The 270,383-nt window shown below is 55.0% G+C and overlaps 17 protein-coding genes, 1 long non-coding RNA gene, 2 other non-coding genes and 5 pseudogenes across 48 annotated transcripts; 17 read left to right on the forward strand and 8 right to left on the reverse strand.

Moving 5' to 3' along the window:
* The first annotated feature begins 2,380 nt into the window (after positions 1 to 2,380).
* Positions 2,381 to 5,500, forward strand: NCR3 (natural cytotoxicity triggering receptor 3). Of its 2 annotated transcripts, none has more exons than XM_008262549.5 (4): positions 2,381 to 2,701; positions 4,706 to 5,050; positions 5,121 to 5,258; positions 5,371 to 5,500. In XM_008262549.5, the coding sequence occupies exons 1-4, from the start codon at positions 2,659 to 2,661 to the stop codon at positions 5,421 to 5,423; spliced, it is 579 nt and encodes a 192-aa protein (XP_008260771.2). In that variant the 5' UTR covers positions 2,381 to 2,658; the 3' UTR covers positions 5,424 to 5,500. The 2 variants fall into 2 exon arrangements, with proteins under 2 accessions (XP_008260771.2, XP_002714354.2); XM_002714308.6 differs by having other exon boundaries at positions 2,382 to 2,701; positions 5,151 to 5,258.
* Positions 5,501 to 5,909: 409 nt separating this feature from the next.
* LST1 (leukocyte specific transcript 1) lies at positions 5,910 to 7,345 on the reverse strand. The gene is made up of 4 exons (XM_051854979.2): positions 7,176 to 7,345; positions 6,674 to 6,772; positions 6,430 to 6,452; positions 5,910 to 6,148 (listed from the first exon to the last, which is right to left on the reverse strand). Exons 1-4 carry the CDS (start codon positions 7,198 to 7,200, stop codon positions 5,990 to 5,992), a joined length of 306 nt encoding a protein of 101 aa, XP_051710939.1. The 5' UTR covers positions 7,201 to 7,345; the 3' UTR covers positions 5,910 to 5,989.
* A 3,747-nt stretch (positions 7,346 to 11,092) lies between these two features.
* Positions 11,093 to 12,795, forward strand: LTB (lymphotoxin beta). 2 transcript variants are annotated; one of them, XM_008262547.5, is made up of 4 exons: positions 11,093 to 11,263; positions 11,649 to 11,694; positions 11,882 to 11,962; positions 12,226 to 12,795. In XM_008262547.5, exons 1-4 carry the CDS (start codon positions 11,102 to 11,104, stop codon positions 12,678 to 12,680), a joined length of 744 nt encoding a protein of 247 aa, XP_008260769.2. In that variant the 5' UTR covers positions 11,093 to 11,101; the 3' UTR covers positions 12,681 to 12,795. The 2 variants fall into 2 exon arrangements, with proteins under 2 accessions (XP_008260769.2, XP_017200464.2); XM_017344975.4 differs by lacking the exons at positions 11,649 to 11,694; positions 12,226 to 12,795.
* Positions 12,796 to 16,239: 3,444 nt separating this feature from the next.
* Positions 16,240 to 18,826, reverse strand: TNF (tumor necrosis factor). 2 transcript variants are annotated; one of them, XM_008262537.5, is made up of 4 exons: positions 18,464 to 18,826; positions 17,957 to 18,011; positions 17,749 to 17,796; positions 16,240 to 17,457 (listed from the first exon to the last, which is right to left on the reverse strand). In XM_008262537.5, exons 1-4 carry the CDS (start codon positions 18,647 to 18,649, stop codon positions 17,039 to 17,041), a joined length of 708 nt encoding a protein of 235 aa, XP_008260759.1. In that variant the 5' UTR covers positions 18,650 to 18,826; the 3' UTR covers positions 16,240 to 17,038.
* Positions 18,827 to 20,043: 1,217 nt separating this feature from the next.
* On the reverse strand, positions 20,044 to 22,096 carry LTA (lymphotoxin alpha). 2 transcript variants are annotated; one of them, XM_051854169.3, is made up of 4 exons: positions 21,990 to 22,096; positions 21,479 to 21,562; positions 21,290 to 21,395; positions 20,044 to 21,092 (listed from the first exon to the last, which is right to left on the reverse strand). In XM_051854169.3, the coding sequence occupies exons 2-4, from the start codon at positions 21,551 to 21,553 to the stop codon at positions 20,680 to 20,682; spliced, it is 594 nt and encodes a 197-aa protein (XP_051710129.1). In that variant the 5' UTR covers positions 21,554 to 21,562; positions 21,990 to 22,096; the 3' UTR covers positions 20,044 to 20,679.
* Positions 22,097 to 33,700: 11,604 nt separating this feature from the next.
* On the reverse strand, positions 33,701 to 49,701 carry NFKBIL1 (NFKB inhibitor like 1). Of its 5 annotated transcripts, XM_070074253.2 has the most exons (5): positions 47,782 to 47,878; positions 47,106 to 47,382; positions 43,627 to 43,849; positions 37,992 to 38,213; positions 33,701 to 37,894 (listed from the first exon to the last, which is right to left on the reverse strand). In XM_070074253.2, the coding sequence occupies exons 2-5, from the start codon at positions 47,106 to 47,108 to the stop codon at positions 37,308 to 37,310; spliced, it is 1,035 nt and encodes a 344-aa protein (XP_069930354.2). In that variant the 5' UTR covers positions 47,109 to 47,382; positions 47,782 to 47,878; the 3' UTR covers positions 33,701 to 37,307. The 5 variants fall into 5 exon arrangements, with proteins under 5 accessions (XP_069930354.2, XP_069930352.2, XP_069930353.2 ...); XM_070074251.2 differs by lacking the exons at positions 43,627 to 43,849; positions 47,782 to 47,878 and adding an exon at positions 49,386 to 49,701; XM_070074252.2 differs by lacking the exons at positions 43,627 to 43,849; positions 47,782 to 47,878 and adding an exon at positions 48,480 to 48,615.
* ATP6V1G2 (ATPase H+ transporting V1 subunit G2) lies at positions 48,668 to 50,761 on the forward strand. The gene is made up of 3 exons (XM_002714267.6): positions 48,668 to 48,976; positions 49,206 to 49,306; positions 49,744 to 50,761. Exons 1-3 carry the CDS (start codon positions 48,895 to 48,897, stop codon positions 49,915 to 49,917), a joined length of 357 nt encoding a protein of 118 aa, XP_002714313.1. The 5' UTR covers positions 48,668 to 48,894; the 3' UTR covers positions 49,918 to 50,761.
* Positions 50,762 to 53,589: 2,828 nt separating this feature from the next.
* Positions 53,590 to 65,277, forward strand: DDX39B (DExD-box helicase 39B). 5 transcript variants are annotated; one of them, XM_051854968.3, is made up of 11 exons: positions 53,590 to 54,058; positions 55,572 to 55,889; positions 56,681 to 56,808; positions 57,400 to 57,492; positions 58,496 to 58,679; positions 59,651 to 59,769; positions 62,064 to 62,195; positions 64,035 to 64,144; positions 64,243 to 64,387; positions 64,516 to 64,663; positions 65,069 to 65,277. In XM_051854968.3, exons 2-11 carry the CDS (start codon positions 55,679 to 55,681, stop codon positions 65,083 to 65,085), a joined length of 1,287 nt encoding a protein of 428 aa, XP_051710928.1. In that variant the 5' UTR covers positions 53,590 to 54,058; positions 55,572 to 55,678; the 3' UTR covers positions 65,086 to 65,277. The 5 variants fall into 5 exon arrangements, 3 of the variants coding, with proteins under 3 accessions (XP_051710928.1, XP_089190420.1, XP_089190418.1); XR_016234692.1 differs by having other exon boundaries at positions 53,665 to 54,058; positions 64,243 to 64,313; XR_007923016.3 differs by lacking the exon at positions 53,590 to 54,058 and adding an exon at positions 54,335 to 54,387 and having other exon boundaries at positions 64,243 to 64,313.
* Positions 55,082 to 55,159, forward strand: LOC127493343 (small nucleolar RNA SNORD83). Its single transcript, XR_007923398.2, has one exon. It is a non-coding gene; the product is annotated as a small nucleolar RNA SNORD83 (small nucleolar RNA).
* Positions 58,731 to 58,804, forward strand: LOC127493344 (small nucleolar RNA SNORD83). Its single transcript, XR_007923399.1, has one exon. It is a non-coding gene; the product is annotated as a small nucleolar RNA SNORD83 (small nucleolar RNA).
* Positions 65,278 to 78,038: 12,761 nt separating the features above from the next.
* Positions 78,039 to 79,805, reverse strand: LOC103345076 (uncharacterized). The gene is made up of 3 exons (XR_517859.5): positions 79,633 to 79,805; positions 79,093 to 79,360; positions 78,039 to 78,280 (listed from the first exon to the last, which is right to left on the reverse strand). It is a non-coding gene; the product is annotated as an uncharacterized LOC103345076 (long non-coding RNA).
* Positions 79,806 to 81,305: 1,500 nt separating this feature from the next.
* Positions 81,306 to 82,533, reverse strand: LOC100340071 (ribose-5-phosphate isomerase pseudogene; annotated as a pseudogene). Its single transcript, XR_016234693.1, has one exon. The product of XR_016234693.1 is annotated as a ribose-5-phosphate isomerase pseudogene (transcript).
* Positions 82,534 to 83,013: 480 nt separating this feature from the next.
* LOC100339821 (RLA class I histocompatibility antigen, alpha chain 11/11) lies at positions 83,014 to 84,353 on the forward strand. Its single transcript, XM_089333549.1, is given in 6 exon segments — positions 83,014 to 83,043; positions 83,046 to 83,097; positions 83,403 to 83,449; positions 83,451 to 83,673; positions 83,830 to 84,126; positions 84,244 to 84,353. Coding segments are annotated over 6 exon segments (738 nt in total). The 5' UTR covers positions 83,014 to 83,019; the 3' UTR covers positions 84,339 to 84,353.
* A 12,761-nt stretch (positions 84,354 to 97,114) lies between these two features.
* On the forward strand, positions 97,115 to 97,810 carry LOC149126742 (high affinity copper uptake protein 1 pseudogene; annotated as a pseudogene).
* A 13,786-nt stretch (positions 97,811 to 111,596) lies between these two features.
* Positions 111,597 to 114,863, forward strand: LOC100339318 (RLA class I histocompatibility antigen, alpha chain 11/11). The gene is given in 6 exon segments (XM_089334295.1): positions 111,597 to 111,689; positions 111,965 to 112,234; positions 112,368 to 112,643; positions 113,294 to 113,613; positions 113,615 to 113,785; positions 114,524 to 114,863. Coding segments are annotated over 5 exon segments (1,035 nt in total). The 5' UTR covers positions 111,597 to 111,625; the 3' UTR covers positions 113,720 to 113,785; positions 114,524 to 114,863.
* A 14,352-nt stretch (positions 114,864 to 129,215) lies between these two features.
* On the forward strand, positions 129,216 to 132,479 carry LOC100328967 (MHC RLA region class I 19-1). The gene is made up of 8 exons (XM_070074287.2): positions 129,216 to 129,308; positions 129,575 to 129,844; positions 130,078 to 130,353; positions 130,939 to 131,214; positions 131,332 to 131,445; positions 131,841 to 131,873; positions 132,020 to 132,066; positions 132,209 to 132,479. The coding sequence occupies exons 1-7, from the start codon at positions 129,236 to 129,238 to the stop codon at positions 132,061 to 132,063; spliced, it is 1,086 nt and encodes a 361-aa protein (XP_069930388.2). The 5' UTR covers positions 129,216 to 129,235; the 3' UTR covers positions 132,064 to 132,066; positions 132,209 to 132,479.
* Positions 132,480 to 156,816: 24,337 nt separating this feature from the next.
* LOC138849883 (RLA class I histocompatibility antigen, alpha chain 11/11-like) lies at positions 156,817 to 160,417 on the forward strand (annotated as a pseudogene). Its single transcript, XR_016234695.1, has 8 exons — positions 156,817 to 156,889; positions 157,160 to 157,433; positions 157,641 to 157,937; positions 158,877 to 159,152; positions 159,270 to 159,386; positions 159,779 to 159,811; positions 159,959 to 160,005; positions 160,147 to 160,417. The product of XR_016234695.1 is annotated as an RLA class I histocompatibility antigen, alpha chain 11/11-like (transcript).
* Positions 160,418 to 177,692: 17,275 nt separating this feature from the next.
* LOC149126743 (RLA class I histocompatibility antigen, alpha chain 11/11-like) lies at positions 177,693 to 180,741 on the reverse strand. Its single transcript, XM_089332402.1, has 8 exons — positions 180,736 to 180,741; positions 180,218 to 180,434; positions 179,807 to 180,081; positions 178,948 to 179,239; positions 178,722 to 178,832; positions 178,302 to 178,334; positions 178,108 to 178,155; positions 177,693 to 177,963 (listed from the first exon to the last, which is right to left on the reverse strand). Exons 1-8 carry the CDS (start codon positions 180,739 to 180,741, stop codon positions 177,959 to 177,961), a joined length of 987 nt encoding a protein of 328 aa, XP_089188528.1. The 3' UTR covers positions 177,693 to 177,958.
* A 16,167-nt stretch (positions 180,742 to 196,908) lies between these two features.
* On the forward strand, positions 196,909 to 199,694 carry LOC100339073 (protein SDA1 homolog; annotated as a pseudogene).
* Positions 199,695 to 201,402: 1,708 nt separating this feature from the next.
* On the forward strand, positions 201,403 to 205,142 carry LOC100338822 (RLA class I histocompatibility antigen, alpha chain 11/11). The gene is made up of 6 exons (XM_002714306.6): positions 201,403 to 201,518; positions 201,784 to 202,053; positions 202,282 to 202,557; positions 203,094 to 203,369; positions 203,486 to 203,602; positions 203,990 to 205,142. The coding sequence occupies exons 1-6, from the start codon at positions 201,407 to 201,409 to the stop codon at positions 204,193 to 204,195; spliced, it is 1,257 nt and encodes a 418-aa protein (XP_002714352.5). The 5' UTR covers positions 201,403 to 201,406; the 3' UTR covers positions 204,196 to 205,142.
* Positions 205,143 to 221,908: 16,766 nt separating this feature from the next.
* LOC100338571 (telomeric repeat-binding factor 1 pseudogene) lies at positions 221,909 to 223,157 on the forward strand (annotated as a pseudogene).
* Positions 223,158 to 238,786: 15,629 nt separating this feature from the next.
* Positions 238,787 to 244,756, forward strand: POU5F1 (POU class 5 homeobox 1). 2 transcript variants are annotated; one of them, XM_089332339.1, is made up of 5 exons: positions 238,787 to 238,923; positions 243,193 to 243,313; positions 243,564 to 243,694; positions 243,903 to 244,061; positions 244,249 to 244,753. In XM_089332339.1, the coding sequence occupies exons 2-5, from the start codon at positions 243,202 to 243,204 to the stop codon at positions 244,513 to 244,515; spliced, it is 669 nt and encodes a 222-aa protein (XP_089188465.1). In that variant the 5' UTR covers positions 238,787 to 238,923; positions 243,193 to 243,201; the 3' UTR covers positions 244,516 to 244,753. The 2 variants fall into 2 exon arrangements, with proteins under 2 accessions (XP_089188465.1, NP_001093427.1); NM_001099957.1 differs by lacking the exon at positions 238,787 to 238,923 and adding an exon at positions 239,500 to 239,953 and having other exon boundaries at positions 244,249 to 244,756.
* An 850-nt stretch (positions 244,757 to 245,606) lies between these two features.
* On the reverse strand, positions 245,607 to 249,481 carry TCF19 (transcription factor 19). The gene is made up of 4 exons (XM_002714266.5): positions 249,271 to 249,481; positions 248,289 to 248,865; positions 246,672 to 247,227; positions 245,607 to 246,330 (listed from the first exon to the last, which is right to left on the reverse strand). The coding sequence occupies exons 2-4, from the start codon at positions 248,524 to 248,526 to the stop codon at positions 246,090 to 246,092; spliced, it is 1,035 nt and encodes a 344-aa protein (XP_002714312.3). The 5' UTR covers positions 248,527 to 248,865; positions 249,271 to 249,481; the 3' UTR covers positions 245,607 to 246,089.
* Positions 249,482 to 249,670: 189 nt separating this feature from the next.
* CCHCR1 (coiled-coil alpha-helical rod protein 1) lies at positions 249,671 to 264,939 on the forward strand. 14 transcript variants are annotated; one of them, XM_089334303.1, is made up of 18 exons: positions 249,671 to 249,804; positions 251,184 to 251,316; positions 251,397 to 251,610; positions 253,801 to 254,104; positions 257,401 to 257,564; positions 257,697 to 257,832; positions 257,940 to 258,077; positions 258,253 to 258,402; positions 258,926 to 259,036; positions 259,178 to 259,284; positions 262,137 to 262,336; positions 262,488 to 262,533; positions 262,727 to 262,875; positions 262,993 to 263,181; positions 263,261 to 263,362; positions 264,010 to 264,161; positions 264,250 to 264,424; positions 264,660 to 264,939. In XM_089334303.1, exons 2-18 carry the CDS (start codon positions 251,295 to 251,297, stop codon positions 264,779 to 264,781), a joined length of 2,481 nt encoding a protein of 826 aa, XP_089190429.1. In that variant the 5' UTR covers positions 249,671 to 249,804; positions 251,184 to 251,294; the 3' UTR covers positions 264,782 to 264,939. The 14 variants fall into 14 exon arrangements, with proteins under 14 accessions (XP_089190429.1, XP_089190432.1, XP_089190428.1 ...); XM_089334306.1 differs by having other exon boundaries at positions 257,967 to 258,077; positions 262,224 to 262,336; XM_089334302.1 differs by having other exon boundaries at positions 251,250 to 251,316.
* Positions 264,940 to 266,592: 1,653 nt separating this feature from the next.
* Positions 266,593 to 267,906, forward strand: PSORS1C2 (psoriasis susceptibility 1 candidate 2). Its single transcript, XM_051854989.3, has 2 exons — positions 266,593 to 266,686; positions 267,192 to 267,906. The coding sequence occupies exons 1-2, from the start codon at positions 266,635 to 266,637 to the stop codon at positions 267,551 to 267,553; spliced, it is 414 nt and encodes a 137-aa protein (XP_051710949.2). The 5' UTR covers positions 266,593 to 266,634; the 3' UTR covers positions 267,554 to 267,906.
* Positions 267,907 to 270,383: the final 2,477 nt, after the last annotated feature.

A 270,383-nucleotide genomic window follows, 5' to 3' on the forward strand; every position in this document is an offset into this window, starting at 1 on the left:
TCACCAAAACCAAAGACCCTCCCGAGGCTAGGGGGACGTACACAGGGTCTTCAGGTGTCCTGTATGAAGAGGAGCCAGAGAGAGACGTGCGCTGACGGGGGGTGGCATGGTGCACAGTCCTTTCTGTGCTGTTATTTCCTGTAGGTGTGTGACACACACATAAGAGTGTGTAGCACACACTTGTCCTAATCCCTCTGTGACCTTGGAGTTATGTGTAGTGCAGTGGATTTTTCATTTGTGTTTGCAAAAATATGTTTTTTTTTAATTATTTATTTATTTGAAAGGTGGAGTTACAGATTGGGGGAAAGAGAGAGAGGGAGAGAGGTCTTTCATCCACTGGTTCACTCCCCAAATGGCTGCAATGCCAGAGCTGGGCTGATCTGAAGCCAAGAGCTTCTTCTGGAGCTGCGCCAATCTGAAGCCAGGAGCCAGGAGCTTCTTTCAGGTCTCCCATGTGGGTGCAGGGGCCCAAGGACTTGGGCCATCTTCTACTGCTTTCCCAGGCCACAGCAGAGAGCTGGATCAGATGTGGAGCAGCTGGGACTTGAACAGGCACCTATAGGGGATGCCAACACTGCAGGGAGCAGCTTTACCTGGTACTCTACAGTGCTAGCCCCCAAAATACATTAAAAAAAAGATTTGTGGGGCCAGCATGTGGCGTAGAGGGTAAAACCGCCACCTGCAGTGCCAACATCCCCTGTGGGCGCTGCAACATCCCCTGGAGCCCCTGCACCCACATGGGGTACGTGGAGGAAGCTCCTGGCTCCTGGCTCCTGGCTTCGGATCGGCACAGCTCCAGCCATTGCAGTCATCTGGGGCGTGAACCAGTGCATGGAAGACCTCTCTCTCTCTCTCTCTCTCTCTCTCTCTCTCTGTCTCTCCTTTTCTCTGTGTAACTCTGACTTTCAAATAAACAAATCAATCTTATTTAAAAAAAGAGATTTGTTTGTTTATTTATTTGAAAGGCAGAGTTCCAGATAGAAAGGGGCGGGGAGAGAGAAAGAGAGGGATATGGCCGGGGCTCGACCAGGCGGAAGCCAGGAACCTGGAACTCCACCTGGGTCTCCCACATGGGTGGTAGGGGCCTAAGCACTTGGGCCACCTTCTGCTGTGTTCATAGGCACATCAGCAGGGAGCTAGACTGGAAATGAAGCAGGCTGGACTCTGCTCATATGGATGCCAGTGTCACAGGCAGTGACTTAACCCACTGTGCCACAAAAACAGAGCCTGGCTGGCACTGTGGCATAGCGAGTAAAGCCTCCACCTGCAGTTCTGGCATCTCATATAGGCGCCTGTTCAAGTCTTGGCTGCTCCACTTCCAATCCAGCTCCCTGCTATGGCCTGGGAGAGTAGTAGAGATGGCCCAAGTCCTTAGACCCCTGCACCCACGTGGGAGACCCTGAAGAAGCTTCTGGGTCAGATCAGCCCAGTTCTGGCCATTGCAACCATTTGGGGAGAGAACCAGCAGATGGAAGACCTCAATCTCTTTCTGCCTCTGCCTCTATGAACTCTGCCTTTCAAATACATAAATAAAAATCTTTAAAAAAATCCCCTGTAAAAATGCATTTTATGGGTTAGCATTTGGCTCAGCGGTAAAGATGCCGCTTGGGATCGCACTGTCCCAGATCAGAGTGACTGGTTTGATTTCCGGCTCCATTTCCGATTGCAGCTTCCCGCTAATGTGTAGTCTGGGAGGCATCAAATATGACTCAAGTGCTTTGGGTCCCTGCCACCCATGGGGGAAGCCTGGATGGAGTTCCATGTTCCTGACTTTGGTCTGGCCCACCTTTGGCTGTTGAGAGCATTTGAGGAGTGAACCAGAGGATGGAAGATCTCTGTCTCTCTGCTTTTCAAATAAAATGGCAATACGTTTTAAAAATCTTTTAAATGCATTTCATGTAATGGGCACTTTGTGGGTTCTCAAGAAAAGCTAGAGGAATGGTGACTAAAATAGCAAGGGAATGTGTCTTCTGGTGGGTTGTAAGTCCATATAGAAGGTTCTGGACAAAGCAGATCTCTGCTGGGTGTCTTTCTGTCATGGAAATCAAATATGAGTAAGTCCAAACTTCTCCATCAGCTGAGCTCACTCGTTTGCCAAATCACCCAAGTCAACACTCCCAAAGCAAAACAGGGTCCAGAAAAAGTCCCTGGAAGGTCACCCCTTTGTCTGCCATCAGCTTGCTTCTCCTATTCCCCTCATTACAGAAATCCTAGCGCAGCGCTAAGATCTGAGCGAGCAATGAGTGGAGCCAGGGAGAGGGGAAGTCGGTCAACTTTTGGTCACACAGGACCCTTGGAGGCTTGTTCTGGGTAATGAGCTGGACTTCTTGCACCTCAGAAGGCGGGAGAACCACATCCTGGTCTCACCTACCCACTCACCCACTCTTTCGATATCAGCCACCTAAGCTGCACCCTGCCCCTCAGCCTTAGGCACCAGCCCACAAGCTGCCCTGCTTCCTAGAGTCCCGCAGAGCTGGGTGAGCAGCGCCCTTGCTCCCGGAAGCGTGCACTTGATGCCCAACATCCCTGCAAGTCCTTGGCAAGTGTTGTGTGAGACGTGTTTGTAATAGGAAGTTCCCCAGCTCTGCCTGCTGACCCCAGGCGTGACCACACCAAGACCTCACGGCGCAGCTCCCCCTCGCCGACGGGCGCACCGACATGACCTGGATGCTGGTGCTCATCTTCATCACGGCCCACCCAGGTGACAGGGCACTCGCTTTAGACCGAAGGGGTGTGCGGCTGGGGGGGGGGTTGGAGGAGAGTGGACTTAGATGCACCAGGGGCGCAGGCATGCGGGGGGTGCTGGACACCGAGCTGTGAGGGGGCAAGTGAGGGAAGCGGTGGACTCCCCCACTTTGCAGTCCCTTCATGTGCTCACCTGCTGCCAGGGTCACTACCCAGGTCCATCCCAGAGCCCTTTTCACAGCCGATTCCTCTTAGGATAAAAGGACCAGTGAAAGGTGGCCAGGAAGAAGGAAGGGCTGCAGGAAGGGGCCTTTTTTGTGCTTTTCTTTTCTTTGTGTGTGTGTGTGTGTGTGTGTTTCACTTTTTTAAGGGATCTGTTTTAATTGATGTTCAATAAGTATTTTAAACCAGGCTCCTTAGCTAGGGTCTAGATAGATAATTAGGACTTTGGGAGATCTTTCTTTGTGAAACTGATTTTTTTTTTTTTAATTTGGATGTCAGAGTTACACAGAGAGAAAAGGAGAGGCAGAGAGAGAGAGAGAGAGAGAGAGAGAAAGAGAGAGAGGTCTTCCATCCACCTGTTCACTCTCCAGATGACCGCAACAGCTGGAGCCGTGCCGATCTTAAGCCAGGAGCCAGGAGCTTTTTTCTGGGTCTCCCATGTGAGTGCAGGGGCCCAAGGACTTGGGCCATCTTCTACTGCTTTCCCAGGCTGTAGAAGAGAGCTGGATCAGAAGTGGAACAGCCGGGACTCAAACCGGCGCCCATATGGGATGCCGGCACTGCATGACTGGAAAATTTCCCTAACTCAAGGATTTAGTGAGGGATTTTAATTAGTTTAATTCATAAATATGGATGTGCTAAATTGGGAATTTCCATGTGTGTGCCCTAGAGATTTACTTAATTATCTCTAACAAAAACCAATGTGGCAAAGACAGTTTACTCTAAATGCCATTCGTTCCAAAATGATACCTGAAATAATGTAATTAAGGATATTAGTGGGGGCTGCACTGCAGCGTAGTGGGTTAAAGTCCTGGCTTGTAATGTCAGCATCCCATATGGGCACTGGTTCGAGTCCCAGCTGCTCTACTTCCAATCCAGTTCCTGCTAATGCACCTGGGAAGGCAGCTGAGGAGGGCCCAAATCCTTGGGACCCTGTACCCATGTGAGAGACCCAGAGGAAGCTCCTGGCTCCTGGCTTTGGATAGGCCCAGTCTGGCCATTGCAGCCATTTGGGGAGTGAAGCAGCAGATGGAAGACCTCTCTCTCTCTCTCTCACTCTCTCTCTCTCTTTCCCTTTCCCTAGCACTTTCAAGTAAAATAAATCTTTAAATAAAAAGGATATTAGTTAGCTAGGCATCCATATTTCATGAATGAATGAGCTTCAGTTTCATGTGGCAAGTTCAGGGTCAACAAGTTACTGGTGAATATGCCTGGATGATGTTGGGAAAGGGTGAGGGTAAGAGGTGATATGGGAAAGAGTATGGAGAGTGAGTTCATAAGCCTCGTTAAGAAATTACAGTGGTAGGGGCTGGTGCTGTAGCGTAGGGAGTAAAGCTGCCACCTGCAGTGCAGGCATCTCATATGGGCAGCTGTTCAAATCCCAGCTGCTCCACTTCCGGTCCAGCTCTCTGCTATGGCCTGGGAAAGCAGTGGAGGGATGGCCCAAGTCCTTGGGCCCCTGCAGCCACATGGGAGACCTGGAAGAAGCTCCTAGCTCCTGGCTTCGGATTGGCCCAGCTCTGGCTGTTGCAGCCACTTGGGGAGTGAACCAATGGATGGAAGACCTCTCTCTCTCTCTCTCTCTCTCTCTCTCTCTCTCTCTCTGCCTCTCTGTAATTCTGCTTTCAAATAAAGAAATTACAGTGGGAAAGAGGCAAGGGTTTCATGAGGCCTGCCGTGTGCTGGTGCCCAGACACCCGACATGTGGGGACATCTGGGACACCCATGCTGAGCTCTCTTGCCTTCTCTCCTTGGCTAACGGGGGAGATGTTTCTCTGGGTCTTCTCTCTGCCCCGAGGATGCTGTGCCCTCTGGGTATCCCAGCCCCCTGAGATTCACACTGAGGAGGGTGCTGCTACCACCCTGCCCTGCAGCTTCAACGCCTCCCGGGGGAGACCGGCCATTGGCTCCGTCACGTGGTACCGGGACAAGGTGGCTCCAGGGAAGGAAGTGAAGAACGAAACCCCAGAGTTCAGGGGCCGCCTGGGCCCCCTGGCCTCTTCCCGGTTCTTCTACGACCACCAGGCTGAGCTTTGTATCTGGCACACCTCAAGCCGTGATGCGGGCGTCTACGTCTGCAGCGTGGAGGTGCTGGGCCTGGGCGTCGGCACAGGGAATGGGACTCGGCTGGTGGTGGAGAGAGGTGAGGTCTGGGGCGGCGGCGGGGGGGGGGGGGGAGGAATGTGTCCCAGGGAGGCAGGAACCCTCCCCAGCCTTGTCCACCGAGCCCCTTCCTCCCGCAGCCCCTCCTCCGCTAGAGACCAGCACAGTCCTCTTCCTCCGGGCTGGATTCTACGCTCTCAGCTTTCTCTCTGTGGCCATGGGCAGCACCCTCTATTACCAGGGCAAATGTGAGTCATGGGGCCGGGGCCATGGGGCAAGCCACATGGGAGGGACAGACGCCAGGAAGAAGAGCGCTTCTGGGCGGTGGCCCTGAGCAGCTCCCATTGTCCCTCCCACCAGGCCACTGTCACCTGGGGACACGTCGCCACTCTTGGATGGCCTCTGAGGAGTGATTCTAGACCCCTACCCCCCGCCGATGCCCAGCCCTCTTCAAGAGACCCCAATAAACCTGTCTCTGTCCAACCACTGACTCCCTCCTGTGAGTCTCGTGTGTTTTCTTCCCCGTTGTCCAGATGCCCCAGGATGCCTCTCTTCAGGTGCTGGCTCCTCACCCCCACCCCCTGCTTCCACGTCGGACCTGGAGGGGCCACGCAGAGAGCTTCCCAACAGTGGTGCCCAGAGGCCCCTCCCACCTCCTCTCCCCCGTCCAGGGGCTGAGGCTGGCGCTCCTGATCTGACGGCTCCTACTCCAGTCAGGCCCCCTGAACAGCCCCCCCGACTCTTCTCTGGCCTGCAGGAGAGCCCAGGCCCTTCAGCATCTTCCTTCACCCCATAAACCACCACTTGCCCCCCACTGTGGAGGGTGGGCCGGGGATCGCGCTGAAGGGGGGCGGGTGCTGGAGAGACGGACGGACGGACGGACAAGTCTGAGACACAGGTGACCGCACCACAGTCTTTACTGGGAGCACCACCGGGTGATGCTGGCCTCTGGCTGGGGCGAAGCAGGTGTCCTGGGCGCTCAGGTGGGCTTGTTTTTAGCAATGCAGGCGTAGTCAGCACTGGGGTCCTCCTTCATGCTTTCTCCTTCTCCGTGGGCCAGCTCCGTGCCCTCTGCACTCTGCACGGGCAGCCTCTGTAGAGACGCGTAATGGAGCTCCGTCTCCCCCGAGCGCTGGACCTGGGACCGGGGGCGGGCAGAAGGCGCTGATGGGAGGGTCTCGGGCGTGGCCGCCCTCAGACCCTTCCCTGGGATACCCGCCCCCCACCTCCCACCTCTCTTACCTCGCTGCCTTCGCCTTTTTTCTCTCTCTCCCCACCACCCCACTTTCTCCTTTGCTCTCGCCCCCCCCCCCGCCCCCTTGTCCCAGCCCTCTGCTGGGAGAAGATCTTCTTCCGACCTTTCCCCGTTTCCCACTCGGGCTCTCTCCCGCCCTGCCCCCTCCCTAACCCCAGACTCACCCAGCTCCTCTCCAGCCGCTTCACTGGAAGAAAAACAGCAGCTCAGCGGGGGGTGGGGGGTGGGGGGTGGGGGGAGGGGGCTGCTCACCGCCCTCCTCTCCCGCGGGCCTTGCCCCACTTGCTGGACCCCCGCCCCCCGCGGTTCCCACGGCCAAGGCCCCCCCCCCCCCCCGCCCCGGCCCCGCCTCTCCCTTTGGATGCTCTTCTCTCACCCCTCCCACCGGCGACATGGAACATGGCTCACCTCTCCTAAGGAGCCGGCACAGACAGGCGGACAGAATGGTCCCGACCAGGAGCAGCAGCCCCAGCAGCCCCAAGCCCACGTAGAGCAAAGGGCACAGGTCTGTTGGGAAGAGGGATAGCGCTGGAGGGCCCACTGCTCTCTTCCCCTGAGCCCAGCCTTCTGGGTGGAGGGAGGCATCTCAAGTCTCCTCTCCATTTGTTTTCAGAAGCAGGAAATTGTCCTCTCCAGATCCCCAGCCCAGCCCCTGCTATCTCCCCTCCTGCCTGAGGGCCCGCATCCCTCACCTGTACGCACATGAGTGCCTGACTGCTGCTCACCCCTGCGAGGCTCTCGCCACCAGCCCTGCTGCTGCCCCCGAGCCTCCCGGGAGGTCCTTGCCCACCTGCACAGGCTGCTCCCCGGAGGCCCTGGCAGCTGTCAGGAGCCACACGTGCCCCTGTGCCCTCAGTCCTCCCGGAGTCCCCACAGCCCGCCCTGCACAGGAGGGAGGACCCTTACTTACTCTTTGTACACCAGCTGTTACCCATGGCAAGCTGGCATGAGGCTGGCGGGGGACTGGCGACTGACCTGGCGGTCAGGAGACCCAGCGCTTGGGCTAACTGGCCTAGGGTTAGTCACGTGCCCCAAGTTCCTCATCTGCAGCCGGGCGGCCTCTGTTTCAAGCATTCTTCTGGCTGAGGTGCTTTGCTGTGCTAACCCTGAGCTGAGTACTTCTTGGCCGTCGCCGCTCATCCCTATAGCAGTGTAGGGTGCCGGGGCACCTGTTTGTTAACTAAGAAACCAGAAACTCAAGCCTGCACTGGGACTCGAACACCCAGCCCAGAAGCAGCAGAGCTGGCGTTCTAGGCTCCAGAGCCCACCCCCTCCCCTCCACCCAGGCATTTTGGAGCAGCGTCTCCCGCACCGGGGAGTTCCAGGGGGCTGATGCTTGGGCTGACGGACGGAGAGGAGCAGGGTGTGCAGTGGATGTGGGGATTGGTGGAAGAGGGCAGCAGATGGGGTCCATTGACACCCAGGAGTTTGGGCTTTGCTCCCTCAGCCCCAGAGCGACACGGGAGAGCGGGGCCCTGCATGTCTGGTGTGGTGCGTGGGTGTGGAGAGCCTACGGCCCTGTAACTTCCCCTCAGGGACTTCCTGCCCTCCAACCACTGGTTCCTGTTTGAAGGCACTGAGGTCGGGGGCACTCCCTTCACCCCAGACCCAAACGAATCCTCTAGGGACGGAAGCGGAGACCCTGGCAGGAATGCTGGGGTGCGTGGCAGGTGGAGGGGAGAGACCGCGGTGCCCGTGTGGCCGGGAGAGCCACAGTGGACGATTTGTCACCCACAGGCAGCAGAAGCTGCACGGAGGATGCTTCTCGAGTCCCAGGAACCCCTCGCCTACGCGCTCCTCCCTTCCGCTCAGCCTCTGCTGGCTCGGGGTGGGGGCGTTCTCCCCCAGTGTCGCTGCTCACTCCCGGCTTACTCAGAGCTGTGGCTCACGGGGTGGGTGCATTCCAGACCCGCTCCGGCCATCTGAGTGGAGAGGAGTGTTGCCACCACGGACAGACGCTCCTGTCCCTCCCCCGGCTTTAACTTCTCCCCGGGCCTGGGCGCCTCCCCGGGGTCAGCGGCGTCGTGAGGGGAGGATGTTCGATGCTGAGGACTGGGGTTACAACACCTTTCCTTTCGGACTCCTGGGACTGTCACTAGGCCTCCAATCCCCCTCAGCTCGGCATCTTTTTGATCCTGCCGGTTGTCAAGATCAGAATGCCCGCCTCTTGCCTGAGTAACTCTTCCCCCTGCCCTTTGCACGGCATCAGCTGAGAGCTCAGGATCCTGGTCTAAGTGGATGGACAGCACCCACCCCCACCCTGGCTCCCACATCAGATAAGGTACTTCGATGAGTTAGGGTGATTAGCCTGGTGCTCTGCAGCTGTATCCATAGGGTGCTTGGCTGGAGAGTCAAAGGAAGCATGACTTAGATCTACATGAGCACTGCTGATAGATTTAGAACAGAGTTGATGGGAAGTTGGTGCTGGGAAACGAGGTGTGGTTAATCCCCGAGGACTTCCTGCAGGAGGCGGTATTCTGGTGCTAAGCACAGATCTAGGTAAGGGCAGTGGTCGAGGCCCTCAGACAGACACCTGGGTGGCACCATGATGGAGAGGTAGACAGGTGCTGAGCATTGTACCCCACGTCCGTGAGGAGGGGAGGACTGGAGAGCCCAGGTGGGGGCGATGGGTGAGCAGCAGATCTGGTGTCTGGTCCATAGGCGCTCGCACTTCCTTCTCTAAATGCAGTCTTCTGCTACTTCCTCCCCAGCCCCACACCACACCCCGCTCACTCTCCAGAACAGCAGGACACGATGTAGTTTAGGCTTTTTTCTTTCTTTAACATTTCATTATTAAAAAGTTCAAGCATAGATGAAAATTGGAAGAACAGCACGGGGAACATATCCTGGTCCCTTAGATTTTACGATGCGCGTTAGTGCATATTCGCTTTGTTGCGTATTGCAATCTCACTTTTTTTTTTTTTTACAAGCATCTGTACTTTTCACCTCTCAGCTCTTGCATGCTGATCAGTAACGCAAATTCAGTACTTGTTTCCCCATTTCTTTTTTTACCCAAGGAAGACAAAATTTTCATACAGTGAAACGCACAAATCTGAAGTCAGGATTTTTTTTTTTTTTCTTAACTGTTTTGTGGTCAAGTCTCTCGAGCCAGATTGCTGGGCTGAAGCTTGACTCTGTCACTTGTGGTGTGACAAGTTTCCTTCCTTTTCTTTTTTTTTTTTTTTTTAAGAAATATTTATTCATTTGAAAGGCAGAGCGATAAAGAGAAAGAGGGAGGGAGGGACAGAGACCTGCCATCTGCTGGTTCACTTCCCAAATTCCTGTAACAACCGGGGCTGGGCCAGGCTGAAGTCAAAAACCAGAAACTCCATCCAGGTCTTTCCCATGGATGGCGGGGTCCAAGTACCGGAGCCATTTCTGCCGCCTCGCAGGTGCATTGGCAGGAGGCTGAATCAGAAGCAGAGCAGCAGGACTGAACCAGCACTCAGATGTGGATGTGGCCCTTCCAGTGGGTGGCTTAACCTCCTGCGCCACAATGCCTGCCCCATCCACAAGTTTCATAACCTCTCTACGCCTGTTTCCTCTGAGGTGTTGTCAGAATGAAAAGAATTATGATGTATGAAGTGTGGGTAGGGGTGAGTGGATAGCCCAGCCATTAAGATGCTCGTGTCTCACACCGGAGTCAACACCCAGCTCGGGCTCCTGACTCCAGCAGTGATGGCTCAAGTAAGTGAGTTCTGGATGGCTTGCCTGGCTCCGGGCTTCAGCCCTGGCCCAGCTCTGGCCACTGGGGGCGTTCAGGGAGTGACCCAGAGGAAGGGACCCCTCTGTCTCTCATAAACACACACACACACACACACACACACAAGCTATAGTATTTGCGGATCAGTAACAGGCAGATGCTGGGAGACTTTTGCATATCTTTGTATAATAATAACAGCGAGGGCACAAAGAGCTCTGTTATTTTTATCGAAACACAGAGATGTCTCTAAGAAAGGGGGATGAGCTGGGACCACCTCCCGCTGCTTTGGAACTGGTCTCTCTTCTCTCATCGCCTACCACGCTGCCTACCTCTCTCGCTCTTTAGGTCCTTGTTGTGTTTTGCCCCGGCCTCCCTTCAATTGTGTTGTCATTCATCTGTCCACAACTATTCAGTGAGCGCCTGTGACTGATTGTGGAGCTCTTGGAGACTGGGGCCTGCCTCGTGGTTTGCGTGTGATCGTGCAGCAGGGAGCTAATGCATTCCCATCCACCCTGGGTGCCTCAGTATTGAGCCTGGAGCCCCCTTCAGCCTCCAACACTGTGAACTGGCTGAGCTGTGCCTTCCTTTCTCGCCCAGCGCTAGGGGGTTGGGGATGACAAAGGGATGAGAAAGGTGAACCCAGAGTGGCGGGGGTGGAGGGGGGCTTCTTCTTGGTGACCCAGACACCCAGCCCTTCAGCGTGCCAGTTCTTGCCCGTCTGCTCCAGCCTTGGACCTCAAGGAGGTGGGTGCAGCCCACTCTCCAGCACCCACCTCTGGAGTGGACAGCAAAACGCACTCCACCTTGGAAGCCTGAAGTTCTCATTCCAGCCCTGCCGCCTTGCTTTCTGCCAGCTGCTGTCCTGCCCCGAGTCCCCGTTTCCCTCCTCGCTAGCCCAGAAGCGTCTCTGAGTTCCCCTCCAGCTCTACCCTGAAAGCTCAACTCCTTCCTCACTTCAGAGAACCCAAGCATCACTGTGCCCCACCCCTGCTCTGGGTAAACAGGAAGCTGGGGGGGGGGGGAGCCTCGTTGAGCCGGAAAGCCCCAGCCAGGTGTGTGGGTCCACAGGGAGGGGGTGACCCCACCCCGGAGGTATGAAAGCCCTCAGGTCCTGACCCTGGTTCGGAGTCTGCATGGGGGCACTGGAGTTGGAGGGCCGGGGTAGGAGGCCCCAGGGGAGGGGCTGCTTCCTGCTGGCTGTGGCAGGGGCCACTTCCCTGGTGACCCTGCTGCTGGCAGTGCCTATCACCGTCCTGGCTGTGCTGGCCTTGGTGCCGCAGGAGCAGGGAGGACTGGTGAGTGGTTGCAACAGGCCCCGGGGGCTGTGTCTTGTTGCTGTCCCGGCTGAGTGCTTGCTGTACCTGGGGTCAGTGCCTGCCTGGCTCAGCTGGGTAGAGCTGCCCCGTGGAGGGGGTGGGGGTGGGGGTGTCGTGCCTTTCTCTTTGCCGTCTCTCTCTGATGTTTCTCTCATACCCTGTCCTGATGTCTCCAAGCCCCTGAGTGTGTGTCTTCTCTCCCGATGCCTGCCCAAGTGCACGTGCCTTGCTTGCATGTCCTTCTGGGGAATGTGCATTTGGGGATAGCATGGGAAACCCCAGGTCTGGAGCTGGGGTCTGTCGCAAGGGTGGGGTTGGCATCAGCTGAATCTGAACACTGGGCACTGTGACCCCACCCAACCAGGTACCAGAGACGGCTGATCCCGGGGCACAGGCCCAACAAGGACCGGGTAAGAGCAAACCAACTCCTCTCCCCTGCTGGAGCCCCCACCCCACCCCCAGGGACTCCCAGCTCCCACCCACAGCCAGGAGGCCAGGCACCCATCCACCCGCCCTGCCGCTGCCCTCTGAAAGGGGACATGCAGCATGGGTAGGAGGCCTCCCTGACCCCAACCGAGCACTCTTTGTCCCTTGCAGGATTTCAGCAGCTGCCGGAGGAGGAGAAGGAGGAGCCAGAAGCAGATCTCAGCTCCAGGCTGCCGGCTGCCCACCTCATAGGTAAAGCTCTCATAACCCCAGCGTGCCAGCCCTACTCCCCCACAGTTAGGGTCCCTCCGCTCTGTTACTCCAATGCCCGGGTTTCCCACCTACCCCACCACCTCCCGCCCCTCAAGTGCCCACCCTTCCAGCTTCCTCTCCCCTACCCGAGCCGCGCCCCACACCCAAAAGCCCCGCCGCCGCATCCCCACCCCCCTCCCCGGGCCTAGATCGCTCCTCCTAGGCTCGGTTCCCCGAGAGCCCACCGGCCCGTCTCCCCGCAGGCGCTTGGATGAAGGGGCAGGGGCTAGGCTGGGAGGCGAAGAAAGAAGAGGCGTTTCTGAGGAGCGGGACGCAGTTCTCGGGCACCGACGGGCTGGCGCTGCCGCAGGACGGTCTCTACTACCTCTACTGTCACGTCGGCTACCGGGGCCGGGCGCCCCCTGCCGGCGGGGCTCCCCGGGGCCGCGCGGTCGTGCTGCGCAGCTCGCTGTACCGGGCAGGGGGCGCCTACGGGCCGGGCGCTCCCCAGCTGCTGCTCGAGGGCGCCGAGACCGTGACCTCGGTCGTGGACTGGGACGGGAGGCGCGAGTACGGCCCCCTGTGGTACACGAGCGTGGGGTTCGGCGGCCTGGTGCAGCTCCGGAGAGGCGAGAGGGTGTACGTGAACATCAGTCACCCGGACATGGTGGACTACAGGAGAGGGAAGACCTCCTTCGGGGCTGTGATGGTGGGGTGAGGGCCGCCCCAACCCTGGGAAAACCGCTGGCCCCCAGCTCGGTGAGAACTACGCGGGAGGAGACTGTTTGCAAACTGATTTGGAGCGAGGTGGAAATAAAGAGTCTAAAACTCCATGCGGCTGTCCGGACGCTGAGGCGCTAACGTGTCTTAATCCAGGCGTTGGGTGAATGGTTTCAGGATTTTTCCTAATACCCAGAGGGTGTGGTCTTTGCTCCCCAGCCATCCACTCCTGTCTGCACCAGCAGGCCCCAGCGTTAGTCTAACTGGAGGGTAGGAGGAAGGCGCTCTCCTCAAACCCAGAAGCCCCCGCAAGCATCCTGATGCCCAGGGCTACATGGTCCCCTCCAGGTCAGGCACTGCACTCTTCATCATAGGTCCCGCCCAATGGGGGTCATTACAGGGGGAGGCAAGCCTCTCACAAAGGGGCCGCGGCAGCGTGACCCCTAATACAGCCGAGCAGTGAAGCTCCCCCACCCACAATCCGCTCTCTGCGGAGCAGTGACCAGGCCTCCTGGGTCTGAAGCGGGAGGCTGAAGGAAGACAGCGGGCTCAGCTGTCTGAGCCAGGTGGGGAAGGGGAGGAGGCAGTGATGCCCCAGACATCAGGGGGCGCTGGGGGAGGGGGGAAGAGGAAAAATCGGGGCCGCTGGGTCCTGTCCTCGGCGGGATGGAAAGTCCGCACCCGTGGGTCACACTGTGGGTCCCCTCTCCCCAAAGTGGGCAAGTGTGGGGACTCCTGGGGTGAGTAACAGCATGATGGCCCACCCCATGACCAACTTCCAGCCTGCGGTTGCTACGAGGAGGCAGAGGAGGACCAGGGCCCTATCTGGGTCACCCTGCGGGTCACAACACCCCCACGGCACACCACACAAAGTTGGTTTTCCCCTGCCTGGCAACCTCTGCGGAAGGAAAACCCAACTTCTGGGCCCAGTGGGGGCTCCCGCTCTCGGGGGCTCCATGTCCAAGTTCCTATTTGTCTTCATCTCTGTGTCCAGCCTCCCTGCAAGAGAGGGGAATGACAGAGGTTCCTTGCTCGGCTCAGTAGTCGAGTGCCTGTGTGGATTGAGTTCCGGGCTCCTGGCTTCAGCCTGACCCTAGCTGTTGCAGGCATTTGGGGAGTGATCAGAGGATGGAAGATTTCTCTCCTTCTCTCCTCTCCATAAATAAATAAGAAATTTAAAATACTTATTTTATTGCTTTGAAAGGCAGAGTTATAGAGAGTGAGAGGGAAAGATGGAGAGAGAGAGAGAGAGAGAGAGAGAGAGAGAGATACCTTCCATCCTCTGGTTCCCTCTCTGAATGTCTGCAATGGTCTAGGTTGGGCCAGGCTGAAGCCAAGAGGCTGGAGCTTCATCTGAGTCTCTCATGTGGGTGCAGGGGCCCAAGCTCTTGGGCCACCATCTGCTGCTTTCTCATATGCATTAGCAGGAAGCTTGATCAGAAGTGGAGCAGCCAGGATTCAAACCAGTGCCCATACTGGATGCCAATGTTGCAGGTGGCGACTTAACCCATTATGCCATAACACCAGCCCCAATATATATTTTTTTAAATCCAATTTTAGCTAAGAACACTGATTAGTCAGTTTAGCAAGAACTCTCTGCCCCTCATTCTCCATACCTGATTTTATTTTTTTAATTTGAAAGACAGAGACGACAATCAGAGTGCTCTCACTCACTGGCTCACTGCTCAAAAACCCATAACAAGCCAGGAGTGGCCGGGAACTGGAAACTCAATCCGGGTCTCCCACAGGTAGCAAGGACACAACTACTTGAGCCCTTCGACTGCTGCCTCCTAGGGAGCACATTATCAGAAACCTGGAATTGGGAGCAGAGCAGGGATTTGTATGCAGGTACTCTGATATGGGATAGGAGTATCCTGAGTGATATCTTTTTTTAAATTTTATTTTTAAAGATTTTATTTATTTATTTGAGAGGTTGAGTTACAGACAGTGAGAGGAAAAGAAAGGTCTTCTGGTTCACTCCCCAAATTGGCCGCAACAGCCAGAGCTATGACGATCTGAAGCCAGGAGCCAGGAGCTTCTTCCTGATCTCCCACGTGGGTGCAGGGGCCAAAGGATCTGGGCCATCTTCTACTGCTTTCCCAGGACACAGCAGAGAGCTGGATTGGAAGAGGGACAGCCAGGACTAGAACCTGCACCCATATGGGATGCCGGCGCCGCAGGCAGAGGATTAACCTACTGCGCCACAGCACTGCCCCCCCCCGAGTGGTATCTTAACTGCTGCTCTAAATGCCTGCCCCATCATGCTTGATATCTGATCAAATCCTTCAGCCTCTACCATTCCCCAAGTGATGTCTGATCACCTTGGCCTGTCTTTGGCAAGAATCCTGCTTGGTGGTTTTAGCATAATCCCCTTTACTGAGGTTTTTTCTTAACCTTTCTTCATCCATGGACCCCTACCCTGCTCCTTGGCTATCAACTGCTGCCCCATGCCCAGGCTGTTTTGGGGTGGAGCCTGATCTCTCTCCCCCAGAACAAGAGCCCAGGGCACTGGTCCCTGTACCTGCCATGATGGGCCTGAGTAAAGTCTTTCTTACTTCAATAAGGATCATTAATGTGTTCTTTACCAGGAGTGCTTTTCTCTTTCTGTTTCCCTCACTTCATCCATTCCACTCATCATCTGCCAAAAAGATCAGTGAGATTGAGCTGGCTCCTGGGTCCTTCACCCACGTGTCATTCCTTGTTTCTTATGTAGTCTCTTGTATTCCACCCACCAAGGGGACGGAAGCGGATTGAAGAAAGGGAGCCAGAATTCATGCATTGTCTCCCGTGCCAGGTGCCGAGCTCGGGGTCCCCTGTGTGTGTGTGAATGGGGGGGCATTCCCAGCTCCCTTTGACAGCTTGCGGGGAACTGGTGCAGGTTGCACGGTTAGGACGGGGCTGAGCGAGGGGCCTGGGACTCAGGGGTTTGGAGCCCAGACACCTGCATCTCTGGAAGTCCCTTGGCTGTGATTCAGGTAGCTGAGAATGTGGCACCTCCCCAGCTCGGTCAGGCCACAACAGCAGGAAAGAGCTGCAGGACTTTCCCAGCAGGGAGCGGAATTCCCAGACTGGGAAATTCCCGCGCCCCCAGGGAAAGGCAATTAGGTTCAGGCTCCTGCGTCCTGGGCAAGAGGGGATCTTTCTGTGTCTGTAGGGTCTCCTGGACCCCAAGAGTCTAAGGTCCCAAGGATCTTCAGGGAGTGGGCTCCCACCCTCAAGGAGAGGCAGATGCAGAATCAATTTTGGGAGACTATGGGGGCGGGGCATTTCGTCTATCGGTTAAGACACTTGTGTCCCACACCCAGCTGCCTGGGTTTGATTCCCAGCTCCACTCCTGACTCCAACTTCCTGCTAATGCAGACCATGGGAGGCAGTGGTGATGGCCCAAGTAATTGGGTACTTGTCATCCAGATAGGAGACCTGAGTTGAATTCCTGACTTCTGGCTGCAGCCCATGGCAAGGCATTATGGGACAAGAACCAGTGGGTGGGCACTCTCTCTTTATCTGTCTCTGCCTTTCAAATAACTAGAAGCAAGAAAGAAGGAAAAGAGAACAGGTTTATTTTTTAAGGAGTCTTTATTTCTCGCCACTGACCAGTAGGGCGGTTACCAACACAACTCCCTTAGGGAGCAGAGGTTCGGTGATGTAGCGACGGGTCAGTCACCAAATCAGCATTAGTGAGACAACCTGATCAGATAAATATCTTCTTAAAAACATAAGTGAAGGGAGGCACAGGGGCCAGGAGGCCAGGTGGGATCGACCCATGGTTCTGCTCTGTTTTCACGGAAAACGTGTGAGAACCAAGGCAGCTCCTACGCTGAGTACCCCAGGATGCGCTGAGCTTCCAAATAAATACATTCATTGGCAAATAAATAAATATTAAATAAATAATAAATAATCAATAATCACCAGTGCAACTATAAATAGAGGGGCCCTGCCCTGGGCGGGGGGCGGGGCTCCACATTGCAGAGAAGAGTGTAGAAACATCTGAGGAGAGGAAGGCCTAGGTCTGGGTGACAACTTCTCTCAAGGGCTCTTCTAGAAGGTTCTGGCCTGAACCCACGGCTACGTGGTCCCCACATTCCGGATGTCCCGGGCTCAATCTGAGAATGGAGTTCTGAAGGCCCCAGTGAGTCCTGGAAGCCTCAGTTTGAATGCTTTGGTGTGGCCAGGGCCCTGACTGTGCAGGCCTACACCACCACGGTCCAGGTTTCTAAGTGGTGGTGTTAAAAGTTCTGAGGTCTGATTCTGAGCCCCTCATTTCTGTTTCTAAGCTAGAGGAGGATGAGAGGGGCTGAGGGCGCCCAGAGTGAGGGGGCTGGGGTGGGAGAGGGGGAGGGGTGGCGGTCAGTCCCCTCACAGGGCAATGATCCCAAAGTAGACCTGCCCGGACTCGGCAAGGTCCAGGTACTCAGGCTGGTTGACCTCGGTGCTGAGCCGGTCACCCTTCTCCAACTGGAAGACGCCGCCCAGGTAGATGGGCTCGTACCAGGCCATGGGCTCAGCCTCCTCGGGGGTCTCCCGGTGGCAGGGGCTCTTGATGGCAGAGAGGAGGTTGACCTTGTTCGGGTAGGAGACGGCGAAGCGGCTGACAGTGTGAGTGAGGAGCACGTAGGAGCGGCAGCCTTGACCGCTGAAGAGAACCTGGGAGTAGATGAGGTACAGCCCGTCGGCCGGCACCACCAGCTGGTTGTCCGTGAGCTTCATGCCGTTGGCCAGCAGGGCGTTCGCACGCTGGCTCAGCCACTGGAGCTGGCCCTCCACTTGCGGGTTTGCTGGAGAAAAAGAGAAGGGAGGGAGGGGTGAGTCAGGGTAACTGTGACGGTTCACCCTCCACATCCTGGGCCCCACGTTCTGCCTGCCCTCACATCCGGTTCCTGCTCCTCCGTGGGCCTTCCCACATCCCATCTAGCCGTGGGGTTCTCAGTGCCCCCTCTGTTCCTCCACCCTCCCCTTGAGCTCAGCAGGTGCTTCTCACTCCGTCTCCCACGTCTCAGCCCTCAGATCCCCTCCCTCCAAGTCCCGCGTGCTCCTTCGCGCCCTGGACACCCACTCAGAGCTCTTACCTACTACGTGGGCTAGAGGCTTGTCACTCAGGGCCCGAGAAGCTGATCCTGAGAAGAAGAAAGACAGAGCTGAGACCCCTACCCTCAGGAGACGATATCTCCTCCCAAAACCCAGACTCTAATCCCCGCCCTTCGCTGCTTGCTTCCCGGGACTACAGCTCCCCTCCCACTCAAACCCAGGACGGTAGGAGAAGCTAGAGACACTTACTGAGGGTGACCATCTGGGCCACAGGGTTGACTAGATGGAGGTTGTTTGGGGACTGCTGGGGGAAAAAAGGAGAGGATTAGCATGGGGGAATCACGCTCAAAGGAGCAACAGGTGGCAGCTCAGCCGGCTTTTGCTCTGCTGTCTCTTCATCCATCCACTCATCGGGCTCCTTCCCTCCCTCCCTCCCTCCCTCCCTCCCTCCCTCCCTCCCTCCCTCCCTTCCTTCCCGCTAACAACTCTTTCGGGAGGTTCCTTCTGTGTACCAGACGCCCTGTCTTCACCCCCTCTCGTCTCTGTCTCCGCATGTCCCTCCTTATCTCGCGTATCTCCCACATCTCTCTATCTGCTTGCTCGTTCATTCATTCATTCTTGCATGCATGCAGCCAAGGTCTAGTGAGCACCCTCCTCCTCTCCACATCTCCCTCTGCCTCCCCATCTGGCCCCACGGTTTCCCGCCCCCATCCTGTCAGCTAACTCATTCATTTATGTCGGCCGCCACGCACTCACCTCTTCCTCCTGAGGGCCGATCACCCTGAAGTGCAGCAGGCAGAAGAGCGTGGTGGCTCCAGCCACGAGCAGGAAAGAGAAGAGGCTGAGGCAGAGGCAACGCTTGGAGCCCTGGGGCCCCCCTGCCTTCTTGGGGAGCGGCCCCTCCGCCAGCTCGACGTCCCGGATCATACTCTCAGTGCTCATGGCGCTCTCTCCAGAGGGAGGTGGTGGAACCAGGGGCTGGTGCGTGAGAGAGGAAGACGGCACACCGGCTGGCAGCTTGTCTGGCGGGGCGGCGTCTGGGAGTTACTGCCGGGGGAGCCTGGAGTTGCTGCTCTCCCTCCTAGCTGGTGCCCGTGTCCTCACTGAGGGAGCTTCTCTGGCTGGGTGTGCACACAACTGCCTTTATAGCCCGCGGGCGAGAGGGGGGCGGGGAAAGGCTCTCATTCACCCAGCGGAAAACTTCCTTGGTGGAGAAACCCATGAGCTCATCTGGAGGAAGCGGTAGTGGGCTCTACACCTTCTCTCTCGGTTTCTTCTCCATCTCGGGGGTGGGGGCGGGGCTTTGGAAAGTTGGGGACACCCAGGCATCAAGGATACTCCTCACCCTCCCGACCCAGATTTGGAGGTGAATGTCTTGGGCCAGTTACCAGTGCAAGCAGAGCAACCTGGAAGCTGGATCCTGGTTGCCCCTGCCCCCACCACGCCTACTTTGGGGGACCGATGGGTGTGCTGTTTCCCTCTGATTTCCAGACAGGACTCCTGTGGGGGGTAGAACTTGAAGTAGGAGGGGCTTCAGAAGGCTGAGACCTTGAGCGGGAGAAACCTGGGCGGTGCTGGGTCTGAGACAGGTGTCTGGGTCCCCGGGCGGGGGGGCAAAAGGCGCTGGGGGCTGGGTGCATGGGGTGTGCATGGGGCCCCTGGCAGGGCTGGGTGGAGGATAGCAGGGACAAGCCTGGGACAGCCCCAGAGGGAGGGAAATCAGCCCTGGGAATTCACGGCCCCACAGGGCACGGCTTCTCCTTTCATTCTGAACCCGGATCCTCACTACTGGTTTCAATCTTGATTTCCAAGGGACTCTGAGGTCCCTGATTTTTTTTTCATGAATCCACCCCTCCCTTCCAAGCCCTGTTATGCGGCTGCGTGTCCACAAAGTCTGCTGTGTTCCACACCCCCTGGTGCTCCTTGGGGTCCTGTGCAAAGCTCCTCCTCAGGGGGTCTCCATCTGCACCCTCACCATCTGGGACAGCCCTCCCTTTGTGTGGTCCCTTCTCCCCAGAGGCCCCCTGTGACCCCCTCCCTCAAGCCTCTAGGAGAGGTCTCCCGGGGACCCCCTGACTCCCACCCCCCCAGACCCCGGGGACCCCATCTCTCCAGTCTTCCCAGCTCATCCTTTGGTTCCCATGCAGCACTTTGGCTGCCTCTCCCCTGGGAGTCGGCCACACACCCCTGGAGCTCCTTGGGGGCTTTTTATCTCCTGGACCTCTGCCCACAGTTCCCGACCCCTCTGTGGCCCCCGTCCCTCTCTCCATTCCGTAGAGAGATCTGGGGAATTCTCCCCTCCCAGAGTTAGAGACCGACACACGAGCAGACAGCACTTCAGAGAAAAGAGGTTTATTGGGCTTCACTGAGGGCGAGGGCGCAGGTGTCTCCCCGGGGGTGTCTGGTCAAGCGGTGCTGGCTCGGCGGCCCTTTCGCTTCCTTCTCGAGCCCCCCAGTTCCTCAGACCTCTCTCTCTCTCTCTCTGAGCCTTGTCCAAGTGCCTTGTCTTTAGCTCTTGAGCCTGTTCAACACTCTCTCTCTCCTGACATCCTTGTGTTATTCCCCTCTCTCCATGCTCCATAAATAAATAACTTAATTCCCCCCCTTCATAAATAGTCCCCCTTCCCTGCCTCTAGTCTTCCTCCCAAGCTGCCCTGTGTCCCGGTCCGGGTCCAGGCGCAGGCCCCACCTAGACAGTGGGGAACAGCAGGACAGCTCCGGCTCTGAATTTCTAGGCAGGCGGCTCTGAATTTCTAGGCAGGCGTGACATCCTGGGTTCAGGGAGGTGCGGTCCCCTGGGGGGCCTAGAATTCCTTCTTTGAAGGCTCCAGGTGACTTGAGTGGGGGAGACTTGAGACTGTTGGAATGGTCCAAGGAGAGGTGGTGGTGATCCTTGAAACAGTCAGAATGGAGTCAAAATGGGGAGAAGGCCTTGAAGCCCATTTTTTTTTCTTTCTGGATTTTTCTAAGGTCTACAGAGCAAAGGCTCCAAAGAAGACACTACTGGGGCTGAGGAGCAGGTGGGCGATGCCATCTGTGTGGGTGGACAGCTGGTCTCCCTGGGTGAGCAGGAACACGGCCCCCTGGTACACGGAGCGCACCCAGGGTCCCTGTGGCCCTGGGCACACGGACTTCTGGGCGCTGAGGAGAGGCACATGGAAGGAGTACTGGGAGGAGAAGAGCTGGACCTCGTGAGCCAGGTAGAGAGGCGTGGGCACGGCCTTGGGGGAGCAGCCTTCCCCAGAGAAAACCACCTGCGAGTACACGAAGTAGAGCCCGCTGCTGGGCACCAGCAGGGAATTGTTGCTCAGGGAGAAGCCGTGGCGGAGGAAGGCCCGATCCGTGTTTGCTCTCCAGCGCAGCGAGTCCTGCGCGCTGGGGTCTCCTGGGGCGGGGAGGGAAGGGCAGGTCAGAGTCTCAGCCCCTGAGGGAGCAGCACTGGACAGCTGAGCTCAGGTGAGGGCTGGGGGAGGTGCTAGTGGGGGAGGACTTGGCGGAGGGGTGTGGGTTGTACTTGGACCCTGGTGGGGCTGTAGCAGGAGAGCCAGGGGGCTGTGTGTCTGGGGCCCGGTGGGTGTTTACCAACGAGGTGCGCAGCAGGTTTGAGGGTGCTGTGGCCGAAATGTTTCTGAAGGCGCTGCTGGGCATTCCGGGCAGCTGAGGGCGGGAACTCAGCCCCAGGGAGCCCCTAGGGGAGAACAGAGTTGAGGGGAGCTGCGAGGCTCAAGGTTGGGCGCACCCCAGCAGCTCCCCATTCTCCTGCGGCCTCACCTGGGCCCCAGGCGGCGGCGGGGCCAGCAGCAGCCCCAGAAGGAGGGGGAGGTAGAGACGTCCAGGTGGTGTCATGGGGAGAACCTGCAGGGAGAGAGAGAAAGAGAGTGCGCCCCGCGGAGTGAGAGACGGTGGGTGGGGCGGGGCACGCAGCGGAAGAGGGACCTCCCGCCCGCCCGCCCGCCCACCGAGACAGCCACCCCAACGACAGGGCGACAGAGAGAGAAGAGGAGGAGATGCAGGCAGGGGAGCCCCGAGGTGAACAGGAGAGAAAGAGAAAGAGACAGACAGGAAGGTGGCAGAAACAGAGAGCCCGTGACAGGGATGACGCACAGCTGGAGAGGCAGACACAAGAACAAACCAAAAGCAAACCCACCAAGGCCCAGGCCCAGGCAGGTGGGGGGCGGGGAGGGGAGGCGCGGGGTGCCAGGCAGGTGGCGCCGGCCTGTGCCCGGGCGGAGGGGGCAGGAGGCTGTGCGGCAGCCCAGGCAGCTGGGCAGAAGACTCTCACCTGCTGTGCGGGGCCCCTGGGCCCGGACGCTTGGGTCCCTTTATAGAGGAAGCGGCAGTGGCAGCGGCAGCGTGGCAGGCGGCGGGCGGGTTCTAGGTCGGTGCTGGGGCCCGGGGAAGCCCCCAGGGCTCAGAAGATGCTGCTGTTTCAGTCGAAGGCAGGAAAGGCTGGGGCCTAGGAGGGAACCACAGGCTGGGGGCTCGGGCGATTGAGTTCTGGGAAGGCGAGTGGGGTCAGGGGAACCGTGGGCTGGGACGGCCGCGGAGGGAGGGCAGGCCCAGCAGTTCCAGAGAAGGGACAGGCGTTTCGGGGAGGACGAGCGGCAGCAGCCTGGGTGTGGGCTGCAGGCCAGTTCCCTGAACAGCCAGCGCAGTGAACACCTCTGCACCCCACCAGCTTCCTTCTCGGGCAGCCCTGGCCCTCGTCTTTGCTCGTCCAGTGTGTGCACTTTCCATGCTGTCTGGCAGGTCTCAAACAGGGCTGTGTACCTGCTGCCTTGGGGAAAGGAGCCCCCTCTCCCTCCCCAAGTGTCCTGGCTTGGAAGATGAATCACCCCCGTGCCAAGGTGATGCTACATGCTCTTGGATGACAAGCTCCCGTCCCACCCTGAACAGTGCCTGCCCCCTCACTCCAGCCTCAGCCCCTCCCATCAGATTTCTGTATCCCGTGGAAACACCCCCTCCAGGGTCAGTGCTGGGGCCACTGCTGTGTGATCTGTAGTACAAGCTTCAACAGTCCCCCCAGGAGAGGCCTAAGGGTGGTGGCCTAAGCTGGGGTGGGCGTAGCTAAGGGACTTGCCTTGAAACTGCGTTTGCAGAGCCAATGCACTATTTCAATACTGTTCAATATTCTTATTTTCTTTTTTTAAAGATTTTTTTTAAAGATTAATTTACTTGAAAGACAGAATTACAGAGAGTGAAAGGGAGAGAGAGAGAGACAAAGAGAGAGAGAGAGAGAGGTCTTCCATCCACTGGTTCAGTCCTCAAATGGCCGCAATGACCAGGGCCAGGCTAAAGCCAGGAGCCAGGAACCTCAGCCGGGTTGGGTCTCGCACATGAATGCAGGGACCCAAGCACCTGGGCCATCCTCCATTGCCTTCCCAGGCACGTTAGCAGGGAGCTGGATCTGGAGTGGAGCAGCTGGGACACGCACCGGCGCCCATGCGGGATGCAGGCGTGCAGTCAGCGGCCCAATTCGCTACACCACAGCGCCAGCTCCTATTTTCTGTTGTTGATGGATAATTTAGGTGCAGGGGAGTGCACACCTCTTCTATGTGCTGTGATGAATTTTCCCACTGTATGTGACCCTGGAGCTGTCACCCACTGCTATATGCTTTCTGGTCCCCAACAGGTTCCCTTGTACTCCCGCCCAGTCAGTCCCCTCCAGAAAACCAACTGCTCTCTGGCCCTGCTCACCGCAGCTTGGTTCTTCCTGCTTGTGGACTTAGTATAAATGAAATCACAGAGGAAGTGCTCAGGAGCGCTCGGCATCTTTCACTCAGCGTATCTGTGAGATTCACACACGTGGTCGCATCTGTCAGAATTTTACAAATATATTTTTAAATGTAAATGACACCTTTTATTGTTGAATTGCTGCTCTTTTAAAAAATATCTATTTTATTTATTTGAAAGACAGAGTTACAGAGAGAGGTAGAGACACAGAGAGAGGTCTTCCATCTGCTGGTTCATTGAACAGAAAGTCGCAACGGCCGTAGCTGTGTCGATCTGAAGCCAGGAGCCTGGAGCTTCTTCCAGGTCTCCCACATGAGTGCAGGGCCCAAGGACTTGGGCCATCTTCTACTGCTGTCCCAGGCCATAGCAGAGAGCTGGATCAGAAGTGGAGCAGCCGGGACTAGAATCGGTGTCCATTTGGGATGCTGGCACTGCAGGCCAGGGTTTTAACCCACTGCGCCACAACACTGGCCCTCTACAGATATTTTTTAAAAGATTTGTTTATTTATTTGAAAGAGTGAAAGAGAAGAGAGAGAGAGGAAGACAGAGAGAGAGAGAGAGAAAGAGAGAGAAAGAGAGAGAAATCCTCCATCCATTGGCTCATTCCCCAAATGGCTGCAACAGCCGGGGCTGGAGTCAGGTACTCCATCTGGGTTTCCCATGTGGATGGCAGGGACCCAGATACTTGGGTAAGCATGTGCTGCCCTCCCAGGTACATTAGACCAAAGCCAGGATGCAAACTAGCGCTGCGATGTGGGCTGCTGGCATCGAAGGGGCAGCTTAAGGTGCCACACCACCTCATGAGCTCTCAGCAGTTGTGTGTGTGATGCGAGAGTCCATCGGATGAGCACACTCTAATGTGTGATGCGAGTCCATCGGATGAGCACACTCTAATGTGTGATGCGAGTCCATCGGATGAGCACACTCTAATGTGTGATGCGAGTCCATCGGATGAGCACACTCTAATGTGTGATGCGAGTCCATCGGATGAGCACACTCTAATGTGTGATGTGAGTCCATCGGATGAGCACACTCTAATGTGTTCTGTGGAGGCATTTGGTTTCTTTCTAGTTTTTAGCTAATATGAAAAGCGTCGATTTGAACATTCTTGTAGAAGAGCCAGTTTTCTCTTAACTTGTAAGTTAAAGGTTCTTTTTTTTTTTTTAAAGATTTATTTATTTAATTTGAAAGTCAGAATTACACATAGAGAGGAGAGGCAGAGAGAGAGAGAGAGGTTCTCCATCCGATGATTCATTCCCCAATTGGCTGCAATGGCCAGAGCTGGGCCAATCCAAAGCCAGGAGCCAGGAGCTTCTTCTGGGTCTCCCTGGTGGGTGCAGGGGCCCAAGGACTTGGGCCGTCTTCTACTGCTTTCCCAGGCCATAGCAGAGAGCTGGATTGGAAGTGGAGCAGCCAGGACTCGAACTGGTGCTTTACCCTCTAAGCCACAGTGCCGGCTCTCAAATATTATTGTTGTTGCTATTGCTGTGGTGAATTGGGCAGTTGAGAGGGGCTGGGGCTTGGGCTGGTGAGGCTAAAGTGCTGCTGCCCTGGGCACACTGCACTCAGGCACAGGTTCTGGAAGGGTCATGTATCCTGTCGTGATAAATTCTTATTCTGAGCACGCGTGAGTGATTTCTCCTGCTTTCCCAGCAGGAGCTCCTGCTTTCTCAGCAGGGAGCTGAATCGGAAGTGGAGCAGCTGGCCCTGTTCAATCCAAGTTTTGTGTGACATGGGAGCATCGAAGAGCTAAGATTCTGTCAGCGAGATTATCAGTATGAGGGGCTGGTGCTGTGGCGTAGTGGGTAAAGCCGCTGCCTGCAGTGCCAGCATCCCATATGGGTGCCAGTTCGAGTCCCGGCTACTCCACTTCCGATCCAGCTCTGCTATGTCCTGGGAAAGCAGTAGAGATGGCCCAAGTCCTTGGGCCCCTGCACCCATGTGGGAGACCTGGAAGAAGCTCCTGGCTCCTGGCTTCAGATCAGCATAGCTCTGGCCATTGTGGGCCATCTGGGGAGTGAACCAGCAGATGGAAGACTCTCTCTCTTTCTCTCTCTCTGCCTCTCTGTAACTCTGTCTTTCAAATAAATAAATAAATCTTTAAAAAAAAAAACGAATATCAGTTTGACAGATTAAACCAACGAGGCCCACTGATCTGGATCTCACTCTGTGGACCCTGGAACGGGAGCCAAGCTGAACCTCTTCCCTCTATAAAGTCGGTGCCCCAGGTGTTTCGTTATAGTGATGGAAGGCTGACGACACGAGGCAGGTCGGGAGTTGCTTTATTGCCGGTTGTGACTCAGAGAGGTAGGGGAGAAGGTAGAGTAGTAATCCTAAATTTTGTGGCTGGATTTGGGGATGAGGGGTGCTGGGTCCCGTGGCTTGGCTTGGGGTGGAAGGTAGGGGAGTGGAGAAGACAGAGCAGGAGAAGGGCAGCTGCCTCGGGACCTTCCAGTCTTCCAGTTCCAGCAGCAGCAGGCCCATAGCTGGGGTGCTGTGTCCCGAGACCCAGCAGCTCGCATTCTGCCTCTTTGGCTTTCTCTCTGCTCCACAGCGCCGAGGGTACAGATGTGAATGCTGGTCCCCCGACCTCTGGAGTGCAAGGATAAGAAAGTGGGGTAGCCCCAGGACCGTGGGCTCAACCACAGAGAATCTGTGGCCCTGGTCTGGTGGACAGACGGCTCAGGTGCTGCTGCTGCCGGAGGCAAAGAGCTTGCTGATGGGTGGGGGTCCCAGGTAGAGGGAGGAGTTTGTGCAAAGGCCCGAGGTGGGAGAGTTCAGGGCCCGTAATGCGTGGAAAGAGCAGAGGTGAGGCTGGGGGGAAAGCTGAGAACATATCCCGAAGGCCTTAACCCCAAGTTTAGATTTCACTAAATGTGATGGAAAGTCACTTAAAATATTAAGCGAGAAAGGAAACCACTAGATTGATATGTCAGAAAATGAGCCTGGGGGCGAGTGTTGTGGTGCAGCGGGTTAAGCTGCAGTTTGCATATCGGCGCGTTGGTTTGACTTGGCTGTGTGCTTCCAGTCCAGCTCTCTGCTACCGAGCCTGCAAAGGCGGCAGATAATGGCCCGCGAACCCGGGTTCCTGTCATCCGTGGCAGGGGGACCCAGATGGAGTTCCTGGTTCCTGGCTTCAGCCTGGCCCAGCCCTGGCTGTTGTGGTCATTTGGGGGAGTGAACTGGTAGATGGAAGATTCTCTTTATCTCTCGCTGTCACTCTGCCTTTCAAATCAACAAATAGATCTTAAAAGAAAAAGCAAAATGAGTCTGGAGACCACATGGAGATTGGATTGGGGCGTGGAGCAGGGACTAAAGGAGAAACCAGCAGGGTTTGGGGTCACTGCCGCTGGGAGGTGCGGGCGTCTGTGTTTATATTGAGGCAGCAGCAGGAGAACAGATGTAGAAAACCTACATCTTCGTGGCTGACCAGATGTGACAGGAGAAGAGACATCCGAGAGGGATGTATCTTAAATCTCTTCGTCTAGCTTCGTCTTCTTTTTTAAAAAGAGAATTCACTTGTTTGTGAAGGATGGAGGGAGAAGAAGGGGGACACTGGCTGCTAACCCACTTGAACAGTCACCGCGGCCACCCAAATTCTGCATTAGCGGGAAGCTGGAGTCGAGAATCAAACCCACGTCCTCTGGTGTAGAACACAGGCGTCTAAGCCTCTAGGCCAAGTGCCAGCCCCCTTCTTGCTCTTTGAACTTTGCCCTTGTGTCACTGTTGTTTCCCTTTTGGCCCCTGCTCCTCTCCCTTCTCTATGTCTCTCTTTCTCTGGGACTTTCTTTCTCTCTCTCTCTCTCTCTCTCTCTCTCTCTCTCTCTCTCTCTCTCTCTCTTTCTCTCTTTCTTTCTCTCTCTTTTTCTCTTTCTCTCTCTCTCTCTCTCTCTCTCTCTCTCTTTCTTTCCTCTCCTGTTGCTCCGAGCGCAGCTGAGCCTTGTTGAAACACACACGTGATGCGATGAGCAGTGAGCCGCAGAGAGGGAGCGACTTCCATCACAGAGGGAGCCTGGGGCTGGGGCTGGGGGGTGCACAAGGGGAAGGCAGGGGGTGCTGGGAGATGGGCGAGCCTGAGAGGAAGGAAGGGCCGTGGCGGTGTCACGGGAGCCGGGCGGAGGGCCGGAGGCTGCTCCTTGCGATGAGCCAATCTTGGTTTCAATCTCAGTTTCAGAGGTTGTGTGAAATTCGGTTTCTTTCTTGGGGAGGCCAGCAGTTGGTTTGGGGCTTTCCCTGGGTGGGAGGGCTGCTGACTGGAGTCTTGTGCCCTCCACTCAGGGAAAGGCAGTCTCTTAGTGACTTCTGGAGCAGCTAATGGAATCTCTGAGGGCTCCTGGCGAGGCTGAAATGACAGCTGCAAACTTCAACTAAGCCTCGAAACCCACACCGGGATTTTTAATACCGACTTCAACCCTAACCCACACTTAAACCTCAACCCAGATCACAGCTCAAACTCAGTGCCAACTGTATCTGACCTAAAATCTAAAACATATCCCAATAAATAAACTCCAGAACAAAACTTATCCTCTAAACCAACCCAACCCTGTTTCTAGGGCTAAGCCTTAAACCAACTTATCCCCGTTCTTAACCCCAAACGTTAATGTGACTCTAAATGTGTACGTTTGATCTGAGACACAGCCTAGAATTGAACTACATGCTGCTGTATCCCGTTATCCTCCTGTCCTTCCGTTTAATAACAATTTATTGGGTGCCTGCCATGTGCTGGATGCTGTTCTACACCAGAGGGAGGTGGTGGCAGGCAACCAGCGCACGTGGGGATTGCATCCCAGCCAAGAGCAGGCGGGAAAGAAACTGAAGAAGGAATCAGAGGGTGGTGCAACGAGAAAGACAGGATGATGTAATAAGAATGGCAAGAACTACTTTTTTTTAAAAAAGATTTTATTTATTTATTTATTTGAAAGGCAGAGAGAGAGAGAGAGAGAGAGAGAAAGGGAAAGAGATCTTTCCTTTGTTGATTCACTTCCCAAATGACCACAACAGCCAGGGCTTGGCCAGGCTGAGGCCAGGAGCCAAGAATTCTATCCTGTCTCTCACATGAGTGACAGGGACCCAGGTACTTGGGCCATCATCCACTGCCTTCCCAGGCACATTAGCAGGAAGGTGGACCGGAGGCAAAAGCAAACCAGACACGATGCAAACTGGCACTGTAATACGGGATTGCAAAGACCACAAGCTGAGGCTTAACTCGCTGTGCCACAACGCTGGCCCCAAAGAACTACTTTGGATGGAGTAGTCGGCAAAGCTGGCTCTGAGTGAGCAGCAATGACACTGAGACCCAAGTGACAGAAAGAATCACCAGGGGAGAGTGTGGGGGCAAGACACTCCAGGCAAAGGGAAGAGCTGCTGCAGCTGCTGGGGGGTGGGAACAAACTGGGGGTGCTGGGGAACAGAACGAAGGTCCGTGTGGCTCAAGCAGAGAGACTGGGAGAGGGGCAGGAGATGAGGTCCCAGAGGAGGGCAGGGGGTCGATAGAAAAGGCCACAGCAGGGCTGGGTCATCTAGGTTGTATTCAACCATGGAGGCAGTCAGCAGCCGGGTGTGTGTGTGTGTGTGTGTGTAGTGTGAGAGAGAGACAGACAGACAGACAGGGTGGTGCCTGGACTTGGGATTTTGGAAGATCGCAGTTGAGGCTGGATTGGAAGGGACGAGGGTGAGCAGGGACACCAGTGGGAGGTGACTGTAATGATGCTGGAGATGGTGGCAGCCGTGGGATGGCTGGGAGGAGGTGGGGCAACTGGGAGAGTAGGGTTCTGGTGGAGCGCCAGGTGCCAGGTCTAAAGCCGTTAGAGGGAACTGTAAGAGGAGGTGTTGGTTGGCAGCTGGGTGTGTGATTTCGGGGGTTGAAGTTGGGGGGGTAGAGAGAGGGAAAAATGGGACTTGTAGCACGGAGATGGCATTTAAAGCCACGGAACTGGGAGAGATACCTCATCTTGTGCATTCTCATGAAACCCCTCAAGGTTACTTAAAAGGGCTTGAAAAAGTTCACAGGAGTGGAAATTAACAGATAACTTTATTTTTGTGCAGAACAATGAAATCAATGCTTAGTTTTTTCATAATGTGCATACATGCACGTTATATTTCCTGATGCGTTCCCCCCACATTAAATGTAATACAACTTCCATTCTGCAATCCGGGAGCACCAGTCTCTGCTTCCAGAAGCAAAACCCTCCAGGCTTTATCTTGTCTCCTGCATTCTCACTGGAGCTTAATCTCTCTCATGCATTCAGATCCTACATTTCATTTTCAAAATCATCTTCCTCTGGGCAACTTGGGACCTGGCCTCCCCCTAACGTGGCTGCTTCTGTCTTTGATGAAGTCTGTAGAAAGTGATCCTTATCACTGCGGGAGTGCGGGCGGAGCGGAGAGGTCAGGACTCTCTTCTCCCCCTGCACCATCCATAACCTCCTCCTCCTCCCCCCCCCCCCCCGCCTTCTGTCTCCACAGCAGTCTTCTCCATCAGCATCATGGTATGCTTTTTTTTTTTTTTTTTAAAGATTTATTTATTGGGACCGACGCTGTGGCTCAGTGGGTGAAAGCCATGGCCTGCAGTGCTGGTATCCCATGTGGGCGCTGGTTTGAGAGAGAGAGAGAGAGGTCTTCCATCCACTGGTTCACTCCCCAGATGGCCGCAATGGCTTGGAGCTGAGCTGATCTGAAGCCAGGAGCCAGGAGCTTCTTCCTGGTCTCCCATGTGGGTGTAGGGGCCCAAGGACTTGGGCCATCTTCCGTTGCTTTCCCAGGCCATAGCAGAGAGCTGGATTGGAAGTGGAACAGCTGGGATTCAAACTGGAGCCCATATGGGATGTTGGCACTGCGGGCAGTGGCTTTATCTGCTACACCACAGCGCTGGCCCCCATCGGTATGCTCTTAACAACTTGCATACCTCACTCACACTTTCTCCATATCTCATCTGCCACCACCATCTTCAATGACTTTAAAACCACACAGATTAGATGAGTTTTATGCTCTGGTGCTTCAATTCTTCAACTTTCTCTACTCCAGCATCTTTGCAGCTTTTTTCTCTGCTTGATTTTATTTTATTTAAAAAAATGGATTTATTTATTTGAAAGGCCAGAGCGACAGAGAAAGAAAGAGAGGTCTTCCTTCCACTGGTTCCCTCCCCAGGTGTCTGCAACAGTCAGGGCTCGCCCAGGTTGGAGCCAGAAGCCAAGAACTCCATCCTAGTCTCCCACATGGGCGGCAGGGGCACCTCGGTCATCACCTGCGGCCTTCCCAGGTGCTTAGCAGGGAGCTGGATCATGTGACCCAAATCAGCCACTCCTGAGCTAGGTCGTACTTTGAACCTCAGTATCACTTTGAAGGGCTATCCCTTCAGGGTCTTTTTTTCCCACTTTATTTGAAATGGAGAGAGAGAGAGAGGGAGAAAGAGAGGGAGAGAGAGAGAGAGAGAGAGAGATACAGAGAGAGAGAGGAGAGATACAGAGAGAGAGAGGAGAGATATCTTCCACCTGCTGGTTCACTCTACAGTTGCCAGTAATGGCCAGGACAGGCCCAGGCTGAAGCCAGGTGCTCCGGACTCAGTCTGGGTCTCCCATGTGGGTGGCAGAGACTCAAACAGTTGAGCCATCACTTGCCGCCTCCCTGGGCGTACATCAGCAGGGAGCTGGTGTTGGAAGTGGGCTGGTACCCAACCCTGGCTCTCGGATGTGGCGTGGGGACATCCCAGGCGGCATCTTCACCGCTGCACCGAGTGCCCGCCCTGACCTTCCAGGTCTCGAACTCTGAAATTTTCCTTTCATCACAGCCACCCACTTGTCACGTTTCCCACTCTTCCTCCCACTGAATCAGTTCTTCGTCCCCATCAAGACTTCACTTCTCCCCTTATTGATTTGCTTAGCATCCTGCACGGGTAATGATTTCCATTACTTTTTCATTATCATTTTAGAATCTCTCACCTCCCTGATGTCCCAGCAGGAAGACTAACACATTGCATGGGGTCAGCTCGAAGGTCTCACTCCTGAGTCCTTTTGGGCTTCCGGAGAGTCTGGTGGGCACTGGACTCCCATCCGGCCTTCCAATCCAGAGTTGTCTGCATTCTTTGACAAATCTTTCAGGCCCTGTTTTTTTTTTTTTTAAGATTTATTTATTTATTTGAAAGCTGGAGTTACACAGAGAGAAGGAGAGGCAGAGAGAGAGAGAGGTCTTCCATCCGCTGGTTCACTCCCCAAATGGCTGCAATGGTCGGAGCTGGGCCAATCTGAAGCCAGGAGCCAGAGCTTCTTCTGGGTCTTCCACATGGGTGCAGGGGCTCAAACGCCTGGGCCGTCTTCCACTGCTTTCCCAGGCCACAGCGGAGCAGAGCGGCCGGGACTCGAGCCTGTGCTCCTCTGGGATGCCGGCGCTGCAGGCGGCGCGGCCCCAGCTCTCCTTTCATCCAGGCTCCTCGTCCACGGCCTTGTCTTTCCCACGTCCTTCCCCCTCCTCGTATTCTCAGCTTCTTTTTCTCGTTGTGCATCTTTCCTTTTACACACTGACTCAATTTTATTTCTTGAAAATAAAAAAACTGTTTCCCTGAACTCCTTCTCCCTCAACCGTCCACTCACCCCTCACTTCCCTTTCCACGTGATGTCAAGAGAGTAGCCCGCATTTTCAGGAACTGGTAAAATTTTCCTCGTCCGTCCTCGTCCGCCGAATTCGTGGGTAGAACTAAGAGATGATTCTTAACGAGCTTGTGTATTCACTGTTCTGTCACTTTGTACCCACCGCCTCCCTTCCCTCACCTCCCACTCACTCATTCCTCAACCTGTACGAAGTGAGTTCTGCCTCTTATTAAATGGAAATGATATTCTCAAAATTTGTAATCGTCTAGTTCCTGAGCCCGAAGGACCGTTTCCAGCCCTCACCTGCGAGACCTCTGCAAAGCCTCAGATGCGGTTGCTCAGCCCTCCCTCACCCTGCTCTCTGACCGCTCCTCGCGCTTCGCTGCTTTAGGGATTTGTGTGGCCACTCCGCCACCTTCCCCAGGAAGGGAATGACGGCCACATCCATCCCTCCAGTCCAGACTCTTTGAGGTTCACACCTTCTTGCTGGAGACTTCTGCCTGAGTGTCATATCAGCCCCTCACACTCAGCAGCCTTTGAGCCCTCTGAGCAGGTGCACCTCCCATCAGCAGTGTGGGTGTTGCTTGTTTGTCTCACTAGACTGTAAGGCTGGGAAGGCACATTTTTTTTTCTTTTCTTATATCTGTTGTCTGGCAGTGCCCTGCTCCAGACAAATGCTTAAGAAAAGTTTAAATGTTTGGAACTGAACTTATCTTTCTTCAGCCATCCTCTTCCTTCTTGGTGTGTCCAGGGCTGGGGGATATCCCTTGGGCTGTGTAGTCATCTGGTCTGTCTCCAGTGGCCAAGGCAACTGTAGAAGGTTCTCAAAGTTCAGTAAATTTGGGGCCGGTGCTATGGTGCAGCGGGTTAAAGCCCCAGCCTGCAGCACCGGCAGCCCATGTAGGCACTGGTTTGAGTCCCGGCTGCTCCACTTCTGATCCGGCTCTCTGCTATGGCCTGAGAAGGCAGTAGAGGATGGCCCAAGTCCTTGGGCCCCTACACCCGCCTGGGAGACCTGGAAGAAGCTCCTGGCTCCTGGCTTCGGATCAGCTCAGAACTGGCCGTTGTGGTCATTTGGGGAGTGAACCAGCGGAATGGACGAGCTCTCTCTCTGGCTCTACTTCTCTCTGTAACTCTGTCTTTCAAATAAATAAAATAATTCTTTAAAAAAAAGTTCAGTAAATCTATATCAGGCTCATTTTTAAGGTTGATAATTTTGTGTGGCCTCTTGAGTGTTGTTAGAAATATCCAAATGGCCCTTGGCAGATAAAGATGTTCCCCACCCCTGGTGTAGGCCATCATCATCTTTCCAATCCCCTGGGCTCAAAACTTTTAGTCAGCTAAGGGTCCTCTTTTCCCATCCGACTGTTTGTCATGTCCTAAAGTCCCCTCACAGTTTATGAAATCTCTTCCTTCCTTTAATGCCACTTGGTAGTGCTGGGACTTCAGTGGAAAGCACACAGCTTCAGGGTCTGTGAGTGGAATGCTCGTTCCCCTACTTTTTAGCCATGCGGCCTTAAGCAGGGGCCACACTAAGGGCCTCAGCTTTGTCATCTGGACATGGGGACGGACTCCTTATTCCTGTTGGCAATGCACGGGCAGCAAGGGATGATCCCTTCCCTCACCCCGCGGAAGGGTCATGGCCAATACTCCAATAGCAAAAGATAGGCTAACCAGAGAACAGCATACCCAAGCTTTATTGCATCAAAGTTTTACGTGATACGGGAACCCTCAGAAGTGAAGACCCAGGCCCCAAGGAAAACCGTCCATTTCTAAGCGCTTAGACTTGATGAAGAACAGGCAGCGCGTGGAAACGTGATTGGACAAAAAGGGTGTGAGCTAATGGCAACCGACGGAGGGCCGAAACGAGGCTGGTCTGTCCAGATTCTCCCTGGCCTCTCTTTGCAGCTTTCCTTCCTGTAGGAACGGACAGGATGTGTCTGGAATGAAGCTTTTCTTTTCTTTCTTTCTTCTTCTTCTTCTTTTTTTTTTTTTTTAAATATTTATTTGAAAGACAGAGTTAGAGAGAGAGAGAGAGAGAGAGAGACAGTGAGAGAGATCTTCCATCGTTGGTTCACTGCCCAAAGGACTGCAACGGCCGGGACTGGGCCAGGCTGAAGGCAGGAGCCAGAACTTCTTCCGGGTCTCCCACGGTGAGTGCAGGGGCCTAATTTCTCAGAGCATCTTCTGCTGCTTTCCCAGGTGCATCAGCAGGGAGCTGGTTCAGAAGTGGAGCAGCCAGGACTTGAACTGGCACCCATATGGGATGCTGGTGCTGCAGACCGCGGCTTAACCCTCTGTACCACAGCGCCTGCCCTAGACCAAGCTCTTCTAACCAAGTGCCAGACAAGGTAGGTTAGAGACTTTTTAAAAAAGGTGTTTGGGGGGGGGGGGGGAGGAAGGTTAGACTCTTTGTAGATTCTATGGCTGCCTTTTCTGGTTTCTATGTCCTGATTTGGGAAAAGGAGTTATTTTTATAATTCTCTTCATGGGGAGCAAGACAGGCGATGGGGGAGAGAGAGAGAGAGAGAGAGAGAGAGAGAGAGATTGCTTCTGAGCCCTCTCAATCTCGTTTAGCTCAAAGTACTCAACAAGGCAACACGCCAAGCTTTGGGCTACAGTTTCCTGAGTGCATCAGATTCCTGGTGTTGGGAAAATGGCTATTAACACACAGCAGGGAGTGAGGTGATGACAGGTTTTCCTACTCCTTGCCTGCATGTCCCATAGCACTTCCCTGTGACCTTGGCGTTCTGCCGTTCCTTCTTCAGCACACGCTCCCTCACGCCTGTGCCCTTCGGTGCAGGATGCTCTCGTCCGTTTCTCAGCCTGTTTTCTGGCTTCCTGGCCTCTGCTGAAGCCGTCTCATTTACCTACGAAGCCTTCCTCTCCATCTCCACCCGCCGAAGTCCTGCCCACTCATCAGAGCCCACGCAGGTGCGGTCCCCTCCTCATGGCCTCCCCGGATGCTTGCAGGTCACGTTCACCTCCCTCTCTGCAGCCACTGCACCTGGCCATCGGGTCCACCCTGCAGGCCTGAGTCAGCTGGTTGTGTAGGGGTCTGTGTCCCCGTTAGACTGCACACTCGAAGCAGGGCTTGAAACTACCTCTAGGCCACATCCCGCTCAGCCGACCTGCTCTGACTCTTTGTCTAACTGAGTTCAAACCTACTCCAGCCCCAGCCCCTCAATGACCTCTTCAACCTCACCAACTGTTTATCCAACAGAAGCCCAAAGCTTCCTCCACGGAGACTCAACCCCCTGCTCCCAGCTCAGGAGGGCAGAGACACACACTTGCAGCCCCTGCAGTGTCTCCCAGGAGGCACCGAGCCACCCCGTGGGGATCCCTGGTCCCCTCCCTGCCCCCACTGTGGTGGACAGGATGCCTGCAGCCTGGCACCAGGGGTCAGAGGAAGCCAAGGGCCTCTAGGGCTCAGTATTTTTATCAGCCTAGGAAACAAGAGACACAGAAGCGGAAACTGTGTGGTCAGAGAAAGTGAACAACCTTTTTCTCCGGGGAACCCCCACCGGGGCTGGGGGCCAGACGCCAAGGAGGGACACCAAAGAGAGGTTGCTCCAGGGGTCTGGGAACAAGGGCTCGCTTTGCCTTGGTTTTAAGTAACTCATGGGGGTGGGGGTGGGGAAACGATGTGCTTAAAAACCAGAGAGAAATCTCCTGGGCGCAGGAGCGAATTCAGACGTGAAGCTCATCTGTTGCTTGCCTCTCAGCCCCTCGCTTAGGGATCCTAACCCCAGCACCCGCCGCCGGCTCCCCCCAGCTCCAGGCCTGGGCTCTTTGCATGCCACTTCCGAAATCTCCCGCCTGTGAGAGGAACTAGACGCTGGGTTGCTCACAGCACTGTCTCTTCTCTGAATCACGGCAGCTTCCTCTCACAGGATCTTTCTCACCAGCACCCCCCCCCTTCTGCCCCTGAACATGTGCCTGGGCCCCCCTCCTAGGTTCAGGCTCTGTCTTCAGTCTCATGCCCAGCCCCTGTCCCCAGGTTTCCAGAAGCTTCCTCTCCCGGTCCTGCCACCTTCTACCACCACTCGTGGGATTCTCCAGCGTAGATCAAGGCTCAAGGCTCAAAGCTCAAAGTCAAGTTTCCGATGTTAGCATTCGCGACGCAGACACACACGGCTGCGCACACACCAGTGGGTGCCTGTCCTTCCTTCAGCCCTACCCTTTCTTTTTGCTGACTTCTCAGGTGTGCCCTGTAGCAGATGCCAGCGGGTTTGGTTAAATCATTTCTTATCCTGGTTTCCAGGGCACTGTAGTGGGGCCCTGGCAGAAGCAGTGGGAGGGATGGAGGCCCCCTCCCGCCACCCTGGTTCTTGGAAGAGGAGATGTTTACGTGGAAGGGCTGGCCTGGGGTGCCCAAAGACGGAGCCCAGGTTGGGAGTGGCGGCAGAACCTGTGGAAGAGGTGAAGACTACAGCCCTGGAGCGGAGATGGGCCCGAGGAACTGCGGACCCAGCAGCCTGGCTGTGCATCTCCGGTTGCCCAAGAGCAGATAACCCGGGTTACATAACTCGGCCCTTTCCGCCTCCTCGATCTGCTCCTAATTTTAGCAACCGAAATTCCACTCCCCCACAGGGATCTTCCTCCATCCATTCTGCCTCTCTCTCTTCCTCCCCCAGCATCCTCTTGGTCCTCCAGCCCCAGCCGCCCCCAACTCAGCTCATTCAGTGACTCAGCAAAGGGAAAGCCCTGCGCTGGGGAGAGGGGGCGTTAAAGGGGGAGGAGGATGTGGTTCTGCCTGGGGAGTTGGGGGGGAGGGAAACTGGTTTTGTTCCTTTTTCGCCTCTGTTCACATCTGTTTCTCCAGCTGCGACTGCAGAGTGGACAGGATCCCAGCAGAGGGAGGGAGACTGGAGGGCAAAGAGGGCCTTCCTGGGGCTGACCATGAGGGTGGGCAAGCAGGGGCTTCTCCTCTCCAGCGGAGGGTCCGCCTTGGCGCGCCTGTGCGTGCTGCAGCTGTGCGGGAACTGCGGGTTTCAGCGGGCAGGCAGGAAAGGAGATGTTGAATGAGTGATGCAAACCACAGTGATGGAAAAAGGCTGAGGAGACACCGGGAGTGCGACGTGAACCAGGTCTTATTAGGAAATGGCAGTCAAGGAGCCGCGGTCGAGGGCCACACCCCCACGCGCTCCGACTGGTTTCGCTTCCACCCCGTATCCTCGCGCAGCGTCTGTCTCTGGCGACGCGCCGACCCCATCCCTGGTCCGATCCTTCCTCCGCCCAGCCCTGAGACTGCGGCCCACAGTTTGTTGACCTTTCCTTAGGGTTCACTTGAGGGCCTCCGCGTGGCGATTGAGGGCCTGAGAAAGGGCTGTCACAGCTCCCATCACGCGGCCCAGCTCCCAGGTCTCAATCTGGTTCCGGAATCGCTGTAGGAAGCGGTCGGGGTGCCAGCGGACCTGCTGCACCCGTAAGTACCTCCTGAGAGCCCCCTGCTCCTCCAAGGGGGGCCCTCTGGCCACCAGGGCTGCAGCCATGGCCTCAGGGTCCCCGCCCCCAGGGCAGGGCCAGGGCACATCACTGAAGCGCCACAGGCTGCCCCTCCCTGCCCCTCTAGGGGGCTCTGCCCTGGGCCTGGCCCTGGCCAGCTCTGGCTCTCGGTCCCCCTGGGCCTCCTGGGCCCTCCTGGCTCGGCTCTCACGCAGTTCCTCCTCCTTGGCCCGGGCTCGTTCTCGGAAGAGCCGCTGCTCCTCCTCCTGCTGTCGCCAGCTGTGACTGGAGCCCTCGACCCGCGGGGGTCGCCGGGATCTCCCTGCCTCCTGCTGCTGCTGGCGCTTCTGGGCGTGCTCCCGGGCCAGGCGATCTGACCAGGCTGAGAAGGACTCGGGTTCCTGGGTCTCACGGGCAGCATCATCTGTCAGGGGTGGGGGTTGGAGAGGGGCTGTGAGAGGGGCCGGGGCCCAGAGGCAGGCGCGCGCAGAGGAGGGGGCGCAAGGCAGTGGCCTCCTCACCTTCAAACCTCCCGATGACCTCCTGCCACTCGTCTTCCAGCTCGCCCTGCAGCTTCTGCCTCCATTCCCGCTCCTTGGAAGCCTCATCTTCTTCCTCCTCTTCCGTGGAATCCCAGGGGGGTCCCCAGCCCAGGATCTGCCCAGGGGTCTCTCCATCCTTATTCTTTATTCCCATGGCGGAGGGACAGCGGCTCAGCAGTGGCAGGAAGAAGTCTGTGTAGGCTGTGTGTGGGACAGCAACAAGCAGGAGTCAGCCGGGACTCAAGGCCCTGGCAGGGGCGCCATTCTGAATCCCACCCCCTGCCTGTCACCCATTTTCTTGGTCTTAGCCTTAGCAAGATGGGAAGGGGGGCCCACACAGATGCCTCCTGGGAACCAGGAAGTAACCACCCCTGACAACTGTGTCCTCATGTTTTACCACATGCATGGCAGGTGTGGTAGTTGAAGACACTCTGCCCTGTGTCCCCACCAACTGTTGCAGTGTTCTGGAAGTTCCACCAATGCAAATGGCATTTTCCAGTTCTGCCTCAAGGCATCTAGGGCGGCATCAGAATCCACTGCTTATTCTATTGTTGGCTTGAAAATACTGTCACTGCACAGCCCTCGTGTCTCTCACCCAAATCTACACAGCAGACTGGTAAAATACAACACGCCAGTCTGCACCACTACACACACATACATACACGGAGATTCGTCTGCTTTATATCCCTTTTCCATAAACTCAATAAAATAAATGCTTTCAAGGGCATCCCTCTCAGCCAGCCTTAGTAGGGCATGTTGGAGGGGTGGGCCAGTAGCTAGCCAACAGCCCAAGCTCTTCCAAAGGCCTGCTGCCCTGGGGCAGGGGGAGGGGTGGGGACAGAGGGTCTCATTCAGGAGCTGGGAGGAAACAGCCAGGGGCTGACAGTCCTGAGCTCCAGGGTTAGCCATGCCACTGGAGGCCCACCTGCTGTGGCCACCAACCACCCCCCTCACTCAGGGCACAAGGAAGGGGCGGGAGCAGCCTCCCTTCCTGTGGACCTACTTTCTCTCCCTGGGGAGGAGGAAATGGGCCAGCAGTCTTTCAGCCTTTATTGGGTGGTGCTCGAAAGCACTGCTGACCTCGGTGAAGGATGGCACAGGTTGACCTGTCCCTGCCAGCAAGGCAGGAAGCCAGGGCGACCAAGGCCGCTCCCCGCACCTAACCCGCGTCAGTGCCAGGAGCAGGCGCATGGGCTGGGACCTGCCCCAAGTCCTCCCCAAACCAGCAAATACCTGGTCCTGTCTTTCAAGTGCTCGTTCCCCCATGGGGCTCACGGCAGCTGTGAGGGAGGGGTGTGCTCAGGCTTGTAGGGCAGATTTCAAATTCCTAGGTTTTTAAAAGAGGAAGGCCTCCAGCTATGGAAGTGACCAGTAAGATAAGGTACAGAGTAAATACTAAACGGCCTGCACAAAAGATATGCTGTGGAAACAAGCGGACTATAAAACTGTATACAGGATCTAAGCAACTGTCATTAAAAAAGGGGGGGGGGGACACCAAATCCTATGCTTGAAAAAACATGAACTAGAAAGAAATCAGTAAAAACTCTAGTTTCTGAGTGGTAGGATTAGAGGCTCTCCTTCCAACTTTATCTGCTATTTTAATTTGAAGGGGATGTAATTGAAACTTTCTTCTCTTTATGAAGAAAGAATAATGAATTTGTCCACTAACAGTAGATTGCTGTGGTCTCTACCAGTCCGGTCTTGGTGTACATAAACACGCATGGCACTGTTCAGAGACCTATGACCATACTGCATGTACTGTTCAGCAACCTGCTTTTTAAAAAAAATACATTCATTTACTTATTTGGGACTGAGAGAGACAGACAGACAGACGCACACACATACACACAGTTCCTATCCACAGGTTCACTTCCCAAACAGCCGCATGGCTGGGACTGGGCCAGGACAGAGCTGGGAGCCAAGAGCCCAGCTGGCCGGGATGTAAGCACCTGAGCTGTCTGTGCTGCCTCCCAGGGCACAGAGGAAGGTGCGCATTAGTGCACAGCTGGAGTCGGGCTGCAGCTGTGACTCGAACCCAGGCCCTCTGCTGTGGGATGCGGTGTTTCACTGGCATCAGAACCACTAGGCGAAACACCGTGTCTGTCTTTTTTCCACAGGAATATATACAGTCTATCTCACTTTTTTTTTTTTTTTTTTTGATGACTGCGTGGTTAAGTGTTCCACTGTGTGTGCAAAACAAACAGATCTCCTCGCCAATTGACAGCCCGTGTTTCCAAAACTGTTCGGCGTCCTACGTGCATCTTTGAGGACTTGTCCAACATTTGTGCAGAGCACATTTTCAGAAGTGGAACTTTTGAGTCAAAGAAAATGTACACTTTTGCAAACTGCGTTCAGTAAGATTCTGCCAAGAATGTATAAGCATGCCTGTGGCTTCCTTTACTGAGACTAAATATAATCAACCCTTTAATCTTGCCAATCGGATAGATTAAAAATGATTTTACTAATGAAGCTTTCTTCATTTTCATATATATATATATATATTTGCTATTTGTATTTCTTCTGTGAATGACTCAAATTCTTTTCCCATGGAAATTATTTATATCAATGAGACTTCTTCATATTGTGTGTTTTATATGTATCTATATAAATATTTTCTGCCTGATATATATATATATTTTTCCTTTCTTATGTATCTTTTAAAGTTGTTAGGGGAACAGACATTGTTTGGGAGGCCCGATGATAATGTTTGCAAGCATCTGGGGAGTGATACAGTGGATGGAAGAGCTCTCTCTGTCTCTTTGGCCTTTCAAATACAATGAAAATAAATAAAAATATTTTAAAAAATTTTTATGTAGCTAAATATCTCAATATTTTCTTTTTAGATTTTTTATTCCATTTCATTTTATTCTTAGGTTATCTTCATTCTAAGATTATAAAATATTCCCTTGTTTTATTTAAAAACTAAAAAATTTATTTATTTTGGAGCCAGCGAGACGGAAAGATCTCACCTACTAGTTCACTCCCAGATGCCCACGGGGGTCAGGGCTGGGCCGGGATGAGGCTGTTAGCCGGAAGCTCAGGCTGGGCCTCCCACATGGGTGACGGGAACCCAACTACTTGAGCCACCGCCTGCTGCCTCCCAGCCTGTGCATTAGCAGGAAGCTGGAATCAGGAGTGGAGCGGGGACTCAAACCCAAGCACTCCAGCATGTGCTCATTGGGGTCTTAACTGCTAGGCCAAATACCACTCCTATTTTTATTTTTAAAAATTAAAAAAACTGGGGCTGGTGCTGTGGTGCAGTGGGTTAATGCCCTGGCCTGGGGCACCAGCATCCCATATGGGTGCCGGCTGCCCCACTTCTGATCCAGCTCTCTGCTATGGCCTGGGAAAGAGGTAGAGGATGGCCCAAGCCCTTGGGCCCCTGCACCCATGTGGGAGACCTGGAGGAAGCTCCTGGCTTCGCCCCGGCCGTTGTGGCCAACTGGAGAGTGAACCGTCAGATGGAAGACTTCTCTCTCTCTCTGTGTGTGTGTAACTCTGACTTTCAACTAAATAAATCTTAAAAAAAAAAAAAAAAAGAAAAAAAGAAAAATTAAAAAAAAACCTCAGGGGCAGGCAGCAGGTAAGCTGCACCTGGGATGCCTGAATCCCCTGCTGGAGTGTTCTCCTGAGTCCTGGCTACTCTGCCTTCGGTCTGGCTTCCTGCTGACATGCAACCCAGAAATCAGCAGCCAATGGCACAGCACTTGGGTCCCTGCCACCCACATGGGAGACCCAGAATGAGTTCCAGGCGCCTGGCTTCCACCTGGCTCAGCCTTGGAGAGTGAACTAGTGGATGGAAGATCTCTGTCCATTTCTCTTTCAAATAAAATGAAAATACTTTTGAGATTTCAAAAATTCAAAAAAAGTACCAAGTATTGAATAATAAACACCTCTGTTCCTATCACAGGGTATATTGATATGCTGACATTTGTAAAACATTTTATGTTTTTAGGTAGTCAAACATTTATTCATTTGAGAGAGAGAGAGACAGAAACTCCTCCATCTGCTGGTTTACTCCCCAGACACCTGCAGTGGTCAGGGCTGAAGCCCAGAGCTCAGCACTCAGCCTGGGTCTCCACGTGTGTGGCAGGGACCCAATTCCTTGAGTCACCTTTGCTCCCTCCCAGGGTCTGTACCAGCAGGAAGGTGGGGTCGGGGCCAGAGGCAGGCATGGAAGCCAGGCACTTCAATCTGGGACATGAACATCTTACCTGGAGGCCCAGTGCTCACCCCACATTCTATTTTAAAGGAATTAAACCCTAAGAGATAAAACTGTCCAAACCACCTTCCAAGCTTTATTCACCCCTCCCCCCCAGGGCAACCCTGCTTATGAATTTGGTGCGTAGCTTCCTGTCACATTTAGATGCTGAATCTGCTAGAATTTACTTTTGAGTTGGGTAGGACTCTTTTCCCCTAGGTGAGCCAAAATTAAAAAAAAATTTTTTAATTTATTTGAGAGCTGGAAGAGAGGGAAGGTGGGAGAGAGAATGAGAACAAGAGCTCCTATATGCTGGTTCACTCCCCCAATGGCCACAACAGCCAGGTCTGGGCCAGGAGGAAGTCAGTTCAGGTCTCCATAGGAACGCAGTTACTTCAGCCCTCACTGCTGCCTCCCAGCGTCTACACTGGCAGGAATCGGGGTGGGAGGCAGAGTGAAATTCTGATGCAGGCATTTTAACCGGTGTCTTGACTGCTAGGCTGCATGCTCACCCCCCATGTTGTTTACGACCTACTTCTTAGCCCTCCAGTATGTGAAATGCCATCTTGGCACAGCTGGCACTGTGGCTTAGGGGGTAAAGCCACTACCTGCAGAACCAGCATCCACATATGGGCGCCGGTTCGAGTCCCAGCTGCTCCACTTTCAATCCAGCCCTCTGCTATGGCTTGGGAAAGCAGTGGAAAATGGCCCAGTCTTTGGGCCTCTGGACTTGTGGGAGACCTGGAAGAAGCCCAGGCTTCGGATTGGCCCAGCTCCAATGGAAAAATGGAATTAAAAGATAGGCTTATTTTGGGGTAAATTTTTTTTAAATCTATGCAGTTTTTTCATATAGTGTTTTCTATGAACTTTTGAAGGCCCTCCCCATATGCTGTGCTTTAAAAAATTATTTGTTTTTATTTATTTATTTGACAGGCAGAGGGGAGGGGAGGGAGGGAGGGGGAGGGAGAGAGAGAGACAGAGAGGTATCTACCATTTGCTGCTGGTTTATGGCCCAGATGCCCACCACAGCCAAGGCTGGGCCAGAGTAAAACCAGTAGGCCAGCACATAGTCCAGGTCTCCCATGTGGGTGGCAGGGACCCAAGTACTTGAGCCTCACCTGCTGCCTCCCAGAGTGTGCATTAGCAGGAAGCTGGACGCAGCAGTGGCGCTGGGACTTGAACCCAGGCCCTCCATATGGGATGTGGGTGCCCCAAGCAGCACTCAATTGCCCCACCCCCTGCTGTACTTTCAATGGGAAAAAATAAATATGAAACAAACTCTGTGGAGGAAAACTTCATTCTGTCTCAGGGATGGCAGCATTGCTCTCCCCTAAGCCACAATAAGCCATGGTTTTTACCTTTAAGGGACAGGCGAACTAACTGGCAAAAAGAACAGTTTCTGAAAATGCCAACCTCCAAGGCTTATGAGTGAACGCGGAGGCTCTCGGGAAGAAAAGGTCACAGCGGCTGAGGTGGTCCGAGAGGCCTTCCTGGAGGAGGTGGGGCTGGTGCTGGGCTGGGCGGCAACACTGAGCGAAGTGGAGATGAGGTGACAGGCAAGCAAGCAGCAGGCTTGCGGCAGGCGAGTCTCGGTGGCTGGAGTCGCAGGTCTGTGGGTGTGCAGTGGGAGGTGAGGCTGGAAAGCAGAGTGGAAGGTCTGGATGGCTCAGCCACTGTGGAAACGGGGTCATCGCTCACTTGCTTTGCAGACTCAAGTGCGTAATGGGCGCTCAACGTCTGGTCCCGTGTGGGCACGGAGCAGAAATGCAATGAATGCTACGCTCACAGAGAGGACCAGCCTGGCCTGGCTTTAGTCTCCTGGCAGACGGTAGAACACCACGCTACTTCTGAGTGTTCACGGATCTTGCTCTGTGCAGAGAATGGTGACTGTCTGACTAAGGTGTGTTTATGTGGGGTCTCTACCAGCAAAGACCACTTCCCCATGAAGCCATGGGTTCTAGAAAGAAGTCACCAAAAGCCCCATGGGGGCTGTTCCCTGGCATCTTACTGGCTGTGGTAACCCAGCCCAGCCACTCCCGCAGGACCGGCACATGCCTCGCACTCTACAAGGGAACTCAGAGGGAAACTCCCAGGGTGGATTCTGGCTCATTTGATCTGCTCCATGGAGACAGCTTCATTGTACCAAGCCAGGGTGGTCTCAAAAGTGGCTGGAAATGGAATGAGCTGGGCTTTCAGCCTCGGAGTTAAAGGCCACCCGGAGGCAGGGCTGGCAGAGGACCAGGAGGGTGTAAGGCCCGCGAGGACGCCAGGGTTTGAGAGGGGGAGCAGGGGGCAAGGACCTCAATCAGCTCCGAGATTTCAGACAAGTTTCTGAAGCTACTGGGGCCGACCTTCCTTGTCTGTAAACAGGATATAATAGCAATCTCACATGCTTCTTGGAATTTAAACAATGATGGGGTGAGCAATGTGGCCCAGTGGGTTAAGCTACCACCTGTGATGCTGGCTAGCATCCCATATGAGCACTGGTTTGAGTTCTGGCTACTCCACTTCTGGTCCAGCTCCATGCTAATGCACCTGGGAAAGTATCAGAAGATGGCCCAAGTATTGGGGCCCCGGCACCCACAAAAGAGACCCGGATGGAGTTCTGGGCTCCTGACTTTGGCCTGGCCTAGCGCTGGCTGTTGGAACCATTAGGGGAATGAACCAGCAGATGGAAGATTTCTCTTTTTCTCTGTCTCCCTCTCTGTTACTCTGCCTTTCAAATAAATAAGAAAATAATTTTTTAAAAAAGAAAGTCTTAAAAAACAAAGTTCAGTTCCCAGAGTGTCTCTGCGTTTCAGAACAGCGAGTCTGGGACCTGCTGATGGCAACAGAAACAATCACCAGAATCCACAAGTGCTTACCATGGGCCGGGCGCTCCAGTTACAGCCGTCCACAGATTCCTGTAGGCGGCTGGTTCCAGGATACCAGCTGGACACCAAAACCTACATATGCTCAAGTCTCTTCTATAAAATGCCATAGTGTTTACATTTAACCTATGCATGTACTTTAAATCACCTTTAGATTATTTAGGACAGGAGTGAGTGTTTGACATAGTGGTTAAGAAGCCATTCTGGGACACCCACATCTCATATTGGGGTGCCTTGGTTGGAGTCTCAGCTCCACTTCTGATTCCAGCTTCCTTCTAACACGCACCCTGGGGAGCAGCAGGTGATGGTTTGAGTACCTGGGTCCCTGTCACCCATGTGGGAGATCTGGACAGAGTTCCAACTCCTGGCTTTAACCTGTCCTAGCTCTGGCTGTTACAGGGATTTGGGAAGTGAAGCAGTGGGTGGAAGATCTCTCTCTGCTGGTCTCTGTTTCTCTTCCTTTCAAATAAATAAAACATAAAACAAAAACAAACAAAAAACTAGGGGGATGGCATTGTGGTTTAGCAGGTTAAACCTCCACCTGTGACTCTGGCATCCCATATAGGTGCAGGTTTGAGAACTGGCTACTCCACTTCTGGTCCAGCTCCCTGCTAATGACCCAGGAAAGCAACAGAAGATGGCCCAAGTGCTTGGGCTCCTGCACCCACGTGGGAGACCTGAAAGAAGCTCTTGGCTTCGGCCTGGCCTAGTCCCAGTCATTGTAGCCATTTGGGGAGTGAACCAGCAGATGGAAGATCTCTCTCTCTCTCTCTCGCTCCTTCTTTGTAACTCTGCCTTTCAAAAAAAAAAAAAAAAAAAAAAAGTTGAGCGAGAAAAAAATGCAATATAAATAGAAATAAATAGTTGTTAAACTGTATTGTTTAGGGGATAGTGAAAAGGAAAAAGTCTGTCAGATGCATTTTGATTTTTTGACTATGTTAGCTTCACAGCTTGTTGAATTCATGAATATAGAACCCACAGGTATGAAGTGGAGAGCGGACTATACTGTGTCATACACTCTCAATACGTATATGATTCTTAAACCACGTATGTCCCAGCACGGGCACTCTGAACTCTGTGAACAGCCAATCACTGCAGTTCTATGAAGTGTAACTCAGGCCAATGTAGCTGTCAAGAGCGTGGACACTCCAGCCTGGGTTGTGATCCCTGGTGAGTGCCTGGCTGTGTAACTCTGGCAAAATGACCTCACTTCCCTGCGCCCAGTTTCAGAATCTGGAAGTGAGGGCTAATGGCAGCATCTACCGTACAGTCCTGTGTGAGGACAAAAAAAAAAAATTGCTTTGTGAGGCACCTGGCATTTCGCTCATTTTGCAGGTAGACAGATTAAGCTTCGGGAAGTTTCAGAACACAACACACAGCCAATAGGAGCGAGGGTTTCTGGGGTGGGGGTGGGGTTGTGGCATGGTGGGTTAAGCCAAACCTCCAGATGTCAACATCCCGATTCCAGCCCTGGCTACTCTGCTAATGACCCAGCTCCCTTGCTAATGTGCCTGGAAAGCAGCGGATAATGGCTTAAGAACTTCATCCCTGCCACCCAGGTGGGAGATCAGGGGGGAGTTCCTGCCTCCTGGCTTCAACCTGGTCCAGCCCTAGCCATTGTGGCTGAACATGGAAGATCTCTCTCTCTCTCTCTCTCTGTCACCTTGTCTTTCAAAAAAATAAATAACTCATTTTAAAAAAAACAAGAGCTGGGATTTTCCAGGCAATCTAATTTCCAAGTCTACCTTCTTTGCTACTTTTTGTGCTACAGGCAAACAAGTCCAAAAAATCCCCCAAAGTAGCTCCTAATCTAGGAAGCTGTGACATTTAAAGACCAGCCGTTTGGGGGGACGGTTGGGCTCTCACACAGCACAGCGCAGAAATGTCAAGGCACACACGACAGCCACGCGCCAGCTCTGGTCAGCTGCGCCCCTCCGGCTCTCACTTCTCAGCTCTGGGTGGGCTTTCAAGGGGCAGGCCTGGTGGGCTGCCCGCGAGCTGGCTTCCCCTGGGCAGACTCACCATCGGGGCCCTGGCGGGCAGCGGCGTGCAGGGCCGTGTCCCCGTGGCGGTCCTGGTGCGCAGGGTCGGCCCCGAGCCGCAGCAGCAGGCACAGGGCAGGGGCGTCGTGGCGGGCGCAGGCCCGGTGCAGGGGTGGCGGCTGCCCGGCGTCTACATCGAGGCCCGGGTGTCGCTGCAGCAGGGCCTGAGCCCGGACCAGCCGGCCGGCGGACAAGTACCGACGGAAGCGACGCTCTCGGCGCTGGCGGCGCGAAGCGGAGGCCATGGCACTCTTGGGCTGAGGAAGAAGGAGAAAAGGCGGCGATCAGGACCCCAGGCGCGCCCGTCCCCCCTCACCTCTGATGCCCGCTCCTGCCTCCCTCGATGTCCCCCTTTCTCCTCAGATCTCCAGCAAACCACCCGACCCGAGGCCTGCCCTGGCCCTCATCCCTCCCCAGATGACAGTCAGGCTTGGAACAAAAAAATTTGGAATGGGACTGGAGGCACAGACTTAATTTTTTTCACATAAATTTTGAGAAAAGGATGTCTCGCTGCTTCAAGGCTCATGAGCCCAGGTAAAATTTTTCATAAAGCATAAAAAAAAAAATAGGGCCGGATGGGGGCAATTTTGAGCAGAAATTTGAATTTTAAAAAGTCACAATTTTAAAGACTGATTTAGAAAGCGAATATAGTGTACCCGGCAGACAGATGTAGAGGCTTCTCCCTCTGGGACCTGGGGGGAGGGGTTACTCATCAGACCTGTCCCCCGCCCCCCAAGTACCCCCAGAGCGGTAGGCCCAAGGCCTGAGTTTAAGACGCTCGGAGAAGGGAGGCGGGAAGGGCGGAGACACGCCAGGCTGCGGGAAATGACGTAAAGACTGACGTAGGCGGAGGGCGGAAATGAACGCTGAGGAGCCCTACCGGATGGCGTTCTGCCCTGACCGGGAGTTTCTCAGTCCGGCCTCCGGGGGGAAACTAGGGAACTTAAGTAACTGTTCCGCTTGAAACCAAAAGACTTGAATGAGAGGCTAAGAAAAAGAGGCGAGGCGAGAGCCGGGAGAGATGAGGGCTATTTGGAGGTTTATCCCCGCGTTTCTCAACCAGGAGGAGAGAGGGCGGCGGTTCAGTGATAGAGGGAAAAATGAGAAGAGAGAAAACAAGGCAGGCAATGACAGGATAAAACCCACAGTGAAAACGGAAAACATAAAACCACAGTGAGGCCAAGAACAGGGACAAATCCAAACAGAGAAAAAGACATCAGGAGACAACCGTAGGACGGTGCAGATGAAATGGATGCGGGCGTTTGGATTTGGAAATCGTGGGGCAAGGCTGAGAGGGAAAAGCTGGGGGAATTAGAAGGCCAGCATACTCTCTTTCCGAAGATGACATCCCTACCTTTTCATCCCATTCTCAACTCCTTTAAGTGTCCTCCTCAGAGACCACCTCAAGCTCTCCTCCCACCCCGAAAGCCCTCGGGTCCCCGCGCCTGTGCGCATCCCTAAACCTGAGCGACCGCAAGGCCCTGCACCTGCTACGGCGGGCGCGCGGCTTGGCGCTTGGTCTCTGCTGCCCCCAAGCGGCCTTTCTGGGTACTGCCCGAGTGAGAGGTGGAGAGGACCTGTCATCAGCCCGAGGATCAGACTGGGGGGAGACACCCGGTGCGGCAGGCTGGGCGAAAAGGGGGAGCACTAAGACCCAGGGGTAGCTGAGGACTGCAGCAACGAGCTGGAGGAGGCGAAACCGGCGCTGGGGGTGGGAGCCATCTGGTACCTCGGTAGCCTACAGAACAGCACCAGCACTCTGGACAGAAATGGCCAGCCAGTCCCAGGGTATCCAACAGCTCCTGCAAGCTGAGAAACGGGCCGCGGAGAAGGTGGCGGATGCCAGAAAGAGTGAGCCTACTCCCCCTTCCCTTAGGGGTCTGGGGAGAAAGTGGAGGAGGGGAGCAGCAAACGTTGGGGTCCTTGGGAAAACCCAAGCCTGGTGGGCGGCGAGCTGGGAGCTGGAGGCTGGGTCGGAGAGAGAAGGCAGAACTTTCTGGAAGGGACTGGCTCCTACCATCACTTTTTTTTGGGGGGGGGGGGTTCACCCTGGTCCCCCTGCACCCTTTTCTGCTTTCAGGGAAGGCCCGGCGGCTGAAGCAGGCCAAGGAGGAGGCGCAGATGGAGGTGGAGCAGTACCGCCGGGAGCGGGAGCAGGAATTCCAGAGCAAGCAGCAGGCTGTGAGTTGCGGGGGAGCTGGGATGGGGACCTGCGCCCCCACGGCGAGTGCATCTAATGAGGGGTGTGCGGGTGACTCACCCAGGACATCAGGTGGCAGAGGGTGCAGGGGACCACGACGCTGGTCAAGCTCTGTGACGCCTAGGAGGGCCTGGGAGCCCTGACGCTTGTGCCGCGCGGTGGATTATCGAGGTCCCTGTGGAGTAGGATGGCGTCTGGGGTGGGGGGTGGTGTTTTAGGATGAAGCGCCTGTCGGGGCTTAGAGAAGACGGGATTTGCTGGGCGGGGGTTGGTTTAGAAGACGGGATTTGCTGGGTGGGGGTGGTTTTCTGTTCTCGGCCTTGCTCCAGGCTATTTCCCTCCACGCGCCTGGATCCTTCTTTCTTTCCGCTTTCTCCTTTCTCTCTTCTACCCCTTTCCCCAACCCCCTCCTCCCCAGGCCATGGGCTCCCAGGGGAACCTGTCGGCTGAGGTGGAACAGGCTACGAGGCGCCAGGTGCAAGGCATGCAAAGCTCCCAGCAGAGAAACCGTGAGCGTGTCCTGGCCCAGCTGCTTGGCATGGTCTGTGATGTCAGGCCCCAGGTCCACCCCAACTATCGGATCGCTGCCTAGAACCCACCGTCCGGCCTGGCTCCTTCCGCCAGTTCCCTCCCTCAAAGGGATCCCTCAAATCAGCATCACCTCCCACCTCTGTTCCCTGGAGATTCTAGGAGGCAGGACCTAGTAATTGTCCTGTGAAACCTGCACTTCCTGCTCTGGCCTGCATCTCCCTGATGCTCTTTAACCCTCACTGGGACATTGTCAGCTTCCACGTCACACTGACCCGAGCCCTGTCGTCAAATCCGTTTCATGGAGAAGTAGAGATGTGCAAAACACACTGACTGCATAGCCTGCAGATCTGGGCCCCTCGCCCGACCCTGCCACCTGCTGGCTGTGCCGCTGGGATCAGCTCCTTAACCTGGTAGCTCGTGTCCCTCTGTGGAACTGGAGTAAGAGCAAGGCCTGCCGTGTGCGGCTGTTGCAGTGTTGAGTCCTTTTGAGAGCCTGCTGCCTGACCTGTAAGAGCCGCGATTCTATAAAGGGCAACCCCGTGACAGTCTCCCCAACCCTTGCTCATCTGCTAGAACCTAAACTCAGCTGTTCCCTCGCGTCTGCCCGTCTGTCCGTGCCTGATTCTGCACATGCTGTTACGCTCGCTGGTGATTCTCTGCAGACTGGGTTTTCACCAGCTCTTTTCCCAAAGAACCTTAGGCCCTGTGGGCAGAAGGAATGATGACCTCATTCAGCCCCTCTGTCGCGGCTCCAGGGGGGGGTCTGTATCTCATCAGCTGCTCACTGCTTCTGGGATCTAAAGCAACGATGCACCCCCCCCCCCCCCAATGCATGGCCTCCTCCTCACGCCCTCATCTTTGTAACAGTTAACAATTAAGTCAATAAAATAAGTATGGTTGAACAACTGATGAGTCAAAGCAGCCTCCTTCCTCAATGCAGTCATCCCTTGTTCCCCACTCATGTACCCCAAATACTCCAACAGGCTGTCCTTTGAAACTTGAAGGAACAAAAGCAAGTAGCACTTTATTATTTCTCTAAAGTGCGAAACGTGTGGAAGCTAAAGACTATAAAATGGTAACTGCAAGAGAGAAGCTGGCATGAAGGAACAAGCACTTTTTTTTTTTTAATTTTTTTGAAAGGCTAAGAGAGAGAGAGAGAGAGATTTTCTGTGGACTGTTTCATTCCCTAAATGGCCACAACAGCCAGGGGCTGGACTGGGCTGAAGCCAGGAGCCAAGAATGCCATCTGGGTCTCCCACACGGGTAGCAGGGACCCCAGAACTGGAGCCATCAGCAGCTCTTCCCAGGCTCATTAGCAGGGCGCTGGATTGGAAGTGAGGAGCTGTGTTGTGACACAGCGGGTTAAGCTGCTGCCTGCAACGCCCTCACCCGTATCAGTCCCCAGTGCTCCTCTTCCAATCCGGCGCCCTGCTAATGCGCCTGGCAAAGCAGTGGAAGATGGCCCGAGTATCTGGATCCCTGCACCCACGTGGGAGACCCAGAAGAAGCTCCTGGCTTCAGCCTGGCCCAGCCTGAGCAATTGCAGCCATTTGGAGAGTGAACCAGTGGATGCATGATATCTCTCTCTCTCTGTCTGACTCTCCTTTCTCTGTCCCTCTGATTTCCAAATAAATTTAAAAAAAGTAAAAAAAAAAAAAGAATAAATCAATTAAACTGTATTTAGGGTAGGGAAAACCGTCCTATGACACATCTTTGGATCGGTCGTTTCTCTTCACCACAGAAGACAAACTTGCTTCACCGAAAACGTGACCCAATGAGATAATCCTTAGTGTTATTTACCAGATTTACTTTTAAAAATTTATTTATTTTCTTTTGAAAGGCAAAGAGACAGAGACAGGCAGACAGAGATTTTCCACCCACTGGTTCACTTCCCAAATGCTTGCAACAGCGAGGGCTGGACCTTGCCAAAGTCAGGAGTTCAAGCTGATCATATCCTACGTGTGTGGGTGGAGGGACCCGGCCGCTGGAGCCATCATCAGCCGCCTTCCGAGGGATGCACCAGCAGGAAGCTGGACTTTGGAGCCGAGCCAGATGTCAGTCTGGGCACTCAGACATGGTAGGCGGGCTCCAGTCACCTGTGCCAAAGGCCTGGCTCCTATTTACCAGGCAGGGAGGCAGAATAGAGAATTAGAGGTGTTTACTTCCTGTCACTTTACTTCTGTTTTGCTTGTCTGCAATGGTAATTGACTAATGGTATCTACTCCCTATTGTTAAGTGTGCTAACAGGGAGATGCCAAAATTCTTGGCTATCACTTTTTTTTTTTTTTTTAAGCAGCAGGACATTGGCATCTGCAGACTCTCACAGAGGGGGATGACACACGTTTCCTTCTGGAACAAAAGTCCAGGATGAGCAACAGGGCTGTTAGGGTGGGGCTAAGAACATTCTGCTTGAATTTTTTTTTTTTTTTTGACAGGTAGAGTGGACACTGAGAGAGAGAGACAGAGAGAAAGGTCTTCCTTTTGCTGCTGGTTCACCCTCCAATGGCCGCCGCAGCTGGTGCGCTGCGGCCGGCGCACCGCGCTGATCCGATGGCAGGAGCCAGGTACTTATCCTGGTCTCCCATGGGGTGCAGGGCCCAAACACTTGGGCCATCCTCCACTGCACTCCCTGGCCACAGCAGAGAGCTGGCCTGGAAGAGGGGCAACCAGGACAGAATCCGGCGCCCCGACGCAAGGCGACGCAAGACGGAGGATTAGCCTAGCGAGCCACGGTGCCGGCTTTGAATTTTTTTTTAAGATTTCTATTTATTCCACACAGCAGACTCATAGAATGACAATTGCTTTAAATAGCACTCTTAACTTCAGAAGCAGCCCTTAAGGCATTCTGGCCTGGCTGAAAAGCCCAGGAGAGCATTTTAGGCATGGACAGCCAAGACACTGTGGCAAAAAATGTCCTACATGAAGGACCTCATGGGTGAGACCCCAGTGGAAAGCAGGGACCATCAATGAAAGAGATATATTTTCTCTGAAGGGAGAACTTCCACTTTGCTTATGGTCCTGTGTAAATACTGATGGGGTCTGTGGATCTGAAAGGCTTCCATAGCCTAGGCAGCTCTTGTCAAGAGCCTCGGGTGATCACTGACGTCATACAGAAGAGTGTTAACCGTTAAATTAACAAGAGTCACCGTGTACTGTTCCCATGCAGGACCTCTGTCCTTAAAGAGTTGCATTATAATTATCTCTAAGTGCTCAAAAAAGATGTATCATTCTTGGGTGCTTCTTTAAAGTTAATCAAGTTTCTAAAACAAAAGTGAAATTGACTTCAAGATGTAGTGACTTTGAACAGCCCTTATCTGGACTGCTGAGGAATAGTTTTTTTTTCATGCAAATTGTTGAACTCTTTACTTAGAGTTGGTCTTCTGTGTACAGTTAGTTGAAAATGGATCTTAGTGGAGAATGGGACAGGGAGGAGAAGGAGGGGTGGGAGGGCGAGTATGGTGGGGAGAATAATATTCCTAAGGTTGTACTTCTGAAATGCATGAAGTTTGTATTCCTTAAATAAAAGCTTTCTTTGGAGGGAGGGAAATAAATAAATAAAATTTGTATTTATTTACTCGAGAGGTAGAAAGAGAGAAAGAGAGAGAGAGACAGAGAGAAAGGTCTTCCATCGGCTGGTTCACTCCCCAAATGGCTGTAACGGCCCGAGCTGGGCTGATCCAAAGCCAGGAGCTTCTTCCCGGTCTCCCACGCGGGTGCAGGGGCCCAAGGACTTGGCCATCTTCCACTGCTTTCCCAGGCCACAGCAGAGAGCTGGATCGGAAGTGGAGCAGCCTGGGCTCCAATCGGCGCGCATTTGGGAGGGCGGCGCCACAGGCGGAGGATTAGCTTACTACGCCGCAGCGCCGGCCCCCTGGATTAACCTTTATGCAAGGCTATATAACCCTCATTAACAGCTGGGGAGGAATCTGAGAGCCCTCGCTCACCAGCTCCGGGGCCTTGGCTACCTCGGCCAACGCTACTCCGGGCAAACGCCGTCGCCATCCCTCCGTGCACGGCTCACTCTCCCGGCCTCGGACCCGCCGCCCCGAGCCCCAGCCTAAGCCCAGACGCCCGCAGGTCACCTTGACGACAGCGCCGAGGACCCCGTGGGAACCCGCGGCCGCCGCCCCGCCTCGCCGCGCTCGTTCCCGCAGAGGCGTGCCCGGAGAGAAGACCTGCACGGCCAAGTCCTGAACGAAGAGGTGAGGGGCGTGGGCAGGGGTGCGACACGAGGAGAGCGGACAGCGGTCAGAGAGGGCTGTTTTCATTCTGTCATGTGTGGCTGGCAGTAGCCGGGGAGTTAGACGAGGCCTAGGAAGAACACCGCGGCAGACAGGCATTTCCCACAGCCAAGCCCGCAGCGCGCGGAACTGCAGACCCGCGGAAGGCCCTGCTTCCGGTCTCCTCGCGCCTGCGCCGTGGCGGGCGGGAAGGCGGGAGGCCGGAGTGGAGGGAAGCCGGGAACCGGAAGTGAAGGCAGATTCCCTCCTTCGTTGCTGTTGCCGCCGCCATACGCGCTCACCCTGCTCAGGTAAGCTTCGGCCTTCATTACCATCCGCCTCCATCTGCGTTTCTTTCTGGTTGTCCTGCCGCTTAGGCTCCTGATACCCCTTCCTTGGGCGTTGGTCTGGTCGCAGGGGCATGATGGAGTTGTTAGTTACACTGCTTTGAACCTTTTCGAGGGCAAAGAGCTTGGGCGGGGGAAGACGAGGAGACAAGGGAGGCCCAATCCAAGATGGTGGCTCCGGCGCCATTGTGTTCCCTTTGCTGCGGGCTCCGCGTGGGGGTCCCCCGCCAGCCTGAGGGTCCAGCGCCGACGCGCGGCGGCGGCGGCTTCTGGACGTTTGCGAAGGGCGTGGCTCTGCCCACCGTCGCGTCTCTCGGGGCCTCTTGCCCGCCGTGTGGGACCAGGAGGAGGAGGAGCCGCCCGTTTACGGGCCCAGTTGGGCCCTTGTTGGGAGCGCTTTCCCGGTGTCTCCGGGTGGCGTCGTTGTATGTCTCCCCAGGGGGTAGCGCCTCAGGGACGCGGTACCTCTTGGTAAAAATGCTGTTAGGGGAGACCTCCTGCTCTCGGTTCTGCTTCCCCCTTACCCATTGTGGGGTCCGGAGACGGAGCGCGTGTGCGCGCGCGAATCCCCTCCCCCCGTTAATTACACAGGATCCCTGAGCGCGGAGGCAGGGTGCTGAGGGCTGGGAGGCCGGCGAGCTGGGGGTCGTGTCTCGCAGCCACATGATGTTTTCTTTTTGAGGCGTGAGCGCTTGGCGCGCTGATGACCTTAATCTATCACCCTGGACTGATGGCTGCCGTGGGAGGAGTCAGTAGGCACAGCCCTAGGTTTGGCCTTGAGGGCTTTTCAGCACCTGGCTCCCACTCCCCTTAGTCCCATCACCTTCCCGGTATCCTTTTGTCTTCGCTGCTGTTGCTTACACAGCAGGAACTTGGAACTTGCCCTGCCCCTCAACAGCTAACTGGATTTCTGCTACCTTGCTCCTAAGGCTTGGTGGGAACCTGCGTCCCAGCCACGTCCCTTGAGCACTTTTCCCGTTTCCTCTCTTGCATTTGCTTTTCATATTTACATATGTGTTTCTAGTTCTGTACTGAAATTTTTTCCCAGATAAAAGGCATCATAGGGACAGGAGGAAAGTGTGGGGCTCAAAAAGGGTGGCGAAGGCCCTGCCTGTGACTGATACATCGGCCCTCTCTTCTTTTCCTAGCTCTTCCTCCAGAAACTGTCTTTGCCAGCCCGCTTCCCGCTTGCTTCCCCCCATTCTGCAAGAGTCGATCCTGAGACCCCTCCCCGCCTCCCCCCGCTGGCCCAGTGATGGCAGAGAACGACGTGGACAACGAGCTCTTGGACTACGAGGAGGATGAGGTGGAGACAGCAGCTGGGGGAGATGGGGCTGAGGCCCCTGCCAAGAAGGACGTCAAGGGCTCCTACGTCTCCATCCACAGCTCTGGCTTCCGGGACTTCCTGCTCAAGCCAGAGTTGCTCCGCGCCATTGTTGATTGCGGCTTTGAGCATCCATCAGAAGGTAAATTTTGGCTGGACGTAGAGTTCTCACTAGGCCCCGTGAGAATGAGACAAAGATGTAGTCGGGTTCTTCGGGCAGTAAGGGTTTATGTTTAGTACAAATAGGGATTTACCAGAAGCGATTTTAACAAGTTAGGGGTTTACACAGTCTGCTCTGTGGTGACGGCCTGGAGGTGCTGGTGGTCCAGAAGTGGCCTGGAGGCCTGCTGTTCCTTCCTGTGACGTGTCTCCTTTTCCTTGCTTGTTGTTAACTTTGTCATTTTGAGCTCTAATGTTAAATTTCCAGAAAGAGCCTGATTGCTGATTGCACCATTAGTTATTCTCTGTTTGGTCAGGCCAACACTGATCTCTGGAAACCTTTTTGGTCTAAAGATGGCTGACTTCTGGGTCTGGTGCCAAGTCCCTTATTTTATTCAAGGTTGCTGGGTTTTATAAACCGAAGCCTGGCAGCCTAAAGTAAGAGAAATGGCCTGTGACTGGCGTTCAGGGGCCACAGGCTGTTACAGATGAAGGACAATAAGGACGGAACCAGGAGCGCTGAGAGTGAGCTGGTGCTAGTGCAGGAAGGTTCTTAATCAGAGTGTGGAGGCCAAAACCTGGGGGAGGCTAGAGTAGAAGGAACTAGCAGGGCTCTGGTGTCAGGATAGATGTAACTGAGGAAGTAGAGGCTGGAAATTGACCAAAACCAGGTAAATTTTCTGAGTTGAGTGTGAGAACTGGGTTTGGCATGGGGAAAGGTGGAGTTATGTAGAGGTCGAAGTTGATTTATCTTTCGTTGTTTCCTGTTTCCAGTCCAGCACGAGTGCATCCCTCAGGCTATCCTCGGAATGGATGTCCTGTGCCAGGCCAAGTCCGGCATGGGGAAGACCGCGGTGTTTGTGCTGGCCACACTGCAGCAGCTGGAGCCAGTTACTGGGCAGGTATATTTGGGGAGCGTGTTGGGGAAGGTGCTTTGGTTAGGCATACGTGGGAGGGTGTTTCTGTCCCAGCTGTGTTGTGCTTTCATAGCCTGGGTCCCCCCCAACTTTATTATTATTATTATTATTATATATTATTTTATTTATTTATTCATTTGAAAGAGAGGAAGAGACAAAGATCTTCCATCTACTGGTTCACTCCCTAAACGGCTGCAACAACAGCCAGGGCTGAAGCCAGGAGTTTCTTCCTGATCTCCCATGTGGGTAGCATGGACCCAAGCACTTGGGCCATTCTTTGCTGCTTTCCCAGGCACATACTAGCAGGGAGCTGGATTAGAAGTGGAGCAGCTGGGTCTCTAACTGGTGCTCATGGGACGCTGGCAGGCAGTGGCTTTATCCGCTATCCCACAGAAGATGGAGACTGTCACCCTTGACAGTGTGGGGGTGTGGTAGTAAGCTTGGGGCTGATCATTGAAATCTCAGAACCTAAGTTATTTGTGGTCTCCAGGTGTGCTTCTGTATTTCTTACTCTCCAAGAGGGCAACAAAGAGGCATATGCACTGTATGTTTTCATGTAACCCTCTCTCCTCCCAGGTGTCTGTGCTGGTGATGTGTCACACTAGAGAGCTGGCTTTTCAGATTAGCAAGGAGTATGAGCGCTTCTCTAAGTACATGCCCAATGTCAAGGTAAGCAAGCATGGAGACGGACAGAGTGAATGGGGGTGTGGGTGGGGGTGGGCTTTGGGGACCTTAAAGTTTAGCTCAGCAGTGTGTATTACAGCTTATGTGAGAATCTCGGCATATGTGTAAGTGATGCTAAGTCCCTCAGGCTTCCAGTGTACAGGAGATCTTACTAAATCATAGGGCTCATTGCATATACATTATAATTCAAGAGATGCTTTGCTGCATTTTATTTTTGTAGAAGCCTTAGTTTGGCTTGGCTTAATGCAGTGTAAATACACCTGTTGGGTAGCAGAACTCACGATCACGCTCTGGATGCTGTGTACCACATGGCCATCCTCTTTTTGAAGTTTCTGTTTTTATTTGAAAGGCACTTGTGTGTATATGCATACAGATTTTCAACCAGGGACTCCGTATATGGGATGCGGATGTCCCATGTGATGGCTTAACCACTGTACCACGTGCCTAGCTGCCACCGTGCTTTCCTTACTAGTACTTACACCCGTTCACTTCACTGTGCTTTGAGAATTTTGGAGAGTGTAGCAAGAGGAAGCTGGAGGCTCTACAGGAATGGTGTATCTTTTTTGTTTGTTTTATATAGATTTATTTATTTGAAAGGCAGAGTTACTTAGAGCGAGGAGGGGAGAGCTTTCGTTTGCTGGTTCACTCCCCAAAGGATCTGGGCCAGACTGAAGCCAGGAATTTCATCCGAGTTTCCCATATGGGTAGCAGGGCCCCAAGCACTTGGGCCATTTTCTGCTGCTTTCCCAGGCACATTAGCAGGGAGCTGGACTGGAAGTGGAGCAGCTGGGACTTGAACCGTTGCCCACGTGGGATGCTGGTGTTGCAGGTGGTGGCTTTAACCTGCTGTACCACAACGCGAGCCCCAGGTCCAAAGATAAAGTTCTGAAATGTTCTACGACGTGGTTTGGAGCAACTTGAGTGAATGGGGACTCTGGGCAGATTGGAATCCTTCCTTCATTGTCACGCTCTGTCCCTGGCTTGGCAGGTTGCCGTGTTTTTTGGTGGTCTGTCTATCAAGAAGGATGAAGAGGTGCTGAAGAAGAACTGCCCGCATATTGTCGTGGGGACTCCTGGCCGCATCCTAGCCCTGGCTCGGAACAAGAGCCTCAACCTCAAACACATTAAACACTTTATCTTGGATGAATGCGACAAGATGCTTGAACAGCTCGGTGAGTGGCAGTGCTGGGACTGGCTGGCGGTCCGGGGCCCCGCCCTTCAGAGCCAAATGATGCTTGTTTGCTACAGGAGCACTCAGTGCAAGGACGACTCTATCTATCACCCATGACTGATGGCTCTGGGTTCCCTGGACTGCCTTTGTTAGCGCTTTAAACAATTTTGACCGTTAGCGAGGTGGATATCGTGTGCTTTCTATGACAGATGTTCTTTGAGACTAGGAGTCTGATAATACGTCACCACTACAGCTCCTCTTTTTTTTTTTTAACAGTGGGTGTTGTAGTGGGAGGTACTCAACAAGGAGATGGTCTACTCTGGCCTCTGTAGCATAACACCTGCGGTTAGGATTGTGGCTGAGTAGATTGCTAGGCCTAAATTCTAGGATAATGGAGAGAGAGTGGGAGTTTGTATGGTGTGCTGTTCTAGCGGGCTGAGTGGGGTTGTTGAAGGAAAATTTCAGTAAGAACTGAATGTGGGTGAGGGGGTGAGGGGGTGGACATAGTCTAGAGAAGTTCTTGTGATGGATCTTGATGGCTGTTTAAGATGGCCAGCTGTCAGGTGGCTCTGGGCAGTGATGGCGGCGTGGAGTAGACTTGACATCTCGAATGTCGTAACTGCTTAATATTTGGAGTCTGCAGAGGCTGGGGCTTAGAGAATGAGGAGTTGGGAGCATTTTGCAAAGGCCTTGTCCTTTTGAGACTACGTGGTGGGCTTCATCCCTGTTTACTTGGGGCTTTGGGGTTGATTGAGACAGAGCTGGGAATCGTTTATTTCAAGCTCGCTGCTTTTTCCCTTGTGATTGCTGTGGGTCTGGTTTGACGGTGCCTGGAGAACTAGAGAGAACTGGGGCACTTTTCCGTGGAGTGAGTCACTCGCTTACCTGCTTCCAGTCTCGACCTCAGCCGGCAGGCCCTCTGCTCTGGTTTTCACGGTGCTGTTTTCTCCTCTCGTTTTTCCTTCACTGCAGACATGCGTCGGGATGTCCAGGAAATTTTTCGCATGACCCCCCACGAGAAGCAGGTCATGATGTTCAGTGCTACCTTGAGCAAAGAGATCCGTCCCGTCTGCCGCAAGTTCATGCAAGATGTAAATACCCTTCTACCTTCTCTTCCTCCACTCCCCGCCCGCTGCCTCCTCCCCCTCCGTGCCCTCCTCCTCCAGACCCCCTTGTCCTTCAGACGTCAAGAAGGGGGCTCGTGCCCGTCTGGGAGTGATGGCTCCTTGAAGAGACACAGCGAGGCAGAGACAGCTAGCGTTAGGGTCTGCGCGGGTGCCAGGGAAACTCCGGAAGACTTGGTCGGGTTAACGTGAGAGCGGGTAGTGTTCGACTGCTTTTAAAAAATCAACAGCATTTTTTTTAACCTCTTCTCCCCTTTGGGGGAGGGCAGTGTTTTCTGCCCTACCGCCCACCGTCATCTACATACCCCTTACAGCCACGCACCCTCAAAGTGGCATCGAGCATACAGCTGGAGCCTTCTGCTCACCAAAACACATACCTCCCGGTGGCAGGAGAGCAAGAGAGAGGGACAGACAGATGGCAGGGCTCGACAGAAGAAGAGCAAACAGCACAAATGAACCCGCCCCCTCCCCACCTCCAGGGGTGGGGGCCTTTGGCACCTCAGTCCCCGATCCCCTACTCCTTCCTGCCCATACCTCCTTGCACCCGTCGGAACCTCGGTTGACGCGAGCCGGCAGCAGAGAAGCACCGTGGCGCGACGAGGGAATGCGGACGGCACCCAGCGGTGGATGGCGGCAGCGGAGGCCGCGGGGAAACCTCACCAGGAAGCTGAGGACCAAACCAGCCTCTTTTTCCGTTCCCGGTTTTTTTCCTGAATCCAACGCGTGCTGTGCCCTCTTTTCCCCACATGTGTTTGGGGAAGGGTGTCCTGAATGGGGGTGGTGGATTTTTTTTCTTTAAAACAATTTTTTTTTTAAATGCTCAGAGTAGAGGGATATGGGAAAAGGTAAAGTGGATAGCTCCACTTGGATGTAACCCGGCGGGTGTCAGGGCCTGGGGCTGGCAGAGCCCATTGTATAAGCAGTGGAGTGGGTTCCTCCCCTCCCTGTGTGCTCCTTCCCGTGGGATAACTGGAGCTGTCCTTGGGGCTAGTATCAGATTGGAAGGAGGCCATGGAAGATCCCTTTGTGCCTTGTTAGCCTGCCTTCTGAGATTGTGCTGGTGTTTTTTCCCCATGGAATGCAGTGACTCTTTCCCATCTTGGTCCCTGGGTTCCTCCCTGAAGTAGGATGAAGTTTGGAAAGTTGGGCTTTGTACTAGTGTCAGTTTCCGTCTTTAATGCTACTCTCCTCCACTTCAAGGATTTTTTTTTTATGATTTATTTTATTTATTTGAAAGAGTTGAAGAGAGAGGTAGAGACAGAGGTCTTCCATCCGCTGGTTCACTCCCCAGATGGCCGCAACGGCTGGAGCTGTGCTGAACCGGAGCCAGGGGATTCTTCCAGGTCTCTCACGTGGGTGCAGGGGCCCAAGGACTTGGCCATCTTCTGCTGCTATCCCAGGCCATAGCAGAGAGCAGGATCGGAAGTGGAGCAGCCGGGACTAGAACTGGCGCCCATAGGGGATGTCGACGCTTCAGGCCAGGGCAATAACCCACTGTGCCACAGCACCGGCCCCAAGGGTTGATTTAATTTCTTAAAAAATGTTAGAGATAAACGCATACCTACTGCTCTGAATTTGTTTTTCTAGCACCACTTACTGATGCCTTCCATGTAAGCCTGTAGGGGATTTGACTCTTAGTTCAGAGGCCAGTTTAATCTGAAACTGTTCCCTTGTGAGATGAGGCAAGTTGTACTCCTCTGGAGTGATTTTGCTTCTCCTTAAATGGCATTTTGATTCTGTCCCTTGCATTGTTTGATCTTGAAGACATCCACTTTCCTAATGTGCGTAACAGTTTCCTAGTGGAGAGAAAACTTAGGAGGAGCAGTCCTTGTCCTCCCCTTTGTTCTAAAGCCAGCTCTGAAGGAGTCACTGACCTTGAGTCGCCGTTGCCCATTCTTTCCCAGATGTTTGCAGTGTGTTGCGACTCCTCTCCTGTTTGTTTTCCCCACCACCTCCGTTGGAGGTCGTGGCATCTTGCCATTGGGTGGTTTTGTTGGTCCTGCTCCCTTTGCAAGCACAGGTTCCCATGCCAGTTCTCAGTTGGGCAGTCTTAAAAAGAACTCCACTGACAGGAAGGAAATGGGTCTGACGTTTTAGACCACAGTAAAATGGGTATTTTTGGGGGGGTGTGGTGGGGTTTTCAATCTTCTCTTCTCCCCATCCCCCCATGGGGTGTATTGGAGAGCAGCTTCCTCCACCCCCCCAGGTTTAACCCCCCCACTCTGCCCTCCTCCCGTTCCCTACCCCTTCCTCCCCCCCAGCCTATGGAGATCTTCGTGGATGATGAGACGAAGTTGACGCTGCATGGGTTGCAGCAGTACTACGTGAAACTGAAGGACAACGAGAAGAACCGGAAGCTCTTTGACCTTCTGGATGTCCTTGAGTTCAACCAGGTCAGTTGTTCGAAGACCAGTAGGAGGATGAGCGTTGGCTACATCTCCAGCTGTAGCAGAAGCCTGGGTATTAGGTATATTTTTATTGAGGAAACCATCTAAGTGGGGAGAGGTGGAGAAAATGTACTTTTAAAGATTTATTTATTTGAAAGACTTTGAGAGAGGTCTTCCATCCACTGGTTCAAGCCCAGTTGGCTGCAATGGCTGGAGCTGTGCCGATCTGAAGCCAGGAGCTGCTTCTGGGTCTCCCATGCGGGTGCAGGGGCCCAAGGACTCAGGCCATCTTCTACTGCTTTCCTAGGCTATAGCAGAGGGCTGGATCGGAAGTGGGGCAGCTGAAACTTGAACTGGTGTCCATATGGGATGCTGGCACTGCAGGCGGCGGCTCCACCTGCTAAGCCATAGTACTGGCCCCGAAAATTTTTTTTCTTCTTTTTTTTTTTTTTTAAGATTTATTGATTTATTTGAAAGTCAAGAGTTACATAGAAGGAGAGGCAGAGAGAGCTCTTCCATCCGCTGGTTCACTCCCCAGTTGTCTGCAACTGCTGGAACTGGGCTGATCTAAAGTTAGGAGCCAGGAACTTCTTTAGGGTCTCCCGTGTGGGTGCAGGGGCCCAAGGACCTGGGCCATCTTCTGCTTTCCCAGGCCATAGCAGAGAGCTGGATCGGAAGTGGAACAGCCAGGATTCGAACCAGGGTCCATATGGGATGCTGGCACTGTAGGCAGTGGCTTTACTTGCTAGACCACATCGTGAGCCCCACTGAAAGTTTTTGAGTGAATTTTTTTTTAAGGTTTATTCATTTCTGAGGTAGAAACAGAGAAAGGTCTTCCATCCACTGGTTCACTTCCCAAATAGCTGCAATGGCCAGAACTGGACTGATCTGAAGCCAGGAGCTTCTTCCAGGTCTCCTACGTGGGTGCAGGGGCTCAAGTACTTGGGCCATTGTCTACTGCTTTCTGAGGCCAAAGCAGAGAGCTGGATTTTAAATGGAGCAGCCTGGACTGGAACTGGTGCCCATAAGGATTGCTGGGGCTACAGGCAGAGGCATAGCCCACTAAGCCACAGTCCTGGCCCCAGAGAAGTTCTTTTAAATAAGAGAAGACATTTGATTTTTAGGGGCTGAGCATGAGGAAAGGGGTGTGTTTTTCTGTTTGATTCCTGGCATTGATGATAAATGGAACCCTTAAGTAAAATGAACTTGGGCATTTAGGTTTTTTTTTTTTTTTTTTTTTTTTTTAAGATTTATTTGAGAGGTAGACTCAGAGAAGGAGAGAAGTCTTCCATCCTCTGATTAACCTACAATGGCCAGAGCTGAGCCCATCCGAAGCCAAGAGCTTCTTCCAGGTCTCCCACATGGGTCAGGGACCCAAACACTTGGGCCATCTTCCACTGCTTTCAGGCCATAGTCAGAGAGCTGGATTGGAAGAAGAGCAGCTGGGATACAAACTGGCACCCAAATGGGATGCTAGCGCCGCAGGTGGAGGTCTAACCTAAGCCACAGCGGTGGCCCTGCATTTAGGGTTCTTAAGTCTGTTTCTTGTATTGAGGAGAAGCATTTCTTCATGATGTCTCTGAGGTCTGTTTGCACTAAAATCTCCCTGGAGTTAGAACAGGCCCCTTGGCTTCAGTGCTGTGATGAGTAGAAATGTCATGAGCTCCCTAGACCCTAGTTTTAATGACTTGGGATCCTCACCTTAGTGACTTCGCTGCCCTCTCAGGCTGTCTGCCCGGGCGATGATGTGGTAGGGAGTTACAGGGAGAGGGAAATTACCGAAGACTCACGCATGACCTTTCCCACCGTGGGCCACACCCCACCCTGCCCGCCCCGCGCCCGCAGGTGGTGATCTTTGTGAAGTCTGTGCAGCGCTGCATTGCTCTGGCCCAGCTCCTCGTGGAGCAGAACTTCCCAGCTATTGCCATCCACCGAGGGATGCCCCAGGAGGAGAGGTGAGCTGCGGGTGGGGAGGCCTTTTATGTCCTCGCAGGAAAAGGAGCCGCTGCGAGGAGGGAGTCTCAACACCTGTCTAATTTCCTTCCTCACAAAGGCTTTCTCGGTATCAGCAGTTTAAAGATTTTCAACGACGAATTCTTGTGGCTACCAACCTGTTTGGTCGAGGTATGGACATTGAGCGGGTGAACATAGCCTTTAACTATGACATGCCTGAGGATTCTGACACCTACCTGCATCGGGTAAGCCCCGCGCCCCGCAGCACATGCCACTGCCGTCCGCCCTCAGGGCGCCGCCTCACGGCTCCCTCTCCCCACGGAGGTTTCCCATTTTATGGATCCTCCAGACCTGCTCTTTTGTCTCCTTTCAGGTGGCCAGAGCGGGCCGGTTTGGCACCAAGGGTTTGGCCATCACCTTTGTGTCAGATGAGAATGATGCCAAGATCCTCAATGACGTGCAGGACCGCTTTGAGGTCAACATTAGTGAACTGCCTGATGAGATTGACATCTCCTCCTATAGTGAGTAGCGCTGTTAGACGGCTCTCCCCCCGCTCTTCAGGTCCTCATCCCTAAAGAACTTCCTTAAATCCCGTGCTGTACAGGAAGTGAGCCCCTGACGGTTCTTCCTGCCTGTCTCTGATGCCCTGGTGGGTTTAGGTCATTGTGTTGACCTCTGTGCAGTCTTCTGCCTTCAAATTATTTTTCTCTACCTTCCCTTAAAATTCATGCTACAACAGATACCTGCATGTGCACAGGGGTCTTCAGAAAGTTCCTGGGAAATGCATGGGTGTCAAAACGTTTTGCACCAAAACAAAATTGCCTTTTAGTTCCATTCTTCATAAACCTTAAACTAAGCACCCTCGCATGCGCGTGTCCTTCCTGCCTCGCCTCTGCCCCGTTCTGACTGCTGTGCTTTCTCCGCAGTTGAGCAGACACGGTAGAGGAATCGCCCGTTTGGGAGCACGATCGTGTCTTCTGGAGAGGATCCCAGGCGTGGGGGTGAAGGAGACACTACTGCTGCCTGCCCCTCACAGCCCCCTCCCCCGAGGCGTCCCTCTTTTGCATCACCACCACTCCGAAACCTCAACTCCTGATTTGTCAGAATTTTTTTTTTAACAAAACTCAAAATGAAAGAGAAATGTGTCTTTGTTATCTGTAAGTGCTGCCTGCCTTTATTGGAATTGAAGTGAGATTGTAGGGCACGAGTCAGCGAATTTGTGTGCAGACTGTCATTGGGCAGGGCCGGGGCGGGGGTGGTGGGGGCTGGAGTGGGACCCAGCATGCTGGGAGGTCATGGCTGTCTTGGCTGCCTGTGGAGGTCTCTTGCATTTACTTGATGACATGGAAGGGGGTGGCGGGTGGTGTGTCCATTGTTGGAAAGTTGATGAGGAACAGGTGGAAGCTCACATGTCTTCTCCGGGCTTTCTCTGTGTCTCCTGATTGGTTCCTGTGGCTTTTGGGTCTTGAGTTCCTGGGCCCCTTCGCGCCCCTTGTAGCTTGTAGCTGAACTTGGGCCAGCTCAGCTGTGCGGTGGGGCTGGGGTCCCTGGGTGAAGGGGAAGTAGAGGGAAGCAGCATTAGCAGGGTGGGGAGGTTGAGGCCTTGGAAGCTGTGGTTCAGCATCAGGAAGTTAGGAATTCCACCAACTCTCTGGGCCCCTGCACCCGCATGGGAGACCTGGAAGAAGCTCCTGGCTCCTTTCAAGTATATACTTGAAAGGCAGATCGACCATCTATCTGCTGGTTCACAAATGGATACGACAACCAGGCCCAAGGCAGGAGCTCCACCCCGGTCTCCCACATGGGGGCAGGGCCGCAAGTACTGCTGCTGCCTGCTCGGGCACGTTGGTAGGAAGCTGGGATTCACTGACTCCACTGTGACTGCCGGTGTGCAGGCCGCGGCTTCACCTGCTGTACCCTCTCAGCTTAAAGCCATCTGTGCCGAGATGCTGAGGCAGCTTCCTGTTTGAGACTGGCCCCCCCCCCCCCCCCCCGAGAAACAATGAACTGTTGATGAGGACTTTGTGGAGGGTGGGAGCCCTGAGGTCTGGTTGGGTGTGGTGGGCAGGGGTAGTGAGCTGTAGGGTGGGGGTGGTGTGGGATGGGGTTAAGGGCAATTCCCCGCCTGGGTCCAAGTCCCCTTTCATGCCCTCCAGCCCCACCCCTTGTGCTACTCATCCTGGGTGATGACGTCATCATCCCACTGCCTGTGGAGCTGCTCTGTTCTTCTGTTTGCCTTGGGATTCTGGGAGCATGTGCACACCATCCCCCAGCCCTGGGATGCCAGGGACTAGAAGAGCAGGAGGCGGCGAAGGCAGGGCAGAGGAAGGACTGTGACAGGTGGGGCAGTCTGAGCTGCCCAGTAGCTGCCAGGAACAGATTCCCTCCGGGCTTCACCTCACTTCAGTGCCCACCCCTGCCCCTCTGCTGCCCCCGCCCCCCTCCCTGCCTGGCCCCAGATGGAGACCAGTATCGGCCTTTTTCCTGAGTGAAGCATGCTGCAGTGGTCAAAGCACTGGTGCCCAGGCTTCAGTGTCTTCTCACACGCCTCTCAGATCTGCAGAGTCGATTTGCAGATGGGGACGCTGGCACTCAGCACTCACCCTGGGCGGTACCTGTGGGGCCCGCCCTGGGACAGGTGTGCTCAAGGCGCCACAGATGGCGGGCAGAAGAGCCTGGGGGAATTGTGTGTGGGTTTACCTGGCTTGAGTACTGATTGTCCCTTTACCCCTTTGCTGGCCCAGGATGACTTCTTTCCCTCCCCTCCCCTCCCCTCCCCTCCTGTTTTGCATTGCCTGCTGTAGGGACTTGCCTTCCCTGGGCTCCTTAGTGTCACTTGCAGCTGTGGCTCCTGACACAATGACACTAGTGTGCGGTCAGCACTGTGGCAGTGTAGTGGGTTAAGCCGCCGGCATCCCATATGTGCACCGGTTAGAGTCCCAGCTGTTCCACTTCCTATCTAGCTCCCTGCTAATGCACCTGGGAAAGCAGTGGAAGATGGCCCAAGTGCTTGGGTCCCTGTACCCATGTAGAAGACCCAGAAGAAACTCCTGGCTCCTGGCTTCGGCCTGGTCCAGCCCTGGCCATTGCAGATGTTTGGGGGAGTGAACCGGTGAATGGAAGATTCTCTATCTCTGCCTTTCAAATAAGTAAGACTTTAGGAAAACACAATGCCACTAGTGCCCGTGTCAGGCTTTTTTTTTTTTTACAGGCAGAGTTGGACAGTGAGACAGAAAGGTCCTCCTTCTGTTGGTTCACTCCCCAAATGGCTGCTACAGCCGGCACACTGCGCCGATCCGAAGCCAGGAGCCAGGTCTCCCATGTGGGCGCAGGGGCCCAAGCACTTGGGCCATCCTCTATTGCCCTCCCAGGCCACAGCGGAGAGCTGGACTGGAAGAGGAGCAACCGGGACTAGTATCTGGTGCTCATATGGGATGCCGGCGCCGCAGAGGAGTAACCAATGAGCCACGGCGCCGGCCCCCGTATCAGGCTTTGTTGAGCTAGTGAGCCCACCCTCCACACCTGTATGGAGTAGAGTCCTGGCCTCACACCTGGGGTTTGAGCAGTGTGTAGACTTGCTGGGCTTCCTGCCGCGTGTTCTGAAGCGATGTCCTGCTGTGGCTGGAGGCCGAGGTGCTGAGAAGGAAATAGAAGACCTCCGTATGAATCAGCTGGGGAGAGGCAGAAAAAGCCGCTGCAGAAGGCAGGATGGCAGACGGCAGGCGACTGCCAACCAGCGTGCTCTCTGCATCGAGGGCTCCAGGGGCCGCGTAGGGAGAGCTCTGTAGAGGTCAGTGGGTCACAGAGCTGGGGGCTGAAACCCCTCTGGGTGGGGAGAGTGGCTGTCCTGTGTCCCTCGAGATAAGATCCATGGCTCACGTTTGTCTCAGAATGTCGTCATATCTCTCCCTCACACCTACAGGATACTTTACTGGGCACAGGCTATTTAATTTAATTTTTTGAATTTTATTTAATTTTTAAAGATTTATTTGAAAGGCAGAGCTACAGAGAGGTAGAGGCAGAGAGAAAGAGAGGTCTTTCACCTGCTGGTTCACCCCCCCTCCCCCCAGATGGCTGCAATGGCCAGAGCTGTGCCAAGCCAAAGCCAGGAGCTTCTTCCAGGTCTCCCTTGAGGGCTCAGGGGCCCAAGGACTTGGGCCATCTTCTACTGCTTTCCCAGGCCATAGCAGAGAGCTGGATCAGAAGTGAAGCCTCTGGAACTTGAAACGGTGCCCATATGGGATGCTGGCACTGCAGGCGGCAGCTTTACCCACTACACCACAGCATGGGCTCCCACACGGTATATTTTTAAAAAATTTTTATTTGAAAGGCAGAGAAAGAGGAGATCTTTGATCTATTGGTTCACTCCCCAAATGCCCACCACAGCCAGGGCTAGGGCAGGCTGAAGCCAGGAGCCTGGAACTCAATCCAGGTCCCCCACATGGGAGGCAGGGACCTAAGAACTCTAGGCATCACCTGCTGCTTCTCAGCGTGTGCATCAGGGGAACTGGATCAGAAGTGAAGGAGCTGGGGCTCCCGTACAGGATGTGGCATCCCCAGTGGTGACTCAGGTGCTGTGCCACCCTCCTACCCCGGGGCACAGGTCTCATGTGGGTGGCAGGAACCCAGCCATTGGAGCCATTGCTACTACCTCCCAGGGTGCACATCAACAGGAAGCAGGAATTGAAAGTGGAGCCAGGGCTTGAACCCTGGCGTTCTGATACAGATGTCAGGGCCAGCGCTGTGGTGTAGCGGGTAAATCCACCACCTGCAGGGCTGGCATCCCATATGGATGCTGGTTCAAGTCCCGGCTGCTCCACTTTCTATCCAGCTCTCTGCTGTGGCCTGGGGAAGCAGTAGAAGATGCACTCTCGTGGGAGACCTGGAGGAAGCTCCTAGCTTCAGATGGGTGCAACTCCAGCTGTTGTGGCCATCTGGGGACTGAACCAGCGGATGGGAGATTGATTCTCTCTCATGCTCTCTCTGCCTCTGCCTCTCTGTGGCTCTGCCTTTCAAAAAGATATGGGATGTGGGTATTCCACACTGTTAACAGTAGGTCCAGCACCTACTACTTCTGTTTGATTTTTTAATTACATCATCTCTCAAGTCCCTCATTAGAATATTAAGTTGTTTCTCTGTGTTCCTTTTTTTTTTTTTTTTAAGAGATCTATTTATTTACTTGAGAGGCAGAGTTACAGAGAGAGAGAGAGAGAGAAGATGGTAAGACAGAAGTTTTCCATTTGCTGGTTCACTCCCCAAATGCTCATCCTCCACTTGGGCCATCCTCCACTGCTTTCCCAGGCCATTAGCAGAGAGCAGTGGATCGGAACTGGAGCAACTGGGACTCGCTCCGGTGCCCACATGGGATGCCAGCGCCGCAGGCAACGGCTTAACCTACTAAGCCATAGCGCCGGCCCCTCTGTGTTCCTTTTTGAAAAAAGATCTACTTTTCTTTATTTGAAAGGCAGAGTGGCAGAGAGATTTCCCACTTGTTGGTTTAATCCCCAGATGGCCACAATGGATGGGGCTGGGCCAGGCTGATGTCAAACTAGGAGCTCCATCCTGGTGTCCCACAGAGGTGGCAGGAGCCCAAGTAATTTGGGCTGCTTTCCCCTGCCTTCCCAGGTGCATTAGGAGGGAACTGGATTGGAAGCAGAGCAGCCAGGACTCTGATGCGAGATGCCGGTGTCTCAGGCGGTGGCTTAGTCCACCGCCAGCTCCTCTCTGTTCTGAGGTTTATCGAATCTCCTTAGACAGCCATTTCTTCTGTGCATTTGGAAACTGCAGTTTCTAGGTGACTGGCTGCTGGCACCTTATTTTGCCCCTTGGTGAGGTCGTGGTTCCCTGGAAGTTCTTGGTACTTGTTGCTGTGCTGTGCCTGCGCACTAAAGAGTTACTTATTTTCCTAGGTGCTATATACTCTGAGCTCTCTGCTGATTTTCTGAGCCTGTGGCCACTTCCCCTATTCCACCACTAGGTGGTGCCCTAAGCTGGGTTTTGCTGCAAGGCCGCTGTTGGTGCGTTGTTTCTGTTTGATTTCTGGAGAATGCTTGTAGCTCAGCTTCGTGCCCAAACTCTAAGTGGTGTGTTGTTCAGAATGAACAGGGGAGGTGTCTAAAAAAGAGGTAGTCTATTCCTATAAGCCTCTTCCTGGGGCTGGCCTGGGCCTGTGGCCAGCAGCGCCACAGTGCTGTCACCTGGACCCACAGCCTGCTGAGGCCAGGGCCCCATGGGGGTTGGGCCAAAGCCTGTGCCGCTGTGGGTTCCTGTTGTTGAGGCGTCCTCACAGCCAAGGCCCCTGCAAGCAGCCTCAGCCGATGCTGGCTGGCACGTACGTCTGCCCAACCTGGGCCCTGTGGCGCCATCTGTCACCAGCATAGATCTGGAAGCTTCATCCACTGGCGTTGGCCTAGGGCCTGCCCAGCATTGGGTTTTTCCAGCCCAGTGCCAAGTCCCAGGACACAGTTCTGTGGTTCCTTGCCGTCTGAGCTGGGTTCCATGAGGGTCTCATCATCATGAGGGTACACGCCAGGCCCACATAGAGCTGGCAAATGGCCCATCGGAATTTTTTTTTTTTTTAAATTTACTTATTTATTTGGAAGGCAGAATTACAGAGAGGCAGAGGCAGAGAGAGGTCTTCCATCCGCTGGTTCACTCCCCAGATGGCCACAATGACCAGAGCTGAACTGATCCGAAGCCAGGAGCCAGGAGCTTCTTCCAGGTCTCTCACATGGGTGCAAGGACCCAAGGGCTTGGGCCATCTTCCATTGCTTTCCCAGGCCATAGCAGAGAGCTGGGTCGGAAGTGGAGCAGCCGGCACTAGAACTGGCGGCCATATAGGATGCCGGCACTGCAGATGGCGACTTTACCTGCTACACCATAGTGCTGGCCCCAACTCATTTGAATTGTAATATGCTACGGCGTAGCAACTAAAGCCGCTGCCTGCAGTGCCGGCATCCCATACGGGCACTGGTTTGAGTCCCAGCTGCTCCACTTCAGATCCAGCTCTCTGCTAATGTGCTTGAGAAAGCAGTGGAAGATGGCCCAAGTGATTGGGTCCTTGCATCCACGTGGGAGACTTGGAAGAAGCTCCTGGCTCCTGGCTTTGGATTGGCTCGGCTCCAGCCATTGTGGCCATTTGGGGAGTGAACTAGCAGAGGAAAGACCTCTCTCTGCCTCTCTGTAACCCTGCCTTTCAAATAAATAAATAATAAATAAATCTTTTGAAAAAGGGCACCTATTTAGTAAAAAACCAACAACAAGAGAGACTTCTACAAGATGACCTAAATGATACACTAACAACCCTTCCTGAACACTGGCCCTTTCAAGCACCAAGTGGCTGCCTTAAATGGCGAGTCCCAAATGGATTAACCCCTTCTACCTTCCAGTCGGCATTCCTAAGCCTTGAATAGAACAGGGCTTATGAATTTTGGCTTTGTTAACCTGTGAAGACCTCAGGCATTGGCTTTGGGTGGACCTCACTTTAGTGGTCAGGTGTGCGTGTCACATATGGAAATGAAGGCAGGAGGAGATCACACGGAAGCCAGGGGACCTGGTCTTATGTTACAGTGTTAGTTTCCCTTTTATTGTTTCTGAGTATTAAGAACACGTTGGTTGGGTGGGAGTTATGGTCCAACCGCTGCAGGAGGGGCCTGGTTCAGCCAGGGATGGGCAGGGGATAGTGGGAAAGCAGCACCCCCAAGGTCAAGGGCTGCGATTTGCCTCAATGGGCCGGGTCAACCCACAGATGAGAGATGGTCAAACAGGTGTTGTGTTTGGGGACTGGCTGCTACCCAGCAGTAGGTAACAGGAGCATCCTGTTATAATGTTCCACTGTTCCCCTGTCTTTCTCTGCTGTCTGTTCTTCCTGCCTGGTTGCCAGCATCGAGGGCACAGGTGTCTTGTGTGTTGTGATTAAACACGACCATGCCTGGCACAGGGCACTCATAAATGTTTGCTAAATGGGTGAATAAATTCTCTGACCAGAATTCTTTTGCAGCTGGGTCTGATCTTGAAATGGGGGAGCTTGTTGGAGCTGGGTTTTGGGGGGTTGCATCCGTCAGCGTGGGCTGCTGGAACAGCACAGCACAGACCAGGGCTTTCACAGCCGGACTTGGTTCCCACAGTTCCGGGGGCTGGAGGTCCGGGCCCAGGGAGCCGGCAGATTCGCTTCCTGGTGAGGGCCCGTCCTGGCTTCAGAGGCCCCGCCTCCCCGCTGGGGCCTCCCTTGGTACACACAGAGGGGAGTCCATCTCTTCCTCCTCTTCTTTATTTTTCTTTAAAAAGCGATAACTTTATTTTCAAGGAAGAGTTACAGAGAGATCAATCTCCCATGTACTGTTCACTCCCCAAATGGCCACAATGGCTGAGGCTGGGCCAGTCTGAAGTCAAGGGTGTGGAGCTCCATCTGGGTCACCCATGTAGGTGGCAGAGGCCCAAGCACTTGGTCCATCTGCTGCTGCTGCCTTCCCAGGCGCATTGGCAGGGAGCTGGATCAGAAGCAGAGCAGCCGGGTCTGGAACCAGCGCTGTGATACTGAAGTTCGCCTGGCAAGTGGTGGCATGTCCTGCTGTGCCACGACACCAGCCCCCCGGCTCCTCCTCTTCTTAGGAAGACCTTACTCCATTACGGGGACCACCCCTGCAGCTTCAGCTGAGCCTCAACACCCCTAAAAGCCTTGGCTCCTGACACCGTGGTGTTGGGCGTTGGAACTCCAAGATAGGGATTTGTGGGGGATGCACACATTCAGTCCAGGATCAAGGGGCCAGGAAGTTCGGCCCCCGGTTAGACCTCTCTTCCGGCTTGTGGATGGCTGCTCTCACCGTGTTCTCCTTCTGTGTGTGCAGAGAGAGAGAGAGAGAGAGAGAGATCTCGGGCCTCTCTTCCACCCTTATGACCTCATCCAACCCTACTTGTTGCCCTCAGATCCCATATCCAAACAGTCGCATCTTACCCACATGGACTTTGGGGGACACAGCTCTGTCCACGACTGGACACTCCCATGACGCGTGTGTATCTGGTACCCACCATGGTGTCAGTTTCCTAAGCCCCCGACAAGCATGGTGCTCAGCACCACCCCAGTCATGATCTCACCACACCAGCACCTCAGCCTGGCAGCCCCCGGCCACCAACTACTCCCACGTCTCCTGGGCCTTGGGAGGGGTCGTCTGTATTTCAGGGTCGTATGTGGCTGCTGCCCAGCTAACAGTGTGGCTCAGCTGCTGTGTGTAGGGCCTGGGGGTCTCTTCCCTGGCTATGGACCCCCCAAAGTTCTGCATTAGTCACTGGGGAAGACATGAGGTTTGGGGCTGCGACTGGAGAGCTCCTAAGATCAGAGGTGGTGGGCAACCTGACTTGAGTCCCAGTGGAGGAGTCTCCAGCAACAGAAGCAGCAGCAGGAACAAGTGATAGGAACTCGGGAGTCCAGGGTCCAATCCCAGGAGGCTGAGGGCACCCAGTATGTTCCCTGGCCCCGGGAACCCACTGTTACAGTCTGAACACCTGGCTCTGTCCCGAGCCACTCAGTGGACAGGGAACAGCGACGGCACTGTGCATTGTGCCAGACAGTCCCGATTCTGAAGCTGTTGACCGGGCTGGGGCACCCTTTATGCGCGGAGCCTTTCCTGATGCGGGCAGTAGGGTGCTGGCTGAGCAGGAGCGGCGATAGGGGGCTTCTGTGCTCAGCCCTGTGGCCACACGGGGGCGCTGCCGCGCCGCTCTCGGCGCTTGACTTAACTTCCCCGGAAGGGGCGTGTGCGGTGTCGGGTAGAGACGGCAGCCCCGGGCCCGGCATCAGTGCAGAACTAGCCCGCTTCTGAGCAGTCCTGGACTGAACCGGGGGCCCGCTGCGGCAGAGGCTGTAGGAGAGGAGCGCGCAGCCGCCCTTGTGTGTCCTGGAGGTTTCCACCGCCCCCTGACACGCCTCCTCCAGCCCCTGGTCACTACTGAGCAGTAGAACCGCTTCCTCCCGTTCTCTGCTGCTTTTCAGCGCCCTTGCAGCGCTCACAGCCTTTGCGGAAGGAGCTGTGAGGCTCTGGAGCCTTGCTCATCTCTGCAGAGGTCCTGGGCGCCTGGGGTCCCCGGGCACGGAGGCAGTGTCCCGAAGGGAGCTTTTCCAAACCACGTGATGCTGACATTCCCTCTCATCTGCAAGATGAGTTTACCTGGTGCGGCCAGTGGCTGTGTGACTCAGCCCAGCCCCCAGACCCCCGTGGGGTCCTCCCCTCGGGGGACCCCAGTATGGTGCTCCCTAGTGAGGACACAGCTCCCGGGGCCAGCTCCCTGCCTGGCATGGTCCTCAGGTCCTCTTGGAGAGCTGGTCCCGCACTGCCCTTCTCTGGGCGGGGTCCAGCGCTGTGGCATAGCGAGTAAAGCTGCCGCCTGCAGTGCCGGCATCCCCTTCCGATCCAGCTCTCTGCTATGGCCTGGGAAAGCAGTGGGAGATGGCCCAAGTCCTTGGGCCCTGCACCCACGTGGGAGACCTGGAACAAGCTCCTGGCTCCTGGCTTTGGATCGACGCAGCATCTGGGGAATGAACCAGCAGATGGAAGACTCTCTCTGCCTCTCCTTCTCTCTCTCTGTAACTCTTTTGAATAAATATATTAAATCTTAAAAAAATAGAAGAAAGTGAAAATAAAGAGAATTTCCATGTATAGCAGACTGGACACACATGTGTATCGTTACCATTCACAACAATCTCCTGGACTGAACTTCAATTTACAATCACATCCCAATTAAACACACAAAGAAGAACGAAGCCCTGCTTGGCAGAGTCTCTGCCGCCCTCCCCAATAAACACCACAGGGCTGTTCCCCTTCCCCCAGTTCATCAATCAAACGCTAGCGCTAGCATAGGTCCCGCTGGGAAGGGGTTCACAGAGGTAACTAAGGTGCGAAGTGATGAAGTGTGAAGCTGGCGGGTGATGCTGGAATGTCCTAACTGGGGGAGGGGGGCCCTTACAGCATTGGGCTCTTCCGTGGGAGGGATTTCTCCCCTGTGGGCTTTGAACATGGAGAGGCTGTGCTCCCAGAAATGCTGGTGGCCCCTAGGGGTTCTCAACAGCACCCCCCGCCCTGCGCGCATACACGCACCTGTACCCTGGCAGCTGGAGACGGGACCCCCGTTCTCCAAGTGCAAGGCACGGAATTCTGCCCATGGCTCAGGCAGAGTTCGGAGGAGGTCTCCACCCCCAAGACGGCAGCACAGCTCTGGGGAACCCTGCACCCAGAGCACGTACGTGCACAGCAGCCTGGAATTTGACCCAGGACCAGCAAACAAACAAGAGGCGTTGTCCCAGGCTACAGTGTGTGGTGACCTGTTATGCAGTGACAGGAAGCTGGTGACACCCAGGCTGAGGTGTGCACCAGGTACCAGGTACCCCAGCTGAACGTTGCCATGTACCACCGGAGTGAGTTCAGGAACTGGTGTGCAATGCTTGGGCCCCTGCACCCAGGTGGAGACCCAGAGAGCTCCAGGCTCCTGGCTTTGGCCTGGCGCAGTCTTGGCAGTTGCAGCCATTTTGAGAGCAAAGCAACAGATGGGAAGATTTCTCTCTCTCTCTCTCTCTGTAATAAAAAGATCAGGTGTGCCTTCCCTACCCATAAAAAAAAAGAAGAAAGATCAGGTTGATGAAAGTCTGAGTGGAGCAGTGTGACACGCAGTGACTCGGATTATAAACTATTCGGGGAAACACGGTGGCACTCTCACTAAGATCAGGGATTTGTTCCAGTCCTTGTCGGAGGCAGCTGGCCAGAAAGATTTGCCGATTTTGCCGGAGCACTGCTCTGAAATGTGAAAGACTCAGGTTTTTTTTAATGATTTCCTTTTTTGTCAATTCTTTTTCTGTTCCTTTATTGTCACGTGCATGGTTTGGTAAAAGAAGTCATCGTCATCACCTGTTTATATTGTTTGAAAGTTGGAATAAAACAATGTGGTGCCATTTTGAAAATAAACAAACAGGTAGATAAATAAATATTATTTATAGGATAATGTTTAGGGCCGGTGCTGTGGTGTAGTGGGTAAAGCCACTGCCTGCAACACCGGCATTGCATAGGGATGTCGGTTCAAGTACCCGTTGCTCCACTTCCAACCCAGCTTCCTGCTAATGCACCAGAAAAAAACAGTGGAAGATGACCCAAGTGCTTGGGCCCTGCACCCACATGGGAGACATGGGAAGAAGTTTGTGCCTCCTGGCTTTGGCCTGGCCCAGCCCTGGCCATTGCAGCCATTTGGGGAGTGAACCAGCAAATGAAAAATCTCTCTCTCTTTCTCTCCCTCCATTCCTCCCTCCCTCCCTCCCTCTGTAATTCTGACTTTAAATAAATAAATATTTTTTAAAAAACATAGAACACTATTTAAACCTGCAAATCCCACTGCTTTAAAATTCTTCCATTCCACTTCTTTTTCTCACCTCCTGCCTCTGCCCCTTTTCTGTCTCCCTCATCCCTCAGCCTCTCCCCTCTCCCTTAGCCCTCACCACCCTCTCACCCCGAGTTGTGCCATGCCCAGCCTCCTCTCTCCGCAGTGGTCAGTCATCCTGCGAATGTGAGTCTGGTTGTCTCAGCTCCTCATTTAAAATCCTCGGGGGTGGGCATTCAGCGAGAGGTTAAGACACCTGCATCCCGCAGCAGAGGGCCTGGGTTCGAGCCCCAGCTCTGGCCCTGACTCCAGCTTCCTGCTAATGCAAGCCCTGGACGCAGTGTTGACAGCTCCAGTAGTTGGGTCCCTGCCAACTCCCTCCTGGGAGAGCGGAGTTGCAATCCCAGCTCCCACCTTTGGCTTCAGCCTGGTCTAGCCCCAGCAGGGAGTGCTCCCTCTTCCTCTCTCTCCCTCTTTGTTCCTTCAAATAGATAAAGAAAATTAAATAAAAACACCTAATGGTTCCGTCTCACGCTCAAGAAACCTCTAGAATGTAAGACGGACAAGTACAAAGGCTTAGGGCTGTTCTGGTCAAAGTTGTAACCCCAGCATACAGAGCCATACCTGCTGCATAGGAGGCACCAATTAATATTTGTGAAATGGGTGGAATCTGATTGTATTAAAATGGAACTGCATCACACCAAAATTGTGAAGTGAAAAACACAAAAAAAGTTAGGAAAAGGTTTTGTTTCACTCAGTGAGTGTGCACACCAGTTCCTGAACTCACTCCGGTGGTACATGGCAACGTTCAGCTGGGGTACCTGGTACCTGGTGCACACCTCAGCCTGGGTGTCACCAGCTTCCTGTCACTGCATAACAGGTCACCACACACTGTAGCCTGGGACAACGCCTCTTGTTTGTTTGCTGGTCCTGGGTCAAATTCCAGGCTGCTGTGCACGTACGTGCTCTGGGTGCAGGGTTCCCCAGAGCTGTGCTGCCGTCTTGGGGGTGGAGACCTCCTCCGAACTCTGCCTGAGCCATGGGCAGAATTCCGTGCCTTGCACTTGGAGAACGGGGGTCCCGTCTCCAGCTGCCAGGGTACAGGTGCGTGTATGCGCGCAGGGCGGGGGGTGCTGTTGAGAACCCCTAGGGGCCACCAGCATTTCTGGGAGCACAGCCCCTCCATGTTCAAAGCCCACAGGGGAGAAATCCCTCCCACGGAAGAGCCCAATGCTGTAAGGGCCCCCCTCCCCCAGTTAGGACATTCCAGCATCACCCGCCAGCTTCACACTTCATCACTTCGCACCTTAGTTACCTCTGTGAACCCCTTCCCAGCGGGACCTATGCTAGCGCTAGCGTTTGATTGATGAACTGGGGGAAGGGGAACAGCCCTGTGGTGTTTATTGGGGAGGGCGGCAGAGACTCTGCCAAGCAGGGCTTCGTTCTTTGTGTGTTTAATTGGGATGTGATTGTAAATTGAAGTTCAGTCCAGGAGATTGTTGTGAATGGTAACGATACACATGTGTGTCCAGTCTGCTATACATGGAAATTCTCTTTATTTTCACTTTCTTCTATTTTTTTAAGATTTAATATATTTATTCAAAAGAGTTACAGAGAGAGAGAAGGAGAGGCAGAGAGAGTCTTCCATCTGCTGGTTCATTCCCCAGATGCTGCGTCGATCCAAAGCCAGGAGCCAGGAGCTTGTTCCAGGTCTCCCACGTGGGTGCAGGGCCCAAGGACTTGGGCCATCTCCCACTGCTTTCCCAGGCCATAGCAGAGAGCTGGATCGGAAGGGGATGCCGGCACTGCAGGCGGCAGCTTTACTCGCTATGCCACAGCGCTGGACCCCGCCCAGAGAAGGGCAGTGCGGGACCAGCTCTCCAAGAGGACCTGAGGACCATGCCAGGCAGGGAGCTGGCCCCGGGAGCTGTGTCCTCACTAGGGAGCACCATACTGGGGTCCCCCGAGGGGAGGACCCCACGGGGGTCTGGGGGCTGGGCTGAGTCACACAGCCACTGGCCGCACCAGGTAAACTCATCTTGCAGATGAGAGGGAATGTCAGCATCACGTGGTTTGGAAAAGCTCCCTTCGGGACACTGCCTCCGTGCCCGGGGACCCCAGGCGCCCAGGACCTCTGCAGAGATGAGCAAGGCTCCAGAGCCTCACAGCTCCTTCCGCAAAGGCTGTGAGCGCTGCAAGGGCGCTGAAAAGCAGCAGAGAACGGGAGGAAGCGGTTCTACTGCTCAGTAGTGACCAGGGGCTGGAGGAGGCGTGTCAGGGGGCGGTGGAAACCTCCAGGACACACAAGGGCGGCTGCGCGCTCCTCTCCTACAGCCTCTGCCGCAGCGGGCCCCCGGTTCAGTCCAGGACTGCTCAGAAGCGGGCTAGTTCTGCACTGATGCCGGGCCCGGGGCTGCCGTCTCTACCTGACACCGCACACGCCCCTTCCGGCGTGAGGGTCCCCCTGGCTCTTCCCATCCGAGGGTCTGCGCGGGGCCCGCAGTCTGGGGGACCTCGGCCCCAGAGACTCGGAGCCCCCTTGGGCACCACGCGGGGAAGGGTCGCGAGCTGCGGTCGTGCCCGGGTCACTCACCAGCCTCGCTCTGGTTTTCCTAGCCGCGCCGGGTGTTCAGGTTCACGCGGTCAGTTTGCGCAATGTTTTTGCAGCGCTGTGTCTCCCGGTCCCAGTACCCCGGGTCCACCTGCCTCACCAAGGCGCCCGTGGCTCCATCCTCGGGTTCTCGGCGTCGCTGTCGAAGCCCACGAACTGCGTGTCGTCCACGTAGCCCACGGCGAGAAAGCGCGGCTACCCCAGGCCGGGCCGGGACACGGCGATGTAGAAGTAACTCAGAGTTGCGAGCCTGCGGGCGGGAGCGGCCGAGAACTGCCCGACCCCCGCCAGCAGCGGGAACCCCGGGTCTGAGACAGGTGGGACCCGGCTGGGAGGAAGGGGAGAGGGGGTCGTGAGACTGAAAGGGAGGCGGGTAGGGAAAGGCAGCACCGGCGCTGCCGAGGTGGGGGCGTCTGGGCGTGGGGCTGAGGAGACGTCGCTCCCCGGGGTCCTGTGTCCCCACCGCGCGGAAACCTCGCTCCTGCCTCACGAAGGCCGTCTCCCTCCCGACCCCACACTCACCCGCCTGGGTCTCGGTCAGGGTCAGGGTCAGGGTCCCCGTGAGCAGCAGGAGGAGGGTCCGAGGCTCCATCGAGTTCAATTTCTGGGTCTGGAAACCGGACGGCCACTGAAAGTGAGACCGGGGCCCGCGTCACGAGTGTCCAGGCAGAAGGACTCGACCCAGGTTGTGAAGTGGAAGTGAAACTCAGGGACGCAGGGACTTCCCGCCGCTGGGCTTCCCCGGCCCAGACCCGCCCTCGGACCCAGACCCTGAGCAACGCCAGGGACCTGGACTCTGCCCCAACCCCTGTCCTCCCGAGCCCCGCGCTGCGTGATGTGTCCCCCCCCCCCCCCCCCCCCGCCCTCCCCGGGCCTGTCAGCCTCTGTCTGAGGAAACCCGGAGAGCCCCAGGCCGGCCCAGCCCCTCCCTTCCTTCCCGGATCCCTGTCCCTGAGCTGTGCCTGCTCCTTACCTGTCCCCCTGAACTCTTTTTTTTTTTTTTTTTTAAAGATTTTTAAAAATTTATTTATTATTTGAAAGGTAGAGTTATAGAGAGGCAGAGAAAGAGATAGACAGAGAGGTCTTCCATTTGCTGGTTAACTGCTCAGATGACTGCTATGGCCGTAGCTGATCTGAAGCCAGGAACCGGGAGCTTCCTCCAGGTCTCCCAAGTGGCAGCAGGGGCCCAAATGCTTGGAGCGTCTTCTACTGCTTTCCCAGGCCACAGCAGAGAGCTGGGTCAGAAGAGGAGCAGCTGGGACTAGAACTGGCGCCTATATGGGGTGCAGGCGGTGCAGGCAGAGGATTAACCTACTGTACCACAGCCCCTATTGTAAACTTTTGAACAGCAAACCAGTGAATGGAAAATAATTCTATCTACCTATCATCCGTCTCTCTATCAATCATCTGTCTTATCTATGTCTCTGACACTCCTCGTTCAAAATAAATGTCTGGGACCAACAGTACAAGCACCAGCAGCCTGGCCGGCAGTATAGTCTGCCTGCCCCCCTCACGGGGTCCAGGGCCCAGGAAGCCAAGATGCTGGCCAGAGAGGCACACTGATCTTTTTTATTTCAGAGAGAGAGAGGGAGGGAGAGAAAGAGAGAGAGAGAGAAATCTTCCCATCTGTTGCTTCATTCTCAAAATGGCCGCAACTGCCAAGACTGCGCCAGGCCAAAGCCAGGAGCCTGGAGCTCTCTGGGTCTCTGCCTGGGTGCAGGGGCCCAAGCATTTGGGCCATCTGCTGCTGCTTTCCCAGGAGCACTGGCATGGAGCTGGATCCAAAGCGGAGCAGCTGGGACTCAAACCGGCGTCCATTTAGGATGCCAGCACTGCAGGCGGTGGCTCCACCCCCTATGCCACAACAGCGGCCCCCTGTAGACCTGACCTTGAGAAGTGATGGTTGTGCTGTGACTGCAATGGGCGCCGACTGAGGACACAGCAGAGAGGGCAGTGAAGTCACCAGGTTCTCTGACGGCATCAGGCGATCATCAGCTTACTCAGCAGGCTCAAGCCAAAGGTTGTTTTTTTATAGAAAGCTTTTATTTGATAAGTATAAATTTCATAAGTACAATTTTTGGAGTTGTAGTTGATAGTCCCTCCCCCCATCTTGTATTGCAAATATTTCATATAAAATATGAAACTGAGTTCTGTTTTATAAAAAAAACCTGAATTTGAAAAAAAATGAGTTATTTTTAGATTTGAAAGGCAGAATTACAGAGGGAGAGAAAGAGAGAGAGACAGAGAGAGGTCTTCCAGTCACTATTTACTCTCCAAATGGCTGCAACAGCTGGAGCTGAGCCATTCCGAAGCCAGGAGCCAGGAGTTTCATTCAGGCCTCCCACCTGGGTGCAGGGAACCAAGGACCTGGGCCATCTTCCACTGCTTTCCCAGGCACATTAGCAGGGAGCTGGATGGGAAGTGGAGCAGCTGTGACTTGAACCAGTGTCTGTATGGGGACGCTGTGGTCCCTTCACTCCATTTGTGTACCTGGTCAAACTTCCAGGCCAGGATCAAATTCCCATCAGCTGTCACCACAGGACCAGCCTTGAGAATGGCCATTTGAAGTTAAACCTCACCCCCAAGCTTTGCGGTCACTGCTCGGCTCACCGGGACTCAGGCCATTTGGTTGTCCTCTATGCCACTGGTCCCCGAGATCCTTTGACTCTTTTATGAAATCAGAGACCAGAATGACGTGACCGGCCGAGCCTGCCGGCATCTTCCCGTGGGTCAGGCTGCCTCTACCACCCTCGATGAGACTGAGATCAGCATCTGTGGGTCAGCACCGTCCATGGCGAGGTCAGCCGCTAGGGGTCGCTCCAGGTCAAACTGCTGCACGAGCCGCCAGGCCTGGGGGGAAGTGGGAACGCAGCAGGTTCAGATTGTCGGGCTTCACTCCCGCTGTTTGCTGTGCGGCCAGCACAAATCTGGAACCACTCCCGGTTCCCAGCGCTTGGTTATCCTCACGTGGTTCTCCGCCACTGCGCGGCCGGCCAGCTTCTTGGCCTCCTGGGTCCTGGACCCCATGAGGGGGACGGCAGACTACACTGGCAGCCAGGCTGCTGGTGCTTGTTCTGTTGGTCCCAGACACTTATTTATTCATTTTGAACCAATCTGAAATGTAGAGTGTCAGAGACATAGATAAGATAGCTGATTGATAGATACATGGATGATAGGTAGATATATTTTCCATTCACTGGTTTACTGTTCAAAAGCTTGCAATAGGGGCCGGCCGTGGCTCAGGTTAATCCTCTGCCTGCACCGCCTGCACCCCATATAGGCGCCAGTTCTAGTCCCAGCTGCTCCTCTTCTGATCCGGCTCTCTGCTGTGGCCTGGGACAGTAGAAGATGGCCCAAGTCCTTGAGCCCCTGCACCCGCGCAGGAGACCCGGAAGAAGCTCCTTGTTCTTGGCTTCAGACCGCCTCAGCTCCAGCCTTTGCAGTCATTTGGGGAATGAACCAGAGGATGGAAGACCTCTCTGCATATCTCTCTCTGCCTCTACCTTTCAAATACTAAATAAATTTTTTAAAATCTGAAAAAAAAAAAAAAAGAGTCCAAGGGGACAGGAAAGAGCAGGGCACAGCTCAGGGACAGGGATCCGGGAAGGAAGGGAGGGGCTGGGCCGGCCTGGGGCTCTCCGGGTTCCTCAGACAGCTGCTGGGGGGGGGGGGGCGACATCACGCAGCGCGGGGCTCGGGAGGACAGGGGTGGGGGCAGAGTCCAGGTCCCGGGGCAGCACTCAGGGTCTCGGTCCGAGGGTCTGCGCGGGGGAAGCCCAGCGGCGGGAAGCCCCGCGTCCCTGAGTTTCACTTCCACTTCACAACCTGGGTCGGGTCCTTCTGCCTGGGCACTCGTGACGCAGGCCCCGGTCTCACTTTCAGTGGCCGTCCGGTTTCCAGACCCAGAAAATGAACTCGATGGCGCCCCGGACCCCCCTCTGCTGCTATTGGGGTCCCTGGCCCAGACCCTGAACGAAACTCAGGCGGGTAAGTGCGAGGTCCAGAGAGAGACGGCCTCTGTGGGGTAGGAGCGAGGGGACCACGCGGTGGGGACACAGGACCCCGGGGGAGGGGCGTCTCCTCAGCCCCTGGCCCAGACGCCCCCACCTCGGCCGGCCGCTCCGGTCCTGCACCCTCCCCTCCCCAGTCCACTCCCCGCCGCCCCTTTTCCGTCTCAGGTCTCAGGACTCTCTCTCCCCTCCTCCCACCTGACCCAGACCAGGGGGTCCCGTTGCGGGCGGGGTCGGGCAGTTCTCAGTCGCTGTCGCCCGCCCGTAGGCTCTCGCCCGCAGGCTCGCACTCCCTGAGTTGTTTCTACACCGCGGTGTCCCGGCCCGGCTATGGGGGAGCCGCGCTTCATCTCCGTGGGCTACGTGGACGACACGCAGTTCGTGCGCTTCGACAGCGACGCCGCGAGACCTAGGATGGAGCCACTGGCGCGGTGGATACGACAGGTGGACCCGGGGAACTGGGACCGGAACAAGCGGAACGCCGAGGACACCGCGCAGACTCACCGCGTGAACCTGAACACCCTGCGCGACTACTACAACCAGAGCGCGGCCGGTGAGTGACTCGGGCTCCACCGCAGCTCGCGACCCCTCCCCGCGTGGTGCCCAGGGGGCTCCGAGTCTCCAGGGCCAAAGTCCCCCAGATCTCCATTCTCAAGATGGTCCCGTGAGTGCTGCTCCTGTGTCCCACGAAGGTCACAAAGTACCTGAACTTTCCAAATCTTTCCCTCAGACCCGCCCAAAGCCCATGTGACCCACCACCCCGCCTCTGACCGCGAGGCCACCCTGAGGTGCTGGGCCCTGGGCTTCTACCCCGCAGAGATCTCACTGACCTGGCAGCGGGATGGGGAGGACCAGACCCAGGACACGGAGCTCGTGGAGACCAGGCCTGGGGGCGACGGAACCTTCCAGAAGTGGGCGGCTGTGGTGGTGCCTTCTGGGGAGGAGCAGAGATACACGTGCCGTGTGCAGCACGAGGGGCTGCCTGAGCCCCTCACCCTGAGATGGGGTGAGGAGGGCAGGAGGGGCGGGGCCTCTGAGGGGAGGGCAGAGCCCTGCTGGGGCCTCCAGCAGGGGCAGGGCTGAGAGCTGGGGTCAGAGCCCCTCACCTCCCCTTCCCTCTCAGAGCCTCCTGCTCAGCCCACCATCCCCACAGCGGGAATTGTTGCTGGATTGGTGGTGCTTGGAGCTGTGGTCATATGAGCTCTGGTCACTTTGTGATGAGGAGGACGAGGCAGAGCTCAGGTAGGGAAGAGGAGGGTGGAGTCTGAGTCTCCTGTCCCTCTGGGTGTCGCTCCCCGTCTTCGTGGAGGAACGACACTAAACTCTGCCTAGGCTTCATATCCGAGTCACGGCACCATTATGTCGCTCCCCCTCTTCGTGGAGGAACGACACAGGACCCTGCGCTGTTCTTTCGTCTGCTCGGCCCTCCCCGGGTTTGCTGCTGGTTCTTCCCGGGTTGGCCACTGTCCCTTCCACCTCCGTGGAAGGGCAGTTCCCCCTGGCCACATTCCCCACTTCCGCAGGGGAGCGGCACACCACCGGCCGGTTCTCTCGGGGGCTTCTCGGGGGCTGCTCAGGTGTTCCCCTTAGATGTTCCTCTTAGATGTTCCTGGTGCATGCCGTCTCTCTCCTCCTTTATAGTCCTCCTCTGCCAATCCTAACTCGGCTGCCCACACGCCGAGTACGCTGCTCTCCTCCAATCAGTAGCAAGTCCTACAGTTTATTGGTTGAACTGGAGGCAGCTGTGCGGAAGCTGTTTACTTCTCTCCCAGCGCCATATTGTGGGAGAGCAGATGCATAGAATAAGTCTTAATTCCAGAAACTCAGTCTAGTCCGGGTTGCTCCCCACACTGGGTAATTGCAAGCCCCAGGAGAAGTGCAACTGCCCCATTCCTGGGAAGCCCCTTTCGCACACAGGATCTCCCCAGTCTGTGCCTGCGTGCTAACGCTTGCTCTGTTGTAAAGCACATGGAAGATAAAGGGCAGATCCAGTACCTGGATGGGGACTTGAATCCCACAGTCAGGGTACTGCGGCAGGGAGCGGGGATCCTGGATCCCTCCGAGAAAGGCCTGGGAAAGCAGTGGAAGATGGCTCAAGTGCTTGGGTCCCTGCACCCACGTGGGAGACCCAGAAGAAGCTCCTGGCTCCTGGCTTCAGATCAGCTCAGCTCTGGCTGTTGTGCCATTTGGAGAGTGAACGAGCGATGGAAGACCTCTCTCCCTCTGGCTCTATCTCTATCTGTAACTGTCTTTCAAATAAATAAAATACATTAAAAAAAAGAAAAAGGAATTGTGTCAACAGACACCATGGAAATAAAAATAATCATCAGAAATTACTACAAAGAGCTGAATGCCAACAAACTGAGAAACCTAGAAGAAATGGATAGATTCCTGGACATGTACAACCTACCTAAATTGAGCCATGAAGACATAGAAAACCTAAACAGACCTATAACCAATTTGGAAATGGAATCAGTAATGAAGACTCTCCCAGTAAAGAAAGGCCCAGGACCAGATGTCTTCACTGCTGAATTCTACCAGACATTTAAAGAAGAACTACCTGCAGCTCTTCTCAAGCTATTAAAAAAAAATTAAAAAGGAGGGGACACCCTTCAACTCCTTCTGTGAAGCCAGCATCACCTTAACTCCTAAATTAAGATAACAATAGAGAAAGATAAAACAGAGAAAGAGTACTACAAACCAATTTCACTGATGAACATAGATGTAAAAATCATCAACAGAATACTTGCCAATCAAATCCAACAACACATCAGAAAGATCACTCACCAGGACCAATTGGGATTTATCCCAGCTATGCAGGGATGGTTCAACATTCACAAATCAATCAATGTGATACACCACATTAACAAATTAAGAACAAAAACCATATGATTTTCTTAATATATGAAGAGAAAGCATTTTATAAAATACAATACTCTGGGCCCAGCGCCATGGCTCACTTGGCTAATCCTCCACCTGCGGTGCTGGCATCCCATACGGGCACCGGGTTCTAGTCCCGTTTCTCCTCTTCCAGTCAGCTCTCTGCTGTGACCCGGGAGGGCAGTGGATGATGGCCCAAGTGCTTGGGCCCCTGCACCCACGTGAGAGACCAGGAAGAAGCGCCTGGCTCCTGGCTTCGGATCGGTGCAGTGCTGGCCGTAGTGGCCATTTTGGGGGTGAACCAACAGAAGGAAGACCTTTCTCTCTCTCTCACTGTCTGTAACTCTACCTGTCAAATAAATAAATAAAATAAATAAAATCTTTTAAAAAAATACAACACTCTTTCATGATGAAAACTTTAAGCAAATTGGGTATAGAAGGAACATTCTTCAACACAATCAAGGCAATTTATGACAAAACCATAGCTAGTGTCCTACTGAATGGGGGAAAAGTTGGAAGCATTCCCACTGAGATCTGGAACCAGAGAAGGATGCCCACTCTCACCATTGTCATTCAATACAGTCCTGGAAGTTTTAGCCAGAGTCATCAGACAAGAAAAGGAAATCAAAGGGATACAAATTGGGAAGGAGGAAGTCAAACTATCCCTATTTGTAGGTGATATGATCCTGTGCATTGGGGATCCAAATGACTCCACTAAGAGACTATTGGAACTCATAGAAAAGTTTGGTAAAGTGGCAGGATATAAAATCAACACACAGAAATCAATATCTTTTATATACACAGACAATGCCATGGTTGTGAAAGAACTTCTGAGATCAATCTTATTCATAATAGTTGCAAAACATCAAATACCTTGGAATAAATTTAACCAAGGGTGTCAAAGATCTTTTTGATGATAATTACAAAACATTAAAGAAAGAAATAGAAGAAGACACACAAAAAAATGGAAAAATCTTCCATGTTTGTGGATTGGAAGAATCAATACCACCAAAATGTCCACATTACTTAGAGCAATTTACAGATTCAATGCAATACCAATCAAAATACTAAGGACATTCTTCTCAGATCTAGAAAAAATGATTCTGAAATTCATATGGAAATACAGGAGATCCTGAATAGCTAAAGCAATTTTGTACAACAAAAACAAAGCTGGAGGTATTACAATACCAGATTTCAAGACATACTACAGGGCAATTTAATCAAAACAACCTGATACTGGTACAAAAATAGATGGATAGGCCAGTGGAACAGAATAGAAACCCCAGAAATCAACCCATGGATCTACAACCAACTTACCTTTGACAAAGGAGCTAAAATCAATCCCTGGAGCAGAGAAAGGACAGTCTCTTCAACAAATGGTGCTGGGAAAACTGGATCTCCACATGCAAAAGTATGAAGCAAGACCCCCTACTTTACACTTTATACAAAAATCCTCTCAAAATGGATTAAAGACCTAAATCTATGACCCAATACCATTAAATTATTAGAGAACATTGGAGAAATCATGTGAAACATTGGCATAGGCAAAAAGTTCTTGGAAAATATCCCAGAGGCACAGGCAATCAAAGTCAATATTGACAAATGGGATTACATCAAATGAGAAGCTTCTGCACTGCAAAAGAAACACTCAGCAAAGAGGCAACTGACAGAATAGGAGAAATTATTTGCAAACTATGCAACTATAAAGGATTAATAGCAAGAGTATATGAAGAGATCAAGAAACTCAACAACAGTGACTGGTGGAGTGGCACAGTGGGTTAAGGCCCTGGCCTGAGGTGCCGGCATCCCATATGGGTGCTGGTTCAAGACCTGGTTGCTCCACTTCCAATCCAGCTCTCTGCTATGGCCTGGGAAAGCAGTAGAAGATGGCCCAAGTCTTTGGGACCCTGCACCCATGTGGGAGACCTGGAAAAAGATCCTGGCTCCTGGCTTCGGATTGGCGCAGCTTCAGCCATTGCCGCCAACTGGGGAGTGAACCATTGGATGGAAGACTTCTCTCTCTCTCTCTCTCTCTCTCTGTAACTTTGACTTTCAAATAAATCTTAAAAAAAAAAAAACTCAACAACAAAACAAAGAACTCAGTTAAGAAATGGGCAAAGGACTTAAACGGGCATTTTTCAAAAGAGGAAATCCAGATGGCCAACAGACACATGAAAAAGTGCTGAGAACCGCTAGCCATCAGGGAAATGTAAATAGAAACCCCAGTGAGGTTTCACTTCATCCCCATTAGAATGATTTTCGTACAGAAGTCAACAAACAACAAATGCTGGCGAGGATGTTGGGATAAAGGTACCCTAATCCTCTGATGTTTGGAATGTAAACTGGTAAAGCCCCTGTGGAAGACAGTATGGAGATACCTCAGAAATTTGAATCTGGTCCTACCATCTGATCTAGCCATCCCACTCCTGGGAATTTACTCAAGGGAAATGAAATCAGCGAATGAAAGAGTTATCTGTACCCCCATGTTTATTGCAGCTCAATTCACAATAGCTAAGGTATGAAATCAACCCAAATGCCCTTCAACTGAAAACTGGATAAAGAAATTATGGGATATGTACACCATGGAATTCTACATGGTGGTAAAAAAAATGAAATCCTGTTGTTTAAAAAAAATGGCTAAAACTAGAAAACATTATAGTTAGTGAAATAAGCAAGTCCCAAAGGGACAAATATCATATGTTCTCCCTGACCTTTGATAACTAATAGAGCACCTAAATGATAAAATATAGAAATGAAAATGACACTTTGAAATGCAATGTCTAAATAACCCTTGTCTCGACTGTTGAGGAACAGTTCTTTTTCATAATATTTGTGAACTCCTTACTTAATACAGAGTTAATTGTATGTGTTATAAAGTTAATTGAAAGTAGATCTTAGTAAAAAAATAATAAGGGGGAATAGGAGTGGGAGGAGGAAGAGGGGTGAGAGTGTGGGTGGGAGGGTGGTATGGTGGGAAGAACTACTATGTTCCTAAAGTTGCATTTATGAAATGCATGAAGTTCGTATCCTTAAATAAGAGCTTTCCTGGGGAAAAAGATAACATTAATATCAATTGGTCTAAACCATTCAAAAAAACTTATTCTATAAGACAAGCACACCTTGATTCCAAAACCAAACAAGGACAAGACCAAAAAAGAAAACTGTAGATCAATATCCCTGATGAATAATTCCTTATTAGAATTACAAATAAAATATTCAGTAATCAAATCCACTAGCACATCAAAATGATCATTCAAACGATCAGGAAACATTTATCCTAGGGATGCAGGGATTGTTCAACACACGCAAACAGATAAGTGTAAACATCACATCAATGGCACGAAGGATGAGGATCATCTGATCATCTCAATAGGTGCAGAAAATGAACTCAATAAAAAATTCAACTTCTCTTCATGACAAAAATCCCTGAAGAGATTAGGTGTATAAAGAGCAAACCTCAATACAGTCAAGGCTCCTAGACAGGCAAATAGCTAACATCATGTTGAAAGTGGAAAAACTGAAGACGTTTCCTCTCAGATTTGGAACCAGACAAGGATATTTACTCTCATTTTTATTCAATATAATCCTGAAGTTTTTAGCCAGAGCAGTTGGGCAAGAGAAAGAAATAAAATTACGAATAGGAAAAAAGGAAGTAAAATTATTGCTGTTTACAGATGACATGAGTGTACATATAACAATCCTAAATACTTTACCAGAAAATGAATAGAAATGAAAACGAAATTTAGCAGTTCAGCAAAATTGCAGGATACAAACTAACATGAAATAGCATAGCACTTTTATACACCAATAGTGAACTCATTACTGAAATAAGAGCAAACTCATTCACAATAGCTACCAAAAGCAAACTTAAAACAAATTTATCCAATGATATGAAAGACCACTACAATGAAAATTACAAAAACATCAATAAACAAAATCGTAGAAAATACAGAAACTAGAAAAGCATGTAGTGTTTATAGATAGGAAGAATGGAAATTTATAAAACATGATTTATAGATTCATTGCAACCCTCACCAAAATATCAATGTCATTCTTCACAAAATAGGAAAAAATCCTAAAATTCATATGGAAGCATAAAACTTGCAGAAAATTAAAAAAAGGCTGGAAATATTCCAATTCCTGATTGCAATACATACTGTAGAGCTCGGTAAGCAAAACAGCGTGGTACTAGTGCCCAGACAGACATAAAGACCAGATATCAAAGAGCAGAGATCTCAGAGATGAATCCACACGTCTATGGCCAACTGATTCTTGACAAAGATGCCAACAACATACACTGGGGAAGGGATAACTCCAATAAATTCTTCCACATGCAAAAGATCAAACAAGATCATTACCTCTCATGCTATAGCCAAATCAACTCAAATGGATAAAAGACTTAAAGATAAGAACTGAAATAATAGAACTACTCTAATTAACATAGAGAAAACACTTGAAGACATTGGTGTAGGCAAACATTTTTTTTTTAGATAAATGGGATTATATCAAACTAAGAAGTGGCTGCTGCAGGCTTGACCTGCGAGGGCCGCGCACTGTAGGATGGTGGGGTGACGGTGTTCCTCGACAAGAAGCACCAGAGACAAGTTTCAGTGAACATGTCCTTTTATTAACAATCAAGCACACCTTTTAAAGGGCAGGCAGTGGGGGGTGTAGCTGATTCAGGGCAACACTAATTCTGTAGGAGAGAGCAGATATTGGCGCCGCTATGCTTCTCCAATCAGCTTGAAGGTCACTTAGCTAGGTAGCCTTCCTGGTGGGTCTGGGCTACACCCAGGAGCAGTTTACCTGATTGGCGGGGGTGGGGGAAGTGTGCCTGGGGCTCCTGCTGTCTGCCAGCATTCAGGTTAACCCCCTGCATGGACAGTCTCCTAGCCTAGATCACCCACAGTCTGCACAGCAGAGGGAACAACAGAGTGGAGACAACTGACAGATGGGAGAAAAGATTTGCAAACTATTTGACAAAGGATTAATATCCAGAATACATAAGGAACTCAAAAAACCCAACAAAGAACAAGCAATCAGTTCCAAGATGGGCAGTACATTTGAGTAGACATTTCCCAGGAAACACAAATAAATAGCCAACAAACATGAAAACATGCTCAATAACACTAACTGTCCTAAAAATTCAAATCAAAACCACTATGAGACAGTAATCCACTCCAGTTAGAATGGCTATTATCGAAAAGACAAAAAATAATAAACGCTGGTGTGGAGTGGAGAGAGTACCTGTCAGCCAGAGTGTACTTAGTGCAGCACCTGGGGAGCAGCATCGAAGCTCATCAAAAAACTAGAGAGATCGACCAAGAAAGTGCCCCACTTCTGGGTATATATTCGTGAGAAATGAAAGCAGCACACACATTCTCATGTTCATTGCTGTACCGGTCACAGTAGCCAAGATATGGAATTAACCTGCATGTCTACTGCTGGACGACTGGACAGAGAAAACATTTCAGCCATGAAGAAGAAGGCAGTAGCAAACTGATGGAACTGGAGATCATTATGTTAAATGCAGTAAGCAAGTACCACATGACCCCTCTCGTAGGTGGAAGTTCACTGTAAGTCAATGTGAATTTAGGATAGTGGTTACCTGAGACTGGGGAGGGGAGGAAGAAGGATAGGGAGGGAGGTTGGGTAACAGTACCAAAATTCAGATAGAAGTACTAAATTCTAGTGTTCCTCAGCAGAGTGGGGCCCCAGTGGTCAAAATGGTTGCATTTAAGCCACATAATGAACAGGAAAGGAGAAGCCGATGGGCCCCAAACATAAAGAAAAGATAGGGAAATGGAACTGCTAGTCATCTCACTTCATGATTTTACACTGTATGTGTTTGCAAATACTGTACTATGCCGTTCAGCATACAACTACTACGTGTTAATAAACTTAAAAACTAGTAAAAGCAGTAAGTGTTGCTGATTAATTTTCCAGAAACATATCCATGTGAAATACGACTGTATATAACTGTATATAACTAGCATGGAAAAAAGCTAGACCTAGTCATGTACTCTCAAGATGTGATCTTCAGTCACCTGTTCACTCAGCCAAACCCGAGTGCCTTCCAAGTCCCAGATAAAGTTCTTGGCTCTGATCATTGCTCCGTAATTCAAATTCATCAGCTTTCTTTACCTCTTACTGCCCAATACCTGAAAACTCTTTCAACCTTTGGAGAATTTCACATTTAACATATTTTTTTAAAATTTTTTGACAGGCAGAGTGGACAGTGAGAGAGAGAGACAGAGAGAAAGGTCTTCCTTTTGCCGTTGGTTCACCCTCCAATGGCCGCTGCGGCTGGCGCACTGCGCTGATCCGATGGCAGGAGCCAGGTGCTTCCCCTGGTCTCCCATGGGGTGCAGGGCCCAAGCACTTGGGCCATCCTCCACTGCACTCCCGGGCCACAGCAGAGAGCTGGCCTGGAAGAGGGGCAATCGGGACAGAATCCGGCACCCCGACCGGGACTAGTACCCGGTGTGCCGGCGCCGCAAGGTGGAGGATTAGCCTAGTGAGCTGCAGCGCCGGCTCACATTTAACATCTTGATAAGAGACAGAAAGTGCCTCCTTCCGGAGGAAAGGAAAACTCCTGTCATTCCTACAGTGGGACACAGGCTGAGGCGGAGGCTCCACTGGGCACTTGATCACATGCAGGACGCTGATCAGGGTGAGCTGATGCGTGGAGGCCAGGTCTGTGCAGATGCATCTGGCAGGGCTGGTCTGAGTGGCAGTAGTGATGCCACACTTCCAGAGGTGGCAGTGACAGCAGTCCCAGCTGCAGGGCCCCGTGACCAGCATCAGGTGTCAGTGGTGTGAGCTGTGCCATTTGTGCCCAGCGGGAGGACGTGGCACCTACACGGGACCCAGTTAGGGTGGAGATATGGATTCTGCTCCAGACTGTGTAGGGTCAAGCCTGGTTCTACAACCTTTGCCAAAATTAAATTTGCTCTCAATAGCATATATATATATATATATATACTCTATATAAATCATAAACATTTGGACTCCATTGTTTGCTCCAAGAAATGAGAAAACATCTGGGGAATAATTTCAGAAAGCAGCATTCAGAGAGTTCTTTGTGTTCAGCTGGGAGCCTCTTCCTGACCACCACCTGCACTATATTCCCTGGGAGAGGGGTCAGCATCTATCTCCCAACATTGTGTCTCATAATTGAAATATATGCCCTTCATTTCTTTCTTAAGGAAAAAAATTTTATTTTTTGAAAGATTTATTGATTTGGTTTGAAAGGCAGAGTTGCAGAGAGAGAGGGAGAGATGGAACTTCCTTCCAAGCTTTCTTCCACTGCATGCCTTATGAAGGCAGCAAAGCATGGCTCAAGTGCTTGGGTCCCTGCCACCTCCATGGAGACCCGGATTGAGATCCAGGCTCTGAGCTTGGCCTGGCCCAACCCCAACAGTTGTGGGTATCTGGGGAGTGAGCCATTAGGTGGAAGCAGTGAGTCCCTGTGGTCATGTGTCGTGGTGGGACAATGTTGTCCTGGAGAGACAAGGACAGTGGAAATGATGACCGAGTTAAGGAGTGACTGCATAAATGCCCACCATGGACTGAGCACTGACTGGGCACAGCCCTGTCCACACTCAGCTCCTCACAGCCTTCTTATCTACCCACCTGTAATTATTTTGCCCAAATATAAACCCATACTGTCTTGCTTTAACGTTCGTGAACATGATCTAATGTGAGACACTAAATCTGAAGCAGCAGTTTGAAAAGAACTCCTACCAAAGCAGCATGAATTCTGCTAAAATTAAAGCAAGAACAAACATCGAATTTATGGAGAAGCTTGGGTAGAAGAATGGTGAAATCATTAAAGATTTATGAAAAGATTATGATGATAGATTCCCAAATAAACCAGCAGTGTACAAATGGATAACTCATTTGGAGAAATCAGGGAGATAAAGCCTGTAGCAACAAACTATCCACATTAATATTTGAGAAAAAATATCCATCAGTTGATGCCCTAATTGAAGGGGCTGACAAGTAACAGCAGAAACAACAGCCAGCAGCACAGACATCTCCATTGTTTGAACACCAATGACTCTGAAAAACTCAAGTTGAGCTCACTTCCTGTTGGATGGGTGCCGAGACTGATGTGCTCAGATCAGCTGCACACAATAGCAGAGCTTTCAGTGGAAATATCAAGCAAGTGGGATCAATATCCTCAAGAATTTCTTCAAACAGGAGCTAAGTCGTGGCTTTTCAGTATGATCCTAATGGCAAAGCACAATCAAAGCAATGGCTACCAAGAGGCAGCAGTGGTTTAAAGCAACACAGACCAGTCAGGAGCAAAGGTGCTAGTGGCAAGTTTTTGGGACACTCAAGGCACTTCACCTTCTGACTTTCTGGAGGGCCACAGAACAATTTCTGATGACTATGAGAGTGTTTTGAAAATTTTGACAAAATTTTAACAGAAAACACCCAGGAAAGCTTCCCTAGTGAATCCTTCTCCACTGTATTTCCTAATATTAGGCTACAGTTTTTATTCAGTAAATAATGTATGAAATACTGCACTGTGGACCCTCAGATAACTGTCATTGTCTTGACCTTGATGGAGCTTATGTTGAGAATTAGTTAACGCCCTGGCCTGAAGCACTGGCATCCCATATGGGCGCCGGTTCAAGACCTTGCTGCCCCACTTCTGATACAGCTCTCTGCCATAGCCTGGGAAAGCAGTAGAAGATGACCCAAGTCCTTGGGCTCATGCACCATGTGGGAGATCCATAAGAAGCTCCTGGTTCCTGGCTTTGGATCAGGGTAGCTCTGGCCATTGGGGCCATCTGAGGTGTCAACCAGCAAATGGACTACCTTTCTCTGTGTGTTTCTCCTTCTTTGTGTAGCACTGACTTTCAAATAAATAAATTTTTCCAAAAGATTTATTCATCTATTTGAAGGTCTTCCTTCCGTTGGTTCACTCCCCAGGTGGCTGTAATGGCTGGAGCTGTACTGATCCAAAGCCAGGAGCCAGGAGCTTCTTCTGGGTCTCCCATGTGGGTGCAGGCGCCCAAGGACTTGGGCCATCTTCTACTGCCTTCCAAGGCCATTGCAGAGAGCTGGATCGGAAGTGGAGCAGCCAGGATTCAAACCGGCACTCATATGAGATGCCAGCACTGCAGGTGGTGGCTTTACCCCTACTCTACAGCGCCAGCCCTGAGAAATAAAATTTATTGATGGGGCCAGCACTGTGTCATAGTGGGTAAAGCTGCCGCCTGTGATGCCTGCATCCTGTATGTCCTGGCAGCTCTACTTCTGATTCAGCTCCCTTCTAATGCACCTGGGAAAGCATCAGAAGATGGCCCAATTGCTTGGGCCCCTGCACCCACGTGGGAGACTTGGAAGAAGCTCCTGGCTCCTGGTTTGATCTGGCTCAGCCCTGGCCATTATGACTGTTTGGGGAGTGAACCAGCAGATGAAAGATCTCTTTCTTTCTCTCCCTCTCTCTTTGTAATTCTTTCAAATAAATAAAATATATTTTTTTAAAAAAGAGGTGCAGTCAGACAGGAAGTGGAGAGGAAGAACATGTGCCTTCTCCCTATCCCCCCACCTGCCAAAAGTTTAAAAAAGTTTATTGGTAACTTTTTATTTTTTTCACTTTTATTTAGTAATTGTAAATTTCCAAAGTACAGTTTATGGATTACAATGGCTCCCCCCCCCATAACTTCCCTCCCACCCGCAACCCTCCCATCTCTCGCTCCCTCTCCCATTCCATTCACATCAAGATTCATTTTCAATTATCTTTATATACAGAAGATCAATTTAGTATATACTAAGTAAAGCTTTCATCAGTTTGCACCCACACAGAAACACAAAGTGTAAAATACTGTTTCAGGGCTGGCGCTGCAGCTCACTAGGCTAATCCTCCACCTGCGGCGCCGGCACACCGGGTTCTAGTCCTGGTCAGGGTGCCGGATTCTGTCCCGGTTGCTCCTCTTCCAGGCCAGCTCTCTGCTGTGGCCTGGGAGTGCAGTGGAGGATGGCCCAGGTCCTTGGGCCCTGCACCCCATGGGAGACCAGGGGAAGCACCTGGCTCCTGGCTTTGGATCAGTGCGGTACACCGGCTGGGGGTGAACCAACGGCAAAAGGAAGACCTTTCTCTCTGTCTCTCTTTCTCACTGTCCACTCTGCCTGTCAAAAAAAAAATACTGTTTCAGTACTAGTTATGGTATTAATTCACATTGAACAACACATTAAGGAGAGAGATCCTACATGAGGAGTAAGTGCACAGTGACTCCTGTTGTTGACTTAACAAATTGACACTCTTGTTTATGGCATCAGTAATCTCCCAAGGCTATGGAAGCCTTTTGAGTTCATCTACTTCAGTCTTATTTAGATAAGGTCATAGTCAAAGTGGAAGTTCTCTCCTCGCTTCAGAGAAAGGTACCTCCTTCTTTGATGGCCCGTTCTTTCTACTGGGATCTCACTTGCAGAGATCTTTCATTTCGGTCCTTTTTTTTTTTTCCAGAGTATCTTGGCTTTCCATGCCTAAGGTAACTTTTTATTTTTTAACTCCATTTTCCATGACCATTTTGAAGTTTCCTCCTGCACCAATAATTCAAGTCTATTCCTGTAACTGTGAGAAACATGTGCTTGTGTGTGCCAACAAAATGTACACGGCGACTCATAGCAGCGTTGTTCCTAATCCATAAACAAAGTGAATGACCACAACAAAGGGTTAGCTTAATGTGTGGTTTGCTTATTTATTGTACTGTTTTCCAACAATAAACATGAGCAGACACTAACAGCATCTTTACAGATATATATTTGAGCTAAAATACAGCCTCAAAAGAATGTACCAGCAGGATTCCACTCGTCTGAAAAATTACAATTCTGTGTAAAGTTCAAAATAATCTGCACTGTTTAGGGATTAATCTGTATCATTTAGAGATGTTTAGAGATGCACACAAACTTTAGACAATCTGGCTAGGTTTACTAAGGAATCTCAGGATTCCTTAGTATGAGGAGCATTCCTTAGTAAGCAAGAGCATTCTTAGTGCTATGGGGATTTGTTATGGAAATTTCATGCTGTAAGTATATTTTTTCTTACTGATTTAAACAATTCTATCAGCTTATTTATTTTAAGGTTCTGAGGGGAGGCATCAGTTGTGGGACTCGACCTGGGAAGAGACTCTTCTGCTGAATCTGAACTTCTCCTGGGAAAATGGGTCCTTCCCACCGCATGGACCACGTGACCACCTCAGCCTCACACTCCCGCGGCGGAGGAGAGAGTGCCATGGTGGTGTCGATGATGCCTGTGACCGTCTACTTTGGCTTTAAGAACGTGGAACTGGTGTTTTCTGGAGAAATGGCTGGAGCCTTTGTGGCAGTGCTTCTTCTAGCAATGTTCTATGAGGGACTCAAGAGAGCCCGGGAGAGCCTGCCATGGAAGTCACAAGTCAGCGTTTGCTACAGGTCCGAGCTGTCCTAGGACCAGATGGGACCACTTTGTGGAGACACAGAACGGCTGGGCGGCAGATGCTCAGCTTTCCTCGCGCCTGCAAGCAGTGCTGCGTGTCCTCCAGGTGGCCATCAGCTACTTCACATGCTCATCTTCACGACCCGCAACGGCTGCCTGTGCATTGCCGCAGCAGCCGGGCCGGGCCGGGATACCTGCTCTTCAGCTGGAAGAAAGCGTGGTAGGTGGGCATCTCAGAGCATTGCCATTAACGTCACACCCCGTGGTGTGGCCTCCGTGAGTGCAGTGGGAAGCAGTCTGCGACTGGAACATGTGATTCCTGCTCCAATCATCTCCTCTTGCTCCTCTTCACACACACACGCTCACATGTGCACACGTGCGCACACACACATGCACACATGCAACACAATACACACATGCTCACACACGCACACACACACAAACTGCTCAGCAGAGGTTTAGTTTACAGTTCCTGGGGTAAAGTGGTAACCTCCTAAACAGTTTTTTTTTTTTTCCTACGAAGTTGAGATTCCCGTTTTTCTTAAAGAGAAGCCATCTGAGATGTCTTCTTCCTCATCATCTTAGATCCCATTTTTATGTTCTCATCTAATCTGGGCAGCTTTCTATTCAACGACCTGGTCATCTGCTGCCTTTTTTTATCCTCTTGGTTTTATTTGGCAGACAGCGTACGAATTTGTTGGGTTTTGTTTTTCGTGAGTCAGTGATGGGATGGGTTTGACTTTCAGCAGGATTGATGGCAGCTGAGGGAAATTCTTGTCCAACTAAACCCAGAATTCAAACTTAACAGCAGAAAATAAGTTCTAGTCTTTGGACTCTATAAGCGGGACATACCCTGTGCCTTTCTCCAGGTGTGATGTGTTGCACCAAAATCTTCGAAGTGTGCAGAGGGGTGGTTGTGACTTAATAGAGGCCCAGGGCTTGCAGAGTGTGCATTCTTGGGTTACTAACTCATCAATTTATGCTCCCACTTATCATTTTGATTAGAATGAATTTGCAAATCAAAAAAAAGACAATCAATTTGAGAGAATAGAAATAGATATTTTAAAATCCAACTGTAAAACCACTGGCATTTGACTTTGACTGAGTACCTTGGTTTGTCTCAACTGAATGAAGCAAAAGAGTATGAATTTGTTCCTATTACTGTTTTCATGTGTCTGTCTTCAAACCAGGGAATTTCAAACTTGAGCATGCATCAGAATTAGCAGGGGGCTTATTGAAATACTAATTGCTGGGCCAGCGCCTGGCTCAATAGGCTAATCCTCTGCCTGCGGCACTGGCACCCCGGGTTCTAGTCCCGGTTGGGGTGCCAGTTCTGTCCCGGTTGCCCCTCTTCCAGTCCAGCTCTCTGCTGTGGCCCGGGAGTGCAGTGGAGGATGGCCTAAGTGCTTGGGCCCTGCACCCCATGGGAGACCAGGAGAAGCACAGCGTGGTGCACCGGCCGCAGTGCGCTGGCCGCAGCGGCCATTGGGGGGTGAACCAACGGCAAAAGGAAGACCTTTCTCTCTGTCTCTGTCTCTCTCTCTCACTGTCCACTCTGCCTGTCAAAAAAAAAAAAAAAAAAAAAAAAAAAAGAAATACTGTTGCTCCCCCTCTTCATGGAGGAATGACACTAAACCCTGCCTAGGCTTCATATCCGAGTCACGGCACCATTATGTCGCTCCCCCTCTTCGTGGAGGAACGACACAGGACCCTGCGCTGTTCTTTTGTCTGCTCGGCCCTCCCCGGGTTTGCTGCTGGTTCTTCCCAGGTTGGCTACCGTCCCTTCCACCTCCGTGGAAGGGCGGTTCCCCCTGCCACTTTCCCCACTTCCACGGGGGAGCGGCACACCGCCGGCCGGCTCTCTCGGGGGCTGCACAGGTGTTCCTTCAGATAGATGTTCCTTTAGATGTTCCTGGTGCATGTTGTCTCTCTCCTCCTTTATAGTCCTCTTCCACCAATCCCAACTCTGCTACCCACACGCCGAGTACGCTGCTCTCCTCCAATCAGGAGCAGCTCCTACAGCTTGTCAAGTTGGTGAAAGGCAGCTGTGTAGAAGCTGTTTCCTCCTCTCCCAGAGCCATATTGTGGGAGAGCAGATGCATAGAATAAGTCTTAATTCCAGTAACAGTCTAGTCCGAGTTGCTCCCCACAAAATACTAATTGCTGGGCCTTACTCCCATAGCCCCAAAGTTGGCATATATTGATTCCTGGTGATATTCCTGCTGATTTTGGGGGACTCACACTTTCAGAATCTCTGCTTTAAATTCAGAAAGTTTCACTTGGTATTGGATGTGGAAATTTGAATTGCTGATTGGTAGACTGTAATTCATGTCATACATACTGCTGGTCAATACTTAAGCATTCCAGAAGCTTTTGTGTGTATAGCTATGCCTGTGTATAGGTGTGTACACCTATACCTGTCCCTTTGCACATTTACAGGAAGGGCTGCAGCCAAAGTCCCTTCACCGGCATGGATGAAATCACCACTCCTTGTTTTTAAAGAGCTGTGGTTTCTCGGAAGGAGTTTGAAGGTTGAGAGACCTTTGACCTGCAGTGTAAATCAGCCAGCCACCCTGGGCCAGAAGGGCAAAAGTTCAACTTCTCTTTGGAGAAACTTTTTTTTTTTAAATGATTTATTTATTTATTTGAAAGTCAGAGTTACACATAGAGAGAAGGAGAGGGAGAGAGAGAGAGAGAGAGAGAGAGAGAGAGAGAGAGAGATCTTCCATCCTCTGGTTCACTCCTCAATTGGCTGCAATGGCCGGAGCTGTGCCGATCTGAAACCAGGATCCAGGAGCTTCTTCTGGGTCCCCTATGTGGGTTCAGTGGCCCAAGGACTTGGGCCATCTTCTCCCAGGCATAGCAGAGGGCTGGATCAGAAGTGGAGCAGCTGGGACTCGAACCAGCACCCATACGGGATGCCGGCACTGCAGGTGGTGGCTTTACCTGCTACCCCACAGTGCTGGCCCCTGGGAAACCTAGGGTGTAGGTCTGCTGATGGCCAGACTTGCATTAGTCCCCAGCATCCATACCCACACAGGCAGATCCCCATCCTCTGCATGGCCATCTTTGCCACTCTTGGGGGCTTAATTAGATCACAAGTGGTTAAAAACTTCTTTTCTCAGTGATGAATCACGTTGGATTTTTATTCTGTTGTTAGTCTCTGCCGCAGTCTTGTACTACCTCGGTAAGGTGAATCTTCTGTGCTGATCTGCTCAACCCTGCTCTCCTTGGAGCCAGACACAACCGTGCCTTGGCCAGAGCTGTCCTGTTGGCTTGGGCGCTGGTTTTGAAGTTTGTACTTTCTCTGTGGATGCCAGTTAAATACAGGGGAGAGAGGAATGTGCACTTCTATGGCTTTCAACCAAGAGAGGGTGATGAGTCTACTGGATGGAGGTTAAAATCCAAGAACCAACATTGGAGCTTTGTGCTTTTCTCTCATTTCATCCACTTGAAGTCCTGGTAACTTGGCATGGGCAGAGAGAATGCTGGGTACTGACTAGAGTCTGGAATTAGAGCTGTAAATAGCCCGTGGCCATCTCAGAAGCCAAGGAATCATAAAACCATGAGAACCAAGTAAGCATCAAGGTTCAGTCGTGATCCTGGTACTCTCTAGATATCTCAGCATGAGCTGCTATAAAATACCTTCCCAGTTCTGGGACCTTATCAGTAAGGTAAGAAAGACCAAGGCCACTTAGGGTATTATGAATTTGAAACTAACAGAGAAGAATCTTGGGGCTGGTGCTGTGGCATAGTGGGTAAAGCTGCTGCCTGCAATGCTGGCATCCCATATGGGCGCCAGTTCGGGACACAGCTGCTCCACTTCCCACCCAGCTCTCTGCTATGGCCTGGGAAAACAGTAGAAGATGGCCCAAGTGCTTGGGCCCCTGCACCCTCATGGGAGACACAGAAAATCTCCTGGCTTCAGATCAGCGCAGTTCTGGTCGTTGTGGCCAATTGGGGAGTGAACCAGCGGATGGAAGACTCTCTCTCTGCCTCTCTGCCTCTCCTTCTCTCTCTGTGAAACTCTGACTTTCAAATAAAGAAATCTTTTTTTTTTAAAAGAAACTAACAGAGAAGAACCTCAATTTGTGATAGGTTTTCAGGATAACCTCCTGGAAAACCTGAATTTTAGAGACTCAGGGTTGCCAAAGGATGAAACCAGTGAAAGAAAAAGTTTAAATTCTTCCCGTATTTCTTGAGCTGTTGGATTGTCATAATATAATGATCTCAGTGACTTTCTTTTTTGTAAAATTTTATTTTTTTATTTATTTATTTGAAAGGCATAGTTACAGAGAGGCAGAGGGAGAGAGAGAGAGGTGTCTTCCATCTGCTGGTTCACTCCCAGGTGGCTGCAATACCAGGTCTGGGCCAGGCTGAAGCCAGGAGCCAGGAGTCCTTCTGGTTCTCCCACATGGGTGCAGGGGCCCAAGGACATGGGCCATCTTCTACTGCTTTCCCAGCTCATAGCAGAGAGCTGGAACAGCTGGGACTCGAACCGGCGCCCATATGGTGTGCCGGCACTGCAAGCGGCGGCTTTACCCTCCACAGCGCCGGCCCCATCTCATTGACTTTCATTTCTGTATTCCTGTTCATTTGCAATGTAATGCCTGATGTCTGTTCATTTTGGACCTAGACTTCTCTTTTCCGCCTTCCCTGTGTACAGCTGTTAGGAGACTGTACCCTCACCTCTTTGGCCTCTTATTCTGCTCTCCTTTTCCCTTCCTGGCTTCCAGTCGTTTATCCCCATCATCTAGTTTGCCCAGCCTCCCTAGCCCCTCTGATGCAGTGGGCATTGCTCTTTGTAGGTGTCAACAGCAGCAGTTGGCATTTAGCAGCCTGTTAGAGACCTTCAGCATGCTTCAAGAAGTGGCTGCCCAGCTATAATTTCTGCAAGTCTGGGTAAAGGGCTACCTCGTACCCTGCTCAGACTTACAAACTCTTAGGTGCTGTCTCCAGTCTACGATGGCGGAACACTCAACACCCTGACTGCCCACAAAGAGGGAACCCTCACTCTGTCCACCAGGGGAGTAGAAAGTTACCTCACTACCTCTGTAGCCCTTTCAGGCTGTGGGTACTGGTCTTGAGTTTCTAGTCACAGCTCCTTGCATAGGAGCTGGAGGGGCATGAGGTACACTCTGATGTCATTTAATTTTGATCCTGCTCTCTCCAGCTGCTTCTTTAAAAGACACAATCAAAGATACACAGTAGGGGCCTGGTGCCGTGGCTCACTTGGTTAATCCTCTGCCTGCGGCGCTGGCATCCCATATGGGCGTTGGGTTCTGGTCCCGGCTGCTCCTCTTCCAGTCCAGCTCTCTGCTGTGGCCCAGGAGTGCAGTGGAGGATGGCCCAAGTGCTTGGGCCCTGCACCCACATAGGAGACCAGGAGGAAGCACCTGGCTCCTGGCTTCAGAGCGGCGCAGCGCGCAGGCTGTAGCAACCATTTGGGGGGTGAACCAACGGAAGGGAGACCTTTCTCTCTGTCTCTCTCTCTTGCTGTCTGTAACTCTACCTATCAAATAAATAAATAAAAAAACTTAAAAAAAGATACACAGTAATAAAGTCACAATCATCATAGACCAGTCTTTCTCTGACAGAATGCCTTCATCACTGGGTCTACAGTTAGTCTTGACTGTTCTAGATTGTAAGCTCCTGGAGGCAACATTGCTGTCGTCGGAGTGTTTTAACAGTGTCACATGCAAAAGAACAAAATAGATATTTTGATTTTGTGGGGGAAAAAAGAATCCTAACTACTTGTGTGTGATTGGAGCACTTGGCCGTCACTCACGGAGGAGACGGACCCCACTGGTCAGCTACAGACCCTCACTGGGAAATGGAGCTCAGAGCTGTCAGCTCTTGGAATGTGGCTGGTGCAAGTGAGAAACTGAAATTTAAAATTGATCTAATTTAATTGATTTAAGTTGAAACAGTAAAATAATAGCTAAACAGCTAATTTTCGTTGATTTAAATTTCAATAGTTAGTGGGCCTGCGTCAGAGACCCCATCATGAGGGTCTGAAGGGTGGGCGTTTGCCCAGTGGCTGGGTCTTTCCTGTTCTCTATCAGAGCACCGGGGTTTGTGCCCAAACTGTGGCTTCTGATTCCAGCTGCACATTAACGCACACCTTGACAGGCAGCTGTGACGGCTCATGGAACTGGGATCCTGCCACCCATGTGGGAGACCCGGATCGCGTCCCAGGTTCATGTTTTTGGCCCGGTCCTGCCCTGGTCACTGGAAGCATTTAGGTAGCGAACCTGCAAATGGGAGCTCTTTCTGTATCTCTCTGTCTCTCAAATAAATAAAATAAAAATTAAAACGTGAAGGTGTGCTATCACTATTCTATTTGGTCCTTCCATCGCCATGAATCATAGCTTTGCTGTTGTGGAAACAACCTCAAAGGCATGAAAAGAAATGTTATAAAAACTTTCCACAGCAGTGAGGCAAGTATGAGCTGAAAGCAAGAACTTGGGGTTTCTCTTAGGACGTGCATTTAATATTGTTGATGTACCTACCCTGCAGAGAGAGCGGGAGCAGGGAGGGAGTCGTTGAGCTGCAGGATGGGTATTCCCCGTGTGTGTGTGTGTGTGTGTGTGTGCGTGCGCTCCTGTGTGCCTCTCTGCCCTGTGATCAGTCTGTCCATATCTCCCATTGTCCCCCAGTAATGGGATCTCGACTTTCCTAGGTAACATCTTTTACCTGGTTTAGTAGCAGCTGTTGTTCCAGTGGACACACAACCAAAAGGGGAAGGGATCCATGAACAACAAGACAAGGGAGCCAGGTGCTCGGACCTGAGGCACTGAGGGACGGAGGCCTCCTGGGGAGGTCCCCCTGACCAGGGTACTGTCTGGGCCTCCTGCTGTGGAGGCTGCTGGAAAGGAAGGGAGGAAGTAGGGGTGGCCCTGCCCCTGGCTGCACCTCTGCTTGTCCTTTCTGAGGCCAGTGCCCCCAGCGGTGGTGCAGCAGCAGGAGGACCCCCGGGGCTGCCCCACCCTGCAGTGAGAGCATTTGACCTCTCAGCTGCCAACCTCATTCTGATTGGGCTGCAGGGAGGCAAGGAGCTGCCCGGGGACTCTGGACTCAGAGGGACCCATCCTGGGTGGAGAAGGAGTAGTCACAGCGAGGCTGGGTGGCTGGGCAAGTGTTCTCCAGAGAGGAGCTGAGCTGCCCCTTGCCTGCCAATGCCTTCAATGGGACCTGGGATTAGGTGGTGTCAGAAGCCAGGGATGGAAGAGGGGAGTCTCCGCCTGGACCCAAGGCCCGTTCCTTTTCTCCTCAATGGAGATGCTGGCGAGGTCCACACTCACCCCCCCCCCCACCCCCGATCACTCACATCTCACTGGCATCTGGAAGTTCTCACTCTAACCTCCCTGCCACTGCACCTTGTTCCAGCCCCAGGCTCTGACCTCTCCCTCCCCTCTCCCACACCACAGCCAGCCGACGGCTCCGGCTCACTTCCCACGCAGGAGCTGATCCAGGTGAGAGTCTAGGCTCCAGCTGAGGCTGGGAGAAGGAGGGGCCCACGGGCCAGGGCTGGGGAGGGAGACAGGAGTTGAGGGGCAGGGAGGAGCCACAGGTGGATGTTTCCTCCTCCCCATCTTCCCCTCCTGCTTCCAGGGAGTCCCCCTCCCCCAACCCAGGGACATGGGAGGAACAGCAGAAACCAGGAAATATTCCCCAGGAAAGGAAAATATGAGTGATCCTCCCCCTGTTTCCCTCACTCTACATTGTGGGCCAGTGTCTGGTTTATACTGATTTGTTTTGCACCAAAGCCCAGAGTCCCCTGATTTTGAGTAAGATAATAAAAATCAAGAACATTCACATTGATTCTACTATTGTCCCTATTCAAATATTGCAAACTGTCATAATTATACTTTTTTAAAAAAGATTTTTTATTGATTTTATTTTATTTGACAAATAGAGTTAGACAGTGAGAGGGAGAGACAGAAAGGTCTTCCTTCCGTTGGTTCACCCCCTAAGTGGCCGCTACGGCCAGAGCTACGCTGATCCGAAGCCAGGAGCCAGGTGCTTTTCCTGGTCTCCTATGTGGGTGCAGGGCCCAAGAACCCAGGCCATCCTCCACTGCCCTCCTGGGCCACAGCAGAGAGCTGGACTGGAAGAGGAGCTACCAGGACTAGAACCCGGCACACATATGGGATGCTGGCGCCGCAGGTGGAGGATTAACCAAGTGAGCCACGGCGCTGGCCCCTTTATTTATTTATTTGAAAGGCAGTGTTACAGAGAGGCAGAGGCAGAGAGAGAGAGAGAGAGAGAGAGAGAAAGGGGTCTTTCATCTGCTGGTTCACTCTCCAACAGCTGCAACAGCTGGAGCTGGGGGGATCCGAAGCCAGCAGCCTGGAGCCTCTTCTGGGTCTCCCATGCAGGTGTAAGGGCCCAAGCACTTGGGCCATCTTCCGTTGCCTTCCCAAGCCATAGCAGAGAGCTGGATAGGAAGTGGAGTAGCTGGGACTTGAACTGGTGCCCATATGGGATGCCAGCACAGCAGGCGGTGGCTTTACTGGCCATGACACAGCACTGGCCCCAATTAATCTGTTTATAGGTATTTTTTTCTGATCCAGCACCTAATCCAAGAATACATACTGTGTTTAGTTGTCATGTAGATTTAATCTCTCTCTTTTTTTTTTTTTTGGTTAAAGATTGTTTATTTGAAAGGCAGAGTTAAAGGGAGAAAAGGAGAGAGGGAGAAGGAGAGGGAGAGGGAGAGGGAGAGGGAGAGGGAGACAGAGAATCTTCCATCTGCTGTTTAACTCCCCAAATGGCTGCAGTACCAGGTCTGGGCCAGGCTGAAGCCAACAGCCTGAACTCCATCCAGGTCTCCCATGTGGGTGACAGGGACCCAAGCACTTGGACCATCTTCTGCTACTTCCCAGGCAGATGAGCAGGAAGCTAGATTGGAAGCAGAGCTTCTAGGACTGGAACCAGCACTCACACTTGGCATCACAGGTGGAGGCTTATCCCACTGTGCCACAACAATGGCTCTGAGTTAATCTCTTAATATAAAACAATTGCTCGTTCTTTGTCTTTGATGATGTTGGTACTTTTGCAGAGGACAGACCGTTTAGTTTATAGAAAGCCCGTCAACTTCACTCCTTCTGCTGCGCCCCCATGATGAGGTGCAGGCTATGTGTTTAGGCAGGGATGTTACACAGGTGACGCTGGGTCCTCCCCAAGCGTCACCCACAGGGCCACCATGTCAGTTTGGCTCACGGTGGGTGGGTGATGCTGACTTTGATCGCTTATCAGAGCAATGCGGACCAGGTACTTCTGCCACAGAGTTGCCGTTTTCCATTATGGTTGTACGAAACTTTTGGGAAAACACTTTGAAATTATGTAACTATCATTTTGTTCAATTAACTTGCACCCGCCAGCATTCCTCCAAGGTTCTTGCCTGCGTGTGTTGTTGTTACCGTGGTGGCCACACAATTTTCAAGCTTTGTTGTTTGTGTCAGGTGTCAGCTGGAACCCCACAGTGAGGACCGGCTTCGGCCCCCTCCCACACTGTTTTCTGGCGTGAGTCTACTGACAGTGTGTACCAATGCATTCCTCTGACCCAACAGCTTATGGTAGCAGGATCGGCTCTCAAATCCCGCTCCTGTCACTTAACTGCCTGTGTAGACTTGGACAGGTCACCAATCCTCTCTCTGCTGCAGTGTCCCAGTGTGCAAAGGACAAAAAGGAAAACGCTCTTTTGTATGGTTCTTTTGAAGGCCACCTATGACAGATTCTCAGAGACCAGGAGGACCATATGCAATCCCTCACACATTTGTGCAATGGCAACCCCAGAAGAGAAAAGAGAGAATGGCGAAGTTAAATGATGTATAAAGAAATAATTGCCCAGGAACTTGCGCTGTGGTGTAGGAGGTTAAGCCTCCACCTGTGGTGCCAGCATCCCATATGGGCGTGGTTCATGTCCTAGCTGCTTCACTTCCAATCCAGCTCTCTGCTGATGGCCTGGGAAAGCAGTAGAAGATGGCCCAAGTCCTTGGGCCCCTGCACCCGTGTGGAAGACCGGAAGGAGCTCCTGGCTCCTGGCTTTGGATCAGCTCAGCTCCGGCTGTTGCAGCCATTTGGGGAGTGAAACAGCAGATGGAAGATCTTTCTGTCTGTCTCTTCCTCTCCCTTTCTAACAAATAAATACATCTTTTTTTTTTTTAAAGAAATGCCCCAAAGTTTCCAAAATTGGTAAAAGACATGAATTTATAGATTTGGTAAACTCAATGAATGTCAGGCAGAACATAGTACATGAAAGCACACCTGAGAAAAACTAAAGAAAATGAAAATCTTGAGAAAAATCTGAGAAGATGGCATGGGGCATGCGTGAGAACAACAGGAATGACTGGTACAAGTGGTTCTTTTTTTTTTTTTTTTGACAGGCAGAGTGGACAGAGAGAGAGAGAGACAGAGAGAAAGGTCTTCCTTTTGCCGCTGGTTCACCCTGCAATGGCCGCCACAGCCAGTGCGCTGCGGCCGGCGCACCGCGCTGATTCGATGGCAGGAGCCAGGTACTTCTCCTGGTCTCCCATGGGGTGCAGGGCCCAAGCACTTGGGCCATCCTCCACTGCACTCCCTGGCCACAGCAGAGAGCTGGCCTGGAAGAGGGGCAACCAGGACAGAATCCGGCGCCCCGACCAGGACTAGAACCCGGTGTGCCGGTGCCGCAAGGCGGAGGATTAGCCTATTGAGCCATGGCGCTGGCCACAAGTGGTTCTAATTTGTCATCAGAGACAGTGGAGCTCAGAGGACAAGGCAGCTACTTTTTAAAAAAGTGCTGTAAGAAAACCACCTGTTAACTCCGAATTATACAAGTCCGTCCTGTAAAAACTATGTTCAGAGATGAGAAGATAAAATCTTCTCTAGGTCAAATAAACTAAGGCAGTTTTTGCAGAAAGATTGCATGACAGAAGAAATACTACAAAAATTTCTCAGGTTGGAAGAAACCGCACCCAGAGGGGAACGTGAGTCTTCTGTTGGGAGTGAACACTGGAAACAGTGAGTGTAAGGGAGAAAACGGAGCCGCCTTTTCCCTCTCCTGGTTTCGTTAAAATACAAGTGGCCCACGCTGTCGACCACTTTGAACCACGCGGCACCCGCAGACACTGCATCCAGCAACAGCACATCACACAGGGCGCAGTCAGGTCACGTGATGTCTACGGGGTCCCCAGCGGAGTGTGCACTTGGCCATCCTGTTGGCCGGGCTTTGGCAGGCATGGATTCTGTCTGGACTGTTGCAGGAAGGGTCTTCCCTCAGGCCTTGGTTATTAGGGCTGATATGAGGACGAGGGGTCACTGTGGTACACAGTAGGGTCCATGGATGGTGAACCTATTACTAGTCATTCACGTCTCCCGGTGGATCACAGCACGGTTCTGTGGGTGAGCAAGACTGGCCTCAGCTGTGGCTGGCTGGGCAAAACTGACGTCTGCAGGCCTACCACCTCAGGCATGAGCCGTGTGCCTCTTGCCTAGATCCTGAGCAGCTGAAATTAATCCCGGGCCACAGCTGGGAGGGGCTGGTGCCAGGTGCCAGGGCCACTTCAGGTTCTACAGTTGAACTGAGGTCAGCAGGTTTGACTCTGGGGCATGGATGAATGTGTCCCCACCGGGTCCCTGGAAGGCAGAACTTCTCCAGGACCCCAGCGGAGATTGCCTGGGGCAGAGGAACAAGACTGTTTCAGCTTGCAATATACTTTACAAAATTTTAACAAACACCTATAGGGCTTAGCAGAACATTCTTTGCCTCTGGTATTTCCAACTTTCTGGGAGGTTGCCTAGAAACAAATTGTCTCCTCAGTTATGTTCATTGAAGACAACAAGGCTGAGTATCACAATAAAAGATGTTGTGAGGTCATCACGTAGGCAATGAGCTCTGGGGAAGGGGACGTCGACTGCACCGAATCGCTGTGACTGGCAGGTGAGTCAAGGTTGTGCACGCTGGCTGCAGTGTTCTATATTAATGATATTTTCTGAAGGCTCGATGCTGGAGCTCCGAGCAGCATTGCAGGGATTTTAGACACATCCGTGTGTGAAGGGTAAGGTCACTATTTTTACAGGATAGATTTCAGATCACCTGGGTTCCCCACTGTAGCAAACCCCAAAGGAGACAGGTCTCCGGCAGGATCTGTACTCGGGCCCCAAGCACAGCTCCTCCAGATGTAAACAGGAAACTGCCGTTGCTTCACCACCGCTCCACCCCCGCCAGCTCACCCCTCTCCCCCCCACCCCCAGCTCACACCGTCTGGCTTCACAGTATCTGGGGCGAGCTTTCTTCTGGAAGACTCCAAGGGGACAGTTAAAGAGTAGGGAGAATCCAGGGAATCAGTGTCACGAGCCTGCTGTCATCACGCAGCTTGACAGGGCTAAGAGCGACGTGTCAGAGCCCGGGAAGGAAGGACACAGGACACAAGACTGCTTTCACAGTGAGAGATTTTATTGCTTACACACCAGGGGTATTACCACACCACTCATCAGCATGCTCATTGAGGTCAATACACTTAGCAGTATCAATATACTTATCGATCCATACTTACCAATATACTTGTCAATATACTTAACAGTCCAATCTATAGCTTAACTACTACTTAACTTACTATAATTACACTTAACTATCAGAATAACACTATTTCCTTTATGACTAAAGAACTACTGAAATCAATACCATGAATATAAATATCAGTAATACTACTTGAGCTTATTCATTAATCCACAGATCACAGTATATAGTGTTAAAGTAACTTTGAGGGCTATTCAGTTATTATAGTATATGTACAGCAAGGTATCTAACATTATTTTTAGTCACAGGGTCAAAGCATATTCATATTACATTACACATGGCTAATGTCATTTACAAAAGCTGTGTTTTCAAGGCTCGCATCACGGTCATGAAAAAGTCAGTGTTCAAAGTCCAGAGCTCAACGTCTCGGCAGAGACGGATCTCGGATCAGTCACTTAGAGGCAGGAAGTCGTGGGAAGGCTGTCACTCTGGGCAGTAGGCCCAGAGTTCCCAGGCGGATGGCAAGGGGAGAAGTTGGAGAGGTCCCCTGCTGGGAGGCCTGGTCCGGCTCTGCAGTCAGGCCTGGCAGCAGGCTGCTAAGGGGTCCAGGCGAGGCAGCGAAGTGGCAGCTCCGCTGGAGTTTTGATCCCATAGTCTCCTTGTGTCGCTTAGCAAGGGGGCTAGTGAGCTGGCTGTTCAGCTCCAAGTGCGAGGAGATCCAGAGGTTCACACGCACTGGGCCCTTGATCCGTTGTTGGCTTGTGTCATTACCACAGAGCAACGGGCTGCCCCTTCAGCTCCAGATGTGTGGAGAGCCAGAGGTTCCCACACCAGGCGGTGATCCCCAAGAGGGTGGAGAGCAGTGCCAAAGGCTCTCCTTCTATCCTAGTTTCCTGGCAGCTCTCCTGCTTGTTCGGGTGCTCCCAGTCAGTCGTGCTCCCTCTCGGAGTTTCCCGGGACGCCACCATCCACTGTTTGGGACCAGGTGTTTCCAGCTCATTCTCAGGTTGCGTCCAATCATCGTGCAGTAGGAAGGTGACTCAAGGTTATCGTGCAGCACACGCTGCCCAGGGATGTCTGTTCAGTCTGATGAGGAGCATCTTCTGGCAAGCGCTGAGCTTGATATAAGTGATGTCATCAGTCTCTGGCTTGACATGAGTGACTCCATTTTTATTTACTTTCACTTTGTGGATAGTGGAGTTTCCACAGTTCACCTCCTTCTGCTGGTCAGGCGAGCGGTGATCTGTGACTCTATTTTTGGGACTCCTGTGGGATTCCCCACAATCAGGGAGGGAGAATCCAGGAAAAGAGGAGAAGTGGCCGGGCGCAGCCCAAGCCTGGCCTCCCGGAGTCCGTTTGACGAACAGCACTCGGGGCAGTGTAGCGAGGGTATGGACCTGGCAAAAGTCCCAGGTTCGAGGCGTGGCTCTTAGAGCCTCAGTCCCGGGGTCCCCTAGTCTGGGGCTAGGAGTAGGAGCTGTGGGGATTCCTCGCATCTCCAGTTTCACTTCCTCTTCTCACAACCTGGGTCGGGTCCTTCTGCCTGGATACTCGTGACGCGAGCCCAGCTCTCACTCCCATTGGGCGCCCGCTTTTCGAGAAGCCAATCACCGTCGCCGTTTTCAGTTCTAAAGTCCCCGCGGATGAGCAGGGATTCAGTCTCTCCAGACCCTGAGGGTCTAGTCTATGGAGCTTCGAATCCTTCTCTTGATGTTTTGCGGGGCTCTGGCCCGGCCCAAGACTCGGGCGGGTGAGTACGGGGTCTAGAGGGAGACGGCCCCTGCGGGCGACGGGCGAGGGGGCAGTGCAGCGGGAATTAGGGCTCCGGGAACGCGCGTCTCAGTCTCCCCTGCCCTGCCCTTTGCACTTTGGATCTGCCCGCCCTGACCCTTCCCCAGACCTGCCTCCGCCCGCCCCCGGCGCCCTAAGGCTCACCCTTCCCATCCCGCGAACCCCTTCCCGGCTCCACCCACGCGCGCCAGCCGGAGGCTCGGGCCGGTCACAGCTGCCCCCGCCCGCCCCCAGCCTCCCACTCCCTGCGGTATTTCCACGTCGCCGTGTCCCGGCCTGGCCGCGGGGAAGCGCACTACACCTCGGTGGGCTTCGTGGACGACACGCAGTTCGTGCGCTTCGACAGCGACGCGGCCAACCCGAGGGTGGAGCCCCTGGCGGCGTGGATGGATCCCGAGGGGCCCGAGTACTGGGATGCGCAGACCAAGATCGCCGGCGTCCACGCGCAGACTCTGCGCTCTAACCTGCGCACTGCACTCGCCTACTACAACCAGAGCGAGGATGGTGCGCGGCTACGGGGGTCGGAGGGGGTGAGAGCCGACGTGGTCCTGGGATGAGCCAGGATGCTCTGAATGTGCGCGCGCGCGCGCGGGGGGGCGGGTGACCGGGGCGTGGCTGACCCTGGGGGCGGGGCCAGGTTCTCACAGCTTCCAGTGGACCTCGGGCTGCGACGTGGGGCCGGACGGGCGCTTCCTCCGCGGGTATGAAGAGTTCGCCTACGACGGCGCCGACTACATCGTCCTGAACGAGGACCTGCGCTCCTGGACCGCGGCGGACACGGCAGCGCAGATCACGCGGCGCAAGTGGGAGGCTCTGGGCCATGCCGAGCACTACAGGGACTACCTGCAGAGGGAGTGTGTGGAGTGGCTGCGCAGATACCTGGAGATGGGGAAGGAGGCCCTGCAGCGCGCAGGTAGGCGAGGCCTCGGGGCGCCTCCCAGTTGCCCCTCCAGCAGAGGCTGTACCTCCCCCACCGTAAGCAGAGAAAATGGGATTGCCACTAGAATGCTTCCTCCTTCATCTCCCCCTTCAGATCCCGAGGGGGAGGAATCCACCAGGGTTGCTAGAACCTTCTATCAGAGAGCGGCTCTGAGGGTCTGCCCTCCTCTTGGGGACAGTCAAGGGATCTGGACTTCCTGGGGATGCAGAGGGAGGAAGTCTCTGTAATAACTTCCTAGCGTGTTTCTATGGCCCTGGCGGCAACCGTGGGCACAGCTGGGTAACTTTGGGGCTCAGGCCCTGTCCTCTGCCCCACACCCAGACTCTGGAGGTCTGACTCCAGCTTCTCTGTGCCTCTGGGCCTACATCCTAGTCAGGTCCAGAAGTCTGTTTTCCCTCCTCAAGACCTGGAGCCTCCTACTCTGCACTGCCTCGCCCTGATTCTTGAAACTTCCAAGGCTTAGGCGATTTCCCAGAGACCAGAGACCAGGCTGGTGCCTCGCTATTACCCTGCCTGCCCCGCTCCACTTGGCCTATCTGTTCTGAAGGTGCTAATGTGAATAGTGCTTTTCATGGCCAGAGCAGGCATACAAACTGTTTGAATTTCTTCTTTCTTACCCTCAGATCCCCCCAAAGCCCACGTGACCCACCACCCCGCCTCTGACCGCGAGGCCACCCTGAGATGCTGGGCCCTGGGCTTCTACCCTGCGGAGATCTCACTGACCTGGCAGCGGGATGGGGAGGACCAGATCCAGGACACGGAGCTCGTGGAGACCAGGCCTGGGGGCGATGGAACCTTCCAGAAGTGGGCGGCTGTGGTGGTGCCTTCTGGGGAGGAGCAGAGATACACGTGCCGTGTGCAGCACGAGGGGCTGCCTGAGCCCCTCACCCTGAGATGGGGTGAGGAGGGCAGGAGGGGCAGGGCCTCTGAGGGGAGGGCAGAGCCCTGCTGGGGCCTTCAGCAGGGGCAGAGCTGAGCCCTGGGGTCAAAGCAGCTCACCTCCCCTTCTCTCCCAGAGCCGCCTTCTCAGTCCACCAACTCCATCATGATAACCGTTTGCCTGGTTCTCCTTGGAGCTGTGATTGCGTTTGTGTTGTGGTGGAGGAAGAGCTCAGGTATGGAGAGGGTGAGGTCTGACTCCTGTCCCACTGCTGAGCTTCGAGCCGCAGGTGGGCGTCTTCCAGTCTCTGCCCTTGTTACTGGGATACGCCATCCACACACAGATGCTGACCTGGCCTGGGAGCCTGTGTGCTATCATTCACTCCATTGAAAAGCAAGTGTGGGGAAGAGGAAGAGCTTTGGGGACCTATGCCTGCCGGGCTTGGGCACAGGGAAATCCCTGCTGTGGGCTGACCTCACGAGGGCCGTGGGTCCAGCCCTTGCATGTGTACTGACCTCTTGGCGTCACAGTTTGGAAAGTTCCCTGGGGTCCAGACTAGGAAGTTTCTCTAGGACCTCGTGGCCCTGCCCCTTCCTGGCCTCTTATGGGACATTTCCTGCCCGCTCTTGGCAAAGGCAGTGTTTCTACAAGGAAGTATTGGGGGATGGCGATCCATGAGACTGTTGGGGGTGAGGTGGCCGGGAGGCCACAGGGGAGCTCACCCAGCCCTTAATTCCTGCTTAAGCCACATCCCCTGTGGGCCCTGACCAGGTCCTGTCCTGCCCCGGGAAGGGACAGTGCCCTGAGCTGTGGTGCCTCTCAGAACTTCCAAAGATGCGATCCCGAGGGTCTGCGGTGGAAGAGGGGGGCGTGTCTGCATTATGGGGCCTCTGGCTGTGGACAGTGAGTGTTAGGGGGACTGTTCCCAATGTCGCCTCTTACTGTGACTCACCTGGACTGTTTGCTTCTGCAGGATGAGACAGCTGCCTTATGTAGGACTGAGCAATGTGGGGCCTCTGCTTACAGTATGGACACTGGTTTGCATCCTGGCTGTTCCACTTCAGATCCAGCTCCCTGCTAGTGGCCTGGGGAAGCAGTGGAGGATGGCCCAGGTGCTTGGGCCCAAACACACACATGGGAGACCCAGAAGAAGATTCTGGGTCTTGGCTTTGGAGCTGCTCAATTCTGGCCGTTGTGGCCACATGGGGAGTGAACCAATGGATGGAAGACCTCTCTCTCTGTCTCTCCCTCTTTCCACCTGTAACTCTACCTCTCAAATAAATAAATAAAATAAAATAAAATAGTTTTTAAAAGAGGACTCCTTGATTTGAACGAGGAAATAAGTAGAAGCACTGAGACTCTTCCAGAATCCACGTGATTGCTGTGCTGAGTCTGTTGCAGCTTAGGACAGGAATAGCTGTGAGGAGTCCAACTTGGACGGGACCGTGTGGGTTGGGCTCAGTCCATCCTGGGCTTTACATGGTCATTCCTTGACTTGGTCATCTCCACTCCCCTCTGTCCTTGTCCCTCAGCAGAAGCACATCCCACCAGAACAGAGACCACAGAGACCTGCGACAGTGGGGACTTTGCTGGGGTCTGGTCCTGTCCCCAGGAGTGGACATCAAGGGCTCTGGTCAAGGCCAGCTTTCAGCCTCTGTCCTTTGTGTCTTTCATTTTGTTTTTTTGTAGAGGTTTATGCCTTTGCTTGTCCCTGGGTGTGGGTCCTGGTCCCTTGCTCCTCTGGGTGTCCCATCTCTGATGGTAGCAGAGGGACTTTATCTGTCCTTGTCCCCCTCCACGAGGTTCCTGGAGGCCCTTACATGCAGGGGGCGGTGGTGTCAAGAGATGAACTGTCAGATTGGTCGGAGGCTTGCCCTCCTCCTGGGGCTGTTTTCCAGATTGTTCTTTCCATCATCCCCCAGTCTTTGAAGGATGACCCAGATTCTGGAACTGGTAGTTTCTCGTGTCAGTCAAGTCTCCCATGTGAGAGACTTAGTAAGTCTCCCATCTGTCCCTGCTCACCCAGCCACTCGACCTGCCCCTTGCTTTATTCACTCTGGGGCCGGCTGTAGGCTAAGTCCATGACTTGTTCAGCAGGGTGCAGCTAACAGAGGTGGGAAATGGGACCCGCATGCCTGAATTGTTCTCTGAGCAGACGAGCTCGTGAGCTGCAGAGCGCAGGTGGGTCAGTGTGGGGAGGGCAGAGAAGGCAGGGACAGCAGCACCGTGAGAAGTGCACAGGGGGCACTGACATCAGTGTGCATTTAGCTGTCACCAGCAGCATCTGGCCTGAGGCTCCACGAATAAAAACAGTGTCTCCAGGGCAGGCACTGAGACACAGGCAGTAAGCTGACACCTGCAACACTTGGTAGCTGAGTAGCCTTTCAAGCCCCGCCCCTCTGCTTCCTACCCACCTCCTGGAGGCAGCAGATGATGGCCCAGTATAGGTTCCTGCCACCCATTTAGGAGCCTCAGCTGGAGTTCTTGGCTGCTGGCTTTGGGCTGGTCCCAACTCCAGCTGTTGTGGTCACTTAAGGAGTGAACCAACAGGTGGAAGATGCTCATTCTCTCTTTCTCTCTCTCTCTCTCTCTCTCTGCCTTTCAAATAAAAAAGCTTTGAAAAAAGAGATGGTGTCTCTAGAATGAGGACACACTCTATCCTGGTCACTTTGTTGTGTGCCAGGTACCTGACACTCTTTTTGCACCTGGGAGACAAGCGTGAAATAAAAACAAAACTTGTCAGGAGGATGTGTCTAGTGGGGCTCAGGCGGAGTGAAGGAGAGTTGATGCTAGGAGGCGGCACTGCTGGGGGGAAGGTGGATGGGGGTGTGGGATTGGGCGCAGGGCTGATGGCTGTTGTACTTGGGTGATCAGTGTGGGCATCAATCAGTAAGGCAGTGATGTTGAGGAGTATTTGACGGACGTGGGCTAATCAGTTGTGAGGATGCCTGGGGGATTTCTTTCCAGGAAGGGGGACACTGCAGTGCGAGTGCCCAGGGGCAGGGGCATAACCATGGCAGCCAGGAGACAGTGATTTCTGTAGCAGAGCGAGAATGTGATGAGGTCAGATCACGTGGGAACATGCAGACTGTGGGACATTGGGAAGGTGTCAGCTTGGTGGGCTTCCAGGGGGCCCTCCATGGTTCTCCACACAGCACACTTCACAGCACATCAGTGTTGTCCTGGGTGGTGCTCGTGGGATCCTACATTGGTCTCCACCATCCTGACACAGCTGGCTTTTGGTAGAGAGGTGGAGTGGCCTTTTGAGGACAGGTGCAGCAGTAGCCAGGTGGGAATACCATGTGTGCCTGGGGTAAGGTTCCCCAACGGGCTGTGTGTGGGACAGCACTGTGCATCACATGGTGCTGCTCCTCCCACTGCCAGGGTTCATGGGCTCAGGGTCAAGTGTGGAAACAGGAGTGGTCCCACTCACAAGTACCCCTAGCGACCCTCTCGAGGAATTCACGCTTCCTGTCACTGTGACCCAATGTTATGCTGGTCCAGAGATCCGCTCTCTTTTTTTAAGATTTATTTTATTTATTTGAAAGACAGAGTTACAGAGAGAGGTAGAGACACAGAGAGAAGTCTTCCATCTGCTGGTTCACTCCCCAGATGGCAACGGCTGGAGCTGCACCAATCTGAAGCCAGGATCCAGGAGTTTCTTCCGGGTCTCCCACGTGGGTGCAGGGGCCCAAGGACTTGGGCCACCTTCTACTGCTTTCCCAGGCCATAGCAGAGAGCTGGGTCAGGAAGAGGAGCAGCTGGGACTAGAACTGGCACCCATATAGGATGCCGGCGCTTCAGGCCAGGCGTTGGTTCAGCCTCCAATGGCCGCTGCGGCCGGCGTGCTGCGGCCGGCACACCGCGCTGATCCGAAGGCAGGAGCCAGGTGCTTTTCCTGGTCTCCCATGCAGGTGCAGGGCCCAAGCACTTGGGCCATCCTCCACTGCACTCCCGGGCCATAGCAGAGAGCTGGCCTGGAAGAGGGGCAACCGGGACAGAATCTGGCGCTCAGACCGGGACTAGAACCCGGTGTGCTGGCACCGCAAGGCAGAGGATTAGCCTATTGAGCCACGGTGCCAGCTGCTACTTTGCTTTTGGTTCAGCTTCCCACTAACGTGTCCTGGGAGGCAGCAGGTGACGGCTCAAATGCTTGGGTCCCTGCCATCCACTTGGGGGACCCAGATGGAGCACCTGACTCCTGGTTTCAGCCTGGCCCAGCCCTGGCTGTTGTGGATCTTTGGGTAGTGAACCAACAGATGGAAGATTCTCTCTCTCTCCCTCTCTCTCTCTCCCTCTCTCTCTCTCTCCCTCTCTCTCTCCCTCTCTTCGCTCTCTCTCCCCCTGTACCCATACTCTGTGTCACTCTGCCTTTTAAGTACAAACAACATTTCTTTAAACTGCTGATGTATTTGAGCATTGTCATACTTTTTCTTAAGCATCAATTATTTCACCATTTTCCCTCCCAAGCTTCACCATACATTTGATGTTCTTTCTTGCTTTAATTTTAGCAGAATTCATGTTTCTCTGGTTCGGGGTCTTTTGTATCTTCTTAGTGCTTCAAAGTGCATCCTGCTTAGACGCGTTATAACATGCTAGTATGAGGCTATTTTGGTGCAAAAGAAATCCTTGCCTAATCTTTTCTGAATACGCATTTTCTATGAGTCATTTGAAGATCCCTCATGTGTGTTTAATGAACAACATAACTGCCACACTGTCTTCCAAAGCGGCAGTACAAATTTATGCTGTAGTGAATAGTGCATGACAATTCTCTATGGTCTAAATGCCCACCATTCTTGGACCATTCAGTGATTTAATGTGCAATTCTTTTTTTTTATTTTTTTTAATCTTTTTTTTTTTTTTTTTTGACAGGCAGAGTGGACAGTGAGAGAGAGAGACAGAGAGAAAGGTCTTCCTTTGCCATTGGTTCACCCTCCAATGGCCGCCGCGGCAGGCGCGCTGCGGCCGGCGCACCGCGCTGATCCGATGGCAGGAGCCAGGAGCCAGGTGCTTTTCCTGGTCTCCATGGGGTGCAGGGCCCAAGCACTTGGGCCATCCTCCACTGCACTCCCTGGCCACAGCAGAGGGCTGGCCTGGAAGAGGGGCAACCGGGACAGAATCCGGCGCCCTGACCGGGACTAGAACCCGGTGTGCCGGCGCCGCTAGGCGGAGGATTAGCCTATTGAGCCGCGGCGCCGGCCCTAATGTGCAATTCTACTGGATAAGTCATGGTATCTCATCACATTTCTTTCATTACAGTTGTTGTGCAATTTTATCCTTGCACCATTTGCCCATTTAAAGTGGACAATTCAGTGGTTTTAGTATAGTCACAACGTTGTGGAAAAATCACCACATTCAATTCATTTTAGAATTTTTTTTAAATAAAGATTTAATTATTTTATGTGAAAGGCAGAATTACAGAGAAGCAGAGGGAGAGAGAGAGAAAGAGAGGGGGGGGAAGAGAGAGAGAGAGAGAGAGATCTTCCATCTGCTGGCTCACTACCCAGATGGCTGAAACCACCAGAGCTGGGCTGATCCAAAGCCAGGAGTCAGGAGCTTCTTCTGGGTCTCCCACATGGGTGCAGGGGCCCAAGGACTTGGGCCATCTTCCACTGCTTTCCCAGGCCATAGCAGAGAGCTGGATCAGAAGTGGAGCAGCCGGGACTCAAACCGTCACCCATACTAGATGCCAGCAGTGCGGGGAGTGGCTTTACCTGCTATGCCACAGCGCCGACCCCACAGACCATTTTAACACCCTCATTTGTGGCATTGCTTCTGGGCTTGGTGTTGTGCACTGGTCTCTTTTTTTCATCCTATTGAACACTTTATCTCATTCTAACAAATTCATAGTATGTTTCTCCTAGGTAAAGTGAGTCCAGTACATTCTGTGTTTTTATTTCAAGAGCATGTTGCTACCTTTAGCTACTTGAGAAGCACCTTTCCAAGTTCCCGAAGTATCCTATTTCTTCTTTGAACAGAAATTACACTTGGTAAACAAGCTTGGGAACCACTGACAATTTTTTCCATTTTAAAACTTATAAAGCCAGCGCCGTGGCTCAATAGGCTAATCCTCCCCCTTGCGGCGCCGGCACACCAGGTTCTAGTCCCGGTCGGGGCGCCGGATTCTGTCCTAGTTGCCCCCTTCCAGGCCAGCTCTCTGCTGTGGCCAGGGAGTGCAGTGGAGGATGGCCCAAGTCCTTGGGCCCTGCACCCCATGGGAGACCAGGAGAAGCACCTGGCTCCTGCCTTCGGATCAGCGCGGTGGGCCAGCTGCAGCGCGCCAGCCGTGGCGGCCATTGGAGGGTGAACCAACGGCAAAGGAAGACCTTTGTCTCTGTCTCTCTCTCACTGTCCACTCTGCCTGTCAAAAAAATTTTTAAAAAACTTATAATTCATGAACACGAATTATTTCCTCATTAAAAAACCCTTCAGGAAAGCTTTGCTGTTTGCACTTGCACATATTTTGGTGGATTCATTCCAGAAATCTTTTTTTTTTTTTTTTTTTGACAGGCAGAGTGGACAGTGAGAGAGATAGAGACTGAGAGAAAGGTCCTCCTTTGCCGTTCGTTCACCTTCCAATGGCTGCCGCGCTGATCAGATGGCAGGATCCAGGTGCTTCTCCTGGTCTCCCATGGAGTGCAGGACCCAAGCACTTGGGCCATCCTCCCCTGCACTCCCCGGCCATAGCAGAGAGCTGGCCTGGAAGAGGGGCAACCTGGACAGAATCCGGCACCCCGACCGGGACTAGAATTCGTGTGCCGGCGCCGCTAGGTGGAGGATTAGCCTAGTGAGCCGCAGCGCCAGCCACCAGAAATCTTGAAATACTATGCTGGGGTGGGTGCTGTGGTATAGCGGGTAAAGCCGCTGCCTTCAGTGTGCCAGTTCAAGTCTCGGCTGCTCTACTTCCCATCCAGCTCTCTGCTATGGTCTGGGATAGCAGTGGAAGATGGCCTAAGTCCTTGGGCCCCTGCATTCAAATGGGAACTCCAGAAGAAGCTCCTGGCTCCTGGCTTGGGATCGGCGCAGCTCCGGTTGTTGTGGTGAACTAGCGATGAAAGACCTCTCTCTCTCTCTCTTTCTCTCTCTCTCTCTCTCTGCCTCTCCTTCTCTCTGTGTGTAACTCTGACTTTCAAATAAAATAAATAAATCTTTAAAAAAAGAAATACTATGCTCATGTTGATAGTATTTCTTAATTGAATTTACTAAATGTTAATTGTATGTTCAAGGGGCTTCACAAAGTCCATGGAAAGTCATGATTATTATTTAGTTTGACCTAACCCTAACCCTCCCCCATGGCGGAGGGCGGCGCGCTGACCCTCCCGGGCGGGGAAGGCAGGGTCACTTGGTTTCTGTTTCTTTTTCAGTCTGGATCTGGACTGAATTACTGTCTTCTTGCAGCGCAGGGAGGAGCCTGGGGTGGGCGTGGCTGCAAGGCGGGAAGGGGCGCTGCGATCCCGGCCTCCCGCCCCGGTTGACGGCGGCCTCGGCCGGTCCGGGGTCCCACGCGTGGCAAGGTTGCGTGGTGGCACGGGACGGAAGGTTCCGGGGGCGCTTTCTTCCCACTTCCTTCATTCGTGCCCCAGCACCGCAACAGACGGGACGGCGGTGCAGAGCCCGCCTGGGGGAGCCAGCAGTGGTGGAGGCTGCCAGGGACTCCCTGGGGGTCCCTGCACTCGGGGGGAGCTCAGGGCACAGATCAGGACCTCCCGGAGCCGAAGTCAAACCTTAAACATGGTGTCCCAACCTCTAGACCAAATGTGCACCCAGCCCCTCCCCCGCTCTGAACGCTCTGGTGAGTCGTTTCAGCGCCTCCCTCACCTCTCACCTGCTTTGCTCACTGGATGGACACAGCTCCGCAGCTGGGGAGTTCCCTCTGCTGCTCTGTGCTGCCCCCGTGCGGCCACCAGAGCTCAGACCAACCCCCGGCCACGCCCACTGCTCTCCCTGAACTTCCCGTCCCAGCCCTTGGGGGAGCCCACTCCCTTGCCGTCAGTCACCCTCTCCGGGCAGGGTCTCCCCTCAGTCTGCCACGTCCTGCCTGACCCCTGCCCAGCTGCTCTCTGCGCCGTCGCCCTTCCCTCTCCCCACTCTGTGTCAGCTGATGACAGTGCTCCCACCACACTGGGGACACTGAACTTTCTAGAAGACAGTGATGACAGATTTCCACACCATCTCTCTCCTGTCTGCAGCTGCACATCTGTACCTCATCCTGCAGCTGCCCGGGGTCCCTGGCCCCCTCCCCAACTTCTCTGACAGGTGTTTCCTATGAAAATGCTGGCGAGTTTCACACCATCTTGGCATCTGCTTCTTGGAGGACAGGGACTAACAGGTCATTTCCGTGTGTGTATGATGCCACGATTCCTATTCCAACGTGAAAATCCTTCTCTCTCTCCAACTCTTCCACCCACACAGGCCCCTCTGCTGGCCTCTGTATGACCCTCTCTCAGTTACTGGATGTCTGTTCTCATCACTACCTTTTGGGGTGGTTTGCGACACAACAATGGAGAACTAACCAAACGCTTGCATCTCTAGCATTCTACAGACTCCATCCTTTCCTTCCTGCATTTTGATCTCAGCCACACTCCTGTCTCCAATTCCGCTCCTGTACTCTTTTCATTTTCTTTTGTCTTTTCCCCCCTTCCCCATCCTTCCTTTACCCTCCTTCCCTCCAGCCTTTCTCCTTCTCCTTCTCCTCCTCCTCCTTCTCCTTCTTCTCCTTCTTCCCCTTCTTCTCCTCCTTCTTCTTCTTTTTGCTTTTTATAGTGGAGGATTCCACCCATGTGATGTCCACCATGTGGCTGCATGGGAAGTGTCCTCTGGTCCCGTGTGCTTCAGTTCAACGCCACAGGACATGGATAAAGGCAGCACTGGTGGCTCCTGCTGAGTGAGGGCAGCCGGGGCGGTACTGCAGCCAGGCAGAGGCTTGCAGCCCTGAACCCCTCCCCGGCTGGGCGTTCTCTCTTTAGAACATCAGCAATGCAGGCTCTCAGGCTCCTCATAAATGTTGAAACCAATCCACACACTTCAGGAATCAGAGTAGCCTTATCAGTGTGTTTCTAGAACCTGCGCCACTGAATGCCCCCATCCCACCCACATCCCAGACCTGAGCTCTGGAGGCTTTCCTGCCTGCATGCCTGGGGGTTGGATATACTAACATTTATGGGAAAAACTGCTCCCAACACACACATCGAGAGAAAGTGGGGAATTTGTGGCACCCATAAAATGTAACATTTCAGCAGAACAACATGGGTGAATCCCAGCCTCAGAGAGCAGGAACAACTCTCCCACGCTGTGAGTGACACAGATGAATGCATGCAGTAGAGGTCACTGCACAAAGAGTTAAGAACAGACCAAACTACTGACATTTGGATCATGGAGGTATGTGCTCATTGTAGGAAGGGCAAGTACATGATGACACAGCCTTAGCACAGAGGCCCAGTCTAGAAGAGGGCACAGGTGGCTGCAAAGGTCCAGTGAGGGGAGGCCAGGTGTCTATCAGTCACCTCCTTACATGGTCAGTTATGTCATAGCAGCCAGTCTGGCTGGTTTTTAAACGAAAGAGAAAGAAATTACCAAAGTTCACTGCAAGGCTCCTTAGCAAGAACACCTGGCATTGGAACAAAGCCACAGCCCAGTGGAAAACTTCAGGAGGCCAGAGTTACAGGCAGGCTGGCGCCCAAATTACTCCCACTGCCTCTCACCCAAAATCACAGCAGGAGCCATGAGGTCCATTAGAGGAGGCCCACGTGGTGTCCAGGGGGTGGTTTGTTTTTTTTAATGAAGACAAACATCTTTGATCCTGGATTGGAGGTCACCATTTCTGCATCACCCCAACTCTGTCCTCATGGTGCTAACCCAGGTGTACAGACTGAGATGTGAGGGTCACATTTTTCTAGCTGAAAGGCAACCTGATTAGACAATGCTTTTAAAGATAATTTTTGAGTAAGCAAATTGACAATTTTGGCATCCTTAACAAACTAAACTTGAAACTTCCCAGGAAAAAAACAATGTTCATTTGCTTTTTTAAAAAGATTTGTTCTATTATTTGAATGGCAGAGTCACAGAGAGGCAGAGAGAATGAGAGAGGTCTTCCATCCACTGGTTCACTCCCCAAATGGCCGAAACCACCAGAGCTGAGCCAGTCCAAAGCCAGGAGCCTGGTGCTTCTTCCAGATCTCCCACAGTGGTGCAGGGGTCCAAGGGCTTGGGACACCTTTTACTGTTTTCCCAGCCATAGCAGGGAGCTGGACTGGAAGCAGAGCAGCTGAGACTAGAACTGGCGCCCACATGGGATACCAGCACTGCAGGTGGAAGATTTACCTGGCCACAGCAGAGAGCTGGCCTGGAAGAGGGGCAACTGGGACAGAATCTGACGCCCCAACTGGGACTAGAACCCGGTGTGCCAGTGCCGCAAGGCGGAGGATTAGCCTAGTGAGCCGCGGCGCCGCCCTTAGTTTGGTTTTTGTTTACTTTGGTTTAGTCTGCTTTTTAACAAATGCTGGCCAGTACAGCTACGGTGGGAAACAGTGCGGGGATTTCCTCACAAACCAGCAATGGAATTTCCATAGGATCCAGCTATCCCGCTACTATTCCCGAAGACACGAACTCACTGCTTCAACGTGTAACCTGCACCTCTGTGTTACAGCAGCACTGCTCACGGTAGCCAAGAGTTGAACTCAACCAAGGCGTCCATCATCAGCTGAGTAGGTAAAGAAAATGTGGTACATACACAAAACCGAATACTATTCAGCCATCAAAAAAGAGTGAAATCCTGCCATGAGCAGCAAAATGGTTGGAACTGGAGGATGTTGTGTTGAGTGAATTAAGCCAGGTACAGAAGGCAAATACTACAAGTTCTCCCTCATAGAGGAGAACTAATACTTTTAAAAAACCACACACATGTCAATCTGAACACAGAATGTGATCACTAGAGGCCTTGAGAGTGGAAGGAATTGAAGGAGGTGTGACAGAGACAAAGCAAGAGAGAGACCACAGTGGGAGGGGCTCAGGTGAGCGACTCCCCTGCTGTGGTCACTGACTACGGAGGGTGGGGGGCAAAGGAGGCTGGAGGCACTGGGGTGGGAGCAGCCGCCCCATGCTGCATCTGACAGCTGTCATGGAGACAGGACGCCCGTCCTCCAACTGTAAGGCACAGAATTCTGCCCACAGCTCGGGAGGAGTTTGGAGGAGGTCCCACCCCCGAGATGGCCCCACAGCTCTGTGGACCCTGCACCCAGAGCCCATGCACGGCAGCCTGGAATCTGACCCAGGGCCTGTGAACAAACGAGAGGCCTTGTCCCAGGCTGCACAGTGTGAGGTGACCTGTTCTGCAGTGACAGGAAACTGGTGACACCCAGGCTCGGGGGTGCACAGGTGCCCCTGCTAGCATCGTCTCCACCAGAGCGAATTCAGGAGCTGGCGTGAGCACTCACTGCATGAACAAGACCTTCCTGATGGCTTTGGGACTTGTCCTTTTAGGATTGTTACATGAAGCGTTTACATTGTAAAACAATCAGGTTTCACTCTTTCAAAAACCCAGTTCAGCACCTGTTGACAGTAGCAGTGCCTCCAGATGCTGGGGTTACAGCTTTGCCCAAAACAGCCCTGAGCCCCTGTGTGCTTATGACCCTTACCTTCTAGAGGTTTCTTAAAGTGAGATGGAGCCACTGGAGTGGGACATTTAAAGTTTTATTTATTTATTTGAAAGGCAGGGCTGGGGTGGGCACTGTGCGTAGCCAGTTATGCTGCACCTGCAGCCCAGGCTTCCCTATCAGAGCACCTGTGTGACCCCGACTGCTCTGCTGTCATCCAGCTCCCTGCTAGTGCACCTGTGACCCTGCCTAAGCCTCTGTAACCATGTGGGAGACCTGGTTGGAGTTGTGGGCTCCTTGCTCCAGCCCAAGACATAGCAACCATTTGGGAAGTGACCGGTGGGTAAAAATTCTCTTGGGCCATCTTCCAGTACTTTCCCATGCATCAAAAACAGAATAACCTGGACTCAGCAGCCCTGGGGTACCAGGTCGGGGCTGAACTCACTGCGCCACCACAATGCTCCCTCGGGAGTGCCTGACAGGCAGGAGTGAAGCAGCTGACTCGCAATAGCCAGGGGCTGCTGCCCTGGGAAGAATGGTCCCTGGGTGGGGAGAGGGCAGTGCTGGTGCCCACATGGGGACTGGGGGGGGGCAAGGAGAGGAGGAAGTGAGGGGGAAGGGCTGAGAAGGAGGTGAGGCAGAGGCAGAGGTCAGGATTCTGAGGCAGCGGTGAGCTCAGCTCCAAGTGAGTTGTTTTATTGATTTGAATAGATGCATCTGCAGAGCCTAGCAGGGATTCCTAGCACTTATAATTTTTAAACATTTATGTCAGCCGGCGCCACGGCTCAATAGGCTAATCCTCCGCCTAGCGGCGCCGGCATATCGGGTTCTAGTCCTGGTCGGGGCGCCAAATTCTGTCCCGGTTGCCCCTCTTCCAGGCCGGCTCTCTGCTGTGGCCCAGGAGTGCAGTGGAGGATGGCTCAAGTGCTTGGGCCCTGCACCCCATGGGAAACCAGGAGAAGCACCTGGCTCCCGCCTTTGGATCAGCGCGGTGCACTGGCCTCAGCGCGCCAGCCGCGGCGGCCATTGGAGAGTGAACCAATGGCAAAGGAAGACCTTTCTCTCTGTCTCTCTCTCTCTCTCACTGTCCACTCTGCCTGTAAAAAAAAAAATTTTTATGTCATATCTATGTTGACAGAGTTACCAAAGGAGGAAGAGAAAGAAGGCAAGGAAGGAAGGAGGGAGGGAGGAAGGGAGGGAAGGAGGGAGGAAGGGAGGGAGAGAGAATCTTATGTCAGCCGATTTACAACCCAAATGGCTGCAAGGGGCAATGCTATGTCAGGAAAAATCCTAGAGCCAGGCTCGTCTTCAGGGTTTCCCACATGGGTACAGGGGCCCAAGCACTTGGGTTATTTCTCCTGGTTTCCTGCGTGCATTAGCAGGGAGCAGGATTGGAAGTGCAGCAGCTGGGACATGAACCAGCACCCAAATGGGAAGCCAGTGTCAAAGGTAGAGGCTTAACCTGCTACTCTACAATGCTAGCCCAAGCATTATGGACTGTCTAAAATCTAACTGCCTCTTTACGTGGATCAGGTTAAATACTAACACCAGTACAGCAATAATATATGTGCAAGGCTTGGATGGAGATGATTCATACAAATGGGCAGCAGGTGGGCATTTAGCCTCGCAGTAGAGACACCCGCACCCCACAGCAGATGCCTGGGCTGAGTGGCTGCTGCTCCTGACTCCAGCCTCCTGCCCACGCAGACCCTGGGAGCAGTGACACAGGCTCAAGGGACTGGGCTCCTGCCCCCTCACTGCAGTCCTGGGCTGGATTTCATCTACTCCTCTTCAGCCCAACCAGCTGAGAGTCTCTCTCTCTCTCTCTCTCTCTCTCTCTCTCTCTCTCTCTAATAAATCACATTTAATACAACACAGAGGAATGGGCACTGGGGCGGCAGTGAAGCTGTTGCATGCGATGCCTGAGACCTTGAGGTTGAGTGACGGCCCCACTCCCAATCCCAGTCCCTGCTGAGGAGCACCTGGGGGGCAGGGGTGGTTGCTCAAGTGCTTGGGTCTGCGCTGCCCATGTGGGGGATTGATTGATTGATTGATTGATTGAGTTCTGGGCTCCTGACTTCCATCTGGCCCAGCCTGGGCAGTTGCAGGCATGCAGGGAGTGAACCAGTGGATAAGAGATCTCCCTCCATCCAGCCCATAGTCTCCCTCTCACTCTCACAAGTAAATAAATAAAACAATAACAGGTAATGCATGAGAACTGGTGGATAGTTTATTGTCTGCATCAAACAGTGGCAACCCTGAGGTGACAAAATGTGCAGAAGTTTCTAGTTGAAACACTAAATGACAAATTATGCTTCAGTGCTTCTCTGCAGAGCATCTCCCCTCCCCCATTCTTTACTGAGCTGTCTTCCTCTACTGTTTCACTTTATCAGGTAGTAAAACTATTAAATGTAAAATTCCAGAAATAAACAATCCATAACTATTAAATTGCATGTCCTTTTATTATTTACTTATTAGTTAAAGGCAGAGTGACGGGGAATGGACAGAGATCTTCTGTCTTCTGATTCACTCACCAAATGCCTACAAAGCCAGGCTGGGCCAGACTGGAGCCAGGAACCTGGAGCTCCCTCTGGGTCTCCCACGGTGCTGGGAGGGGCCCAGTCCCTGAGCCATCACCTGCTGCCTCCCAGAATGCACGAGCAGGAAGCTGGATCACAAGCAGAGTCGCCAAACTCAGACCCAACCCTCTGCTGTGGAATGGGGCGCCCTAGGCAGAGACTAACCTGACCTCCACACCCCCCTCCTGGGCCCTCCTGAGGGAGTGATGGAATCTCCTGACTGGTCCCTCCCACCTGGGGTGTCAATCATGGCTGGGTCCAGCCCATCCCCACTGCATTCCCTACACCCACTAGTCACTCAGCAGGCCTCCCGCGTGTCACATGGCTCTGGAGGTGTCACAGGTCTGTGTCAGCCCCCTTACCTGATGGCCTAACTCTGCATCAGAGTGTCTGCCACCCACCTCCCTCCACGGCATCACACAGGCACCGGGCTCCTCACACTGTCACAGAGGAGGGGACACAGCACGGAGACCTCTCAGAGACCACAGTCACACGGGGCTTCTCACAGCTCGTGGTGGGAACAGCCCCACGCTATCAGTGCTGTGGTTTACCTCTTCCTGTTCTTGATTTATCAACTAAACTTCATCACAGGTGCGTGCAGGGCAGGGCTCAGGACTGCCCAGGGTCAGGCATCCCTGGGGTCCTGGACCACATCTGGTGGATGGGGAGGGACCCGGTGCTGAGCTGTGCTGCACTCCCACAGACAGGCTCAGGGCTGGGGGTGGGGGAGAGGTGACTGTCACCAGGGCACAGCCATGTTATCTGGGAAAGCAGACCTGGGGCTCTGGGGGCGTCACTGGGACGCTGTTGGACACCTTTAGGTGTGATGGGGCCGTGGTGCGCTCTGTCACAGATCGGGGTCCTGATCACTCAGGTGGGAAAGTGCGTGCTGCAGACGTGGCTGATAAACCACAGGACCCGGCTCCGCAGGGACCTCTCTCTGGGGCTCTCACACACAGCGGCCCCCTCCCCCCCCCCCCCCCCCAGGCTGAGGACGAAACCACTGCCGCTCCTCCCGCCCTCCCCAGGCCCCTCACTCCCCCCAGCAAGGTCCCTGGAGGTGAGGTTTCCTCTAGAAGAGTCCAGGGGACAGGTAAGGAGCAGGCACAGCTCAGGGACAGGGATCCGGGAAGGGAAGGGAGGGGCTGGGCCGGCCTGGGGCTCTCCGGGTTTCCTCAGACAGAGGCTGCCTGGTCTCGGGGAGCCGACATCACGCAGCGCGGGCCTCGGGAGGACAGAGGTGGGGGCAGAGTCCAGGTCCTGGCGGCGCTCAGGGTCTCGGTCCGAGGGCGGGTCTGGGCCGGGGAAGCCGAGCGGCGGGGAAGTCCCCGCGTACCCGAGTTTCACTTCCACTTCACAACCTGCGTCGGGTCCTTCTGCCCGGACACTCGTGACGCGGGCCCAGATCTCACACCCATTGGGCGTCCGGTTTCCAGAGGAGCCAATCAGCACCGTCGATCCGGGCTATAAAATCCCCGCGGAGCTGCCAGTGCTCAGTCTCCTCAGACCTCGACAATGGGGTCCATGGCGCCTCGGACCCTCCTCTTGCTGCTCGCGGGGGCACTGACCCTGAAAGACACCCAGGCGGGTGAGTACAGGGTCGGGATGGAGTCAGCCTCTGCGGGGCAGGATCGAGGGTACCGCGCGGCGGGGACACAGGGCTCCGGGGGAGCGGCGTCTCCTCAGCCCCCAGCCGCCCCCACCTCGGCCGCGGCTGTCCCACCCCCTCCCTCCCTGCTGCCCCTTTTCCGTCTCCCGACCCCCTCTCCCCTGGCTCCCACCCGGTCCCACCCACCTCAGACTCCTCCCGCTGCTGGCGGGGGTCGGGCAGTTCTCAGCCCCTGTCGCCCGCAGGTTCGCACTCCATGAGGTATTTCTACACCTCCGTGTCCCGGCCCGGCCTGGGGGAGCCGCGCTTCATCACCGTGGGCTACGTGGACGACACGCAGTTCGTGCGCTTCGACAGCGACGCCGAGAACCCGAGGGAGGAGCCGCGGGCGCCGTGGATGCGGCAGGTGGACCCGGGGTACTGGGACCGGAACACGCAGATCTACAAGGACGACGCTCAGACCTTCCGCGTGGGCCTGAACACCCTGCGCGGCTACTACAACCAGAGCGCGGCCGGTGAGTGACCCGGGCCCACCGCAGCTCGCGACCCCTCCCCGCTTGGGGCCCAGGGGGCTCCGAGTCTCCGGGGCCGAGGTCCCCCAGACTGCGCGCCCCGCGGAGACCCTCGGCCCGGGAGGAGCCCGCGGGACACTCACGGGTTTCGGTTTCGGTTTTGGCCGAAATCCCCGCGGGTGGGTGAGGGCGGGGGCGGAGCTCTGTGGCCGGGGCTGACCGCGGGGCGGGGCCAGGGTCTCACACCATCCAGTTCATGTACGGCTGCGAGGTCGGGGCGGACGGACGCTTCCTCCGCGGGTACACGCAGTACGCCTACGACGGCGCCGACTACCTCGCCCTGAACGAGGACCTGCGCTCCTGGACCGCGGCGGACGCGGCGGCGCAGATCAGCAAGCGCAAGCATGAGACGGCGGGTGAGGCTGAGCGCTACAGGGCCTACCTGGAGGGGGAGTGCGTGGAGTGGCTGCGCAGATACCTGGAGATGGGGAAGGAGACGCTGCAGCGCGCAGGTGAGAGCTGGGAGGGGCCGCGCTCGCCGACCTCCCCTGGGGCAGGGGCTAGGGAGGAGGGGAGGAAATCAGAACCAGGCCCAAAACCCCTCTCCTTAGGTTGGGGGGTGGGTGACTGAAGCGTCCTCCTTGATTTGGTGCCTGCCCTTCTCTCAGGGCAGTAGAGGGACCCGGGCTGTCTGAGGAGGGAGGGACAGAACATTCCAGAAGTCCCCTCAGCGGTGCCCTGGACTCAGATGGGTTCTGTGATCAAAGGGACCTCTCCCAGGCCTGTTCTGGGCCTCAGGCTGCTGCGTGGGGAGGTTTGACCCCAGGTGTTCTGAGTCTCTGCCTCCTCGCAGGTCAAGACTGACATCCTTTTCCTCCCCTCAAACACCTGGAGACTCCTACCCTGGGCTGTCTCTCTGATTCTAGAAATATCCAAAGAATCCGTCATCCCGATGCCTGTGTGCAGGCGGGGTCTGGGTTCTGCACACCCTCCCCCACCTCCGTCGTCCCCTCCGTTCTCAGGATGGTCCCGTGAGTGCTGCTCCTGTGTCCCATGAAGATCACAAAGTGCCTGAACTTTCCAAATCTTTCCCTCAGACCCGCCCAAAGCCCACGTGACCCACCACCCCGCCTCTGACAAGGAGGCCACCCTGAGGTGCTGGGCCCTGGGCTTCTACCCCGCGGAGATCTCATTGACCTGGCAGCGGGATGGGGAGGACCAGACCCAGGACACGGAGCTCGTGGAGACCAGGCCTGGGGGCGATGGAACCTTCCAGAAGTGGGCGGCTGTGGTGGTGTCTTCTGGGGAGGAGCAGAGATACACGTGCCGTGTGCAGCACGAGGGGCTGCCCGAGCCCCTCACCCTGACATGGGGTGAGGAGGGCAGGGGGGTGGGGCCTCTGTGGGGAGGGCAGAGCCCTGCTGGGGGTCTTCAGCAGGGGCAGGGCTGAGCCCTGGGGTCAGAGCCCTCACCTCCCCTTCCCTTCTCAGAGCCTCCTGCTCAGCCCACTGCGCTGATAGTGGGAATTGTTGCTGGAGTTCTTGGAGTTCTTCTGATCCTGGGAGCTGTGGTCGCTGTTGTGATGAGGAAGAAGCACAGCTCAGGTAGGGGAGGGGAGGGTGGGGTCTGAGTCTCCTGTCCCCTGGGGGACTTCCTGTCAGGTAGAAGTGCACCCACCCCTTTCATGGGATGCGCAGTGCACACCCATCTGCACACCCAGGCCAGGCCCTGTGTGCTAACGTGGGCTCTCCATAATGCACCATGGAAGATAAGGACGAATATTTCCTGGGCTGGTGCTGGTGATGGGAGCTGAGTGCCAGCAGCCACAGAGCAGGGGGCGGCCCCAGCTGAGGACAGGGCTCCAGGGGCGGGGTCTCCTGTCCCACAGCCACAGTTCTGGAAGCTTCTGTAGGATGAGCCAGTGCTCTGGGCTTCCTCTAGGTGGGTGCTCAGGCCCTGCCTCCTCCCTGGCCTCTCACAAGGTGTTTTCTTCTCACAGATGGGAAAGGAGGGAAATACGCTCCGGCTGCAGGTAAGTGCTGGGGTGTGGTGGGGGTGGGGGTCACTGAGACCCTTGCCACAGTGAGAAGCCCATGGAGACGCTGCCCACCCACCCCACGTCCCTCCCTCAGCCTCAGCCCCTGTGGGCCTCACCCAGCTCTGATTTGTTCACCCCAGGTGGCCACAGGGACCAGGGCTCTGATGATTCTCTCATGCCCTGAAAGGTGAGACCTGGAGGCTGCTTGGGAGGGGGAGGGGCAGAGGGGACACCGTGGCCTCTGGGATTCCTTGAATGGGCCATGGTGGTGGCTGCTCATGTCCTGTGTGCACTGCTCATCTGAACTTGTTATCTGGATTTTTCTATAGCGTGAGAAGCGGCCTGTGTGGGACTGAGCGATGCAGATTTGTGCAGGCCCCGTCTTTGTCCTCAGAGCCCGGCTCACCTTGAGCTCGTGGGCAGCAGGCACAGTGTGAGGAGGGGAGCCTGGCCCGCCCTGCCCGTGTGGGCGTCTCCGTCCTGTCTCAGGTCCCGTGCACTGCGCTGCAGCTCCTTCCCCATTCAGTCTGAACACTGATTTATTTTTCCAATTCTGTCATCTGGTGTGGATGAGTTAAATAAATGAGGAGATTCCTAAAATTTGAGAGAGGAAATAAATAGGAATAAATAGAGGTGCTAGAACCTTCCAGAACCCGTGTGCTTGCTGTGCTGAGTGTGCTGCAGGTGGGGCTGGGAGGGGCCGGGAGGCACTGAGTGAGGACAGTGCTGTGTCCCTGGGTTCTGAGTCCATCCGGGTGCTGTGGTCGCTCCTCACCCGGGTCCCTGCCCCATCCTCGTCTCCAGTGGAAGCTGTGCCCACCCGCCCCCGCCTGTGCTCACAGGGACTCAGCCACGGCCCCAGGAGGTCCTGTCCCTGGGACCCGCAGCAGGGACGGCTTCTGTGTCCGGGGTATCCTGAGCTCAGGTTTGTGATGGAGCAATAAGCAGACCACTCAGGTAGGAGGTTAGTTGATGGGGGAGGTGGCCCAGAGAGGCTGTGAGGGACTGGGAACAGGCCTTCTTACTGGGCAGGGGCAGCGTGGGCCCTTCTGAGACAGTGGCCTTGAGGAGACATTTGAGGGACATGAGGAGTCATCTGCAAAGCCATCTGGGGCAAGTTCTTTGCAGGCAAGGAACCTCCAGTGCAAATGTCCTGGGGCAGGAGTGTGTGTGTGTGTGTGTGTGTGTGCACATGTGTCTACACTACAGGAACAAGGAGCAGGGGGTCGTGAAGGCTGGGTCAGGGGCACGACTGGCACGGAGGCCGTGTGCACACTGGCAGGGTGTTGCCCTTGCTCTAAGTGAGCTGGGAGCTGGGAGAGCTCTGAGCAGGAAGGGGCGTGGCTCAGCTGCTCCCTTACAGGACCACATGGCTGCTGGGGGAGGGTGGGGCGCAGAGGCCAGCAAGGCTGCAGGAGGACGTCAGGAGACCAGGCAGAGCCCAGGCTGGGGACGGGGCTACCGCGCTGGGGCGGGGTGGGAGGAGTGGGAGAGGAGCTTCCGGCTCCCTCTGAAGATGGACTCATGGCGCTGCCTCATGGGCTGCACCAGGGGCTGAGAGAGGGCGGTCAAGGAGGCCGTGACTGCAGGAGGAGGGGATTTCTCTTGGGAGAGGGGGCGACAGTGGGCGGGGCATCTGAGGAGGGGGCGGCCCAGGCGTCTATGCAGGTGCCCTGGGAGCCCAGGTGTCTGCTGGGAGTGTGGCTGACACTGTGGGGCCGGCAGCTGGGCCGCAGGATGGAGTTAGGAGAAATGTCTAGGCTGGAGAAGTAGAAAGGGAGGGGCACCGTGTGAATGGGGTTTGCAGTCCTGAGCAGAGACGCAGTCACCAAGGGAGGGGGCGGCTGGGAAGAGAAAGGGCCCAGGCCCAGCCCTGGCCCTGCAGCGTCGGTGATGGGAGTGAGCCCACGGCAGAGCCGGCCGCGGGTCTGGGGCCACGTCCTGCACTGGGGGCCAGGACTTGCTGTGCAGGAGCCCCCGGGACACCATGAGGATTCAGACAGTCTGGGGAGGGCAGGTCTGCCTGTGTGCAGGGTGTCCTGCCGCTGTGGTCCCCAGGCCACACTCTCAGCGAGACCTGGACCAGGACCCCCAGGCTGGGCCTCGACCTCCCCTTGGGAATTAGTAACTGAGAAGTTCCTGAGCAGGCCCACACTGGGAGGTGGAGCCTCTGGCAGAGACTGAGTGTAGCTGTCCCCGCCCACAGTGCAGCCATCCCTGCCCACTGTGCTCTCCCTGATTCCCCTGAGTTTCCGAGGTGGGAGGCGGCACACACTCAACTCTGAGCCTCTCTCCAGCTGTGACTGCGCCCCTCTCCTGCTGTGGATGTGCTGGGTGGTCTACTCTCGGTGCTGGGCAGTGGGAGTGAGTGAGGTTCCCAGTCAGCCCCAGGCTCCCCAGGAGGCCACACCCCCCAGCAGGACTCTGGACTGGCAGGCAAGGTGATGGGAGGGGGCAGTGCATTTTGTCAGCTCCCAGTGCTGTATGCAGACATGACCGTACCGAAAGTCTAATGCACTGGATTTTCTTTTTTAAAAAAGGGTTTGTATTTATTTGAGAGGCAGAATTATAGACAGGGAGCGGGGAGAGAGAGAGAAAGGTCTTTCGTCTGCTGGTTTAATTCACAAGTGGCTGCCGCAGCCTGAGTTGGGCTGAACCGAAACCAAGACCCAGGACTTTCTAAGGGTCTCCCACGTGGGTGCAGGGCCCAAGGACTCTGGCCACCCTCTGCTGCTTTCCCAGTGCATTAGCAGGGAGCTGTATCAGAAGTGGAGCATCAGGACCCAAACCAAAACCTACACGGGATGCCAGCACTGCAGGCGGTGGCTTCAACTGCAACACCACAACGTTGGCCCCGTACGTAACCACGTTGAAGATCACACTACTAAGTTATATAACCAGGATGGCATGGTGCTGGCGTGAGGCACAGACACATGGACATAGAAAATAATTGGAAGCCCAGAAAAAAATCCTTTGATTTACAGCAAAGTGACCTTTCACAAGGATACCAAAACACACACTGAAGAAAGGACAATTCTTCAACATGGTGAGGGGAGAACTGGATATTCGCATGCAGCATAAAATTAGACCCTTATGTGGCTGGCGCTGTGGTGTAGAAGGTTAAGCCTCTGCCTGCAGTGCCAGCATCCCATTAGGACACCGGTTAGAAACCTGGCTGCTCCTCTACTGATCCAGCTCCCTGCTAATGCACCTGGCAAAGCAGCAGATGATGGCCCAAGTGCTTGGCCACTGAACCCACAAGGGAGACCCGGAGGAAGGTCCTGGCTCCTGGCTTCATATCAGAACAGCTCTGACCACTGTGGCCATATAGGGAGTGAACCAGCAGGTGGAAGACTCTCTCTGCCTCAGCCTCTCTGTAACTCTGCCTTTCAAATAAATAAATAAATAAATGCTTTTAAAAATGAAAGATATCAACTGCTGGTGAAGACTCAGGAGAAAGAGGCACAGTGTTTGTGAGAGTGGCCATTAAGAAAAGTAGTGTGGAAGACCTTAAGAATCAAAACTAGAATCTTTCTGAATCATTAAAAACAGAGCCACGGCATGACCAGATATCCCAGTACTGGGCACACAGCCGCAGGAAGGGAAGTCCGGCATGAAGGAGACGTCTGCACCCCGTGTTCACTGCAGCCCTGTTCAGGATAAAGAACACGGAATCAACCCAGGAGCCCATGGTGGAGGAGACAGAGCAGGGGGTGTGTCCACAGCGGGGCGCTGCTGAGCCGGTTAAGAGGAGGAATCCTGGGGTTTGCAGTGAGGAGGATGAACCTGGGGCTCATGGTGTCACTGAATAAGCCCGGAACAGAGACAAACCCCCTGAGCTCACTCCCTGTGGCGTCTGAAAAGCTGAGGCCCTGGATGTGGAGAATAGAATGGGGGCCCCCCGAGCTGGGAGGGGCAGAGGGAGGGCGGGAGGAGGGGCCCCGGTACAGCTGGGCAGGAGGAACAGCTCTGCTGCGCTGTGGCCCAGGAGGCCCCTGAGGGAACAGGGACCTAGCGTCTGTCACAGGCTGAGAGCAGTTGGTGAATGTTCTCTACACAGAGAGACGCTGGGGGATCAGGTGATCCGTTTGCTAATGACTTTGATTTGATTCTTACACATGTATCCACGCACTGAGAGTCCACACTGGACCCTGTAATATGTACAACCACTCTGTGTCCATCAAACATAAAGTCAGGGCAGCTGTTGGCAGCAGCTGTTGGTACACTGGTTACACCTGTACCCCTAGTGCAGTGCGTGTAGGGGTCCTGGCTGCTCGCCATCAGTCCACCTCCTCCTGGTGCGTACCCTTGGAGGCGTGGAGGATGGGTCAAGCACTGGGACATCACCTAGGAGACCCAGGTTGAGGTTTGGGCTCTTGGCTTTGGCCTGGCCCAGCCCTGGCTATTGCCTCTGGGGAGTGAGTCAGCAGATAGAAGATCTCTCTCCATTCATCTATTATTGTCTATCTTTTTCTAGCTGTGTGTGTCAGCTTTCAAATAAAAAATGGAAGTTAATTAATTGAAGATAAAAATAAAATTTTTAACTGAACCAACTACTAACCCAAGGGTAAAATTGTCAGTATCAAATTTGTCTGAGCTTTGTAAAAAATCAAATAAAATCTACAAGGACCGAGGAGCACTTAAGGGACAAACAGGTTCTCAGGTGGGCGGGGAGCGCGGGGTCATGGACTCAGCCACTGCCAGCCCAGCCCCGCTGCCGGCCCTCAGGCAGCCCCGGGGGAGGCGGCAGAGCTCCTGCTGCCAGGGAGGCCACGTGGACTCTGCTCCCGGGGACTGGGGTTGAGGGACAGGTGATGACTCTGGCAGGGACTGAGCAGCCGCTGTCCTGTCTCACTCCCAGGGCTGGAGTCACCTCCACACCGTGTGTGTACAAGCACTGAGACGCCAGCACGAATCACAGCTGCTGGGACAAAGGAGAACACACAGGGCAGGCGGCAGAGACGGCAAAGCCTGGGAGGAGTGGGTGGAGGACAGGGGCCTGGAAGAACTCCCACAGGCCCCAAGGAGTCCAGGCGCCCACACGCCCGCCCAGGGCCACATGAGCCCTCCAAAGCCCCTGAGAGCCTGGAGCCCTGACCTCTGGCTGTCTCCAGGCTCTTTCTGCTGGGAAAATCCCATCCCTGTCAGCAGTGCCCATCCGAATCAGAGGACAAGGCTGGAGGTAAAGGAGAGAGACAGCTCACTCTACAGGCAGAGGAGGGGCTGGCAGCCTTGGGGGCCTCTCAGGGAGGAGGCTCTGGGCTCTGAAGGGCACAAGTGAGGCTGGGCTGCTGAGCCGGGCTGAGCTGGGTGAGGTCTGGCAGCAGCGCCTCTCGGGTGTCACCGCAGGTCCTGGAAACCCTGCCCCATGGCAGGAGGGGGACACAGCAGGACGTCCTGACACCACGCACCCGCAAACCTCACATGGCTGAGACCTGAGAGAGGCAGAGGACTGTGTGAGAGAGGAAACCTTTCCCAGGGCAGCGTCTGCACAGCGGGTTCAGCTCCTGGTTGTGGTGCGGCCTCCCAGAGCAGAGGGCGGGTTCACAGTCTGCCTGCTCGGCTTCCAGTCCAGCCCCAGCTAATGCGCCTGGAAAAGCAGCAGAAGATGCCAAGTGGGAGACCCAGATGGAGTTCTGGGCTCCTGTGTCCAGTTTATACCTGTCCCGCCTTCTATCTATTTGGGAGTGAACATGGATGGAAGATCTCGCTCTGTGTCTCCCTCTCTCTCTGTCACCCTGCTTTTCAAACAAAATAATTTTTAAAAATTTTATCCCAGAGTGCTAGTTTTTTTTTTTTTACAGGCAGAGTGAACAGTGAGAGAGAGAGACAGAGAGAAAGGTCTTCCTTTTGCCATTGGTTCACCCTCCAATGGCTGCCGCGGCTGGCGCACCGCGCTGATCCAATGGCAGGAGCCAGGTACTTATCCTGGTCTCCCATGCAGTCCAGGGCCCAAGTACTTGGGCCATCCTCCACTGCACTCCCGGGCCACAGCAGAGAGCTGGCCTGGAAGAGGGGCAACAGGGACAGAATCTGGCGCCCCCAACCGGGACTAGAACCCGGTGTGCCGGCGCCACAAGGAGGATTAGCCTAGTGAGCCGCGGCGCCAGCCTAGAGTGATAGTTTTAAGAGGGGGCTTTTTAAGAGGTATTTGAATTCTGAGGGTGGAGTCCTCCCGCTGGGATTAGGGCCCTTATAATGGGTCCAGGCTGGGGAGAGTTTCCTCTCTCCCCCTTCCATCTGCACGTGAGGACCAAGCATTGCTCCTCCCCAGAGGATGCAGCATTCCAGGTGCCTTCTGGGAGTCAGAGTCACCAACCTGCCAGTGCCTTGAATGGGACCTCCCGACCCCAGAACTGGGAGCCAATAAATTCCTGTTCCTGCAGCGCCTGTCACTGCAGCACAGGTGTGCTAGGACAGCCCTCCCCCACCAGGAACCACAACAGAGGCGGACACTGTCACCTGACCCATGCACTTCTCCTCCCCTTTCACATTCTGAGGGCCCCGAGCCTGGACTACCTAGAGCGTCTGTTCCAACAGATCCACAGCCTTGCCTGGGAGTCCAGAGCTGGCCTGAGAGCCCCTGAGGCTGCAGAGTCAACCCGCTCGCAGTCAGCGCGACCGAAGGCTGGAGTTTCTTAGAGCAGAGCGTAGAGGGGCAGGAACAGAATAGCGCAGGGCAGGACGGGAGGTTGGAGGCTGAGTGGGCTTCATGCTGCGAACAAAACCAACACAGCAGCTGCAAAGGAGTGCTCAGGTAGCCCTGATGCCGCACTGCGTCTCAGACGTGGGAGCCGGGGTGCAAAGTCAGGGAAAACGTGGGAAGCAGTTGCCTCTGGGAAGGCAGAAATTGAGAAGAGACAAAGATACGGCGTTCCATGAGAAATATTTTTTTTTTAATTTGGAAGTCAGAGTAACAGACAGAGGGAGAGATGAGAGAGAGAGAGGCTTGCATCCATGGTTCACTTCCTAGGTGGTCACAGCATCCAACCAGGGATGTGCCAGGAAGAAGCCAGGAACCAGAAGCTTCTTCCAGGTCTCCCAGGTGCATGCAGGGGCCCAAACACTGGACCATGTTCTGCTGCTTCCCAAACGCATGGCCAGGGAGCTGGATCAGAAATGGAGCAATTGGGGCACCAGCCAGCACCCATATGGGGTGATGGTGTTGCAGGTATGGGCTTTACCCACTGTGCCACAATGCTGGCCCCTCACAGGTAAAATAAATAATTCTCTCAGTTATAGGCACTGGTAAGTTTGATTAAAATAACAACAATTCCAAGAACATGAGGGTTTATGGCTGATGACAGCTGAGGAGCACAGGTGGGTTGGAGGCCTCATCATACGTGTGCACAGTTCGCACACACCACGCCTGCACACACGTGTGAACCACAGCAGCCCTGAACCCCACGGCACAGGACGCATCAGCAAATGCATCTCTGCACGGTGCCTGCATAAACGCTCTGCCACCTCCCCTACTGTGCACCCTGGGACCCAGGGAGACCCTGCGAGGGTCCCTCACCCTCTCCTCATCCAGGCAGGCCCTGGACCCCCTCCTACTGCAGGCAGAGCGCCCGTCCCAGCTTAGTCCATTGCACAGGTGAGCCTGGTGCTCTCTGCCACCCCTGCTGACCTGGGTGGGGCTGAGGCAGCCCCGTTCTGGAAGTGCAGCCAGGGCCAGGAGTCAGGGCGGACTGAGACTGGGGTGGGGGAGTTCCTCCCTAGCCACCCATCTGAACCCACGACATCAGGTGCCGGTGCTGTTCCCCTTGTGCTCCGGATTCCTTCACTCTTCACTGACTCAGCCCCATCCCCCAGCGCCCCCTCACCCAGGAGTGGACTAAGCCCTGCTCTTCATCACCTGGATCCCAAAGCCCTGTCCCTGTGCCCCGCAGCTCACCCAGCCCTGTCCTCACGAGGGCTCCTCCCTAGGGCTCCCCACAGCCTCAGCCCAGAACCAAGGCCCAGGCGCCCTAGTATCAGTGCCGGCCCCTTCTGTTCTGCTGGGACCCTGCGGCTCCAGATCTGGGGCAAGTGGAGACTTGCTCTTCTTGGGTACAGCGTCGGGACAGAGCCCTCCTCTGCCCTGACCTCATGTCTACCCTCAAATCCCCCAGATTCGTAATTCAGACACAGACCAAATACAAACATTTAAAAACCACAGAAAGGTCTACAATACAGAATTTACACATATGATAGACAGGAGGGGGTGCACGGAGTGTGACAGAAGTCAAGGATTTCAGGCCCAGGAGCCAGGAGTGGGGTCCCAGCAGCAGCCACAAGGCCACCTGCAGACACAGTGCACCTGCAGTGAGATGACCCCACACCATGCAGTGTGCTACACACAACAAAGCAACAGGAAAACAACACAGACAAGAAGGACCAGCCTGGCACAGCTGCCAACATTCACATGTGGGAATTCTTTTCACCCACACAAACACAAGGAAAAATGTAGCTTGTTTTCTATTTCGTTTGTTTATGGGATGCCAGCATGTAGGAGGCAGTGCACCACAACAGCATCAAGCTGGGCCCCTGGGTTTGCTTTTTTTTTTTTTTTTTAAGATTTATTTATTTATTTATTTGGAAGTCTGAGCTACAGAGAGAAGAAGCTGAGAAAGATCTTCCATCCACTGCTTCACCTCCAGATGGGCACCACGATCCACGCTGGGTGAGACAGAAGCAGGAGCCAGGAGCTTCTTCCAGGTCCCCCACGTGGGTGCAGGGCTCACACGTGGTCATCTTCACTGCTCTCCTGCAGTGGAATGGAAGTGCAGCTGCCGGGCCTGGAACCCGGGCTGGCTCACAGGCGTCGGCTCCACAGCCACTTTACCAGCTGCGCCACGACGCCGGTCTCATTCCCCACCCTCACCCCCATTTAGGAGGCAAGTAATCTGAAGTGACCAGAAGGGTGGTGTTGCTGGTCCAGGACAGGAGGGGCCCAGGCCCTTCCCTAGGGACCCCACTCTCAGTGGAACCAGGGGACCCAGGATTTACACCTGAGCCTGAACCTCGGACCGCGTGCTGTCGTCGTGGTCTCTTGGCGCCCCCTGCTGGTCATCTATGACACGAAGGCTCACCAGCTCTGCAGGGGGCAAGAAACCAGAAAATGTTCCAGGGATGCTTCTTACTGGGTCAGGACTTCTCCCTCCTCAGCCGCTCAGAACTCAGCTCCCACCCTTGTTGGAAGGATGACGACGCCCACGTCTGCTCATGCTCACGCCTTTTCTCAGCCCTGGCTCCTCTCCTGCAGCTCCGTCCACATGACCACTTGCCCCTGCTGTCACCACACACAGGCAAGGGACTAGGACGGCCACAGGGAACAGGACAAGATCGGAGCGTGGAAACCCAGCCCTCTCCTCCCCTCACCCCCCATCCCCACACAGCCTCCCTCCTGCTCTCTAGGCTGGGCAGGGGGCACACATGCCCCTCCTCCTCCTGAGTCCCCAGGCACCCGCACCTGCACTGCCCAGCCCTGAGTCAGCAGCTCCCGACTGCAAAGCCCACCAGGAGGTCAGGGGCACCTCAGGCCCAGAGCAGCAGAGCTGGCAGCGCCCTGCCCTGGAGCAGCCCATGCGGAGGAGGTCGGGCCGCCACCCTCTGCACCTGCCCTGGCTCCCAGGCTGCCCTGGGTCCTCCTTGCTCTGCCTGGTCCACCTGCCCCTGTAAACACAGCTGCACCCAAGGGCTGCTGCCTGCCTGAGGCTCCCCCGCCTTCCCACCCAATCCTGGCGGGGACTCACTCAGGCCACAGCCCTCAGGGGGTTTCCTCCCCGTGGGGAGTAGGGGGTTCTGAAGGCCACGGCCTGAGACGGTTCCCACAGCCACCTACCTCCTGCACCCTAGGGTGTCACTGCCATGGCCACCCCTCCCACAGGGGACGCTGCCACCAGACGCTGAGTTCTCATCCATTTCATCAGTTTTCCAACTCTGGGGTCAGGGGAAACCCTAGGAGGACCATCCACAGGACATTGTATCTTTTTTTATATAAAAAGATTCATTTATTTATTTGAAAGTCAGAATTAAATCACAAAGTGGGAGAGAGAGAGAGAGAGAGAGGCCTTCCATTCACTGGTTCACTCTCCAAATGGCTGAAACGGCCAGAGTTGGCCAATCTGAAGCCAAGAGCCAGAAGCTTCTTCTGGTTCTCCCACGTGGGTGACAGGGGCCCAAGCACTTGGGCCATCTTCTGCTGCTTTCCCAGGCCACAACAGAGAGCTGGATTGGAAGTGGAACAGCCAAGATTTGAACTGGCACCTATATGGAATGCTGGCACTGTAGGTGGCGGCTTTACCTGCTATGCCACAGCACTGGCCACAGGACATCGTAACTTGTAAGGACATCATCTTTGGTTTTTCCCAGGGCCATCATATTTTTATCCTGTAAGGCTTTTGATTGTATGGGGTGACAGGTGTTTTTCTTTTCTTTTTTTCCCTCAAAGAAATCTTTTATTTAATGAGCACAAATTTCATAAGTACAACTTCAGGAACATAGTTATTTTTCCCACCACACCTGCCCTCCCGCACACACTTCCACCCTTCTCCACACTGGCTCTCTGCTCCTGATTGCCCTCGTCCCCCGCGCCCAGCACCTGCGTGGCTTTCTGGCTTCCGTCCCTGCATCCCAGGAAGTTTATCTGAAACGATGCGTTTACCCAGCACCCTGAAGAGGGCAGCCGGGTCCCTGTTCCTTTTCTTGTTCTGGGTGACGAATCCTCACCTGGTCTCCCTGCCCGGCTCTCCACAGGAGCCAACTCTGCTGCAGGGACAGAGCCACTTGGGGTGGCTTTAGGGGGCCCAAAAGACCCTGTTCGCACACCACTACCTGCCCAACTTTAGGGACTGTTGGCCACCTGGCTTTTTATGGTACTGCCTTAAATATTTCCCGAGACTTCTAGAAATTTCACGAGTTTGAGGGTACACGGGGCTTTCAGATTATTTTTTTTCAACTGGGCATTGACACTGAGTAGTAGGATGAGAAAGGACAGTAAAAACCACTGCCTTTTACCATTGAAGAATCCGAAGTCTTGTGACTTTCCCAAGGTCATCGGAATCTCCTACACCGAGGTCTTAATACAGTTGCCAGCAGATAAAAGAATGATCAGAACCACAAATCTGCCCCCAGTTCTTGGTAAAATCTAAAAGAAAGGGGGAATCTGAGGAGAATTCATAGTAGGCGAAAGATTCATTTCCTGCACTGAAAATAGTTTACCATCAGTAAAGTCAAGATATGCTAAGTCTTTTAAATTCAACTACTTCTTCCTTATTTTACATAAGGTACTGAGTCAGCCAAGGCTGCTTTTCTGTGTCATGATGGTGCAACTGCTGCCAAACGGAAGGACTCTGATGGTTTGTCGGTAAAGAAAACAAAACCTGCATGCTGGTAAAAATCTGTTAGAGAATATTAGTCAGTCAATCCGTCACAATATTCCAGCAGAAGTTCTGTTCATTCATTCCATCCCCACACCCCTCTACTCTCTGTATTTCTCAAAGGTAAACTAAATATATAAAAGCATAAAAGACCTTTCTAAAAAAATAAAGAAACTATTTAAAAGCCCACCTGGGGCTGGTACTGTGGCACAGTGTGTTAAGCCACCATCTGTAGCATCAGCATCCCATAATGGTGCTTGCTCAAGTCCTGGTTGCAGCACTTCCAGTACAGCTCCTTGCTAATGCACCTGGGAAAGCAGAGGAATGTGCCCTTGGCCTTGGGCCCTGCACCCACATGAGAGACCAGGGTGAAGCTCCTGGCTCCTGGCTCTGGTCTGGCCCAGTCCTGACATTGCAGCCATTAAGGGAATGAACCTGCAGATGGAAGATTCCCTCTCTGTCTCACCCTCTCTCCTTCTGTAATTCTGACTTTCAAATTAAGAAATAAATAAGTACACCTTCATTTAGACACACACACACACACACACACACACACACACACACGGGGAAAGGCCCATCTCTTCAGTCAGTGGTGCTGGGGGAACCAGACATCCACACAGAGACTGAGCCTGGATCCTGACCTCACCCCTGAGCCACCCAGCGTGCACTACAGATGTCAGTGTGAGACCGGGAACTCTGCGCCCCGGGGAGAGCCGGGGAGGGCAGCTCTGACAGTGCTGGGCACAGACTTCCTGAATGTGACCCCAAAAAAGCAAATGGGAGGAAAACAGACCTGTGGCCGGCGTCCAGCTGAGCAGCTTCTGCTCGGCCAAGGAAACACCTGTGGAGCGGGGACAAGCCCCAGACTGGGAGATGTTTGCCTGTCACACACTGAACGAGACCTTCACACCCACAGTACAGAGGACTCACTGCCAGGAACTCTACTGAGGAAAGGACAGAGGACTTGAACTGACATTTCTCAGAGAAAAACGCACAGATGGCCAGCAGGTGGATGAAAGTGCCCAGGAGGTGGCGCTGTGACGCATGGGGGATCCCGTGTCCCAGTGCCTGGGATCCATCCACCCCGCTTATGGCCCAGCCCCCTGCTAAGGCAGCAGGAGAGGGCTCAGACCTTGTGTCCTTGTCATCACCGTGTGACCCTGGATCACGTTCCCAGCCCCTGACTTTGGCCCTGCCCAGGCCCAGCTCTTGCAGGCATTTGGGGAGGATGGAAGATCTCTCTCTCTCTCTCTCTCTCTCTCTCTCTCTTTCTCCTTTGAAAATGGATAAAAATGAATTTAAAAAAACTTAAAAACAAAAAGCTTGCCATCCTAACACTCTGGGAAGTGAACGTGGACCCAGAAGGACTCTGCAGCTCAGCTACTGAGAGATGAAGACCATGCTCAGCCATCAGACTGTCAGATTCCAGAAAATTCCACATCACTCTGAAGGGACAAGCAGGTGTCATGAGAGGCCCCGGCCAGCCCTGCAGAGTGAAGCCGTCACTTCTATGTAGAACACAGTGAGGGCCGCCGCCGTGAAATAGCAGGTAAAGCTGCCACCTGTGGCACCGGCATCCCATGTGGGCACGGGTTCTAGTCCTGGCTGCTCCTCTTCCAATCCAGCTCTCTGCTATGGCCTGGGATAGCAGTAGAAGATGGCCCAAGTCCTTGGGCCCCTGCACCTGCATGGGAGACCTGGAAGAAGCTCCTGGCTATTGCTCAGCTGTTGCAGGCATTTGGGGAGGGAACCAAGAGATGGAAGATCTTCTCTTCTCTTCTCTTCTCTTCTCTTCTCTTCTCTTCTCTTCTCTTCTCTTCTCTTCTCTTCTCTTCTCTTCTCTTCCCTTCCCTTCCCTTCCCTTCCCTTCCCTTCCCTTCCCCTCCCCTCCCCTCCCCTCCCCTCCCCTCCCCTCCCCTCCCCTCTCCTCTCCTCTCCTCTCCTCTCCTCTCCCTCTCCTTTTCATAATAAATAAAAATGTATAATGAAACACTTGAAAGAGGTGACATAGAACTTGTTTCAATTCAGCTGCTTGATTCAGCAGCCCCCACATTAAGGACAGCGATGCCAGGAACAGCTGGATGCTCTCTCTGTGTCAGAAAAAGGAGCTTTGCCCAGGCTGACAAATTGACCTCAGAGTTGTCCAGCGACAGATTAAGGAGCCCATATTAGATGATTAATTTGTAATATTTGGAGGATGGGATAAATGACCTGATGTCCTGGGGGGTGGGGAGACACGGATAAGGTATCAGCTCGTGCCTCCCATTGGTGACCATCAAGAGGAAAGACGGCAAGGTTGGTGAGGATGAGAACGGGAATTCTTAGGCACTGTTGGTGACACTGCAGATGAGAGCAGACCTGTGGGAAACAGCACGGGGCTTCCTAATAACAAGCTGACACAGAACCGCCATGGACCCAGCTGTCTACTCCTGACACCAAGGGATAGAAGTCAGGGTGCTGAGAGACACCTGTGCCCACGTGCTCACTGCGGTGTCCCCCACAGTCATGGAGATAAAGACGCAACCTGAGTGACCAACCACAGGGGAATGGGTGCACAGACCGCGGTAGGGGTGAGCGCGTGCTGGGCAGCAGTGAAGACACCGCATGGGGGCCACACCTATAGCAAAGCCCTGATCCCAGCCCCCTGCCGAGGGGCATTCTGGGAGGCAGCGAGGGGTGGCTCGAGTCCCCGGGAGACCAGCTGAGGTCCAGACCCCTGGTTTCAGTCTGGCCCAGCCCACGAGTGGCAACCACTGGGCTGTGACCCGTCAGATGCTCGCTCTCTCTCTCCATCTGTCACTCGCTCTCTCTTCTTGCTCTTTTCTCTCTCCTCTCCCTCAAAGAAAATAATGAATGGACAAAAGTAAGTAAAAGTGAACTACCGCATTGCTTTACGCAGTGTGGCTGCTGTTACTCAACCACACAGGCGAATGCTATCGCCAGCAGCATCCGGGCGGGAGTGGGGACGTTTATGTCAGCGTAGTGTCAGCCGTGGAAGGAGGCACCTCCCGCTCCCCTAAACATGGGACTGAACAAGCAGACCGCCCATATGAATGCACAGCGGGGTCACTGGGACGGGGAAGGTGTGGGGGCTGGGATGGGGACAACGGGGCTAACACCGCTGCGTGGAGGGGTCGGGCCCAGGGATCCACAGCTCAGGGGCTGACTACAGCACACAGCCAGCTTTTTTTTTTAATATTTATTTTATTTATTTGAAAGACAGAGTTACAGGGAGAGGTAGAGACAGAGAGAGAGAGGTCTTCTATCCGCTGGTTCACTCACCAGATGGCCGCAATAGCCAGACCCACGCCGATCCAAAACCAGGAACCAGGAGATTCTTCTGGGTCTTCCACATGAGTGCAAAGCACTTGGGCAATATTTACTGCTTTCCCAGGCCATAGTGAAGAGTTAAAATTGTATATGTGCAGGTGTAAAAAGTTAAGCTTAAGCTTACAGGTTTAAACCTTCCTGGTGCAGCTGTGAAAATAAGACAGAGTAAAGTAGCACCTTGACAGTAGGGACTCCATTTTGGAGCACTTGAGACTCCATTCTGGGAAAGCACCCCCCCACCGTGAGACTCTGGTCTGAAACTATGATCTCAAATAGTCGGACAATAGCAGTGCACTACATCACCCTTGGCAACGCACAAAAACCCCCTAACATGATTGCTCAAGCTTAAAAATAAAAAGGTTGCACCTGGGTTACCTGAGCTAATAATGAAGATGTGATTTGTCTATGTCTTAAGATCATAATTGCTGATTGTAAGATATTAGCAACTGCTTAGCAACTGTGTATTCTCTCCGCTCTCCCGATTTTGCGGTTTTTGCCTTTATAAACCCTATGCTGTGGTTCCTCGGGGCTCCTCTGTCCTTGAATGTTCAGAGAGCCCCAACATGTTGGATCAATAAATCTTTAACCCTTTGCTGGTTGCATGAGAGAAAAGTCTCTTGGAGTCGTTCCTCGGGCAGTGGGCTTTTTCGGACCCTAACAATAGCAGAGAACTGGATCAGAAGAGGAGCAACCGGGACCAGAACTGGTGCCCATATGGGATGCCGGTGCTTCAGGCCAGGGCTTTAACCCACTGTGCCACAGCGCCAGCCCCGTACAGCCAGCTTTTATGTATGTCAGTGACCTCTGGAAGACCTTTGCTCAAACAATCCAAATAAAAAGTAGAAAAGGGCGGCCGGCATGGGACGCAGCAGGTTAAGCTGCCGCCTAAGTACAACGCCAGCTTCCCATGTGAGCGCCAGTTCCAGCCCTCCACTCCTGATCCAGCTCCCTGCTGATGCACCTAGAAACCTGTGGAAGAAGGTCCAAGTGCTGGGTCCCTGTCGCCCTTGTGAGGGACCTGGATGAGGTCTCAGGCTCCTGGCTTTGGCCTGGCTCAGTCTCAGCCTTTGCAGCCACTTGGGAAGTGAACCTGTAGATGAACAATCTCTCTCTCTCTTTTTCTCCCTCTCTCCCTCTCTGTAGCTCTGCCTTTCAAATAAATAAATATTTTTAAAATAAAGGAAGCAATGAAAAGCACATGGACATGGAAATTGCCCTGATTTGATGTACAGTCGAAATGGCCAGGGTCGGCGCTCTGGCGCAGCAGGCTAAGCCTCCCCTACAGCACCAACAGCCCATATTGGTGCCAGTTTGAGTCTCGGCTGCTCCACTTCCCATCCAGCTTCCTGCTGTTGCTCCTGAGAAAGCAGCAGAAGATGGCCCAAGTGTCTGGGCCCTCGCACCCTCTTGGGAGACCTGAAAGAAGCTCCTGGCTTCTGGCTTCAAATCGATCCAGCTCCGACTGTTGCGGCCATCTGGGGAGTGAAGCAGAGGATGGAAGACCTTTCTCTCTCTGTAACTCTACCTCTTAAAAATGTGCAAAATGACGTCAGGAGCCACAGACCCATGCCCGCAGGCACCTGACTCCTAACTACTTGTGTTGAATCTCCTCCCCCTCTTCATGGAGACTGCCCACAAAGAGGCAGCCGAGGCCACACCCCTACTCTGGGTGACGCCTTCCACACCCCCAGCACAGCAGCGAGAGCAGGGCCCGCGGGAAGAAACAAGCATCCGGGGACCACGCACAGCTGAGCGCTGCTCAGGCACCAAAGCAGGGTCCTCCGACACCTGCCACACGGGGAGGAGCCTACGATGATGCGAGAGAGAAGCCAGCAGCAGAGCCCTGCACTCTGTGGTCGCCCTCTGTGTGGAACACGGAAACACAGGGGCGTGGCCAGCAGATGCAGTGTCAGTTACAGGACTCACTTCCTGTTCCAGTGCACAGCGAGGGCCTGGAGCAATCATTTCAACACAGATAAAGGGAATTTAAGTGTGCACAAAGGATGGGGAGTCGAGGTGCTGGCTGTGTGGATCCTACACTGTGTACAGGAGCTGGAGTACGCAGAGGGCCGTGGAGAGGGGCAGCCTTGGGGACAGCCTGGAATCAGTGCCCAGGGGGTCCAGGAGGTGCTGTGGGGGAGGGCAGGACTCACTAGTACTCTGTGGGGGGGAGAATGGGTGAGCACGCAGGCTCCTCAGAGTCCATATCAGGGTGCAGGGGATGTAAGGGGGGACACCAGGGAGGCGGGGAGGATGGAGGGAGTCACAGGCAGAGGCCCTTGTCTGGGACCCCCATACTGCCCCCTGCTCAGTCCAAGCGCAGAGCAGCCACAGTCCCGGGGTCTGGGAGAGGCTGTGTGGGCCTGGGGTCTCCATACCAGGTCGTGGGCAGGAGAAAGAGGAGCCCTAAGCCGGGTACAGGGACCCCGGGACTGAGCTGAAACTCGCTGCTGACTGGGAGAAGCCAGGGCCCTGGGCCCTGAGAACTGTCTCCAGAGTGGCAGCAACGGTGCCTGAGTCTCAGCTCTCAGCACCCTGGGGAGCTCAAAGGAGCACCCAGAGGCCGCCGGCGAGCCTAGAAGGGCTAGGAAGTCCTGGAAGTGGAGGCCTGGAGGCCAGGCGGTGCAGCAGGTGGGGAGTGGGATCTGGAGCCCAGAGCGCGGCGAAGCCTGAAGGACTGACAGCGCTGAACTGCGGGATAGAGTTGTGCGGGCAACAGGCGGCCTCTGTCCTGCACCCCCGGGCTCCGCCCTGCCCCACGCCACCGCGCAGGAGCCAAGGGAAGCCCAGGCAAGAACACACGAATCCACCTGCCTGACCCCTGCTCCCAGCCGGCGACAACGGACCCGACCGTGGACAGAGAGCGGGGCCGCCCTCGTGGAGGGGAAAAGTCCCAGGGAACGCTCAGCCCAGGGCGGCGCAGTGCAGGGCCTCAGAGAACAGCAGAGGCTGCAGAGAGCCTGCTGTGCGGGAGTGCGCGGGACAGGGAGCCTTGCACTAGGGGTCCCCGCAAGCACTCTGCAGATGACGTCCAAACCCGGAGCACGCCCAGGTCGCTGACGTCACCCGCCAGCCCCGCGGACTCCGCACTGTGGCTTCAGCCTGGTGTCAGACTCCCAGGGGCAGTTGGTGGGACCCAGCGTCCAGGCCCAGCCCGGGGGAAGGGAGAACGCGCCGCCCTCTGCGGAGCTCCCCGCAGACCTCAGCCCCGCCCTCTGAGAAGGCCTTCCGCGCTGGGACCGCTGCCACTCAGCCTCTCCGCCCCGGTTCGGGTTCGGCCACTACAGCCCCTGCCCCACGCAGCCAGGCCTCCTCCCCGGGGCCACGCCCTGTACCGGCCCCTCCCCCCACTCTCAGGGATGCAAGTCGGCTCCAGCGCCTTTTGTCTCAGAACCACTGCCTTAGAGCAGGCTTTCTCTGCCTGCAGGCTACACACGCGCAGGCTTCCCTGTCCCAGACACGACCGGACACCCCGAGCCCCAGCGCGTGGCGCCTCTGGCACCTGCCCTCCGCCGCCACGCCTGCAGCCTGGCCTCCCCTGCCTGCTCTGGGGACATCTCCCCGGGACACAGTAAAACAGGACTCCCTGCCTGGCCCTCCCCTCCCCATCAGGAGCCCGCGGCTGAAACACCGGTCCTCTGCAGTGACTTCCCCCTCTGCCCTGCACCCCAGGGGACCCTCCCCCGCATCCTAAGATCATTCCAACCTCACGTGGTGTTGGGTACAGGCTCGAGGTGTGGCTAAAAGTACCCCAGTGACAGGGTTGCTCAATGTGATGGGTTCTGGGTTTTGTATTTTTTTCCTAATTTCTTGAGAGAGAGAGAGAGAGGAAGAAAGAGAGCGCTCACGCCTCCTAACAGAGCAGGAGGGTGCACTCCATCCCCAAATAAACACCACGTCCCGCTACCCAGGTGTCCCACGCAAGTGGCAAACACCCACCTACCCAAGCCAATTCTGTAACTGACAAACTTGATTTTCAGTCCTGGCTCAGGTCTGGGGCGCTCCCCAGGGTCTGCGCCCCCTGCCGCCATGCCCATGCCCCCCAAGGCCCCTTCCCTAAGGAGGGCTTCCCTCCTCCCAGACCCTGCGCAGTTCCCTAGGCTCTGTCCCAAAACTCCCTTCTCTGCTTGGGCTGTGGCCTCGGATGCCTGCGCTCCCAGCACAGGGGCCCCTCTCCCTCAGCTCGGGACCGGGGCTGCATTGGGAAAGGAACAGAACCCGCGCAGCGCGGCCTCAGATGTCAACCAGCGGGAGTTTCCTGGAGGCTCCAAGGCCTGCGTGCCCCGCGCACTGCGGCACTGCCAACGCTTCCTGCGCGCCACACGCAGGGACCCGCAGGGCTTCCTGTCCCTGTGCCCTCCCCGCAGGATTTGTGCCCGTCCCATGGGTTGGCCTAGAGGCTCCCACACTCAGCGGGCGGAGTGGCAAGGAGAGAGCAGAGAAGGGAAGGCAGACGGGGAGGAGCTGAAGAGAGGAAGAAAAAGGGAACCGGTCCGGGGAAAGCGGGCAAGGAAGCAGCAGCAAGGGCGCTGGCGCCCATGGGGCGTCGGGGGCGGGAGACGCAGCGCTGGGGGGCTGCAGGCCCCATCCCGCGGCCTCCTCAGGACTGAGCTCTGCAGGCCACCTCGCCCTCTTATGCCCCACAACCCCGCTCTGTGGCAGGGCAGCTGCAGCTTTCCCCTCTCTTTTTTATTGCAGGTAAAACAAAATCTGCATCACGCACGGGACAGGCGGGAGGGAGAGCAGCACCCTTGTGATGCCCGGGATCACAACCCCACAGCCATGGCCAAAATAACATCACATCACATCTGCATTCTTGTCTCGAGGTCAGAACCAGGGTCGGGTTGGGTTTGTAGCTCATGGGCTGGAAGCCACTGGAGACCCGCGTCCCACACAGGACACCCCAGTGCCAGCGCAGATGACTCGGCTTCCAACCCAGCTCTCCGCTAGTGGGCATCGTGGGAGTTGGCAGGTGATGACTCAGCGACCAGTCCCCGCCACCTGAGTGGGCAACACGATGGAATTCCTGGCTCCCCTCTTTGCCCTGCCCAGCACTGGCTGTTTGGGGGGCATTTCAGGAGTGAACCAGGGGATGGAAGATTTGCTCTGTCTCTCAAATAAAATGGAAAAGGAGAGCGAGCAAGTATTCACAAATAATTGTAGGAGTTTAGCCTTGTTACACTGTCTCCTTTAAAAATCAGTTAATTCTGGTAGTAATAATAATCAAATTTGGATTTAAGAAGCGTCTTTCATTGAAATACAACAATGGAATAATAAAATATAATATTGTATTTTGTTGAGAAAGTTTGTGTTTATTTTCATATTTACATGAAGGCTCAGGCCCATGGGTCCACCCTGGGATTGGCTGAGGAGGCGGGGAAGGCGGGGCTGACCCTTGAGGGACCAGGCCTGGGGGGTCCGGGCCAGGAGAGGCCACGCAGATGTGGACAGACGGACTTGACTAGGGGTGGCTCCATCCTGTGTCCCCCGGGGGAGAGTCCCCGTCTCCCTGCGGCCACGGGACAGCCCCGGGGAGCGGAGGGAAGGGCAGCCCGGGGCGGGAAATGGGACTACAAAACCCCTCCGGGCGCTGGGCCCACAGCTGCCCCTCTGGGAGCGCTGTCATTGCTCCGGACACGGAGACGCGGTCAGGCCCGAAGGCTGCCGGTCCCGCAGCGAGCAGAAACTGCGGGAGGCCCGGCCCCCCGGGAGCCCTGGCCCAGGGGCTGCCTGCGACTCCCCCGCGGCAAAGGGGCTGTGGATTCGTCCCCCAGGGCCGTAGTCGCAGTCACGTGGAGGACACTGTCGGGTCTCCGCGCTGATCACAGGAGGAGGCAAACCCCGACGGCTTCCACGCGAGTGGGCTAGCGGGCGTCTCACTCAGCGCCTTCCCAGGAAGTCCCAGCCTGCGCCAAGGCGAGATGCGCTCGCAGTGCCGTCCTCACGGTCCCGCAGGACCGCGTGGGACCCGCGTGCGCACAGCCACGCGTCCCTCGGGAGCCTGACCTCTGCGTGTTGCGTGAAAGCGCTGTCCCCAGGAGCCTGAGGCTCTCACCTGGAGTCCCGCGCTCGCCCTGGGGTTCCCGTGGACCTGCAGGAGGGAGCTCCTGCTCAGAGCCTTCCCTGCCTCTGGCCACAGAGCAGCGCCGCGGGGCGGGGGCGGGGGCGGAGTCAGGGAAGCTCAACACTGGGTTTCACCTGTTGGTTACAAACATTAAATGGCAAGTGGTGAAAAAAAATGGGACCGGTGTTGAGGCTTAGCAGGTTAAGATGCCCCTGCGATGCCTGCATCCGATATGAGCACTGCTTCCAGTCCCAGCTGCTCCACCTGGGAGCCGGCTCCCTGCTATGCCCCTGGGAAAGCTGCAGAGAGGCCCAGGTACTTGGGCCCCAACACCCAAATGGGAGACCCAGAAGAAGCTCCTGGCTCCAGGCTCTGGATCAGCCAAGTGCTGGCCATTGCGACATTTGGGGAGAGAATCATCAGATGGAAGACCTATCTCTATTTTTCTCTCTTTGTAGCTCTGCTGCTAAATAAATAAAGAAATCCTTTTAAAAAGACTTTAAGATTTTATTTATTTGGGAGGTAGAGTTACAGACCGAGTGGGAGAGACAAGAAATTTCCCCCATCCACTGGTTTTTAAATGTTCCTATTTGGTCTGTGTCTGACAAATGAATCTGGGTGGATTGAAAGGTAGAGCATGAGGTCAGGCCAGAGGAGGGCTCTGTCTCCACGCTGTACCCAAGATGTGCAAATCTCCTGCCCCAGTGTCTGGAGCTACAATGTCTCAGCAGACAGAAGGGGCTGGCACTGATGGCTGGGCGCCTGGGCTGTGGTTCTGGGCTGAGGCTGTGGGGAGCCCTAGGGAGGAGCCCTCCTGGAGGACAGGGCTGGGTGAGCTGCAGGGTACAGGGACAGGGACAGGGCTTTGGGATCCAGGTGATGAAGAGCAAGGCTCAGTGCACCTCCGGGGTGAGGGGGCACTTGGGGGATGGGGCTGAATAGTGAAGGGTGAAGGAACCCGGGGCACAGGGGGAGCAGCACCAGCACCTGATGGCACGGGATGAAGGAGTGAAGCAGCTGACTCATGATAGCCATTGGGCTGCTGCCCTGGGAAGAATGGTCCCTGGGTGGGGAGAGAGCAGTGCTAGTGCCCACATGGGGTCTGGGGGTGGGGCACAAGGAGAGGAGGAGGTGAGGGGGAAGGGCTGAGAAGGAGGTGAGAAGAGGCAGAGGTCAGGATTCAGAAGCAGCTGTATGCTCAGCTCCAAGTGAGTTGTTTTATTGACTTGAAGAGATGGTATCTACAGAGCTTTGCAGGGATTCCTAGCATATAGTATTTTAAAATTTTTTTCTTACTTATTTTGAAAGTTAGAGTGACAGCAAGAGAGGATGGGCAGGATGGAGAGAGAGCATCGCTATTCCATCCATTGGTTCACTCCCCAAATGGTTGCAAAGGCTGGGGCTGGGCTAACCTAAGCTAAGGGGCCAGGAGCTTCTTCCAGGTCTCCCACAGTTGCAGGGGCCCAAGCGCTTGGGTCATCCTCTGCTGCTTTCCCAGGTGCATTAGCAGAGAGCTGAGTGGGCAGTGGAGTAGCAGGGACTCAAACCAGCGCCCATACAGGATGACAGAGTCGCAGGCGGAGGCTTAACCTGCTATGCCACAAAGTCGGCTTGATACATTTAGATTTAATGCATCTGTGGGGCAGCGAAAAATCTAGTTGTGAATCAAGTTAAATACTAACACCAGCGCCCTAATAAAATCTGTGCAAGGCTTGGATGGAGACGATTCATACAAGTGGGCAGCAGATGGGCATTTAGCCTCGCAGCAGAGAAGCCCGCACCCCACAGCAGATGCCTGGGCTGAGTGGCTGCTGCTCCTGACTCCAGCCTCCTGCCCACGCAGACCCTGGGAGCAGTGACACAGGCTCAAGGGACTGGGCTCCTGCCCCCTCACTGCAGTCCTGGGCTGGATTTCATCTGCTCCTCTTCAACCCAACCGGATGAGAGCCTCTCTCTCTCTCTCTCTCTCTCTCTCTCTCTCTCTCTCATAAAAAACATTTAAATACAATACAGAGGAATGGTCATTGGGGGCAGCAGTGAAGCTGTTGCATGCGATGCCTGAGCACCTTGAGGTTGAGTGACAGCGCCACTCCCAGTCCCTGCTAAGGAGCACCTGGGATGCAGTGGTGGTTGTTCAAGCACTTGGGTCTGCGCCACCCACGTGGGGGACTTTGAGTTCTGGGCCGCTGACTTCCATCTGTCCCAGCCTGGGCTGTGGCAGGCATGAGAGATTCTCTCTCTTTCTCTCTCTCTCTTTCATGTCTATCCCCCTTTTTAATCTTCCTCTGTCAAATAAGTAAATAATAATAGGTAATGGATGAGCATTGGAGAACAACTTATTGTCTGCATAAACAGTGGCAACCTTGAGGTGATGAAATTTGGAGAAGCTTCTAGCTCAAACACTAAGGAACATATCGTGCCTCGGTGCTTCTCAGACACCATATTCCATCCCCCATTCTTCACACTGAGGTTTCTTTCCCTGTTGTTTCATTTCAACATGTTGTAGGAATACTAATGGAAAATATCAGAAAAAAATGGTTCGTAAGAATTAACTGCATGCTCTTTTAATTTATTAATTCACTTATTCCTTAAAGGCAGAGTGAAAGGGAGATGGACACAGATCTTCTATCCTCTGGTTCACCTTGCAAAGACCTACAAAGTCAGGCTGGGCCAGACTGGAGCCAGGAACCTGGAGCTCCCTCTGGGTCTCCCATGGGGCTGGGAGGGACCAGTCCCTGAGCCATCACCTGCTGCCTCCCAGGCAGCATTAGCAGGAAGCTGGATCACAGCAGAGTAGCCAGACTCAGACCCAACCCTCTGCTGTGGAATGGGGCGCCCTAGGCAGAGACTAACCTGACCTCCACACCCCCCTCCTGGGCCCTCCTGAGGGAGTGATGGAATCTCCTGACTGGTCCCTCCCACCTGGGGTGTCAATCATGGCTGGGTCTAGCCCATCCCCACTGCATCCCCTACACCCCACTAGTCACTCAGCAGGCCTCCTGTGTGTCACGTGGCTCTAGAGGTGTCACAGGTCTGTGTCAGCCCCCTTACCTGACAGCCTAGCACTGCATCAGAGTGTCTGCCACCCACATCCCTCCACGGCATCACACAGGCACCGGGCTCCTCACACTGTCACAGAGGAGGGGACACAGCACCGAGACCTCTCAGAGACCACAGTCACACGAGACTTCTCACAGCTCGTGGTGGGAACAGCTCCACGCTATCAGTGCTGTGGTTCACCTCTTCCTGTTCTTGATTCATCAGCTAAACTTCATCACAGGTGCGGGCAGGGCAGGGCTCAGGACTGGCCAGGGTCAGGCATCCCTGGGGTCCTGGACCACATCTGGTGGATGGGGAGGGACTCGGTGCTGAGCTGTGCTGCACTCCCACAGACAGGCTCAGGGCTGGGGGTGGGGGGGAGGTGACTGTCACCAGGGCACAGCCACATTATCTGGGAAAGCAGACCTGGGGCTCTGGGGGCATCACTGTTGGACACTTTTAGGTATGACGAGGCCACGGTGCGCTCTGTCACAGACCAGGGTCCTGATCACTCAGGTGGGAAAGTGCATGCTGCAGACGTGGCTGATAAACCACAGGACTGGGCTTGGCGGGGACCTCTCTCTGGGGCTCTCACACACAGCGGCCCCCTCCCTGGGAACTGAGGACGAAACTACTGGCGCTCCTCCCGCCCTCCCCAGGCCCCTCACTCCCCACCAGCAAGGTCCCTGGAGGTGAGGTTTCCTCTAGAAGAGTCCAGGGGACAGGTAAGGAGCAGGCACAGCTCAGGGACAGGGATCCGGGAAGGGAAGGGAGGGGCTGGGCCGGCCTGGGGCTCTCCGGGTTCCTCAGACAGCGGCTGCCGGGCCTCAGGGAGCCGACATCACGCGCAGCGCGGGGCTGTCAGGGGTCGGGGCAGAGTCCAGGTCCTGGCGTGGCGCTCAGGATCTGTGTTCCAGGGCAGGGTCTGGGCCGAGGAAGCCGAGCGGTTGGGAGTCGCTGTGTCCTGGAGTTTCACTTCTCTCCCAAATTGGGTGGTGTCCTTCTACCTGGACACTCGTGACGCGGGCCCAGGCCTCACTCCCATTGGGCGTCTGATTTTAGTGGAGCCAATCAGCGCCGCCGGATCCGGGTGATACTTGTGCATGGAGCTGACAGGACTGATTTTCCCCAGAACTGGACCATGGGTTCGATGGCGCCTTGTACCCTCCTCCTGCTCTTCGCAGGGCCCCTGGCCCTGACTGAGACCCGGAAGGGTGGGTGCACAGTGGGATGGAGACGGCTTCTGTGGGGCAGGAACGTGGGGACCGCGTGGCAGGGACACAGGACCCCGGAGATCGTCTCCTCAGCCCCTGGTCCAGAAGCCCCAACCTCAGCCGCTCCGGTCCCGTCCCCTCCCTCCCCACCTCCCCTATTCTGTCTCAGGACCCCCTGTCCCCTAACTCCCATCCGGTCCCACCCACCTCAGACCCAGGCATCCCGCTGCTGGCAGGCATCTGATTGTTCTCAGCCGCTCCTGCCCACAGGCTTGCACCCCCTGAATTATTTGCTCACCGCCGTGTCCCGGCCCGGCCTGGGGAAGCCCCACTTCCTCGCCGTGGGCTACGTGGACGACACGCAGATCGGGCGCTTCGACAGCGACGCCTCCAGACCGAGGGCTGAGCCGCGGGCACCGTGGGCGCGGCAGGTGGAGCCGGAGTAGTGGGTCTGGAAGACTCAGCGCGCTAAGTGCTTTGAGCGGATTTATCGCGTGCACCTGAACACCCTGCGCGGCTACTACAACCAGAGCGCGGCCGGTGAGTGACCCGGGCCCCACCGCAGCTCGCGACCCCTCCCCGCGTGGGGCCCAGGGGGCTCCGAGTCTCCCGGGCAGAGGTCCCCCAGAATGCGCGCCCCACGGAGACCCTCGGCCCGGGAGGAGCCCGCGGGACCCTCCCGAGTTTCGGTTATGATTTATGTCGAAATCCCCGCGGGTGGGTCAGGGCGGGGGCGGAGCTACGTGGCCAGGGCTGACCGCGGGGCGGGGCCGGGGTCTCACACCATCCAGAGGATGTATGGCTGTGAGGTCGGGCGGACGCGCGCTTCCTCCGCGGGTACGAGCAGCACGCCTAGGAAGGCGCCAACCACATCGCTCTGAACGAGGACCTGCGCTCCTGGACCGCGGCGGACATGGCGGCGCAGATCACCCAGCGCAAGTGGGAGGCGTCCGGTGAGGCTGAGCTCCACAGGGCCTGGCTGGAGGGGGAGTGCGTGGATGGCTGCGCAGATACCTGGAGACGGGGAAGGAGACGCTGCAGCGCGCAGGTGCATGGGGCTGGGTGGGGTCGCGCTCGCTGACCTCTCCTGCGGCAGGAGCTGGGGAGGAGGGGAGGAAATGAGACCCAGGCCCGAATCTGCCTCTCCTCACCTTAGGGGGGCGGAAGCGTCCTCCTTGCTTTGGGGCCGCCCTTCTCTCAGGGGAGTTGAGGGACGGGGCTGTCTCAGGAGGGAGACACAGAAGATTCCCAAAGTCACCCTCAGCGGTGCCTTGGACTCCCGCAGGGTTCCGTGAGTGAGCCGGGATCTCTCCCAGGCTGCTGCATAGGGGGGTTTGACCTCAGGTCTTTGGAGTCTGGAGGCCTCCACTCAGGTTGTGACAAGTGGGGGTATTCCAAAAATGTTATACTTCAAGAGAGTAAAAGTAAAGGTGTGTGGGATGTGTCGGTTGCACATGAAGGAAACATTTGGTACCGGAGGGCATCAGATGCCAGCCCCTGGAGTCAGGCAGGAGTAGGGGTTGATTGCTGATTGGCTAGCAGCTCCCCTTTGCTAGCATGCCCACCTGATTAACTGCTGACAACACAATGTGGTTTTGCCTTTAACCCCCTCCCCCACTACTGCATCTGGCTGCTGTCTCTCTGGATTTGCTGTGTGAGAAAGGCAGTAGCCAGCTGGCTAATAGAGACTTCTATTTGATCTCAAGGTCTAGATGTGTGTTAATTGGTGTGTCCCGCAAAAAAGTCAACACCGAAATCCCTTTCCTCCCTCTCAGACAACTGGAGACTTCTAACTTGGAGGTCTTGCTTGATTCTAGAGTTTTCCAGATATTAGGACCTCCCATGCCTGTGTGCAGGCAGGGTCTGGGTTCTGCACCCCCTCCCCAACCTCTGTCGTCCCCTCCGTTCTCAGGATGGTCCCCTGAGTGCTGCTCCCGTGTCCCATGAAGATCACAAAGTGCCTGAACTTTCCAAATCTTTCCCTCAGACCCGCCCAAAGCCCACGTGACCCACCACCCCGCCTCTGACAAGGAGGCCACCCTGAGGTGCTGGGCCCTGGGCTTCTACCCCGCGGAGATCTCATTGACCTGGCAGCGGGATGGGGAGGACCAGACCCAGGACACGGAGCTCGTGGAGACCAGGCCTGGGGGCGATGGAACCTTCCAGAAGTGGGCGGCTGTGGTGGTGCCTTCTGGGGAGGAGCAGAGATACACGTGCCGTGTGCAGCACGAGGGGCTGCCCGAGCCCCTCACCCTGACATGGGGTGAGGAGGGCAGGGGGGTGGGGCCTCTGTGGGGAGGGCAGAGCCCTGCTGGGGGTCTTCAGCAGGGGCAGGGCTGAGCCCTGGGGTCAGAGCCCCTCACCTCCCCTTCCCTCTCAGAGCCTCCTGCTCAGCCCAGCATCCCCACAGCGGGAATTGTTGCTGGATTGGTGCTGCTTGGAGTTCTGATCCTGGGAGCTGTGGTCGCTGTTGTGATGAGGAGGAAGCACAGCTCAGGTAGGGGAGGGTGGGGTCTGAGTCTCCTGTCCCTTGAGAAACTTCCAGCCCCAGGGAGAAGTGCACCCGCCCCATTCATAGGACACCCAGTCCACACCCATCTGCACACCCAGGCCAGGCCCTGTGTGCTAACTTGGGCTCTCTGTAAAGCACAAGGGAAGATAAGGATGAATATTTCCTGTGCTGGTTCTGGTGATGGGCGCTGAGTGCCAGCAGCCACAGAGCAGGGGGCGGCCCCAGCTGAGGACAGGGCTCCAGGGGCGGGGTCTCCTGTCCCACAGCCACAGTTCTGGAAGCTTCTGTAGGATGAGCCAGTGCTCTGGGCTTCCTCTAGGTGGGTGCTCAGGCCCTGCCTCCTCCCTGGCCTCTCACAAGGTGTTTTCTTCTCACAGATGGGAAAGGAGGGAGATATGCTCCGGCTGCAGGTAAGTCCTGGGGATTAGGGGGGTGTGAAGGTCAGGAAGACCCTTGCCACAGTGAGAAGCCCATGGAGACGCTGCCCGCCCACCCCTTGTCCCTCCCTCAGCCACGCCCCCTGTGGGCCTCACCAAGCCCTGATTTGTTCACCCCAGGTGGCCACAGGGACCAGGGCTCTGATGATTCTCTCATGCCCTGAAAGGTGAGACCTGGAGGCCTGCTGGGGAGGAGGTGGGGGAGGGGACGCCGTGGGTCTGGGGATTCCTTGAATGGGCCATGGTGGTGGCTGCTCATGTCCCGTGTGCACTGCTCATCTGAACTTGTTATCTGGATATTTCTATAGTGTGAGAAGTGGCCTGTGTGGGACTGAGCGATGCAGATTCGTGCAGGCCCCGTCTTTGTCCTCAGAGCCTGGCTCACCTTGAGTGCATGGACAGCAGGCACAGTGTGGGGAGGGGAGCCTGGCCCGCCCTGCCCGTGTGGGCGTCTCCGTCCTGTCTCAGGTCCCGTGCACTGCGCTGCAGCTCCTTCCCCATTCAGTCTGAACACTGATTTATTTTTCCAATTCTGTCATGACGGGTTGGTGAGTTAATTAAATGAGGAGATTCCTTAAATTTGAGACAGGAAATAAATAGAAATAAATAGAAGCACTAGAACCTTCCAGAACCCGTGTGCTTGCTGTGCTGAGTGTGCTGCAGGTGGGGCTGGGAGGGGCCGGGAGGCACTGAGTGAGGACAGTGCTGTGCCCTGGGTGCTGAGTCCATCCGGGCGCTGTGGTCGCTCCTTACCCGGGTCCTGCCCCGTCCTTGTCTCCAGTGGAAGCTCTGCCCCCGACCCCCGCCTGTGCTCACCGGACTCAGCCACGGCCCCAGGAGGTCCTGTTCCTGGGACCCGCAGCCGGGACGGCTTCCTGTGCCTGGGCAGCCTGAGCTCAGGCTTGGGCCCAGCCACGGCCCCCATCTTTCCCGCGTTCATTTATTTTTCATTTCCTTGGCTGCTCACACTGCCCTTGTTCCTGTGAGGGCCCTGGTGACAGCAGGGTGAGGGGGCGGGGCTGTGGCTGCCTCAGGCTGCAGCTGACCTGGGCTCCATTGATAAACAAGCAGCAGCAGGAAGGGGGCGGAGCTCCACTGCAGGTGCTGTGTGCTGGGGGCCCCGCCCATGACACCCGAGCTGCAGCCCTGAGGGAGGCAGAAGCTGCTGGCCCTGTGGAGCCTGCATTCCAGGGAGGAGGCAGTGATGGGCTCTGGACAGAACAATGGGAGAGCGCTCAGGGTAGGAGGATAGTGCGTGAGGGAGGTGGTGCAGAGAGGGTGTGAGGGAGAGAGAAAGTGGCTGCCTTGTGGGGCTGGGGTCAGCGAGGACCTCACTGAGACAGTGGCCTTGAAGACATTTGAGGGACATGAGGAGTCATCTGCAAAGCCATTTGGGGCAGGTCCTTAGTAGGCATGGAAACTCCAGTGGGAATTTCCTGGGGCAGGTGTGTGTGTATGTGTGTGTATCTGTGTGTCTATGTGTGTATGTGTGCGTGCATGTATGTGGGAGTGTAGTGTAGTGTCTACACTACAGGAACAAGGAGCAGGGGGTCGTGAAGACTGGGTCAGGGGCACGACTGGCACGGAGGCCGTGTGCACACTGGCAGGGTGTTGCCCTTGCTCTAAGTGAGCTGGGAGCTGGGAGAGCTCTGAGCAGGAAGGGGCGTGGCTCTGCTGCTCCCTTACAGGACCGCTTGGCTGCTGGGGGAGTGGGGCGCAGAGGCCAGCAAGGCTGCAGGGAGGACATCAGGGCACCCGGCAGAGCCCAGGCTGGGGACGGGGCTACCGTGCTGGGGCGGGGCTACCGTGCTGGGGCGGGGTGGGAGGAGTGGGAGAGGAGCTTCCAGCTCCTTCTGAAGATGGACTCATGGCGCTGCCTTGTGGACTGCACCAGGGGTTGAGAGAGGTCGGTCAAGGAGTTCCTGGCAGCAGGAGGTGGGGGTTTCTCTGGAGGAGAGGGGGCGACAGTGGGAAGGGCATCTGAGGAGGGGACGGCCCAGGCGTCCATGCAGACGCCCTGGGAGCCCAGGTGTCTGCAGGGAGTGTGGCTGACACTGTGGGGCCGGCAGCTGGGCCTCAGGATGGAGTTAGGAGAAATGTCTGGGCTGGAGAAGTAGATAGGGAGGGGCACTGTGTGCATGGGGTTTGCAGTCCTGAGTAGAGAGGCAGTCACCGAGGGAGGGGGCGGCTGGCCCAGGCCGGAGCCGTGGCCCTCAGTGTCGGTGATGGTAGCGAGCACACCGCAGAGCCAGCTGTGGGTCTGGGGCCACGTCCTGCACTGGGGGCCGGGACTTGCTGGGCAGGAGCCCCCGGGACACCAGGAGGATTCAGACAGTCTGGGGCGAGCAGGTCTGCGTGTGTCCAGGATGTCCTGCCGCTGTGGTCCCCAGGCCACACTTTCAGCAAGACCTGGACTGGGACCCCCAGGCCGCGCCTCGGCCTCCCCTTCAGGATTAGGAACTGAGCAGTTCCTGAGCAGGCCTACACTGGGAGGCGAAGCCTCTGGCAGGGGCTGAGTGTAGCTGTCCCCGCCCACAGTGCTCTCCCTGATTCCCTGAGTTTCCAATGTACAGTTGGTGCACATACAAATCTGAGCCTCTCTCAGTTGTGACTGTGCCCCTCTCCTGGGCTGCGGATGTGCTGGGTGGTCCACTGTCAACCTGCTGGAAAGTGGGAGTGAGTTGGGTTCCCAGTCAGCCCCAGGCTCCCGAGGAGGCCTCGCCCCCGAGCTGGGCTCCTGGCAGGCAGGGTGATGGGTGGGGGCAGTGCATTCTGTCAACTCCCAGTGCTTTTGCAGATGTGCCTGCACCCTAAGCCAAAGGCACTGGATTTTCTTTACTTAAAAAAAAAGTTTCTATATTTATTTGAGAGGCAGACTTGCAGACAAAGAGAGAAGTCTTCCATCCTCTGGTTCACTCCCCAATTGGCCATAACAGCAAGAATTAGGCTGCTCCGAAACCAGAAGCCAGAAGCTTCTTCCAGGTCTCCCACGTGGGTGCAGGGCCCAAGGACTCTGGCCAAGGTCTGCTGCTTTCCCTGTGCATTAGCAGGGGGCTGGATCAGAAGTGGAGCAGCCAGGACTCGACCCATTACCCACATGGGATGCTGGCACTATAGGCAGTGGCTTAAACCGCAATGCCACAATGTTGGCCACATAAATAATCATTTTTTAAAATTTTTTTTTGACAGGCAGAGTGGACAGTGAGAGAGAGAGACAGAGAGAAAGGTCTTCCTTTTGCCGTTGGTTCACCCTCCAATGGCTGCCGCGGCCGGCGTGCTGAGGCCAGCGCACCGCGCTGATCCAATGGCAGGAGCCAGGTACTTATCCTGGTCTCCCATGGGGTGCAGGGCTCAAGGACTTGGGCCATCCTCCACTGCACTCCCTGGCCACAGCAGAGAGCTGGCCTGGAAGAGGGGCAACCGGGACAGAATCCAGTGCCCCGACCGGGACTAGAACCCGGTGTGCCGGTGCCGCAAGGCGGAGGATTAGCCTAGTGAGCCCCGGCACCGGCCATAAATAATCATTTTAAAAGAAACATACTACTGGGGACAGCGCTGTGGCACAGCGGATTAACGCCCTGGCCTGAAGCTTCGGCGTCCCATATGAGTGCCGGTTCAAGACCTGGCAGCTCCATTTCCGATACAGCTCTCTGCTATGGCCTAGGAAAGCAGTAGAGGATGGCCCAAGTGCTTGGGCCCTGCACATGCATGGGAGACCCAGAAGAAGTTCTGGCTCCTGGCTTCGGATTGGTGCAGCTCCAGCCATTGTGGCCAGTTGGGGGTGAACCATCGGATGGAAGACCTCTCTATTTGCGCGCGCTCTCTCTCTCTCTCTCTCTGTAACTCTGATTTTCAAATAAATAAAGAAATCTTAAAAAAAAATAAAGAAACATGCTACTAAGTTATAATAACCAGGACAGAATGGTACTGGCATGAGACACAGAAACATAGACACAGAAAATAATAGGAAGCCCAGAAAAAATATCCTTCAATTTACAGCAAACTGACTTTGCACAAAGATACCAAAACACACACTGAAGAAAGGACAATTCTCCAACATGGTGAGGGGAAAACTGGATACTCACATGGCGAGTGGCCTTATGAAAAGTAGTGTGGAAGACCTTAAGAATTAAAACTAGAGTCTTTCTGAATCATTAAAAACAGAACCACAGCATGACCAGCCATCCCAGTACTGGGCACACAGCTGCAGGGAGGGAGGTCCGGAAGAAGGAGACGTCTGCACCCCGTGTTCACTGCAGCCCTGTTCATGATAAAGAACACGGAATCAACCCAGGGCCCAGGGCGGAGGAGACAGAGCAGGGGTGTGTCCACAGCGGGGCGCTGCTGAGCCGGTTAAGAGGACGAATCCTGGAGTTTGCAGCGAGGAGGATGAACCTGGGGCTCATGGTGTCACTGAATAAGCCCGGAACAGAGACAAACCCCTTGAGCTCGCTCACTGTGGTGTCTGAAAAGCTGAGGCCCTGGACGTGGAGAATAGAACGGGGGCTCCCCGAGCTGGGAGGGGCAGAGGGAGGGCGGGAGGAGTGCCATGCCTGTTGGGGTGCCGACTTCTTGCCATCAGTCCATCTCTCCTGGTGCGACCCTTGGAGGCATGGAGGATGGGTCAAGCACTGGGACATCACCTAGGAGACCCAGGCTGAGGTTTGGGCTCTTGGCTTTGGCCTGGCCCAGCCCTGGCTATTGCCTCTGGGGAGTGAGTCAGCAGATAGAAGATCTCTCTCCATTCATCTATCACTGTCTCTCTTTTTCTTGCTGTGTGTATCTGCCTTTCAAATAAAAAATGCAAGCTAATTAATTGAAGATAAAAATAATTTTTTTTTTTTTTTGGTCAGGCAGAGTGGACAGTGAGAGAGAGACAGAGAGAAAGGTCTTCCTTTTGCCGTTGGTTCACCCCCCAAGTGGCCGCTGCGGCCAGCACACTGTGCTGATCTGAAGCCAGGAGCTAGGTGCTTCTCCTGGTCTCCCATGTGGGTGCAGGGCCCAAGGACTTGGACCATCCTCCACAGCACTCCCGGGCCACAGCAGAGAGCTGGACTGGAAGAGGAGCAACCGGGACAGAATCTGGCGCCCCAACCGGGTCTAGAACCCGGTGTGCCAGTGCCGCAGGCGGAGGATTAGCCTATTGAGCCACGGCGCCAGCTGCAAAAATAAATTTTCTAAATGAAGCAACTACTAACCCAAGAGAAATAGTTGTCAGACTGAATCAAGCAGCTGAATTAAAACAAGTTCTGGCCGGCGCCATGGCTCAATAGGCTAATCCTCCTCCTGTGGCGCCGGCACTCTGGTCAGGTCGCCGAATTCTGTCCCGGTTGCTCTTCTTCCAGTCCAGCTCTCTGGTATGGCCCGGGAGTGCAGTGGAGGATGGCCCAAGTGCTTGGGCCCTGCACCCCATGGGAGATCAGGAGGAAGCACCTGGCTCCTGGCTTCAGATCAACGTGGTGTGCCGGCTGCAGCACGCCGGCTGCGGCGGCCATTGGAGGGTGAACCAACAGCAAAAGGAAGACCTTTCTCTCTGTCTCTCTCTCTCACTGTCCACTCTGATTGTCAAAACAAACAAACAAAAAATACTTCTGTCACTTCTTTAAGTGTTTTGGTTAATTTTTTCTTTATTATGTAAAGTAGAGGTGCTCCTGCTGTGACATAGTAGGTTAAGTCTCTGCCTGCCGTGCTGGCTTCCCATAAGTGCCTTGGTTTGTGTCTCAGCTTCTCCTCTTCCAGTCCAGCTCCCTGCTAATGGCCTGGGAAAGCAGCAGAAGATGGTCCACAAGCTTGGGCCGACAACCAAGTGGGAGACAAGAAAGGGGCTCCCGGCTTCAGATTGGCCCAGCTCTGGCTGTTGCAGCCATTTGGGGGGTGAACTAGCAGATGGAAGACCTTCCTCTCATATCTCCCTCTCTCTGTGTGTAGCTCTACATCTCAAATAATAAATCTTAAAAAAAAAATAAATAAAAAGGCTGTGGGGAGCAACTCAGACTAGACTAAGTTACTGGAATTAAGACTTATTCTATGCATCTGCTCTCCCACAATATGGCGCTGGGAGAGGAGTAAACAACTTCTACACAGCTGCCTCCAGTTCGACCAATAACCTGCAGGAGCTGATCCTGCTCCTGATTGGAGGAGAGCAGCGTACTCGGCGTGTGGGTAGCAGAGTTGGGATTGGTGGAAGAGGACTATAAAGGAGGAGAGAGACAACATGCACCAGGAACATCTAAAGGGAACACCCGGATAACATCTGAGCAGCCCCCGAGAGAGCCGGCCGGCGGTGTGCTGCTCCCCCGCAGAAGTGAGGAAAGTGGCAGGGGGAGCCACCCTTCCACGGAGGTGGAAGGATCGGCAGCAAACCCGGGAAGGGCCGAGCAGACAAAAGAACAGCGCAGGGTCCTGTGTCGTTCCTCCATGAAGAGGGGGAGCGACAAAAGGCCAGTGCCATGGCTCACTTGGCTAATCCTCCACCTGTGGCGCCGGCACCCCAGGTTCTAGTCCCAGTTGGGGCACCAGATTCTGTCCCGGCTGCTCCTCTTCCAGTCCAGATCTCTGCTGTGGCCCAGGAAGGCAGTGGATAATGGCCCAAGTGCTTGGGCCCTGCAGCGGGAGGAAGCACCTGGCTCCTGGCTTCGGGTTGGTGCAGCACGCCAGCCATAGCGGCAATTTGGGGGTTGAACCAACGGAAAAAGGAAGACTTTTCTCTCTGTCTCTCTCTCTCACTGTCTAACTCGGCCTCTCAAAAAAAAAAATAATAATAAAAAAGAAAAGTAGAGAAGGCAGGATAGAGAGAGGTACAGATAGAGAATGAGAGAGTCTCTTCCATCCTCCAGTTCATTTGCCAAATGCCCACAAAGCCAGGGCTGGGTCAGGCCCCAGCAGGCGTCCAGAACTCAGTCAGGCTCCCCCCTGTCAGGGGCAGGGGCTTAGTCACTGCAGCCGCCTCTGCTGCCTCCCGGGTTGAGCATCGGCAGGAAGAGAGCCAGAGCAGAGCAGGACTGGCGCCCAGGCTCTCCCTAGCAGATGCGGGCGTCCCGGGCAGCATCTTAGCTGCTGTGCTCGGTGCTGCCCCTCCCTCCATGTGAACTAAACCTCTGGGCTCGAGACGCTGCACAAAGACACAGGGCCTCCTCTGACTCTCCGGATGTGTTTTCCCTGGAGAATTTTGCATTTCAAGATGAGCCCCGTTCTCCTGAATAATGCTGCAGAGGGGAGGGGCACCCACCACTCATCCTGGACCTGAGCCAGGGTGGCCCCTTGGCCACATTCTCTCCATGAGCACAGCCGTGTGCGTGGTCCCTGTGTCTTCCTTGCCATGTGCCACCCTGGGCTCTGTCCTCCCCAAGAGACTAGGTTCTGCACAGAAGTGATGGCGTCCCTCTGCAGGGCTGACCGGGGCCTCTCATGACACCTGCTTGTCCCTTCAGAGTGATGTGGAATTTTCTGGAATCTGACAGTCTGATGGCTGAGCATGGTCTTTGTCTCTCAGTAGCTGAGGTGCAGAGTCCTGCTTGTCGCTCCCCCTCTTCGCGGAGGAACGACACAGGACCCTGCGCTGTTCTTTTGTCTGCTTGGCCCTTCCTGGGTTTGCTGCTGGTTCTTCCCGGATTGGCTACCGTCCCTTCCACCTCCGTGGAAGGGCGGTTCCCCCTGGCCACTTTCCCCACTTCCGCGGGGGAGCGGCACACCGCCGGCCAGCTCTCTCGGGGGCTGCTCAGATGTTCCCCTTAGATGTTCCCCTTAGATGTTCCTCTTAGATGTTCCTGGTGCATGTTGTCTCTCTCCTCCTTTATAGTCCTCTTCCGCCAATCCCAACTCTGCTACCCACACGCCGAGTACGCTGCTCTCCTCCAATCAGGAGCAGGATCAGCTCCTGCAGGTTATTGGTCGAACTGGAGGCAGCTGTGTAGAAGTTGTTTACTCCTCTCCCAGCGCCATATTGTGGGAGAGCAGATGCATAGAATAAGTCTTAATTCCAGTAACTTAGTCTAGTCCGAGTTGCTCCCCACACTGCTGGGTCCACGTTCACTTCCCTTAGGGTTGGTTAGGATGGAGAGTTTTTATTTTTTGGATATTTTTTTAATTTTTTTTATTCATTTTCAAGGCAAAGAGAGAGAGACAAAGAGAGAAAGAGAGAGACATCTTCCACTGTTTGTTCCCTCCCCAAATGCCTGCAACAGCTTGATCCAGGGTCACATGTGCATGACATGGACAAAGTCTGAGCCGTCACCTGCTGCCTTAGCAGGGGGCTGGGCCATAAGCGGGGTGGATGGATCCCAGGCACTGGGACACGGGATCCCCATGCACCACCTGCTGGGCACTTTTCATCCACCTGCTGGCCATCTGTGCGTTTTTCTCTGAGAACTGTCAGTTCAAGTCCTCTGTCCTTTCCTCAGTAGAGTTCCTGGCAGTGAGTCCTCTGTACTGTGGGTGTGAAGGTCTCGTTCAGTGTGTGACTGGCAAACATCTCCCAGTCTGGGGCTTGTCCCCGCTCCACAGGTGTTTCCTTGGCCGAGCAGAAGCTGCTCAGCTGGACGCCGGCCACAGGTCTGTTTGCCTCCCATTTGCTTCTTTGGGGTCACATTCAGGAAGTCTGTGCCCAGCACTGTCAGAGCTGCCTTCCCCGGCTCTCCCCGGGGCGCAGAGTTCCCGGTCTCACCCTGACGTCTGTACTGCACGCTGGGTGGCTCAGGGGTGAGGTCAGGATCCAGGCTCAGTCTCTGTGGATGTCTGGTTCCCCCAGCACCACTGACTGAAGAGATGGGCCTTTCCCCGTGTGTGTGTGTGTGTGTGTGTGTGTGTGTCTAAATGAAGATGTATGTGTTTACTTGAAAGTCAGAATTACAGAAGGAGTGAGGGTGAGACAGAGAGGGAATCTTCCATCTGCAGGTTCACTCCTCAAATGGCTGCAATGCCAGGACTGGGCCAGACCAGAGCCAGGAGCCAGGAGCTTCATCCTGGTCTCTCATGTGGGTGCAGGGGCCAAGGCTGAGGGCACCTTCCTCTGCTTTTCCAGGTGCATTAGCAGAGAGCTGGACCAGAAATGGAGCAACCAGTACTTGAACCAGCACCATTGTGGGGTGCCAAGGCTGCAGACAGTGGCTTAACACATGTGCCACAGTGCCAGCCCCATGTGGGCTTTTAAATAGTTTCTTTAAAAATAAATATTTTTTTAAAAATCTGCTTTTCACAAGAACATGTTAATTTTGGAAAATATATAAAAAGGAAAAGGAGCCCAGAGCACCCAGCACGGAGTCTTCGGCACTGGGCGGCCATTCTGGCCCTGGCACTGCCTGCTGTGGGACCTGGGGCGGGCAGCACAGGGGAGTTCTCCTCAGAGCAGAGCCCGCGCTCCCTCAGGGCTGGGAAGGGCGGTGTCGACCCGAAGAGCGAACACTCTGCTCTTGAGAAACCACGATCTTCCCCGCTTGGCGCTCCTGGCTGCTAAGGAGGAGCCCCGGGATGCACTTGGAGAGGTTCAGGAAGGAGAGGACAGACCTGCTCCCTGCAGTAGGATGGAGAGTCCGCAGTTCTCCCGGAGTTCTCCGGAAGTGGTGAGGACGGCCAGAGGGGGCACAGCGTGAAGGAGACAGGCCCAGGAGAGCAGTGAGCGGGGTCCCAGGAGAGGGCATCCCGGGGCCGGGAAGGCTTGATGCCATCTTACTCAGGAACACTCAGAGTGCACATCTCACATTAAATCACAGAGCGGTGTTGCAGGTGCTGACATCCCCAGCACTGTAGTAACAATCTGCTGTGCTCTCAGGGCCCTGTGGGAATTCACTCCTTCCTCAGCCATCCCTGGGGGCCCTGGGGGCAGGCTGCTGTGGTTCGCACGTGTGTGCAGGCGTGGTGTGTGCAAACTGTGCACACGTGTGATGAGGCCTCCAACCCACCTGTGCTCCTCAGCTGTCATCAGCCATAAACCCTTACGTTCTTGGAATTGTTGTTGTTATTTTAATCAGACTTACCAGTGCCTATAACTGAGAGAATTATTTATTTTTCAAGATGACCCCTGGGGGCAGGCAGAGCTTGGCAAGCAGAAGCTGTGCCCGTGCTTGGAATCTGGCCTCTGAGTGTGGAGCGAGGGACCTGCAGGGAACCAGGGGCAGGTGAAGTTCATGGTGGTCTGGGCAGTGATGGGGAGAAGAGGGAGCACAGCTGTGTGGTGCAGGCGGAGGGGGAGGCTGACACTTTCCCAGGGGGATGGGAGGGCAGAGGCGTAGAGAGGATGGGGAATTCTCTACCCGGAGATCAGGGCCGGCGGTCCCTGCAGCAGAGTTGGCTCCCGTGGAGAGCCGGGCAGTCTCAGCGGGTGTCTCCCATGGAGGGTGCAGCACCTCTGGGGCAGAGAGGGAGGGGCCTCCTGTGACTGGGTCTTGGCCAGGTGGCGAGCATGGAGTCAGGCACTAACTTCTCCATTTTTTGCTTTTAATGAAAGTGTCCTCTACAAGACCGTCCTGTGGACTGTCCTCCCAGGGTCCCCCGACCACAGATTGTGGCAATCCTTGTCCCCTATTCCACTGGGAGAGTGGGGTCCCAGGGAGGGGCCTGGGCCCCTCCTGCCCCGGACCCAGCAGCACCGTCCTTCTGGTCCCTTCAGATTCCTGCATCCTAAATGGGGGTGGGATGGAGAATGAGACTGGCGTCGTTGCACAGCTGGTAAAGTGGCTGTAAAGCCGGCACCTTGAGCCAGCCCGGGTTCCAGGCCCGGCAGCTTCACTTCCGTTCAGCTCTCAGCAATGGCCTGGGAGAGCAGTGGAAGATGACCACGTGTGGGCCCTGCACCCATGTGGGGGACCTGGAAGAAGCTCCTGGCTCCTGCTTCTGTCTCGCCCAGCAGGGATCATGGTGCCCATCTGGAGGTGAAGCAGCAGATGGAAGACCTCTCTCAGCTTCTCTCTTTCTGTAGCTCAGACTTCCAAATAAATAAATAAATAAATCTTTAAAAAAAAAAAAAAAGCAAACCCAGGGGCCCAGCTGATGCCGTTGTGGTGCACTCGGTTAACCTCCCTCCTTGCATGCTGGCATCCCATAAACAAACAAAATAGAAAACAAGTGGGTGGGAGGGAAGTTATGGGGGGGAAGCTATTGTAATCCATAAGCTGTACTTTGGAAATTTATGTTCATTAGATAAAATAAAATATAATATAAAGAAAAAGAAAACAAGCTACATTTTTCCTTGTGTTTGTGTGGGTGAAAAGAATTCCCATATGTGAGTGTTGGCAGCTGTGCCAGGCTAGTCCTTCTTGTCTGTGTTGTTTTCCTGTTGCTTTGTTGTGTGTAGCACACTGCATGGTGTGGGGTCATCTCACTGCAGGTGCACTGTGTCTGCAGGTGGCCTTGTGGCTGCTGCTGGGACCCCACTCCTGGCTCCTGGGCCCTGAGATCCTTGACTTCTGTCACACTCAGTGCACCCCCTCCTGTCTATCACTCGTGTAAATTCTGTAGTGTAGATGTTTCTGTGGTTTTTAAATGATTCTGTTTGATCTGTGTCTGACTAATGAATCTGGAGGGGGTGGACATGAGGTCAGGGCAGAGGAGGGCTCTGTCTCAACACTGAGATCCAAGATGAGTAAATGTCCTCCTGCCCCAGTGTCTGGGGCCGCAGGGTCCTAGCAGAACAGAAGGGGCTGGCACTAATGCTGGGGTGCCTGGGCCGTGGTTCTGGGCTGAGGCTGTGGGGAGCCCTAGGGAGGAGCCCTTGTGGAGGACAGGGCTGGGTGAGCTGCAGGGGACAGGAACAAGGACAGGGCTTTGGGATCCAGGTGATGAAGAGCAGGGCTCAGTGCACCTCCGGGGTGAGGGGGCGCTGTGGGGATGGGGCTCAGTCAGTGAAGGGTGAAGGAACCCAGGGCACAGGGGGAGCAGCACCGGCACCTGATGCCGTGGGTTCAACCGAGTGGTCAGGGATGCGGCTACACCCCCAGTCTGGTCTCAGTCCCCCCGACTCCTGGCCCTGGCTGCACTTCCAGGACAGGGCTGCCTCAGCCCCACCCAGGTCAGCAGGGGTGGCAGAGAGCACCAGGCTCACCTGCACAATGGACTAAGCTGGGATGGGCACTCTGCCTGCAGCAGGAGGGGGTCCAGGGCCTGCCTGGATGAGGAGAGGGTGAGGGACCCTCGCAGGGTCTCCCTGGGTCCCAGGGTGCACAGTAGGGGAGGTGGCAGAGCATTTATGCAGGCACCGTGCAGAGATGCATTTGCTGATGCGTCCTGTGCCGTGGGGTTCAGGGCTGCTGTGGTTCACATGTGTGTGCAGGCGTGGTGTGTGCAAACTGTGCACACGTGTGATGAGGCCTCCAACCCACCTGTGCTCCTCAGCTGTCATCAGCCATAAACCCTCACGTTCTTGGAATTGTTGTTGTTATTTTAATCAGACTTACCAGTGCCTATAACTGAGAGAATTATTTATTTTTCAAGATGACCCGTGAGGGGCCAGCATTGTGGCACAGTGGTTAAAGCCCATACCTGCAACACCATCACCCCATATGGGTGCTGGCTGGTGCCCCAATTGCTCCACTTCTGATCCAGCTCCCTGGTCATGCATTTGGGAAGCAGCAGGACATTGTCAAGTGTTTGAGCCCCTGCACCCACCTGGGAGACCTGGAAGAAGCTTCTGGTTCCTGGCTTCTTCCTGGCACATCCCTGGTTGGATGCTGTGACACCTAGGAAGTGAACCATGGATGCAAGCCTCTCTCTCTCTCTCTCTTTCTCTCTCTCTCTCGCTCTCTCTCTCTCTCTTTCTCTTTTCCTCCCTCTCATGTCTCCCTCTGTCTGTTACTCTGACTTACAAATAATAAAATAAAAGATTTCTCATGGAAAGCAGTATCTTTGTCTCCTCATTTCAGCCTTCCTAGAGGCAACTGCTTCCCACATTTTCGCTGACTTTGCACCCCGGCTCCCACGTCTGAGACGCAGTGCGGCATCAGGGCTACCTGAGGGCTCCTTTGCAGCTGCTGTGTTGGTTTTGTTCGCAGCGTGAAGCCCACTCAGCCTCCAACCTCCCGTCCTGCCCTGCGCTATTCTGTTCCTGCCCCTCTACGCTCTGCTCTAAGAAACTCCAGCCTTCGGTCGCGCTGACTGGGAGCGGGTTGACTCTGCAGCCTCAGGGGCTCTCAGGCCAGCTCTGGACTCCCAGGCAAGGCTGTGGATCTGTTGGAACAGACGCTCTAGGTAGTCCAGGCTCAGGAGCCCTCAGAATGTGAAAGGGGAGGAGAAGTGCAGGGGTCAGGTGACAGTGTCCGCCTCTGTTGTGGTTCCTGGTGGGGGAGGGCTGTCCTAGCACATCTGTGCTGCAGTGACAGGCGCTGCAGGAACAGGAATTTATTGGCTCCCAGTTCTGGGCCGGGAGGTCCCATTCAAGGCACTGGCAGGTTGGGGACTCTGACTCCCAGAAGGCACCTGGAATGCTGCATCCTCTGGGGAGAGCAATGCTTGGTCCTCACGTGCAGATGGAAGGGGAGAGAGGAAACCCTCCCCCAGCCTGGACCCCTTATAAGGGCCCTAATCCCACTGGGAGGACTCCACCCTCTCAATTCAAATACATCTTAAAAGCCTCCCCTCTTAAAGCTATCATTCTGCTATAGAATTTTTTTAAATTAATTTATTTGAAAAGCAGGGTAACAGAGAGAGAGGGAGAGACAGAGCTAGATCTCCCATCACTGTAAGCTCCCCAAATAGATAGATGCCGGGACAAGTATAAACTGGACACAGGAGCCCAGAACTCCATCTGGGTCTCCCACGTGGAGCACAGGGCCCTCCCACTTGGCATCTTCTGCTGCTTTCCCAGGCGCATTAGCTGGGGCTGGACTGGAAGCCGAGCAGGCAGACTGTGAACCCGCTCTCTGCTCCGGGAGGCCACACCACAACCAGGAGCTGAACCCGCTGTGCAGACGCTGCCCTGGGAAAGGTTTCCTCTCTCACACAGTCCTCTGCCTCTCTCAGGTCTCAGCCACGTGAGGTTTGCGGGTGCGTGGTGTCAGGACGTCCTGCTGTGTCCCCCTCCTGCCATGGGGCAGGGTTTCCAGGACCTGCGGTGACACCCGAGAGGCGCTGCTGCCAGACCTCACCCAGCTCAGCCCAGCTCAGCAGCCCAGCCTCACTTGTGCCCTTCATAGCCCAGAGCCTCCCCCCTGAGAGGCCCCGAAGGCTGCCAGCCCCTCCTCTGCCTGTAGAGTGAGCTGTCTCTCTCCTTTACCTCCAGCCTTGTCCTCTGATTCTGATGGGCAGTGCTGACGGGGATGGGATTTTCCCAGCAGAAAGAGCCTGGAGACAGCCAGAGGTCAGGGCTCCAGGCTCTCAGGGGCTTTGGAGCGCTCATGCAGCCCTGGGCGGGCGTGTGGGCGCCTGGACTCCTCGGTGCCTGTGGGAGTTCTTCCAGGCCCCCGTCCTCCACCCACTCCTCCAGGCTTTTCCGTCTCTGCCGCCTGACCTGTGTGTTCTCCTTTGTCCCGGCAGCTGTGACTCGTGCTGGCGTCTCAGTGCTTGTACACACACGGTGTGGAGGTGACTCCAGCCCTGGGAGTGAGACAGGACAGCGGCTGCTCAGTCCCCGCCAGAGCCATCACCTGTCCCTCAACCCCAGTCCCCGGAGGCAGAGTCCACGTGGCCTCCCTGGCAGCAGGAGCTCTGCCGCCTCCCCCGGGGCTGCCTGAGGGCCGGCAGCGGGGCTGGGCTGGCAGTGGCTGAGTCCATGACCCCGCGCTCCCCGCCCACCTGAGAAGCTTGTTTGCTCTAAGTGCTCCTCGGTCGTTGTAGATTTTATTGCATTACAAAGCTCAGAAAATTTTGATACTGACAATTTTACCCTTGGGTTAGTAGTTGCTTCATTTAAATATTTCATTTTTATGTTAATTAATTAACTTCCATACTGTATTTGAAAGGCAGACAAACATAGCAAGAAAGAGAGAGACAGTGATAGATGAATGGCGATCAGCCAGCACCCAACAGGCACGGCACTGGGGGTGCAGGTGTAACCAGTGTGACAGCCGCTGCTGCCAACAGCTGCCCTGACTCTGCTTGATGGACACACAGTGGTTGTACATATTACAGGGTCCAGTGTGGACTCTCAGTGCGTGGATACATTTGTAAGGATTAAATCAAAGTCATTAGCAGCAGATCACCTGATCCCCCAGCGTCTCTCTGTGTAGAGAACATTCACCAGCTGCTCTCAGCCTGTGACAGACGCTAGGTCCCTGTTTCCTCGGGGGCCTCCTGGGCCACAGTGCAGCAGAGCTGTTCCTCCTGCCCAGCTGTACCGGGGCCCCTCCTCCCGCCCTCCCTCTGCCCCTCCCAGCTCAGGGAGCCCCCGTTCTATTCTCCACGTCCAGGGTCTCAGCTTTTCAGACGCCACAGGGAGTGAGCTCAGGGGGGTTTGTCTCTGTTCCGGGCTTATTCAGTGACTCCATGAGCCCCAGGTTCATCCTCCTCACTGCAAACCCCAGGATTCTTCCTCTTAACCGGCTCAGCAGCGCCCCACTGTGGACACATCCCCTGCTCTGTCACCTCCACCCTGGGCCCTGGGGCTGATTCCGTGTTCTTTATTGTGAACAGGGCTGCAGTGAACACGGGGTGCAGACGTCTCCTTCTCTCTGGACCTCTCTTCCTGCAGCTGTGTGCCCAGTACTGGGATGGCTGGTCGTGCCGTGGCTCTGTTTTGATTGTTTCAGAAAGATTCTATTTTTAATTCTTAAGGTCTTCCATGCTACTTTTCATAATGGCCACGCCCACAAACACTGTGCAAACATCTTTCTCCTAAGCCTTCACCAGCCGTTGATAGCTTTCACTTTTTAAAGGCATTTATTTATTTATTTGAAAGGCAGAGTTACAGAGAGGCTGAGGCAGAGAGAGAGGTCTTCTACTTGCTGGTTCACTCCCTAAATGGCCACAGTGGTCAGAGCTGTTCTGATATGAAGCCAGGAGCCGGGCCTTCCTCTGGGTCTCCCACATGGGTTCAGTGGCCAAGCACTTGGGCCGTCTTCTGCTGCTTTGCCAGGTGCATTAGCAGGGAGCTGGATCAGGAGAGGAGCAGCCAGGTCTCTAACTGGTGCCCAAAAGGGATGCTGGCACCGCAGGCAGAGGCTTATCCTTCTCTGCCACAGCACTGGCCACATAAGGGTCTAATTTTATGCTGCATGTGAGTATCCAGTTTTCCCAACATCATGTTGAAGAATCGTCCTATCTTCAGTGTGTGTTTTGATATCCTTGTGAAGGGTCACTTTGGTGTAAATCGATGGATTTTTTTCTGGGCTTCCAATTCTTTTCTGTGCCGATGTGTCTGTTCCTCATGCCAGCACCGTGCCATCCTGGTTATATAACTTAGTAGTGTGATTCTTTAAAATGGTTACATACGGGGCCAACGTTGTGGTGTTGCAGTTGAAGCCACCGCCTGCAGTGCTGGCATCCCATGTGGGTTTTGGTTTGGGTCCTGGCTGCTCCGCTTCTGATCCAGCTCCCTGCTAATGCACTGGGAAAGCAGCAGAGGATGGCCAGAGTCCTTGGGCCCTGCACCCACGTGGGAGACCTGAAGGAAGTGCTGGGTCTTGGTTTCGGTTCAGCCCAACTCAGACTGTTGCGGCCACTTGTGGAGTAAACCAACAGATGGAAGACCTTTCTCTCTCTCTCCACGTCTGTAATTCTGCCTCTCAAATAAATACAAAACCCTTTTTTTAAAAAAAAGAAAATCCAGTGCCTTTGACAAAGGGTGTGGGCCCGTCTGCATACAGCACTGGTGTCGCTCCCCGTCTTCGTGGAGGAACGACACAGGACCCCGCCTAGGCTTCATATCCGAGTCACGGCACCACTATGTCGCTCCCCCTCTTCGTGGAGGAACGACACAGGACCCTGCGCTGTTCTTTCGTCTGCTCGGCCCTCCCCGGGTTTGCTGCTGGTTCTTCCCGGGTTGGCTGCCGTCCCTCCACCTCCGTGGAGGGGCGGGCCCCCTGCCACTTTCCCCACTTCCGCGGGGGAGCGGCACACCGCCGGCCGGCTCTCTCGGGGGCTGCTCAGGTGTTCCTTCAGATAGATGTTCCTGGTGCATGTTGTCTCTCTCCTCCTTTATAGTCCTCTTCCGCCAATCCCAACTCTGCTACCCACACGCCGAGTACGCTGCTCTCCTCCAATCAGGAGCAGGATCAGCTCCTGCAGGTCATCACTCAAGCTGGCGAGAGGCAGCTGCGTAGAAGTTGTTACTCCCTTCTCAGCGCCATATTGTGGGAGAGCAGATGCATAGAATAAGTCTTAATTCCAGTAACAGTCTAGTCCGAGTTGCTCCCCACACACTGGGAGTTGACAGAATGCACTGCCCCCAAAGCCGCCCCCCCATCACTCTACCTGCCAGGAACCCTGCTGGGGGGCGTGGCCTCCCTGGCAGCCTGGGGCTGACTGGGAACCGAACTCACTTCCACTACCCAACAGAGTGAGAGCAGACCACCCAGCACATCCGCAGCAGGAGAGGGGCACAGAGTTGAGTGTGCACCGCCTCCCACCTGGGAACTCAGAGGAATCAGGGAGAGCACTGTGGGCAGGAACAGCTGCACTGTGGGCGGGGGAGCTACACTGCAGGGGGCGGGGAGCCGTGCCTGCTGTGGGTCCCAGGGACAGGACCTCATGGGGCCGTGGCTGAGTCTGGTGAGCACAGGCCTGGTGCACAAGCTTCCACTGGAGACAAGGACAGGGCAGGGACCCTGGTGAGGAGCGACCACAGCGCCCGGATGGACTCAGCACCCAGGACACAGCACTGTCCTCACTCAGTGCCACCCGGCCCCTCCCGGCCCCACCTGCAGCACACTCAGCACAGCAAGCACACGGGTTCTGGAAGGTTCTAGTGCTTCTATTTATTTCCTCTCTCAAATTTTAGGAATCTCCTCATTTAATTAACTCACCCACACCTCATGACAAAATTGGAAAAATAAATCAGTGTTCAGACTGAATGGGGAAGGAGCTGCAGCGCAGTGCACGGGACCTGAGACAGGACGGAGACGCCCACACGGGCAGGCGGGCCAGGCTCCCCTCCTCACACTGTGCCTGCTGCCCACGCGCTCAAGGTGAGCCGGGCTCTGAGGACAAAGACGGGGCCTGCACAAATCTGCATCGCTCAGTCCCACACAGGCCATGGTCTCACCCTATAGAAAAATCCAGATAACAAGTTCAGATGAGCAGTGCACACGGGGACATGAGCAGCCACCACCATGGCCCATTCAAGGAATCCCCAGACCCAAGGTGTCCCCTCTGCCCCTCCCCCTCCCAAGCAGGCCTCCAGGTCTCACCTTTCACAGCCAGGAGAGAATCATCAGAGCCCTGGTCCCTGTGGCCACCTGGGGTGAACAAATCAGGGCTTGGTGAGGCCCACAGGGGGCGTGGCTGAGAGAGGGACGAGGGGTGGGCGGGCAGCGTCTCCATGGGCTTCTCACTGTGGCAAGGGTCTCAGTGAACCCCACCCCCACCACACCCCAGCACTTACCTGCAGCCGGAGCGTATTTCCCTCCTCTCCCATCTGTGAGAAGAAAACACCTTGTGAGAGGCCAGGGAGGAGGCAGGGCCTGAGCACCCACCTCGAGGAAGCCCAGAGCACTGGCTCATCCTACAGAAGCTTCCAGAACTGTGGCTGTGGGACAGGAGACCCCGCCCCTGGAGCCCTGTCCTCAGCTGGGCCCCCCCTGCTCTGCGGCTGCTGGCACTCAGCTCCCATCACCAGCACCAGCACAGGAAAGATTCGTCCTTATCTCCCTGTGCTTTACAGAGAGCCTGAGTTACACACAGGGCCTGGCCTGGGTGTGCAGATGGATGTGGACTGCATGTTCCATAAACAGGGAGGGTGCACTTCTTCCTGGGACAGGAAGTCCCCCAGGGGACAGGAGACTCGGACCCCACCCTCCCCTACCTGAGCTGTGCTTCCTCCTCCTCACAACAGCGACCACAGCTCCCAGGATCAGAACTCCAAGAACTCCAGCAACAATTCCCACTATGAGCGCAGTGGGCTGAGCAGGAGGCTCTGAGAGGGAAGGGGAGGTGAGGGGCTCTGACCCCAGGGCTCAGCCCTGCCCTGCTGAAGGCCCCAGCAGGGCTCTGCCCTCCCCACAGAGGCCCCGCCCCCCTGCCCTCCTCACCCCATGTCAGGGTGAGGGGCTCGGGCAGCCCCTCATGCTGCACACGGCACGTGTATCTCTGCTCCTCCCCAGAAGGCACCACCACAGCCGCCCACTTCTGGAAGGTTCCGTCGCCCCTAGGCCTGGTCTCCACGAGCTCCGTGTCCTGGGTCTGGTCCTCCCCATCCCGCTGCCAGGTCAGTGAGATCTCCGTGGGGTAGAAGCCCAGGGCCCAGCACCTCAGGGTGGCCTCCTTGTCAGAGGCGGGGTGGTGGGTCATGTGGGCTTTGGGTGGGTCTGAGGGAAAGATTTGGAAAGTTCAGGCACTTTGTGATCTTCATGGGACACGGGAGCAGCACTCAGGGGACCATCCTGAGAACGGAGGGGACGACAGAGGTGGGGAGGGGGTGCAGAACCCAGACCCTGCCTGCACACAGGCATCGGGATGACCGATTCTTTGGAAAGTTCTAGAATCAGAGAGACAGCCCAGGGTAGGAGTCTCCAGGTGTTTGAGGGGAGGAAAAGGATTTCAGTCTTGACCTGAGAGGAGGCAGAGACTGGGAACACCTGGGGTCAAACCTCCCCACGCAGCAGCCTGAGGCCAAGAACAGGCCTGGGAGAGGTCCCTTTGGTCACAGAACCCTGTCTGAGTCCAGGGCACCGCTGAGGGGACTTCTGGAATGTTCTGTCCCTCCCTCCTCAGACAGCCCAGGTCCCTCTACTGCCCTGAGAGAAGGGTGTCCCCAAATCAAGGAGGACGCTTCCACCCCCCTAAGGTGAGGAGAGGCAGATTCGGGGCTGGGTCTCATTTCCTGCCCTCCTCCCTAGCCCCTGCCCCAGGGGAGGTCGGAGAGCAGCGGCCCCTCCCAGCCCCGCGCACATGCTGCTGCAGCGTCTCCTTCCCCATCTCCAGGTATCTGCACAGCCACTCCACACACCTGCCCTCCAGGTAGGCCCTGCGGACCTCAGCCAGACCGGCTGCCTCCCACTTGTGTTGGATGATCTGCGCCGCTGTGTCCGCCGGGGTCCAGGAGCGCAGGTCCTCGTTCAGGGCGATGTAGTCTGCGCTGTCGTAGGCGTAGTGATGGTACCCGCGGAGCAGGCACCTGTCCGCCCTGACCTCACAGCCAAACATCCACTGGTAGGTGTGAGACCCTGGCCCCGCCCCGCAGTCAGCCCTGGCCACGGAGCTCCGTCCCGCTCTGACTCACCCACGGGGATTTCTTCCCAATCCAAAAACGAAACCCTACGGGGAGGGGTCGCGAGCTGCGGTCGGGCCCGGGTCACTCACCGGCTGCGCTCTGGTTGTAGTAGCCGCACACGGTGTTCAGGCCCACGCGGAAGGTCTCTGCGTTTTTCTTGGAGATCTGCGTCTCCCGGTCCCAGTACCCCGGGTCCACCTGCTGCTTCCACGCCGCCCGCGCGCGGCTCCACGCCCCGGCTCTCGGCTGTGCGCTGAGGAAGCGCACGAACTGCGCGGCTCCCCCAGGCCAGGCCGGGACACCGTGCTGTGGAGATATCTCAGGGAGTGCGAGCCTGCAGGCGAGAGCGGCTGAGACCCGGCCCGTTACTCTACTGGCGACATCCAGGTCTAACATGGGTGTGACCGGGTGGGCAGGAAGGGGACAGGGGTTGGTGATTTGGAAAAGGGACGGCGGGGAGGGACAGCTCGAGTCCGGCTCTGCCAAGGTGGGGACGTCTGGGACAGGGACGGAGGAGATGCGGCTCCCTTGAGGTCCTGCGTTCGCTCTGCGCGGTCCCCTCCCTCCTGCCCCACAGAGGCCATCTCCCTCCCATCCCAGAACCTACCCGCATGGGTCTCAGTCAAGGCCAGGGCCTGGGCAAGCAGCAGTAGGTGGGTGCCGGGCGCCAAAGATGCCATATTCCAGGCCCCCCCCTGGATCTGGAACTGGGATCCGGAGGCACTGATTGGCTCCTCTGGAAACCGGATACCCAATGGGAGTGAGCCCTGGGCCCGTGTCACGAGTGTCCACCCAGAAGAACCCCACCCAGATTGTGAAAAGGGAATTAAAACTAGGGACGTGGGGACGCCCGCCGCTCAGCTTCCCTGGTCCAGACCCCGCCCTCGGACCCAGACCCTGAGCACCACGCCAGGACCTGGACTCTGCCCCCACCCCTGTCCTCCCAACCCCACGCTACGTGATATCGGCTCCCCGAGGCCTGGCAGCCTCTGTCTGAGGAAACCTGGAGAGCCCCAGGCCAGCCCAGCCCCTCCCTTCCTTCCCGGATCCCTGTCCTGAGCTGTGCCTGCTCCTTACCTGTCCCCTGGACTCTTCTAGAGGAAACCTCACCTCCAGGGACCTTGCTGGGGGGAGTGAGGGGCCTGGGGAGGGCGGGAGGAGTGGCAGTGGTTTCATCCTCAGCCCCGGGGGCCACTGTGTCTGAGAGCCCCAGAGAGAGGTGGGGCCGGGTCCTGTGGTTTATCAGCCACGTCTGCAGCACGCACTTCCCCACCTGAGTGATCAGGACCCTGGTCTGTGACAGCGCGCACCACGGCCCCGTCATACCTAAAAGTGTCCAACAGTGATGCCCCCAGAGCCCCAGGTCTGCTTTCCCAGATAACATGGCTGTGCCCTGGTGATAGTCACCTCCCCCCAGCCCTGAGCCTGTCTGTGGGAGTGCAGCACAGCTCAGCACCGAGTCCCTCCCCATCTACCAGATGTGGTCCAGGACCCCAGGGATGTCTGACCCTGGACAGTCCTGAGCCCTGCCCTGCACTCACCTGTGATGAAGTTTAGCTGATGAATCAAGAACAGGAAGAGGTTGAACCACAGCACTGGTAGTGTGGAGCTGTTCCCACCACGAGCTGTGAGAAGTCCCGTGTGACTGTGGTCTCTGAGAGGTCTCGGTGCTGTGTCCCCTCCTCTGTGACAGTGTGAGGAGCCTGTGTGATGCCGTGGAGGGAGGTGGGTGACAGACACTCTGATGTAGTGCTAGGCTGTCAGGTAAGGGGGCTGACACAGACCTGGGACACCTCCAGAGCCATGTGACACGCGGGAGGCCTGCTGAGTGACTAGTGGGGTGTAGGGAATGCAGTGGGGATGGGCTGGACCCAGACATGATTGACACCCCAGGTGGGAGGGACCAGTCAGGAGATCCCATCACTCCCTCAGGAGGGCCCAGGAGGGGGTGTGGAGGTCAGGTTAGTCTCTGCCTAGGGCGCCCCATTCCACAGCAGAGGGTTGGGTCTGAGTCTGGCGACTCTGCTGTGATCCAGCTTCCTGCTCATGCAGCCTGGGAGGCAGCAGGTGATGGCTCAGGGAATGGGCCCCTCCCAGCCCCATGGGAGACCCAGAGGGAGCTCCAGGTTCCTGGCTCCAGTCTGGCCCAGCCTGGCTTTGTAGGCCTTTGAGAAGTGAATAAGAGGGCCGGCGCCGCAGCTCAATAGGCTAATCCTTCGCCTGCGGTGCCAGCACACCAGGTTCTAGTCCCAGTCGGGGTGCCGGATTCTGTCCTGGTTGCCCCCCTTCCAGGCCAGCTCTCTGCTGTGGCCAGGGAGTGCAGTGGAAGATGGACCAAGTCTTTGGGCCCTGCACCCACATGGGAGACCAGAAGAAGCACCTGGCTCCTGGCTTCGGATCAGCAGCGATGCACTGGCTGCAGAGCGACAGCCATTGGAGGGTGAACCAATGGCAAAAAGGAAGACCTTTCTCTCTGTCTCTCTCTCTCACTATCCACTCTGCCTGTCAAAAAAAAAAAAAAAAAGTGAATCAGAGGACAGAAGATCTCTGTCCATCTCCCTGTCACTCTGCCTTTAAGGAATAAGTATGTTAATAAATAAAAGGGCATGACTGACATTGTAGTGCAATGCCTGAAGCGCCTGTATGCCATATAGGCACCAGTTTTAGTCTCGGCTGCAGTTCTTCCAATCCTGCTCTCTTCTGTGGCCTGGGAAAGCAGTACGTGGCCCAAGTCTTTGGGCCCCTGCACCTTGGGGCCCCTGCACCGTCGTGGGAGACCCAGAGGAGGCTCCTAGCTCCTGGCTTCAGATCGGTGCAGCTCCAGCCAGTGCGGCCATCTAGGGGAGTGAACCAGCGTATGGAGGACCTCTTTCTCTGTCTCTACCTCTCTCTGTAGCTCTTTCAAATAAAACAAATCTTTTAAAAAAATAAATAAATGGGGCATACAATGTAATATTTATTGTTTCTGGAATTCTCCATTTAATGTTTTCAAAACGAGATAAAGTGAAATAGCAGACAAAGAAACTGCAATTTAGGGCCAGCGCTGTGGCTCACTAGGCTAATCCTCCGCCTGCGGTGCCAGCACACCGGGTTCTAGTCCCAGTCGGGGTGCTGGATTCTGTCCCGGTTGCCCCTCTTCCAGGCCAGCTCTCTGCTGTGGCCCGGGAGTGCAGTGGAAGATGGCCCAAGTGCTTGGGCCCTGCACCCCATGGGAGACCAGGAGAAGCACCTGGCTCCAGCCTTCAGATCAGCGCGGTGCACCGGCCGCAGTGGCCATTGGAGGGTGAACCAACGGCAAAGGAAGACCTTTCTCTCTGTCTCTCTCTCTCACTATCCACTCTGCCTGTCAAAAAAAAAAAAAAAAAAAGAAAAAGAAAAGAAAAGAAAGAAAGAAACTGCAGTTTAAATCATGTGGGAGGGGATGATATACCGATATACTGATGCACAGTCACTTGGTTCTACTAGAAGCTTCTACACATGTCACCACCTCGAGGTTGCCACTGTTTAATGCCAACAGTAAGTTCTTCACCAGTGCTCATGCATTACCTGTTACTTATTGTATTTGTTTATTTGAGAGAGACAGAGAGAGAGAGAGACAGAGACAGAGAGAGAGAGAGAGATATCTTCCATGCACTGGTTCACTCCCCGCATGCCTGCAACTGCCCAGGCTGGGCCAGATGGAAGTCAGGAGCCCAGAACTCAATCAAAGTCCCCCACGTGGGCGGCACAGACCCAAGCACTTGAGCAACCACCCCTGCCCCCCAGGTGCTCCTCAGCAGGGACTGGGATTGGGAGTGGGGCCGTCACTCAACCTCAAGGTCTCAGGCATCGCATGCAACAGCTTCACTGCCGTCCCAGTGCTCATTCCTCTGCGTTGTATTAAATGTGATTTATTAGAGAGAGAGAGAGAGAGACTCTCAGCTGGTTGGGCTGAAGAGGAGCAGATGAAATCCAGCCCAGGACTGCAGTGAGGGGGCAGGAGCCCAGTCCCTTGAGCCTGTGTCACTGCTCCCAGGGTCTGCGTGGGCAGGAGGCTGGAGTCAGGAGCAGCAGCCACTCAGCCCAGGCATCTGCTGTGGGGTGCGGGCGTCTCTACTGTGAGGCTAAATGCCCACCTGCTGCCCATTTGTATGAATTGTCTCCATCCAAGCCTTGCACATATATTATTGCTGTACTGGTGTTAGTATTTAACCTGATTCACCTAAGAGGCAGTTAGATTTTAGCAGCCCCACAGAATGCATCAAATACTAAATGCTTCCAGCTGGCACTGTGGCGTAGCCAGTTAAGCTTCCGCCTGGGACGCTTGCATTTCATACAGGCACTGGTCTTGTCCCAGCTGCTCCACTTCCATTCCAACTACCTGCTAATGCACCTGGGAAAGCAGCAAAGAAGGTCTAAGTGCTTGGGCCCCTGCACCTGTGTAAGGAACTCCGAAAAATTTGGCTCCTGGCTTTGAACTGTCCAAGCATTGGCTGTTGCAACCATTTGGGGAGTGAACCAGCTAATGGAAGATTTCTCTCTCTCTCTCATACTCTTTGTAACTCTAACTTTCAAAATAAACATAACTTTTTTTTTTGACAGGCAGAGCGGACAGTGAAAGAGAGAGAGACAGAGAAAAAGGTCTTCCTTTGCCGTTGGTTCACCCTCCAATGGCCGCCGTGGCCGGTGCGGTACGGCCGGCGCACTGCGCTGATCCGATGGCAGGAGCCAGGTGCTTCTCCTGGTCTCCCATGGGGTGCAGGGCCCAAGCACTTGGGCCATCCTCCACTGCACTCCTGGGCCACAGCAGAGAGCTGGCCTGGAAGAGGGGCAACCAGGACAGAATCCGGAGCCCCGACCGGGACTAGAACCTGGTGTGCCGGCGCCGCAAGGTGGAGGATTAGCTTAGTGAGCCACAGCACCGGCTTAACATAACTCTTAAAAAGAAACTAAATGCTAGGAATCCCTGTGATGTGTCTATTAAAGTTTATAAAGCAGCTCACTTGGAGCTGAGCACACCGCTGCCTCAGAATCCTGGCCTCTGCCTCTGCCTCACCTCCTTCTCTCCTTGCCCCCCCCCCATCCCCATGTGGGCACTAGCACTGCCCTCTCCCTTCCCAGGGCAGCAGCCCCTGGCTATTGGAGTCAGCTGCTTCACTCCTGCCTGTCAGGCACTCCCGAGGGAGCATTGTGGTGGCGCAGTGTGTTCAGCCCGACCTTGTACCCCAGGGCTGCTGAGTCCAGGCTGTTCTGCTGTTGATGCGTCTTCCTGCTCATGTACCTGTGAATGCACCAGAAGATGACCCAAGAGAATTTGCACCACTGGTTCCCCTCCCAAATGGCTGCTGTGTCCTGGCTGGAGGGAGCTGGATGACAGCAGTCAGGGTCACACAGGAGCTCTGATAGGGACGCCTGTGTCACTCCCCCACTCGCGGAGGAACGACACCGGACCCTGCGCTGTTCTCTTTGCCTGGCCCTTCCCGGGTTTGCTGCCTCTCCCCCACTCGCGGAGGAACCACGCCGTCCCGGGTTTGCTGCCGGCCCCCCGCCCCGCCTCCGCAGAAGGGCAGCACCCCCGCCGCTTTCGCTTTCGTGGAGGAGCGGCACACCACCAGCTGACTCTCTCAGGGGTTGCTCAGGTGTTCCTGGTGCATGTTGTCTCTCTCCTCCTTTATAGTCCTCCTCCACCAATCCCAACTCTGCTGCCCACATGACGAGCACGCTGCTCTCCTCCAATCAGGGGCAGGATCAGCTCCTGCAGCTTGTTAGTTGAATTGGTGAGGCAGCTGTGTAGAAGTTGTTTACTCCTTCTCAGCACCATATGATGGGAGATCAGATGCATAGAATTAGTCTTAGCAGTTCCAGTAATTTAGTCTAGTCTCGGTTGCTCCCCACACGCCTGGACTGCAAGTGCAGTGTAACTGGCTATGCACAGTGCCCGCCCCAGCCCTGCCTTTCAAATAAATAAATAAGTAAATAAATAAATCTTTAAATGTCCCACTCCAATGGCTCCATCTCACTTTAAGAAACCTCTAAGGTAAGGGCCATAAGCACACAGGGGCTCAGGGCTGTTTGATCATGGCTGTAACCCCAGCATCTGGAGTCTCACCTGCTGACAACAGGTGCTGAACTGGGTTTTTGAAAAAGTGAAACCTGATTATTTACAATGTAAAGGCTTCGTGTAACAATCCTAAAAGGACAAGTCCCAAAGCCATCAGGAAGGTCTTGTTCACTTAGTGAGTGCTCACGCCAGCTCCTGAATTCGCTCTGGTGGAGACGATGCTAGCAGGGGCACCTATGCACCCCCGAGCCTGGGTGTCACCAGCTTCCTGTCACTGCAGAACAGGCCACCTCACACTGTGCAGCCTGGGACAAGGCCTCTCGTTTGTTCACAGGCCCTGGGTCAGATTCCAGGCTGCCATGCACGGGCTCTGGGTGCAGGGTCCACAGAGCTGTGGGGCCATCTTGGGGGTGGAGTCCTCCTCCAAACTCCTCCCGAGCTGTGGGCAGAATTCCGTGCCTTGCAGTTGGAGGACGGGCGTCCTGTCTCCGTGACAGCTGTCAGGTGCAGTGCGGGCAGCTGCTTCCAGCCCAGTGCCCCAGACTCCTTTGTCCCCCATCCACACCTCCAGTACCACAGCGGGGATGGGGGGAGTTGCTCACCTGAGCCCTGCCCCCTGTGGTCTCTCTCACTTTGTCTTTGTCACAACTCCTTTAATCCCTTCCACTCTCCCAGCATTTAGTGATCAACGTTCTGTGTTCAGATTGAGGTTTTTGCTTGTTTGTTTGTTTGTGTGTGTGTGTGTGTTTATTTTCTTGAAGTTTTAGTTCCTGCCTATAAAGGAGAACTTGTGGTATTTGTCTTTCTTATCTGGCTGATTTCACTCAACTCGATGTCTTCCAGTACCAACCCTTTTGCTGCACTTGACAGGATTTCATTCTTTTTGAGAGCTTAGCACTATTCCATTGTGAATATACACCACATTTCTTTATCTACTCATCTGATCATGACAGCTTGGTTTAGTCCAAATCTTGGGAACTCTGGTGAGCAGAGCTGTCGTAGCACAGTGGACCCGCTCCCAGGACCCTGCCGCACTCGCCATCCCTGCTGCACTCACCATCCCTGCTGGACTCACCTTGCAGCCTCCTCCTGGCTGAGCCCAGGGCTGAGCGCAGAACCCAGCTCCCTCAGCGGCTGCCCAGCCAGGACCTCCACAGGGTCTGCCTGGTTTCCTGCCGCAGGACAGGGCTCTGCACACAAGGGGGCGCCAGTGTGCTGCGTCAAGATAGGACTCTGCTCTAACAGGTGTTGTCCATTGAGTGTGACTCAGGACAGGGCAAGGTCTCCAGCCCATAACAGTTGGTTCCCAGGTCCGGTGTGACACTGGGCCATCAGGTGAGTAAACTTATAAGGAGGGGAGAAGCGAGGTGCAGGGAGGGGAGCAGGACCTGGGAAGTGCTGGCCGGGAGGCTCCTGTTGGATTGGTTGGGAGGGGGGTCTGGGTCGTGGACCACAGGGAGCCAAGAGCAGTGTCTGTGCCACTGCATGAGCCCAGGACACAGCAGCTGCTGTGCAGTCCTCAGTGTCCCCCCTCCCGGGGACAGCTGCAGCCTCAGGACCAGGCCCAGAGACACCGCAGGGCCGGTCGTAGGCTGACACTGCTGTGGGCAGCTGTATGACACAGGCAGCTGAGTGCCCTGTTCCCAGTTCCCCGGGGGTGGCCCAGGCCCCTCAGCCGCTGGGATCCATGGACCCTGAGATCCCGTCTACTGCACCACTGAGCCCAGCACCCAGAGTCCCAGACAGGACCCTCAGCCTCTGCCCCGGGCCGTGTCCACACCCTGAACTGTGATGGGCAGCCAGGACTGATGTCTGACTTCCGTACCAAGTGAATGACCAGGGCACTGGGAGCCCACCATCCATGGGAGACCCCCGTGGCCCCACATTGCACGAGCCCACAACCCCCACCAGGGCGGGTCCTAGCCCAGGCACAACAGACACCAGAGCCATGGTTCTGAGGGGCTCAGGAAGCGGCCACCTTGGGAGTTCCAGACCCCCACACAGTCCCAGAAGACCCTCCTAAGCCTGAGTTGTGTCTCCCCAAACCCTCACTTTGCATACCTAACCCCCCAACGGACTGCAATTAGTGGTGGGGTCTATAGGAGATAACTTGGTTAGCTGAGGTCACGAGGGTGCGACATCACCTGATAGGACTGGCGAGTGTGAGAGGAGACACTGGACACGCGTGTGTCGGCACACAGAGGAGAGGGCGCAGGAGGACGCGGTGAGCAGGTGCCATCTGCAGCCAGGACGAGCGCCCACCAGGGCCTGCACCTCCCAGCACCTTTACCTCGGACCCTGTTAGGGGCTCCATGCAAGATTCACATCTTGAAGCTCTAACGCCCAACATCACGGCGTCAGGGGCTGGGGCCTGGGGGGGGACAGGCTCGGGGAGGTCTCGGGTGGCCCGTGGTGGGACTCAGTCCTGCCCGCACGTGGGTCTGCCTTCCTCACGCTGGGTGAGTTCCTCTGCCTTCCAGGGCTCTGTCCTGGCTTCCCTTCCCACGTCACGCAGTCTCCCCTGACTGCCATGTCTCGTGGGCTGCGTGAAGGTGGCTCTCTTTGCCAGCACTCAGCCTGTGGCCTCTTCCCCCAGGGCCCTGCCTGCAGCCTGCAGCCCAGCCAATGGCCACAGCCGTGGGCTCTGCACCGTTGCTCCCTGAGCACCAGGATTCTGTTTCAGCATTGATTCTGCTTCTTCAGCCTATTGTGTCGTAGCCGGCTCAGCGCTCCGTGTACCTGGGACTCAAGATTGGCTACTGCTCAGAGGCCCAGCAGTCTGTACCCCTGCAGGTGTCAGGGGACCCTGGGTGCCTTGGGGAGGGAGCGTCCTCTCAGCAGGTGGCTCAGCAGGTGCACACCTGGGTGCAGCCAAGGCTCCCACCACTCTGAGCTGCTCTCAGCCGCCTTCCTCTGGTGGATGCCCGTGAGGGATGCGGGTTTCGCTCCGTGGCTCAGACACTGCTTGGGGCGCTCTTGTCCTGCATCAGTGTCTGGGTTCGCTCCAGCTCCTCCACTCCCAGTTCCAGCTTCCTGCCCGTGTTCACCCTGGGAGACAGGAGGTAACGGCTCCATTGCTTGTCCACCTGCCACCCGTGGGGGAGACAAATGAGTTCTGGCTCCTGGTGCTGGCTTGGCTCAGCCCCAGCTCCTGAGGGCCTGTGGGGAGTGAACCAGTGGATGGGAGATCTCTGTCCCTGACTCTGTATCTCTCTGTCTCCCTCTGCCTTTGAAATAAATTAATAAAGTATGCCTGTGGTGGTGATACTGGTTGGGGTATTTCACAACCTGTGCATATAGTAACCACCTGGAGAAGTACAAAAAACAGCAACAAAAATGAACAAACAAAACCACAGGACTCAGGCCTTTGAGCTGAACCCAGGCCTCGGTAGCTGTTACAATTCCACCTGCTGTAATGTTCACCAGATACCAGAACCACTGCTCTGAGTTCCTGCTCCCACCTTGCTTGGTTATTGGAATCATGGGGTACCGGGGAGATTACAAACTATGTTGGTACCTGAATCCCACTTTTTAAAAGATTTATGTATTTATTTGAAAGACAGAGATACAGAAGGAGGTAGAGAGATACAAAGAGATCTTTCATCTGCTGGTTCACTCCCCATATGGCCGCAATGGCCAAGGCTGGGCGAGGCCAAGGCAGGAGCTTCATCTGGGTCTCCCTTGTGGGTACATGGGCACAAGCTATCTTTTGCTGCTTTCCCAAGCACATTAGCAGGGAACTGGATGGGAAGTGGAGCAGCTGGGACTTGAACTGGAGCCCAAAAGGATTGCCAGCACTGCAGGCAGAGGCTTAACCTTCTATGCCACAGTGCTGGCCCCTGCTCTCACTTCTGAGAATCCGATGTAAATGGTTAAGATGTGGCCTGCTCCTGGGGCTGTTTCAGATCTCCTGAGCTATGGGAAGTGTGGGCAGGTTTGAGAAGCGCTGCTGCAGGCACAGGTGGATGGAGGCTTTGGCGATGGCTCTGAGTGCCGGGCACAGGGCATTCAATCTGAGAGGCGGTGGGAGGACCCTTAGCAAGGAATTCAGGCCAATGGTGTCTTCCTCTCTCTGGAACAACATCACAAAGGGGTACAAGGGGAAGAGACCACAAAGCAATGCTCCTCCGTCCCTCTCTCCAACACGACATCCCCTTTTAGCCAGAATCACCTGGGAGCCGGACAACGGGGCTGTCCTAGGCAGTAGAGCTGTCTCCAGAGGACACAGAGCAGGGACAGCAGGGGAGGGGGCAGGGGTGCAGAGCGAGGACCCCTGCATACCGCAGTCTCCATCGCCACTCCTAATACACCGGATTCCCTGCCAAGAGAAATGTGAACCACAAGCTCTTTGCATTAACAAAAACTTGAAACAAAGTTACTGGATAAAACTGTATGCTCAAGACATTTGTATTTATATGGGGGATTCAGAGCATTTGTGCCAACTGAGGTAAAGGAGACTGATGAATTTGCACGAGCTTTTTGAACTCCCTTGTACATACCACAGTTAGCACTGAGTCAGTGCAATTAAGAAAGAGATCCCTTGAGGCCAGCACCGTCGCACAGTAGGTTAATCCTTTGGGTGCTGGTTCTAGGCTCAGCTGGTCCACTTGCAGTCCAGCTCTCTGCTATGGCCTGGGAAAGCAGTAGAAAATGATCAAAGTCCTTGTGCCTCTACACCCATGTTCGGAGACTGTGGGGAGCAACCCGGACTGGACTAAGTTACTGGAATTAAGACTTATTCTATGCATCTGCTCTCCCACAATATGGCGCTGGGAGAGGAGTAAACAGCTTCTACACAGCTGCCTCTTGCCAACTTGAGTGATGACCTCCAGGAGCTGATCCTGCTCCTGATTGGAGGAGAGCAGCATACTCGGCGTGTGGGCAGCCGAGTTGGGATTGGCGGAGGAGGACTATAAAGGAGGAGAGAGACAACATGCACCAGGAACATCTAAGGGGAACACCTGAGGAACACCTGTGCAGCCTCCGAGAGAGCCAGCCGGCGGTGTGCCGCTCCCCCGCGGAAGTGGGGAAAGTGGCCAGGGGGAACCGCCCTTCCACGGAGGTGGAAGGGACAGCAGCCAACCCGGGAAGAACCAGCAGCAAACCCGGGGAGGGCCGAGCAGACAGAAGAACAGCGCAGGGTCCTGTGTCGTTCCTCCACGAAGAGGGGGAGCGACAGGAGACCCAGAGAAAATCCTGTCTCCTGGTCTGGATTGGCGCAGCTCTGGCCTCAGCACTTCAGGTGGAGGCTTAACCCATTACACCACAACACCACCTCCTAGAGCAGCATCAAAGGCCCACATAATATTCTACAGATGCATGTGCACCTTGGGGCTGTCAGGACTAAGAGCTCAGCTCTCCTGGGCCTGTCTCCCACAGCAGGCAGAGGAGGCCCCTGTGTAGACCACACTCAGTGCCCAAGGGCCCCACCCCAGCCCCAGGTGCCAAGGCAGACCTGAGACCTGTGATGAGCGCCAGCCCCTCCCTCAGGGGTCAGCAGGAATCCTGCTCATCCTCTGAGGCCCCGCCCCTCCCAGGCTCCACCCCATCATCAGGGGGCAGGCACTGGGACCCGAGCACCCAGACCTGCTCACCTCCATCACTAGCACCCAGGACACAGGGACCTGCTCCCCCCTTACCTCACAGCCTCACCCCTGCCTGAGCCCTCGTGTGCCCGCCCCTGTGTGTGTCAGTCACACTGGGTCCCCAAACGTCCCTCCCGCTCCCCCAGAAACTCTGCTCACCCTTTGCTGCCTCCTCTCCCAGCCCCTGCCCCAGACCTGAAGTCTTCCCACTGCTCCCCAGGGATGCTCAGGCCCGGAGCAGCAAACCCTCAACCACGCAGGCAGGAGGGTCCCCCCCCTTGCAGCTCTCACACACCTGCAATCCCTGGGGATACGGCCCCGCCAAGGCCTCTCATGTGGGGTCCCAGGTACCTGCACCCCAGGCTGGGAGGGGACAGAGTGGCAGCTCCCCGTGTGGTCCTCAGATCTTGCAGTCCTTCCTCCCAGTACCCCCTAATCTGTCATCAGGGTTGAGCTGCACCCCTCTCTGCTGCTCTTCCCGAGGGCCCAGGCCACTCCTCTCTCCTATGTACTTATGATGCAGAGAGATAGCCTGCTGTCCATTGCTGATTCACTCCCCGAATGCCTGCAATGGCTGGGACTGGGCTGGGGTGAAGCCAGGAGCCAGGAACTGAGCCCAGGTCCCCACGGGAAGGCAGGGACCCAGCCCCGTGGGCCATCACCTGCTGCCCCCCAGAGTCTGCAGGAGCAGTAACTGGAATTGGGGCCAGAGCCAGCTGGCACACGGAGGAAATCCTATGTGGGATCCGGGCCCTAAGGACGAGACCAAATGTCCGCCCAGCCCCTCCCCCACTCTGATCGCTCTGGTGAGTCGTTTCAGCGCCTCCCTCCCCTCTCACCTGCTTTGTCCACTGGATGGACACAGCTCCGCAGCTGGGGAGTTCACCCTGCCTGCTCTGTGCTGCCCCCGTGCGGCCACCAGAGCTGACCAACACCCGGACCGCCCACTGCCCTCCCCTGAACTTCCTGTCCCCGCCCTCAGGGGAGCCCACTCCCTTGCCCACAGTCCCCCTCTCTGGGCAGGGTCACCCCTCAGTCTGCCCCATCCTGCCTGACCCCTGCCCAGCCGCGTTCTAAGCCAACGCCCTCCCTGCTCCCCTCTCGTGTCAGCTGATGACCGTGCTCCCACCGCACTGGGGACATTGAACTTTCTAGAAGACAGTGGTGACAGATTTCCACTGCCATCTCTCTCCTGTCTGCAGCTACAGCGTGGGTCAGGCCTGCCATGGCGCTGGGGGGATTGCAGGTGAGCCAGCCTCGCCCCCGCCAGAGCAGGGGCCTCTGCTGGGGTCCTCGCCATTGTCCTTTCTGGTTGACTTTTTTTTTAATTCTTCATTAACATTTTTTAAAGATTTTATTTATTTATTTGACAGGCAGAATTACAGACAGTGAGAGAGACAGAGAGAAAGGCCTTCCGTTGGTTCACTCCCCAAATGGCCACAACAGCCAGAGCTGTGCCGATCCGATGCCAGGAGCCAGGTTCCTCTTTCTGGTCTCCCAGGTGGGTTCAGGCACCCAAGCACTTAGGACATCCTCCACTGCTATCCCGGGCCACAGCAGAGAACTGGACTGGAAGAGGATCAACCAGGACTAGAACTGGCGCCCATATGGGATGCCCCGCAGGCAGAGGATTAACCAAGGCACCGGGCCCCACTCTGGTTGACTGAAAGGTGTTGCTTCATCCACTCTTCCCAGAGGCCTCAGCCTGCAGCCTGCTTCCCGGCTCTCCCAGCCTTTTCTGTCTTTCCACAGTGTCTCACAAGAGTTCCCTATGAGCTCGGTGCACATCTAATATGTGTAGTATCTGCTCCAACTGAAGCTACTGATGCAGGTGGTGGGGAGCGGGGGCAGAGGGCACCCACCAGGGAAGTGGGGGCTTCCCACTGCAGAGGGGACAGGAGGGGGTTGGGACCCGGCGGCCTCCACTGTAGCACAGGACGGCGATGAACTGCATAGGTTCCTGCAGGGCTGACAAGGAGCTGTCCCGGTGAGGGGGACGCTGTGGCCCCTGTGATGACAACCAGGGGTTGGGGGTAATGATCCACCAAGGACCGGAGCCAAGATTCCTGCTGAGCTGTGCGAGGCCCTACAAAGGAGAATGAGAACCGGAGCTTGGTAACAGCAGTGCTGGCCAGGGGGGAGGCGGTGACTCACAGAGGGGCTGCCATCCCCTGCAGAGGAAGGCAGACAGAGAGGAAGGCGGCTGCAGCTCAGCTGTGAGTCAGTGATGCCTGGACCCCCACCATGGCGCCCCTGTGCTGGGAGGGTCCAGGCAGAGACCCAGGACGCTGCAGCCGGGCAGAGGGCTGCCTGCAGGGGGCGCTCACACACTCAGCCTCCGGAGCCTGCCTACATCACCACTACCTGTGGGCAGTAGTTGTGCAGGCTTGATCCAGGGACCAGAGGGGCAGGCTGGCTAAGCAAGTATCCGCTTCTTGGGGCCCAGGCACGGGGCAGTGTCGCTGCTGTGGTGGCTTCGCGGACCCTGGAAAAGCCATGTCCAGCTCTCAACAAGGTCAAGGTCACTCAGGAGCTGGAATGTGGTAGAAAAGGGGAGGAAGAGGCGGGGAAAGGACAGATGGAGGAAGAATGATCGTGCATGGAGACGTGGGTGAGGCCAGATGCCTGGGACAGGGCCAGAATAAGGTTGGGTCAGGGCCTCTGCAGGTGGGAGGTGACAGGAGAGAGGGGTCCCATTGGAGCAGTAGTATCTGTCAGGAGGGTAAGGCCATGGAGAGACAGAGGCCAAGGGTGGGAGTTAAATGGCCAGAGCCGGAGGACACAGTCCCCATGGGTCCTCCGGGAGAGCACCAGGAGCTGGGTGGGCAGGGGCTGTGGAGACGGCTCTGGAGCTGGGGCCCAGGGGCAATGCAGATGGCGGCCAGCATGGGTGCTGCTTAGCCTGGAGGATACAATGGCAGGAGCTGGGCAGCCAGCAGGTGCAGGGGCTGCACTGGGAGACGCCCCCTCCCATAGTGGGTGCCTGGTTCCAGTCCTGGCTCCACTTCTGATTCCAGCTTCCTGTGAGTGTGCACCCAGCAAAGCAGGAGGGGATGGTACTTGGGTCCCAACCCCCACCTGGGAGTCCTGGATTCAGTTTCGAGCTCCTGGCTTCAGCCTGGCCCAGCCCTAGTGTTGCAGTCACTTGAAGAGTGAAGCAGTGGATGCAAGTTGTCTCTCTCTCTCTCCCTCTCTCTCTATCTCCCCCCACCTTTTCAAATAAATACAAGTACATGTAAAAAGATAAATAAGGCAAACCTAGGAGCAGGATGCTGAGGGTGTCTGACCCAGTAAAACATCATGGTGCCATTTCCAATTCCCAGACATCAACCATCTCTGAGTCAGAGCCAGTGACTGAGGGGCTGTGCCCGGCCCTGGGAGGAAGGACCCCAGCATCCCACGGCAAGTCTACGTGAGGACACCATCCCAGTCCTTGTGCTGGGAGCCCGCAGCTGTCACTCAGGAGATCCGATCCTGGGCAGAATGAGGACGACTGCACCCTGGGCTGGAGGAGACACTGAAACCCAGATACCCATGGCCTCATCGTGTCCTCCTCTCACAGCAGGGCCGACAGAGGCAGGAGATTCACCTGCATGGGGTCTGGATCCCAGAGGTCTACGTGGGTGTCAGGGAGCCCAGTCCTTGAGCCATCACCTGCTCCCTCCAATGTGCACATCAGCAGGAATGCCGGGGTCAGAGGGGAACCTGGGACTTGAACCTAGGCCTTCTGATCTGGGATGGATGGAGGTGGCCCAAGGGGCTTCTCAACTCCTGTGTCAAAGCCCATCCCAAAGACAGCAAGCAGAGGTGTTGCTCTAAGGCATTCTAGTTACGGCACTGCGGGCTCGGGTGGATTTGATGAAGCTGCTGTGTGTGCCCAACAGTGCTGCAGCTCAGTGAAGGGAAAGTTCTTACTACAAATAAACCTCAGAGAGGATGCTCGTCCTTTCTGTTTCCAAACTTTGAATCCTTGCTTTCCAAGAAAGAAAAGTAAAGCATTAAAGCAAAATTAAAGCAAAACATGTAGGGGTGGGCACTGGCACAGCAGGTAAACGCAGCCGAGACTCCCACGTCCCCTGTGGGAGACCTGAGTTCCAGGCCCAGCCCCATCTGACCCGGCTTCCTGTTGATGCACACTCTGGGAGGCAGCAGATGGCGACTCCAGTGCTCAGGTCCCTGCCACCCACACGGAGACCAGATTGAGTTTCAGGCTCCTGGATTCAGCCGGGCTGAGCCTGGCCATTGTGGCCACTGGGGAGTGAATCAATGCATCTCTCTCTCTCTGCCTCTCCTCTCTGTAACTCAGAATTTCAAATAAAACACAAATAAATGGTTAAAAAATAAAAAAGATAGCTCTTGCTCTTTATGCCTTTCAAAACTAAAAATTAAAAATACCAAAAGGAGAGAGTTGTCATTTTAAAACACCATTTGATTATACAATCAAGAAATGGTATTTAACTTTAATGTTGGCTTTAGCATAGATGTAAATTCCTAGCTATTCTTCACTTACAGAGATGGAATTGAATTCCTTCCTAGTGTGTTTAGCCTGCACTTAATGTCTGAGAAAGAGAGAGAGAGAGAGAGAGAGAGAGAGAGAGAGAGAGAGAGAGAATCTTCTACTGAATGGTTTACTCCCCAAATGGTTGCAAAGGCTGGGGCTGGGCCAGGCCAGAGCTAAGTGCCCAGAGCTTCTTCCTGGTCTCCCATAGGGGTGCAGGGGCCCAAGCACTTGGGTCATCTCCGCTGCTTTCCCAGGTGCATTAGCAGGGAGCTAAGTGGGAAGTGGAGCAGCCAGGACTCAAACCAGTGCCCATATGGGACCCAGATGAACAGAGGCTTAACCTGCTGTGCCACAATGCCAGCTGGAAGCATTTAGAATTTAATGCATCTGTGGGGCTGATAAAAATCTAGTTGTTTCCTTGTGTGAATCAAGTTAAATACTAACACCAGTGCCCCAATAAAATCTGTGCAAGGCTTGGATGGAGACAATTCATACAAATGGCAGCAGGTGGGCATTAGCCTTGCAGCAGAGACACCCGCACCCCACAGCAGATGCCCGGGTTGAGTGGCTGCTGCTCCTGACTCCAGCCTCCTGCCCATGCAAACCCTGGGAGCAGTGACACAGGCTCAAGGGACTGGGCTCCTGCCCCCTCACTGCAGTCCTGGCTGGATTTCGTCTGCTCCTCTTCAGCCCAACCAGATGAGAGTTCTCTCTCTCTCTCTCTCTCTCTCTCTGTCTCCCCTATTTAATCTTTCACTCTCAAATACAAAAATAAACAACTGCATGCATGAGCACTTGTGTACAATTTATTGTGGAGATTTTCAAATTACAACCAAATAAACCCAGCAGAGAACTAGCAGAGCTGGTGATGTTTATGGCGCAGATTGGCCACTGCTACCCGGAGCATTTCCTCAACTTTCCTCAAGAGCTGAAAGATCTTCTCTCCTGCAATCATACTGTCTTGGACCCAGATCTCCAAATGATATTTTGCAAAGCTTTGGTCCTGCTGAGAAATAAGAATCTCATCGACCCATCAGGCTTACTAGAGCTCTTCTTTGAACTTCTTCGTTGCCACTACAAGCTGCTACGAAAGACTTTTATATGCACATATTGTGACTGACATCAAGAATATAAATGCAAAACACAAGAACAACAAAGTGAATATAGTCTTGCAGAATTTCATGTACACCATGTGAAGAGACAGCAATGTGACAGCAGCCAAGATGTCTTTGGATGTGATGATCGAACGCTCTAGAAGGAACATCTGGAATGATGCCCAAACCGTCAATGTTATCACGACTGCATGTTTCTCTAAGGTCACCGAGATACTGGTTTCTGCCTTGACATTCTTCCTCGGAAAAGATGAAGATGAGAAACAGGACAGTGACTCAGAATCTGAGGATGAAGGGCCAACAGCCAGAGACCTGCTAGTGCAGTATGCCACAGGGAAGAAGAGCTCCAAGAACAAGAAAAGGTTGGAAAAGGCAATGAAAGTGCTCAAGAAACAAAAAAAGAAGAAAAAACCAGAGGTGTTTAACTTTTCAGCTATTCACTCGATTCATGATCCCCAAGACTTTGTGGAAAAACTACACAAGCAGCTGGAGAGCTCTCAGGAGAGGCCTGAGGTGAAGATGATGCTCATGACCTCATCTCCAGATTGGTGGGACTCCATGAGCTTTTCCTCTTCTGTTGCTCCCCCTCTTCATGGAGGAACGACACAGGACCCTGCGCTGTTCTTTCGTCTGCTCGGCCCTCCCCGGGTTTGCTGCTGGTTCTTCCCGGGTTGGCTACCGTCCCTCCACCTCCGTGGAGGGGCGGGCCCCCTGCCACCTTCCCCACTTCCGCAGGGGAGCGGCACACCGCCGGCCGGCTCTCTCGGGGGCTGCACAGGTGTTCCTTCAGATAGATGTTCCCCTTAGATGTTCCTGGTGCATGTTGTCTCTCTCCTCCTTTATAGTCCTCTTCCACCAATCCCAACTCTGCTACCCACACGCCGAGTACGCTGCTCTCCTCCAATCAGGAGCAGGTCCCACAGTCTATTGGTTGAACTGGAGGCAGCTGTGTAGAAGCTGTTTCCTCCTCTCCCAGCGCCATATTGTGGGAGAGCAGATGCATAGAATAAGTCTTAATTCCAGTAACTTAGTCTAGTCCGAGTTGCTCCCAGTTGCTCCCCACACTCTTCAACGTCTATCCCTTTGTGCAAAGCTTCCTACAGCCCCACCAGAGAAGTAACGAAGATCCTTCTGTTTGCTGCACAAGCTTCTCATCACCTGGTGCCCCCAGAGATCATTCAGTCGTTGCTCATGACGGTGGCCAACAACTTTGTTACCGACAAGAACTCTGGGGAAGTCCTGACCGTAGGCATCAATGCTATCAAAGAGCTAACAGCTCGGTGTCCTCTAGCCTCTAGCTGTTGTTCACCTCCAAGACTTGGCTCAGTAGAAAACACACAAAGATAAGAATGTGATGATGGCTGCTAGCACTTTGATTCAGCTCTTCCGCAACCTGAACCCACAGATGTTGCAGAAGAAATTCCGGGGTGAGCCTACGGAGGCCTCCACAGAGGCGCGAGCACAGGAATATGGAGAATTAGATGCTAAAGATTATATTCCAGGAGCAGAAGTCTTGGAAGTTGAGAAAGAAGAGAATGCTGAAAATGACGAAGATGGGTGGGAAGGCACCAGTCTCAGTGAGGAGGACCAGGAGGATGCTGATGGGGAATGGTTGATGCGCACCACTCTTCCGACGAAGAACAGCAAGAAAGCGCCCGGGAGCTGAACAGCACGCCCATGGAGGAGCGCAAAGCCAAAGCTGCCGCCTCAGCACCAGCTGGGTTTTGACTCAGGAAGACTTCCAGAAGATCTGCATTGCCCAGGGGAGGAAAGAACTGGACGCTGCCCCTGGGAAAGCTGAGAAGAGGAAATATATTGAGAGAGAGAGTGACGAGGAACGCAGGGGCGAGTTACTGTCCCTTCGGGATATTGAACGCATTCATAAAAAGCCAAAGTCTGACAAAGAGACAGGCTGGTGACTGCAATGGCTGGGAAAACAGACTGAAAGGAATTTGTGAGAAAGAAAACCAAAAGAACCCATTTGCTAGTTCCACAAATAAAGAGAAGAAAAAGCAGAAGAACTTTCTGATGAGGCGGTATAGCCAGAATGTCCGGTCCAAAAACAAGTGTTCCTTCCGCGAAAAGCAACTGGCTCTACGAGATGCACTTTTGAAAAAGAAAAAGAATGAAGTAACTTTCAAGCAAGTTTTCCAATCCAAAGAGAATGCTAAGTTGGTATCATTGCTCTGAGTATTAGTAAAGCAAGAATATTGGTTCACATTTAAAAAAAAATTGCCATTAAACAGTGGCAATCTTGCGGTGATTGAAATGTGCAGATGCTTCTAGATGAAACACTAAGGAACAAATTGTTTAAACACTAAGAAAAAATGACTTTTGCTCAGCATCGTGCCTCCCCCATTCTTAAACTAAGCTTTCTTCATCTACTGAATCATTTTATTATGTGATAAACATACTAAATGGAAAATTTCAGAAATAAACACTACATAAGTTTTAAACTGTATGCCCTTTCTATTTCTTGATGTACTAATATCCTTAAAGGCAGAGTGACAAGATATGGACAGAGATCTTCTGTCCTCAGATTCACTTCTCAAGGGCCTACAAAGCCAGGCTGGGCCAGACTGGAGCCAGGAACCTGGAGCTCCCTCTGGGTCTCCCATGGGGTGGGAGGGGCCCAGTACCTGAGCCATCACCTGCTGCCTCCCAGGCTGCACGAGCAGGAAGCTGGATCACAGCAGAGTAGCCAGACTCAGACCCAACCCTCTGCTGTGGAATGGGACGCCCTAGGCAGAGACTAACCTGACCTCCACACCCCCCTCCTGGGCCCTCCTGAGGGAGTGATGGAATCTCCTGACTGGTCCCTCCCACCTGGGGTGTCAATCATGCCTGGGTCCAGCCCATCCCCACTGCATCCCCTACACCCCACTAGTCACTCAGCAGGCCTCCCGTGTGTCACATGGCTCTGGAGGTGTCCCAGGTCTGTGTCAGCCCCCTTACCTGACAGCCTAGCACTACATCAGAGTGTCTGTCACCCACCTCCCTCCACGGCATCACACAGGCTCCTCACACTGTCACAGAGCAGGGGACACAGCACCGACACCTCTCAAGAGACCGCAGTCACACGGGACTTCTCACAGCTCGTGGTGGGAACAGCTCCACGCTATCAGTGCTGTTGTTCACCTCTTCCTGTTCTTGATTCATCAGCTAAACTTAATCACAGGTGTGTGCAGGGTGGGGCTCAGGACTGGCCAGGGTCAGACATCCCTGGGGTCCTGGACCACATCTGGTGGATGGGGAGGGACCCAGTGCTGAGCTGTGCTGCACTCCCACAGACAGGCTCAGGGCTGGGGGGAGGTGACGGTCACCAGGGCACAGCCATGTTATCTGGGAAAGCAGACCTGGGTTTCCGGGGGCGTCACTGTTGGACACTTTTAGATGTGAGGGGGCCACGGTGCGCTCTGTCACAGACCAGGGTCCTGATCACTCAGGTGGGGAAGTGCATGCTGCAGACATGGCTGATAAACCACAGGACCCGGCTCCGCAGGTTCCTCTCTGGGGCTCTCACACACAGCGGCCCCCTCCCCGGGAACTGAGGATGAAACCACTGCCGCTCCTCCCGCCCTCCCCAGGCCCCTCACTCCCCCCAGCAAGGTCCCTGGAGGTGAGCTTTCCTCTAGAAGAGTCCAGGGGACAGGTAAGGAGCAGGCACAGCTCAGGGACAGGGATCCGGGAAGGAAGGGAGGGGCTGGGCCGGCCTGGGGCTCTCCGGGTTCCTCAGACAGAGGCTGCCCGGCCTCGGGGAGCCGACATCACGCAGCGCGGGGCTCGGGAGCACAGGGGTCGGGGCTGAGTCCAGGTCCTGGCGTGGCGCTCAGGGTCTGGGTCCCAGGGCAGGGTCTGGGCTGGGGAAGCCGAGCAGCGTGGGTGAGTCCCCTTGTCCCTGAGTTACACTTCTCCTTTCACTACCTGGGTCGGGTTTTTAAGCCTGGAGACTCATGACGCGATGCCAGGCCTCACTCCCATTGGGCATCCGGTTTCCAGAGGAGCCGATCAGCGCCGCCAGATCCGTGTGATACTTATGCATGGAGCTATGGGAACTGATTTCCCCCCAGAACCCTATGATGAAGTCCCTGGCGCCTCGGACACTCCTCCTGCTGCTCCCGGGGGCCCTGGTCCTGACCGAGACCCGGGAGGGTGAGTGCGGGGTCCGGATGAAGACGTCCTCTGTGGGGCAGGAACGTGGGGACCGCGCAGCGGGCACCCCGTGGGAGGGGCGTCTCATGAGCCCCTGGCCCAGATGCCCCCACCTCGGCCGCGCCGGTCCCACACCCCCCTCGCCTTCCCTCTTCCGTTTCTCGACACCCTCTCCCCTTCCTCCCCGCCCGGTCCCACCCACCTCAGACCCGGGCGTCCCGCTGCGGGCCTGCGTCGGACAGTTCTCAGTCGCTCCCGCCCGCAGGCTCCCACTCCATGTTATACTTCGAAACCGCCGTGTCCCGGCCCGGCCTGGGGGAGCCGCGCTTCATCTCCGTGGGCTACGTGGACGACACGCAGTTCGTGCGCTTCGACAGCGACGCCGAGAACCCGAGGGAGGAGCCGCGGGCGGCGTGGATGCGGCAGGTGGAGCCGGGGTACTGGGACCGGAACACGCAGATCTACAAGGACACCGCTCAGGCCTCCCGCGTGGACCTGAACACCCTGCGCGGCTGCTACAGCCAGAACGCGGCCGGTGAGTGACCCGGATCGCACCTCGCGACCCCTCCCCGCGTGGTGCCCAGGGGGCTCCGAGTCTCCGGGTCCGAGGTCCCCCAGACTGCGCTCCCCGCGGCGACCCTCGGCCTGGAGGAGCCCACGGGACACTCATGGGTTTCATTTTCGGTTTGGGCCGAAATTCCAGTGGTTGGGTGAGGGCGGGGGCGGAGCTCCGTGGCCAGGGCTGACCGCGGGGCGGGGCCAGGGTCTCACACCATCCAGAGGATGTATGGCTGCGAGGTCGGGGCGGACGGACGCTTCCTCCGCGGGTACCAGCAGGACGCCTATGATGGCGCTGACTACATCGCCCTGAATGAGGACCTGCGCTCCTGGACCGCGGCGGACACCGCGGCTCAGATCACCCGGCGCAAGTGGGAGGCGGCAGGTGCGGCTGAACAAGACAGGGCCTACCTGGAGGGCACGTGCGTGGAGTGGCTGCGCAGATACCTGGAGATGGGGAAGGAGACACTGCAGCGCGCAGGTTCGCAAGGCTGGGAGGGGCCGCGCTCGCCGACCTCCCCTGGGGCAGGGGCTGGGGAGGAGAGGAGGAAATCAGACCCAGGCCTAATCTCTTCTCCTTGGGGTGGGGGGTGGGGGGCGCGCGGAAAGGTCCTCCTTGATTTGGTGCCCGCCATTATATCAGGGCAGTAGAGGGACCCCGGGCTGTCAGGATTTGGGACAAAAGATTCCAGAAGTCACCTCAGGGGTGCCCTGGACTCTGGCAGGGTTCTGTGAGCCTGCTGCGTGGGGAGGTTTCGAGTCTCTGCCTCCTCTCAGGTCAAGACTGAAATCCCTTTCATCCCTGTAAGACATCTGAAGACTCCTAGCCTGGGCGCTCTGATTCTAGAAATATCCAAAGAATCCGTCATCCCGATGCCTGTGTGCAGGCAGGGTCTGGGTTCTGCACACCCTCCCCTACTCCGTCGTCCCCTCGGTTCTCAGGATGGTCCCGTGAGTGCTGCTCCCGTGTCCCATGGAGATCACAAAGTGCCTGAACTTTCCAAATCTTTCCCTCAGACCCGCCCAAAGCCCACGTGACCCACCACCCCGCCTCTGACAAGGAGGCCACCCTGAGGTGCTGGGCCCTGGGCTTCTACCCCGTGGAGATCTCACTGACCTGGCAGCGGGATGGGGAGGACCAGACCCAGGACACGGAGCTCGTGGAGACCAGGCCTGGGGGCGACGGAACCTTCCAGAAGTGGGCGGCTGTGGTGGTGCCTTCTGGGGAGGAGCAGAGATACACGTGCCGTGTGCAGCACGAGGGGCTGCCTGAGCCCCTCACCCTGAGATGGGGTGAGGAGGGCAGGGGGGCGGGGCCTCTGTGGGGAGGGCAGAGCCCTGCTGGGGCCTTCAGCAGGGGCAGGGCTGAGCCCTGGGGTCAGAGTCCCCACCTCCGCTTCCCTTCTCAGAGCCTCCTGCTCAGTCCACCGCGCTCATAGTGGGAATTGTTGCTGGAGTTCTGATCCTGGGAGCTGTGGTCCCTGTTGTGATGAGGTGGATGAGGACAAGGAGGAGGCAGAGCTCAGGTAGGAGAGGGAAGGGTGGGGTCTGAGTCTCCTGTCCCCTGGGGGACTTCCTGTCCCAGGGAGAAGGCCCCGGGCCCTGTTCCTGGGATGCACAGTCCACACCCATCTGCACACCCAGGCCGGGCCCTGTGTGGGCTCTCTGTAAAGCACAGGGAAGAGAAGGACGAATCTTTCCTGGGCTGGTGCTGGTGATGGGAGCTGAGTGCCAGCAGCCGCAGAGCAGGGGGGGCCCCAGCTGAGGACAGGGCTCCAGGGGCGGGGTCTCCTGTCCCACAGCCACAGTTCTGGAAGCTTCTGTAGGATGAGCCAGTGCTCTGGGCTTCCTCGAGGTGGGTGCTCAGGCCCTGCCTCCTCCCTGGTCTCTCACAAGGTGTTTTCTTCTCACAGATGGGAGAGGAGGGAGATACACTCCGGCGGCTGTTAAGTTCTGGCGTGTGATGCTGGGTGGGGGTCACCGCGACCCTTGCCACAGTGAGAAGCCCATGGAGACGCTGCCCGCCCACCCCACGCTCCCCCCTCAGCCACGCCCCCTGTGGACCTCACCGAGTCCTGATTTGTTCACCCCCGGAGGTGGCATTGCCTTAAGTCTCTGATTCTTCTGGCTGTGAAAGCTGAGACCTGGAAGCCTCCTTGGGTAGGGGGTGGGGCAGAGGGGACACCATGGGCTCTGGGGATTCCTTGAATGGGCCATGTGGGTGGTGGCTGCTCATGTCCCTGTGTGCACTGCTCATCTGAACTTGTTACCTGCATTTTTCTATAGCGTGACAGTGTCAGGGTTTTCAAACATGACCAAGAACGACTACCAAGACCACGCTGAGCCAAGAAAGAAGAATTTTGTTAGGGTGAAGAACGGACGTGAGCAGCCTCCGGGGAGAGGAGCTCGGGGCTCCAGAGTGATGCTGGGGTCTAGGGAGCCTGTGCCGGGGAGGAGGGAGACAGGAGGGAGTTGAGTGGAGCGGCTGGACAAAGGGCTGAGGGATGTGGGCTGGAGCAGCGGAAGAGGATCCCAGATACCGAGAGACAGGGGGTCCCTGATTCGGGGAGTGCCCGGGGCTGCCTGATTCACAGCTGGGGCAGTGATAGGGACCAGGAGGCTAGGGTGTCTCCCTGATTTGTAGCTGGGACAAATTCTGGGATGCTGAGGCTCCCCAGGTGCACTGCACCTCTGTTTTCATTTTCCTGTCCCCAGGAAAGAATGGGGAGGAGGATTCGGGACTCTCAGAACACAGCGGCCTGTGTGGGACTGAGCGATGCAGATTTGTGCAGGCCCCGACTTTGTCCTCAGAGCCCCGCTCACCTTGAGCTCGTGGGCAGCAGGCACAGTGTGAGGAGGGGAGCCTGGCCCGCCCTGCCCATGTGGGCGTCTCCGTCCTGTCTCAGGTCCCGTGCACTGCGCTGCAGCTCCTTCCCCATTCAGTCTGAACACTGATTTATTTTTCCCATTCTGTCATGAAGTTTGGGTGAGTTAATTAAATGAGGAGATTCCTTAAATTTGAGAGAGGAAATAAATAGAAATAAATAGAAGCACTAGAACCTTCCAGAACCCGTGTGCTTGCTGTGCTGAGTGTGCTGCAGGTGGGGCTGGGAGGGGCTGGAGGCACTGAATGAGGACAGTGCTGTGCCCTGGGTGCTGAGTCCATCCGGGCGCTGTGGTCGCTCCTTACCCGGGTCCTGCCCCGTCCTTGTCTCCAGTGGAAGCTCTGCCCCCGACCCCCGCCTGTGCTCACCGGACTCAGCCCCGGCCCCAGGAGGTCCTGTTCCTGGGACCCACAGCCGGGACGGCTTCCTGTGCCTGGGCAGCCTGAGCTCAGGCTTGGGCCCAGCCACGGCCCCCATCTTTCCCGCCTTCATTTATTTTCATTTCCTTGGCTGCTCACACTGCCCTTGTTCCTGTGAGGGCCCTGGTGACAGCAGGGTGAGGGGGCGGGCTGTGGCTGCCTCAGGCTGCAGCTGACCTGGGCTCCATTGATAAGCAGCAGCAGGAAGGGGGCGGAGCTCCACTGCAGGTGCTGTGTGCTGGGGGCCCCGCCCATGACACCCGAGCTGCAACCCTGAGGGAGGCAGAAGCTGCTGGCCCTGTGGAGCCTGCATTCCAGGGAGGAGGCAGCTGATGGGCTCTGGACAGAGCAATGGGAGAGCGCTCAGGGTAGGAGGTTAGTGTGTGGGGGAGGTGGTGCAGAGAGGGTGTGAGGGAGAGAGAAAGTGGCTGCCTTGCGGGGCTGGGGTCAGCGAGGACCTCACTGAGACAGTGGCCTTGAAGACATTTGAGGGACATGAGGAGTCATCTGTAAAGCCATTTGGGGCAGGTCCTTTACAGGCAGGGAACCTCCAGTGCAAATGTCGTGGGGCAGGAGTGTGTGTTTGTGTGTGGGTGTCGTGTGCACACTGGCAGGGTGTTGCCCTTGCTCTAAGTGAGCTGGGAGCTGGGAGAGCTCTGAGCAGGAAGGGGCGTGGCTCTGCTGCTCCCTTACATGACTCCTTGGCTGCTGGGGGAGGGTGGGGCACAGAGGCCAGCAAGGCTGCAGGAGGACGTCAGGGCACCCGGCAGAGCCCAGGCTGGGGACGTGGCTACTGCGCTGGGGCGGGGTGGGAGGAGTGGGAGAGGAGCTTCGAGATCCCTCTGAAGATGGACTCATGGCGCTGCCTCATGGGCTGCACCAGGGGCTGAGAGAGGGCAGTCAAGGAGGCCGTGACTGCAGGAGGAGGGGGTTTCTCTGGAGGAGAGGGGGCGACAGTGGGCGGGGCATCTGAGGAGGGGGCGGCCCAGGCGTCTATGCAGGTGCCCGGAGCCCAGGTGTCTGCTGGGAGTGTGGCTGACACTGTGGGGCCGGCAGTTGGGCCGCGGGATGAAGTTAGGAGAAACGTCTGGGCTGGAGAAGTAGACGGGGAGGGGCACCGTGTGAATGGGGTTCGCAGCCCTGAGCAGAGACGCAGTCACCGAGGGAGGGGGCGGCTGGGAAGAGGAAGGGCCCAGACCCGAGCCCTGGCCCTGCAGTGTCAGTGATGGGAGCGAGCGCATGGCAGAGCCGGCCGCGGGTCTGGGCCACGTCCTGCACTGGGGGCCGGGACTTGCTGGGCAGGAGCCCCCGGGACACCACGAGGATCAGACAGTCTGGGGCGAGCAGGTTTGCCTGTGTGCAGGGTGTCCTGCCGCTGTGGTCCCCAGTCCACACTTTCAGCAAGACCTAGACCAGGCCCCTCAGGCCCTGCCTTGGGCTCCCGTTCGGGCTTAGTAACTCAGCAGTTTGGGGGGGGGGGTGGGGGGCACAGTGGGAGGCGGAGCCTCTGGCAGGCACTGTGTAGCCGTCCCTGTCCACAGTGCAGCCGCCCCCGCCCACAGTGCTCTCCCTGATTCTCCTGTTTCCGAAGTGGGAGGCAGTGCACACTCAACTCAGCCTCTCTCAGTTGTGACTGTTGCCTTTTAGCATTGTACCGACAGTGCTGTCAATCAAGTTATCAGTGAGGCTCAGGTTGTAAGGCAGCAGGTGCAGGTCCCATGTGATTCTCCTTCCATGAATAGTTTGGAGCAGAGAAGAATCTTCCCCTCCCCTTTGCCTCTCACCAGGACACACCCAGGTCTGTAAGATCCAGGGGATGCTTGTGTGCCCTGGCATTTGGTGTACATGGATATTTTGTGTTTCCTTGTTCGTTGAAACATGTGTAGGGGATGTAAACCCATCTGCTGGTTTCTATGTGGCCCCCACAAAGGATTTGACAAAAATCCCACCCTAATTTTTAGTTTAGAGGCACCGCCCACAGTGTGGGGAGACCAGGAGTAGCTGGCAGCAAACTGATTTTAGGGGCTCAGGAGGGGAGAGGAGGCTTCTGTTGCTCAACTTTGCTCTTGGGCCATCTTCCACTGCTTCCTCAGGTGCATTAGCAGGGAGCAGGATTGGAAGTGAAGCAGCTAGGATTCAAACCAGCACCCATATGGGATGCCGGCGCTGCAGGCTGGGGCTTTAACCCACAGCGCCACAGTGCCAGCCCCTCAATAAGCTTTTTTAAAAAAATTTAAAAATTTTTTTTATTTGAAAGTCAGAGTTACACAGAGAGAAAAGGAGAAGTACAGGCAGAAAGAGAGGTCTTTCATCCACTGGTTCACTCCCCAATTGGCCGCAATGGCCAGAGCTGGGCTGATCTAAAGCCAGAATCCGGGAGCCTCTTCTGGGTCTCCCACGTGGGTGCAGGGGCCCAAGGACTTGGACCATCTTCTACTGCTTTCTCAGGCCATAGCAGAGAGCTGGATCAGAAGTGGAGCAGCCGGGACTCGAACCAGCACCCATATGAGATACCGGCACTGAAGGTGGTGGCTTTACCTGCTACACCACAGTGCTGGCCCCCTTCAGTAAGTTTTTAAGACTGCTCGATCCACTGAAAACTCAAAATGATGGATACAATATGAAACAATTAAGAATCATGAATAAACAATGGCCAGCGCCATGGCTCACCAAGCTAATCCTCTGCCTTGCGGTGCTGGCACACCGGGTTCTAGTCCCGGTCGGGGCGCCGGATTCTGTCCCGGTTGCCCCTCTTCCAGGCCAGCTCTCTGCTGTAGCCCAGGAGTGCAGTGGAGGATGGCCCAGGTGCTTGGGCCCTGCACCCTATGGGAGACCAGGAGAAGTACCTGGCTCCTGCCATCGGATCAGCGCAGTGCGCCGGCCGCGGCGGCCATTGGAGGGTGAACCAATGGCAAAGGAAGACCTTTCTCTCTCTCTCTCTCACTGTCCACTCTGCCTGTCCAAAAAGAAAAAAAAAAAAAGAATCATGAATAAACAAGAGAATAATCATTTAGGACAAACTATAATGGGTACAGGGATTAACACGGAAAAGTTGTTTTGAAGGTATTTGCCAAATTCAGAAAATCATAGCTCTGATTTTCTCAGGCTTTTAAAGTATAGTAGAAAGATACGATGCCCAGAACTTATTCATGTGGTGCATCTAATAGGAGACACTCCTCCTGCTCTCTCAAAAACTGGGAAACTTTAAGAGTAAGTTTGGGGCTGGCGCTGTGGTGTAGTGGGTAAGGCTGCTGCCTGCAGTGCCGGAATCCCTTATGTGCGTTGGTTCTATTCCTTGCTATTCCATTTCTGATCCAGCTCTCTGCTATGGCCTGGGAAGGCAGCAGAAGATGGCCCAAATCCTTGGACCCCTGCACCCGAGTGGGAGACCTGGAAGAAGCTCCTGGCTCCTGGCTTCGGATCTGCACAATTCTGGCCATTGCGCCCATTTGGGGAGTGAACCAACGAATGGAAGACTTCTCTCTATATCTCTCTCTCTCCTTTCATTCTCTCTCTGTTTAACTCTGACTTTCAAATAAATGAATAAGTCTTTAAAAAAAAATTAAGGGCCAGCGCTGTGGTGTAGTAGGTTAAGCCTCTACCTGCAGCACCAGCATCCCGTATGGGTGCTGGTTCCAGTCCTGGATGCCCCACTTCCAATCCAGCTCCCTCCCTGCTGATGCACCTGGGGAAGCAACATTAGATGACCCAAGAACTTGGGCCCCTGCACCCATGTGGGAAACCTGGAAGACGCTCCTGGCTCCTGGCTTTGGATCAGCTCAGCTCTGGCTCTTGTGGCTATTTGGGAAGTGAACCAGAAGATGGAAGACCTCTCTCTTTCTCTCTAACTCTGATGCTTAAATAAATAAATCTTTAAAATTCATTCATCTATACAGTTAGGTGCATTTCTTGGTATGTATACTCCATTTTAATAAAATGTCTTCTTCAGGGATTTCGGCAGATCTAGCATGGCTCTGTGTGTGTTTGTGTGTGTGCATTAGAGAAAGACTTATTTTAAAGAATTGTCTTCTGCAGTTGAAAGGAGCCAAGAGCCACCATAAAAAAATGGGGCTCCTGAGACAAACCGTTCCAGAGACGGCCTTGGGAAATGGGGAGTAAACCGGTTCACAGAGAAAGCAGTCAGCTACTAACCAGAGATACACAGAACACCTGCCTTGTAGATAAGCCCCTTCCCTACGCTTGCTCAAGGTTAACAAAGAAAGCTGCAAGGCACGTAGCAACCTACTCCTGTCTCCTAGAAACCCCCTCCCCTAATGTATCCCTTTGACCTAGTACTTTTCCACCGACATTAGCACTTCAGACTGCCATACAAGGCCCGCTACTGAAAATTATCCAATGAACTTACGCCAGCCTATAATATGTTAATTTTGTGGTTTTGCCCTTTAAAAGCTGTGTGAGCTAGCTGCTCGGGGCTCCTCTCGCTTGCTTGCTGCTTGCAGCAGTAGAGGGCCCATTTGTACAAATGAAATAAAATTACTTCCTGCTCTATTGCATCGTCTGGTCCGGAGTCTGTGTTTCTGGGGTCGTCACAAGAGGACACCGCTTTTGGGGTCCTACACAGTTATGGCCTAAAGTTGGCAAAAATGGGTTAGCAGATTCAAGACCAAGTAGAGAGGCAGGCACTGTGGTATTAAGCTGTCAGTGTGCTAAGCTACCCCTTGGATATGTGCACCCTGCATCAGAGAGCTGGTGGGAGTCCCAGCTCCCCTCTTCCAATGCATCCTCCTGCCAATGCACCCGAGAAGGCAGCAGATGATGGCCAAGGACTTGGGTCCCTGCCACCCGAGTAGGAGAACTGGGTGGAGTTCCTGGCCTGGCTTCGGCCTGGCCTACCCCTGGTTGTTATGGCGTGTGAGGAGTGAACCAACAGATGGAAATTCTCTCTCTTCTGTCTCCTTCTCCCCTTTCTGCTGCCTCCCTGCCTCTTCCCCTCCCTCCCTGCCTCTTTCCCGCCTTGCTCTGACACTCTTTCAAATAAATAAATGTTAAAGAAAAATAAAGACCCAAGGATAGCCACCACTGTAGCTCAAGTCTGAAGCCGGCTGGAGGCCAGGAACAGCCGAATCTCCACTTGAGGCCTGAGGGCCAGCCGCAGAATTCCCTCTCACTAGGGGTGTCAGTGTTTTCTTCTGTCAGCCCTTTCATCATGTAGAAGCGTGCCCACGCTGGGGAGGGCAATCTGTTTTACCCAGTGTCAACACCCTCATGGAAATGTCTGCCCTAGCACCAAATGTCCGAACATACACTTCCCACCTTCCCAACACAGGGCTATTCAAAGGAGGTTTGCCTTTGACCCATTAAAACAAGGAACAACAATTTCTGCGAATTTGTACCAAATCGCCAGTTAGCTCTTCGATAGATGCTACCCAAATTTGCTTTTCTATTGTGTGCCAAAATAGCAAGTATTTGACCAACTGGAGAAGAGAGAGCCTGAAAAACAGCAAGAGAAAAAACAGTGTGCCTGGAAGGAATAATGATAGGATGAGAGCAGGTTTTGCGCTGGAGACAATGCAAAGAAGAGAGACAAGCAACATGTTTATACTCCTGAAAAGAAAACCCTGCCAAGGAGAACTCTACCCCAGAAACAATCTTTCCAAAATGAGGGGGCTTCAGAAGCAGCGCTTGGCCAGGTGGGGAAGACGTTCCCAGCCCCTGCTGAAAGGGGCGGTTCCGGCTCAGCTCTCAGCTCCAACCACCTGCTCCTGCACAGCCTGGGAGGCAGCAGGGCTGGCTCAGGACTTGGATCCCTGCCCCCACACCAGCCACCTGCATGGAGCTCCCAGCTCTCAGCCTTTGAGGAGCGACAAAAACAGAGCCAGCGCCAGATTCTGCTTGTGACTTCCGGCCAGCAGCAGGTGCTGCACGCTCCCCATCCCCACGTGCGCAGGGCTCCAGACCTGCAGCATCAGGCCAGCCCCTCCCTCCTAGCCCCAGCCTGTTCCTCTTCATGTCTCCCTCCTCATCCTTCTCTCCCCCGGACCGGCTCCTGAGGCTCTGTCACGCTCTTCAAAGGCCTTCTCCTCCCGCAGGGCAGCTGCTCCGAACCCATGGGGGACCAGGAAAGAAAAGGCCCAGCAGAGCAGCCCTGAAGGACCCCTGTGGCTCCCACCCTGGGTGGCAGCCCCTCCTCCACCCTGTGTCATGAAGTTCTTCACATAGGAACCAGCACTGTGGTGTAGCGGGCTTAGCCTTGCCTGCAGCACCGGCATCCCACGTGAGTGCCGATTTGTATCCCAGCTGCTCCTCTTCCAGTCCAGCTCTCTGCTGTGGCCTGAGAAAGCAGTAGAAGATGGCCCAAGTGCTTGGGACCCTGAACCCAAGTGGGAGACCCGGAAGAAGCTCCTGGCTCCTGGCTTCAGATTGGCCCAGCTCTGGCCGTTGTGGCCATTTGGAGAGTGAACCAGCAGATGGAAGACCTTTTTCTCTGTCTCTTATTCTCTAACTCTGCCTCTCAAATAAATAAATAAATCTTTTAAAAAATATCCTTCACACAGCATGTAAGCTATCTCCCAATTTGGCACCACATGCAAGAGTTGGTGGTAGGTGCACCTGTGCCTGTAGCCCACCACATGCACAGGGGCAAACGCTCCTCCACAAGATGAATTAGGAGGAGGCTGGGGTCCCCCTGAGACAGGGTTCACTGCCCTCTCCCACTCACAGGGAGGCTGAAAAGGTGTTCAGGACGGTCCCTCCACTCCAGGGACCAGGTGAGCAAGTCAGAACCATTGTAGGAGTCAAATGCCATCAAAGGAATACCGCTATAGAAAAGCTCCATGGGGCTGGCACTGTGGCACAGTGGGTTATAGCCCTGGCCTGAAGCGCCAGCATCCCATATGGGCGCTGGTTCTAGTCCCGGCTGCTCCTCTTCCAATCCAGCTCTCTGCAATGTCCTGGGATAGCAATAGAGGATGGCCAAAGTCCTCGGGCCCCGACCCACGTGGGAGACCTAGAAGAAGCTCCTGGCTCCTAATCAGTGCAGCTCCAGCCATTGCGGCCATCTGGCGAGTAAACCAGCGATGGAAGACCTCTCTCTCTGTCTCTACCTCTCTCTGTAACTCTGTCTTTCAAATAAATAAAATAAATCTTTAAAGAAAAAAAAAAGGAAAGCTCCATGTCATACGGGTAAGTCCGCGCTATGGTTCAAACAGAACCAACATCGAAGGGAAAACAAAAACAAAAAGCAAAGCCGTAGCTCAGGAGAGAGCATTGAAGTTGCCGGGAGGCTGGGAGCGGGGAGGGTAGAGAGGACGTCTCTATTAGGGGCTGGCGCCCCCGGGTGGGTCCCTACATCTTGCAAAGACCCCCCACCTTCAGCAGTGCCCAGTGAGGCTATTTTGGGGACAAACGGATGATCTCCGGGGACTCCAGAGATGGTCACCCTTCCTTGCTGACTATGTACGTGTTGCCTTTGTCTTTGAACTTCCGACAATGCCTTTGTTTTGACTCCAAGTGCAGGATGGGAAACTATTTCTGAAGCAGGAGACCAGGGCCTGGCCTGTGAGCCCTGGCTCAGCCTGGTGACTTCTCCCACAGGAGCAAAAGCCACCGGGAGCCAGCAAGACCCAGGCCTGCAGGAACACTCGCTGTCCCTGTCAGCCAGGGATTAGGTGCTCCTGCTTGCCTGGCAAGGGGTCTGGCTTTTCCTGGGTCTTAACATTTAAAATTTGGATCTTCCTTGGTGTTGACTTCCCAGTAGTTACTGTGTATTTGTTACATTCAGCTTGCTGCAGTGAGCCTCCTGGGAAGGCAGCTAAGTAAACAGTGAGTGGCTGTGTGTAGCAGACCCAGAAGAAACTCTAGGCTCCTGGCTTCGGAAAGGACCACTTGGGGAGGGAACCAGTGGATGGAAGACCTTCCTCTCTCTCTCCCTCTGCCTCTGCCTCAGAAACTCTGCCTTTCAAACAAATTTTTAAAAATCTTTAAAAAAATAATAAAATTGGGGGTGGCATTGTGGCATAGCAGGTAAAGCCACCATGTGCAGTGCCAGTATCCCATATGGACACTGGTTTGCGTCCCGGCTGCTCCACTTCTGATCCAACTTTCTGCTATGGCCTTGGAAAGCAATAGAAGATGGCCCAAGTCCTTGAGCCCCTGCACTCATGTGAGAGACCCGGAAGAAGCCCTGGTTCCTGGCTTTGGATTGGCTCAGCTCCAGCCATTGTGGCCATCTGGGGAGTGAACCATCGGATGGAAGACGTGTCTCTCTCTCTCTCTGCCTCTCTATAACTCTGCCCTTCAAATAAATAAATAAGCCTTCAAAAAAAATTGTTCGTGCTGGGGAAGTAAGTGCTTGGCTCCGCAGCTGAAGTCCCACTCTCCCGGTCACACCCGTACCCCTGGCCTTGGCTCCTCCGCTTCTGACCAGCTGCCTGCCGAGGCACATCCTGGGAGGCAGCAGATGACAACTGCAGTACTTGGTCCCTGTTACCTATGGGAGAACCTGATGGAGTTCCTAGCTCCCTCTTCCGCCCCTCCCCAGCTCAGTCTCAGGCATTTGGGGAGTGAACAGTGAGTAGGAGGCGAGTCTGCAACACCATTGAAAGCTGCTCATTGATGGTGTTAAGGCTTTCAAAATCAAGGTTTGAAATCGCTCGCCGAGCATGACTAGCTCTGTAGTGCGGCACGGAAGCGCACGTGGAAAAACCAACTGCGGGGCCTCCGGGCAGCAGCGGAGCACAGCTCCAGGGGCGCCGCAGCGAGCTGTGGGATCTGCCGGTCACTGTCACTGTCAGCCATCATCTTTCCAGGGAGGCGACTGGGGGTCTCCATCCTTCTGCTTCTCTGCATTTTATCCTCTCTGTGCCTGGGCAGCCTCGACTTCCTTCCTTCCTTCCTTCCTTCCTTCCTTCCTTCCTTCCTCTTTTTAAAGATTTTTTTAAAATTTATTTGAAAGGCAGAGAGACAGAGAGAAAGGAGAGACAGAGGCAGAGACAGATAGAAGGAAAGGTCTTCCATCCGCGGATTGACTCTCCAAATGGCCACAATGGCCGGAGCTGGGCCGATCCAAAGCCAGGAGCTTCTTCCAGGTCTCCTACACGGGTGAGGGGCCCAAGGATTTGGGCCATCTTCTACTGCTTTCCCAGGCCGTAGCAGAGAGCTGGATCAGAAGAGCAGCTGGGACTCGAACCGGTGCCCATGAGGGATGCCAGCACAGCAAGCAGCAGTGTTACCCGCTAAGCCACAGCGCCTGCCCTAGGCTTTGCTTTCTAATCGGGTAAAATTTCAATTATGAAGTTGTAAATATGAAGTTACATTTTCTGGAAAACAGGCTCACATCTCCTCTCCCAGCTGTGCAGGGCAGAGGTGCCTGTTGGTGGCTCCCTCCGCAGGAAGACGAGGGCACCGCCTCCATCAAGCGGAGTGACAGGCGCCAGCCAGGCAGTGTGCCAGCAGCCAGCAAGGAGGACACCATCAGCCCGCACGCTACCGGCTGTCACACGACGCTGATGCCCGCACACTGGACGGAGCAGGGCGAGCCCACTCCCTTCCTCAGTCTGAGAGTCTGAGTGGCGGAGGTTCTGAGCGCCTGGCCTGGCTTCTCCGAAGACGCTGGCCTTGTACTGAAGGATGCTCAGCCTGCTGCGGAGCCCACCTGGGCCTGAGGCCGCGGCCCACCCTGGGAGGAGCACCCCGGTCAGCACCCCGGGACGCCGACACACCGTCCAGCTCCTGCTCACAGCCACGGCCGGGTAATCCTGGAGCCATCAGTAGCTTTTCTCCCGAAGCCCTGCCCCTGCACACACCCTGCCTTCCATTGCTCGTGAGCAAGCTCCTCTTTGCAAATGGAAACAGGACGTCGCTAGCCCTAAAGCCAGCCCCGCAGTCCCGACGGACGCCCCACGTGGATAATTCCTGCCTCCCACTGACGTTAGCTTGGGGGCTGCTCCTGAGCAGGTGAATCCCATGCACGGAGCGCTCTTGGGGTTTGGGCCTGGTGACCCAGAAGGCGGCCCTGAAACCCAGCGCTTCACCACGTGGGCATGGAAGGGCAGGGGCCGGAAGCTTCCCCAAGGGACGCCAGGGGGCCCTGAGTCCCAGCAAAGGGGGGTGCAAAATCTCTCCAACCCCTTGTGGCTTCAGCTTCTTTCTCCTTCCCTGTCTGCTAGGTCATCCCGGGCAATCCTTTCATTTGGTGAACATGAGTCAAACACCTACCTATAGGGGGAGCTGGGGCTGAGATAAGAGGAACCAAGAGTTTAAAAAAAAAAAAAAAAGCTTTCCTTATTTATTTGGAAGTCAGAGTTACCCTAAAAGAGAGGTCTTCCATCCACTGGTTCATTCCCCAAATGACCACAATGGCCAAGACTGGAGCTAGGAGCTTCCTCCAGGTCTCCCAAATACTTGGACCATCTTCTATTGCTTTCCCAGGCTCATTAGCAGGGAGCTGGACCAGAAGTGGAGCAGCCGGGTCTGGAACCACTGTCCATATGGGATGCCAGCATCTCAGACAGTGGCTTTACCCACTACACCACAGCACTGGCCCCCAAACCAAACCTTTTATGCTCAAGGTTGATCAGTCCTGCTCAGGGCGAGCTCAATAAGGAAATTAAAACACAAGGGGCCAGCGCAATATACACACTAATTTGTGGATACATATGTTGCCTATCAGCTCAGAACAAGGAGTCACAGACATTTCCTAAAAGAGGCAATGTTTGAGGTTGGAGCCCACAAGGCACCCAGGGTAAGAGGACCTTTCTCAGACTCCAGGACATGGAGTCTGTCCCAGGGCCAGAATTCAGACCAAGAAGTCAATTTCTTACCGGTGAGAAAATGCATCTCAGCTCTGACTAATCAGAAACCACAGCAGCTCATTGTTGAGGTTTGAGAGAGTGAGAAGCTGGATTTGGAAAGCGAAATCGACTGGAGGGCTTGTTAAAATGCAGAGTTCCAGGGCGGTGTTGCGGGGCAGCCGGTAAAGCTGCCACTTGTGACGCTGGCATCCCATGGCCCAGCTCTGGAGCCCCGGCTGCTCCGCCTCCACCCCAGCTCCCTGCTGATGCACCAGGGAAATCCACAGAAGATGGCCCAAGTGCTTGGGGCCCTGCCACCTACGTGGGAGAGCATGATGAAGGTCTGGGCTCCAGGCTTCAGCACAAACCATCCAGGGCTGGTGTGGCTACTTGGGGGTTGAATTACGAGATGGAAGTTCTGTGTCTCCCTCTCTCATGTCATTCAGCCTTTCAAATAAATCATTTTTTAGGGGCTGGTGCTGTGACATAGCTGGTAAAGCCACTGCCTGAAGTGCCAGCATCCCATATGGGTGCCAGTTCAAGTCCAGCTGCTCCACTTCTGCACTTCCAATTCTACTCTCTGCTATGGCCTGGGAAAGCAGTAGAAGATGGCCCAAGTCTGTGGGCCCAGCGCCCATGTGGGAGACCCGGAAGAAGCTCCTGGCTTTGGATTGGTGCAGCTTCAGCCATAACGGCCAATTGGAGAGTGAACCAACAAATGGAAAACCTCTCTCTCTCACTCTCCCTCCCTCTCTCTCTCCCTCCCTCCCTCCCTCCCTCTCCTCTCTGTGTGTAACTCAATAAATATATAAATCTTTAAAAAGAAGTAAATCATTTTTTAAAAATATGTATTTATTAGAAAGCCAGAGAGGCATAGAAAGAGAGAAAAAAAAGTCTTCCACCCACTGTTTCAATCCCCAGATGACCACAATGGCCAGAGCTGAGCCAATCCAAAGCCAGGAGCCAGGAGCTTCTCCGGGTCTCCCACACGGGTGCAGGGGCCCAAGGACTTGAGCCATCTCCTACTGCTTTCCCAGCCATAGCAGAGAGCTGAATGGGAAGTGGAGCAGCTGGGACCCAAACCAGTGTCCATATGGGATGGGATGCTGGCACTGTAGGTGGAGGCTTTACCCACTATGTCACAGTGCTGGCCCCTCAGATAAATCATTTCAAAAAATTCAGGGTTGCTGATTTGGCAAGTCTAGGTTGGGCCTGAAAAATGCATTTCTAACAGGTTCCCAGGTGACACCAATGCTGGTTGTCCTGGGACCACCCTTGGAAAACCAGTGCCCTAAGCCAATCTGTTTGGTTTCTAGTGTCAGAATCAGGCTGGGACAAAGGTGACCACACCCGGCCCCTCCTAGAGAGTTCTCCTCCCCAAGGCTCCGGAGGCCCCACGAATGCAGAACATCTAGGGACGGCCCGGGGTGTGGGGTCAGAGGGTGACCCAGAGGTGAGGTACACAGCTCCTGGGGCTCCTGCAGCTCTCGTAAACCTCCAGGCCTTGCTCTGCTGCCCCAGGCTGCCTGGGACTGTGGTTTGACCAGAAGGGATCTGAGCGTCCTTTATATCCAAACTTGGGTGACATGGCTTGACAGGTACAAAGTGACAGAGGGGCTGATCCTGAGGACAATGAAAAGTTGGCAACTGGAGCTTTCTAAATGTCAGCTCCTTGAGCCCACACAGCACTAGAGGGCGTGCTGAGCCTGCTGAAGCCACAGATGTCGCCTGGCCTCCTAGAATCTTGCAAGGTGGACTTTCCCACTTCCACCAAGATGTGCTCAAAATTTCCTTTGCCATGTAAATTGCACATATCAATAAATCATGCCTTTATTTTACTTTTTTTAAAAGATGGATTTATTTATTTATTTGAAAGGCAGTGTTACAGAGAGAGAGAATCTTCCATCAGCTGGTTCACTCTCCAACGGCCGTCAACGGCCAATGCTGGGCCAGACCCGGGCCAGACCCAAGCCAGGGGTCAGGAGCTTCACCTGCATCTCCCACATGGGTGCAGGGTCCCAAACACTTGGGCCATCCTCCAGTGCTTTCCCAGTCGCATTAGCAGGGAGCTGGATCAGAAGTGGAGCAGTGCCCAGAGGAGATGCTGGCAGTGGCTTTACCCACTATGCAACAGCCAGCCCCGGCTCCCTTACTTTTTTTTCTTTCTTTTTCTTTTTTTTTAAAGCAAAGTAACAGAGATCTTCTATCCACTGGTTCACTCTCCAAATGGCCTCAGTGTGTGTGGGTGTTTGTATGTGGGTGTAAATGGGGCTGTTCCAGGCCAAAGCCAAGGGCCCAGAGCTCCATCCGGGTCTCCCACGTGGGTGGCAGGGATAGGAGCACTAGACTATCCTCTGCTGCCTTCCTGGGTGCATTAGCAGGGAGCTGGATTAGAAGTGGAGCAGCTAGGACTTGAACTGGTGCTCCAACACGGGATGCTGGAGTCACAGCAGTGGCTTACCCCACTCACCACAGCGCCAGCCCCCACTTTACCTGTTAAACATAAAAACACACATGGAAACAAATCATACAGTTAAAAAGAAAATAGCATACTCACAATGGTAGCAAATATCCTTATTTATGGAGCAATATAATTTTTAAAAAATGTTGTTTTTCTTAATGAAGGTAAAACAATGATTTCCATCAGCCTTTCCTAGAGCTTTTTTTTTTTTTTTTTTTGGACAGGCAGAGTGGACAGTGAGAGAGAGAGAACAGAGAGAAAGGTCTTCCTTTACCGTTGGTTCACCCTCCAATGGCAGCCACAGCCGGCACACTGCAGCCAGCGCACTGCGCTGATCCGATAGCAGGAGCCAGGTACTTATCCTGGTCTCCCATGTGGTGCAGGGCCCAAGCACTTGGGCCATCCTCCACTGCACTCCCGGGCCACAGCAGAGAGCTGGCCTGGAAGAGGGGCAACCGGGACAGAATCCGGTGCCCCGACCAGGACTAGAACCCGGTGTGCCGGCGCCACAAGGCGGAGGATTAGCCTAGTGAGCCACGGTGCCGGCTCCTAGAGCTTTTTATTTTGAGTTTTTTGCGTGTTTTTATTGTGTCTCTCATGGAATTATTTTTTGTTTTGTGTTTTAATGGTTCAGAATTCAAAATTTCCTCTCTTCTTCCTATCCCATTCCTGATAGGCATCAATCACTGACATGTTTCCTGCTTATTCTTCCAAGGACACCTTTTTTTAAAAAAAAATTTTTTTTTTTTTTTTTTTTTTTTTTTTTGACAGGCAGAGTGGACAGTGAGAGAGAGAGACAGAGAGAAAGGTCTTCCTTTTGCCGTTGGTTCACCCTCCAATGGCCGCCGCTGCAGCCGGCGCACCGCGCTGATCCTGGCAGGAGCCAGGAGCCAGGTGCTTTTCCTGGTCTCCCATGGGGTGCAGGGCCCAAGCACCTGGGCCATCCTCCACTGCACTCCCTGGCCATAGCAGAGAGCTGGCCTGGAAGAGGGGCGACCGGGACAGAATCCGGCGCCCCGACCGGGACTAGAACCCGGTGTGCCGGCGCCGCAAGGTGGAGGATTAGCCTATTGAGCCACGGCGCCGGCCTTTAAAAAAAAATTTAAAAAAGATTTATTTATGTTTTTGAGAGTCTGAGTTACACAGAGAGAGGAGAGGCAGAGAGAGAGAGAGAGAGAGAGAGAGAGAGGTCTTCCATCCACTGAGTCACTCCCTAGATGGCCACAACAACCGGAGCTGCGCCAATCCAAAGCCAGGAGACAGGAGCTTCTTCTGGGTCTCCCACACAAGTGCAGGGGCCCAAGGACTTGGGCCATCTTCTATTGCTTTCCTAGGCCATAGCAGAGAGCTGGATTGGAAGTGGAGCAGCTGGGTCTTGAACCGGTGCCCATATGGGATGCTGGTGCTTCAGGCCAGAGTGTTAACCCACTGTGCCACAGCACCGGCCCCCCAAAGACACCTTATGCACAGGCAGGCAAGCAGAAAAGTCCAGGTGTACGTTCTTTCTTTCCCCCTTTCGCAGGTGCCTTCCTACACCTTGCTTTTCCCTTTAAGATTGTTTCACACAGACCATCCCAGGGAGCAACATCAAGAGCTTCCTACAGGAGCCAGTGCTGTGGTGTAGTGAGTTAAGTGTGTGGGTGTCAGTTGGAGTCCCGGCTGCTCCACTTCCAATGCAGCTCCCTGCTAATTCGCCTGGGAAAGCAGCAGGAGTGGCCCAAGTGCTTGGACCCCTGTACCCATGTGGGATACCTGGAACAGGCTCCTGGCTCCTGGCTTCCTGAATGAATTAATGATCCGATGGAAGACCTCTCTCTCTGTCTGTAACTCTGCCTCTCAAATACATAAATAAATCTTTAAAGAGACAGCTTCCTAAATCTCCCTTTCCTTTTGAATTTTCATGATACCCCACTGTATACATATGCAACGCTTGTCCATCAGTTCCCCATTAACAGACATTTCTCTTGGTTGCTTTTACAAACAATGCCACAACATACAATTTTGAATATAGTCACCTCACAGGTGTTGCAGGTGTGCAGGGACATTTTTGGACACATCCCTTGAAATCAGTGCTGCCCGTATGCATTTTTAATTTGAACAGAAATTGCCAAATTCCCCTTCCCGAAAACCCTACTAGTTTTCAACCCCCTCTGTAAGTTGAGAGAGAACCTGTTTTGGTAAAGTTGTTTCTGCAGCCATGGGAATTGCTGGGAGCCGTCGATACGGCAATGACATTTAAATCCTGGGAGTGGATGAGAGAAGAGTGAGGAGACAGGCAGAGCAGGCAGAGGTCGCCAGCATCCCAGTTTGCAACCTCAAGAGCCAGCAGCAGAGACCAAGAGGCAGCCTGTGTGGTAGGAAGAAGACTGGACATGTAGAAAGTTGGGGGATTATTAACGGCAGGAAGTGGGCAGCGACCCTGTCACCACTTCAGAGAACCACTGGCAGCATGCGGAAAAATACCATAAGCCCACTCTCACTGCACGTGCCAGGAACTCACAGGGAAACACAGAAAGCAGTCCCCGGATGCTCGCTGCAGCAATGTCTGAACAGGAAGAACCTGAAGATCAGTGAAGAGGGAAGAGAGAAATTGCAGCGTGTTCACACCATGGGACACTATCCTGCAATGCACAAATCAACCACTTGCATCATATCCAATGCTAACCAAAAAGCAAGCAAGGGAATGATGCATTCAGCAAGAAAAAAATTATACAAAGTATAAAAACATGTGGAAAGAGTGAAAAAAAATACTTAGTAAAAGTGAAAGGCATTCACCAAATTCAAGACACACACCCAGGGACCTGTGCTGTGGCGAAGCAGGTAAAACCACTGCCTGCGATGCTGGCATCCCATATGGGTGCCAATCAAGTCCTGGCTGCTCCACTTCTGACCCAGCTCTCTGCTATGGCCTGGGAAAGCAGAGGAAGATGGCCCAAGTCCTTGGGCCCCTGCACCCAGGTGGGAGACCCAGAAGAAACTTCTGGCTCCTGGCTTCGGATCAACCCAGCTCTGGTCATTGCAACCATTTGGGGAGTGAAACAGCGAATGGAAGACTCTCTCTCTCTCTCTCTCTGTCTCTCTCTCTCTCTCTGTCTCTCTCTCTCTCTCTCTGTCACTCTGTCTTTCAAATAAATTAGAAAAGGAAAGAAGAGAGAGGAAGAAGGAAAGAAAGAAAGGAGGGAAGGATGGAGAGAGGAAGGGGGAAAGAGGAGGGAGGGAAAGGGGGGGAGGGAGGAGAAGAGAGGAGGGAGGGAGGAAGGAGGAGGGAGAAGGGAGAAAGGGAGGGAGGGAGGAGGGAGAGAGGAAGGGGGGAAAGAAAGATGAAGGGGGGGCTCCGAGCCCGCGGGGTCATGCTGACAGGAAGGATGCTGACTCCCTGAGACGCAGATGACAGAAACTCCGAGAGACGACCAGGAACAGTTCGTGTGCCAGGAACTGCTCGAATGCCAAGTGCAGGAGGAGACCCCAGAGGAGGAGGAGGAGGAGGAGGAGGAGGAGGAGGAGGACGCAGGCCTGGTGGCTGAGGCTGAGGCAGTGGCTGCCGGCTGGATGCTGGATTTCCTATGCCTATCTCTTTGCCGGGCCTTCCATGATGGCGGCTCCAAGGCCTTCCATCGGACCCGCGACAGCGCCGAGGCTCTTATTCATGGACTATCCAATCTAACAGCATATCAGTTGAAAATAATATACATATGTCAGTTTTTGACTAGAATTGCAGTGGGAAAATCCCTGGATGCACAATTTGAAAATGATGAACGAATTACACCCTTAGAATCAGCCCTTATTATTTGGGCTTCAATTGAAAGGGAACATGACAAACTTCATGAAGAAATACAGAATTTAATTAAAATCCAGGCTATAGCTGTTTGTATGGGAAATGGCAATTTTAAGGAAGCAGAGGAAGTCTTTGAAAGAATATTTGGAGATCCAAACTCTTATACGTCTTTAGAAAGAAAGTTGCTTATGATAATATCTCAGAAAGACAAATTCCATTCCTTTTTCAACACTTCAGCTACAACCACATGCTGGAGAAAATTAAGAGCCACGTGAATTGTGTGCTAAATGAAGAATCATCAGCCTTTCTAATGAAGGCAGCAGCAAAAATAGTGGTAAGTAAAAGCAAAAACAATGACTTCTCAAGATAAATCTGATGGTAATGATGTTGAAATGGAAACTGAAACTAATTCGGATATAGGAAAAAGTGTTAATGACAAACAGTCTGTGGTAACTGAATCCTCAGAGGGTAGTGTATCCTTATTGAGGTCTCACAAGAATCTCTTATCTAAGCTGAAATATAGAAGCTTGAGAGAAGACTTTGATGAGGAAGAGGAAAGAGGAAACTCTTCAAAGCGAGAGAGAGAAAACAAAAAACAGAAGAACCACTGAAACAAAGAGAACACATGTTCCAGAAACTCAACCAGTAACTTATAAAAAACGACGACCTAGGAAAAAACAGGCATGGCTTTGGGAAGAAGACAAGAATTTGAGATCTGGTGTGAGGAAATATGGAGAGGGAAGCTGGTCTAAAATACTGTTGCATTATAAATTCAACAACCAAACAAGTGTCATGCTGAAAGACAGATGGAGAACTATGAAGAAACTAAAAATGATTTGCTCAGACTGCGAAGACTGAATGAGTTTGTGAAAGCTAATAAAAGGACAATTAAGTATTTTGAATGCTACATTTTTTTGAAACTCACCAGTCTTAAAATTCTTGTTTAAAGCATTATTTTTCTGTGAGTCAATTAATAGGAGGTTTTGCGCCATAAGAGTGAAAGTATATCCTATCATTGTATTCTTTAAGAATCTTTTTATTTTAATAAGATGTAAATTTGTTGACCCTTGCCACTTTCAATATTCATACCCCTAAATTTTGTTCCAATAAAAAATTAAAGCCTGGTAAGAGAGAAAAGAAAGAAAGAAAGAAAGAGAGAGAGAGAAAGAAAGAGAGGAAGGGAGGGAAGAAGGGAGATGAGGATGCGGCGCCAGCATCCCATATGGGCACCAGTTCGTATCCTGTCTGCTCCTCTTCCAATCCAGCTCTCTGCTTGTGGCCTAGGAAAGCAGTAGAAGATGGCCCAAATCCTTGGGCCCCTGCACCTATGTGAGAGACCTGGAAGAAGCTCCTGGCTCCAGATGTTGCAGCCAATTGCAGAGTGAACCAGTGGAAGGAAGCCCTTTCTCTCTGTCTCTTCCTCTCTCTGTCTGTAACTCTACCTCTCAAATAATTAAATATAATATTTCTAAAATAGATAATTTAATAAATTAAAAATAGATCTACCATATGATTCAGCTATCCCACTTCCAGGTTTATATACAAGGGAAATGAAATCAGCATCTGATGGGGCCGGTGCTGTGGTGCAGCGGGTTAATGCCCTGGCCTGAAGCACCGGCATCCCATATGGGCACTGGTTTTAGTCCCGGTTGCTCCTCTTCTGATCCAGCTCTCTGCTATGGCCTGGGAAAGCAGTAGAAGATGGCCCAAGTCCTTGGACCCCTGCACCCACGTGGAAGACCTGGAAGAAGCTCCTGGCTCCTGGCTTCGGATCGGCGCAGCTCCAGCCATTGCTGCTAATTGGGGAGTGAACCAGCAGATGGAAGACTCTCTCTTTCTCTGCCTCTCCACTCTGTGTAACTCTGGCTTTCAAATAAATAAATAAATCTTAAAAAAAAAATAAGAAAGAAATCAGCATCTGAAAGAGATACCTGCCCTGTATGTTTATTGGGGAACTATTCACAATAGCCAAGATATGCAATCAACCTAGATGTCTGGTGGTGGATGAAATCAAAAAGAAATGTGAAGGTGAGAGGACAGACACTGTGGTCCAGCAGCGTAAGCTGTCTCTTGGGCTGCATGCATCCCATATGTGAGTGCACAGGAGCAAACTCCACCTCTGCTTCCCATCCAGTTTCCTTCTAATGTGCCTGGGAGGCAACAGATGATGGTCCTACAAGTAGTTAGGACTCGGGTGCAGTAGCAGGCTCCTGGCTTTGACCTGGCCAGCCCAGGCTGTTTTGGGCATTTGGGGAGTGAGCCAGCAGATGAAATATTGTGCACCTGATCTCTCTTTCTCCCTTCCTCTCTCTCTTCCTCAAATAAATAAATAAATATTGGAAAAAAAGGCCAGAGCACAATGGAATATTATTCACCCATAAAGAAGCTTACGTTTACTTTCACCCCCACCCAGTCTCAGAGTTAGGGGCCTATGAGGGAATGATCAGTAGATGGAAGCTCTCTCTGTCCCTCAAATAAATAAGTTTGTGCAGGGCCTGTGCTGTGGTGTAGGCTAAAGCCTCTGTCTGCACTTCTGGCATCCCACGTGGTCACTGGTTTATACCCCAGCTGCTCCTCTTCCAATCCAGTTCTCTGCTATGGCCTGGGAAAGCAACAGAAGATGGCTCAAGTGCTTGGGCTCCTGCACTCATGTGGGAGACCTGGAAGAAGCTCCTGGCTTTGGATCGGCTCAGCTCTGGCCATTGTAGCCATTTGGGGAGTGAACCAGCAAATGGAAGACCTTTCTCTTTGTCTCTCCCTCTCTCTGTAACTCTACCTCTCAAATAAATAAATCTCTTAAAAAAAAAAAAAAAGAACTCATTTGTGCATTGTAAAAAAATTTTTAAGGGCTTTTCCAATCTGAAATTTTAAAGAGTTGGCATTTAACCTGCACCAGTATGTATGCAGGGCTAGCTGTATCAGGATACTATATCTTATTTTTGTGAGAGCAAAAAATAAACCCCTCAGGTGGGTACCCATTTGTGCAGTCATTGGAGAAACGTGGGGCGGTACAGGCCAACTGTTAATGCAGTTACTTTCTGGAGGTGCAAACGCGGCATGTTCTGTGTTAACTTTTCTTCGACATATTTCTGCATTATTCACCAGTAACAATAAGCACAAATTGTTTTTATCATTTACATCTTATAGCCATCAAAATCTTCTCAGTGATGGGTTCACATTGAGAATGTTCTTTAAAAAAAAAAATTTATGTATTCGAAAAGCAGCGTTACAGAGGCAGAGAGGGAGAGACAGAGATCTTGCATTCCCTGGCGCACTACCGATAGCGCCAAGAGGCGGAGCTCGGCAGACCGGAAGCCAGGAGCTAGGAGCTTCTTCCGGGTTGCCCACAGGGGCGCCGGGGTGCAGGGGCCCAGGGACTTGGGCCATCTTCCACTGCTTTCCCATGTTAGCAGGACGCTGGATGGAAGTGGCCTCCAAATGGGCCACCAGCGCCACAAATAGCGGCTGACCCGGCTATGGCACAGTTCCAGTCCCATTAAAAATCAGGTTTTGTAAAAATATATAATATTCAGTTAGTGGGGAGGAGTCTGCCACAGAACCACGGCCCTCCCCACAGAGGCAGAGCAAGAACTAAAGCCCAGCCGCCAACGCAAGATGGCGCGAACCTTTTCAGCGACCAGAGGTAGTCCAATGGAGTTCAAGGAAAAGCTAAAGCCCCGCCTCTCAAAAAGCGACGGCCCAATGGGAGCCTCCCGGATCCTGCCGCACGCGGCTGGCGGAAGCCGGCCCAGACTGGACAGGCAGGGGGCTCGGGCTGTGTAGGCCCCGGGGAGGACTTCCGCCGGATGCTCGCCTCTGGGCGGGCCTTCCTGCAACCCTGAATCCCGCCAAGGCGCTTAGGGATGGCTCCATCCGGAAGCCATGACGGTGAGCGCGGGAGTCTGGGAGCGTGGAGCTCCACGTGGCCCTCCAAGACCAGCCAAGGCCAGAGGCCTGCCCGCCAGGGAAACTGAGGCCTGACGACCCTGCACCGCCACCACCACCACCACCACCACCACCTGAGGCCTGCCGATGCCTCAGGGGCGTGGAATTGTGCGTGGGCTCCGTTGTGTAGAGTCCTGCCCTTTCTGGAAAGCGTACCCTACTGGAAAGTCATTTTTATGGGCGCTTTAGGGGTGCTTCCTGGCTAGGGGCAAGACCAGGCTAGTGGGGTGGCTAGGGGGTTTCATCCGAGACTGGCCGTCCGAGTCCTCTCCCCACACTTGAACCTGAAATTCACCCCTACCTAGAGTTAGCTCTACTTCCTGCCAGGACCTGGGACACGTAAACAGTGAACTGCGTGTGAAGTTGAGTTTTACAGCATCCACTCACTGATAATCACTTCCTCCTTGGCCAGGTGGACCCAAGGATGAGTAAGAGCTGGTCCTAGGGGATACGCAGTGTGGTGATGGAGAACCGCGGGGCAGGCCCTGAAGTGAGGCCTACCCCAGGGAGGGGTGCTCGAGAGGGAAAGGCTTGAGCAGGGGTGGCTGGCAGGCCTTCTTGGAAGATAAGGGCAGGGGGTGGCACTTCTGGGACCCGCAGGTAGAGCTGCAGAACTGGGGATCGGTGGCACCAGGTGAATCCGAGTGTTGCGGTTCCCACAGCGTCACTACGTTCAGGGTATTTACTAACAGTAAACTGCTGAGTGTCAGCCATATTCCTCCATGGCAGGTCCTACTTTCCTGAGTTATGGCTAACAGGAGGCTTAGAAATTTATACATGGGGTCGGCGCTGGGACATAGCCAGTAAAGCCACTGCCTGCAGGGCAGACATCCCATATGGACGCTGGTTCGAGACCCAGCTGCTTCATTTCCTATCCAACTCTCTACTATGGCCTGGGAAAGCAGTAGAAGGTGGCCCAAGCACCTGGGCCCCTGCACCTGCATGGGAGACCTGGAAGAAGCTCCTGGCTGCAGATCGGCTCAGCTGTAGCGGTTGCAGCCATTTGGGGAGTGAACCAGCGGATAGAAGATCTTTCTCTTTCTCTGTAACTCTGCCTTTCAAATTAACAAATAGTCTTTAAAAATAAATAAACAAATAAATCTTAAAAAAGAAATCATACATGCCCTACATTCACACAGCTGGTATGTTGTTGAGTGAGAGATGTCAATTTGGGGCCTTTTTTTCTTCCTCCTTTTCTAAAATTATTTTCTTTTTTTAGTTTGTTTATTTGAAAGAGTGACTGAGAGCAACAACAGGTTGGAAGGGGGAGACAACCATGTCTTCCATCTACTGACTCAGTCCCCAAATGGTCACAATAGCTGGGGCTGGACCAAGAGGGAGAACTCAGTCTGGGTGTCCCAGGTGGGTGGCAGGAACCCAAGTCCCTGGGCCGTCATCTGCAGCCTCCCAGGTGCATTAGTAGGAAGCTGGATCTGAAACAGGTGCAATTCTATCCCAGGCACTCCCAGGCACTACGAGATCCCAAGCAGCAGTTTAATCTGCTGTACCACAATGTCCACTCCCTTTTTAAGAAATTTTAATTGATACATTAAAATTTTATATACCTATGGAATACCATATACACATAGTGTAATGTCCAAATCAGGGTAAAAATATCTGTCTCCTCAAACATTTTTCATTCTCAGACATACATCGTGGTGAAATATTAAGCATCCCGGGCTGGTGTTGTGGCTCAGCAAGTTAAGCCACCGCTGGCAACGCTGACGTGAGTGCCGCTTCAGGTCGCAAGTGTTCCACTTCTGATCCAGCAGTGGGAGATGGCCTGAGTTCTTGGGCCTCTGCCGCTACATGGGAGCTCTGTGCTCCTGGCTTCAGCCTTGCTTAGCCCCAGCCGTTGCAGTCATTTGAGAAGTGAACCAGCAGATGGAGGCGTGCTCTCTCTCTCTCTTTCAAGTAAAGAAGTCAATCTTAAAAAAAAAAAAAAAAAAAAAAAAAAAAGATTTATTTATTTGAAAGGCAGAGTTAACAGACAGGCAGAGAGAATGAGAGAGAAATCCCTCCCATCTGCTGGTTCACTCCCCCAGATGACCATCATGGCCAGAGCTGGGCCTATCCAAAATCAGGAGCTAGGAGCTTCTTCTGGGTCTCCCATGTGGGTGCAGGGGCCCAAGCACTTGGGCCGTCTTCCACTGCTTTCCCAGGCCATAACAGAGAGCTGGATGGGAAGTGGAGCAGCCAGGTCTTGAAACAGGTGCCCATATGGGATGCTGGTACTGCAGGTGGCTTCACCTGCTACACCACAGCACCGACCCGGAAATCAATCTTTAAATAAAAAAAAAATTTCAACATTAATTCTTCTAGCTTATATATATGGTGTATTATCATTTCCTGTAGTCACCCTACTATGCAGTCAAACACCAGAACTCCTTTCTCTGATTATAACTTAGTATGTACCCATTAGCTAACCTTTCCCAGCCCACTCTCTCTGATTCCAGATCGTAGGCAGGTGCCAGTTTCTGACATGAGCTAGGCCAGGAACTGGACTGCTCCTGGAGGCAGTGGGGAGGGTCTCAGGCAGGGAGTGAAGTGATGGGACTTGAGTTGGGAAAGGGCCGCGAGCAGCCCTGTGGTGGCAGCTGGCGGGTGCTGCCTGGGAAAGAGCAGGATGCTGACATCGGAAGTGAGTTGGCCCCTCCAGGCAGGTCTTGCAAGTTAGCAGAGGTGGGGCCGAGACAGGGACTCAGGGAAGCTGATCTTGTCCCTGCTGGGTCCCTGAAGCCACTGGAGGAGGGTGAGGACTCGGCTCCCAGGGGAGGAGAGAAGTCAGGGTTCACAGGCTGCCAGGAGGCCACAGCAGACCAAGGCTGCGCAGAGTTCCTGGCTCGGGGGTGGGGAGGGTCCGCAAGTGGGGTGACCTCAGTGTCATGTGGGGTGGGGGTGGGTGGACAAAAGCAAGGTTTGGTGAGACGTGTATTTACCAAGTGAGGGCCTAAAGAAGTTACCCAACAATACAATCTCCTTTTTTGTTTAACACAGGTTACAAACGTCATGAAAAAATAACCCAGAAGAATATCAAGAGTGTTTATCTGGGGATGGGGGTGTGGGAGGGACTATGGCTTTTTTTATGATAATATTCTAAGATAATAGATGTTGCTTTAAAAAAACCAATTGAAATATTCAAAGGGAGGGCTGGGGAAGTAGAGGAGGACCACTGACCTGGCAGCTTGCTCGAAAAAAGGAGTGCATCTAATAGGAGGTGTTTCTGAAAAGAAACAAAGAATGTCAGCTATGGTTGTTTAAAGCACATTTTAAAATTTCTGCTGGGGCAGGTGCTGGCCATGCAGTATGGTGTGCTAAGCCACTGCCTGTCACACTCCCATCCCATAATGCAGTGCTGGTTCAAGTCCTGGGTACTCTGCCCGTCTCATCCAGTTTCCTGATGATGAGATCTTGGAAGCTGAGGCTCGTGGCTCAAGTCCTCGGGCCCCTGCTGCTCACATGGGAGACCTGGACGGAGTTCTGAGCTCCTGGCTTCAGCTGATGTGGGTGTTTGGGAAGTGATTCAGTGGGTGGAAGACCAGTCTCTCCCCCCAGCCCAACTCTGCCTGGTCACTTTGCCTTCAATTAGATGAAAATAGATTTTAAGAAACATAGGCCAGCTGATTCACTCTCTGCCTCAAATATAAATAAATAAATAAAAACAGGGTGCACGTTTAAGATTCCGCTTGGGGCCGTCAATAGGCTAATCCTCCGCCTTGAGGTGCTGGCACACCAGGTTCTAGTCCCGGTCGGGGCACCGGATTCTGTCCCGGTTGCCCCTCTTCCAGGCCAGCTCTCTGCTGTGGCCACGGAGTGCAGTGGAGGACAGCCCAAGTCCTTGGGCCCTGCACCCCATGGGAGACCAGGAGAAGCACCTGGCTCCCGGCTTCGGATCTGCGCGGTGCGCCAGCCGCAGCTCGTCGGCCATGGTGGCCATTGGAGGGTGAACCAATGGTAAAGGAAGACCTTTCTCTCTGTCTCTCTCTCTCACTGTCCACTCTGCCTGTCAAAAAAAAAAAAATTAAAAAAAAAAAAAAAGAAGAAAGATTTTGCTTGGAACACCTGCATTCCCCATCGGGTTGCCTGAGTTCAAGTCGCAGCTCTGATTCTGATTCTAGCTTCCTGCTACTGTGTGTCATGTTGTTGCTCAAGAGTAGGATGCCTGGATTGAGTTCCAGGTTCCTGGCTTTGGCCTGGCCCTGCCCCGACTCTTGCAGACATTATGGGAGTGAATAAAATGTGAAAATAAAATAATATAAAAATTAATAAAAATGTAAAAAGAAAAACATATATTATATGGCCAGGGCCGGTGTTGTGATGTAGCAGGGAAAACTGCCACCTGTGACACCCACATCCTATTTGGGTGCCAATTCAAATTTCAGCTGCTCCAGTCCAGCTCCCTGCTAACATACCCGGGGAAGCAGTGGAGGGTGGCTCAAGTGTTTGGGTCCCTGCTGCCATGTGAGAGACTGGAGGAAGCTGTGGCTCCCGGCTTCGGCCTGGCCCAACCCTGGCTATTGCCACCATTTGGGGAGTGCACCAGCAGATGCAAGATATCTCTCTCTCTCCCCCCGCCACTCCTTCCCTCCCTCCCTCCTTCGCTCCCTCTGTGTGTCTTCTTTTCTCTCTGTAACTCTTTTAAATAAATAATAAATGTTCAAAATAATGAGCAATGTGTGGTTGAACATACAGATGTGAAGTGTGTGGATTTAGAGATTTGGCGTCAGCACCAGGTAATACTGTGAGCCTGCATGAGACCCTGCGGGGACACGCTTTCCCCTTCCATTTTCACTCCCCTTCCCTCTGCCCACCCTTTGTGCCCTGAAAAATAGCCATACAGCCTCACCTCACAGGAGCCTTGTGGGCCTTGCCTTTCTCCCAGGCTATACGTCTTCCCACCATTTATTTTACCCTCAGCAACACATTTCCTGCCCTGAACGTCACTGCTCTGTCCCAGCCCAGCCCTGGGCAAGCCCCTACGATGTCACAGGCTGCTTGGATGCCCTGCCTTCCTTACGGTGCCACCAGGAAAGCAGAAGGGCAGGGCCACAGGCATCCTTGTCCCAGGCTGGGGTCCGAGGCCCGGGTAGGGGCAAGATCTCCCATGGAAGTGGAGCCTGGTACTTGTCCTCATCTTCAGGAACAATCAATGCAGAGGTGGCTGGAGTCGGGGGCTCAGGAGGAGCGAGGGACAGAGAGGAGGAACTCACTGAGGCCTAGAGATTGGGAAGTGAATTCATTATTGTTCAACCAAGATTTTTTTATTATTCAGCTCTGTGCAGGACACTGTGCTAGGCATCGGGATACAAAACCCCTCCACTGAGATCCGCGTGCTGTCTCCTCCTCTCTGGGGGATTTCTGCCCTGGGCCAAATAGGGTTACTTAGCCGGTGCAGCCAAGAGGACCAGACACTGCTGTGGGAAAGATCCCCACCCTTTCCCCGGTCTAGGAGTAGGTCTTTAAGCAATTAGCCATAGACTCTAAGCCATATATATATGTATATGTATATATATATATTTCCAGTATCCATATAACATATAAATTATTCATGTTTTCCAAGTCCAGGAGCTAGCTGGGAAATAACTAAATAACTGGCCTTTTTCTGACATTTCCACCCCCCACCCCCCACCATCCCCACCAGTAGCTATAGGACCCCTGGCGACCTGATCAGGGTCCTGAGAAATGCGTGTTGCTAGCTTACATCCTTTTTTTTTTTTTTTTTTATCTAGAAAATACCTGGGAGTAGGGCTGGTGCTATGGCGTAGTGGGTAAAGCCGTGGCCTGCAGTGCCAGCATCCCATATGGGAGCCAGTTTGAGTCCCGGCTGCTCCATTTCCAATCCAGCTCTCTGCTATGACCTGGGAAAGCAGTGGAAGATGGCCCAAATGCTTGGGCCCTTGCACCCACGTGGGAGACTCAGAAGAAGCTCCTGGCTTCAGATTGGCGTAGCTCCAGCCGTTGCAGCCAATTGGGAAGTGAACCAGTGGATGGAAGACCACCCCACCTCTCCTCTGTCCGTGTAATTCTGACTTTCAAATAAACAAATCTTTAAAATAAGTAAGTAAGTAAGTAAGTAAATAAATAAATAAATAAAATACCTGGGGGCCTACTAAGTGCTGCTCATTGCGCTATTCTCAGTAATACACATTACAGTAGCAGCCCTCAGATCTTGAATTCTAATGAACAGATTTTGCATCCACAGTTGCATGCATTATCTCATTAGATCTTTCCTTGTGTGGCAAGGACTGTTATTATCTCCAGTGCCCAGATGAGGAATGGAGGCCTGGGGCCATTCAGTTGCATTTGGCACAGGCATATAGCCAGCGGATGACACTGAGATCTGAGACTTAAACATGACAGCAGGCTGGGCGCAGGCGATAAGTCCCGGATGGCGGGAGGTCTCGTCAAGCTGTGGGTGTATAGCTGATGAGACTGAGCAGGAGCAATGCAAACTGGGAACACAGGAGGGAGCCGCTTGCTTGTGGTGGCGGGGAATGGAGGGCGGAGTGAGTGTGACTTTGCTGGGGCTGTGCTCAGAGAGAAGCTATGTCCCTGTGAATGAGGGTTTATCAGGCATAGAAGGGAATTCCAGGCATTTTGGGAGGTGTTGGGGTGGAGGTAGAGAGAGCTTCTATTTTGCTTTCTTGCAACTTTGGAGTTCTGGGGCTTTGGCACTTCAGAGTCACACATCCTCCAGACCAAGGTGGTCTGTGAGTTGGTGGGGAACCACAGCCCCTGAGGCACTAGTCATGCAACTCTGAAGGCCAGGATTTCCTTCCAGCGCACCTCAGTCTTTCACTTCCAGCGAATGCAAGCCAGAAGCAAGCAGGACTACAGAGGAGAGAAGGAGAGGGACATGCCTTCCCAACCCCGAGCTGTGTCCACCCCCTGGAAACACCTGGAAGCCAGGGCAGGGCCCAGGCAGGATAGATGTGACAAATGCAGGCGGAGGAGTGAGGACATGCAGGGTGGGAGGGGGTGACCGGCCGCTCAGCCAGCCTCGGACCCCATCTCCTTACCTGTGTGCACAGTTCCATCTCCTACCTGCCTAGCCTTGCTGCTTTCCTTCTCTTACTTGTGCCTGGTGGACGCTTTCTCCAGAAGTTCAAGGTCTGACCCAGAGTGGGGCGTCACCAACAGTCACCACAGGGTGCAGTGGGAATGGTGCCAGGGTGGCCACCCAGCCCTGCTATGGAGGACACACAGCAGTTTGGCAAGACGAGAGGCAGTGAGTTTCTCCTGGTCTAGGGGAGCTTGAGGTCTCCTTTTGTCACTCCCTGCTCCCTGCCCCTCCCGACCCTCAGCCCCAGGAAGGGAGCCCCAACCCACATGTGGGCTTTCGGCTTCTAGCCTCCAGTAGGAGGGAATCTAACTGAGAGATGGGCTGCCCTGGGGGAATGGCACTGCTCAGAGCCAGCTGTACTCAGAGATCCCAGGCCAATGCTGGTCTCAGCAAGACCTCAGGTGCATAGCCAGCTGGCCACTGGTCTGTTGGCAGCCAGAGTCTCTTGTCCTACAGAGGCTCCCCTTGGTGAGTGCCCCAGTCTGTATCTTCCCTGGGCTTGTGGCCTCTGCAGGGAGAGAGAGAGAGAGAGAGAGAGAGAGTTCCATCACTAATTCACTCCTCAAATGGCTGCAATAGCCAGGGCTGGCCCAGGCCCAAACCAGGATTTAGGAACTCCATCCAGGACTCCCATGTGGATGGCAGGAGCCCAAGCTCTTGAATCACTTCTGCTGCTTTCCCAGGCACATTAGCAGGAAGCCAGATCAGAAGTGGAGCAGCTGTGACTGGAACTAGTGCTCTGATTTGGGATGCTGGCATCTTAACCCACTGTGCCCCAAAGCCAGTCCCCCCCCACCCCTGCTTTCTTCTTCATGAGAAGTTGGAGGGCTACTTGGATATCGGAGGTAGGTTCAGGGGCTTGTACCAACATCTCACTGCATCTCCTCTCTCCCACCTCTCCTACCCCAGTCTCTTTGCAGGTGTAGAGAGAAGAATCTGTGTTCCCATGCTAGTGAGAGATAAAGGTTGATAGGATGATGCATGGGGACAATTTAGTTGGAAAGGAAATTTAGGGCTCATTTATTCCAATTTCTCTTTGTAAAAAAATTATTTTCATTTTTATTGAAAGAGAAACAAAGAGAGACAGAGATCTTTCATCTGCTGATTCACTCCCCAAATGCTGGACTGCTCCGGGCTAAAACCAGGACCCAGGAACTCAATCCAGGCCTCCCTGGATTGTATGGCAGGGACCCAACCACTTCAGCCAACACCTGCTGCCTCCCAGGATGTCCGAGAGTAGAAAACTGGATCAGAAGTGGACCTCGAACCAGCACTCTCATATGCGATACAGGTGCCCCAGACGCTGCCTCTGCCGCTACACCAAATGCCCACACTCCGATTCTTCTTGGCAGATGAGGAACAGGCACAGAATGGGTGGTGCTGTTAGCTGGGAGTCAGAGCCAGGGCCTAGAACCCTGGCTGGGGACTCTTGGTTTACTCTTGACCATTCTCCTGGCTGCCCTACCCCTCTTACTCTCACTTCCCCTGCAGACTCTTCCGTGTGGGGGCAGTGCCTGGATGTGGAGAGAAAAGACCTCAGTTGGCAGGCCCCATGTGGGAGGTCAGAGAAGCGGAGGGCGGGTGTGAGGTGAGCAGGGGAAGCTGTGTACAATGAGATCAAGGGAGAACATCTCCCAAGGGGGCCAAGCCTGACCCTTCACTCCCTCTCTTTGACCTTCAGACTGGCAGAACCCAGAACTCAAAATAAGTGGTTTCCTAGCCTAGCCTTGCTCAGACCCCACCGGGGCCTTTCAGCTGGTCTTCCAGCCAGGCAATGGCTGGGCCCACTCGCCACACCTTTCTGCAGTGTAGTGAATGACAGCCCTCACCTGCCCTTCCTGGGCCTCCCAGCAATGCTCTGTGAAGGGCCTTGACATTGAACTACAGTAAAGGTGGGTGTGGAGTGTTTATAAGCACATATTGTTTTTGTTTTTGTTTTTTAAAGATTTATTTATTTGAAAGTCAGAGTTATAGAGAGGCAGAGGTAGAGGTATAGAGAGAGGTCTTCCATCCACTGGTTCACTCCCCAAATGGTTACAATGACCAGACCTGGCCTGGGCCGATCCGAAGCCTGGAGCCTAGATCTTCCTCTGGGTCTTTCATGTGGGTGCAGGGGCCCAAGCACTCAGGCCATCTTCCATTTCTTTCCCAGACACTTTACCAGGGAGCTGGATCGGAAGTGGAGCAGCTGGGACTCGAACCCGCGCCTATATGGGATGCCAGTGTTACAGGCAGTGAGCGGCTTTACCCATTATGCCACAGTGCTGGGCCTCCCCCATTTTTTTAAAAAATATTTTATTTACTCGAAAGGTCAGATTGGCAGAGGAGAGAAAAAGAAAGATATCAGCCGGCGCCGTGGCTCAATAGGCTAATCCTCCACCTAGCGGCGCCGGCACACCGGGTTCTAGTCCCGGTTGGGGCGCCGGATTCTGTCCCGGTTGCCCCTCTTCCAGGCCAGCTCTCTGCTATGGCCAGGGAGTGCAGTGGAGGATGGCCCAGGTGCTTGGGCCCTGCACCCCATGGGAGACCAGGAAAAGCACCTGGCTCCTGGCTCCTGCCAGGATCAGCGCGGTGCGCCGGCTACAGCGGCGGCCATTGGAGGGTGAACCAACGGCAAAGGAAGACCTTTCTCTCTATGTCTCTCTCTCTCACTGTCCACTCTGCCTGTCAAAAAAAAAAAAAAAAAAAAAGAAAAAGAAAAAGAAAGATATCTTCTGTCTGCTGATTCACTCCCCAAATGGCCACGATGGTCAAGCCAAAGCCAGGAAGCAGGAATTCCACCTGGGCCTCCCACGTGGCTGGCAGGGACCCAGGGACCTGAGTCATCACCTGCTGCCTCCCAGGGTGCGCATTCGCTGGAGGCTGGATCTGAAGCAGCTGAGGGACTCAACCCTCATCAGCTCTGCAATATGGGACGTGGGTGTTCCAAGGATTGGCTGCACCTGCTGTGCCACAGCGCCCACCCCCTCATCAGTTCCGGGAGGGTTTTTGGTGTCTCTTTAAGACCCAGGAGACTCAAAGAGCCAGGTCTGCCGCCTCAGCCCAGCTTCCCTTCTCCTCCAGGGCCCACAGGGCCAAGGCTACTGGGCCAGGCCTGGGGAGAGCTGGCTTTGGCAGAAGTGAAGCCTCCCGCCCTTCAGGCCTAAAAAGGGTGGGGAGGGGAGGGAGCGGGTCTCAGCTGCCTGTGGGCCCTGGGCAATCCAGGATGGGATCAGCTAGGACTTCACATATATTTCACTTGATGTTCCGTTTCCAGGACCAAAGGGCCTGGATGTACTGGTCTGACCTGGCTCAGATGTCCAGTCACAGGCAGCCAGAGGCCCAGCCACCAACCCTGCACTGGGTCCCTCTGGGAGTGTGTCTCTTGTGCAGGCCAGAAACTACTACCTAGAGCAGCTATAAATTATTATCTAAGAAGCAAGAGGTGCACCAGCATGTTTATAGCAGCTGTGTACACAACAGCCCAAAATATGGAATCAACCGAGGTGTCCATCATCAGTTGTATGGATAAAGAAAATGTGATAAATACACACACACACACACACACACACACACACACACGAATATTATTCAGCTATAAAAAAAGAATGAAATTCTACCACCTGCATCGAAATGGTTGCAATTGGAGGATATCCTATTGAGTGAAATAAACATCCCATGTTCTCCCTTATATGTGGGAGCTAAAATTTTAAAACAATAAACAAAAACAAAAAAAGAAAGAAATGCCTGTTGTGTATCAGTTTTGTTGCAAACAGAGCATTTTGTCAATTTTGTTTTAAACCTTCATGGAATTGCTGACAATTCTCTAGTACTACAGTTTTACCGTATGCAAGTGAAATTGAACATCTTTTCATTCAATTATTGTTTATAACCCTCGCCTGTTTTCCTGGTGAACTATGGTCTTTTCTACTTTTTATTTGTGGAACTCTTTATTTAGCAGAGAATTAAGCCTTTGGTTATAATGCAAATTGAAACTGCGTTATCTCAAAAATGAGAAAAAAATACTATGTTTAAAAAAAAAGAGAGAGAAGCAAGAGGGTAGTGAGGAGTGGGGAAATTGTGGAGGAGGACCCCAGGGCTCTGGGCTGGCTGGGCAGGAGCCTATGGGGGGGGGGGGACAAGCTAAAGAGCTCTGCCCTTGGGGCGGTCAGCCTACCCCTCCCCCTCCTCCGGGAGGCCGTCTTGTACGCAGACAGCAGATAAATGCATGACAAAGGTGCTGGGAGGGCCGTGTCCCGGGGTTTCGGAGATGGCTGGGGAGGGGCCCCTCCAGTTCCAAAACCTGTCCCTCCACCCCCACCTTAAGCTACCTGCCTCTGGGGCAGTTCCCGGCTGCAGGTGGGCACAGCTCCAGCGGCACTGCCCTGTAGAACTTCAAGTACACCTATGGGACTGAAGTGCTTGAGACTGGCCGGTTGTCCCACAGATGGTGCACGTGGGAGGTGGGCCGCGTGACACACACACTCGGAGAGGGAGAAGGGAACGGGCGTCGAAGACTCACGGACACCACCAAGCAGACAGAGCCAGGCCACCCAGCCCCTCAGAAGCCTGACAGGGCCATTGACCCCAGCCAGCAGCCCAGACGGGGCCAGACTAGAGCCCAACAGGAGGAGGTGCCTTCGGGTGGGGGTTGGCAGGGGACAGAGGCCCTCTTCCCCAGGGTCTGGGTTCTGGCCTTTCAAGCTGTGGGGAGCTGTGGCCCGGAGCCTGTTGTGGGGTAGACAGACAAACACCATTCCCAGCAGACAGGCGATCTGAGGACTATTCTCTTGCAAACAGGATCAAGCCCTAAGCCAGTCAGCTTGAGCTCTCTGGAAAGCCCAGGCCCCGAAAAGTCCACACCAAAGGAAAGCTCTGGGCTGGCTTCCTGCACCCCCTCCCCCAAATCGCTCTCGGCCTCCTCAGTAACTTTCCGCCAGCCAGCCACCCCTCCCACCCCAGACAAAGCGCATCCCACGGCCTGAGGGCCTGGGGGCAGGGTGGGTGTTGGGCAAGGCTGGACACCTGACTCCCCCCAGAGGAAGAGGGAGTTGGATACCTAGCTCCCCATGGGGGGCCCCTGGTGCCCGACTGAGGCTGAGTCTCAGAGAGGCTGGGGCAGGGGGTCTGCTGGAGCTCCTTTTAGGCCCTTGGACTAGGGATTCCGTGAGAGGGGATTGGGGCCGAGGGGGTGGGGGGGCAGGAAGCTGTCCCCAGGGGAGCCATCCAAGGCCCATTCAAGGGTTGAGCACTTGTTTAGGGTTAGCGCTGCCCCCTCTGGGGACCGGGATTGTCCAGCCAAGGCCATTGTCCTGCCCCTTCCCCCAGTCCCTCCCAGGCCTCTTTGAACCTGAAGTCAGATTTTTTTTTCTCGACACGCACCCTCTCCCTTGATTTTCCCCACCCAGGCCTAGGGCTGGAGGCCTGGGCTGTAGAAGTGGGGGAGGGAGAACTGGGAGCCCCTGGAGAGCTAGGGGGCCGGGGGCCTGGGTACAGGACTTGCAGTGAGCGTCCCCTGAGACTGGGTCAGCTCCTTCTGTCTGGACAAAGGTTGGGAAACACAGGCCTGGTAGGTCCATTGCCTGGTGCTCCATGTTGAAGTGGGGCTCAACCCCGGAGCCAAGAGGGGAGCCCCAAGGCTGGTGGCATAAAACACCCTGGCCTGGCCATCTGCCTCCGAGAAGGGAGTTGGCAGGTGGGCCACCGGCACTGGGGGCTGCGGGGTGGTGGCAAGACTTGGTCAAGATCTCCAAAGGATTGCGGGGTTTCTGGAAGGGGTTCAGAAGCCAGCTGGCCAGTGAGCCTGGTGCTCTTAGTGACTTGCGAGGGGCCGTGTTTCAGAAGTGAAGAGCTCCCCCAGGGAGGGGGCAGAGCCGGGGTATCCGGGATGCGGTGGAAGGGACCCCAGACGGCTGGGCCCCGCCGACGGCCGGGCAGCTTGTTGTGAGTTGAAAGTGAAAATCTCCAAGGGCTCAGAGGGGCGCCCAGCTCTGGCTCAGACGTCGCCGCCAACCAGGCAAATATCCCTCGCCTCAGTTTCTCCCACCCCCAACACCTTCTCCTCCACCCACCCAGGGGGCGGGGCCAGAGGTCAAGGCTAGTGGGTGGGATTGCGGAGGGAGAGAGGTGTGGGGCAGTCTCCTGGCCAGCCCTTATTTCACCAGGCCCCCGGTGCGGGGCGCCCTCCTTCCCCCATGGCGGGACACCTGGCCTCAGACTTCGCCTTCTCGCCCCCGCCGGGCGGCGGCGGCGATGGGCCTGGAGGGCCGGAGCCAGGCTGGGTGGACCCCCGGACCTGGCTGAGCTTCCAAGGCCCTCCCGGTGGGCCCGCCATCGGGCCCGGGGTTGCACCGGGCGCCGAGGTGTGGGGGATTCCCCCGTGCCCGCCGCCGTATGACTTCTGCGGAGCGATGGCGCACTGCGCCCCGCAGCTCGCCGTGGGCCTCGTGCCTCAGGGCGGCCTGGAGACCTCTCAGCCGGAGGGCGAGGCAGGGGCCGGCGCGGGGAGCCTGTCGGAGGGGCCCTCCCCTGAGCCCTGCGCTGCGCCTCTTGGTGCCGTGAAGCTGGAGAAGGAGAAGCTGGAGCAAACCCCCGAGGAGGCGAGTGAGCTGCAGACGGAATGGGGAGCGGGAAGGTGGCCAGGGGGGCTGTGAGAGCGGGAGGTGGTCACCTGCAGCTGTCCGGCCTGGGACCCAAGACGGGGAGCAGGGAGGGGTCGGCCCTGGGCAGGGGGAGTGCACGGTGGCAGCAGGCAGGCCTGGGGCGGTTGAGGCAATCTGGGGAGGCCAGTGCAGCCGAGGAGTTGCAGAAGTTGGTCCAGGCTGGCCCCCTGCTCCGGCCTGGCCCTTGTGAGGCCTGTCCAAGGTCAGGCCACTCACCCAGCTTGGGGGTTGCTCGAACCCCTTCTTCTTGGCACTCTTAGACCTTCTGGAAGACGTAATCCTTGTCAGGCCCCGGCATCTTGGCCTGAGGGTTGAGGATTGCCTGAGGGTGAAAACAGTGCTTAACCCTCCCAGAACGGTTGTTCCTCAAAGTGTAGGGTGTGACTGGCTTCTGATAGCAGCTCCTTTTCGGGCTCTGTGGACTTGGTTTTACTTCCATCAAGTTTGAGGCTGTGCCGCCTGGGGCCCCGGAGTCACCGTTTACTTGAATGCACAGCCTGGCAGCCTCCTGGGAGAGTTCTGGATGTGTACCGATTCTGATTGACTTCAGACTCTGTTCCACTAAGTCGTAAACAAGAAAAATGAGCAGTTGTCTCCGGGCCATTCCGCAGTGGAGAGGGATGTGGCTTCCAGTGCTCCCGAGGGGCAGGTGTGAGCCAGCTGAGATCAAGGCCAAGGCCTGTGGGCCTCGCAGAAGGTGTGAGGGGTCCTAGCGCAACCGGGCACTGCAGACTGTCTGCAGGGGTGGCTGGTAACAACAATGGCCGCCGGGCGCGGACCCTTTGCCGTGCGCCTGGCTGTGCGCTAGCTGCACACCCTTATCCTTACATCTCAGAGGGCGTGCTATTGGCCTGTTTCACGGGTCTTCGGTGCTAAGTGGTGAGGCTGGGATTGATTCCACATGCTCACAATAGGATTTGGAAAAGCTGAGAAGACAGGGGAGAGGGCATTCCCAGGCTTCAGTCGTGGGCTGAGCAAGAGCTGGAAATAAAAATGAGTGCTTGGATGTGCTAACTATCCATGTCCATTGAAACATTTTCCTAAAGGCTTTCAGGATTGGAGCAGCCCTTGATTTTTCTCCCTGGCTGCTACCTTGGCTGGCTCAGCTACCAAGGCAGTGGCCCCAGGCTTAGTCTTTCAACCTCAGGTGCTCTCTCTCCCCTTCCTTCCTGTCACCCACCCCCACCCCACCCCACCCCATCCCTGAGGCTTAAATACTTAACATTTAGACCTCTGGTGACTGCCGCATTTTCTACCTCCTGCATGGACGGCTCCCTGAACTGCCCCACCCCACCGTGCTGTAGCTCAAGGCCAAAACCTATCCTTTTCAGTTTCTTTCACCTCCTGCCCTGACCCTTAGGAAACTACTATCTTACCTTTCCTTGCACTTCCTAAATCAGTTGCATCTACCCTCCTGGTCCCAGTCACCATTATGCTGAAGCCTCCCAAATTACACCTTGTGGATTCCTTACAGTGTGCTGCCAACACATCAGCTAGACCCCACTGCTTTAAAATGCGAGTTACCATTGCACTGAGTAACCCAGAGTTGCAGGATTCCCAGGACTTGTGCAGGTCCCCTGCCCCACCACCTTTGCTCAGCCATTCCCCTGTCCTACCCTTCCTGGGGCTGCAAGGGACACTCAGGGCTTTGTCACTTGAGGTGCCTTATAGCACCCCTGGATATCTTTGAAGATTGTCAACCTCATACTTCCCTGCTCTTGCCCTTATCGACTCCCCGTGCCCTCCTTCCCCACAGCACTTCTGTCGTGTGGGATAATAATTGTTTGTGTCCACCTTAAACGGAAGCTCCCGGAGATATCAGGCTATTTGTCTGCTTTGTGTAGTCGCTGGCTTAAAGAAGGTGCTCAATAAATCTTGCATTGACCAATGAGGATGCCTTGCTATTTGCAGAAAGAGAGTAAAAATAAGAGCAATCGGGTTTTTTGTTGAAATCGAGTACCAAGTATGTCATTCGGTGTTTCCATGAACATTGTATACAAAGTATTTTCAGTCATGCCTCTTGGGACACCCAGGACTTTTGGTGGTATGTTTGCTTGTGTATGCACATGCCATGCCATGGTTTGTGGGACCTTGGGACAAGCTGAGGAAAGTGTATTAAGTCTAGAATCAGACATGGTACTCTTTCACTAGTCTCAAAACTTTCTCAGAGTAGGAGTCACTTGAGTCAAAGAGACTTCTGTGAGCATTAAATGAGGTGTCAGGAGGGAGCCCGACAGGTGCTCTCAGGGAGACTGGAACCTGCCTTGCACCTTGCATGGTGCCCTGCATATACTGGAGGTGCCAGTTTCTGAGGGACGAGTCCTCATCATATGCAGAGGCCTTGAGCAGCAAGTGGAGGAATTACTTGGTAAATATCTTCTTTCTAGATGTTTGAGGGGCAGAGATACTTCATTGGGTCACAGATTCTTTTAAGATTTTGTTTATGGGGTCAGCACTGTGGCTCTGTAGGTTAAGCCATGGCCTGCAGCACCAGCAACCCATATGGGCGCTGGTTTGAGTCCTGGCTGCCCTACTTCCAATCTAGCTCCCTGCTAATGTGTCTGGGAAAACAGAATAGGATGGCCCAAGTCCTTGGGCCCCTGCACCCACGTGGAAGACCCAGAAGAAGCTCCTGGCTCCTGGCTTTAGCCTGGCTCAGCCCTGGTCATTGCGGCTATTTGGGGAGTAAACTAGCAAATGGAAGATCTCTCTCTCTCTCTCTCTCACTCTCGGTGTCTCTGTCTCTGTCTCCCTCTCTGTAACTCTGCTTTTCAAATAAAATAAAAACATTTGTTCATCTTATTAGAAAGAGTTATACAGAGATCTTCCATTGCTGGTTCACTCCACAGATGGCAGCAATGACCTGGCAGGAGCTTCATCCTGGTCTCTCCCACGAGGACTTGGGCCAACCTATCTTCCAATTCTGCCTTCCCAGGCGCATCAGCAGGGAGCTGGCCCGGAAGTGGAGTAGCTCAGACACAAACTCCCGCCCATATGGGACACCAGTATCACAGGCAGTGGCTTTACCTGCTGCACCACAATGTTGACCCCTACAGTCAAATTCTTGAACCCTGAATGGAAAGAGAAGGTTGGGGGTATATGGTGTGTGTGTGTGTGTGTCTGCGTCTGCTCTCACGAGTCCTCTTTCTTTCTTTTTTTTTTTTTTTTGAATGCAGTCCCAGGACATGAAAGCTCTACAGAAAGAACTCGAGCAGTTTGCCAAGCTCCTGAAGCAGAAGAGGATCACTCTGGGCTACACTCAGGCTGACGTGGGGCTCACCCTGGGGGTTCTCTTTGGTGGGTGTTCACCCTACAGGGGCCACATTTTCCCTGGGAGGAACATTCTTGAACTCAGGAGGAGCCAGGGGAGGGTATTTGTTTCTGCTGCAAACTCCACATTCCCCAGAGAAGGTCTGGAAGCAGGTCTGGAAGGCGGGCCCTGGGGTAGGATCTGGAGGGCGGAGAGAGGCGGCAAGGCCTGGGTCTTGGGTCATGAGGGCCTGCCCGCCACCTCACATTGCTTTCTCCTTCACCTGGCCTCTCCCAGGAAAGGTGTTCAGCCAAACCACCATCTGCCGATTCGAGGCCCTACAACTCAGTTTCAAGAACATGTGTAAGCTGCGGCCCCTGCTGCAGAAATGGGTGGAGGAGGCCGACAACAATGAGAACCTTCAGGAGGTGAGGCTGCTACGGGGGCTGTAGGAGTGCGAGGCCTCGGTTCAGCCTGCAGAGGGACCAGGGCCAGGCCCTTGCTGTCTCAACTGCTCTGGCTCTGGTGACATCCAGTCGATGCCATTTGCTCCTGCGGCCCTGACTTCCTTGGTGCGCTATTTATTGCTCAGCAGGTGCAAAACCTGCCCTTGTGGCTCTCTTCCCACCCACCCAGATTTGCAAAGCGGAGACCCTCGTGCAGGCCCGGAAGAGAAAGCGAACGAGTATTGAGAACCGAGTGAGAGGCAACTTGGAGAACATGTTCCTGCAGTGCCCGAAACCCACGCTGCAGCAGATCAGCCACATCGCCCAGCAGCTGGGGCTCGAGAAAGACGTGAGTGCCCTGCCCCCGTGCTCATCTCTCCCCCTGCCCTGTCCCTACCTTCCCTTCCCAGGCTTGTCTCCTGCCCTGTGACCACTTGAGGTCCATTGGGCTTTGGGTGAGATAACCCAGCAAAGCCAGACCGCACCCCCGCCCGGAGCTCAGGCTAACAGCACTCTTCCCTGTCATCCACTCCCAGGTGGTCCGTGTGTGGTTCTGTAACCGGCGCCAGAAGGGCAAACGATCAAGCAGTGACTGTTCCCAACGAGAGGATTTTGAGGCCACCGGCTCTCCCTTCGCAGGGGGGCCTATGTCTTTTCCTCTGGCACCAGGGCCCCATTTCGGTACCCCAGGCTATGGCAGCCCTCACTTTGCTACCCTGTACTCGCCAATGCCCTTCCCTGAGGGGGAAGCCTTCCCCTCTGTGCCTGTCCCTGCTCTGGGCTCCCCCATGCATTCAAACTGAGCTGCCTGCCCTTCCCAGGAACCCGGGGTGGAGGCAGAGGTCAGGGGAGACGCTAGGGAGAGAGAACCTGGAGTCAGGGCTTTGGGGATTCAGTTATTTCACTATGGAAGGCATTGGAAACACAAAGGGTGGGGCAAGGAGTTTTGGGAACTGGTTGGTGGGAAGGTGAAGTTCAATGATGCTCTTGATTTTAATCCCCACATCACTTTGTTTTTAAATAAAGAAGCCTGAGACACAACGGATAAGACAGTTTTGTCTTTGATTTGTCCTCTGGGAATACAAGCGCTGGGTGGGAGTGGGGACGATCAGTGAGAGGGATCCACTGCTCTCATCCCTAAGTGGCCCTGGGCTCTTGTGTGTTTTTGTTTTTCAATTTTGGTTGGTTGAAAAGGCAGAGTAGATTTTCCATATGCTAGCTTACCCCCCCCCCCACATGGCTGCAACTGCTGGGGCTGCCAGGAGCTTGGAACTCCATCGGGATTGCCCATGTGGGTGGCAGGGGCTCAAATATTAGGGCCATCATCTACTTCTTTCTTAGGTGCATTAGTAGGGAGCTGGATCTGAAGCAAAGCAGCCAAGGACTCAAACCAGCAGGATGCCAGCAAGCTACTGCTTATAGCTCGCTGCACCATAGCCCCAGTCCCCACCTTTGCCTTTTTTGGATGCCAGGGTTCATTTGGTTTTCATTTAAGGATCTGGTACACCCTGTCCACAAATGACTCACTAAATGCCCACATCTCTGGCTCCGCCACTAGCTGGGCCTTTGCTGTGGGAAAATCCCAGGTTGGTTAGGTCTAGCGGGGAGGAGACAGGACAGGTTGTAATAGAACAGAAATGATGCTTTGACAATCTCTTTGCTTGATGTAAGGCCCCAGAAGGCCCTGTGTACCAGTTGGTGGGTTAGGAGGTTGTCCCACATTGGACCAGGTTGATATCTGTTTAATCTGTCTTCCTTTTTGGGAGAGAGAGGGCTCCTCCCATAATCTCTCACCTTTGTAGCAAGCAGGCTCCTTCTCAGCTCATCTCCTGCCCTTAAGGCTCCTCATTCTCCCCAGCAGGGGGCAGCACAGAGTAGGAGACCCACAAGAGAGTAACTGCCAGAATGGAGCTGTTCTTTATTTGGAAATAGAAGCAAAGCTTTGCAAAGCCAGGTGGCTATGATGGTGGTGGCAGCAGGACCAGCCACAGTGCAAGGTGGCTGCCCTAGGTTGTCCCAGGATGCTCTTGGCAACACCATTCAAGAACCTTCCCTGCCCCCTCACATCTTCCCAGGCCTGGCTTCTGCAGTTGGTGGTACTCTGATGATACTCTGGTGTCCATAGCAGTGGGGCTGTACTCCTTGTCATGGTAGGAACTTCCAGGTCACTGGCAACTTCCTGGAGGCAGCTCTAGCAGGAAGCCATGTCTTCTGTGGCCTTGGCCATGAGGCCCTGTTCTAGGCACTGCGTCAGCACCCACAGCAATGGACCTCTCTAGTTACCCCATGCTGAGGGGCAAAGAGAAGCTATCTGCACTCTACAGTGTCCACCCCTGGCCTGGGGGTGTCAGCACTGTGTCCTCTAGTGCCTTGGTCCTCAGGTCTGGATGCCAACACAGCACCTTGGGCACCGGAAGTCTGCCTCCATGGCAGCTTGGATGCTGCAGCCGACACAGGCCACGTGGAACCAGACATCACAACCATCACACTGAACCCAGGCCACTGTGTCTTCTTGGGGCAGGCTGCAACAAGGGGCTGCACAGGGCTCCCTGCTCCCGCCAGCAGGGGGCGCCGTGGAGGCAGCCATGGGGTGCTTCCGGGGACGGCCGCGCCGATTTCTGAAGGAAGTGACAAACACCAGGGTTATCGGAGTTTAGGATGAATCTAGGTGGGCTCACTAGACCAGGGCAGACCTGGAAACCTAGTGGGGAGCCTGCAAATTCATCTCCCCCCCCTCAAGCACTAGAATGGGGTTAAAGCTATCTGAATATAAGAAGGCAGAAACGCCTAGTCTGCCACCTGCCAACGCCCCCAGCCCCAACCAGCACTCTGCTCTGGCCACTCCAGCTCTCGTCTTTCTCTGCCCACCTCCCATCCTCACTCCCGTGCCTCGGAAAGGAATCCAGAGCCATCCAAGAGAAGGCAGTGCACAGAGAACCCCCCCACACCCGCCACTTACCCACTGGGTGTCAGCAGGGCTTTCTCCACGCGGAGTTTCTTCTTGGGCTCCAGGAGCACCGGTAGGGGCCCCTGAGGAGCCTCCTCGTCGTCCAGTTCTGCCAACACCCGGTGAGCCGATTTCCTCCGGTTTCTTGGGGGTGGTGCGGAAGGGGTGGTCCCCGCTTCCCCAGGTGGGGTGGGAAGGGGCCGGCTCTGTGGCCCACTCCCGCTCCGGGAGAAGGTGAGGGGCTGCGGCCGGAGCTTGCTCAGGCTCCCGATGGAGTTGAGGATGAGCGTGGCCTTGGGGGCGGGGGAGAGGGTGCTGAGGGGCCGCTGCGGGGCCCCCTGCGAGGGCAGCATGGGCCGGAAGCCAGCCCCAGCCCCGGCTTCACCCCTAGACCTGGGGGTGGTGATGGCAGCAAAGTCCTGAGGTTTGACCCGGACTTGTTGGAACATGAAGTAGAACTCCGAAGGGCTGGTTCCAGGGGCCCCTTCAGGGCCAAAGGTCAGGAGGTCACCATCATTCAACTCCAGCCTGTGACCTCTGGGGAGGCGGACATTATTGACCAAAGTCCCTGTGCGTGGAGGGCAGCAGACAAACACAAAGGCGGACATGAGTGCTCGGGAGGACAGCAACCCGGCCCGGTTTGCTTTTCAGGGGAACGTGGAGAACGGGGCTCCTGACGTCAGAGTACCCTTCATCCTCTGCCCCTCTTCAGTGTCAGCATGTCTAAGCCTGGGAGCTGGGAACGAGCTTCTTTTCCTTGTGTGTTCCCACGGATGGGCTCCTTCCTTCCCTCTGCTGCTGGGGTCCGGTTCTCTCAATGCTCGCTCTCGCCCAGCCCAGACTCCTCTAACTCCTGGCCCTACCGCTTAGCAGCTGTGAGACCCAGAGCCCTTATAACCTCCTGGGTTGTAAACTGGGGCTCCTGTTAGTGCCGCCTGCATTCAATCCACTTAAAACAGTGCCTGGCTCATTAACAGTGCATGCTAAATGTCTCGTAATGCCCCCAAGGCAGATTTCACCAAGCCTTATGTTTTACCCAACACAGGATTTGCCAGGGCCTGGGGGCAAAGCTCAAATGTGAACCTAGGCCTTCTGAGACTCAACTGCTGAGTAGGAGAAAGACACATGCCCAGGGGATTAAAATACAACTCAGGAACAGTTGCTGTGGCACAGCAGATAAAGCCAGAGGCGTCCCATATGGGCGCCGGTTTGAGTCCTGGCTGCTCCACTTCTGATCCAGCTCCCTAGCTGATGGCCTGGGAAAAGCAGCAGAGGATGGCCAAGTGTTTGGGCCCCTGCCATCCATGTAGGAGACCTGGCTGAAGCTCCTGGCCACAGCCTGACTCAGCTCTGGTTGTTGCAGCCATCTGGGGAGTGAATCAGCGGATGGAAGACCTCTCTACCTCTCTCTCTCCTTCTCTGAAACTCAAGTAAAATAAGTAAATCTTCAAGACTGGAAAGTGAAGTCTGTGCGTGGTCCCAGCCCACCGACTTCCCTGATGATGCCGCCCAGAGCCCCCGCTCTCCAGGTGGTCCTGTATGAACCAAACAGAGCCCACCGTGGGGCCCCTCGCTCCTTCCATCACGGAACAGCCCGGGCAGGGCAAGGCTGCCCTGTCCGCTGCTCACCATGGCTGCTGTGGTCCTCCAAGCTGACTCTCCAGTCTTCCCCCCGGCGCTCAGCGTGCAGCTCCGCGTGCACCCCAGAGATGAGGCCAGGCTCCTGCTGGGGCCACAGGGCCACATCACAGAGGTCAGCCCTGCGGCCCAGGCGGTAGGTGCAGCCAGCCCCAGTGGGGGGGTGGAAGGTGTAGAGATCGCCGCCTCTGCCGCCCCCTATGCGCAGCAGCTGGAAGCAGGGCAGCATGGGCGGGCGCCCCTCTGCACCACCTGCTGCACTTCAGGAATCCATCGGCTCTTCCATTGCCTGAGCCGGGGCTCGATCTCACTTCTCAGTCTGGTGTGCAGACGTGAGCTGGGCTGTGTGCAGTTTCAACCTGGAGCGCTACTTGGGCAGTGCAAACCCGGAGGAGTGCAGGCAGCTGAGGCAGGCGATGCAAAACTGGCTGCGAAGCAGATGTGCAAGGGGAAAAAAAAAAAAAAAAAAAACAGGGAGGACAGGGTGCAAGGGGCAAACTGGAACGCGTCCTCCCGCCACTCAGTGGAGCTGGATCCTCGGGCCGCCAGACATCCCGGAGCCTCCGACCTGCGCAAGGCAAAGGTCACGTTAGGCAGCTTCTGGGGAAATGCAAATCGGAGGCGTGTGTGGGTGCTGCCCGGGTGCAATTTGAAGACAAGCTTCTTCCTGTCAGACCTGCTTATCCAAAACAACACCCCCCTCCCCGTTCGCCCGCGCCCTCGCTCTTTTTGGCCAATCCCTCATTCAGAACTAGCTTGAACCCCGGGGCGGGGGGAGTGAATTCACTGTCACCCCCCAACACACACACACATACACGCAAAGAGCAGTGCAAACAGGTCCCTAGGTACTCCCAACAAAGCGGATCTAAACCTCGCTTCCCGGCTTCCTTCGGGTGGGGTAAATCAGAAGAAGGAGCTCCCGGCGAACACGCGAGCGCTCGCCCTCCCGGCCCCAGCTCCGTTTCGGACCTACCTGCGCGGCGCAGTCTTGGAGCGGGCTCCTCTCCAGGCGACGCCAGCCCGAGCGGCGGCCGCAGGTCCTCTCGGGCTCCTCAGCTGGGCTAAGCGCTCGCACTGCAGTTTGACAGCCAGGAAGCCGGGGCCGGGAGGGGCGCGGTCTCGGCGCGCGGGCAGCGCAGACCCCTCCTTCGGAATTCCCGGGTCCGAACTTCGCGCCCAGAGAGCCCGCCCCCCGGACCGCGCCTGATTGGCTAGTTCTGTGACCATCTTCCGCTCCATTGGGCGGTGCGCTGGGCGGGTCCCGCGAGCTCCCGCCTTCCGCTTTTTCTGATTAGCTCAGAGGTTTTCCCGGGTCCCCGAGTGGGGCGGAGCGGCCAAGGCGCGCAGTTGCTTAGACGCAGTAATTGGGCCCAGCTTTAGGCGCCACTGCGCCTGCGTGCACCTTTGCTCCTTTTCCTTCCTGGACAAAACGGAGTTTCAGAGCGGCCCGCCACGCCGCCCGCCTGGCGCAGGCGTAGTCAAGGGCGGAGGCCGGGCGGGGAGCGAGGTGTGGTGGGTGTGACCAAGGGGCGGAGGGGGCGTTCTCGCGCTGAGTAAGGGGCGTTCGGGAATAGTCGGTTGGGGGCGGGAGGGGGCTGAGACGGGGTGCTGGGGGGTGCAGGGGGTCACAGGGGAAGAAGGGTACAGGGGCTGGGTAAAGGAGCGGATGAGGTGGTCAGGACGGCCTTAGAGTTCAGGGTCCTGCAGGGTGAAGGTTGAGGATATCAGGGCACGGGGGAGAGAGAGCAGAAATCAGACTGGGGTGCTGGGAGACGCGAGCAGGCTGCTTGTTAGCTGGGAGATGAGGGTGAGGGTGATGGACCAGAATAATTCCTTCAGGAAAAAAGCAGACTAGAATGCAGGAAGGGAATCCCAGGTGGGGGTGAATTCGGGTGGGAGTGTGTGAGAAAGATCTTGAAGGGCCCACTGTGCTCTAGGACCCTAGAGAGAGCAAGTCCGCAGGGATGGACGCCGAGGGCATGGGCAAGAGGGTAGTTGCAAGAAAGATCTGGCTCTTGTGCGGGGGCATCTAGGCCATCTGGACTCCCAGGCGGTCCTGGGGAGGTGTCCAGCCCTACATGTGGCCACATTCATCAGGGGCCAGGCCTTGGGCCAGCGCTCTGCTGGGAAAGGACCCGGGAGTCATGGCCTGGTGGTGTCTGGGTGGGCTTCCCCAAGGCCTTGCCGAGCCATGGCGAGAACTCTGGAGGCTGGGCTCGGGGCCTCTGCACGGTGTGCCTCCTTCGTTCTCTCAGGCCAGGAGCAGCAGGGACAGTAGAAACCTCAGGAGAAGGGTAAAGACACTGCCCGAGTCCTAGCAGGATGATCAAAGCCCAAAAGCTCCCCCTTGGCTCGTCCACCTCCTTGAGTTTTCTCCGCCTCCCTCCTGGTTTCTGCCTGAGTTTTGTTTGTTTGTTTGTTTTGTTTTTGTTTTTTAAAGATTTATTTATTTGAAAGAGTACACAGAGGAGAAGCATAGAGAGAGAGAGAGAGAGAGGTCTTCCATCCACTGGTCCACTCCCCAATTGGCCACAATGGCCGGAGCTGCGCCGATCCAAAGCCAGGAGTGAGGAGCTTCCTCCAGGTCTCCCAGGCGGGTGCAGGGACCCAATGACCTGGGCCATCTTCTGCTGCTTTCCCAGGCCATAGCAGAGAGCTGGATTGGAAGTGGAGTACCTAGGACTCGAACCTGTGCTCATAAGGGATGCCGGCACTGCAGGTGGTGGCTTTACCCGTTAGGCCACAGCGCAGGCCCCCTGCCTGAGTTTTGCATTAGGACAAGCAGGCAGTGGGGTGGGGTCTCATACTTCTTCCACAAGAGTGGGAAGAGGAGCTGAGAGACAGGGGAGCTGGCTGTAATTTAGCATTGTGACTTTGTTATTGTAGGGGCTTTCTCTTTGGAAGGTGACCTGAAAATTGAACTGGAGTGTCCTTGTTTCTCCTCTTGTCCAGGGGAGCATAGAAGGCTGGAGGCAGCACCTAGCGTCTTCAAGTCACATGGAGATGTTTCAGCCCTCAGGTCAGTGGGGCGGCGCAGGCGAGGGGCTGGCGGTCGCCCCCGCTGCCTGGGAAGCTGACTGTGCTCTTGTGGTTCCGCAGGTGTCTCTGGCTTGATCCCCCCCTCCCACTTCCAAGCCCGGCCCCTTTCAACCGTGCCAAGGATGGCTCCCACCTGGGCTTCAGACATTCCCCTCGTCCAGCCCCAGGCCCGTCAGGATGTGTCACAGAGGCGGCTGGACACCCACAGACGCCAAGTGACCCTCTGGGAGCAGGACGTGTCCGGTGACGGGCAGGAGCCGGGGCGGAGAGGCAGGTAGGGCACTGTTGCCACCTTGTTCTCAGACTCGCTTTCTCATGGCCTTTCTTCGCTGAAACAGATTCCATGGCCTGTTACAAACCCTGACTCAGTAACTTGTTTGTTTTTACATGAGCAATTATTGGTACCCGCATTGCATAAGTAATAAGGCAGTGTGCTAGACCTGGGGATGGGGCAGAGAAAAATGAAGAGAGATCCTGACCTAAACTTTGTCTTTAAAAAATATGTTTATCTATGAGCAAGGCAGAGTTACAGAGAGAGAGGCAGAGACAGACCTTCCATCCACTGATTCACTCCCCTAATGTCTGCAGTACAGCTAGGGCTGGGCCAGGCCGAAGCCAGGAGCCCGAAACTAAATCTGGGTCTCTCACATGGGTGGCAGGGGCCCACGAACTCGGGCCATCTTCCACTGCCTCCCAGGTGCATTAGCAGGGAGCTGGATTGAAAGTGGAGCAGCCAGGACTTGAACCAGAGCTCGGTGCTCGCAGCAGTGGACATGGTGGCCAGCCTTCTCCCACCCCTAACTTAAACTTGACATTGCTTAGGAATTTAAACTCCTAGAGGAGACAGACTGACCACGCATAGTTTAGAGCTCGAGGAAGAAGTACTAGAAATAGGCCTGGTGCCGTGGGGTGTGGGTTTATTCTGATGGAGCGGGTACAGAAAGCCTTTTCAGAGGGCAGGCGGTTGAGGGCTGGCTCGGCCGTCTGTGAAGGTGTCGTCTGCAAATGTTCTTGTTGTCTCCTGTGTGTTTTCTGCAGTTGTACCGGTTTCATTCTGCCACTCCTGTCTACCATGAGTGGGAGCACATCAAAGAGGAGTGTTTTGACTGTCAGCTAGGGGTCTTGTGCACCTCTTAATTTCCCTAGGCTGCTCCAGAGCGCTACTCTATTTATTTGACAGGCAGCGTGACAGGGAGGGAGGAAGGGAGGGAGGGGCACCGAACACCTGCTGCTTCACCTCCATAGTGGCCACAGCACTCAGAGGTTGGCCAGGCAGAAGCCAGGAGCCAGGAGCTCCATCCAGGTCTCCCTCACGGGTGGCAGGGGCTGCACACTCGTGGACGACTTCTGTTGCCTTTCCAGGCGCATTAGCAGGGAGCTGAGTTGGAAGCAGAACTTAAGGACTCAAACCAGTGCTTTGATGTGGGATGCCGTTGTTGCAAGTGGTCGCTTACCGCCCTGTGCCAGTTCTGTGGTCCCGGCCTTCTGGAGGGAGCTGCCTCAGGAGCCCTGTTGGAAGCTTTTTTTTTTTTTAATTTATTTGACAGGTAGAGTTATAGACACAGAGAGAGACAGAGAGAAAGGTCTTCCTTCCATTGGTTCACTCCCCAAATGGCTGCTACGGCCAGTGCTGTGCTGATCCGAAGCCAGGAGCCAGGTGCTTCCTCCTGGTCTCCCATGTGGGTGCAGGGCCCAAGCACTTGGGCCATTCTCCATGCCCTCCCGGGTCACATCAGAGAGCTGAACTGGAAGAGGAGCAACCGGGACTAGAACCAGCACCCATATGGGATGCCGGTGCCACAGGCGGAGGATTAACCAAGTGAGCCATGCGCCAGCCCCCTGGAAGCTGGTTTAAGTTTTCGTGACTCCTGTAGGCCATGCAAACTTTTTTGCAACAAAATGAACTTACCTTTTAATACCCCCCCCCTTTTTTTTTCATGAACTGCTTGAGCTGTTCTCATATTACGAAAAGATCTGGACCGTGTTGTTCACTAATGTGCTAACCCCTCAGGCCCTCAAACAGCAGAGCGTACCTGACCCTCAATGCCTGTAGTGCGGCCTTGCCTTGTCGGGACTGGAAGCTTCCCATCTTTCTCCCCCTGTGCTTGTCTCCCACTCTTCCTTCTCCTCAGGTCGGAATTCAGCAGTCTCTGTGTGTGTTTTCCAGCCTCTGTGCAGAGCGAGTGACCTCATGCTATGCACACTTGCTGGTGAATACTCCTGCCTGTGATACCTCTCACTGGCGTTTAGGTCCCATGAGCCCAGGCTGAACCTTTTGTGCTTCGCAGGACCAGGATGATTGACAATGATGATGGGAACCTGGAGAGCTCGATGCCCCAAGCCTCATCCCCCTCTTCCCTCGCAGGAGCAGACTGGTCCTCTTCCTCCTCCTGTCTCTGTGTGTGCCCTCGCTACCCTCCCAGCACCAGGGATGCGTCTCACCTGTGCCAACTTATCTTTGAAGGTCCCTGGAACTGGCAGGGTCGCAGGCCCTGAGCCAGCAGGCCGAGCTCATCTCTCGGCAGCTGCAGGATCTGCGGCGGCTGGAGGAGGAGGTGCGGACGCTGCGGGAGACCTCGCTGCAGCAGAAGATGAGGCTGGAAGCCCAGGCCATGGAGCTGGAGGCGCTGGCTCGGGCAGAGAAGGCCGGCCGGGCTGAGGCCGAGGGCCTGCGGGCCGCCTTGGCCGGGGCTGAGGTCATCCGGAAGAACCTGGAAGAGGGAAGCCAGCGGGAACTGGAGGAGGTTCAGAGGCTGCACCAAGAACAGGTGAATCCTGGGGCGGGAAGGGTTCGGTCTCACAGCAGGGTCACAGTAGCTCCCTGGCAGAGGGCAGATGTCAAAGAGACCTCCATGAACCATGGAACAGTGAGGTCTTGGGTGCTGGAGAAAGACACGGGTGGCGTGGAAAGAAAACTTGGGTGTCTCCCCCGGGACTCAGATGACACCCCCCCGTCCAGTGCAGGAAGCCCCCCTTCCTCTTCGGAAGAAGTAACCCACCTCCTTCCTTAACTGCAGGTGCCCAGTTCACGTGGGGGCATTGGGGGGGGTGGACAGTGAGGAGGGTTACTCAGTCATTTCTCAGTGCTTGGTCATCACCATCCTAGTGAGCAAATCTGAGTCCTGGCCCTCGTGGATGGAACTCACGGCCAAGTGGGGGACATGCAGGGTCCACATTCAATGTGGTCATTATTCATTAGTTACAGATGGAAGAAGTGCCTTGGAGGGGAGCTCTGACTTAGTCTGGGGGTGAGGGCGGGCCACCGTGATGAGCCACAGATGTCACGAATGAAACCACAGAGGCACTGGAAGAGAAGTTGGTGGGTTCCCTTACAGCCGTGGAGTGGGCAGGGCCCCCCTGCCTGTGCGTGAGTCGAGCTGCAGGCATCTGGTGCGGGGGTTGAGTTGTCCGTGAGGACGCTGTGCCCCATACCCGGGTGCCAGGCTGCCTTGCCCTCGGACCCCTGACTTCAGCTTCTTGCTCATGCAGATGGGAGGCAGCAGGTGACGATGGCTCAAGTGGCTGCTTCCAGCCCCTCGGGTGGGGGACTTGGATGAGTCTCCGGCTACTGGCTTTGATCCCCCAGCTGTTGTGGGCATTTGGGGAGTGAAGTAGCAGATGGTAACTCTGGCTCACTTGCTCGCTCTCGCTCTCGCTCTCGCTCTCTGCCTCTCAAAGAAATAAAAATAAAGTAAAAATAACTATATTTTCTAAAAAATCTGGAAGCCATGAAAGCAGATGTTGATAATTGAGTTTGTGGTGTTGGTGCCAGGAGTGACGCAGAGTTAGAGTGAGTGAGAAACCAGGGAAGCGCACTTCAGCGCACATCCCAGGAGGAGACCAACACCCTGAGATACAGTGTGTGCCCAGGAATCAACAGAGAAGGCCACGGCCCCGGCAGAAAACAAAGGACATAGGCAGGTCGTAGGAGTGTGAGAACAGCCTTTTGCTTCGTGAGAGGCGCAGTAAGAAGCAGCTGATGTGTGCTTAGCACGAGTTGGCTGGTGAAGGGGCGCGTGGGCTGGCGAGGGGAGCTGGGGCACTCCGGAGGGCAGCTGTGGGGCCCGGGATGCGGGAGGCCGAGGGGCTTGAGTACAGGAGATGAGGGACCCTGGGTGGCACCGCACAGCTCCCGGCGTTCAGACCAGTTCAGAACTTTATGGTTTTTTTTTGTTTGTTTGTTTTGACAGGCAGAGTTAGATAGTGAGAGAGACAGAGAGAAAGGTCTTCCTTCCGTTGGTGCACCCCCAAATGGCCGCTACGGCTGGTGCGCTGCTCCAATCCGAAGCCAGGAGCCAGGTGCTTCCTCCTGGTCTCCCATGAGGGTGCAGGGCCCAAGGACTTGGGCCATCCTCCACTGCCCTCCTGGGCCACAGCAGAGAGCTGGACTGGAAGAGGAGCAGCCAGGACTAGAACCTGGCACCCATATGGGATGTCGGCACCACAGGCGGAGGATTAACCAAGTGAGCCATGGCACCGGCCCCAGAAATTTATGTTTTTAAAGATTTATTTATTTATAGGTTTGAAAAGCAGAGTGATAAAGAGAGGGAGAGACACACAGAGAGATTGTCCATCTGTCGGTTCACTCCTTAAATGATTATAACAGCCAGGACTGGGACTAGCTGAAACCAGGAGCCCAGAACTATATCTGGGTCTCCCACGTGGGTGGCAGGGGCCCGAGTACTTGGATCATCATCTACTGCCTGCCCAGGTGCCTTTGCGGGAAGCTAGATTAGAAGCAGAGCATCTGGGGCTTGAACCAACGCTCTGGTATGGGTTGCCAGTGTCACAAGCAGCTGCTTAACCACGCTGCCCCGTAATGCTGGCCCAGAACTCTGTGGCACAGCAGGTTACACCGCCACCTGATATGCAAGCACCCCATACAGGCTGGTTTGTGTCCTGGCTGCTCCACTTCCAACCCAGCTCCCTGCTAATGACCTGGGTAAGCAGTGGAAGATGGCCCAAGTATTTGGGTCTCTGCCATCCACAGGGAGACCCAGAGGAAGCTCTCAGCTCCTGGCTTTGGCCTGGCCCAGCCTCGGCCATTGCTGCCATCTGGGGAGTGAACCAGCTGATGAAGATTTCTCTCTCTGTAACTCTGACTTTCAAAATAAATAAATCTTAAAGGATCAATGAGCAACTATCAAAAGGTTTTAAGCAGGGAAATAATATGATCAGATTTGTGTTTTAGATGGAAAAGATCAGTTTTCTGACTTTTGCCTGAGAGAATGACCTTGCTATGTGGAGACAGCTGGAGGGGCAGCCCGGGCGTGGGGTGGCCACTTTTTCCTCCTCCTTGCTCCATCCCGTGACGCACTCAGGGGCTCTGGAGCCCCTACTAGGCTTGCAGAGCAGTGAGAAGGTAGATGAGTCCTCCCTCCCCGTGCTCCCCTACTCCGGCGGTGTGATGAAAGTAAGCGCATCAGTGAGATGCTGTCCTGTGAGCAATGCTGGGAAGGCCGGGGACAGAGCTAGGACCGAGTGTGGTGGTGGGGAGGGGTCTGCGGGCCTGCCTGAGGGGGCGATGTCAGCCGCTGACCACAGAGCAAGGAGGACCCACGTCCAGCCCCAGGCAGACCCTTGCAGCTGACACAGCATGAACAGTGGGAGGGCCATGGTGAGGGGCTCCGAGGAGTGGGCCCGGCCTGGCCACAGCCGATGACGTGGGGGGTTTGGAAGTGTGCCCACATGTCCTCTGCCTTCGCCCACTCGAGCACAAGTTCTGTTCCGAATGCCACTAAAGACGCTCAAGGACTTAGTTGGGAGGTGGGTTCTGTTGTCCAGGTGGGAGGTGGTGGGCTACCTGCTGATCAGAGGCGGGGAGATATAAGTGAGGACGTGATGGGGCACTGACCGGACCTGCTGATGGATTTGGGGGTGACCCACGAAAGCCAGGTGCCAAGCACGGCCTCCATTTGCTATGTGCATCTGGGAGCGTGGCTGAGTTGGTCTCTGGGGTTGCACAAAGTGGGAGTGAAGGGAGGAGGCCAAGGGCGGGGGAGGAGTGGGAGGCCCTGATGCCTGCGGCGAGTGGCCCCCGCTGAGTCTCTGCCTCTCGCCACAGCTGTCCTCCCTGACCCAGGCTCACCAGGAGGCCCTTTCCAGCTTGACCAAGAAGGCCGAGGGCTTGGAGAAGTCTCTGTGTAGTCTGGAGGCCAGGAGGGTAGGGGAGGCCAAGGAGCTGGCTGAGACGCAGCGGGAAGCCAAGCTGCTTCGGGAACAGCTGAGGTCAGTGGCAGCCGGGGGGTGGGGGACGGGTGGCAGTGGTGGTGGCCCGAGTGGGCCCACAGTCCGGGACGGGGGTGGTTTATCTTCAGGGCGCCCCGCTGATGGCTGCCCTGTCCCCACCCCAAACCCTAGCAAGACCCAGAAAGATCTGGAGGCTCACGTGACTCTGGTTGAGAATCTACGGAAATACGTGGGAGAGCAAGTCCCTCCCGAGACCTGCAGCCAGGCCTGGGAGCCCGAGCGGCAGGAGCTTCTGGAAACCATGCAGGTGAGAGAGCGTGGGGGGTGGGGGGAGGGGGGACAGCCCCTGGAGGAGGGCCGTCCCCAGGAGAGGAGGCCGTGCGGGGTCCTCGGGCAGGCACGGAGGCCCTGTAGGGGCGGCCGCTCTCCCTCTGCCCACAGCACTTGCAGCAGGACCGGGACGGGCTGCACTCGACCGCCGAGCTGCTGCAGGTGCGCGTGCAAAGCCTCATGCACATCCTCACCCTGCAGGAGGCGGAGCTCACCAGGAAGGTAGGGCCCTCCCCCCACTCCTCCCCCACCCCCACCCCAACCCCCGCCACGCCTGGCCTGCCTTCCCTGTGGGAATCTTCCTTTCTGTGAGTCCTCTGGCTGCAAAGAAGCCTCCTCCTCCCCCGCCCCCGCCCCGGTGCCCACGCGTCCTCCACCTTCACCCACTCGTGCACAGGTTCAACCGTCGGATTCTCTGGAGCCCGAGTTTGCTAAGAAGTGCCAGTCCCTGCTGAACCGCTGGCGGGAGAAGGTGTTTGACCTCATGGTGCAGCTCAAGGCCCAGGAGCTGGAGCACAGGGACTCTGTGACGCAGCTGAAGGGACAGGTCACCGGGCTCTCTGTCTTCTCCCTGTGTTCTGCCCCCACCCCCGCCCATGCTCCTTGGGGAGGGGTGGCCGTTCGTTCACCACCGCACCTGCCCCCCCCCCCCCCCCCCCCCCCCCCCCCGTGCAGCTCACATTCCAAGCAAGCGAGTCATTAGGAAGTGTCAAGTAGTGATGTGGGCTATAAAGAAGACAATTTAAAGAATGTGGCAGAGACCCTGGGGTGGCTCAGCCACAGGGAGGGTGGTCAGGCAGCCCAAGGGCATCTGAGGGTGGATGGCCTGATCAGGTGAGGTGGGTCCTGGGTGGTGGGCCATGGGCGCTGTCTCAAGGGGTGGGCAACGTGGAACGTGCACCTGGAAGGAAAGCTGGACTCAGATTCTATTCCCGGGAACCCAAGCTGTTTGTCCCCAAACATGCCTGCGTGTGCCGCTTCCGCCCCAGTGCCCCCGCTGGGGATGGCTTGGCCTGCGGGGCATGGCTGGCCCTTGATGTGCCCTGTCCAGCTTCCCTCTCCTCCCCCAGGTGGCTGAACTCCAGGAACAAGTGACAGCCCAGTGCCAGGAGCAGGCCATCCTGCAGCGCACCCTGCAGGACAGAGCCGCAGAGGTGGAGGTGGAGCGGTTGAGTGCCAAGGTTGGTGTCTGAGAGGCTAAGGTGTCGCAGAGGCTAAGGTGGGGGGGGTGGGGCAGGCAGCGGTGGATAAGGAAGCCCCCTGCTGTGGGGCTGTAGGCTGGGCCCCAGGAGGAACCCTTCCCTTTCCTGCATCCTCCCTAGAGCCTGCAGATGGAGCTGAGCCGGGCTCAGGAGGCCAAGCATCGGCGGCGGCAGCAGACAGCCTCGGCCGAGGAGCAGCTGAAGCTGGTGGTCAATGCTATCAGCAGGTGCCTGGGGTGGCGGGGTCGGGGAGGAGTAGTTGGGTCTCCCCAGCTTCCTGGTCACCTGGCGCTTAAAGAGCCTCAGGCTGGAGGGGCTGGAAACGTGGCAGCTGGAGGACACAGGGCTGGAGGCATGGAGGCGCTTGGCCCTGCAGAAGTTGCTGTGCTGGTTGTTTCCTGGGGCACCCCCGGGCATCCACACAGGATGGCTTGTTAGGAGCTTGTGCTGCGCGTTCAGCTGGAGGAGAGGCAGCGCTCCCTCCCGCAGTTCAGTCTGGTAACGGCTCGCGCGCAGTACAGCACCCGGCAGGGTCTCCGTCTCCAGAACTGCTCAAGGACGGCAAGTGGACGCCTCGTCTTTCTCTCTTTATGTATCAGCTTGCCCAGGCCTGCCCTGTTTAGTTAGGGGAAGACGTAATCCATGTAATGCTACATGCCTGCTGCTAGATCTCGCATCTGCAATGCCGTGCCCGGTCCCTTCTTTTTTTTTTTCTTAAAGAGTTATTTACCCATTTGAAGGTCAAAGCTACACAGAGAGAGGAGAGGCAGAGAGAGAGAGAGAGGGAGGAAGGGAGAGAGAGAGGTCTTCCATCCTCTGGTTCATTCCCCCAATTGGCTGCAACAGTCGGAGCTGTGCCGATCTGAAGCCAGGAGTCAAGAGCTTCTTCTGGGTTTCCCACATGGGTGTAGGGGCCCAAGGACTTGGGCCATCTTCTACTGCTTTCCCAGGCCATAGCAGAGAGCTGGATTAGAAGTGGAGCAGCTGGACTTGAACCGGCGCCCATATGGGATGCTGGCACTGCAGGCAGTGGCCTCACCTGCTGTGCCACAGCACTGGCCCCGGCCCGGTACCTTCTAAGGCAGTTGCAGCCCGTGTCCCTCATGCCGACTTGGTAGTCATGGCCTTGCTGAGGCTGTCATAGAGCCTTGGGAAAGAGCTGCTTCGTGCTAGTAGCGGCCTCCCCAGGCACCGGGGTCCTTGGGATGGGCGGTAGGCGGTCCGTGTGGAGCCCTTGGTGCGGTGCTGGTGTGTAGTTTGTGCTCTGACTGTCCACGGTCCTCACAGGGCTGTCCTGGATGCATCAGGGGAGTTCTGGGGGTCAGCAGGATGGGCCTTTGCAGCCACGGCCTTCTCTTGGATTCACTCCTTGGGAACCCATTGGCTTGAACAAACTGGGAGCCATTTGCAACCTGCTCCGCACCGGCCTGGGTATGCGAGCCAGCACCCAGATTCCGCCCGTTGCAGCTGCGCCTGCCTCCAGGAGAGCAGAAAGACAGGCCAGGGGCAGGGTTTCCTGTGGTGCCCAGGGGTCAGGCAGGGTTCTCGCTGAGTTCTTGCCAGAAAGCACCAACTTTGGGATGTTACCAGGTTGGCGACACAGTCCCTAGGTGACTCAATGGCTGTGTCAGAAGATGGATCTTAAAGTTTTTCTTAAATTTATTTTTTATTTGAAAACCAGAGAAACTGAAAGAGAGAGAGAAAGATAGCTCTTCTGTCTACCAGTTCACTTTCCAAATGCCCACAGCAGCTGGGGCTTAGCCTGGCCTAAGCCAGGAACCCAGAACTTGATGTGGGTCTCCCACATGGGTGGCAGGGACCCAAGTACCAGAGTCGTCACCTGCTGCGGCCTCCCATGGGGTGCACTGGCAGGAAGCAGAAGTTGGAAGTGAAGCCGGGACCTGAACTCATGTGCGATGCAGACGTCCTAAGAGGCGGCCATGTTGTTGACCTCTGCTCCTCACGCCCACCCCCGGAGTGGCTTTAGAGCCACGGCCTGTGCTGGGCTCTCCCACCGAAAGGGTTCCTCGCTGTACTTGCTGTGGTCACCGCTTGTTTTTCCGTCTCCGAGGAAGCCCCCGTTTTCCCCTTGGGCCTCCTCCCAGGGCTCCCAGCTGAAGCCCCTCAGTTTTCATGGGCCGTGCTGGTTCTGCTTCTGGGCCAGCAGCTGATGCCACTCACAGACCTGCCCTTCACGTGTCAGGGAAACCACACTCCTGGGCTTGTTCGAGAGCTGCGCAGCAGTGATCCAAGACCAGGTGGTGAGAAATCAGCTTTAGGGCTGGCGCTATGGCGTAGCGGGTAAAGCCACGGCCCAGGAAAGCAGTAAACGATGGCCCAAGTGCTTAGGCCCCTTCACCCATGTGGGAACCCTAGAAGAGGCTCCTGGCTCCTGGCTTCGGATCAGCCCTGTGGATGGAACCAGTGGATGGAAGAGTTCTCCCTCTATGTCTCTCCCTCTATTTCTGTAACTCTGCCTTTCAAATAAATAAGTAAATCTTAAAAAAAAAGCAAAAGAAAAGAAGCCCCGAGTTTGCCTGAAAAGATAGGCAGTCGTCTGAGGCCTTCTTGAGGGGCAGGGGCTCCTTAGACATGGAAGCTTCGGGCCGTGTTCTTCCACCACAGACGTGGCGCGGCGTCCAGCGCCAGGAATCCCAGGCCCTGGAGACGGCCTCGTGGCCTGCAGGGGAGCGAGTGGCCATCAGGCAGAGACCAGGCCCTGCGGCGTTGTTGTCACTGAGCCCTTTACGGCCTGGGGCGCCCGGGGCCAGATGGGGCTCCTTGCACCTTGCTGTGTTGATTGCAGGGCTTTTATTGGGGACACTGGTTCTCAGGATCCAAATGAGAAGTTTACTCTGCATGGGTTGTGGGACCAGGAATAGCTGTGCTTTTTAAAATATTTTTATAAGCAACCAGATCGTATTTCTGTGACAGTCGCTAAAAGGCTAAAGCTCCTCCCAGGTTTTGTTTTAGCAGCTGCAGCATAGGGCATGAGGTTGGGGCACACGTGCCCCAGGTCCTGCCCCTAGCCTCTCTTGTTTCCCTCCCCTGCTTCCCCCCACCCCCACCTGTGCAATAGTGCAGGATGGGGGGAGGGGTCTGTGCAGGCCCCAGGCCCTGTGGGGGTGAGGTGCGGGTCAGCGGTCAGCGGCCTGTGCTCTTCCAGCTCCCAGGTCTGCCTCCAGAGCACCATGGCTAAGGTGGAGCAGGCGGTGGCCCGGCTGCCCAGCCTCAGTAACCGACTCAGCTATGCCGTCCGCAAGGTCCACACTGTCCGCAGTGAGTTGGGGGTGGTGGTGGGCTCTGAGCTGCATCCTGGCCCAGCCCTCTGATCCCTCGGCCACTTCCTCCTGCTCACCAGCCTGCGTGTTTCTGCTTCCCGGACTCCCCTTGCAAACTCAACCTGTCGCTTTCCATCTTTTCTCTCCAGGTCTCATGGCTCGAAAACTGGCCCTTGCACAGCTGCACCTGGAGAGGTAAAGTGTGGGCAGTGTGTATGTGTGTATGTGTGTGTGTGGCAGTGTGAGTGTGTGTGTGGCAGTGTGGGCAGTGTGAGTGTGTGTGTGGCAGGGGGCTTCAGGGTGGGACCCAAGAAAGCAAGGACTGGAGAAGGGACGGGGAAGGGTGGGGGCGTAGGGGTGAGGCCGCTGCTGCTCTTTCCCGGCCCAGCTGCCCCCCGCCCCAGCCCCCGCCTCAGCTGATGGAAGATGCGAGCCTTGAGCTGCAGCAGCTTCGGGAGGAACGGAACCGCCTGGACGCGGAGCTGCAGCTGAGTGCCCGTCTCATCCAGCAGGAGGTGGGCCGCGCCCGGGAGCAAGGTACACCCAGTCTTGGAGGTGCTGGGTGCCCGCGGGCATGGAGGGGGAGGAGGGAAGACTTCGGGGTGGGGGCTGGTGTGGGGTGCAGACGCAGAGAGCCCTCCCCCTCCCTCGCAGGGGAGGCCGAGCGGCAGCAGCTGAGCGAGGTGGCCCAGCAGCTGGAGCAGGAGCTGCAGCGCACCCAGGAGTCGCTGGCCAGCGTCGGGCTGCAGCTGGAGGCCGCGCGCCAGGGCCAGCAGGAGAGCACGGAGGAGGCGGCCAGCCTGCGGCAGGAGCTGACCCAGCAGCAGGAGATCTACGGGCAAGGTGTGGGGACGCGACGGGTGGTGGGCGCTGCCCCAGGTGAGGGTGGGCCGGGGCCTCCTCCCGACCCTCTTCATCCCAGCTCTGCAGGAGAAGGTGGCTGAGGTGGAGACCCGGCTGCGGGAACAGCTAACGGACACAGAGCGGAGGCTGAACGAGGCCCGGAGGGAGCACGCCAAGGCCGGTGAGGTTTGCGGGGGGCGGGGGCGGGGCGAGGTGGGGGAGCGCGGGATGGGGGACACGTGGTCCTTCGGGGAAGAGGGGAGTGTTGAGACAGAAGCTCCTGCTTTAGCGTGCAAGCGGTGAGTGATGGGGAAGTGGCACGGACTGAGTCCCCTTAGATGCGCAGCCCGCGTGCCCTCCCAGCCCTACCCCTCAGGACGGCCACCCCCTGGCCCCACTTCCATAAATAGGAGGTTCTGCTTTATAACCTCGATACTGTCGCCACACTGGGAGAAAACCAACAGGAAGTGTACAAAGTCTGACATTCAGATTTCCCCTAGGGGACTGGGGGTGGCTGGGGGCTGGGAAGGCCCGTGGGGTGGGGTGGGGTCGCAGAGTCACAAGGTCCTGGGGCCTCCGCCCAGCCGCCGCACTCTAGGGGGAGACGCTGAGAGCCACGCAGCCAGCTGACAGCTCCCGGAGCAGAGTCCCTGAGCTGCCCTGTCCTCACCATACCTGCCCCTCTGTGCGCTGGCTGCCTGCATCCCCACTGACCCAGCCTGCCCTTCTGTGTCCCGTCTGCGTCCCCGCTGACCCACGCCTGCGCTTCTGTGTCCCGTCTGCGTCCCCGCTGACCCACGCCTGCCCCTCTGCCCCGGCTGTCTGCAGTGGTCTCCCTGCGCCAGATCCAGCGCAGAGCCACCCGGGAAAAGGAGCGGAACCAGGAGCTGCGGCGCCTGCAGGATGAGGCCCGCAAGGAGGAGGGGCAGCGGCTGACGCAGCGCGTGCAGGAGCTGGAGAGGGACAAGAACCTCATGCTGGTAGGGGACAGCAGGGCACGAGGCCGGCCGGGCGGGAGAGCGGGGAGGCTGTGCCCCTGCCAGGCGGCCCCTAACCTCTCCTTCCCAGGCCACCTTGCGGCAGGAGGGTCTCCTCTCCCATTACAAGCAGCAGCGACTCTTGGCGGTCCTTCCTTCTCTACTGAACAAGCAGAAGTCAGGCGAGTGCCGGCTGCGGCCGTCGGGGTCCTCAGCGTCCACTCCTCCAGCCGCAACGTCGTCTTGCACCCGGCAATCCATAAAGGGTAAGGCGCGAAGCCAGCAGGCACCAGTAGGGGCGCTCCCAGGCCCCACTCCAGCTCTCCGCGCCTGGCGGGGGTGGGGGGGGGTGGGGGGGTGGGATGGGGAGGGTAGGGGTGGGTGGGGGGGTGGGGGGGTGGGGGGGTGGGGAGCGGCTCCCCTGGAGTGCAGCCTGCTGGCCGCGCTGCCGCCCCGCCCCGCCCCGCCGCCCTGAGAGCTTCTCCCTCGTGAATTTCCCAGGGTCCATCTCTGTGCTGCTGGATAACCTGCAGGGCCTGAGCGAGGCCATTACCAAAGAGGAAACCATCTGTCAAGGAGACGAGCCTGAGCCCTCCAGTTCCAGTCTGCGGTTGACCAGCTAAGCGGCCGGGGAGCGAGAGGAAGCCTGCCGGGGGGCCCGGATCCCTGGGAGGTGGTGGGGAGCCCAGCCCTCCTCCCCACCCAGCCGCCCAAGCCCACCGACACGAGCTGCCGCCAAGTGTGAACTCCCCCTGCACTGAATAAAGATGCCTACAGCAGAGCTACTGTGCGGAACTCGGGGTGTCGCCCTCCTCACACACCCCCACCCCCAGATGCTGCCTTTTCAAAGCCCCTGTCCTAGGCGCCTTTGCAAGGTTTTTGGGAAGCTCCTGTTTTTCTGTGTCTCCGTCATCTCAGCATTTGCTTAAATCTCTGGGAGATGGTAGAGGCCAGCCGTGGGCAGAGGAAGCCCTCGCTCATTAGCCGAGTTCTGGGAGCCAGGGCCCTGTGCCCACGGCGCTTGCAGGGGACAGATGAGGACAAATGAACATGTCAAACAGTTAGTGCTAGGAAGAGAAAGCGAAAAACCAAGGTTTGCTAGAAACCGACTGTGGGGAGGAGGGGACGTGAGATGAGAGGATGGGGAGGCGCCAGGAGGGGACCCTGGACTGAGACCCCACTGAGGAGCAGCTGTGTCCCTGTGCGTGGAGGCCCCAGGCCAGGAGGGCGCGGCGGGGACAGTGGAAGGGTGCCGGGGTGAGCGGCCGAGCGTGGCTTGGATTCTGAGGTCGCTCGGAAGCACATGGAGCCCACGGAGTACTTTATAAACAGGAAAGCAGGGAAGTGACCTGACTGACTTGTTATTTACAGAGATGCTGTGGAGGGTGGGTCTTGGGGGTGGGGGAGCAATGAAGCGACCAATGGGAAGTTTGTGGGCCGGGGTGGGGCTGGCTCCACTTGCAGGTGGATGGGCTGGGGTGGGAGAGGAGAGAAACCCTTGTGAGCCCCCCAGAGGGGACAGCGGTGTCCCTTACTCTGGGGAGCACCTGTGGAGGACGCGTTACTCCCGAGCCACTTACAGACCTTAGGCAGAGAGCAAAGGTGTTGGGAGGGTCTCAGGCTGACAGGTGAGCTGAAGCTGGGGCTGGCGGGGCCGGGCAGGGCCCAGGGGGCAGAGAGGAGGAAGAGGCCCCGGCCCAAGTGATGTAAGCAGCTGTGGGTGGGGGAGGCCACCAGGATATCCTCGTGTCTCCTTCCTGTTCTGCCGTCACCCAGGCTGCAGTTCCCTGGGTGTCACCGCCTGGGAGGCCCCGTGTGCCTGAAGAAGCCGCATGTGGAAGAGCCGCACATCAGGGTCCTGTGGGAGCAAATTCCCCGGGGAGAGTGAAGCCCCCAAGCTGTAGTGGCGGGTGGGAGGCTGGGGTCGCAGCTGTCACTGTCCCAGCCGCATTCGGTGCTCCAAGGGCACGTGTCCCCTACCATCCTCACCCCCCGCCCCCCCACCCCCACCCCCACCCCCCACCCCCCACCCCGGCCTGGGCGTCCCGCCTCCTGGCCCTGTAATTACCACGCTTCCCCCACGCCACGCTGCTCCCATTCTTTGGCTTCCAGCCGCTGCCAGGGATGCAAGGCGGCCGCCCCTGTGATCTTGGAGATGACCGTGGGTGTTGACTGGAGTGTGGGTGGAGGGGCACCCAGGGCCTGGCCAGTGGTCAGGAGAGCCACGAGGCTGGGCCTGGGCCTGCAGTGGGGGAGTGGTGGGGAGGGGGATCAAACAGGGACGCCACCAGCACGTGGGCAGGTGGCCTTCCGAACAGGTTTGGCCAGTTAGGTTCCTACTGATGCCTTGTGTCTCTGGGCTGGCCCCTCCCCACAGATGGGCCTCCCCCTCTTCCTTCTCCCCTATAAAGCCTCTTGGGGATCCCGGCTTCCCAGACTCAGCCGCCCCACCTGTGGGGGCCAGTCCAGAGTCACGATGCTGAACTGGAGGCTGCTGGGGACCCTGGTCCTCTGCCTGTTGGCCGGGGGTGAGTTGGGAACGGGCTGGGAGGGTGCGGGGGGGGTGATGGGAGGGTCCAGGTGACCCACACTCAGCAGGGGGCACTGTGAAGAAGGAGGAGGGTGAGTTGGATGCTTGCAGTGGAGGAGACCCTGGAATTCTCAGCAGGGGCCCAGGGATGCAAGCAGGTGCATTTTGCTGGTTTGGGTGGAGCTCCACGCAGCCACAGCTGGGCTGCATCTGTTGGGGGTGGGAGGTGGGCTCGTAGAGGCAGGGTCTGGGAGACTCGGGGCCAGGGTGTGCAGCACTCTGGGCGCCCCACGCAGACTTGGGTGGGCTGTTGGGGGGGGGTAAGCCACCCAAAATTGATCAAGTTAAGGAGTCACAGCAGAATGGGTTTTGAGGTTTGTTGGTGGGGTCAGCTCAGGCTGTGTCCATCACAGACCGGCCCCGCCTCCTGGCTCTGTAGCCGGGTGAGGGTTGGCGCACAGGCTGGGCCCTGACCTCTGACCTCTTCTCCCTTTATTCTACAGGCATCTCAGGCATCAGGGACCACCCCTCTCCCCAACCCACAGAGGCCGGAGAGGAGGAGAGCACCCCAACTCTGCCTCAGGGTCCCCCCATCCCTGGTGACCCCTGGCCAGGGCCACCCCCTCTCTTTGAAGACCCTCCACCTCCGGGCCCCCACCGTCCCTGGAGAGGCTTGCCTGAGACTGGGACTGCAGTCTGGCCCCCGGAGCCCCCCAGCACCGACCCCCCTCAGCCTCCCCGGCCTGACGACCCCTGGCCAGCCGGACCCCAGCCCCCAGAAAACCCCTGGCCGCCTGCCCCTGAGGTGGACCACGAACCTCAGGAGGAGCCAGACCTTGACCCGCCCCAGGAAGAGTACAGATGAGGGGGCCCCGGAGCGGCTGCTGCGCCCCTCTGTGCCCTTCTGGGTCCCCTTAGTAGTCTGACACCCCGAGGACTTCCCTCGTTCCCTCAGATTTGCTCTGAAACCGGAAGCTGTCGTTAATGTTTTCGGGGCCGCCTTGAGGCCTGTATTTAGCCCCAATTCCCCCTTTATCTCTCGGACAGCGAAGCGCACGCTCCTACCTCACCCCGAGCCCTCTCCGGCTCCAGCCGCCCTCTCCTTCCCGACCCGGGGCCGCTGGGCCGCGCTGGCTGCACGGTGCTCTCTGCTGCCACCTAGTGGCCGTCAGCTGAGAACCAAAACGGAAAAATAAAAACCGAATTTTCCTAATTCTGAATCTGTGTCTTTCCCAATGAATATTCCAGTGCCCTCCTCATGGTCCCAAACGCACAGATTCCTGTCTTGCCTCTCCGTGGTGCATAAGAAGTGGGACTCGGCTGGAGACGAACCAGAAAGGTGACAGCCGGACTCATGGGGACACTGAGTCCCACACTACTGCCCCCTGGGATGCAAACAAGAAGACAAGTTTTTCTTCAGTTGCTCTCGGTCCGAATGCTCCTGGCAGCACATGGGAATCTCAGGGGTGTGGGGACAGGACCAGCTCCAAGGAAGTCAGTTTCCGAATTCACACCAGCTCCTTGCCAGTTATTTACGTACCTAATTTTACTTGAGAGGCAGACAGTGCTGGTTCACTCCCCAAATGCCAGCGACAACGAGGGCTGGGCCAGGCTGAAGGCGCCGGGAACTCCATCCAGATGTGGCAGGGACCCAAGCACGTGAGCCATCGCCTGCTGCCTCCCATAGGGCACGTTAGCAGGGAGCTGGAATCAGAAGCAGGGCTAGGACTCCAAGCACTGTGATGTGGCCTGTGGATGTCCCATGCAGCGGCTTTCACTGTGATGTGGCGTGTCGGTGTCCCACGCAGCGGCTTCGGCACCAGGCCCAACGCCAGCTCCAAGCTCCTTCCTTAAAGAAATCCTTTGCCTGCCCTGAGCCTGAGCATGGAGCTCTTTCTAGAGCTGCCAAAGGGTGACAGAAAACATAAAGCAGCCGTTTGCATCTTAGTAAGAGATGCATTTTTTAAAAAAAGATTTATTTTGAAAGGCAGAGTTAGAGAGAGAGAGAGAGAGAGAGGTCTTTCATCTGCTGGCTCACTCCCCAGATGGCCGCAATGGCCGGAACTGAAACCAGGAGCCAGGAGCTTCCTCCAGGTTTCCCATCTGGGTGCAGAGGCCCAAGGACTTGGGCCATCTTCTGCTATCCCAGGCCATAGCAGAGAGCTAGATCAGAAGTGGAGAAGCCAGGACTCGAACCAGCACCCAGATGGGATGCCAGCACTGCAGGCAGTGGCTTTACCCGCTGCACCACAGTGCCGGCCCCAAGATGCATTTTTAATAAAAGCTTACTGGGGCTGGCATTGTGGCATGGTGGGTAGAGCCACCATCCACAGTGCTAGCATCCCCCATGGGCACTGGGTTGTGTTCTAGCTGCCCTGTTTCTATTCCAGCTCCCTGCTAATAGCCTGAGAAATCAGTGGAAAATGGCCCAAGTACTTGGGGTTCTGCCACCCATGTGGGAGACATGGAGGAAGCTCCAGGCTCCTATCTTCAGCCTGGCCCATTGCAGCCATTTGGGGAGTGAACCAGTGGATGGAAGATCTCTCTCTCTCTCTCTCTCTCTCTAACTTTCAAATAAACAAAAATAATTACTTTTTGTGTTTAATTATTGTCGGTTTACGTAGTTTTGATTAGTTGTGTCTTGGAATAACTGTGATATAAACTCAGTGCCAGATAATTTTTAAGACTTAGAGTCTTATCGTCATTTATTTGAAAGGCAGAGGGCAAGAGAGAGAGAGAAATACCTTCTATTAACTGGTTCACTCCCCAAACGCCTGCAAAGCTCCAGCTGTGCCAGGCGGAAGCCCAGGAGCCAGGAACTCGGTCCAGATCTGCATTCGCAGGAATCTGGATTCCAAGGGGAGTCGCCAGGACGGGAACCAGGCGCTTAACTACATGATGTGGGTGTTCCCGGCCGACGCTCAACCGGCTGCCTTGTAGGCGGACGCCTAGTAGCCTGCATTCACCCATTCATTCATTAAGTCGTTAATTACCCCTCAAAAATGTCACCAGTGCCCGTGCCTGGGAGAGTGGGAGGGTCGGCGATGTGGGTACCACTGGCAGGAAGCTACCGGGAAGCCGGGAGGGACAGCACTCACGTGCGAGGGTCAAACAACAGCATTGCGGAAGGCAAGCCTGCGTATAGCTAGGTAATTACATGAGTAAGCCCCAAAGCAACAGCCTTCGCAGTAAAGCCGTGAGCCGGGACCGCGCTGGGCGCCGCAGAGGGAAGGCCCGGGGCGGGAGCCGCAGCCGCAGCCGGCCCGGAAGGTGCCGCACCTGCAGCCCTCCGCCCCGCCCCGCTGGCTACCGCAGCGCCGGCTTTGGTGGGGCTTTGGTGCGTGTTTCTCCGCGGGGCGTCTCTCCGCGCAGCCTGCCCCGTGCTCCCGAGGCCTGAGTGGTGGTGGTGTTTAGGGGTGTCTGCATGTCTGAGACCTTTTCCTTCGTGTCCCGCGGACCCCCAGCGTGCTACCGCCGCCCCCTGCGTGGCGCGCCGCCCCGGGGCTGCGGGGAGTCCCGCGTCCTCCGGGACTCTTGCCACTCGCGGAGCCTCCTTCCCGCCCCTCCCTGCCCCCTCGGGCCTCTTCACTTCTCAGTCTCTGCGGGGCCGGGGTGGGGGTGGGGGGCGGGTTTGCAGCGGTGCTGCCTGTGCCCTGCCGATGCAGCTCTCGTCTGATCTGCATAACGAGCCTATC

The sequence above is a fragment of the Oryctolagus cuniculus genome, chromosome 5 (assembly GCF_051225735.1).
Source record: "Oryctolagus cuniculus isolate XC-2025 breed Fujian yellow rabbit chromosome 5, ASM5122573v1, whole genome shotgun sequence".
Classification (NCBI taxonomy): Eukaryota; Metazoa; Chordata; class Mammalia; order Lagomorpha; family Leporidae; genus Oryctolagus; species Oryctolagus cuniculus.

Excerpts from the sequence above, each read along its gene's own strand:
- NFKBIL1 (XM_051854971.3), bottom strand. The coding sequence starts at position 47,838 with ATGAGTAACCCCTCCCCCCAGGTCCCAGAGGGAGAAGCCTCTACATCT. Across the intron at positions 47,383-47,781 it reads CCTCTACATCTGTCTGCCGG|CCCAAGAGTGCCATGGCCTC; the intron begins GTACACTATATT and ends CTTCTTCCTCAG. Across the intron at positions 37,895-37,991 it reads GGTCATCGGGAGGTTTGAAG|ATGATGCTGCCCGTGAGACC; the intron begins GTGAGGAGGCCA and ends CACCCCTGACAG.
- POU5F1 (NM_001099957.1), top strand. The coding sequence starts at position 239,549 with ATGGCGGGACACCTGGCCTCAGACTTCGCCTTCTCGCCCCCGCCGGGC. Across the intron at positions 243,314-243,563 it reads CACCCTGGGGGTTCTCTTTG|GAAAGGTGTTCAGCCAAACC; the intron begins GTGGGTGTTCAC and ends GGCCTCTCCCAG. Across the intron at positions 244,062-244,248 it reads AGCTGGGGCTCGAGAAAGAC|GTGGTCCGTGTGTGGTTCTG; the intron begins GTGAGTGCCCTG and ends ATCCACTCCCAG.
- LTA (XM_051854169.3), bottom strand. The coding sequence starts at position 21,553 with ATGACACCACCTGGACGTCTCTACCTCCCCCTCCTTCTGGGGCTGCTG. Across the intron at positions 21,396-21,478 it reads CGCCGCCGCCTGGGGCCCAG|GGGCTCCCTGGGGCTGAGTT; the intron begins GTGAGGCCGCAG and ends GTTCTCCCCTAG. Across the intron at positions 21,093-21,289 it reads ACCTGCTGCGCACCTCGTTG|GAGACCCCAGCGCGCAGGAC; the intron begins GTAAACACCCAC and ends TCCCCGCCCCAG.
- NCR3 (XM_008262549.5), top strand. The coding sequence starts at position 2,659 with ATGACCTGGATGCTGGTGCTCATCTTCATCACGGCCCACCCAG. Across the intron at positions 5,051-5,120 it reads TCGGCTGGTGGTGGAGAGAG|CCTTGTCCACCGAGCCCCTT; the intron begins GTGAGGTCTGGG and ends AACCCTCCCCAG. Across the intron at positions 5,259-5,370 it reads CCTCTATTACCAGGGCAAAT|GCCACTGTCACCTGGGGACA; the intron begins GTGAGTCATGGG and ends CCCTCCCACCAG.
- PSORS1C2 (XM_051854989.3), top strand. The coding sequence starts at position 266,635 with ATGCTGAACTGGAGGCTGCTGGGGACCCTGGTCCTCTGCCTGTTGGCC. Across the intron at positions 266,687-267,191 it reads CCTCTGCCTGTTGGCCGGGG|GCATCTCAGGCATCAGGGAC; the intron begins GTGAGTTGGGAA and ends TTTATTCTACAG.
- LOC149126743 (XM_089332402.1), bottom strand. Across the intron at positions 180,082-180,217 it reads CTACAACCAGAGCGCAGCCG|GGTCTCACACCTACCAGTGG; the intron begins GTGAGTGACCCG and ends GGGCGGGGCCAG. Across the intron at positions 178,833-178,947 it reads GCCCCTCACCCTGACATGGG|AGCCTCCTGCTCAGCCCACT; the intron begins GTGAGGAGGGCA and ends CTTCCCTCTCAG.
- DDX39B (XM_051854968.3), top strand. The coding sequence starts at position 55,679 with ATGGCAGAGAACGACGTGGACAACGAGCTCTTGGACTACGAGGAGGAT. Across the intron at positions 55,890-56,680 it reads CTTTGAGCATCCATCAGAAG|TCCAGCACGAGTGCATCCCT; the intron begins GTAAATTTTGGC and ends TCCTGTTTCCAG. Across the intron at positions 64,145-64,242 it reads GGGATGCCCCAGGAGGAGAG|GCTTTCTCGGTATCAGCAGT; the intron begins GTGAGCTGCGGG and ends TTCCTCACAAAG.
- LOC100338822 (XM_002714306.6), top strand. The coding sequence starts at position 201,407 with ATGGAGCTATGGGAACTGATTTCCCCCCAGAACCCTATGATGAAGTCC. Across the intron at positions 201,519-201,783 it reads CCTGACCGAGACCCGGGAGG|GCTCCCACTCCATGTTATAC; the intron begins GTGAGTGCGGGG and ends TCCCGCCCGCAG. Across the intron at positions 202,558-203,093 it reads GGAGACACTGCAGCGCGCAG|ACCCGCCCAAAGCCCACGTG; the intron begins GTTCGCAAGGCT and ends TCTTTCCCTCAG.
- LTB (XM_008262547.5), top strand. The coding sequence starts at position 11,102 with ATGGGGGCACTGGAGTTGGAGGGCCGGGGTAGGAGGCCCCAGGGGAGG. Across the intron at positions 11,264-11,648 it reads CGCAGGAGCAGGGAGGACTG|GTACCAGAGACGGCTGATCC; the intron begins GTGAGTGGTTGC and ends CCACCCAACCAG. Across the intron at positions 11,963-12,225 it reads GCCGGCTGCCCACCTCATAG|GCGCTTGGATGAAGGGGCAG; the intron begins GTAAAGCTCTCA and ends GTCTCCCCGCAG.
- TCF19 (XM_002714266.5), bottom strand. The coding sequence starts at position 248,526 with ATGCTGCCCTGCTTCCAGCTGCTGCGCATAGGGGGCGGCAGAGGCGGC. Across the intron at positions 247,228-248,288 it reads GGAGGACCACAGCAGCCATG|GGACTTTGGTCAATAATGTC; the intron begins GTGAGCAGCGGA and ends CTCCACGCACAG. Across the intron at positions 246,331-246,671 it reads GCCCTGCTGACACCCAGTGG|AAATCGGCGCGGCCGTCCCC; the intron begins GTAAGTGGCGGG and ends CACTTCCTTCAG.
- LOC100328967 (XM_070074287.2), top strand. The coding sequence starts at position 129,236 with ATGGGGTCCATGGCGCCTCGGACCCTCCTCTTGCTGCTCGCGGGGGCA. Across the intron at positions 129,309-129,574 it reads CCTGAAAGACACCCAGGCGG|GTTCGCACTCCATGAGGTAT; the intron begins GTGAGTACAGGG and ends TGTCGCCCGCAG. Across the intron at positions 131,215-131,331 it reads GCCCCTCACCCTGACATGGG|AGCCTCCTGCTCAGCCCACT; the intron begins GTGAGGAGGGCA and ends TTCCCTTCTCAG.
- LST1 (XM_051854979.2), bottom strand. The coding sequence starts at position 7,200 with ATGGGTAACAGCTGGTGTACAAAGA. Across the intron at positions 6,773-7,175 it reads TAACAGCTGGTGTACAAAGA|ACCTGTGCCCTTTGCTCTAC; the intron begins GTAAGTAAGGGT and ends TCTTCCCAACAG. Across the intron at positions 6,149-6,429 it reads AGCGGCTGGAGAGGAGCTGG|GTCCAGCGCTCGGGGGAGAC; the intron begins GTGAGTCTGGGG and ends CCCCGGTCCCAG.
- ATP6V1G2 (XM_002714267.6), top strand. The coding sequence starts at position 48,895 with ATGGCCAGCCAGTCCCAGGGTATCCAACAGCTCCTGCAAGCTGAGAAA. Across the intron at positions 48,977-49,205 it reads GGTGGCGGATGCCAGAAAGA|GGAAGGCCCGGCGGCTGAAG; the intron begins GTGAGCCTACTC and ends TTCTGCTTTCAG. Across the intron at positions 49,307-49,743 it reads TCCAGAGCAAGCAGCAGGCT|GCCATGGGCTCCCAGGGGAA; the intron begins GTGAGTTGCGGG and ends CCTCCTCCCCAG.
- TNF (XM_008262537.5), bottom strand. The coding sequence starts at position 18,649 with ATGAGCACTGAGAGTATGATCCGGGACGTCGAGCTGGCGGAGGGGCCG. Across the intron at positions 18,012-18,463 it reads TCGGCCCTCAGGAGGAAGAG|CAGTCCCCAAACAACCTCCA; the intron begins GTGAGTGCGTGG and ends TTTTTCCCCCAG. Across the intron at positions 17,797-17,956 it reads GGCCCAGATGGTCACCCTCA|GATCAGCTTCTCGGGCCCTG; the intron begins GTAAGTGTCTCT and ends TCTTCTTCTCAG.
- CCHCR1 (XM_089334296.1), top strand. The coding sequence starts at position 250,376 with ATGTGGCCACATTCATCAGGGGCCAGGCCTTGGGCCAGCGCTCTGCTG. Across the intron at positions 257,565-257,696 it reads CTGCTTCGGGAACAGCTGAG|CAAGACCCAGAAAGATCTGG; the intron begins GTCAGTGGCAGC and ends CCCAAACCCTAG. Across the intron at positions 258,078-258,252 it reads AGGCGGAGCTCACCAGGAAG|GTTCAACCGTCGGATTCTCT; the intron begins GTAGGGCCCTCC and ends ACTCGTGCACAG.